Below are 243,793 nucleotides of genomic sequence, written 5' to 3'. Positions count from 1 at the left end.
GGCGCTGAACAGGTCCTCCCAGCGCTGTACACCTTTAGGAAATGCATGTACCACCACAACCGCTCAGTTAGCAGGAGCATGGCCATATCCCTGTACTTCTCTAGATGGAAAGCAGCTGTAAAAATAGCTCCTGGTTTATGGTAATGGTCTGTGGTCCCTCCCGTCAGTAACGACTTTGGCAGCTGCCCTGAGCTCTCCATTACACGCTGCACAAGCTGTGGTGCACTCTGTGGCCACAATGGCCTCTCTTCTGTGGGTCATAGCCCAATATCCGCTTTCCTGTTCCCTGGCATTCAACTGTGCCATTGTGTTTACTCCTGAGGACACCCAGACAGGAGCAGAGCCGACTGGGCATCAGCCTCTCCTGACTGCTATCCAGCATCGGCAGAGCAGAGGGCTGGTGTCCTTGTTTTTGCTAAAAGAGCTGAAATTAAGTAACTTCCCCTTCAGAGGTCTGTTTGGGGTTCTGCAGAGGTGCTGCAGTAGGGACAGGCAGCGTGCGGTGCCCGCGGGGCTGGCTGGCCCCTCCAGCGGGTGCGCTGGCTGGCAGCAGGCTGCGGGGCAGCGGTCTGGCTCCCGCAGGACCAGCGACCTGTCCAGTTTAAGGAATGCTGGTCAGAGCTGCCGTTCCCAAGAAGTGCAGGGACAGGCAGAGGGCCGCACCGGAGAGCACGACTGAGGAACCGCGAGGAGCAGCTACGGCGGCAGGACGGGCTGTGGCTGGGCTCCATGCTGGAGCATCGCGACTGCTGGGGGCGAGGAGGGAAGGGTGGGGATCTCCGGTGGGCTCTGTGCCACTGCTGTGCATGCCCTGTCCCTGGGGCCACGGGAAGTTTTAGCAGCTGCACGTGAAGGTGCTGTGTCGGTGGCAAAGCCGGGGCTCCCCTGAACTTCCCGGCCGGGAGGCAGCCTGCCGGCACTGGAGGCTGTGGCAGCAGTGTCTGCGTGCCCCCCCCCCAGCACGGACTCACTCAAAAACCAGTTTAAAACACTTTGAAGTATTCTTGTTCGCAATTAATGTGGCTTTATTATTAATGTGTTGGGCTCCTCTCTTGACAGCAGTTAGTTACAGAGTGTTTCGCATGGAAATGGGAAAAGGACAGAACTCAGGGAACTAAACTCAAACAGAAACATGATGCTGAAGAAAAGAATCAGGGCTCTGTTCTTAAAACATTTAGCGTAGCTAGGAGCACAAGTTGCCATTTCAATACAGTTAAGACGTTCACTTTTTTAATTATAGATTTAAAATAGTATTTGTATCTATTACATACAGGAAGATTACGCGTTGTTGCCCACATGCAGAAACAAGCAAAAGCAGAGTTTAACTGTTTCTCTCCGTAGTGTTGTATTACCTCTGGCTCTGGATGGGTTCTGCTGGCTCCTGCAGGCAAAGCAGGGTCAGACTCTTTACAAACTGGCATTTTTACAAGTCTTTTTCCCCGTAGCTTTTTAAGACGGGAGCAGGGAGGGGAGGGAGGACGAGAGGAGGAAGACAGAGAAGGAGGGAGAGAAGCTGAAGGCAGAACGGACTGCCACAAAAGACTGAAAAAAAATATATATAATGTGTGGAGCCTTGAGGCCAGGGAAGTGAACTGGTGTAGGATAAAGCTGTCCAAGCAGCATAGCTGCGGAGCGCAGGAGCACAGCGTGTGCATGGCAGGTGTTTTTACTGAACACGTGCCAATGACCGTGCTCCTGCCTGGAGGATGCAGGCACCTTGCAAAGCCTTGCTATTACCGCTGCTCAGTCAGAATTGCTTCAAGTTTAAAACTGAGAAAACATTCACGTGTGGGTCTATCTAAAGTTAGTGCATTAGCTTTACACCTAGCTGCGCTCAGGGAGCCAGTCCGTGAGGGCCACATTTGCTCCTCTCGTGTCTGGCATCCCGCACCTGTGCTGGCTGGCAGCCCGTCCCATGGGCAGGGGGGCCAGGACCTCCCGAAACACTGAAGGCAACCACCCCCCCAGCAGCGTCGGGGGAAGAGGAGCAGGTGTGTTACTGCCCGCAAGCGCTTGTGGTAACCAACATTCATGGATGCCGACTCCATTGGGTTACAGACAATGGCGTTTATTCTCCTGGCAGATGCACCATGATGCCATGGTGAAAACGAATACAGCACAGGGCAGGGATTTCCTAAATCCATGCGTAAGCTCACATGCTCCTAAGAAGGACTGTGTCACAAGGGCTGGCTGCTCCTGGGGGCGCTGCTCGCTGCAGGCTTTGTCCCGCAGCTGCTGGGCTTTCGACACAGCCTGGCAGAGCCCCCTTCTGCTGCCAGCAAGTGCTCCATGGTCTTTTTATGTTGTTTCAACTGCAGCATCTAAGTATTTGTATTGAGAAACCTCTGAACTGACACTAAGGGCATATAGTGTCATGTTAACATGTATAAATTAAAATATTAAATCCACAAAAAAATGCAACTTAAAATAAAAAAATAAATATATAAATTAAATGCAAAATAAACCATTTCCCTAGAAACTCCATTTTAGTCCTAGGAGCAGGTTTCTAAGCAGCATTTTCTTTATGTCAGCTGTCAGAAAACTAGCACTGAGACTGAGGTGTCCCAGGCAAGCACAACACAGGGTCCCTAGGATGCTTATCATGGAGCCAGACCTCGGCTCAGAGCCAAGCGCCATGGGTGACGAGTTGCAGCATTGCTTTCTAGCTCATCTCTCCTTCCCCAGAGCACACCCTACTGCCACTCTCTTTGTCGTACAGAAAGATAAAAGCCATCTTTGTGATAAGACCCCCTTGCAATGCTCGCGGATGTGGCGACGGCTCAGAGGTGCTGCAGGCTCAGTGCACCAACGCTCCTGGAGCTGCTCTGGCTGCAGGGGCTGCCAAGGGTCTGCGCGCCAAGGAGGCGCTGGGTGACTGGCCAGTAGCGAAGATGCACTGAAAGTGTACAACTACGCTTCTGCCAGGATGGCCAGACAGCGAGGACAGACGCCCGCAACAGGTATGCTAGCACCGGGCTGCGAGCTGCAAGATGTGCACAGCAGTTCAACAGCACCTCCTCTCTGCGGGCAGCCAGAGCCTGCATGCCCCTGCCACGGGTGTGGAGGAACAAAGAGCAACTACGCTTACTAAACTACTCTCCCCAAGTGTTTTTGGAAGGGGGTTCTCTTTCCTCACACCACAGGTTCTGTTCCCTGCATCCTGGACAGTTAAGGGGACAACAAAAAGCTTGAACACAGCTAAGAGGCCTGGCCCGCCAGCATACGGGCAGCGAGGACACGGCTGCTGCTCACAGGGCTGGTGCACATCAGCCACGCCGGCCAGACCCCAGCCTCCCTCGGTGTGGCGTGCGGGTTCCTCAGCTGCCTCCCCACAATCCTCAGGAAAGCCTTTGGTTTACAAGGACAGGGAGGTTTCTCCTACATCTTAGGCCAACAGTGGCCAGGGTTGTTTCAGCCCTTCTGCTGCAGCGGGGGCTGTCGTTGTGCGTTTGGATACTCTCTTTGTGCGACTGTTGAGGCAACAGCCCCTCTGTGCCTCCTACTGTCACACTGCTGATGTGCAGGAGTCAGCTGGCCACTGTGTGTGCAAAGCTCAAGTTACCAGGTTAGGAATGTGCTCTTTCTAGCAAAGAACAACAGGCTGAACCCTCCCCTCCCGCTGCCGTCCCCAGACAAATGTGTCCTTCATCCCAGCTCCCTGAACATCGTGAGCAGGTATTGCAGGATGCCACAGCCAAGTGTCTGGGACAGAAACCTTCAGAGCTGGCAACGGTGGTCCTGCCTAGCTGGAGTTCAGGTCCCCTTGCTCAGAACACCTCCGGTATGTTCAGGTTGGGAGAAGGAAGAACGACCTTACAACTGTCACGTTATGGTTGGAGGGTTTCACCTTTCTTCATCTCCTAGGTGCATTTTCTTTGCAAATCAGTTTTCTTCTCTGCCTGCCCACCCCGGCTCCCCCCGCCCCCCTGCCTCCCATGCACGGTCTACATGCAGCAGCAGCACTTCAGCCCTCACCAGAAAGATGAGGTTCACGGTGCTACAAGTTAAATGGCAAGGCAGCCAGGAAGAGAGCAGAACAAGCTCTCAGAGCAGCAAGGCAGCCAAAATAGTCTACAGAAACTGTACAGGCAGCAGAATAAAGCAGGGAAAACAAAAATGCCCCTGGCCTGCAACTGCTCTTGCACAAACTCTTAGCTCAGTCCAGAATATTACAGAGCCCTGCACTTCTTTCTCATGGCATCTAGTGCTGAGCTAGATGGATACCCGATTGCCTGACAAATGGGAACCATGTAGAGGACTAAACCAGAGAAGAACTGGACTGTGATTAGATGGTGTCTCTGATGTTGCGTCGGTGATTAGAGAGTCAATGGATGAACGCAAAGTGTGGGAGATTAGAATTCAATCTTACAGGCTGGAAAAGATTCATCTTGCATCACAACAGTGCTGCTGCTTGCCAGTACCATGATGTTTAGCTCCTGTTGTTTCTCATGGGTCTGTTGGTACCACTCTCGTGTCACCTCAGTATCATGTGTGGGGATCAATGTCACCTGGGAAAAGAAAGCAGCAGGAATGATTGTCTGAGAACAACTGCAGTGACAAACAGCGCCCATAGCAGCAGAAGCTAAAATTTCCCCTGAATTTTGGAACACTGTACCCTTGGTACTCCTTGTTCCATTTCATGTCTTTCAGATGTCAGGTTCTTTAGGCCAGAGCTGGTGCTTTATTTTATGCAGTGCCAGTACAATGGTGCTCTGAGCGGGCTGCAAGCTGGCACCATGATGAAAATGACTGCAGTGAGGGGAGAGCATCTCTCCGTGGAGCTCTAGAAACAGCCTCAGAAAGATCCCTCAGTGTGAAAAGGAACAATGCTGAGAGTGCCACTGTTAATGGCCTGATCTTAGACTTTATGTGCCTATTGACCCAATGTGCAACTCGGGGAACGTCAAAATCTGAGGCTGCTTCATCTGAAAGAACATACACATTTTCTTGTACCTGTCCTGAGAAAGAGTGCTCAGCCAGGCTGTCCTGCAAACCTGACTAAGCAAGAGCTATGTGTAAGAAAACTCTGGTTTAAAAGCACTAATAAAAAGCTGCTGTCAGAAGCATCATCAAGCAACGCTAGCAACAAATGACACTGGGTGTGGGACACTGTGATGAAAATTCAGCCTGTGATGGCGCTTAGTTTTGCTTGAGGATAGGCTCGTCATGCAGCAGATGAGGAGTGTATGATCTCTAAATGCTTCCTCTCCTCAGAAGGATGTGGAATGGAGGACATATCTGCTTCCACTCACACCATTTTGCGAGTGTCCTCCTCATGGGTACAAACAGTTACTCTTCTAAGATTGCAGGGCAGGACATGCCCAGTACCATTTGCTTCCTCTTAGTGTACTCCCTCGGGGTACGTTTGTGACAAACACCTTTTCACCAGCATTTGTGACACACACCACACACACTCCTTGGCTTTTCCATGACCTACCTGCAGGTTCTCTCCCCACTGGGACTTCCCTTCCAAGAGTGCATCCAACACTGCACGGCTTGGTTCTCCATTGGCTGCATCGTTCCCACTCACAACATAATAAGATGCTCGAACCCGCTTGAAGAACTCTGGATCTGTGTTCTTTCCACTGCAGTGGTTTGGGATGTACGCCAAGTCCACATAGACAGGTGGACCCACGGGCACAGCCAAACTGCCCTTAGGACTATTGGAAGCTTTGGAAAAAAAGAAAACAGAGGCTATAAAAAAACCTTTCTGGAAAGGACAAACACTCAAATTAACACTGAAGGACTTGAATTCCAGAAAGGATTTTCCCTGCAGTTCCAGTAACAAAGTTAAGATTCATTCAGGCTCTGCTGCTCAGGGGTGATCTGGGTGCATTTCTGAGCCAGTGCTGTCACAGGTCTTGGGAGGGAAAGGGACTTCTGCTGTTCTTCGGGGAGGGACTGGAAGGCTTTAGGCTCAGAAGCTTTTCCTGGGGAAGGGAATAAAAAAAAAAACAAACCTCCCTTACTAGCTTTTGCAGATTTGTCATCCCAATCAGTATTTAGTCCCAAATTTGGGTTGGTTTTTTTTTTTTTAATAACCTGCATTTGCTAAAGCAAGCTGTTCAGATGGCATTTATATGCTATCCTAGGGGATTACAGTAGTCTTTCTGGTAGCTCTAGCCTGGCATTCTGCCACGCCTGTGAATTGCTGCTGGTCTAAGGACTCAGTTGTGCTTTCCTATCAACCCTTTGTACCTCTCTTCTTTGTTTGCTCCTGCTTACATTTACAAGACGAGAGATGGTCAAATAAGAGTTGGAATACTCAGCAATACACACACAACCCTTGAAAGGACTGTCCCCTCTCTCCCTCCTGCTCTCTGTGGAATCAGAGAGGCCTCTGCTCTCCTTTTCCTATTTCTGGGTAGTCTCCTCTGTGAGCAAAAAGCCACTAACTGCTACCATGGACAAGTGTGCTGCCTAGCTGCTATGCAAACAAAAAAAAAATCCCGACCTGTCTCAGCCAGTCTTATGGATGCCTGGTTCTCATCCCACGTTTGATCTGGGCAGCCCACAGCATTGCTCCATGCACAACCTCTACATCGCTATCTTTGTCCCAGCCCTCCCTTTGGGCTCGCATATCCAGGCACTGCATCTTGCCCGTCCTTTCCATGCAGCGCCACTGGGACGTGACTGTTCTGTACAGACAATCCCTGGTGCAGGCTCTCTTGACTGTACCCTGTCTGCTTGTCAGCTGGTCTTGACTGTCAGCGGGCTCAGCCCTCGCTCCTTTGCAGAGCCCTCCCTGGCCCAGCGCTCTGACCACCTCGCTGCTCTGTCCGCTGCTGTCCTCTCACTCCCCGCTACACCGAGCACTCCCTTCATCGACTGCTTGGCCTGTCCATTGCCCTTGCTGTCAGTGACACCAGTTTGCCTCACCTGAGCTGTATTTGCACATGCAGGGGCTCTTTTCCACTTTTCCCCTTCAGCAGCTCTCACTCAAGAGCAGCTCCCCATAGCACCTCTGCAGAACTTCCCCCGCTTCTCCTACTACACCTGCTCTTCGCCACAGTGTCTTCAACGGGCATCCGCTGAGTCCACAGCACAGCAGTGTGTTTGTTTTCTCCACTCTCCCCGGCCCTACCCACCGCTGGCTCTTGGCTTACGCACAGCAGCCACGGTCTGGAGCGAAGGATGAGTATTTCCTCTGTGTCCATACAGGGCCTGGTGCTACGGTGTCCCAGCACAGACACAGATGATGCTGTACCACCTAATCCTGTTATCACCCGGCAGGACAGCAGTCTCTGTGTGAACACTTAGCAAGAGGCCATGGGCTGTACAGACATTTGAGGCTAAGTCCCTCTGTCACACCTTTATTCAGGAAAAAGAGAAGACCTTCGATTCCAACAGTCAGGCTGCCTGTTCAATGCAGTGTAGTACTGAGCTGTGGGAGCTTTCCCATCCCATCTCTGCTTAACATTTCAGAGGAAAGGACATATCTGGACACGGTGGTGTCCTGTTATTCTATGACAGAATATTCTTATTCTTATTCTTATTCTTTATTCTTATTCTTATTCTTATTCTTATTCTCATTCTCTCAGTCCAGTGCAGTGCACTTACCCTGCTCACAGGCTGAGAGGTTGCCACCTCTTTTTAAAACACACGTATTTTGTCCTTCAATTGCCAGCATTTCTTTGGCAGCACCCACCTCTAAATACCTACTGCCCCTCCACAGACGTAGTCCCTGGGTGGAACTGACTCTTGGCCTATAACGCTCTGAATTAGGTCTCACAGGTCTGTCTCCCTTCAGAAGTGGTTGCATTCAGCTCTGCGGAGATTGAGAGCTTTCCTCAAGGCTCTGATCTTCTAAAGTTATTTTTGTGACAACCTCTCTACCTTATTGCTCCTTATAACTTTTTATGCCTGACTGGGAAGTCCTATTCTCTGTTCTGCTGCACTTAACCCAGAGCTTTTTCTCTGTGTTGGACCTAAAGGGAAAATGCATGCTCAAGGAAGAATTTCTTACCAGGATTTGTTTTGATGCCATTAACAAGGCCCCTGCTAGGGTTGCTGTGACTACTCCGGGATAACTCCTCCTCTGTGTGAGGAGGCTGCACCAGTGCACTACGTGGTTTGGGCTTTTCTCCTCCATCTCTTTCTTTTTTGGCAGTGACAGATTTTGGAGATTTTTCCGATGGCTGTTTCACAGGAGTGGGTGATCGTTTCCCTTTCACATCTAATTTCTGGGCAGGCGAGGAAGATTTGGGTTTGCTCAAAGGCTTCCTCACACCTTTGTTCTTTTCTTTTACGTCTTTCTTGGAAATTTTATCAGTTCTGCTCATGCTTTGCTCATTTACCAATACATCAGGGTCTACCATGCAGACATCAGGGTGAGGAGGATGAGGATGAGGATCTACCATTGGAACAGGCTGAGGATCATGGCTGGACCTAGAACTGGCATGATGAGCATTCCCAACAGCTTTGTCCACTGGGAGGAAATCAGCATCTTCATCTGAGTCCATGTTGGCATCTGCTGTGATGGACGGACATTCTTCTGTCTCAGGCGGGACATCCGAGTCTGACTGGGAGGTTCCAGAATCGCTCACTGATGTTGGAGGGGTCTCCTCCACTGTGGCACTTTGCATGGGGCTACTACCAGTGTGCAGTGGTCTTCCTTGCACTGAAGGATGACCATCCTCCTGTGAGAGGTCACTATCTTCAGAGAGCTCATGAGGGCTTGGGTTGATAAATGAGGGAGACAGCTCTCCCTTCCTGTGCTTATATTCACAGGAGGAAAATTTCTGTCCACAATCAAAACTGCCTCCTAAATGTGGCTCCATCTCATGGGAAGCATCTCCATGGTCCTCTGTTTTTCTACCCCTCTGCACATCTGGGAAAAAGGGCTGGAAACTGTGTTCAGGGGACATCAGAGAGGAAGGACGGCTCTGCCTCTCTGTGTCCTCTTTGCCTGTGCATGGAGAAAAGCTGCCGTCAGAATCAGGACATGGTTTTTCATCTTTTGCTTCTGCTGCATGGTATGTACTTTGGAACGCTTGCAGACTGGTGCTCACCTCTGTTGGACCATTGGCTGTGGTTTCATCTTCATGCTGCTGATGAGGAAATGATGTCAACATATCAGGGAGAGATGTCAGTGCCATCAGCTGTTCTGCAAATGGTGTCTTCTGCTCTGGACTGCTTACACAGGGTTGCTGTTGTTTCTCTGCAGAGAATGGTGTGGGCTGTGAGCTCTGGCACTCCCTTTTGCTTGGCGAAATGCTGTCACCCATGCCACTTGGAGAACCATGGTCTTCAGCAAACACAAACTCTTTGGGTTCAGCTGTATGTGTTTTCACAGCGTTATCTGGAATCTGTGGAGACACATCCCAAAGACTCCTGCTACCTGGTTCTGCTCCTGCACCCGTGTACGTGGAAAGCATATGGGAGTAGAAACTTTCTGCTGTAGTTGTTATCACAGGAGTGGTAGCTTCAGAGGAATGTTCCTCTGACAGGCTGGAAGAGTCATCTTTCAGCTGCTGTTGGAGCACAGATTCTCTTTCCACAGCCTTGGAGAACAACTTATCTTCTTCATATGGACTCAGTGGTGAGAATTTAGTAAAAGATGAGTCAAGGCTCCTGACTTTCTCAGAAACCTCCAAATACTCATCTTTCTTCCCCTGGTCTGAGAGCAAAGCACAAGGAACCTTTAAAGGAAGAGAGATATCCCTTAAATGGCTTGCTGAGGTTTGCTCATGTCTGAAGATACTGGATGTTTCACTCTTTCCTAGCAGGGAGCATTCAAACCCAGAAGAGCTGCCCACCACTCTGCTCTCTGCTGTTAGGCCCTTTTCGTAGCCCTCTCTCTGTTTGCTGGAAACAGACTTCAAGTCCATGGCTTGCTCCTGGCCCTCTGCGACCACCCCTGCGCTTGGATAATCTGTTACACAGAAATGTGATTCCTGTGTGGATTCTTCTGTAACCTCTCTCTTTTGTGAAGAATCTTGTCTTAAATGGCACATTTCTGAAGCCTGCTCATCTCGGCCTACGTCTGGCAGGTCACTGTACCCAGCAGCGTATGTCCCCACCGCAGTGGCTGGAGCAGTTTTCCTACTTCCATACTCCTCTTTCCACCCTGGGTCAGAGGGGGAAGAGGCAGTAGAACTGGGTGAGATGCACTCCCGATGCTGGCTTTGCAGAAGCAGTTCTGACACGTGAAACTTGTCCATTGCTGAGATGTGTGCATAGACTGTGCCTGCAGCTTCAACAGGGCTGCGCAATTTCGACTCCTTCTCGGATTTCTCCTTAGCGCCTTTTTCTAACTCTGTGTCATTCGTGCTTTCTTCCCCTTGACCTGCTTTCTCATAGTATGCATCTTTGGGATCTGGGCTTCCAGATTTCAGAGACATCTGCTCCTGGCTAGACAAAATGATGTTCCCATCTGGACAAGCAGCATCACTGTAGGCTGCGGATTTTTCGTGATAAAAGATGTCAGTCGTGTCTGTGGGAGAGGCAAATGCTGTGCTTGCGGATGATGGGTGCAGTTCAGAGTCCAGTTCTTCTGGCAAAGCAGAAGACACCTTCAGTTCTCCCTGTCCTTCAGATAGCCTAGGCTTATCTGTCTCAGACAAGGGCAAGTATCTTCCATGGATGTCTGTGTAATCAAAGGCTGAATCGGCTTTATCTTTAGGGGATGCTGGAGATGACAACTCCTTCTCAGCAGAGGTATAAAGGCAGGACTCTTCTTCCTTTGCAGAGACATGATAGCTTTGACATTTTTGAGAGATTAGTGCTGTTGCTGGCACCTTGTCAGTGTCACCTGGGCTGTCTGCACCCTTGGGTGTGAAGGGGGAGGGTCCAACGCCAGACACAATTATCTTCTCATAGATGTCAGCATACTTGAAACTTCTTTCATTAGGGTAGGGAGTTGGTTCTCTTTCTTCTTGCTCTTGTCTTGTAGAACTGTCATCACCTCTGGGTCTGCAGACCTCTTCCTCATAGGAAAAAGGCTCAGGGGAGCTCCTGGAATGGGTCCCTGGAGGATACACGACTTGGCTGGCAGAACCCACAGCCTCAGCATGGCCCATGGCAGCACCGCTTTCTTGACAAGGGCCTTGTCCTAGAGGGGAGTGTGTACGCTGCCCTGACACTGCAGCACTTTCTTCTGGGGATGCTGCTATACATCCATATTCTGCTGGTCTTGTAAATTGCAACAGAGCAGATGCTGCTGCCATCTGCTCTTTTCTTTCTGTAGAGTCATAAAGACCCTCAGTGGATTTGCAGTCATCCTTTTGCCTTCTATCTGACTTGTATTTACAGTCTACTTCCTGATACAAACCACTGATGTCTGTTTTCTTCTCTGTGTCCTTTGATGGGACTTCCTCTCGTAAAGGCGGCTTGCACTGATCTAACTTGTAAGGCCTTTCTGTTTGTGGTGTTGTGTCAACCTCCTTTTCCAGAGTGGCAGCAGTTACAGACAGGAGAGGTGCCATCAGTGCTTGGTCTAGTGACTTTGCATAGATATCTAGGACAGCTTTCTCCTCATCATCTAAGTAGGAGTAATCTTGTTTAGATGTCAACAACAATTCTTGCCTTTCCTTGTTTCCAGTTAATGTTTTGGCCTGATTTTCCTCACCAGAGACATATTGAGAAGACAGAGGAGAACTTTCCATTTGTGTTCTTTCTGGGGGAGCGATATCAGCAGGAACCATTTCCACTTTCTTTGTTTCTGATGTAGGTTTGGCACTCTTCTGTGTGTCTTCTTTGTAATCACATGATTCCATCTTTAAACATTCTGCTTCTGCTTGAAGTAGCACAGGTTTGTCTTCAGTGTGACAGAGATCCTCATCTTCCTCACTGGGTAACTGCCCTCCTCTTCCAGTCTCTCTTCCCTCCTGAAGATACCCATATGCTGAGCCCCATGCTTCACTTTCTGCTCTTCTCCAGGTGTGACTGCCAGGGACTGCAGGAGACAGGATCTCCTCTTCTCCCATTTTAGAAAGGGATTTTGTTTCATATTCTGGTACCTCGTCCAAGAATGTGCTCTCTCTCTCTTTATCATATCTTTGGCGCTTTCCCTGAACAGGGATCTCCTCCACCTCTTCTGGAAACCACACTTTCTTCTCATAACTTAAATCTTTCATGTAAAAGTCTTCCATTTCTGGAGATTTTTCTTCTTGAGCTTCCTTGAACCTGCAAGATTTTACACCTTCAGTAGAAATGTGTGAAGATGTTTTATCCTCAGTTGGGCTAGATTCTGTAAAGTGTAAACCCTTTGCATCTGGAGATACTTCCTGAGAGTCCAAGCCTCCACTTCTTCCCCTAAATGGGTCCTTTTCTGCTGTAGAAAATAAACTGCTGTCATCTGGAGACATTTCTTCAGTTGAAGTATCTCTGGGTGACATGTCTTTAACTGAGCTACTTTCTGGGCACAGAAAAGTTTTTGACACTTCTTTTGTAAGTTCTTTGGCAGAAATATTCAGTGATTTTTCATACATAGATGGACTCTGCTCTGTGAAATCCATGGATTTCACAGCTTCTGAAGGGAATTTGTCAGTAAAGTCAGACATAGTTTTTTCTTTTGCAGGTGTCTCTTCTGTGAAACTAGGAGATTTTATGTCTTCTGGAGAAATTCCTTTAACAAAAAGGTCTGAATATATTTCCTTGCTGGGACTCTCAGTTAGAGAAATGGATTTAGTCTCTTCTGGAGAAATGTCTTTAATGGAAACATGAGAAGATTTTTCTTCTTCTGAGGTGTCTCCTGTGAAATACAGCAGTTTTCCTTCTTCAGTAGTCACTCCCTTAACAGAAGCATCTGAAGATTTTTCTTTACCAATACTTTCTTCTGTAAAAGAAAGTGATTTGGTGTCATCTGGTGAAAGCTGTGAAGATTTGTCACTTTCAGATTTGCTTTGGCTTGTGAACTGTGGATGATCCACATTTCCCAGAGATGTTTCTGTGGTAGATAATGGCTCAAATGACACGTCTTTTGAAAATCCCATTAAACTTCCTGTCACAGTTTTAGTTCCTGGCTCCAGAAACACATCTGTGCTGAGATGGGGCAGCACAGAATGCTCCTCCTCCTCCCCTATCACCACTGTGTCCTGCTTGTGGTAGGTCAGCCAGGGCAGCTCCTCCTTCCCCACCAATTCTTCCTGCATCTCCTCCCCAGGAGACACTGGAATGTCACTGCCCAAGTCCAGCTTGTGCTGTACAGGTCCAGGCACTTCATTTTCATGACTGTGTTTAGCTGCGGATTCCTCGTCTTCTCTGAGAGGTTCACCCTTGGCTCCCTTCACCACAACTGAAGTTTGGCCCTCCAATTTCTTGGCAGCAGCATCTGTTTGTTTTACAAACATATCTGAATCTACCGTTTCTAGTTTTTCCTCCACTGGAGACTGGTGGAAAGGTGTGTGTCCTGCACTAGTGGGGCCAGATGGGGTGGGAGAAGCCATTTTGACTGTACTATCATCAGGACTCATGCATCGTTCTTCAGCCTCTGCAGAGTCAACCTGGGAAAATGGTGTTTCTTCAGTGGATAATGGCAGGCCAGAAGTTTGCATCACTTCCATGGGAACACTGATTAACACATTATCAGGACACCCTTGATGAGCAAACATGGGGGGACCGTAATGCCCTCTGAGTTTCTCAGGCATTTCGATATTTGGAGTCCCATCTTCTTCTTCCTCTTCATCTTCTGCCTCTTCATTAAGATCCTTTTTTTGAGCTTCCAGTTTTCTCTCTCCTTCTGCTAATGCATGGAAATCTTCAGGGGGTGGAGATTTAAAACATTTGTCTTCCTCCAGGGATGATGTGGGAGAGATCGTGCCAGCAGAGGGAACATAGTCGAGACCTTGGGTTGCTTCAGTCCGAGAGGAGGGCATGCTGTTTACTGTGTCTAGAAGTAAAGAGCTTTTCCCAGTCTCTTCTGTTTGTGGTGCCGTTATAGAAGCAACAGATTGATCTTCTGCTACTGAAGTGGCAAAAGATGAAAGCTTATCACATTCTGTGATCGAGGTAGCAGAGGATATGTGTTCCTCCTCAGCTAGAGGTGCTGCCACAATGTTTGCAGGATATGCCAGGATTTCAGACTCCTGGCCAGCATAGCCCTTGGCTACAAGATCAGCAGTGGGCATGGCCTGTATTCCATGTATTGCTTCAAAAGAGTCTGGATGGTCAGGAACAGAAATGTCATAGGCATTGACATCATACTTCAAGTGTGGGATCCTCTCTTCCTGTTCATCATGTATTTCTTCATCAGAAATGGTCTGCTCTGTTTCTGAGTAGCCCGGTATAGTTTCATCTTGGATATATGAAACATGTTCTGCTGTTGCTCCTGGTGGGACTGGCAGACTGCTCAGATATGACTCTTCCTTTGTTACATCCTTTCCAAGTAACTTGTTTTTCTCACCCATGTCACTAAACTCTTTTTCCTTTTCTGTAGTGGTAAATATTTTGTCCTCCCTCTTGTCCTGATTCAGGTCATAGAAGTCTCTATTCTTTTCCAACTTCTCCTCTGCCTTCATGTGCTGTTCTTCCTTTTCTTCCAGTTCTGCCTTTTCTATCACATCTTCTCTCTTTTCCTTCTCACCCTCTTCCTGTGCCTCTGTCCCCTCAATATACTTTTCACAAGTCTTTGTTTCTGCTTCCCTCTGTTTTCTGTCCAAACAGATTTTCTCTTCTTCCTCCTTTTCTTCTTCTTTGAACACTGATGACTGAATACCCTTTGCTAAGAGATCTATCTGTGATGGTACCTGTTCTTTGTCTGGAAACTGCTGACCTTCCTTGTCCTGCTCAGCTTTTCCCTCACAGTATCTCATGTCATGATTTTCATCTATTGTTCTTCTTTCATCCTCTATTTTTTCAGCATAACCTGCGCTCAGTTCTAGCTGATGGACTGCCTTTTCTTCTGCTGGTGATTCTTTTCCCAGATCAGTAGTAGTTATTCCCTGATCAGGAATGTTTGTTTTCAAAATCAGGTCCACTTCAAGGCAATTCTGAGCAATTGCGTCAGCAGAGTCTTTTATTTCTGTTTCAGGTAGTCTCATAATCTTATCACTAACATCAACATCAGTCGTTTCTTGAGTCACCTGCAAGTCCCCTTTCTCCTCGTGCTTCAGTTCCTCAAAGTCCTTTGTAAGATCTTCTGGTGAAGAGAGGACTAACCTCTCTTCAGCTATAGAAGTCTCTCCTGGCTCCACCTGTACTGGCACCTTCTCCATTGGTGATGTCTTCAGGTCAGCAGGTACTTCCTTTTCAGGTTTGACTTTGATCTTCTCAGTTTTGAGTCTGCCTGGAACTTTTGCCTTGTATAATGTTTTTCTTACTTCTGGGGTAAATGGCTTTAAGTCTGGTTTAGAAATTTTTTTGGCCTCTGGTTTGGTTTCTTTCTTTTTATCCTCTTTCTTTGAGTCCTTTTTTTCCTCTTTCTTTCCATCATCTTTTTTTAAGTCTTTTTTCTCCTTCTTAATCTCCTTCTTTTCTTTGTCTTTCTTCTCCTCCAGTTTGGATACCTTCTCTTTGAGATGCTTTTTTCCAACCTTGTCTTTTGCCAATTTTCTTTTCTCAGCTTTAAGAGCATCACTTGTTTCTGTCTTTATCTTTTCATGTTTAACAGGTTTCTCAGGAATTTTCTCCGAGTGTTCTTTAACCTTTTTCTCAATTTTAGCATCCTTTATGACTTCTGGTTTTACCTCCTTAATCCCCTCCTCAACTGCCTCTTCCTTCTTAGCTTGTTTTGTCACAGATGGCTTGGGGGAGGATTTAAGACTCTCTTTACTGTCAGTTCTTTGTTTAATTTTGGTCTGCTTCAGCACAGGTGGAGGCATTCCAGAAGTGATATCTTTCTGAGTAGCCACTGGATATCTCAGAAAATCCAGGTGTTTGAGTTTCTCAAGACCTTCCAATATCTTATTTTGAGGAGCATTTCCAGGAAACAAAACCCTGACAATTTTCTCTGTTGGGCTAGCTGGAAGCCACACCACTAGGGCTGTGATGGATGTGAGATAGGGAACAGAAATTTCACCTTCTTTCCCACTTGCGAGAATTATGCCAGTCTTTGCTTTACTATTACCAGCCCATTTCTGCATTAGAAACTGCATCTCTTTACTGTCCTTGACAGGATTCAGTATATACATGTCCAGCTTACCCACTCCCATTTTGTGGAAAAGCGTGATAGGTTCAATGGTACTGCTCACCACCCTGTAGAGAGGCTCTGGTTTAATGCCCAGTCTGTTAAGATACTGCAGTGTCAGACAAGCTTCTTCAATGCTTCGCTTTACTTTCATGGACGATTCAGGCATCTTCAGTTTTTCAGGAACGTTAAAAAAAACCACCCCTAGCTCAGGAGAAATTAGGTTCTTCATCCAGTCACTGTAGTTGGTAGAGCCCTGGGATTGTTCCTCCTCTTGCTCAGCAACTTTCCTCTGCAGCAGCCCATTGATGCCAGGCAGGTTGTCCGCACCAATATGGGTAAGCAGGATGGAGTCAATCCTATCCAGGTGCCTGACCAGCTTCCAGAAGCAAGATTTCCTGTCAGACCCACCGTCCACAAGGATGTTAAAGCCATTGACAGCAAAGAGAGCAGAATCACCTCTTCCCCCAGGGAATATGTAGCAGCAGGGTTTAGAAAGTTTCAAAAAGCCCCCTGAGGTGGGCGGCTCCAGGAGATCAAATGGAGATGGCACGTCAACTGTCTCAGAGACATATTCTGCAAACTCAGACACCCCATCCATTTCTGGCAGAACTGGATCAGGATTCAGTTTCAGATCAATAATTTCCTGAAATCGAGGATGCCCAAGATTGCTCCAGTCTCCTTCTCCCAAGCACGACACAGTAAGGGAAGCTTTGATATCTGATTCAGTGTTGCTAAGAATCTGGGTGACCTAATGAGACAAGCACAGACAAATAAAGGTCAAACAGAGCTCTGAGACCAATTCAGCACTTAAAAAAAAAATGCCCAGCTAACACACAAACACTGAGCACTTCCTTTACTGACAGGAAACACTGGTGATGGATTAAATGGTCCAAAAGCGGGTTGCAAATAGACGCATAGGGCCATGTTCCGCTCTTTTTTGAAATTCTTAACATTGACGGGCTGTTATGCTTCCTGACAGTTGGGAGTGCATGGTGACAAGACCAGGAAAGAAAAGGAAAGCAGGAACCACCTTGTCCTCTTTCCTTACTTCTTTCTATTTAACTTGGGATATCAGTCCCTGGCTTGGGCTCAAAAGTAGCAGTTTCTTTTTAATTTCTGAATTCTAACCCTAAGATACCCTTTCCAATGCTAAGCATCATTGTCTGAACTTATCCTCACTCACTGGCTAGTGAACGATCCTATAGCACTTTGTGCAGTTTTAATGCCATAGGACTTTCTTTTTTATTCAGATTCATTTTCTTTCCTGGCACCTATTTTGAAAGTCATGACTCCATCTCTGATACACACACGGGGTTGGGGACATGCTACATGATTAATAAGTAGAACTAAGATAGATATAATTTCCAAAGCTCCTTAGAGCTAGGCTGAACATATCCCGAGCAAAGCAGCATTAAACCTCAGACTTCTTAACTATCTGGAATGAGAGTAGGACACCTCTTTACACTGTATTCTCTTGCTTAGACAGCCCCTAATTGACTAGTTAGTGTCCAAGTAAATCGGTACCAGAAATAAATGAGAACAATCAGCGTAAAACAAATGAAGGTGGGCAGATTTGCTGATGTAGTTACAGCAACAATTATATCAATTGTCAAAATATCACCCAGCAATTCCTGCAGCAACTATACATTCAACCAGATGGAGACATTCTGAACATCTGGCACATAATGATGCGTGGAAGTAGAACTTATCAAATACTGAAGCAGCATATCTGTACTGGCAATGAGTGCTAATAAAAAGAGAAACTAAAGCCTTTGAGGAAAGCTACAGTACACCTAGCTAAGATAATTAGCATTGGAGCAGAGGTTCAGAGATGTCCTGTAAGGATTTTCCAGACCCCACGGCAATGCCGGCTGCATTGCTCTATCATATGCTCTGTGAACAGCAGGGAACATGCTCACACTCACCTCTGGGTCTGAAAGTATCTCAGCAAACTTCTGGTAAGTGAAGGTCCCTGTCTGCAGGATCAAGTCTCCTTCCTGGTCTGAGCTCTGACCACAGAAGATCAGTAGTTTGTGGGCTGATGAATCACACACCAGTGAGCGGACCTGTTACCATGAGATAGAGTGTTGCAGTCAAAAAGTTATCTATATTCCTCACCAGCACCCAGAAACCAAATCACATGGTGTCCTGGTTTTTGGCAGGGATGGAGTTAATTTTTCCTCTCAGTAGCTGGTATGTTTTACATTTCGTGTGTGAAGAATGTTGATAAACACCCTGATCATATGAGTTGTTGTGAATGAGACCAAGGACACTGTCCTGCTTTCCAAGTCTCGCTAACTTGCAGATGCAGGAAGCTGGGAGAAAGACAGACAGAATAACTGACCCAAACTGGCCAAAGAGAGTATTCCATGCCATAAACGTCATGCTCAGTATATAAGTGGGGGCAGGCGAGGGTGGGTATCTGCCTTCCTGGCATCCATCTTTCCTGCTCGTTTTGCTGGCATCGTTCCCTCTACCTTGCTGGCTCCCTTTTGCTCCTTTGCTTGCCGCTCGGTTTTGTTTCTGTGATCGCTGCTCAGGACAGGCTGTATCGGTCACTGGGACATCAGATGGTGAGAAAACACATATTGTTCACTTTGTATATTTTAATATCCTTATATTCTGTTATTATTGTAGTTTTCCCTTGTTATTTTAGTAAATTGTCTTCATCTCAACCCACAAGTTCTCCTTCCTTCCCAATTCTCTCCCCTATCCCGCTGGGGAGGGGGAGGGTGAGCGAGAAACTGTGTGGTGATTCGGGCTAAACCATCACACACAGACAGGCAATACTTACGCATTATTCACAAATAGCCAAAACATAAGTTTTCTACATACAACAGAGGAGGTTATTGAAGACACAGCTCCCCGTCACATCATAATTCTTATTAAGAAAGGAGGCCAATGCTAAGAGAAAATGTTTGGCATTACACTGCCATGTAAGAGCTTGGCACATTTAGACTCTCATCAAACTAGAATGCTCAAGGTTCAGAAGCCTTCCAGCTTGTTTGCTAGGAAACTCTACAAGCTCCTGAGAAATCCTCAAAATTGGGCAATTCTAAGGCACTAACTCTTCCAGGAAGCAACTCATTCCTAAAAGGCAATCACGCAAGAAACCATATGCTCTTGTGTGTTTCTTTGTCTAGCAGTAAACTCTGCCACAGAATACTGGTTACTGCATGTATCTTGTTGGCAAGACCAGAACGCCTGGACACTTCACCACACCATGCAGCAGACTGGCAACATGTTCAAACTCTCCAGAAGGTGCAAGGCGTAATGATCATGACCTCTATGTCAAGCAAGAGCAGGAGAGCTGACATGGAGAAAACCCGCTGGCATGGGGTCCTTACCTCAGACACAATGCTGTCCACATTGGGATTTACCAGGATCACTGTCTCCAGGGTATCACTCCGGTGATGGAGGGTTCTTTGGCCTGGGGAGAAGCAAGGGATTAGACGGGATGGGAGAAGCTGATGGGGCAGTATCTTCCTACTGATGTTTTAGCCTCAAAAATTCCACTTCAGCATGAGTTTGCATTCAGCTTGCATTCTAGACCCAATTTAATACCTGGATCTCATAGAACAAAGCAAACTCTTTTCTTTAACAGGGAAAAAAAAATTCTATTTCTGGATCAGCACAATTTGCAACTCAATTCCAACATGTTCTGAAGTCCACAGTGCCAGGCATATCAAGCTGCCCATTTCTGCCAGACAGCTGTGCCCCCTAAACACTGGCACAGACCAATTATCCGCTCCAGGCAGAAGTATCTTGCCCCACTGCAGCTACCATGGAGAGGTATCTCTGGGTGTTGTCCAAGCCTTGGTCACCATAGGGCTTTGTAAGCCACCTGATGCATGCCAGCTCACTCTGCATTAGAGTGGTGCAGAACTAATAACAAATCTCTCATCATTCTTAATAAGTTTTTTCTCTTAATATGTGTTTTTCTTTAATCAAAACGTGCACTCCTAGAGGTAAACTGCTGCTGTGGGAACCATCTAGATGATAAAAATGCTTGTTCTCCTGTCTTCCTCCTGTGAGGGTCACAAGCAGGCACCCAGAAAGGACTCTGTTATATATACATACATATATAAACATTTAAGCAAAAAAAAAAAAGGAAGAGCCAAAGAAGAGCAAGCAAAAGCCTGGTAGTGCAAAAAAAAGCAGTTTGTGTACTCACCTTGGCATCAGCATTACATGGATATTTGGCAAAATATTTGACATAATGCCTCACCCTATTAATTTATAGAAAGAATGGCTAGAGCCATCCTTGTGTACCCACATCAAACAGATCTGGGAAGTGATGTACAGGACCTTCCTGCAGCATTTCCCTTGACATTGTAGGCAGCACATAATTTTTTGGATTCTGGTCTTTGCAAATACCTGCCACTGGACTTTACATCCACTCTAGAAGCCAGGCACTTAGAACTTAACTGTTGGAATGTATAATTTATAGGGTTTAACCCCTCATATAGACTGGAGGCCATAGATCTTCACGGAAAATTGACATCTATTTTTCATCTTCCAGCAACTGTTGCTCTCTGATAACATTCTTTCCACTCTCTTTGTTCCACAACCTCCCATCAGCTCTTTTTCTAGGCAGATCACAATCCTTCTGAAATAGCTTGATCAAACTGATATTTCAAAGAAAGACACCAAAAGGACACAAAAAGAAAGAAGTCAGAGAAAGGCAAAGACTCAGTATAGAATCATAAAACGACAGAATAGTTTGGGTTGGAAGGGACCTGTAAAGCCCACCCAGTCCAACCCCCCTGCCAGGAGCAGGGACATCTCCAAGCAGATCAGGTTGCCAACCTGGCCTTGGATGTTTCCAGGGATGGGGCATCCACCACCGCTCTGAGCAATCTGTTCCAGGGCCTCACCACCCTCAGTGCAAAAAATCTTCCCCTTATGTCCAGTCTGAATCTACCTCCCTCTATCTTAAAAATATTACCCCTCGTCCTATCACAACAGGCCCTGCTGAAGAGTTTCTCCTCATTTTTCTTGTAATCCCCCTTTAGGTACCTGTATAGCTTTAATAAAACTCACTTTAGTGGGATGTTTTGCTCTGGCTGCCAGCGGTTAAGTATAAACCAGACAGATATGCCCAGGAGGCAACTTTGAGCCCAAAATGAGAGCCGCTCTAAGCTCTCAGCAGAACTATTTATATTCTGCATCTCTAGCTGCTTTCTGAACTTGTATTCTCTCAGTTTGTCTAAAAATGGTCCCTCCAGACTAAAACACCTGTGCAAAGGACATGCTTGCACTGAGTTCAGTGGCACTTCTGCCACCTGGTGTGGGATGTGGTGTATGGATGGGAGAGGCTGGGAACCCAGCTCCTGCACAAAGAAAGAATGCTGCAAGTGAGCCTGTGAGGAGCGGCGTGGGAGGGCGGCTGGCGGTGCAGACGAGGAGGGCCCAGGAAGCGTTCTGGGGCATGCACTGCAGCCAAAAGAAGCAAAAAACCCATTCATCCTCAAGGTAATGGTAACTGTAAAGGCATTGCTGCTACCTTGGCACCGCTTAGATCCCAGCAGCGAGCACCAGGCACCCCCTGTTTTCTCACTGACTGCACTGTGCAGTTTTCACACAGCTCACCCCACACCAGGACCTCCACTCATATGCTGCCCAGAGTATCCAGAACAGAAGCTATCTGCCCCAAATTTCCAACAGCAGATCTGGGACAAAGTGAAACCCATGCTGTTCCCTAGGCTTCAACTTCTGCCACCTTGCCGCCTATAAAGCCCAAACAGACTTTTTGGGCCACTGTTACCCGCACCACTCGGAGAACACAGCTTGGTGCACAGAATCACCACTAGCAGTCTCCTCCTCGTGCCACGAGAAGGGAAGGCTCTCAGGCGCAGTGTAGTCACCGGCACCCAGCACGTGGGCGTCCTTCCAGGCACCAGGTGCCAAGGCTCTGCAGAGGCTGGGCAGTGCTTGGTGGACGGTGCCAGCCGCACGGGGAAATGGGCCTGTCTGCAGGACTAACAGGCATGAAAATGCTGCCATTTCTGTCGTTCAAGCCCAAGCAGCTGAGCTGTCGCTGCTGAGACTGGTAAACAAAGCATGGCTAGTTAGCATTCTGCTCGCATCCTCTCGCTACCCGGGAGGAGCTGTCCCCTTTTCACTCGAAAAAGAAGGGTTCAAGCTGTGGGGCCAGCAGCTGCTGGCAGATGGAAGGCAGGAATGGTGAAGTACTGAGTCTTGTGAAGGGCTGTGAAGACGATGAAGGGACTGAAGCATTTCCATATGAGGTGAGGCTGAGTGTGCTAAGCTGGAAAAGAGAAGGCTTGGAGTGGGGGAGGGATCTTATCAATACATAGAACTGCCTGATGGGAGGGAATGAAGAAGGGGAAGGCAGGCTCCCTTCTCAGTAGTGCCCAGTGACAGGACAAGAGGCTCAAATTAAGACACATGCAATTCCATCTAAACATAAGAAAACACTTTTTTTTAAAAATTTTTTATTGTGAGGGTGGTCAAACACTGGAATAGGTTGTACAAAGAGGTTGTGGAGTATCCACCCTCGGAGAGGCTCAAAACCCAACTAGACACAGTCCTGGGAAACCTGCTCTAGCTGACCCTTCCTGAGCAAGTGAGATTGGACTAGATGATCTCAAGAGGTCCCTCCCAGCCTATGATTTGGTGATTCTGTGATTCTCTGACGCAGTGCAGTGCTCCAGAGCTTTGCTCCTGACCTGCTGCTGGGCAGATTCCCTTTCTTCAGTTGCAGCAGCTGGTTCTCAGAAGAATACAGAAGCACAGTCATACAGACAAGCCATTTCCAGAAACACTGAATCACAGCGCACACACGCATGCCAAAACCCAGAGCTGTTCTTGAACTCAATTCAGAGACAAAGCAGAACAGCACACAGCTGCAGGCTGAACTGCAAACTGCGAGTGGGCGACAAGGTGACGTGACCCACCCTACGAACTCCCCAGGGCGAGTACTCCAGCCCTGCTCGCACCCAGGATGCTGGCAGCTGCTCCTCCAGCTCAGGGACAGCAGCAGCGCTGGATGCCACAGAGGAGATGCTGGGCTGTGCCCAGCTGAGGGAACACCCATCAGCCCAAAGTCTCTTCAAATCCAAGTGCTCATGAGTCTGAGGAGCCCTTTGCTGGCTGATATATATAGATACACAGAACACAGAACAGCTGCACAGACAAAGGACTTAGACTGGAACAGCCTTCTTCTTACTAACAAAACTTACTTGCAATAGAAATGAGTAGCGGTGCAACTGACATTGCAGACAGTGATTGAAAGGACACTGTTCTGATCATTGCCAGATATTTGTCCTTACTAGAGCCCTACCACAGTGAAATGCACACCTGGAAATCTCACTGCAAAGGGCAAAATCCCTTAATTACATTTACCGGTATGACGAATATCCTTCTCAGGCTCCTGAAGACACAGCACCTAAAAGCACCTAAAAACCCCTGCAGTTAAATAATAAATTCTGGGTTGGTCTGAAGGGCTGGCAAGGATAGCTGCGAGAGCTGCTGCTTGTCATTTGCTTTAATCTTTCAGACCAAACCTCAGAGATCTTGCTATTCTGTTGATCAGAACTGGAAGAACCATGGTTACAAGTCCCCATGCTGAAATCAGAGACCAGTTCCAGGGCAGCAGGTCCCAGGTTCTCATCTTTGTGAAATACAGTCACCTAGGCCAGAGCACTGAAGAGCCATCTTTCGAGGGAGAGACTGTGCTAAAGTCAGTCACGATGCTCTGACTGGTACACCACATTGTAATGAACATAAGGGCAACAAAGATGATTACAGAATCCACTCATCTCTGATGAGAGGAGGGCTGAGAGGTGGGACTCTTTAGCCTGGAAAAGAGAAAGCTGAGGAAAGGGATCTCACCACTGTTTGTACATCTGATGGCAGGGTGTAACAGCTGGGCTGCAGAGCTCCCAGCACCTTGCCATACAGGGGATGGAGACTGTTCATCTGACCCCAGAGAAACCAATCCTCTCCCCATCCAGGGAGCATTCGTTATTCCTCACTACCTCCCTTGTCCCTCCCACACCCTTTGCCTCCTCTATCCATAAGATTATTTGGGCTTACCAGACCACGTTCTGCCTGTAAAGTAGAACACCAATGGCACATTGACAAAAAATACCACAGATTTGGAGTCTGGACATATTATCACGGCACACAAGTCACAGTGATTAAAAACGACTCTTCCTGACTTTCTGATCTCTTACCTGATGTTATGAACATATCTTTTCAGGGTGGCACTTCTGAAAAGACTCTTCTTACAAGAAGATCCTAGATATTGCTATGTTTCAGTACCTTTAGTGAAGAGCTAGGCCTTGTATTACATGGTCTTCCTGATGCTCTGTTGCAGAAGGCCCACCTCTGAAGACAGACAAACCATGCAGGAGGGTCCTCAGAGTGCATATTAACATGAGCTAGCTGAACGACTGCTATTTCTTTCATCGTGAAATGACATCATAACACAGAGATCGTAACTGACCATTTCATTCCAAGGCTGTGAAGTCTCCAACTGCAGCTTCTTCAGTGCCAATGGGAGAAAAAGGATCCATCCCCAAATGGTGTCCATTCAGAGAAAATGAAACAAGGCATTCATTCATAAACAGTCCAGGACTATACAGAGTACAGCAAGCTACAGCTCCTTGTGAAAGAGATTACAAAAAACAGAGGAAAGGGAGAAAGGTCCTGCACAGAATTCTGAGCGGGGTCGTCTCTTATCCCATCTGTCCAAATACACCTTCCTGACTCCTACTGCAACATTGGACCCACCCCTCCACAAGACCAAGGAAACCCTGTGCTGTTTAGCAGAGAGGGAGAGGAGAGAAAGTACTCTCCTTGGTGGCAATGTCCTATGCCCAGCACCTGAAGGGCACACAGTTGCTGAAGCTCTTCCTCCGGTATGCAAATTGAACAGCATACAGCTGGTAGGACCAGCTCTAGCTGGTGGAGATTTGGAGGCTTTGCCAGCTAGTCAGTTGGGCTTGGGAATTTAAAAATAAACACAAAGATTCAGGCAGTACACAAGCCAGCAACTGCCAATTCATCGTTCAGCTCCTCCTTACCTACAGACTTGTGCATCTCAGAAATATCTCTTAGCTTCTCTGTACCTGGGCATCCTTGCTGGAGATGCAGGAGAACAAGCCCCCACCAACAGGCGGGAGGGACGTACCAACCCCTGAGACATGCCTGGGTGATTTCGCAGCTGTGGGCTGAAGCGCGGACAGCCTGTGGGCAGCCAGGGCACCAGCAGTATGAACTGCAATGTGCTCGAGAGCTGCGTGAGGAACGCTGGCACACAGCCTTCCTGCTGTCTATGCGCCCAAACCATCCAAGAGGAGAGTCCTCAATGCACTTAAAAAGAACCCCTCCACAGAGGGCTGGGCTGAAGAGATTCCCAATAGCCTGTGGGCATTTGTAGTGGGTTCTAGAAATAAAAGACTCTGGGCAAATTCCATTTTAAAGAAAAATGTCATTTCCTTCTCTCGGCAGAAGGAGGCAACTGCCTTAAGCAGAGCGCCGGCACCAGGCCTGGCCCTGCGCGAGCAGTGGTAGCTGTCGCTGCCACAAATGCAGCTCGGAAAGTAAACGGCTCTGTCTCGCTCGGGCTTGACCTTTAGAGACGAACAGGAGTCTAGTATGTGCTAGCATCAGCCCCTGCCCTGGTCGAGGGAAGCAGGCTGTCTCCATCCCGGGAACTCAGCCACGCAGCAGACAGCCACCATCCCACCCTGAGGTGCAGCCCGCGTCCCCAGGACACCCAGGAGCAAGGGAGGCAGCTCAGCCAGCTCCTCCGGCTCCAGAGAGGGTGACCCATGGTCTCAACTGGTTTCCACAGGCTGCAAATTAGATTCCAAAGCTGATGTAGTGCTTATGTTGGCTGCAACAGTACATTGTTTCACTAATGAGCTGTCCTTGAAAAACCGTTTATTTTTATTCTAAAGCAAAATAGTAAGTTTTTTTAGATTGTAACAGAACATCTTTGTTAGAGTGAAATAATGGCTAAAATTATTGAAAAAAGCAATTAAAGATTTTTTTTCTTAAACCTGCAGCAATCCATCGCTTATTTTCACTTCTCTTTCTTTTCCCTAAAAAAACTTTGAGAAAATTATTTTCAGGATACTCTATTTTAGTTCACGTGCACAGAATCCCAGGCTCCTAGGTCTTTTTTTTTTTTTTTTCCAGACAATAATGGCTGTATTGGGTCCAGCATAAGTTTTGACTGAGAAGACATGGTAAGATACTGCACTTCCTCAGTTCAAATCTCTGCTCTTTCTTGCCATGACCACTTTGCTCTCTGGGCTCTTGGGATTATTTTTTCACTCACCTTGGCTATGCCTACGATCAACATGCTGTTTACATCCCAACCCCGATCTGACTTACAGGAGCGCTAAGGAAACTGAAAGCGCATATGTCAGAGCAGCTCTCCCAGGACGCAGGAGGCTTGGCTGCCGGAGCTCTCGTGGCCCTGAGCCAAGGCTCCCGTGGGGTGAACAGCCCCCAGTGTGGGCTCCGCAAGCACCAACCAGCTGAGCAGCTGCAGAGGCAACCACTGAGAAACAAAAACTGGGCCCCAGCACTACACCATCACTTCTGTAGTCCTAAGACAAGAGATCCTCACCTGCATTTCCTCCCTCACACTCCGGGTGGAAAGCTGGAGCCCTATATCCAGACGCCGTCTTCTCAGAGGAAAACAGAGAACCCAAAGAAAGATGGCACAGTGGCACGTTCTCTCAGGAGACGGGTGACCTCCGGCTCCCTCCCAGAGACAGAGCAGGATTGTTCTCAACCCCTCCGGCTGAAGCTTGTCCCTTTTTTGCACAGTTGAAACACCCACTAGCACAGAGAGAAGAATGAGATGTCCACACATCTGCGTCCCAGACTGTACAGTGAGTGTCTTTGGCTTCTATATGAATACTATAAAGCTAAATATTTCCATAATTACCACTATCACCCATATTCCAGTTAGACTGAAGCTGTGTAGAAGAGCACCCACGCAGGAATACAACAACACATGCACTAAAATCTCCCTTAGAGTTCAAGGGTTTCCCAGTGTGTGGCTCCGTACGCAGAGAAAAGGGTGAGAGGCATTGCACCCAACCCTGACCAGAGGTTTGGCAGCACAGCACACAGCGGGCTGAGCGGAGAAGGATGCAGCACATGCAAGAGCATCAGGTGAGCCAGAGCAGAGCTGGTGACACATTCTGCACTGCTTCAAGGGCTTCAGATAGAGAGTTTCCAACCAGAGCATCTACCTAGTTGTCTTCAGGAGGACAAACAGGACAACTGGTCACAGACATCCTTCCAGGAAACACCAGTACAGCCTGACTTTCTCAGTGTCAAAGGAGCCATGAAGTGCTAAGACCAGGAAAGATGACAGCAGCTGATTTGGGACAGAACAGGCACTAACTTTAGAACAACTCAGAGGCAGAGAAAAAGCCTTAAAAGCTGCAGAACTCTGCAAGTACAGAACTTTGTGCAAAAAGGTTCAGAAAGAGGACAGCATCGGCACGACAATTGCAAGAAGGAGAGAAATTTCTCAACAGAAGTGGAGTCAAAGACTGAAATTAATTGAAGACCACACTAGGCAGGACAGAGAAAGGAAAAAACACAGCAGTAACCAGTCATTAGGGTCAGAAGACGACTATGTCTGGGAGGACCAGACAGCAACAGATTTTAAAGAATATGGCAAAGCAGAACAGATCAAAATAATTACTGTCAAAAACAGTAGCGTGTGGAGACATACACAAAGCAGGAGGGGCACAGAATGGTCTGGGGTGAAGAAGAACAAGGTCTGGTTTTCAGAACCATGGCTGAGTCTGTAAGATGGAGAGGGCTGAGGTGTCTGAAGGCCTGTTAGGTTTCCTTTTGTGGAAAGAAGGAATATCTATCTGGAGATACTTAGTAACTTACCTTACCCTACTGTTACTGCATGTCAGGAGAATGGATCATGCTTTAAGGTAAGAACATGCTCTGCAAAATAACTGACTGCCTCCTGAGGAATTGCTACAAAGGTGAACCAGCAGCAGAGCAAGAGAAGGAGGTGAAATATTCTTTTAAGGGATGGGCAGTTGTGGGCACTTGCCACATCCCAGGAGATACTCCTCCACCCATGTGCCTGTGTCTTCCTCTCTTCCCTCCTCCCTGTGGTATTTTCATGCCGTCTACAGCTCCTCTACCAGGCAACTTCTATTTCTACACTGTGACAACCATAGCAACCATCTCATTGCTTCCTAATCGCACATACTGTCTCACTTTTATGCTAAAGAGCAATTTGATAGCTCAGCCATTTTAGAACCACTAATTGAAGACACAGATGTTCACTTTGGAAACAGCTGTATCTATTTCCAGAAGTTACTGGATCCTAACTGTTCATTAAATGCCTCTCAAATGGAAGTTACACCACCACTAAGCTACATTAATGGTTAAGATGAGCACTTCTATCTAGTTTACCAGGTGCAGAATTGATCATGAGAGACTCTGTGCCCTTCAGCAACTTTGCTGACTCAAGCTAGCCTTGCATCCTTTTGCTATGGAACAGTGTGTGGCTCTCACATGAATCAAGAACACATGCACGGGGGCATTATCTCCAGCTGTGAGGAGCTGGAGCTGTAACTTCTTAAACATCTTCACCTAAAACCACAAAAGGAAACCTAAACGCACCCAAGATACCCTCTTAACTGGTGCCCTCACTCCACCAGCCCCTGGCAGACTTGTAGATGGTCCCTTTGGAAACCAAGTTAATGTTCCACGTTTTCCTTGTCAGTGGGACTTCAGCTGTGACTTGCTGCCAGTCCCTGAGCAGAGGCTCCCACAAAACTGTTCCTGTTGGCATTGCGGCAGATGCCCTGTTGCAGATTCCAGGGCTAAAGACTGCTGTAAAGTCACAGAGTTGTAGAGTTTCTGATTTCTGAATTTTAATAAGAATACGCATCACAGGATACAAGTTCTTACAGCCAGAACATAGCACAGATTAAAAAAAAAAAACTGTGCGTTTCTCCTAGTTTTGAAGTATCTGGGCAATGCTGATTCTGACTGACTTGGAAGTACAGCTCATGATCTGTCCTATTTCTCTGATTTTTTTTTGGAGGGGGGGGAGGGGGGTGGTGGATAACTGATCAATATGAAATGTGTAAGCAAGCTGCCAGATGCAGGGAGAACTTAATTGCTCTCCCCAGAATCAGGGGATTCTGATATTTCCTCCTGTTTGGCTATTGAGATACCAAATGTCTGGCAAGGGGCTTCTGCCTCTGATTTCTAGCATCTGTTTAGACTCCTCAAACCTCCTGTATATTCCCTACCATTAACAGTCTCATTCTAAGTACCTTTTCTTCCCCCTCACCTGCTTGTTTTGAAGATGATCTGCTAAATGTCATCTCTGTTTAAGATACAGATATTAAACCAGCTGTGGACTCTGTGGCAGTAAAGCACAGAAGGACTGTATTCTGCCAGCCCTTGAGGAAAAGCAGCTGTCCTCTGCCAACACCTCTCTTTGCTGCGTTTTGACTTTGCGCTCTTGGATCTAGTTGCCACTTGATAGATTCTCTGCATGATCTGGATTCCCGGGATTTGATGTACAGCATGGAGTGCAGTGACAACGAATGGGATATAGAAAGTTATTTCAAAGTGCAGAGCTTCGAGGTCTCCTGTCCCTTCTGCTAGCAAATGCAGGCCTTGTCTGTTCAGCACTGAAAAGAGAGGCAACTGGGAGAAGTCAAGGTTTCTGGCAGAGCTGAGACATCTTCTCTCAATACTAGCAACAAGTCACCTTGGCCACTGCCTCTCACTGATCTGCTTGCACTGAGCTCTCTAAAGTCCCACTTTGTAACAGGAGCCCTTACTTCTTAATGCTACCCAGTTTAGCCAGGTCTCTTCCAGCTTGCAGATTACACAGTGGAATCAGGGACTGAACCTACTGACTTGGGAGAATAAAAACGACTAGAAGAGGCCTTCACACCACCACAAACACTTCTGTCCCAGGGCCTCTCACTTGTTCAGCTCCCTCAGAGCCATGCAGGCACAGAACCCTTCCACGCTCCCATGCCTCCCTCTTCCTTGACAATTGTCTTTGTCTTTGAACACGGACCAACAGCAAGAAAGAAACCCCGCAGCCATTAAAATTCCCATGCAAATCTAGCAACTAGGAACTGGGAAAAAAAACACATATTGTGCTCATACCTACCGGTCTGCAAGCTGGTTCTTCAAAAAGATGGTCAAAGCCACAGAGAACCAACCTTTCCAATGGTTTCCTACCATGGAAAGGAGTCATATTTGTTTGAAACTATTTACTTCTTACATGGCCTGGGCAGTGTTCACACTTCTGTCCAAGTACTGCAACTTACCCCTCTTAAACCATCCTAGAAAGCTTTTCAGAACATAAGTCTAGTCAATCAGAAGGTAAATCACTGGCTTCTTGCTCACTTCTCCTCTAAGATACATATCAGCACCTTGAGTGCCTCAAGACAGATTGACATTCCTCAGGCAACATTCAAAAGAGAGATACTAATGGCCTTTTCCTTACAGTTTTCTCCTTAATTATTTAAGAATTTTGAACTAGAGCTTAATAGAGAGTGAGATGGTTGGATTCAGTGAAATAAAGGTTAGCTACAGCAAGTGCAAAAGCAATTAACTTGATGTCTTAACTTGAAAGTCAATAGAGGAATCAAACAATCCAGACTTGCCAGTTATGCTGCTGTGCTTTTTTAGCATCATCTATTTGTAGCTATAGCGTGTTGTGAAAAACAGCACTGAGCTTTTACAGCCTTCATCTTTTCACTGGAAACAACCAAAAGGACTTTTCTCAAGACTACCAAAATACATGAAAAGCAGAGCTAGCAAATGCCAGCCACGGATGCAGTGGTACCACACAGCTTCCGGACAAGTCTCCAGGTGAGAGATAAGGCTATAGTCCTGTTGGCTGGTATTTCTATTTTCTTACCATAGCCAATATCCCACAGGCAGGAATGGACTCTCCTTTCCAACCTTAAAACAGCTACAAGAGTTTTAGGTCAGGTAATCTATGAGCATATTCAGTAACAACTGTTATACTAAGCCACTGCTGCCTGAGGCATTTAGCTGACTCCCAGGAGTCAGACCCCTTTCACATAGGAGGGGTCTGAAACTGTCCTGCTGTGCCTAAGCTCTGAGATTTGTTTTCACCTTTGCTCCACACTAGAGACAAGAGATAGATTTCCACATGCCTGACTGGTGACTATAGAGCTCTCCTCCCCATTGCACCTTCTTCTTCAGGATCCCAAAAGTTAGTGCAAATTTACAAAAGATGACTTGTTTTGCAGAATGCCAGAGACACCAAGAACCTTACATACCTGGTCGAACTGTGAACCCAGGGCTCTGAGGTAGGTTCTAGTAAATTGCCAGAGACTTTGGCGCTTCACAAGAAGGCTCATGAAAGACAATAATGTGTGCAAAGAGACACACAAGTTATTCAGTAGGACATAGTGATAACAGACATGCATATAAATCCTACCCGCTCTGTGACTTACATGCCTCCTGCCATTGAAATTCCCAACCTTCGTCCTCTTAGAGGAAACATCCAAGCCTTTACTTTCAAAGGCAAAGAAAGAGCTCACTCATTTCTTTCAAAACACAGAAACTGGGATGATGATGATGCTTTTCAGAAAGGTAGAAGTGAATCAAAATTGCATTCCCTATTTTTAAAAAAGCCAAGCCAGTACTATTCTATACATTTGAGAGACTGGTCCAGCAAGACTTAAAGGCCTGTCTCAGGAAAACTAAGAATCTGCTGGCCAAGGACAGCGATGCTCAAGTTCATCTGTGAATAAAGCCTCAAAAGGACAGAAACTTCCCTAAGAGAGGGATACACAACTGATTGTTGCATTAGTACTAACTTTTGAGATCCTGGAAAGGAAGGCACGAGAGGAGGAGAACTGATCTATAGCCACCAGTCAGCACATGTAGAAATTTATTTCAATTTCTTTAGTGTGAAGCAAAGGGAAAAACGAGCCACCAAGGCATGGAATTAATGAAGACTGCTTTTTGTGTGTCCGCCCTGCACTGTACCACAGCAATAATCCCAGCTCCCTCCATGTTCCCTGCAGTCCACTGCAATATCCTCAGTTCCTCTCATGAGTCACAACTACCAACTGTCAAGCGGCAGCACACTCGGAGATAGAAGCGCACTGTCTGACGGCTGGTGCATAAGTAGTGACTGACCAGATGGCAGGCCAAACAGAACACGTACTCTCCCGGTGAAGGCACCAATTCGGATCACTCTGCTGCCCCACCAGTTTTGACAAAACTGGTAGAAACTTGTTACTTTTAAGGCTTTAGTAGAAGCGGAAGCACTTACTCCAAACAAACACAATGCGTGTGTATTTGTAAGAGGGATTCATACTACTCAACCAAGCACCTCTAAGGGGATGGAGAAAAAAACTAATACAAAATGAGAAGTCAGAACCAAAGTAGCTCAATACTTTCTCTAGTCTTTCCTGTCAACAGCTACAAGGCTTGCGCTGGACTTCAGAAAGACACGGTTCTGTAGCTAATTCAGTATTTTTGAGGGGAAAGAAAAATAAATCCTCTTTTTCTATCTCAGTAAATTCTCCCCAGAATAATTTCTAAGCATTCACTTACACATAACTTACTCTCTTTCTTCTCCTACACAGTTACTGGGCTGATGGATAGTCTCTGTCACCTCCCTTCCTTCCCCAGGTACTTTTGCCTAATAAACACTTCACAGTGTAGCAGATGCACCCTTCATTTTGAGCTGGCTACTCCTGCCAGGTCCCTGTATACTAACCAGACAATCTCATCTTCTTTTGCCTTCCATAGCATCTCTTTCCAAGGGTCTGCAGGTCACCCTCTTCTATAAATTAGTAGTGGAAGCCTGTGACATTGTACATAGCACACTTGGCTGCAGTAGCCAAGTGGCCAGAAGTAGCACCCACTAGGATCTCAACACTCAGACAATTACCACAAGGATATATTGCTGGATCCTCATTTGGCTCTCAGTTTCTTCTTCTTTTGTGAGATGCAGCCATCCCAGGAGTTACCTAGGATGGTCTGTGCATGAACAGTACCAAGAGCACAAGACTGTGTCCCATAGAAGCTCATACTGAGGAACCCCTCTTCCACCAGTGCTCTGGCGTCCGGCCATGCTCCTCCAAATGAGACACACTGCACCTCTTGTTCACGGTCACACGGCTTCCTTGCTTTCGCCAAAGACAGCCTGTGCTGGCTATTGCTCACTATACTCCTGTGCTCAAGTCCATCATCCATTTACCACCATATCTGCTGAGGACGTGACTCAAGTATGCCAACAACACAGACATGAAGAAGAGCGGCAAAAAGACATGACAAGACATGGATTGTTTTGTCAGAAAAGAAACTACTGCAAAGCTACACATCTCTGTCTGCAGAATATGAGCAGGGCCTGGCCTTGTCAGATCACAGGAAAGGAAAGGAGAGGAGGGAAAAAAAAACAACGGTTCCCGGCCTGTACATGACAGGTACTAGCTGGAAAAAGTGCAAGGACAGACCTGCAGTTTGGATGCAGCCAACCCGTGTAGAGCCATCAAGGAGATCAGGAGAGCACTGACCTTACACAGCAAAAGGCCTCCCACCCCATCAGAAGAAAGAGGAATCCATGTCATTCTGGAACAGTGCCCAGCCTGCAGGGCTTTTCACAGCGGAACAGAGCTACTTGGAATAGAAACAGCCTCGTCTCTGAGATCAGAGACTTTAAACTGGAGCTTGTTTTTTCTGCAGTCATAAGCCAGCAGGCACCAGCTGCAGAATTTGCCGCAGTGTGTGTGTGTGCGTGCGCGTGTGTTTCTGCCTGTGCGAGTGTGCAGCAGCCACGCTCCTCCCCTCCAAGCTCACCCTGTGATGTGTCCAGCTCCCTTCTTTTTCCCCTCCCTACATCACTGACAGTCCCAGCCTGATTGCTCTTAGCCCTCTCTCTTCTCTATTAAGAAAGCTTTTGTTGCATCACTGCTGACTTCTTTTCATTGCTCCTTCCCTGGTCAATGAGGTTTGCCTCTCCTCCTTCTCCCTCTTACCCAAACAACCAGCATCTGACAGATATTTGTGGTGATGTACCCTGGTCTGTGGAACATGCCAAACCCTGCTCCAGCTCCTCTAGCTCTGGACCCTGGAGATAAAAGGCTCTATTTTGAAACACTTCAACACATTTTAGCATTAGCATATAGATGATTTAACACTTTTGAGAAGATGTTTGCTGGTGGCAACAAGAAAGGATGCCGAAGGTACCCTATGAAAATAGAACTCCGTGTGTCTGCGGACTGCAAAGGTGACATCGTCACACTGTACCACTGGTGATGCAGGAGAGCTAATCCTAAAGGGAGAAGCTGGCCCCTTACATCTCTGTGCTACGAGGGAAATATAGCAGGATAAGCGATGACAAAGGACCACTGCTAGGAAAAATAAAGCACTTTGCTATTCTAATTTCTAAAGCAAAGTCTCTCCCTATAGCTTACTAGGATAAAAATCAGCTCCGAGCCTGGCCACATCTTCTCTCCTCTGCTGCCCTAGAAAGGATGCATCACTCACATTTCACAAGAACCTTCCCTTTTTCCTCCCCCACTAACTGGACACATTTGGATGCCTTTTGTCTTCCCGTAGTGGAAGAATGTACTGCAGAGCAGCTCAAAGTCAGACTTCAGTTCCTTCAAGACCACTCACGTGCGGGTGTGCAGCAGCAAAGGAAAGAGAAATTGCAGAAGGGGCCCCGTACCTCACTTCCATCTAATCAGCAGCACGACAGTCCACCTTAACAACCCTCCCCCCCCTCCCGACTGGCATTAGCCTCATTCCAGCATCAGCACTGAGCTGAACAGTGATACAGACGTTAATACTGGCTTTCACCAAGCCTTGCCCAAAGGGAGCGTCTGTGAGATGCCTTGTGCCAGCTCCTCCCTTCTCCAATAGCACACCATCTTCAGCAAAGACCATACTGGGATCAATCATAATGCTGCAGGACTCCTTAAGTCCCCGACAGGCAGAATATTCTCTCCAGATTCTTCTCTAGACCCACCTTCATACATCCCTCTCTGTGTCTGAGCTAGTGACACAAGTGCAGTAAACAGCTGAGCAGCTAGGGAATTCGGTTTCCATTCCTATACTCAGGACACAAGCAGCTGGGAAGGGGCCAGGTCCTCAGAGAGATCACAAAAAAAAACCCAAAAAACAAACCAAAACCAAAAAAACCCAACTCCATCTGCAGTCACCTTTCTCTCTTGTCACTAGTCCCTTCCCCCTCCATCACCAGTCACCCTCCCCACTCACATTCTAAGGAAACAAAAACGCATCGGCTGTAAACTGCTCCGCACGGACTGCCTCACCTGCTCCCCTGCAAGGGCAGAGCAGCCCCCCGGCAGCAGGCAGGGGACAGCGCCAGAGCCCGCTGGGGGCTGCGGCCGCTTGCCGGGTCCCTCGAGCGACGGCCCTCTCCCCCAGAATAACCCGTCCTCCCCTGGCCGACCAGCTTTCTCCAAAGCAACAAACAGCACCAGAGCAAGAACACAGCCAGTGCTGGCTGTCCCAATCCTGCGCCCACCCCCCGTCATTTCTGACGGCTGCCAACACCCTCCACTGCCCACTCCAGGTCTGGGAGCCTCCAGGCGGGGCTGGCAGGGTAGGAAAGGAACGTGCACGTACCATCCTGTCCCGGGGCGTGCGGCCCGCGGAGCAGCAGCCGTTGCGGGGTGCACGGAGAGCCGCAGACGCACCGGCACAGCCCGGGCTGCAGGGAGCAGCTGCTGTGTCAACGCAGCGAGGGAGGAGCTGCAACCCCCCCCCGCCCAGTGCGCAGGGCCGCGTTAACCCTCTGCGGGATGCAGGCTCCTGAAGCGCCCCGAGGCACGGCCCCGCGCAGCGCTGCGGGCAGAGCCAGCGAACGGTGCGGGGCGCAGGGCGGCTCCCGCACTCAGACGCCACTCGGAGCGCTCCCGCGCGCGGGCTTGGCGCGGAGGCTGTGCCACTGTGAACACCAGGACTGCGGCCAGCGCTGCAAAACACCCGAAACCGGACAAACTCCTGCAAACAGAGGGGCTCCCGTGCCAGCAGAAGATTGTTTTCCAACAGCCCCGCGCCAGGCTGCTCCTCACAGGAGTGCCCCGGAGGGCCACGCCCCATCTCATCTGAGGGGGCTTTGGTTTAAGTTATTCTCAAACTGGAGCCTCATGCCTGGCTCCAATGGCAGAGCAGCTCCTCCAGTTAAAGAAAAGCAAGATGAAATACCAGGCGCAGCAGCAGCAGCCTGCCTCGGGATAGCTGTGCCTAGTCTCACATACCCAGTGTGCAGCTGCTAGTGAACAGGGATGTGTCCGTGATGATCTCGGATCCCACTGAACAGCTAACAACTTGAACGAGCAACGCAAGAACACCAGCAACCTGACCTCTGAAGCCCTATTTGCAGCACTGTTTTCAGATAAATGTTTAGATTTTTTTTTAAGAACCTTGTAACTCATTTCACAACTTGTATCATGGTCTGGCTCATTTGACCTCCAAGGCACTTGAGAGGGAAGCGTGCTTCTTTGTTCCTGCTCGGCTGGGCTTACGCCATCAGCCCAACACTGGAACACAGAGATGACTCTACGGCGTGCTAGTTGCCAATAGTGACCTTTCTTTCCGAGCAAGTACTGAAACCACTACATGTGCCCTGCTTGCCTTACACAAGATTCTGGCTTATTTTTAGATTCCCAAATTGACTGTGAAAGCTGGAGATGTCCTGCCTGCCCTAGACCAAGTATCCCTCTCACTGATGTTCCAAGGGCTGTCAGAGACAGTGGAATGCTCAGGAATAAAAATATCACACAATTTTGATGAGTTAAAAAAATTAATTAGAACTTTCTCTTCTGTAGCTTTCAGATGATGCCAATCAGTAGCAAGTACCAGTGAACGTCAGGAAAAATTAACATACTGGAATCAAACATCTTAGATTTCTGTATGTTTCAAACAGGTAACATATCCTCATCTTAACATACTATTTAAAAAGACCAAAGACTAAAAAATTCTCAAGGGACAAACTATTGAAAAAAATAGTTCCATGCTACAGGAGCTGCTGAACTCCTCCATTACATCTGTCAGATCTCAGTCTTCTGCTTGACATTTCCAACACACACACAGTTAACACCAGCTACTTGACAATGCCAGTCTACTGTGGTGGCTGTGAACCACTCCCAATGGTTAGGTGGTGAGGACTGGGAGAGAACAGAGCCCTCTGGATTCTGCTTTCACCTGCAACACAAAAGTCACTGCAGGGAGCAGTTGTGTAGATCCTCGCCCAGCCACTCACTTGACAGTCAAATGGGACAACAAACAGATGGTAAGGGACAGTTCTCTTCCAGTCACCAGGATTATCGGTACAGCATGACCTTCCAGCAACAGGAATACAGCAACAACTGCAATGAAGTGATCAAGCGCTTCTATTTAATACATGCCTTTGGATTGTTAAATCCTGGGACAAAGTGTTGGAATGTTCTATGAAAGATCTGCAGCAAGGTGTACTGGCCTTCCAGTGACCCAGATGGGCAGCTGGTTCTGGTCACCAATAGAAACAAACACAGGTAACAGTCATCACTTTAAAGATTCTCAACTGAGATACTTAAAAGTGTTTCATCTTTGAAAAGAAAATGAGGCTTCAGTCTGAAGCCTGCTTTTTTATGTGAAAAGGCCTGGGTTCTGAAAAGGAGTACAAGTTCCTGCTCTCTTCTGTGAAAGAGAGCAGAGAGCTGGTATTAACTGAGTCGACCTGACCCTTCTTCTGTTTCAGTGGAAGGTGAAAGGTTTTTTTTAAATGTATATTACATAATATGGATTGAAAATCTATGGATTTACATTTGTTTAAGTCAGGAACTAATGAATTGAGTCTACCAGAAACTACAAAGACTACCTAAAGGTAAAAGCTCCTTTGGATTTATGTCAGTGCTGAGATTACAATGAAGAACAGTTCTATACATGCTGAAGAAGGGGACATGGTCGAATGGCTACAGCCACCCACTGACAGTAGGATCTTAACATTCAATTCAGTATCTATTGAGTACTATGTGTGACTTCAGCAAAGTCTTGTCATCATGGAATTCATGGATTCTGACAGTAGCCAGGACTGAAACAAATCATCAGAGATGTGGAAGAGTAAATCACTGTATAGAGCAGACTGGGAGTGTCCCACTTTTGGCTGCAGAAATGCTCAGCTCCCACCCCACAGTCAATCATGTAGAATGGAAGAATCCCAAGTGTCACGTCTATGAATTGTTTACCTCAAAGAGCAGAAGCAAGCCTGCTTGCTGGTCCTAGGCTCTTTCACATTGCTTCTTCTTGGTGTTGTTATAACTGGTTCTGTTAGTTGTAAGGTAATGATCAATCATTTCAGTCAATTTGGTTTGACAGTTTTAATTAAAACTGTTGGGACAGCAGTCAGAACACAGCCCACCACACCTCCATGTATTCTTTACTCCTGCCCGTAAAGAGTGAAGACGACGCAGAAAAGTCCATTCCATAGCATACTTGTGCATCTCTGCTCCCTCATCTGAGAAAGTCTGGCCTCAAAAACGTTCTCATGACCCTTCATTACAAGAGAAGAGGTAGCACGCTATCACCATAGCACGCTGTACAGAGAAGACTGCAGAGAAGCACAAGGATTTGTTTGCATCCATCCCCTTGGATCTTTTTTTTTTCTTTGGCTGTCCAGTTGCTGACTTTCACAGGCTGCTTTCAATAAACCCAAAGAACTGATTACTTGTTCAAGTCTTTGGCAAATCACTTCTAAAATCCTCTTGGCTATCCTCATTTCTGTCTAGATACAGCAATTTAAACTCTTTTCCACAGGCTTTACTAGGATGTTTTTAATAGATACCTGTTTTTGCTGAATACTTCTGCATATTTCTATGCAGCTATTTAAAGAGTTTTCCCTACTTCTTATCTCCTTTCTTATTTGTACCTTTTTATTCTGTATGGTTGCTTAAAATCTGACTAAAAGTTTGTTACCCACTTTTGTCAAGTCTCCTTATTTTTTAAATAACAGTTTCTGAAATGAAGTGACACCTCACTAGTTGTTTGTAGACTTCTACTTCAAGCAACCTTTGATCCCTTAAGTATTTTATTCTTTCAGTTGCTTTGCAGCTCCAATATAGTTATATTTAGGCTCCTCTTCCTTAATTTGAGAATAATCTTTTCAGCTTTCTGATATTTCAGGGCTTAAGGAGTGATTACATGAGCTACTGAGAATTAGCTTCTCTAAACTGGCTGTGGTATTTGACAAATTTATAAGTGGATAGCCCAAGTCATCCATTCCATTTAGTTCTTTATCATTTTCTTCACCAAGTAAGGTTTTACTTTTGTGTTAATAGCATCCCTCATGCAGGTCCCGAGAGACTGTCAGCACCTGTTACCAACCTCTTTTCCAATTCCTACTTGAAACAAATCCATGAACCCTGTGAGTTTTCTGTGGCAACACTCTGGTCTCTCTTGTCCCAGAAAATAAGGTTTTAAAAATGATGATCCTAATTTAACTCAGCAACTCAAAAGCTTTAGGGAAAACAAGAGAAGATGACCTGTCTAGAACTCTCAGTGGAAAGGATAAAGAGGTTTATAAATCAAGGCTGTGAAAGTGGAGCAAACATGAGCAGTACTAAAAGACCAGACAGAACATGAAAAGAGGGACTGAGGCAAATACTGGGGCACAGTACGAACAGCAGTGCATCCCCTGCATGGGTGCAGCATGTGTCCTTAGCACCCAAAAGAGTGGATTAAGACAGCAACGAGGAAGGAGTGAATTTCTTAGTGACACCCCAGTGTTTTTCTGATAACACTAGCACTGAGTTTAAGGAAGGATTTATCCAGAAGTGTTTCCAATAAGCAGCATATGTCTACCTGAAGAAAAACTTGTGCCTTCTACAGAGTCTTCAAGTTGGCTGTACTTCCTCAGCAGTCTTTGCCATCATTAGTACCCAATAGCACCCACAGGACTGCTCCCATGAGAAGCACAGCAAAGCTCTCTGCATGTCCCAACAGCCATACAGAACGAAGGAGAAGGTACAAGCCAGGACTAGCACTGAAAGAAAGAAAGAAATGCAACCAAGGCAATATGAGAGAACCTACAAGAGCCAAAATATGGCGCAAGATTCCTCTTCCTGCAGAGGCTATCTTTCTTCCAGACACATTTAACTGCCTCAGATCACATTCTTTATCGGAACTAGCCAGTAATCACTTCCAAAAGGCACCAGCTGGCCTGAGAAGGGTCAGATTCCTGGGAACTTGCTGTTTTACCTGTCTGTCTCCAAGGCCTGAACAGAGGCAAAAAGGCTGCCAACATCCTTAGTAAGGAGAGCATTGGTCCAGAGGTACCAATTCACCAGATGCCCTGTTAGTTATCCAGGCAACAGACAGCATGCTGCTTTATAGACACCTGCAGGACAGTTCTGACAAAATAGCAACAGGATCCTAGGAGACAGGCAACAAGCATCAGTGGCAACTGTGAAGATGATGCAAATGGAAGGCAAGGAGCTAAACCTGGCAGACAAACCAAAAGGAAGGCTGGGGAGAAGTTAGAATAGGATTTAGAATTGACAGTGGCACAGGTAAAGTTTCCAAGACAAAATACATTAAGGGAAGTTGACAATACTCTGAATATACTGCTATGTTTTTGTGACTGTCAAAGACTGTAGAGGACTTGCTTAAAAAAAAAAAAAAAAAGGTACAGTTTTTATTAACTCATACCAGTCTTGCTTCATTTTCTCCGCAGGATGATATTTAGAATTGGAAACAGAGATGTTGAAATGCAGGCATTTTTCTGTAAGCAATGCAAAACAGCTCCGCCACATTCCTTGAAGCTGCAGAACCCATAACCTTTCAGGTTTACGCAGATTTAACTAGCATTGTATGGAGGCTTCTCTCACAATGAATCAAAGTCTGAACACAACCAAAAAATTCTAAGAAAAACTAGCAGCCACAGGATTTAGTTGATACTACATGCAAAGATATCACAAGAAATAACCATATGCTATGATTACAGAACAGGAACTGTTCTTGCAGGCATATTTTAGATTTAAAGAGAGAAAAATGTTAGTCCCTCCAAACTAGTGCTAGTAAATCATGTGTGTGTTTGGGATATTACAGTTACCAGCCATTTGCTGCCTATAAGCCTACTAGACAAAAACAGAAAAAAATGTGAAATAACCAAGTGTTCTTTAGACATTGACCAAACAGGAGATCCACTTTGGGCGCTATTCCCTCCTGGGTTTATGCCCTCCTGTAGGATGAGATCAGCACTGCAGCACATACCTTCTTGCAAGGATTTAGCTCAGCTAAAACGAGATGAAAAACAAATGGGGGGGAGGGAGGGGGAAAGGATAAATAAATAAATAAAAATTCAAGAAATCAAGAACCACTTTGAATTATTCATCTCCATTAAATAGGAATAAAAATGCAAGCAAATTCCATCTTTAGAATAGTGATTCCAGGAGAATTTTCTTTATAGGAGTCAAACTGTCTATTGCAGATTTTCCTGCAGAGTCATTAGTACTCAATAAAATTTCAGAGGCAAAAAGGTAGCATTAGGTCAAACCCAGACCATTCACCTACCTGAAGCCAAAGTAACATTATGAATCGCCATAACCAATTTCCACAATAGCTACTGTCAAAGTGAAAGCAGACAAAATCCAGAACAGGCCTCAGTTTTAAAAAAAAATATATGACTAAAACTGCTGAGAACAGATCATCTGAAAGAAAGAGATGGTCTCGTCCTATTGTATTGTTTTGGGATTTTTTTCCTGTCTTTTTTTTTTTTAACCATGAGACATTTTAGTCTCATCCAGCTTGTCTGTCCTAGAAAGTTCTACAGATAAAGACCAGTATCACTGGGGAGAAAAAGTTTTAAAAGGTTTCAAAATGCATTTCAAATTCATTTAACAAAGGACTAAGAAATCAAAATCACTGAGTTATTCACAAGCTACTAGCTCAAGGACAGACCAGTGTTGATTTAGTATTTATTTTAAAAACAAACAAACACCCACATCTACCAGGACACAAGGCACTAAAGAAAACAAAACAACAAAATATACTTATTTAACTCTGTGTCCTGAAAAAAGGTCCAACCCGTCCCCTTTTCTATCAAATTAAAGGCTTAATCTTCTCTCAAGTTCCATTCAAACAGATTCTGACACCTCAAATCTTTATATATAAAAGACAGTACAGCAGAACTGGTTCAGCACAATGCACTACCTCCACTTTCCTTGAAGGACTCGAAAGACTCTTCCAGGACAAATTCACTCACACTTTACTCTTTGCCTCCTCCATACACGTTTCAAGAAACTGAATTCCATGAACTGCCAACAACATTTAACCACACTGGCTGGTTTTAGAAGCAAGAGTAATAATTTAGTGGGGCAAGTTCTAACTTTAGAAAAGCTACCAGTGAATTCAACTCCAGGAGCTTTGACCTAAGAAACATGCAAAATTGGAAAATTAGTTATCTGTGGAGATGAAATGCAGAAAACAAAGGAAAAACTTCACCAAGCATTATTTTTGTCTGTGTTTTGCATAAGGACTAATCTTGAATAGAAAAATAACTGTTTCACTGTTTATTTCTATTTAAATAATTATATCAACACCATCTGGTTTGTGAAGACTTATTCTTGAATGGGCATGCCTGCATCAGGAAATCTGCCACGTGCATTGTACTGACAGTTTTGCCAGTAGGCTTCCCATACACACTAGCCCTGAATTGTGACTAAAGGAGAAGAGGGGTGGAGCACAATCGTTACCTGTATTGGCTAGGTTTTCTACTTTAGCAGTGTCTCTGCAGCAAGTGACCCCCACACATTAATATCTACGGCAGATAGCTCATTCTCTACCATTTCCCCGCAAGACAGCAGGAATCTTTGGTTGTGCTGAACATTTTCCTTTAACTAACATGTATGCCTGCAGTACTCCATTTAGAGATAGTAGGTCAAAGAATCATGCTTACATACAAAAGAAATGAGCTTGCGGTGACCACTGGATCATGTAGGAACTCATACTACCAAATCTACCCTCCAAAAACCCACATCTGCATGTATTATTTTCATGCATACAGCAGAGTCCTGCTCCCCATAAAATTTTTTATTACAAGCTATACTCCACAATTTTAGGAGCCATCCTATCCCTAAACTCAAGCCATCAACCATACTGAAGCAAGAATCTAGATCTGGACTACGACTCGTGATTCTACGGAGAAACCAATTTAGGCAGCCAAGGACAAATCTGATGCATTTGTATTGTCAGGCAGAAAGAAAGCAAGCAGTTCCGCATTCTAGAAGACTATTAGTTTATATTGGGAAGGTTAAAATCAGTTTTAAATGACGGACAGTTGATGAGCAGATATTTGTTCAAGACTTTTCCTGGGGAATCTTGTAACTCTAGCTATAAAAGAATCGATTACATGCAAGAAAATACACTAATTGTTAACTGAAACTCATGATTGGTACCAAAATAATTGATCTGTCTACTGGACTGGACATGTTGCAGACCAGAGCAAGAAATTTACACCGTACTTGTGCAATGCTGGTTACATTTTAGAAAACAGTAAGGTGCGGACGAGCTCAGCTCAGCGTGGAGAGCTAGCTGTGGATGTACTGCAGTAATGGAGTTATCCATAACGGGGTCATTACAGAGAGCACTCGAGGGCTTTTTTGTTGTTTTTTTTTTTTTTTTTGGTCTAGGGTTTTAATTTTTGAAATGCAGCTTCTAAGATTCTAAAACTGAAAAGATCCTAACACAATTACAAGCATTGTTTGAGGTTAAACCACCCTAAATTAGTCTGATTTATACAACAGAATGCATTATGAGCTGAAGAGAGAAGACAGCTGCAGGTAGTAAGATTTCTTCCAGAAGAGAACTCAGACCTAGTAGATAGGGGCAGAATGTAACACGGTGGCTGGAAACCACAATAAACAAATTCAACCTAGAAGTGAGGCACAGTTTTAACCACAGGTAATTAACCACTGCAACTAATTACTCATGGCTTATAGCCAACTGCTTGCAACCTGATGCATTCAAATAAAAAACACCACCTGACCTTTAAGTCTATGTAACACAAAAGTCTTAAGGCCTCCTCCAAAAACCAAACGCAAATGACGGTTAACTATTTGTTCGCTTTAAATAAAAATAGGAGACTATCTTCAGGCAGTGACTTTATTTGCTTTGCAGTGCTCTGTTTTCCAAAGCTTGACCTCAGGAATCGACTCATTTGTTCTGTTACTGCTTCATACAGGCTAGCAGAATAAAGCAAAAAGTAAAAAATTTACAGCTTGAATAGGGATCTGGTGTGGATTCTCTGAGCACCACATTTGCCCTAGCAAGAAATCAGGAAAAGCTAATTGCTTTTGCTCACAATCCCCTAAAGTTTCCAAATCAAGCAGCAAGGCATTCCATTACACAGAACAGAGTGGAAATAAGTTGGTACTTCAAAATAAAGAGGCCTCTAGACAAGCCCTTAATGATCCCTGGTAACTCCATTTCAGAATTCAGGATTTTCTAGCACAAAGACTATTATAATTTCTCAGTATCAAAGAGAAAGCATATAATCTCAGATTCCCCAGGAAAGAAGCAACACCAGATCAGGAAAGGAAAACAGTGCCTTCAGTCTGCAATTTTAAGTTCTTACAGAGGGAGGAAAAGGGCGTATGTTCTAGCAGTGCCGTGGTTAATAGGGCAAGACAAAATCCTGGAACAGAGCCAGTCAGACTGAGGGACATCTGTTTTCTAAGGAGGTAGGAATTACGGCATTAAAATTACAATAGCACATGACAGCAATTAATCCCATGGCAAAATAGGATTAACAGACTCCTTCCACACTGGTTTTCACTCTTCTGAATCTGCACCTAGTGGAAGCAATTATTTCCTGAAATAGCAGCTAAGGTCCTAGACAAGATCACTTCAGGGGAATTCTGTTCAGTTCCTTTGCCCAAGCTGGAAGGAGCAGAGCACCAAAAGCAGCAGGACCTTCCTCAGGCTTAGGGCCTGCCACCGTTTCAGAGTGGTGCACGTGCACCTTGTACACCGCTACGGGAAGCTGAGGACGTAGCCCATTTCTCTTGCACCTAGCACGTTAATGCTGCCAGTCGCTCTGCTCCGTACTGGTGCAGTGAGATAGTGCACATTTGCTGGCTGTAAGTGGAGAGGCTTTCCACCTCATGAAGCCGCCCGGAGAAGTACTGCAGAAACTGACAGCCAAACCCTTCTGGATACCTCCAGGAGCTCAAGCACAGTAACGGCTCAGCTGTCTCAGCCCCAGAAAGCAGCCAGCACTGGAAGACCCAAAGCCACTTACCTCCAACTGTCTAAGTGCAACTCTCAGGTAAACCAGAATTGCGAGCAACTGGTCAGAGACTGTCTCCTCAAGCCCATGCCAATACTAGGTGTTCTTTCAAAGCAGAGGGAGGGAGTTGAGGAAGTGCATTCAGAGCACAGTTGAGGGAAAAAGACCAAGAAATCTGTCAGAAAACTATACATAGCTGTTGAAACTGTCACATGTTAAAGATTATTTTCCTACTTAATCCGCCTTCCCCTTTGCTCATCTTGTTTGTCTTAGCAAGGTCCAGTTGACAAGTATTGGAAAAGCCTACTCTAAGCCACTGAAGCCAGGGACACTAGAGGAGAAGAGTCTACAGCACTACAGTGAAAGAATGATACAGTAATAATACATTAACAAGGCTTTTGTTACCAATCTCTAGATACAAATGATGCTAGAATCCCAGCAACATTCATTTTAAAAAGTCACGCAAAGCTTGTATTGGCTTGTAATAAGTATCTCTAATTTCACCATCTCTGCTGAACACAGAACAACACGAACACTCCAAAAAAAGTGTGTATTAGAACTAGTCTTATTTAGGTCACTGTCATTGCAGCTGCCATGCTTACAATGCACACAGCCATCAAGAGAATGCTGCCTTTGTCAAGTTAAAGAATTGTCACTGCGACACAAAAAAAACCCCAAAAATCCAAAACCAAAGGTAGAAACAAACACCAAATCCCCTGCAACTATTGTAATGGACGATATGAAATAGTTCAGAGCACTGTTTAAAGAACTGTTCTGTATGATATACAGATCCTCCATAAACAACATGTTATCAAGTGACTGAAAGCTGCTGATTTTCTAAGATGGAGAAAATGGTGTCTTCAGCAGCCTTTGTTGTTTTTCTGCTGGCATAGAGTGGAAGCACATGCCTCTTGTTTCTTTTTTTTTTTGTTCTTAGCTGGCTCACTCAGAACTATTGAAAACTTCTTATTAAAAAAGATAAACAGCTTATCAAAAAGGGAGAGAAGAGAATAAGGCCAGGTAGTCAATGAAAGAAAGGAAAATGCTGTTCCAGGCAAAAATTAGAAATATTAAAAATGGGTTACACACTAAAAAATGGCAGGTGTCTGTTGGGGGGGGGGGGGCGGGAAAAACAAACCACAAACCAAAACCAAAAACGCCCACACTTACGTAAGATGCTAAAAACCATGCCTGCAACCCTTGAAATGCCCGAGATGTCAGAACAATGGAACTGGGTGTTCACCAAGGTCATAAAAGATGCCACTCTGTCTACGCAAATGCTGCGTCCTAACAGCCACTTCAGCTTTCCAGCAAAAGGCCCCAGCTTCCAGAACCTTGGCCAGTAGTGCACTGACCTCAGCCAAATTTTGTGGGATTCAGTCAGATTCCAGAGGATGCTGAAGTCTGGAGTGCAGGTAGGAGGGTTTATTTTGTGGTGATGTCACTTATGAACAACCACTGAGCATAAGAATTGGAAATCGTGTATTTATTTTCAAGTACAACAAGAAGTCATGTAAGCACCGTACTATGAATAGAGTCCACACTTATTGACAGGCAGTAACACCAAGTCTTCATTAAAACAGGGAATCCAGTATTTTGCTAATGCTCTTATATGGTGGACCTTGTTCAAAGGTGGTGTGTTTTTTCCATTCTTTAGAAGTACAGCTTACAGTCAGTAATCAACATTTGGACAGAATAGCATGAAAGGAAGAAACTGATGTTGCAATTAACCTCTGCTTAGCTGAAATGCAAAATAGCTTACTGGAGCTCTGATTTCTTATCTACTCAATTAGCCTGTTGTGTATCACAGCACGAACCATAATGTGTACCTTATGAATAAAGGAACATTTTGAAATACACAAAAGGAAAACAAAGATTGATCCTGGTAACTTCCTAGCCTGGCCTACCAGAGAAGGTTCGGTATGGTGGCCTCAACTGGATAAAGCATAGCCCAGTATTATTGTCAAAGAGAACTCTGAAGATGTGTAGTTTCCAGAGGAGCTCTCTTAGTGTTAAACACATCTGCTAAAAAGCAGCATTTTGAAATGAAGTGTTACATATGATCTTACAAGTTTTTGCTTTTGTGCCATCTCTTGTTTTAACACTTGGCTCTCCAGGTCAAATAGAGCCAAAAGTATTCAGTAAATATTTATGTTCTGTATTTGGAAGAAACAATAAATATATTTGAGAGACAATGAAATTATTTCCATCTTAACAGTAACAGCAATAGGAGATTGCAGCAATCAGACTAAGTCTATACGAACATAATTTCTGTACAAGATCCAAGATAGACTAACAAGCTCTCAGCTCCCAATCTGAGTTCCAGTGCTCTGGCATTTAAGTCCTAGAGGACTGCAAAACCCATCAGCAGTAAAAGAATCAAATAGAATACAAAATGAATGCCAATCAGCATGGCATTACAGAAAATATGATCTTGTTTCTTAATCAAAGCCAAATAAGCTTGTCAAAAATCTCAAAGGTTGTATTGATATAGTGTAGTTATTTTTTCATAAGGCATGTCATATAAGCCTACACCAGCACTCGTGCTGTTCACCATATTCATAAACAACGTTAAAAGGAGGAAAGCAGACTTGTAGCAAAGCTTATTGATAATACTAAGTTATTAGCATGGCTGAGACTACAGAGTGCAGGTTTCATTTGCCATTTTATTTATCAGTATAAATCGCACATGAAATGACACTAACTACTGCTAACTAGAGCTAACTATTACACTGGGGAGAGATCTTGAGGTTATGATAGTCTTAGTTCTATTCAGGACTCATCTTACTGCTCAGCAGCAGTCAGAAAGTGAACAAATATATTGGAAACCAGGAAAAAAAATAAATCTTGTGATACTGTGTAAGTACATATCTCTACCCCACTTTGAATGCTGCACACTTCTGATCCCAGCATCTCCAAGAGGTAGATCTGGAAGACATGAACAAAATAAGATAAAAGGTATGGAATAGCTTCCCTATAAGGAACCATTTGGTAAGCCAGGCCTTTACAATCTGGAGAAGGTACATATACCATACCTCTAACAGAAGTAGGTTGGCCAGGAATTATCCAGTGTAGGAAGATACATTGAAATGAGACCAGACAGGAATGAGAATCCAACAGAATAAGAGGTTTTAAGTTTCTTCCTGCAACATGTCACTGAACTGTTCTATTCCTTGCCAGATTTTTTTAATTCTAGTAGGGAAAGACCAAAAAAAACTTGTGGAAGTTGAATAGCGCTGAGGGTTACTAAACAAAAAGAAAACATACCTCTCCATGAGCTGGAATGAGATACGAGCTAGGATAGTACAAGGAGGAAGTATTTTATGCACTCATCTTCCTCTTGCCCACTCATCCGTTTTTTTGCCACTGAGATGGGTGTACCTTTTTCTTGAACCAGGACAACTACCCACCCTAACATACAGCATTCTTATAGAGTACATATTCTTACAAAATGCGTAAGTAACTGATCAAAGCACGTCTAACTGGAGAACCTAGTGGTGCTTGCAAGTCCCACAGAGATACTCTACCAGTTATCTGGGAGGAAAATCTCAAACTGTTTGTGATAGAAGTCAGCTGAAAAGAACAATGCTTGAGATTACTGCAGCCACATGTAGCAACAAGGACCATGGGCTGCACTTACAGCATGGGAAACTGTATTTTGGGAGACTGCAATTCACCAGATGTTTGAGGTCATACTGAGAGTGGTTACTGTGAGAGCAAATGCAGCCCTCAAGCACGTAAGGAAGAAGCACAAAAGCCAACAAGTGCTTGCTTTTGTATTTCTCTGGTCAGAAGTATGTTGGCAAGTGTCCTCGAGTTAATCGCTCAAGGACTAGAAATCACATCTAAAAATCCAAAGAATTGTTATTGCATCTGTGAAAGAAAAAAGTTAACCGTTGACATTTTACTATATAAACATGCAAATTTAGGACATAGTAGTCCTTTTACTAACAGCCAAGAGCTGAGCAAAATTCAGCACTGGATGATCTATGTTACAGAAGTCTCTCTAGCAGGAGGCCACTGCTGTGGGGAACACACATTTTCACTGTAATATAATTTTCACAAGCAATTGGTCTTTTGCCTCTTGTCTAGAACAGCTTTTGCTTGAATATACAACCTTGTCATCTCTACTATCTGGGAGCTATAATTTGAATAAACAAGGCAGGTTTTTTTACTGTCTCACTCTTGAGATTGATCGCTGAAAACTAACTAAGCAGTGTAGTGGAAAAAAAGTATATGGCAGAAGCCAAAGCCATGGCAGCAGACACTCAAAGCCATTACAAATTCCATGAAGAAGGCAAGTCACTTGTACAAGTGAAAACATTAACCTATGAGATGTTTGTTACTGTAAAAGTAGGATCAAATGCAGACTTTGAGACTAAGATGTGCATAGTGCACTCATGCATTTGGCTTTCCTTCTTATCAGGTTTGTAACTTAACCTGATGTATGCCACTAGAAAAACTCCCTATTCTTCAACTGTGGCAAAGCTGAATTCACAGAAGCACAGAACAGCCCAGGTTGGAAGGGACCTCAAAAGATCATCTGGTCCAGCTTTTCATGGGAAAGGGAACATAGATGGTATTATCTAGCACCCTGTCCAATCATATTAAAAACACCAGTGATGGGGACTCTACCATGTCCCAGGGGAGATTGTTCTTGTGACTGATTGTTCTCTCAGTTTAAAAAAAAAAAATAAATAAAAAAATTTCTTTCTTACCTTGAGTTGAAACCTCTCCCAATGCAAGTTGCACTCATTGCCCCTTGTGAAGCAAAAGCCTCCATCCTCTTTGGAGCCACTCCTAAGTTCTAGAGAGGCAGTAAAACCAGACTACTCTTCTCCTAGCTTGAGTTGATAGCATTCGAGGAGTACTCATCCAAAAAGACAGCTGCCTTCAGGAACTATAATGCAGCTTTGCTACATCCTCAGTGGGCTGTGGCAGATATATCTGTATTCTCAGCTGGCATGAAATGTAAAACAAAGGCATCAGCAGGATGTGAAGCATATGTATTAGGTCTAATATGAAAGGCTTCAGAGCCTAAAGGCATCTGCCTGCAAGGCAGCTAGTTATTGGACTGTTACAGAAACCCTGCTGGCTTTCAGCATAAAACATTAAGTTTGCAAAGAAACATGCAAGCTCATACTTGAAAGGGTTTAATATTTCTGATAATCCTTTTATAGAGGCAAGAAAAGTATCTCATGAATGTTTTATTATTTCAAGCATTTGTTCTATCAAGTTCAACCTGAATGGTGTTCTTAATTGCTTGATTTTACTATTATGTCATTAGTTATTTTATAAAAAGTTTTCTGAAGACAAACACAAAGCACAATTTGAGAGGAAAGATCACTGGGAGGGCTATTGAGCAATTTGAAATCTTCTAGTCAGATTGAAAACAGCTGCTAATATTCAGGTATAGAGAACTGTTTTCAGAAAAATAAGCGGTTTTCTTTGAACATCAAAACTAACAGAGATCATAAAGCATACTTCCCTTGTGCTGAGAAGTAATTATTCTGAGCATTTCATCTTGCACCATGTCAGTTTTTATTGGAAAGAGACAGTCCCTCTCAGCTGTAAAGAACTATTAACATCCAGCACAAGGAGACACTGTACATGATCTTAAACTACTATGGCAGCCAGTGGCAACTGAAAACTGACAAAAGTGCACATGGGGCTACCTTCACCATGTAAGAGCACACAAGCCTTCAGTATTCCACCTTGAATTGGTTTGACACTTCTATTCATTTTTCTCATCACAGCACCCTCTCCCTCCTTCAGAGCATTTCCTAGCTTCCAGATTCCCCATAACACAGACAAAGCTTGTCATGCAAGGTCTTCCATAATTGTTCCCACCTTTTTCCCATTCTGCTGCTGCCATGCAGGACTACCCCTTTTCCCTTTGGGCAGGTCATCATCACATCCATGCTTGGTTTCTTGCTGTCCCTACCATCCATACCCTGTAAACTATGCAGTGAGATGCAAGAGCCTCTGTCCTCCTTGTAGCTGCCCTTTAAGTACTGGAAAGCTGTGAGAGGTTCCCCTCTTTTTTAACCCATGGTCAGACATCACTTGGTGAGATTAGTTGGACTTTATAACTCAATTTGTATTCTGAAGTTATGTGCAAAAGCAGTGCTTAATTCAAAGTTATTTCTTAGTAAACACCATGCTATTATAAGAATAGCAGGCGATCAACATCTTACTGAATTGCTCTTGTGTTTCATTAACTCTACACTACATTTTTAAATGAGCTTTGATGCATCCAATTTCTGTGGTTTGAAAATCTCAGTGATGGAAATACCAACAATAATGGATGCCACATTTATCCACAGATATTATATGTAAATAAATTTGGATACTTTATTTCATAACTTGTCTGTATGTGAAGAGAGAGCCTTAGTGTTTAAAATATCCACTGGAATAAGGAGATCTGCAAATTCCATAGATTTGAAACATGGTTTCTTGTATTTTAGGTGAGTAGCCTAACTATCACTGGTACCCCTACAGCAAGTGTCACATTGTTTGTGATACTCAGAAAAAAAAAAAAAAAGAAACTCAAAACCCACAAAAAACCCAACAATAAATCAACTTTCATAAGGTGCATTAGGTATCACTTGTATGACCATCTCACCATTCCTAGCTCTGTCTTCAGCTTTTGTCCTCTCACTTGTACCACACTTGAGACTCATTTGTTCCTCGCCACGTCTAAACAGACTAAAAACTTGTCAGAGGGATAATGGTGCCCTCTCTGTTCCCACAGAATACTGCAGTTACTTTTTTTCTTCCGGCTTCAAGCACTAAGCATTAATGTAACACAAATACAGTCTGGAAACAACTACTGTAACCGAGTAAGAAATTGCAGATAGGGAAGTCTTTGAATATTTTGTTAGCTAGGCTGCTTTACTTAATCATCTTGTATTAACAGCCTTCATATTTTTTTTTTCTTGCCAATGGTGTAAAACTTTTACTGGTTGTAGAGTTAGAAGCCTTTTGCATTAAATAGAAGGTCAAAGAACTACTCTGTCTTTACAGCAACTGCTGTGCTACAGCTGACTTTTCCCTAGTCACAGAGCACAAACATCAACCATTAAGGGAATGATATTCTGAAATTAATGCACATACTTCTAAAAATAATAGTTTTATCCTCCAGAAACACTGCTAAGCATACCAGTGTGGAGGTATGTGTCCCTCACATGAGCAAGGCTATGATCTTTCAAGTAGCATGGAATCATAAAAACATGAACTGGAGGGGATTTCGGGAGATCTTTAGTACAGCCTTCTGCTCAGAGGAGCTAACACCAAGCTATGAGTACTAAGAGGAAAATCAGTTACAGCCACTTTTCTCCATGCCCACAGCAGGAACAAGAGGGCATGTACAGTGTAGAGCTGAACAACTCCTACTGTTAAAAAGTTTCTAGTTTTACATATGTCCTCCTGGAGCAGAACAGCGACAAACACACACATCTTCACTGTTATAGGATATGCAGCAATGAATTTGGAGCAAGTTGCAACAGAAGTTAAAGTAAATTAGAAAGATTCTTAACCATGAAAGCAATCAGTATGGAAAAAACTGCTCAAACAGAAGCAGGATAGCTAAAAGAGCATTTGTTTAGGAGAGCGCCCTTACAAAGGGTGTTAGCTGATGGTACATATGGAATGCAATCAGGACTGTTCCCAGTTTACATTTAGAGCTTCTTCTAGATTATGTTGTCAGCTCTGACTTGAAGTTTCTCTTGTAGCATCTTCCCACATCCTCCCCTCTTAATAGGGTCATAACCTTCTTGCTAACTGTCACTGGGAGAAACCTGTCCACATTCAAGATCCACCGCGATCAGTAAATCCTGGAGTTACAGCATAACTCCTCAGTTCAAGCATTCATCTTTAAGCTACATTATCTCCTGCTGCCATCTTCAGCTGTATGGACTGTCATCATTTTCTACAGCTCTAGACAGCTGCTTCATACACTAAGTTGTGGCTGTTATTCCCATGCTTACTGAATCAGGCAACAGGAACATGCAAGTATCTAGTTTGAGGTAAACCCGCTCTCTAGACCTTCATAATCCCAAAGCCTGTCTCTGCCTGGCTGTTCTTGCCTTACATGCTGCCAGGGGACTCTGTTAGAGAAATGACACATTCCAGCTGCACGTGCTTGCCACAAACCAAGTAGCCACCTATAGTAACTGATTGCTTCAAAGACCAATCCATGTTTCCTAGATCATCAGGCCAGAATATCGCACATCTATACTGTTGACCATACCAGAAGCAGGAAGAGTTGAGAGCCAGCTACACTTTTTCTTTCCCAGAAAAGTACTAGAGTAAAGAGATGTTGTGCAGACTTAGCAGGAGTGTGCAGTCCCACAGGAAATTCTGCAGATGTGTAATAATGGGGAGGGGCTCTGAGGAAGAGCGGTACCATGTTAAGCTGCAAGCCTCCAATTCAGGATCAAGTCTCTACAGACAATTTCAACTCCCTTAGTGAAATCAGATGAGTTGAGATGAGACAAGTTTGCCTGCAAAAACAGTCATAGTCATCTCAAACTGTTTAATATTATATGATCCTTAGTGATACCAAAGGGATCCCTTTCAAATATTTAACCAATTTCCTTTCTGAACCCTTCGGCTTCTTGCCAAAGGATGTTGTGGAGATAAATTCTGTGTCTCCACTATTGGTTGAACGTGCAACCATATCACCATATTTTCTTTTGAACATGACTTCCACCAGTTTCATTTAATTCCCCCTAGTTCTTGTTCATCTATTTAGTCAATTATTTACTAAACTGAAGCATTTCAGCTTACGTGATCATTTAATGAAAGAAAGACACTCATTACCCCTCTGAGTTCCACTACATTTAAGATAAGAGGACCAAAACTGCACTGCATTCAAGATCTGGGAACTAATACACAGTGCCATGATGTTCCTTCTTTTGTTCTGTCATTGCCCAATAATTCCTAACATTGTACCTGTTTTATTTGCTGCCAAGCACTGAATTGATGCTTCCATGAACTGTATCATAACTACTTCTGAACTCGGAACCCACCATTTTTTAAATTTGAAGCTCATTTGGGAGTTGTTTTTGCATATGGGCATTTACCTTACATAACTTAAGTTCTTCAGTCAGGACCCAGCATTACTGAGTCCTGAATGACTTTGGATTATCAAACTTGCCTCACTGCTCACCCTTTAATGTTTAAGTAGCTATGTCAAGCAGTACATAGTTTGCTGAACTCAACAGGCAATCTACCTCCTCCATTGATGGAGCTGGCTGTTTACATCAGAACTTCTGTTTACCCATCCATCTCTCGGTAATTTCTGCATACCAAAGCCTGGCCCCTAATTCTATGGCCAATAGGCTTCCTTAAACAGACTTCATGGACTTAGATTTCCAAAACGTTTTTGGCTGGTAGACTAAATCACTCATCTGTATGTTTGCTGATCTCTTCAAAGAACTTGAGATATTTGAAAAGAAGGACTTCCCTCTGCAGAACCAATGGCGACTCTTCCCAGGTAGACGCTAATTCTTTATTTTATTATAGTTACTGCTGATTTACCCAGTAGACCTGACAGTCGGTTAACAGACTTGCAATTCCCCAGATCCCTCCTGTAACCTTCTTTATAGGCTGGTATCACACTTATCACCCTTTGCTCCTCAGGAACCGAGCAAGGGAATCTAAGGGCAATACATGTTGCTAGTATTCATTCAGATATGTCAACCCTGAGTTATAAGAATTCTTAGGCGAATATTATACTCATGGTGACTTGTTAGAGCTTCATCTATTTGTACTATAGACTCTGTCATAGTTGCTACAAATTTAGACAAATCTTCTGCTGAGTGTTTCAACTGCTATGTTTCATACACAGTATTCTAATCCCGTATGTGTGTGTATACACACACTGCTTTGCAAGGAGGGAGACTTCCTATCCTCATGTTAAAAAGTCACAGGAAAGTTAAGAGACTGTCATCAGTGGCACATTCGAGAAGAGTCCAGTTACCTTCTTTCACAGCTATCCATTAGGAGAAGAGCTTCCCCAACTGCAAAATATATTCAGAAGCTTTCACAAGAATGTAAAACATCCAGTGAGCTATAAGACAGTCTTATATAAAAAAGAGTTTGCAACAGTGTCATCTGTGCTTACTATAGTCACTTTAGCACACATTACATAAAACTTATAAACAGCCTAACGGGAGTTCAAGCTTTTCACAAGCTAAGCAGTCACACTTTCTAGCTATTAATGTCATTTTTTATAATGCCGTTATTTATTGTTCTTGGGAAAAGGAGATAGACCTTCAAAAAAGGGGATTCAGAAAGTCATTTGACTAGTCTTATACAGTACTTGCAACATATTTTGTGCATACAAAAGTACATTCTAAAACCAAGAGATAGATAATAAATAGCTTACGAAGTAAAACTATATTGTGCCACCTGAATAAGGTACAGAAGATAAATAGACAAATTCTAACTTACTAGCTTAATAGGCTTTTAAACCGCACGTTTCTATTCACTGTAGTCTCAGTAGTAAGATAGGTACTTTTAAGTTGAATTCCTTGCATCCAACAGATCCTTAAGATGTTTTTTCTTCTTTAGTATTCATATCTGCAGAATCCTGGGCATACAAACTCACCAATTGAATTTGACATTCTAAATCACTATCCGCTTTATTCTGTATTTTTTTCAAACCCCAAAGAAAAGTTAAAAGTTAATGCTGATAAACCAAAAAGCTGACCTTTGACTTCTGAAGAAAACTGAGCCAGGTGCCGGGTTACAAACAGTCGCAGTTGCTGATTCAGGTCACAGGACAAAATGTTGATGTTCCAGGAACGAATTCCTGCCCAACAGGAAAAAAAAAAAAAAGAATAGTAAGCTGTTATTACATTTACTGCAGAAACAGAAGTGGAGATAGAGATATTAACAGGACACACAAGGACCAGTGATGCTCTTCCAACAGAGCATACTTAGGATGGAGAAAGTCTTCAGAAGCAGAGGGCCATAAGATGCTTACCTTCCATAAAATATCTGTCTCTGAAGTACATGCAGTGAGCAAGTTTTCATTCAACTTGGGCTTCACACAAGTGAAACTAACAAGCTATAAGGAATTGAGGTTAAATAAATTACACTACTGCTTAACCAAGCAGATACATTATGTTAATTTTTCATCCTCTGCATTATCCAGCATTAGTCACTAGTAGAGATGGTCTACTGCATGGTTAAACTACTAAACAGTTCAGAGACACCAGCTTTTCTGCTCTTACAGCCTGTGTGTCCTCCAAGTCACAAAAGCCCCCCCACAACTCACTCCACCTAATCACTCCTTCAAAAGCCCCTGATCCCCCTGAGACATTTTGAGTTTGCTCTTTAATCTATATAATCTTTGTAAGCTAATTGTCTTCATATCACAGCAGGAAGCAGCGTCTGCTCCCAGAGCAAGTGGCACCATGCCATGCTGAGGAAGTCACCTTCAGACCTCGGTGTGAGCAGTTGTACATTCTGGATGACACCAAACACTACACAGATCTTCACATCGCAGTAAGGAGCAGCCTCTCCTAGAGGGTGGGATACTACACTTTGGCACCATTAACAAAAGCAGGATATCAGCATGAATCACTACTCCAGTCTCTTGTGCTGCTATCTGCTGAAGTACAGCTGTTGAGACTTCTAAGAGTTAACTGAAACAAGAGTTTCAGCCCCAGTGTTTATTGATCAGGTCCTCACTGAGAGCTGTTCCACCATCTTCTGGAGACATGTCCTCTCTGGCATAAAATATAAACTTTTATTGCATCTGATATCTGCCTTCTTTCAAGTGAAGCATGTTGATTTTTTTGTGGAGATACCAGTCCCAGTTACTGCAGTTCTAGTTCTCCAGCACAGTAACTCCATGTTGTGCAACAGCTTCTGCTGGCCAGTGGTGGGAACAGGATCTTCTAGGATACAAGCTCCAGCTTTCTACACACAACCAAGACAGAGTTAGTAATCATTGCATCACACAGTTCAGTAGTCTCAAGGCCTGTAGAATCTAAAGAAGCTCAATGAAACTTTGTTCTTACTTTCTTTTTTCTGGTGACAGCTGACACACTGGAGTAATATAGCATATTTATTACCTGACAGTCTGCACTGCAGAGTGCACAAAAAAAAACCTCAGTAAAACTTCTGAACCTTGGCGGGGGGCGGGGGAACCAACAAAAACAAACCCACACAAAAAAACCCAACTTACCACCACTTCCAGTGTCACGGAACATCTATTCCTTTCAGTTTGGGCATGGGGTAGGAACAAATTAAGCATGTAATAAAAGACAGGGAGCAAGAAGGTGAATGTATTTGGTTTGTATGGCAAGGTTTTGGTAGTGAGTGGGCTACAGGGGTGGCTTCTGTGAGAAGACGCCAGAAGCTTCCCCCCAGATGTCCGACAGAGCCAGTTCCAGCTGGCTATAGGACGGACCCACCACTGGCCAAACCTGAACCCATCAGTGATGGTGGTGGCACCTCTGAGAGAACGTATTTAAGAAGGGGGGGGGTTGGGAAAGAAACAAAACTGTTGCACAACAGCAGCTGAGAGAGGGGAGTGGGAATATCTGAGACAAACAACTCTGCAGACACCAAGGCCATTGAAGTAGGACAGGGAGAAGGTGCCCCAGGTGTCGGAGCAGAGATTCCCCTGCAGCCCATGGTGCAGACCATGGTGAGGCAGGCTGTCCCCCCGCAGCCCACAGAGGCCCATGATGGAGTGGATAGTGACCTGCAAAGGACCCCACACCAGAGCAGGTGGATGCCAGGAGGAGGCCGTAGCCCCATGGAGGGCCTGCGCTGGAGCAGGCTCCTGGAAGGACCTGTTGAGAGAGGAGCCCACGCTGGAGCAGGTTTGCTGGCAGGACCTGTGACTCCATGGGGAATCCATGCTGGAGCAGTCTGTGTTCCTGAAGGACTGAACCCCATAGAAGGGACCCACACTGGAGCAGTTTGAAAAAACTGCAGCCTATGGGAAGGACTCATGTTAGAGAAGTTCATGGAAGACTGTCAGTCTTGGGAGGAACCCCACGGTGGAGCAGGGAAGGAGTGTGAGGAGGAAGGAACAGTAGAGATGTTCAGTTCATCACATCAACATGTGATGAACTGACTGCAACCCCATTCTCCCCCTCTACCGCTGACAGGAAGGAGGTAGAAAACTCAGGAGTAAAGTTAAGCCCAGGAAGAAGGGAGAGGTGGGGGGAATATGTTTTAAAACTTGGGTTTATTTCTCATTATCCCACTATGATTTGCTTGGTAATAAATTAATTTCCTCAAATCAAGTCTGTTTTGCCCCAGACAGTAGTTAGTGAATGATCTCTCCTTGTCTTTATCTCAACCCACAAGCCTTTTGTTATACTTTCTCCCCTGTCCTGCTGAGGAGAGGAGTGAGAGTGGCTTCAGTGGGTACCTGTCATCCAGCCAAGGTCAACCCACCACAGTGAACAACATGTTTTCCTGTGCTATACACTTGGAAAGCATGATTAATTAAACAAATATCCAGTATAAGTGCATCCTAATGCAGTACTGATGAGCATTCTGACCTGGCCAGGTACAAGGAGGCACTCTGCAGGGCAAATCCTGCTGACTCTAGCTGCTGTGTCACTGTCATGGTGTCCTACTGCAGCAATAAAGGCTATTTGAGGTACTGCTACATCCCCTAGGATGCAGAAAGAAGAGATCCTCTTTCAGAGCAAGGAAAGGGATGAGTGAAATTATCTCACTCATCATCCTCCTTGTAACAATTTACTCAACATTCCCCCCCCTCCAGGTAGTCTGAAATTACTCCTGATCTCTCCTCACATGCCACAATTTCAATTTATCCTGTAGCACAGGAGCCAGAACATTGTACTGATTAGGATCCTCTACCTCCTGATACATGAGTGCAGACTATACCATAATAAGGTTTCTAAATATTCGTGTTCTGTGCACATGCACAACTTGGTGAAGGTACCATGTGACTCATCACTTTTCCATCTTTCCTTATGCCCTTGTGAACTTTATTTCCTGCTGAGGTAATTGGCCTATAAGATTTGGCATTTCCCCTAATACCAGATCTAGTCTTCCAGATGTTGTAACAAAAGTCACACAGGAACAGAAAAATAAGACCCGTATTTATTAGACAGCATTTTAGAAAAAGTGTTGTCCAAGCACCCACAGATACACAATGCCACTGCCTAAGAAGCACTGCACATGGAAACAAGCAAGTTCCCATAGTGTCCTATATTCACTATTCCATCTTCCTGAACCAAGGTACAGGAAGAAGTCTGGGACAGCACACTTTTTGAATCACAGCAAGATAGTTGTTCACCAAAAGAAAAACTTTTTTTTTTCAGACAGGGTTCCACAGCCAACAGAACCAAGACATAGAACAAAACCTTGCTTTTTCCATCCTTTAGAAGACCCTGTCTAAGTGTACAGCATATAATATAACACTTAGGACCAACTTTACTTGCCAGCTTTATTTGCTGGTTTTGTTAACCTAATTGTTATCAGGGCTATAAATCCCCTACCATGCCTACCAAGTTGCAGAAAAATGCTTTTGTTATTCACGCTGATTTGTTTCCCAAGGAAATAAAGTCTTCTGCTCAGCAGCCTGTTCTACCTTCACACAAACCTCACATGAACCCTCTCCAGCAAGCTATCACTTAAGAAATGGGAATCATCATGTGTGTACCATTTCCACATTTCTCAAACTCCCTGAATGAAGAGCATGTTGGCTATCTCCAACATTATAACATGCTGTCTGTTGACAGATCTCAAGACCCTGCTGTCATTTTAACTATTCTTACTTTTTATGTCCATCTTCCAATTTGCAGATCTCTATGTCAAGAAGAGGTCATTCTCCTATTTCAATGGGAAAACACCTCTATGACTTCCTGGAGGTCCTACTCCAAGTCAGTGACAGAGGAAAGCCCAAAATGCACTTTCCTAGCTCCCTCAACAGTTTACTTCTACTGTTAGTAATTACCAATACTACTTAAATACCTCTCATGCAAAGAAGGGTCTGCACTTACAGAATTTCAGCAGGTTTCTGGTCAAAAAAAAAACTAACTGCAGAACTTGCTTCTGCTGCAGCAATTACAATTTATGTCGCAAAATTGGCATTTATTTTTTCTCTCCAATGGGAATTCTGAGGTTATTGGCATACGACTGCAGAAACAAAGAGCAAAATCCATTAGTTTTGTCATAGTTCAGCCCCGATCAGAACCAGACTACGCAGTCTCTCTCTCACTCCCCCCACCCTCTGAGAGAATAGGGGGAGATGATATAAGAAAACGGCTCAAGGTTTGAGGTAAGGACAGGGAGAAATCCTTAAAGCTACCGTCACAGGCAAAACAGACTCGACTTGGGGAAAACTATTCATTTATTACTAAAACTAGCAGGAGAATGAGACAGAAAACAAGATAAACCTCCTCCCCACCCCTCCCTCTTCCCAAGTTTAACATTATCTCTCCTACCTTCCCCCACGAGTGGCACAGGGTGGAGGGAGAGGGAATGGGGGTTGCAGTCAGTTCATCATGCATTGTTTTATGCTGCTGCTTCATAGTTGGGGGAAGAACTCCTCACATTCCTCCTCTGCTCCAGTCTGGGGTCCCTCCCATACACCACAGTCCTTCATAAGACTGCTCCGGCGTGAGTCATCTCTTCCACGGGGTGCAGTCCTTTCGGGATGGCTGTCCCAGCAGGGCCTCCACAGGCCACAGCCACCTTCAGGCATCCATCTCCCCCGGTGTGGGGTCCTTTACGGGCTGCAGGTGAATCTCTGCCCCTCCGTGGACCTCCATGGGCTGCAGGGGGACAACCTGCTCCACCATGGTCTTCACCATGGGCTGCAGGGGAACCTTAGCCAGGAGCCGCATTACTCCTCCCCCTCCTTCACTGACCTTGGCGTCTGCAGCCGTTCCTCTCACAATAAATTCTTCACAACAGGCTGGCAGACACCTCTCAATCTCTTCACATCATCCAGCTCATCTCCTCTCCACTTCTTGCAGCCGGGCCGGGCCCAGTCAGCCACCTGGCAAGAGGCCAGAGGGTGAGGCCTGCAAGGCCCATGAGGCTCGCGCCTCCCCCTCTGTGCCTCTGCCCCCACTCAGCTTCTTCACATCTTCTCTCTTCTCCTTTTTTTTCCTGTTTTCCCCTTCTTAAATACGTTATCGCAGAGGCGTTATCACGGGACATTCTGCTACCAATTGGCTCAGCCTTGGCCAGCAGCGGGTCCGCTCCAGGCCCAGCCGAGTCCACTGAACAAAGGAGAGCGACTTCCAGCAGTTTCCTACAGAAGCTGCCACCTTAGGCCCCCCTCACCAAACAAAACCACAAGTTTACAGTCTTATTTGTCACTATTTCAAAGATTCAGAGAACCTTTGATTCAGATAAGGATGCAGGTTAGCACACCAGTTCAGTGAAGTGCCAAGCAAAGATGATCACCTTGTTGTGCAGAAAGCAGGAGTAGCCCCTTCAAAGAGGAGCCTCCAGAGGCCAAATGGTCATCATCTGATCTACCCCTAGTGAATAAGCCAGCCGTTGGAAAAGGGAATGAAACTCTGCTCTCAAATTAGCTGGTAAGTGGCCTGCCAGCAGGGAGGGACTGAAGATATGCTGAAGTGAAGAAAGTGGACAAGATTTGAGCCATCCCCTCTGTTTATCTGTTCCTCAGTAGTGTTGATGCTTGAGAGGAAAACAGTCACAGAAGTATCTACAAATAACAGTTTGGCCAATAGTTACAACTGTTATCACTAACATCTTTTAAACCATTGTGTCTTGGAAACGGGGGGCGAGGTGGGAAGAAGTGCATGCAAAGTCGAGAGGCTGTTACTTTATTTTTCAGAGATGTACTAAACTGCTTACTAGAACATGGATTCCCTTAAGGACCTGATGTAGCTGACAATTTCACCTTTCTCTTTTTCTTAGCAGGCATCAGAAACTGCCACAAAGCAGGAACTACCAACTCACAACCTCCTTCCCCCTGACTTTTAAACAATACTGCCTCTAATATACAAAGACTAATTCATTGGCAAGGCCTCTGGGCACTACCACAGAATGGATAACAAAAGCACAAAAATGTTTCTGCAGTCTTATCTTGCTTTGTGTCATTCCTGAAGCGGTTAACTTCACTGTTGTGGTTTATCCTCCCTCAGCCTCCCTGGTCCACACAGTTGCTCCTTAGACAGGGCGAGGCCATAGCACAACAGGCCCCTGTTTGCAGCTGTCCCCTTGCACCACAGTAAACAGACCAGCAAGACAAATCCTCCATCTAGTAAGACAGAAGCTTGGGGTAAGGTGGAAATAAGATGTAATCCAATGACTCACTAATAAAATAGAAACTTGGGGAAATTAGAACCATAAAACGTCTTCAAGCTTTACAACATTCAAACCAGTGTTAACCACATTTCACTAATGCAAATAAATGGTCATGAGGAGAAAAAACGATACAGCAACTCATGTCTAAGGCCTGCGAGCATGCCAGCCTGCAGGAACCGAGCCAGACTGCCCCGTCACCCCTGCCGTCAGTCACGGGGCTCGTCCTCGCCGGAGCGGAGGCTCCGGTCACCTCCGAGAGCGGCCGCGCCCCCCCCCCCCCGCGGGGGCTGCGCCACCGCGCCACGCCCTCGCCCCGCGGGGCTTCCCCCCCCAGCCCTGCCCGGGCTCCGCCGCCCCAGGGCTCAGAAGCGGCCTCCATCTCCTCCCTCCCCACATCCCACCGCGCGGCCCCTGCGGAGCACCAGCCCTTCCCGCTTCCGCCGCCCCTGGGCCTCCTCCGCCCCCGCCTGGACCGGCGGGCCCACACCACCGTCCCTCCGGGACAGGGGCAGGGCGAAGCCCTGCGGAGGGGCGGTGGTGCCGCAGGGCAGTGCGGGGCGGGCACCAGAGGCTCCGCCTCGGGCCGGGCGGCGGCGAGGACAACGCAGCAGGCGCAGCCTCGCGGCACTCGGAGGCAAGGGCCGCTCCCGACTCGCCCCGGGGCCTTCCGCCGCGGCCCCGCTCCTCACCGCGCTCCAGGGCGTCGCGCAGCGCCCCCCGCTCCGGCTCCGTCCCGATCTCCCCGATCACGACGAGCAGCGCGTGCCGCTGCGGCTCCCGGCAGCGGGGCCGCCCGCCCGGCAGCCAGGGAGCTGCCGTCTCCATAGCGACCGGCTCGGCCGTGGTCTCCATGGCAACCCCGGCGGCCGCTGCTGCAGCGCGCGGTGACTGGCGCACGGCTCTTAAAGAGCCCTGAGCCCCTCCCCGATTGGCCGAGCTGGCACGTGGTCCTGCGCTACTGCGGAGGGGGGGCGTGGCCTCTGGGCCCCGGCCACCGCCCCCTCCCGCCCCGCCCCGCCGCTCGCCTTGCGCTTGGGCTCCGTCCGGGCCTCGGGGTCGCACTGGTACCGGGCCCACAGTCCGTCGCCCTCGGCTCCACGAGGCACTGGTTCTGTCCCGGCTCAGGCAGTCCCCAGCGCGGGCTGCGCTGGCCTGCTGCCGCCCCGAAGCCGCCGCGTCCGCAGGCGCGGAGCACGGCGCCGTCCCTAACGGGACAGCGGCTGCCGGTGAGCTCCAGCCAGCGTTGGGGGAGCGGGGAGGAGCGGGGCTCCCGGTCCCCGGCTGGGCATGGCAGCGCTCCCTTCTTCTGGCACTGGGGGAAGAGCGGTGCAGCCGCCTAGCTGAGATGCTCAAAACTGTGAGCCAGACTCAGGAGCTTTGAAAGAATCATCCGGAGGGGAGTTCCGTTTGCCTTCTTGGTTTGAGTGTAAGAGAGTTACTTAAGGACAGAAAGCAGTGGAGATTTTTAAATGCCTGGTGTTGAGTTCCTGGAATATCCACAATAAAATCATGGAAGATAGCAGTGCTAAAAAATGCCTGGCCTTGGTGTCATGGTTTACATTCCTTCTTTCTTCTCTGTCACTTGGTAGTAAGTAGAACAGTCAGATTTTCTTCTCTTCCTGGTAGTTCTTCTTCCTGTTCAATTAAAGACAAGTGTAATGGTCGCCAACAGAAAGTGATGAGATTTCCTAGATCCCAGAAACATGAGATACAAGAAAAATCTCTCTGAATTTTGCTAGCTGCCCGTGTAAAACTGTTGTGAGCTGTCAACTGCTGTATAGACAGGAGTTCTTAACGGCTAGGGTGGCACAAGTCCATATCACCAACAGTCACTTGTAGCTAGACACATCCTCAAAGCACTTCAGTGCAGTATGTGGAAAAACTGAGCACACTCAAGGTATGAGATTCCTGCGTGCTGAACAAGGGAGAGCCACCAGAGAGTAGTTTCAGATAGAAAAATCCATGTCTCTTCTGACGAAGAAAGGGAGATCCATCCTGTGTTGATGCAGATGGGTGGAAAAGTAACACAGTTATTGTAAAACAAGAGTCAAATCAGCAATAATCTGCAGCATTTCTTAAATCAGTGTTGGGTTCTGGTCCCTGCAAGATTTCCATAGAGATGAGCTATAGTTTAGGAGCCTCGATGGACAGATAAACCAGTGTCCCGCCCTGTTTTGTTCCTTAGCACCCACCAAGCCCGCAGTGAGGACACAGTTGAAACCTCAGAAGGTTTGGACAGTCGGCATTTTGGCAAGCTTATGCGAATCTTTAGTGTCATAAGACTCTGACAGAAGATAATCAGGGAAAAAGCCAACTACAGAAAGAGGGAAAAGTCCAGAATAATTATCACTGCAGGCTACAACTGATGTTAGCAGCTTACAGGATTTTCTCAAATGGAGGTCTTTGTCAAAAGGTGCTCTTGCTCTCAACAGATAACTTAGGAGATGATGCAATAGGTCTTTTTCACATTAAATTGTGGTGACACCACTGGCTATGGCTTTATGAAATAAATCTTGTAAACAGGGAGAATTAGTGCATCAAAAGGGTTTAATTTATTTCTGTGTGTTGTAACTTGCATAGCAGCATTAATTTCATTTGTCTTGAAGGGATTGCACTGAAGCAGGTAAATATGTGAGCAAAGCAATAAACCTGCAAATAAACACCAGCGTACAATAAATTCTATCATGGAAGTAGGATTGTAGATCACGGAGTGAAAACATGCTGACAAAACATGAAGATGAAAGATTTTAATACCAGCTGGTAGAAGTGCCTTCCATTTTCAGGTGATTCAGTCATAATACTTGCTGCTTATTTTTGACGTGCTAGCTTTCCAGGGCTGCAGCTTTTCACTGCAGTGCAGAGACGCTCCTCCAGCTGGCTTTCTGCCAAGGAGAAAAGAAACAGGAGACATGCAAACTGAAGTGAAAGCTTAAAAAGAATATCCAAGCATGGTTTGGTACCATAGAGACTTGACCCTCTAGGGAAGAATGTTTACAATTAAGAGATGGGTTTTTATGATGGGATCCATTTGCATTCCTCTACTGTACCATCAAATGATAGAATAATTTTATTTCTGTTGCTTTTTGATGTGAATCAAGGCTGTCTGTGGTCACAGTAGAATTGGGGTGGCTTGAGTCCCAATGTGTGTGCACTGCATAAGGCAGTGAAAGGAGGGACTTCCAGCCTACTAAGTCCCTCCTTTTCCCTGCAAATTCCCACTCTGGATCCATATAATAGATCTGTATAGCAATTATGGTGTAAGTTTCTGCTTTCAAACACTGCAGCAGTGACTGGCATCGCCATGAAATAACAAAAGCTAGCTGGGCTGATTACAGGTATTAGAAGTCCTGACAAACATCACAGAATGAGAGGTGGCAAAAGCAGACAAAAGCATTACCTCTGAACAGTGAAGGACGATGAATCACAGGTAAATGACCATTATAAAAATGGATTTAGAAAAACTAGGCTCAAAATAGTGCAAGAAGGATCTTCATAATATCACAGGAAGAATGGGCTACACAATTTCAGTTTCTCAGTCCTTTAGCCTGGAATGATGACTTCCTGTCCTCCCCAGCTAAAAATGTCCATATAAATAAAAAAACTCCTGAGAACCAGAGATCTATGGCAGTATCTGAACTGGGATAATGAGCCTTTAACTGAGGTGAAATATAATGTCATTTTGGCTGTGACATTTCTAAGAAGCAGGGAAAAATAGGTGACAGCCCAAAGGGAGTTTGTTCAGGCCTTGAACAGCTCTCTCCTGTGGTGAACACAGCTACCCTTATATGTGGCGCAGCAAAACCCAACTTTGATAATGCTTCCATATAGAGATGGAGCCGTGTGGCCATTTATACTGTCACTTCCAGGACGTGTTGTAATGCCGAAAGGGAAACAGAGGGCTAAGCCCCTCTGCTTGACCAAACGACCTATATTTTTGCTTCTGTTTAACCCCATGGGTGATTTATCAGAGTAGTACTCTATTCCTCCCACTTTCATCCTACAGAAGGCGCCACAAGATACTGAATGTCTCCCGTGCAATTTGGAACAACTGCAGCTCTGATCAAAACTAGGATCTCTAAGTCCCTATGAAATTATCACGTATATTTATTTTGTCATTTCCAGTGATCCAGAGCTTTGGAATTAAAATAGATGTTTATCAGATGAAGAAAGGTACTAATTCATACTGATGCAGTGATCCCTCTTTAAAGCCAAGGTGATTTTCAGTCAATTAAATATGAACTACCAAGTGGCCAAAATTCTTACCTCTTTGTTTCATTTCTCCTCATAACTAAAAACAGTCAAAACAATGTAGCTGAAACAATCAGGCAAAGCACAAGCATAAAAAATGAGCACAACTTGAATATTATGAAGATTTTTTTTTGCAGGCTGAACTGTATGGGTTGCCAGCAGCCTCGCTGAACACTGCAAAGAAACTAATGCTACACTTTCCACCACAACTGTATATATGTCTTTCACAACTTCCCTTGCTCAGTGAAGGCATGCAGTGGTTTTAAGACTTCTCCACAAGGCAGCACAGAGAAACTATGTGATGCTGGCTTACAGTGAAATAGCTAAATAGCAGAATTACACTGTCATTTGGTGCTACTGAATATGTTAGGAGTATTCAAGGGAAGTGATATGCAAGTCAGTAAGTAAACTGTACACTTAAGAAGGAAGTTAATTTGCTCTGGCAATCTTAGCCATGTAAGGCTCGCATGATTAAATCTCTGTCCTTTTTTTTTCTTGCATTCATATGGTGAACACTTTGTGGTCAGGCTTTCACAAAGTAAGACTATAGATGCATTGCATTAACGGTAAGAGCCTTTGACTGACGGCTACAGGAGAGCAGTAAATTGCATTGTCATTCCTGGCTGGTGCTAGTCCCACTGCGTGTCTTTCAGTGCTCTACCACTCCTGGACACACCGGCTCCGAACACTGCTTCAGAAATCAAATAAACCACAAATCTTTGCACTGAAATTCAAAGCAATGAAAGACAAAGCGCCTCCGCGCTCCGGCCTGCCCCGCAGCTCCGCCCAGCTGCCGCTGCACCTCGGAGCCACTGCGGATGCCCCCTCGGCCGCTGCCGCCGGACTCTGGCGCGGCTGCGGGCGCCCCGGAGCACCGTGCGCGGCGCGGGCGGCGGGCGGGGCCTGGCCCGTTGCCGCCCGCCTGATGTCAGCGGGGCGGGCCCGTCCGGGGGCGGTGGCGCGGCTGGACCGCCTGTGCCCCCGCCCGAAGCTGCGGTGCCCGGCCCTACTCGCCGGCTCCCGGCTGAGACCAGGTAAAAGCGGTCGTCTAGCGGCCGGCCCGGCCCCGTGGCCTCCCACTTCCGTCACCTCCCGCGGCCGCTCTGTCCGTTGTGCTCCGCCCGGCGGAGACCCGACCCGGGAAGGGGCCAGGGCAGCTCCGTCTGGCCCGCCCGGCGCGCGGGGCCGGCGGGAGCAGCGGGGCGCTCCCCGCGGCGGGGCCTTGGGGACGCCGGGGCGCCGCGGGCCCCGCCGGCCTCTCCGCCCGGCCTTGCCGCTGCGGGCCGGGGCGCTGCGCAGGTCCTGTCCAGGGAGCTCCGGCGGCGGTGCCTCGAGGGGCGGCGGGGGGCAAGGGTGCGCTGCGGGGGGACCGGCTCAGCGGCGGGGTGGAGCGGAGGTGAGGCGCTCTGCTGGGAGTGGGCCGCGGGCGGCCGGCCGGGCTGCCGGAGCGGCCGAGGTGTCCAAATGCATCTCCCCGCCGCGAGGCTGAGGGCTTTCTGGCTCGCTGTGAGCAGCGAAGTTCGGGAGGCGCAAGTGTGGATGGCTGCGACTGCCCTGCCGCGGGTCAGCTGTGAGCACAGGCCAGGCCAGCGGGGCCCGGCTCGCTGGAGGCCTTTTTCACTTTATAACGCAGATTGGCTGTCGGTGACGGTTAGTCGTTAGCATGCCAGGCATTCTTATTTGTCACGGGACTCACGGCCCCCCGAGAATGGTGAATACGATACAGTGTTTATTCCCAGATTAGCAGAGTGGAGGGTAATGCATATGGAAATTGGCCAGGTAGTTTTTAAATAATAATGTAAATACTTACATTATTATTTAAATAATAGTGTAAATAATAGCAACTGTTATAATATGGTACAACTACTTAAACCTAGCTTTTCAAAGATTAGTAGCATACTTACTCCTTTGTAAGTTTAGCTGTCTTGTTAGGTATCTTAGTTTAGGTATCTAATTCCTACTTGAAATCAGGATCTGGAATTTGGTGCTTTTCATATGAATACTGTCCTGTTTTGAAGATGGAGCCTGGGGCTACACAGAGAAATTGATTCACAGGGGAAGAAATGACTAATACTAGAATTCTTGTTTCTCAGTTTCCCATTAATTAGTAGATTCCATTGGAAAGGAGTATTCAGAACAAAATAAACTATAGCTTCAGCTGTCCATTGCAAATTCTGTAAGATACAAGAAATTCCTAAAAAATACTCTAAATATGAAAAATCAGACAGCCTTCATACCTTCATTGAAAGTCTAGTGCTGGACGTGTTTTGTTTGAAGGGAAAGGATGCAAAGATTAGTTTTATTCTTTTATCGTCTGTTTTAGGTAAAGGTGGCCACACCCTATTCGTAATTTATGATAAGACTCAGAAAAAAGGCAGTCTGCAAACTGAGGGAGGATATTTAGATCAAATATTTGTGTATTATAAAGAAAGCAGCCTGCTTTTTTTTCATAGCATGAAAAAGATGGAAAGAAAATGAGATTACAAATGTAACACAAAAAATGTGCGGTCAGCTTTACAACTCACACACAGATTTGGTATTTACTTATTGAGGTCTCAGTTTTGTCCTTCCCGGGTTCATGCAAAATTATTGAATTGCAGAAAAATGAGACTGGAAGGGAACCCTGGAGATGATCTAGGCCAATTTCCTGTTTCAGACCAAGATCAACTATACCTATTTGTTACTACTTTAAGAAAGAAGTTCTAAATGTTAGAGACTGCATAATCTTCAGAGCCTCATTAGCCTTTTTAAACATTTTTGCTTATTTCTGTTTTATCGTACTTTAATTTAAATGTGTTTGCAGTTCATGTAAATGAATTAGCAGTTGTCCTCTAAACTCTGAATATGATAAACAAATTATTTGCCATTGACTTTTTCTGACTGTTATGATAACCAATTCCTTTGCCATCTTCTCATTAGATGTAATGCTTAGCTTAGGCCTTGTCAGTGTAGAATACAAGAACTACTTCACGCATCCCATATATATGCACACTATACATGGGCACAACGCTTTCTGTTTACACCTTTTTCTGTGGCAGCAGCAAGACACTGGCTCATGATTAGTTTGTCAGTCACTATGACCCCCGATTGCTTTATTTTACAGAATGCCACATAGCCTAGCAGCCCCATCCTGAATCTGTGCAGTCCTTTCCTCTGTGGAACATTGTTCTTACCTGCATTGTACTTTATCCATTTTCCAGACCATTTAAAACAATTTTTCTTCTACTACTTATAGTCCCTCTCAGTTTCAGATTGCTTGTGGGTTTAATAAGTGTACTCCTTATTTTGTGACCAAGGTCACAGTGAACAGAACAGGAATAGCACATTGATGTTTGGATCCTCACTCAGAGGTACTTGTTTTGACATAGAACTGATGATGTTTACTTTCTGTGGATGGATATTCAACAGTTTTTTACTTACCTTACTGAAATTTCATCCCAGCTATGCTTCCCTTGTTTGGTTATGAGAACCCCATTTAGATCCTGCTAAAAGTCTGTAACTATAGTAAAGTTGTTATTCTACCACTTTTCTATTAATAAGGCCTGTTGCTCTGACATGAGAAGAAATCAGATTGATGTTATGTGCCTTGTTTTTACAGATCTATGTTGGCTGCCTACTCCTCTCTTTGGTATCTTCTAGATACAAACTGGTAACTTCTTTGATGATTTGTTATCAAAGTTTTCAAGGATTTGCAAGGAATTTTGAGGAGCAACTGGCACATTTGCCTCCTCTAGTCTTCAGATCCCTCATTATCCTCCATGGGTTTTGAAAGGTAATGGTTAACACTTCTAAGACAACATTTTTTAGGAAGAAGTCTAGACTCAACAATTTTTTAAAAATCTGGCTTAGATAAGCACTCTTTAACCTGTTTCAGCCTTGTTGCAAGGCTGAAATCTTGTCCTTTGTAATTCTTGTTTATCTGGGCTAGCTCCCGTTTTCTGTTAACCTTTTTAGAGAAGAACAGTAAATGCTTCTGCCTTCTTGACATTAGCCACCCAGTAGTGTTACCTCAGAACAGCAGGCCAACAATTCTTGCAGTTGTTGTTTTCCTAGTAGTATATCTATAGATCATTTTCTCATTGCTCTTGATATCTCTAGTCTTTCTAAATTTTGTCCTTTTATGCTTCTGCCATTCTTCTGTACCGATCCTTTAAGAAAGCTGATAGAGTTCTGATTTCCTTATTTCCTTTCCTCTGTTTTCTTGCCATACCCGAGACAAATCACCTCCTCCTATTGTATTTCTTATGCTTTCTTTGCATATAGTTCGCACTTGTGCCTTTAGTAAAAAAACTGCCATCTTTTTGTAACTCTCTTTGTACCACAAGTTATTACTTGCCAGTTATCTGTTTATTGATGTCTGCTCCTCAAAATCCATTCCTTGTTTTTCTGCTCTCTTTTTTTTTTTCTTCCCAAAGATACATTATGCATGGCCAATGCCTGCCCACTTGCAGGTACTTCATGTGTTGTTATAAACACAATAATTTTGTCTTCCCCCCCCGCCCAGTTAGTACTTAACTGTATCTATTGTAGAAACACCTTCAGACAAAAATCTGGAGTTTGAAAAAGGACTTGGCTTAGGTAAGCATTTCAAATGCACTAATGAAGAGCATATATTCTCTAGGAGGAGCTAATAGAAAAGAGGTGCTGGCAGGATAGAAGTGTAAAAGAGGATGATATGAGGAAGGATGTAGTTGTTTAATATTCTGTCGATAAGAAAAGGAGCTTATTCTTATATGCTAAAGAGGAAGACAGTAGCAAGCTTGGAAGTCCAGCAGGGATCAGTAGCAGAGTACCATAAACTTGCTTTAAAAAATACTTGTGTTTAGAAGACGTCTTTGCATTCTATTTTGCCAAAAAAAAAAAAAGAGAGGATTTTTATATTCTATTTAATTTTGAGAATAAGCATAAAGGAAGACCATTTGAAATGCTTTCTTCTGATGGAAGCAGAATTAAGCTTGAAAGGGAATTGAACAAACTCAAAGAGCCTGTTTTAAAACTTCTGAAACACGTGAGGATCATAGACTGCCAACTGTTCCATCATGATCCTAGTCTCCTTTTCAGGTCCCTGGGATAAAATATTTTGTGAACATGAAATCTGTCTTCTCCAGATAGTTAGCAAAAGCCTATGCACAACTTTACGAAAGAAGGATTTAGTAATCATAGGCTTCGTGGTGTTCTTTGGCATTAGGGCAAATTACAGACAACATTTGAATTTGTATGTATTTTTTAAACTAATATACCAGAACAACTTTTCAATAATACAGCTTAGTATGTACTAAAGGAGCATTTTCTGGGAGCTGGACAACCAACTACTAAAGTATTCTTCCTGTGTAGGAATTGTAAATATTTATAGTCTGTTTAATGTTCTTAACAGGCATGTGCAAACTTGGATTTCACATTACACACAAATTTAACACAAACTTTACAGTATTTTGCTATGTACAACCTTTTGTTTGTAACCTTGCATAACAATGGTTTCTTCCAGGCCAGATATTGTTCTTTCAGTCTTTCTGCAGTTTTGGTTCTACAACAGGTTTTTAAATAAAAGATGTAGAATTCTAATCTATAAAATACAGAGAGGTGCAGAAGTGAAAAAGAGAACTTGCAAATGTGAATTTAAATTGTTCAAGCTAACTAGTTTTTTAGGCAAAAAGTTTAATGCTGAAAGACAACAATACCGCCACAATTTGTGCCCAAGGCTTATTCAGTAACTGCTGTTTATTAATAGAAGCACTGGGAAATTAATCCGATTTCGCTTTCCTATGATACTTAAAAATTCACTTACAGGGTTGTGGTTGTCCGGGGCGAGCGGTGTTCTGTTCCGTGCCAGTGCCGGAGCTGGGGGAGGGTTTGTACGTTTGATGAAAAGGGGATCGGTCGGCGCCGGTGCCGGTTCCCCCTGGGCCCCGAGCCCCCTGGGCCGGCCTTCTGCGCCGCCCGGCAAGGTGCTGTATTCGCCCTCGAGAGACTCCGGCGGCGCGGCGCGACCCGAGGGCAGGCGCGGGGCCGCCTTCTCACCCAGAGGCTGAGTGCGCGTCTCCCTGCATAAAGGCGGCGGGGCAGCTGTGGACCCGCCGCCGTTTCCGCTCCGTGGGCGGCGCTCCAGGCGCAGGGCCCGCTGGGCCCGCTGCGCCCTCCCTCGGCGGCGAAGCCGCCCCGCGGACCTCGAGACCCGCCAGGCGCCGCCCGGGCCGCCATCTCCCTGGTAACGGCGCCGGCGGCGCGGCGCGGGGCGGGCAGGCGGCGCGCCGCCAATCGGCGCGCTGCAAGATGGCGGCCGCGGGAAGCGTGGCGCGTTGTGGCGGCCCGGCCGGGCGGGCGGCGTAGAGCCGCGGCTGGGCTCCGCCAGGCGTTCTACCTCCCCGCGGCGCCCTGCATGGAGCGCGGCGGCAGCCAGCTGGACCCAGGCTTCTCGCAGCAGGGCACGCCGCTCCTGATCGTGGAGGACTCACAGGCCGGGAGCGCGGGCGCAGAGGAGGACGCGGAGCAGGCCTGCCTCGGCGTGCTGGCCCGCCGGTTGCCGGCTCGGCGGAGCCCGAGCCCCGTGCTGGTGAGCGCCCGGCGCGGGGGTGGCGCGGCCCTGCCCTGCCCTGCCGTGCCCTGACGCGACCCGTGCGGCTGTCTTGCAGGAGCTCGTCTGCGGTCGTGCTGGCAGCCGAGCCCCCGCGGGCGGCGGAGCGGTCCGGGAGCGACCCGCAGGTAAGAGCTGGGCGCGGGGCCGCGGCGTGCCCGGCGGTCCGCAGCCGCGCTAACTGCGCTGTGCTTGCAGCACCGATGGAGAGCCCTGCCCGCCCGGACGCCGTCGGCCAGCGGGGCCGCGTCGCTGAGGAGGTGCTACCGCCTGGTGGGGAGAGCAGGTGGGTGGGCCGGGCCGCCATCTCTCCCAGCATGGCGCGCCGGCTCTCGGTCGCCTCCTCCTGGGTCTCTCGCCCTGTAAAATAGCTGTTGGTACGCCGAGGACGGGCTTAAAATACAGGCTCGGTGCTGGCTGCGGCCGTGCCCGTCCCGGCGTAGCGCCGCAGGCGCCGGAGCCCTGCCCGCGCCGGGGTGCGGGGTTCGAAGGGCTTGGGAGCACCTGGCCAGGTGCTGCAGCTGCGAAGCATCCCCTCAGAACACAAGTGGGCTGTAAGAAGGCAGCCTGCAGGAAACCGCAAAGCAATGTGCATAAGTCTTTCTGTTGCAGTGCCCTTGGAAACGCTGGGGAAAGAGGTGAAGGTGATGTTGAGGACTGTGCCGCCTCGCTGTGTGTAGAAGGTAATATCTCCATTTCAGGGCTCTCCTTGGGGCTGAGAATCTGATCGACCATCTGTGTAGTTTCTCAGTTCAGCTGCCTCACTTGCCTCACCTAGGGGTAGTTGTGTAGGCCAGAAAACAGCATCTTTTTCCAAAAGTTGATCTCTATGTGTTCTGGTTTTGTTAGCGAGGGGGGGCCTAAGGTGGTAGCTTCTGTAGGAAACTGCTAGAAGTTGCTCCCCTTTGTTCAGTGGACTTGGCCGGGCCTAGGGCGGACCCGCTGCTGGCTAAGGCCGAGCCAATTGGTAGCAGAATGTCCCGTGATAACGCCTCTGCGATAACACATTTAAGTAGGGGAAAACAGGAAAAAGAGGAGGAGAAGATGTGAAGCAGCTGAGCGGGGGGCAGAGAGGGGGAGGCACGAGCCTCATGGGCCTTGCAGGCCTCACCCTCTGGCCTCCCGCCGGGCAGCCGACTGGGCCCAACTCGGCCCGGCCCGGCTGCAAGAAGTGGAGAGGAGATGAGAAGTGAATAAGATGTAAAAAGGATCCTGAGAGGCATCTGCCAGCCTGTTGTGAGGAACGGCTGCAGACGCCAAGGTCAGTGAAGAAGGACGGGGAGGAGTAATATGGCTCCTGGCCAAGATTCCCCTGCAGCCCATGGTGAAGACCATGGTGGAGCGGGTTGTCCCCCTGCAGCCCATGGAGGTCCACGGAGGGGCAGAGATCCCCCTGCAGCCCGTGGAGGACCCCACGCCAGAGCAGGTGGATGCCTGAAGGAGGCTGTGCCCCGTGGAGGGCCCGCTGGGACAGCTGTTCTACAGGGACTGCACCCCGTGGAAGAGATGACCCACGCCGGAGCAGTTTCACGAAGGACTGTGGCCCGTGGGAGGGACCCCACGCTGGAGCAGAGGAGGAATGCGAGGAGTTCTTCCTCTGACGATGATACAGAGGCGTAAAACAACGCGTGATGAACTGACCGCGACCCCCATTCCCTTTTCCCCCCCAGTGCCGCTCGGGAGGGGAAGGTAGTAGAGATAATGTTAAGCCCGGGAAGAGGGAGGGGTGGGGGGAGGTTATCTTGTTCCCTGTCTCATTCTCCTGCTAATTTTAGAGATAAATGAATAGTTTTCCCCAAGTCGAGTCTGTTTTGCCCGTGACGGTAACTTTAAGGATTTCTCCCCGTCCTTATCTCAAACCTTGAGCTGTTTTTTTCTTATATCATCTCCTCCTATTCTCTCGGAGGGTGGGGGGAGCGAGAGACAGACTGCGTAGTCTGGTCCTGATCAGGGCTGAACTACGACACTATGCTTTGGTGTTTGGAAAAAGGGTGACTTCATATTGTTGTTAACAAAGATCTTGGAGACAGGAAATGGCTTAGAAGTGGCATGGGTGCATCATAGAATCATAGAACGGTTTGGGTTGGAAGGGACCTTCAGAGGTCATCTAGTCCAACCCCACTGCAAGGAGCAGGGACATCCCCGACTAGATCAGGTTGCTCAGAGCCTCATCCAGCCTGGCCTGGAATGTTTCCAGGGATGGGGCATCAATAATGATTATCGTCAAAGGACATTCAGGCACAGACTATGTATGATCAGGATAGTTTTCTCATCACGGAATCCAAATCTGCTGCAGTACTTAGTGGTGTTACATAAGACCTTGCTAATTAACACTGGTTTCTGAGTGGCCACTCTCCCTGTTCCGTTACTGTGTTTTTAATTAGTACAGCTGAGATCAAAGTCTCTTAGTTTATTCAGAGTTTCAGGAGTAGCCTAAATACACCCGCTAAGAAGAAAAGTATCTTTTGCCCTTCTAAAGTAATAGATGGCTCTTTGATTTTTTTTTTTTTTTATTTTTTGAAGTTTTTTGATATATACATATCATGTATTTGGTGTTAGATACAGGCATGTCACAGCTGCATTTTGGAGCTCTAGAGCTCTCACAGAGCCAGGACTTTGAAAGTGACTTCGTGCCCAATGAAGAAGGTGCTAGGCATCAGTTTCACCCTGGAGCTGCTGTCCCTTCTTCCAGACTTGTGAAAAACGATCCTAAAGATGGTATGTGGAAATGATCTTATATGTCCTTTTGTTGCTCTGTCAATTCTCTCTGTTTTCTTTAAGTTATAGATGTTGTATTTCTTGTTAAAGAAATTATTAGTAAATATTAGTAGTTTTCAAAAATGAGTTCACAGCTCACTGGTAGTTGAGAAGAGTTTTGCCTTCTCTTTCCTTTGGGCTAGTTCATTTGTTTTCTTGTAGCTGTCCGAGTGCTGTCGTTGGTTCTTGCACCTCTCTTTCCTAATTTGATTCCAGAATCTCGTACTCAATTCCCTCCCTGGTAAAAACCTCATCCTGTCTTTTTTTTTTTTTTTTTTTTTTTTTTTTTCAGTTGTTAATTGTGGAATCATAGAATGGTTTGGGTTGGAAGGGTCCTTTAAAGATCCTTTTACATTTTTTTTTTTTTTTCATATAAAGCTTGTCTTGATTTGTTTAATTTACAGAACTACGCTTTCTTCTCTTTGTATATTAAGCCAGGTGACCTGCGTAACAGAATAGGTTTTTGGTTTTTTTCTTCCCCTCTCTCTTGCTAGAACTGCATGGGGACAGCACAGAAACTGTCGCGAGCACAGAAGCACATACTGCTTTGGAAGGCCAGACAGAGAAGTCTGAAAGGTAAAACAGTCCAGGTTCTTTGTAGGTCTCTTGCTAGTATTTTGGAAGTTGATTTCTGTCTTTTTTTTTTACTAGGTTTTTAGACATAGGAGGGTTCAGACTTCAAAGTAAAAGAGAAAAGTGAAGTGAAGGGAAGGACAAAGTACTGATGAGACCTTCGTGCAGCAGTGCAGACTAAGGAGTGCTTTCACCATTTCTAGCTGAGAAGAGAGGTGGTTTCAAACTCTTACACACAAACACATCAATAGGTTTATTTTTAAGGGAGAGTGCACCGGATAATAAAATACACTAATAATATTCTTAAAGTTAAAAGACTGGAATATATTAAAAGTAATAATTTAGTTTAAGTCAGAGGAGTTATTTAACAACAATTTAATCACTGCAGCATAGGCATTGGCCTTACGGGTGAAACCTAAAGGCTAAATGATGGCTATTCCAGGATGCTTTTGAGTATTTGTTATTGTAAGGTTTGTAGTTTTGATTGCTTTTAAATGTGAGACTTCAGTTTGTTGAAAATTCTCTATATATCTTTTATGCCAGATAGAATAATGTTTAGGTCATCTTATATTGTCATATTCTGACACGAAATAATGTTGAAAAGGAGGTGAAACAAAATTTCTGGAATCTACATTGAATAGAACTCAGTAGAACAATCTGCATTCCATTTAAGCATCAAGCATCTAGATTGGTAGAAAACTTACAAAACAATTCTGAAAATGTTGTCAAGGATGAACATGTTATTTGGACAGGAGAAAGAGGTCGGTCTTTTTCCCCTTTTTAAATGTAATTTAATTTTATTTTTTTTTCTCTGTGGTGTATGCAAGTGGATACCTTTCATCTGTGCTGATAAATGTTCTTTACAATGTTGCAGTATTCTTTCATACTTCGGATTTCTCAGGTTGGTGACTATGTTTTGCTTCTCCAGAACTGTGCAGGAAGCAGAAGAGCATACCAGGAAACAAGTATCTGTCTGTGACCCCACTAAATCTGAGAAATCCCTTGATTCTTGTCATGAGGAGTCAGATATCTTGTCAACTCAGGAAGAGATGTTTCCTGAGAATAACGAAACAGGTAACAATAGACACGCAGGGCCAAAATGTCCATCCCCGAGATCATCGTAATCGTCATTCCTGCTTGACCTTTTTAGGCATGTAGTGTTTTAGGGTGCAGAGTGCTGTGAGTATTTTTCACGTAATTTCTGCTAAAATTGAGAATGCTTTGAAATGAAAGGCTACATCTTTCAATATACTATGGAACAATGTCTAAATGTCACTTTTTGTTAGAACAGTTACACTGGCTTGTTAAATACATTTAATTTCCTTTCTTTCTGTGCGCCTTGAAGAACAAAACCAAAAAACCTCCTTTTACCTATTCTGAAACTGGCAATAATAATGCTCACCCTTTGTAGTCATACAAAGTGTGCATAAGCAGTATAGGCAAATATTTTAGACTTTCTTATGCTGGATAACTTTGGCAAAACATTCCACCTTACTTCCCTGAATTTGCCTTCCTGTTTGGGATAGGACAGGAATCTGCAATCAAAATTTTCATACCACAATTTTAGCCGGTCTTATTTGTCATGTAGGTTAATGTTCCTTCCCTGTAAGAGAGAGATTATGTGAAACAGGATTAGGAGAGAGGTCATCACTATGTGACTTGCTAGGAGGATGTCTATGTCTGGTTTTGGTATCAACAACTGAAAGGCTAATAAAGAAATAGAAAAGTTCTTAACAATCTTAATAGTGAAAGGCCTAGAAAATAAAGTTTTGGAAGGCAACTTTATCACGCTTTATAAAGTATGAGCTAAATGAAGTCTCACTTTATGCTTTTTTTTCAGTTTTAATATGTGCACAACTGTGTCTATACCAGTATGGTCTTGTGCACGAACTCTCTGTATCCAGAAGGTTCAGTAACAACCTCCTACTCACACTGAGTCAGTGGTTGATGTGAGGTGTCTTTTTCTTGTAAGAATCTTGCCTGTATTTGCATTCTAGTGCTGAATCAAGCGTGCTGATATTGGTACCATTGGGGATTTTTCTTTTAAAATTCCCAAGAAGGAAGACTTGTACAGTCTGGCCTGATAAAAGTCTATTCTATAGGTGCAAACTTACCTTTATCATCTTAACTATATTATGCTCACATTTCACATACTGAACTTTCATGTACAGCTGTTCTCCAAATCAGCTTTCCTGCCTTGGAAGTAACTGTGCAGTAGTGTGTATATTGTTCCTCAGAGTTTTCTGATCGAATTGGTTAGTGGTCAGATTTCTAATCTTACTTCCTTTTGTTCAAAACTGCTGCAGGGAGTGGCTGTCCGATAACCAGGGTGGAAGAGGGAAGTTCTCTGGCGTGCACCCCTGCCCGCAGTCTGCAACTTCTGCAGCTCTCTGGACAGGGATCCCTTGTACAGGAGAGTCATTCCATGTAAGCAAAAAATCCCAAAACTATTGCTTGATTGCAATAGTGCGTTTCCACTACTCTTTTCTTTATTCAAGGGCTTGTGGTTGATTTTAAGCAATCCATGTTTTAATTTTGTACTATGAGAGAAGCATGGCTTTATTTTGTGATGAACTAGTGATGCCTATGTGGTAAATGGCCATTTCTGAAGTCTCTTGCCAGTGAACAACCTGACATTCTCCTTTTATAAGATGACTCCTATTGTGATAAGCTGGAGCTACATTTGGGGAGAAGTTAATGCGTTTTCTAGTGATGTATGGTGGTCTTTTCTGTGTTCCCTTTTTGTGGTCTGCAGTGTCTCTTCAGGCATAGTTATTCCTCCTCCTGTTGCCTTTGGATCCAATGCTCTTGTCCCCAGCAGTCCTACTGAACAAGAGCAAGTGAAAGGTAAAATTTTCTGCGTACTGGTCTGTGGTTGTGTTTCTGTGCTCTGTGGTTTAGTCTGAGCATGCAGCCTTTTCAAAACCTGGTAAAATTATATTTAAAGAGTAAAGCAGGATTGAGAACACTGAAAGAAGTAGATGAAGGGAGATCTGTATTTGTGACTCAGATGCTGATGTGCTGTTGATATTTCCTGCATAGCTATCATAACGAAATTCATACTGTTGGCTAGCTCCCTTCCACGTGAAAGATGGGAAATACTTTGTATGGGATACAGATTGCTGCTTGCAATTGTCCCCCTTTCTTAGGGAAAAGCCATTCTTGCTACAGGCAGATATGTCTATTAAGTATATACTGTTAGGGCAATAGAAAGGACAGAGGAGGACTGCATCAAAACAGCTGTTTTACCTTAACTTGGATGACTTGCACAATATTTTAAAAAGCTTTTGTATGTTGAGTGTTTTCTAAAACACCATGCCAAAAGAGGGATTGTTCTATATGATACCTTGATTCTTAAACGTTTTCCCTAAGCACCCATTTGCCATCAGGGATAAGATATCCATCCATGCAGACTTTTAGTATGATACAGAATCATCATTCCTTTCTGTGAGATTCCCGTCACACAATGTGAAATGCTTTTAGAATAGATATTTTGTTAGCTGGGGTCTGAATTTGGTTGCATTTTAATAGAGATAGCAAAAGGGGAAAAAAAAAACCTCAGAGAAATGCTGTTTGTAAATTTCAGATACCTTTTTCTAACTGTAGAACTTATAGACCTGTACCAAGATAGATATATGAATTATTAACAAAACACTTTACTGCCCCCTTAAATTTAAGCATATGGATGTTTTTGTTGATTTCCACCACCCTCCCCCCACCTCCAGGGCGGGGGGCGCGGAGGGGGGAGGAAGAAAAAAAATATTCACCTGGAGAGAAGATTTTAGATTTTCCCATTAAAGCATGAGAAAGTTGCATATGCCACTGAAGATGAGTCCTCTAATAGAATGTTGGAAACTTCAGGTACAATGCAGGAATTTGCGTAATACATAGTAATGTATTTTCTCCTCTCTCAAAGCAGAAGAACAGATGGATATATCTATCCCTGCAGAAGGAAGAGAGCTGATGCAGAAGCAGAGAGGAGATATGCTAGTGGAGATGACCGTCCCACGTGTTCCACCAGGACCTCTTGTGCTGCCACAGGCTTCAACTCCAGTGTCCCAGAGTGCCCTGACCTTCTTTCCTGGATCTTTACCTGTACCATCACAACCAGAGTTCTCTCATGTAAGGGTTTATGTAGATACATTTTCTGAGGTTTTTATATGGGTGTTGCAGAAGATGTGTGTTTGAGTCAGCCTCTATGCTTCTGTGTTGAGCTTTCCTGCTAAGCTGATTCTCGTTAGCTTCCCTGTTCCCACGAGTCGCAGTTCTATGTTGATCATACTGTGTGGCAGTTTATCCTGCAGAAAAAATGCAGAACATCTTAAGAGGGCATAGTGAGTTTTGGAATGTAAAATTTGTTGTCTTTTAATTTATGCTAGAAAGCTTTTTATGTGGGTTGTTTTTTTTTTTTTAAATTTTTCTTTCTCTGTTTCAAAGGCTGCCGCTTTCTCATGCAGAACTAGGCGTCTCGCATCTCAGACTGCATCATAAATTAGACTTTTATCAGGATAGACCTTAACATTATTTGTCATGGAGAAAGTGAAACTGTTTTGTGATAAAGCATTTGTGTTCTCCTACAAGGCTAGAATTCATTTACTGCATTTTTCAAGTTGTTTATTCTTATTGTCTGTTGTTTCCTTTGTGCTTTTTGATTCTGGAAGTTATTACTGTTCAAATGGATTTAACAGACAGTTGGTGATTTATAGCTTACTATTACAAATTTCATCCGCTTAAGGCAGAAAATAAAGTTTGTACTAGAGACTTCAATAGTCAAAGCAGAGTTTCGCCTTAGCTGAAGGAGGCTTTCATGCTCATAGAATAGATTTCTCCAGACAACCTTTCCAGACCCCTTGTTTAGAATCATAGAATCACAGAATGGTTTGGGTTGGAAGAGACCTTCAAAGGTCATCTAGTCCAAGCCCCTGCAAGGAGCAGGGACATCTCCAACCAGATAAGTTTGCTCAGAGCCCCGGCCAACCTGGCCTTGAATGTTTCCAGGGATGGGGCATCCACCACCTCTCTGGGCAACCTGGGCCAGTGTTCCACCACCCTCCGTGTAAAAAATTTTTTTCCTAATATCTACTCTGAATCTACCTCCCTCTATTTTGAACCCATTACCCCTTGTCCTATCACAACAGGCCCTGCTGAAGAGTTTCTCCCCGTCTTTCCTGTAGCCTCCTTTAGGCACTGGAAGGCTGCTACAAGGTCTCCCCGGAGCCTCCTCTTCTCCAGGCTGAACAGCTCCAACTCTCTCAGCCTGTCCTCACAGGAGAGGTGCTCCAGCCCTCTCATCGTCTTTGTGGCCTCCTCTGGGAGGTTGTTTGACTAAAAATAGCTACTAATTTGCCATACTTAACCTGTTCTTCATTATATGGTAGTGTGAGAGGTGTACCAAGGATTGTGTCTGACTTTGCCACGTAGGTACTAAAAAGTAATGGGTAGTGGTAATTTTTCTCAGCAAGAATGGGGCAATTATCACTCATATAAATGAGGGGTGGGGGGAAGTGTTTTGTTTTATTTTATCTGTAGCTTTGTGCTGAACTTGCTCTGCTCCATAATCCAGTGTAAAGTTCTAGGAATAACAAATACAGTCCTATTTGGGATGCCCTGATGCTCCATGTCACTCTTTTCATTTTAGGATATCTTTGTTCCAACTCAGAGCCCGGAGAAGAACCATGAAGAAGAAAAAGCTGCTACTTTAACCAGTAGCTCCTCTCTCAGAGGAGATCTCTCTGAACCCACAGATTGTTTGTCAAGGACATCTACAGGTGACTCTGTGTCACAGCCTTCTGAGTCCTGTAAGCTGATACTTTCCGCAAGTGAATGTAGCGGGCCTACAAATACAGAGGTCAGTTCAGGCTCTCTGAACACAGGCCAAGATTGTGAAACCACACAGGTAGAGATGATTTCTGAATGCAACGCCTCAGACGCGAGGCTCTGTTCTGTGGAGAATGACAATGTAAAACTCAGGGTGGATATGGGTGATCAAGCCCTTTCTGAAAACTGTGAAAAAGCACAAAAGGAGGATTTACAGACTACAGGAAAGCCTGTAATGCAGTTAGTTAGGGCAGATATAGCAGGAGATAGGTTGTCGGCTCCTACAGCTCATCGAGAGATCGAGCCTGTTTCTGAAAGTCAGGCTGCTGCAGATCAGTCTGGTCTGCCTGAGATTTTGTCATACACTCAGGGTAGAGAAGCACAGTCTGAGGGTTATGCAAGGGAAGAGACTTCAGAACCTGAGGCAGTTCCTGAGACTCAATGTGAAGAACAAGAAGAAAAACTACAAGTAAAAGAGAAGCAAATAAATGAAGATGGGTCCCTTGTTAATATAGCACTTTCTCAGAGGCTTATTCTTGAAAGGGAAGTACAGTGTCATGAAGATATGGAAGTGGAATCTGCTGATGGTTCTTGTAAAAATAACAAAAATTTGTCCGATCAGGCACAAGAAGTAGAAAAGATTGGACTAGAAAGCTGGAGAAAAGGAACTTCAAAAGGTTGTACTTTTGGCAATGGACAGGCAAAGAGCGTGGATAGACTGTCCTTTGAGGCTGCTTTGGAAAACATGCCAAAGCTCAGTGAAGTTCTGTCTAAGCCTTCTGTAGGGAAGTTACTGGAACAGCACAACGATTTATTTCCTAAGTTAGATGTTCCATCAGAAGTGGCATTGTGTGCCAAAAACCGTCCAGGTTGCTCAGAATTAGGACAGACAATAACAGGGGATCAGCCACCACCTCAAGAGGGAGGGGTTGACATGCTGATGGCTCAGCAGGGGAATCTGGTGCCAAAGAATGTGGAGGATGCTGTTGTGACAAGGGATCTGCAGCAAGAGGAGCAGATGAAGCCACAGGAGAAGGCAACTGCTAAATCCCCCAGTCCTTCTAGCGGTAAGTGAATTTAGGTTAGTAGTTCATGGGTGTATATTTTGAATAATGTCAAGGACAGCTGTGTACAATCCTCACTGTTTTCAGGGAGCACTCACTGATCTTGGATGCATGTTGCACATTGTCTCTTAAGAGCAGCACTACAAGTTACTGTGTAACACGCGTAACACGCCTTTACTTTCTGTTTTGTTACATTACTGCGGGCAAGAGAGATAAGGTAATTCTGGTTCCTAGCACACTCTCGCTGTTTTATGGCAGAAACACAGAGCGACTTTGAAAACTCAAAATGTGACACTAGTGATGCTCCAGGATTTTTGTAACTTTTTTTGGTTTTTTCCTCCCCGGAAACAACAACAGTAGTGTCCTTGAAAGGGAAGGGTGTGTGGTAATCTCTACTTTCCCTCTTGTAGGTCTCCTTACTTCTTTTTTTTTTTTTTTTTTTTTTTTTTTTTTTTTTTTTTTTCATTTGTAATTCTCATAAGGAGAATTTTCTTTGTGGGGGTGTATAGAGCAGTTTTGAGCTAGAATCTAATACAGCAAATTTACCTTGAGATTATTTTACAGTAGAACAGCTTTTCACTTGTGCACAAGCTGTGGCTCGGCAGGTATTGTCATGATGCGTTGAAATCCCTTTAACATGCTGTTGTGTAGTTATACAAGAAATGTGGCGTGCTATACCTGAGTTTTGTGGAGCTTTTGCCTCTTAGCTGGCTTTGTTTTAAAACATAGAGTTCTGTACTTTCAAATGAGAAAGTAATAGAAAACAAAGTTTTATTAGAGCTTTGTCTTAGATTGTACATGTTTTTTAGATCTAAGTAGTCTGTTGTTAAACTGCAGGATCAGAGAGTGAGAGAGACCTTTCCCTCTCTTACGATGATAGTAGGTGACTTCCGGTCTGCTGTGGTGATTGTGGAAGTTGAGGGCCTGAAAATCAGTTGTCAATAGGTAATGGTTGTCTTTACATCTCCTGAACAGACTGGTATGTTAGTAGAGGTTTATTTAACTCTTCACTGATTTGCTAGGTAGTTTATGCTCTGCGAATTATTTAAGTCCTTCAGTTAGAGTACGGTGGAAGATAAATAGAATTGCGCAATGCTGTTAGAATTAAATGAGATGTCTAGCAGGGAAGATGTTTGTGAACCATCTGATAGATTCAGGTTGACCAATCTGTGATTTTGATTTGTGGAATCTCTAAAGCTGTGGGCTATATAGACTTTCTCTTACCACTCAAAGGTTGTGGTATTCTTACATAGCCCTATAGTCTCTTCTGCAGAGCTTTGTTCAAGTGATAATGTCTTCTAGTTTTCCCTTTTGAGACATTAGTGTAAGATGTTTAAAAACATTTCCTAACACTCAGCCTTCTTTTTCTTTTTACATACTCAGTTGATAACCAGTCTGAATAATTTTCTGTTCTTTGTCGGTGAAGGACATTTCTTGTTTTTCTCTGCCAATTTATGTTTGGGGTTTTTTTTGAAGACCTGTACGCTTCTTCAAAACTTCTCTTGTCACTCTCACCAGTCAAATATTTTTTGTTACTGTTTTCTAAACTACTTGTTTAATTTTTCCAGTAATGAACTGATCCTTACTGCCATTTATGGCAGATTTGGCTGTTTCCTCCTGAAAGCCTTTTGGGCTTGTTCTTATATGGTTCCCTCCGCTTTTCTTCAGTTCTTGTGACCTTGAACTGTGCTGACTTCTGGAACATGTGATCCTGTTTGGAAAGGTCAAAATGGCAGATTTCAAAAAGGAGCAAGATGAAGAGCTTCCTTCTTTATGTCTGAACAGAAGTAGGTGAGATGACTTTGAAGTGATAGATGAAGACTTGGATAAAAAGGGATTGAGTGTAACACTTAAGTGTGTTTTTAATACCAAATTTGCTGACAAGTTTGAGAAAGATAACCATTTAATAGTATGGAACTGGCTGGTGAGAGGAAGCTCAAGGTACTAAAGAACAGGGTGAAGATAGGATCTTATGTTGTAAGATAAGAATGACAGGTAAATATTGATACCCGTAGAAGTTAGATTACAGTGAGATGTGGAAAAGAGATTTGAATGCTTATGCAGGTCATCAGTTTTGGAGGGACTTCCAGCAAAAGATAATAGCAGTTTGCAGGCTGGACTTTGCTGTATCTGTTGACCTATTTTAAAACAAAATAAAGCTCAAATTATTTTCAAGGAGTATGCATGCTTGTGTGGCTACAGCTTTTTAACATCACTGACATCTGAGAACAACTTCTACAGTGGTTACTTTATTTTGAGCTAAGTATATGTTTAGTTATGTAAAAATTCCCATACTTTAGGGGTTCTAATATCTTTTTTGTTTAGACATAAAAACTCCACTTTGCTGGTTGTATGAATTAATCTGTATTGTTGAGCATTGCTTAATATGCCAGCTATCACAGCAATTTAATTGATGTAACTTTTGCACCCATTCTTCTCAATGCAGTAGGACCAGTGAGATGTTTGAGAGCTTTTTTTTGGTTTTGCATTCTTTAGCATCCCATAACTAGTGACCATCACTTTCTTTCAGAGTGTTATAGCAAGCTGCTTCATTGTTGAGCGTGGAATTAGAATATTTCAGTTGTCCAGAAAGGCAATGATTTCTTTTTTTTTTAAATTTAGTGCATTCTCTGACACTGGAGTCTTTGTTGGCTTGGGGAACCCGTGCTAAGGAGGTAATGTGCTGGAGGCAATTCAGTGGATTGCTTTGGCAGTGAAGACAGTAGTGTCATCAATTTCAGATTGAAGTTATTAATTTGGGGTATTCAGATGTATCTTAGCAACATCTTATCACAAGTTTGGAGGCTCCCTCTCTAATGATATTTAGGGAAAGCTTTGAGTATTGTTTTTCAGTGGTACAATTGAATCATTAAAATTAGAAAAAAAAAAGAAAGGAAGCCTTAGTGACAGCTTTTGGAGACTGCACACAAAATCTGAATCGTTAGGGTTTGAGATACTCTGTGGACCAAGAAGACCAGCTTCTTTGTTAGTGTTGGATTATTCTGTTGCCATCTAATAGGGGATTTTTGTTGTTGTTGGTTTTTTGGTTGGTTTGTTTTTGTTTTTTCTTTTCAGTCTTTCCTGTTCAGTGGCTTGCAGTAGGTCACTGAGCCTTTGTGATAACGCTGAGCTAAAGACTGAAAATCATGGTCTCTGTAAATTGAGATACTACAGCAGTCGGAAGAACAGTTATACTGCATCAGTCTAGCTTGGTATGCAAGGTCCCCCAGTATTCGATAGCAGATGCATATGGATAAATGTAAGGGCAAAAATGCAGTGGGGAGATACTTCTCAAGAAGTCTCTCTTTCATCATCAAGAAAAATATGGTTTAGGAACATGCTGAGTCTGAAGTGGTGTCTTTGTTTTTTGGTATCTTGGATAGGTGTGTGTTGTTTTTTTTTTTTTTTTACCCCCCACTGTAGGACTTCCATGTGTGGTTTTTTTAGGTTTCAAAGCTTCCTGCAGTAGGAGGTTTGGCAGGTTAAATTATATACTGGCTAAAAAACCAACTCTGTTTTACTGGGTGTTAGTTTCAGAGGGAGCTGCTTGACTGCTGCAGGCTGGCCATCCGTGTAGTAGTAGTGTGCAAGAAGCATCACAATATGCAGAAAAGGTGGTGAGACTCACCTTTTCATGTAGAAAAGCGGGTAACAGCTCTGCTTCACTTAGTTTGATGCAGAGTTGGGAGATTCCATTGTCTCCTTCCATTATGGGGTTGCAGTTTTGTGCTATGCTGGTAGTTTCTGTGTTAGAAACATCCAACTCTCCCTATGAAAGTGTTACCCAAGCAAATGAAATTTTTTATACCTTAGCATTAGCAAACTTGAGAGAGACAAAGTGGATCAAAGAAAAACTCCAGTCTTTTGATACTGAAAGATAAAAGGAGAAGTAATAGGATGATGGTCTTAAGGACATAAGAAAAGTTTGTAGAGAGAATTAATCTTTTTCATTGTTACAACAGCTGATGTAGTTATGTGAATGCAATTAAGCTTTCAGGCATACACTTTTTTTCAAGTCTTGTGAGTGTGAAGCTTGTTTGTTTTCTCTGATGGTATCTGTTGGTTTAACAACTAGATTAGTTTTTATTAAAATGCAGGCTGATAACTTAATAAGTTCTTTTGATCATTTGTTATTAGCCTGCCAAATGTGAATATGTAGGCTAGAAGGGATCGTGCTAGCTAACTCAATCAAGACTCAGTGGAGTTTCTAAAGACTCCAGTTTTTAAATAAAACACGTTTGCTATAGGCCATGACATGACAGACATCCATAAGCTGTTTGTGAGGAATGGTAGTTGGCCTTTTGATTTGTGGTGTACACACGAAGCGTGAATACCATTGCACTGTGAAATGCCTACCCAGTGCAAAAATATACTGAAGTGCTTAGGTTGATCTCAAGGATGTTGCAATTACTGAACCGTGTCTTTAAAACTTGTGACAGCAGGCCAGGTGATGTTTTCAAAGTTTTCAAAAGCAGAATAGATGGGTTTTCCATTGCTCAAGTTTTTTTTTTCTGTGAGGGGATTATGTTTTTGCACAAGGTAGTTGTGCAAATCATATGTCAGCATCTTTTGTAACCGAAGAATGGTGTACTGCATGTTCCTGTAAGTAAAATTTGTATCTGAATATCCAGTGGTGGCTTTTGAGTTTGTGTAACTTGAATTTGTGTTCTCGTGGCCTTAACTAACAATTTTCCAATACTGTCTAGTTTTGGTTTTGTTTTTTTTTTTTTTTATACATACTTCTTTAAAATCCAGGAATTACTTGTGACTTGCGTTACTTGACTAGTATCTTGAATGAAATCCAGAGAACAAATACAGTTTTAGGAAAAAGGAAAAGGAAGGATAGTGACAAAGATCATGATGAAAACCAATTTCGTCTCAGTGTGGGGAGAAAAGAGTTATTTTGTTAAGTACTTAGAATCATAGAAGCACAGAATGGTTTGGATTGGAAGGCACCTTAAATATCACCCAGTTCCAGTCCCCCTGCCTTGGGCAGAGACACCTTCCACCAGACCAGGTTGCTCAGAGCTCCATCCAGCCTGGCCTTGAACACTTCCGGGGATGGGGCATTCACAGCTTCTCTGGGCAACCTGTGCCAGTGCCTCACCACCCTCATGGTAAAGAATTTCTTCCTTGTATCTAATCTAAATCTCCCTTCTTTCAGTTTAGAGCCATTACCCCTTGTCCTGTCACTACATGCCCTTGTAGAAAGTTGCTCTCCAACTTTCTTGTACTTTATGCAATTTGGAAAGAATGCAGCCTGCAGATTACTGTTATATGATGTTGAAGGTTTGCAAATAAATGGCATGGGGTGAGGCAGAAGGAGTGAGCATTTTACTAGGTTTTAAATGTATTTTACCTGTTAAATCCTGCGAGATCCACACATGGTAAATCCACCAAGGTGTGGTTTCCCTGATGGGGTAGGCTACCTCAGCCAATAGACCCTGCAGACCCTTTATACTGGAGACTGCACAAGAAGAGACAGAAGTACTGGAGAAGACAGGAGGATGGGGCCAGGCCTTCTGGTGGCAGCCTGCAGCTGGTTTTGAAACTGCAGTATCTGTTATTTCTCTTAAAGCTTACTTTCCAGGCAAGTTTCTGCCATCATCATCTAACCCTTGACTGATGCTTCTAATTGTTCAAGCTTATAAGTGGCTATCTGAAGTGTATCAGCTGATCTTTTATCCAAGGCTGTTTGATGATAAAGCATCATTCTGTGTAAGTTTCAGGTTATTAATTCAAGCAACACATAGCTCTTCCAATTCACTTCTGTCCTAACCTTCATTTCTGTTTCTGGCCTCAACTCCCTTTTCTGTGGAAAATCCCAAGCATTTCTGAAGCAAAAAGTTCTGTTTATGTCATGATATTTAGTCTCACTTTTATCCAGCACCTGGGAACAGCTGCATCGAGTTGACCACAGGCAAGACTTTCACCAAGAGAGATTTTCCACACAAAATGTGAGGAAGATTGGTTAGAGCAGCTGTCCTGAAGCCAATAACTCTTCAGGAAGGTTTTGTACAGGACAGCACCAAGGTTATGCTTTTCCCCATTTCCGCAGCATAGTGAACCTGCGCTTTTGGTATGTGAACCATAGTAGTCCCCTGAAATTACTAATCCTGGTGCACTCTGTCTTTTAGGAACCTCATTTCATTTTACTTTGCCGAGGGAGGGTGATGTCGTTCAGCCCTTGACCAGCATAACACCACCTCTTATTGGCCAGCTTAAAATGGGACCCAGGAGACACAGCACACCAATTGGTGAGTTTGACCCAAATGACTCTGTTCTGCATTGAAAGCCTGTTTGGAAGGTTTTGATTCTTGATGCAGGATCTGATGGGATAACTCAAATCTACCTTGGCAAAAAACCCTGCTGTTCTATGGGGAGGGCTTATCCCTCATCCACACTTTCCTTCTTACGTTCTCTCCTCGGTCTCTAGTGAAGATGTTTGCTCCCTGAGTATGAGATGGCATGGAATGTGTCTTCCTTGCACTCATTGTGTTCCTGCATACAGCTCCATTAACGAATGCAAAAGGCCCCTCTGAGCAGTGAAAGAGCTTAGACTAAAAGAAAATTGTTCCCAGTGTTCGTCATCTTTTAGCAGGACTTTCTCTGCTAGGTTCGCAAAACAACACCTGGCATTTGCTGGATGAAAGGAGGTGTGTATTTCTGCTTGAGTGATAGTAAAGTATTCTGATTGCAAGCTAAGGATGATACCTGTGCTACAGAACTTCCGTGCTTCAGAACTCTAGATAGGAATTTCCACTACTGCAGTATTGCTAATAATGCATGCAGTGAAGCATCTTTGGAACAGAACCGGGACCTGAACCCCAGCAGTGTGAATGACAAGTAGCTACTTTTTGGTTTACTACTTTTTTTTATTTTCCTATTTTCAGTGGATGATAGTTGCCCGGACAGTACTATAGCAACTAGTGATGTTACAGCAGAGGGCACAATGGGAACCAACAATGTCACTGTGGAAAGTGCAATGGTGTCAGCAGATGTGTCAGAAGTGTGCGGGAAAGGAGATTCAAATGTGATTCCGGAGGCAGAGGCAAAACTCTCTCTGCGAATGAACCTTGTTACCCCTGTGAATGATGGGAGCGAAGAGTCTCTGCCATTCAGCTTGGAAAGTAAGAGGATGAAACCTTGGAACATACAGGTCCTACTAGGTCTCAGCCCGAACTTAAAACCTCTTTGTGGCATACCCCAAGACATTCTCCGAGTCTCTGTAATTTTTCCTCATTTTTCTTTTTGGGCAGTGTCACTGAAATTTGTTTCTCTGTTTCTGCAATGCTGTGAGCAAAGAAGGAGTGAGAGGAGAGGCTTCTGTTGTGAGGAAAGGAGATTCCAGCAGATTGAAAATTGTGGTGTATAGGAGAGGAATTAGAGTTTGATCGTACTGGGAGGGAAAAGATTTTGAAAGTATAATCTGGACAAAAAGTTTGACAGTATTTTAATCAAAACAGTGACATTCAGTCTAATAGTTTAAGACTTGTACAAACTCAGGTCTGTGATGAGAAGTTTGGCAGGGAGGCCTGGGCACCTTTTGTCCAGTGTTACTCAACGTCTCTCTTCGCTGAGTGCGGGGGCTGGGAGGAGGTAACAGAAATCATCCGTCCCATCCTTCTTGTTTCAGAGCCTACAGCCAGTGACAGGAAAGATGGATCCTCTGCTGCCAGGGCTGCTAGCAGGTAACTGGGCTTGTTGCTGTGTAGAGTTAATACAAAGGTTTGGGTAGATCCTTTTTCTACTTGTTACCAGCAGCAGGGGAAAAAAAAATGAGACACAGAGGCAGGGAACACTTTTAGTAGTAGCCACGACATTAACTCTTCAGCTCTTGCAGCAGGTTTTAAGCACACAGGCAAGGTGGGTTGCTCACCTGCTCTTTCAGTACAGGCTTTGTGCTTTCTAGTAACATCAACGTTTTGCTGCCTTCTGATTGTAGGCAAAGGACAAATTCATGTCTTGTGAAGTCTGGAATGCAAGTCTGCCCAGTCCACCTCCTTAAATTTCAAATACATGGTTTTCTGCTTTGTTTTCTTATTGTGCAATTTTCTGCAAAGAGTCCCTGAGGAGTTCTGAAGGAGAATTCTCTTTTTGATATGAAGCTGACAGAAGGATAACAGATCACCAATATACTGAAATCACAGTTTAACATGTTGACCAAAACATAAGTTACTGCCGTGGTATTTTGATTTGCATGTATTTCTCTTATCTCACATTTATATGCCTAACATTGCTTGATTTTAGCTTTTGGGGAGTAGGGTTTGTAAGTACTAATAAAAATCAGGATCAGAAGATAGTGACCTGTAGTCATCTGAGTGAAGTATAACGGTTTGAAGTGGTGAGAAAGCTTTGAAGTAAACTCATTATCTCTTGTCACAGGGCTGCATGCCTCAGTGCTGAGGATGAGTGGCAGTCATTCCTCAGTGGCTGAGGATGGGTTGCCTTTGTAGGTATAGGTTGAAGCTGATCTCTCTGAGTCATTCCCAATATTTTTGTGATGTTGTGAAGATCCTGAGAAGTAAGCCAAAAATGGTGTAACTGTGTCCCCTGGTGGGTACCAGGTGTAGTAGATGGTGAAACTCCTGATGGGGCTGCAGTTTTCCACACTACATTTTTTGAAATTCTTACATTGCTCTTGGGTGTTAGGGTGTCTGCAGAAATGCTTATGCCATGGCAGCTTGTTTCTTGACCTTTGAGCCATCTCACTCGTTCTGTGGCTGTACAGGTCAACAAACTCAATACCAGTTGTTGCTTTCCTAAGGGGCTAGAGAACTCTTGTTTTGCTGTATGAGATTTTCTCACTCCCTGATGCTTTTTTGTTTGTTTGTTTTAAATCTGCACTGCTAGCTCCCAGAAAACATCATCTGTGTTTAGTCGTGTCTGTGAAGTTCGTCGAGAGGATGAGGTCAGAGGTCATGGTCTTTCCACTTCTCCGTTTAGGTAACTCCTCACAGTCTTTGCCTGCCAGTCCTGGTTGGATTTGTATGCAAATGTGTATTTTCTACATCAAAGAAATTGCACTAAGTCATTGTCTTTGGGTGACTTAGAAGGTTGGGAACAACGGGGTAAGTATAATAAGTACTGTATGTTTGTATCTCATATGGTAATCAGACTTATCTTTTTGACTGAGCAGTGACATGATTCCAGCTGGCTAATAACAATTCAGTAAAATCTGGGGCTTGAGAGAACTGAGATCATACTTGCAGCTTTCTCCTGTTCCAAGATCTTCTGACCTATTGTGTTTGTTATTGTTTCTGCTATTGTCTCCCTTCCAAGTCCATCGATTTTTGCTGTCTCTGATTGCTTTGATAAGGACTGTACTGCTGCATATGTTATGGTGATAAGAGTGCTGTCTGGATGACCAGGTGGAGAAATCTGCTTCTTAAGTGTTTTTCATTCTATCTTTTGATGGAGTAGTGAGGTCTTGGGTCTATGGAGAAAGAGTAACCTGTATTTCAAGAGCATTGAACAGTTATTATAATAAAGACCCTAATGACTAGGGAGGTCCAGTGCTGGGGCGGTGTACAGACAGAACGGAAGACAGTCACTCCTCAAAGTCCTCAAGTACACGAGGGAAGCCAAGCGTATACTTCTAGTAAGGCTCAGTGTACAGTCCCATGTAGTACCTGATAACACTTTTAAAAGGGCAGACAAATTCTAATGAAAACATTAGACAGAATTTGTTTGTGGCTATGTCTCTTCTTGCTAGGTATGATTACCAGTTTCAAGCCCATGAAGTGCGGAAGAAGCCTGTAGCAAGTTCAAGGTGGCATGACTTCCCGAAGCATGTTGTATAGTTAGTGCCTAATGTATGGAGCACAGATTGCTTTTTTAGTATTTGGAAGAGTGCATAGTTCTCCACAGATGTCAGACATTATTCTTGCTACCATGTGAATCACTTGAGACATGCTGTAAGGCTATTTTATAATTTGAGACTCGCCAAGTGAGTTCCCTGCAATCTTAAGAGGCAAGTGAATGACTGCCAGGCCCTTTTTTCCTAGTGCTTTCACTTGAGTGGCAGCATATTGGTTGTCTTGCTTTTTTAATCAGTAATTTTGATCTGTATATAACTGGTTTCCAGGGGGAATCTGTTCAGTTTTCCTGGCACACAAGAAGATGCTGATTTACATAAAAATGCCAGTGGCTGGCAGTACCAGCAACACGAGGCAAGTGGCAGTGGTGGACAGGTCCTAATTCCTCAGAGGATCCAGCAGGAGTGCCATCAACAGCCTTCTGGTGCAGAGGATGGGGAGTCTGTGGAGACTGGTATTGTAAGCTCTCAGACAGAAGAAGGGAGAAGAATGCAGAAGAAACCAAGTAAGGCTGTTAAAATTGAAGAAAGCCGAGAGAGGTGGGCAAACACCAAGAATAAGGGGATTCAGACTACAAGAGACTGTCTTTTTACACCAACAACTGTTACAATAGCAACACAAACGTCAAAAGAAGTCTCTAGGCAGGTGGAAGTGGGAACCAGTATGTCCGGGCAAAGACCTGGGCGACAGGATGCAAATGTCCAAACTGAGGAGAGTGGGGAAAAGCTTGTGAATGCCTCTGGAGAGGACACGGACTCTCTGCACAGTCAGGTGGGATGAAGGCTACTTGTGTTTTAATTTTACTGCTTTAGAACAGTAAAGTATCCCTCCATCCAGTAAATTCTCTAACAGTTAGGTTCTCTGTCGAAAAAAGCCAAAAGACTACTATAAAATGTTTCAAGCTTTCCTGTATCAACTGTACACAACTGCTACGGTGGCAATGCTCAGTGGGCAGCATAAGTTTGGGAAGTAAATGTCTCCATATTTGTTTTCTGGAAAAATAGGACAGGTGGGTTTTCTGGGGTGGGTTTTTTGGTTGGTTGGTTGGGTTTTTTTGGTGTTTTTTTTTGTATGTGTGTCCATATGTAGTTAACAGTGTTCAAAATTTTCACTTTTTGTTGGATGGAGATGAGATTTGCGTGAAATTTTGAATTAAGGGTTTGATGCCTTCTGTTTTGCACCAACCAACGTCTGACAACTTGTTCTGTCACTCTGTCCAACATCAATGGATAAACACATGCGGGGAGAGCTCCTCCAGAGAAATGTTCTAACAAGATGAATAACTTTGAATTAGTATTTCAGAAAGTGTTGCAGACTCAAGAAAAATCACTGCTTTGCAGTTACAGCTTGTATATTTTCTTGTGAACACAAAGACTAGAAAAATGATTTTTTCTAAACTTGAATTAAGAATAGTGAGTCCTCTGGAAAACAGGAGGTTAACAGGGCCACAAATATGCAGTGCAACATTGAGCCCACTGAGTGAAAGTGTATCAGAAGCCATGCTAAGCAAGTTTGCTGTCTCCTCCTTGGACTGCTATGATTTCCCTTCATTTACCCATCACCGAGCCAGCAAAATGTGTTCAGTTCTCCCTTGTTTAGAGTCCCTTGTGTTGTTGCGTCTAATCTGTAACAAGATGCTGAAAGGTTCCCTACCGCAATACTTGAACATGGTATGAAGAAACTGTACTGCAGAGATAGCTCTACCCAGAAATTATTTGCTTTTTGTGGTGGTCTGTTTTGTTTGTAATTTGTCTTGTTTATTACAGGGAGAGGAGGAGTTTAACCTTCTTCACCCACCCAAAGGCCAAGTTCAGCATCGCCACTTGCGCACTATTCGAGAAGTGCGCACTGTTGTTACACGTGTTATAACAGATGTTTACTACATAAATGGTGCAGAGGTGGAACGAAAGGTAGTTGAGGTAACTTCCTGTTTTCAGGGCTAAATGTAGTGATATATTGGCTGACAAATAAAATGAATTAAAATGAGAATGTGTTGTGGCTGCATAAAACATGTTTAGTGAACAGGTCGGTGTGCTGTGGTGACAACCTTTTATTCATGAGCAAACTTGTAGAGCATTTAGTGCATGGCGAAAGCTGGGTATTTGTTGCTGGTGTATTTTATGCCCATTACTGTGTTCTGAAGACACACTGACTTTTTTCCTTCCCAAAGAACTGAACAAAAGACTACGTGCATCCAACTGTTTTAAAATTCTTGGGGTTTTGTCAGAATGGAGAGATTTCAGAATGGGCAGAAATTCTATTAGTAAGCAAAAATCACTCTTGCCTGTAAAATTGATCTATGTAAGGTAGTTTAGCCTGTTTTGCAGCTCTGTGTCATTTTTTACCAGTCTTTCGAGTCCTGTGGACCAGATTCTGTAAGAAGTTCTACAAAAAAACCCCACTTAAAACCAAAAAATAAACAAGTCTGTTGATAGTACCCTTGTGTGGTATCTGTCCACTCATTACATGGAAAATCTTTAGGCAATCTCAGAAGATAGTTGACAAATGCTGATTTGATGTGCACAGTAATCATATTAACCTGCTAGCAATAAAATGCTACTGCTATTCTGCTATAAAGGTAAATTACATAAGAGTCTTGTGTTGCTACAATGAGTAATGACACAGGAGGATAAATTAGTTCTGTGCAATGCTTGTACTTTCACACCTGATACTACACACAAAATTGCTTATTGTAACATTAAAATAGAGAATTAAGTTTCTTGGAACGTGCTTACATAGGTTGTGTAATCCCAATCATATAAATATTTCCAGTTTATCTACCAACATTTGATACTGCTGTTTTGTGGATACATGTTTTTATATCCATAAAACTAATGGTTCCAAGTGACCAGCTGTCTAAAGCTGATCTTGGATTATTAGTAGCCAAAGGCTGCTGGTGTCTCATGTAGTTGTTGCACTCTCACACTCTCGAAGGGTGGAAATTATTCAGAGCCAGACTAAGGTCGGTATCGTACTGACCAAGCTCTGTCCTGTTGACTGGTTTCTTAATGTGACTTCCTCATATAGAGCAGGTACAGGTCTATAGTGAGAGACACACTGTCTCCGTCTGAGCCGTCCAGACTCAAATCTGCGTGGCTATTTTCAGTTTTATGAATGTGGTCTCAACTTATCTGTGCTTTTGCCTGGTGATTGTAGAGCTTCCGTCTAGCAAGTTTGTCACCTTTGATGAACCTTTTTTTTTTTTTTTTAATATATATATATATTTTAAATTTATTTCTTTTTCTTAAGGAAACTGAGGAGCCTGTAGTGGAGTGCCAGGAGTGTGAGACTGACACATCCGCCTCTAGAACTGCAGTGGGCTCGTCACTGACCTCGGGGGACCTTGGTGATGTCAGCTCCTTCTCATCTAAGGCCTCAAGCCTCCACCGTACATCCAGTGGAGCAAGCAGTGGTCACTCTGCCACACACAGCAGCAGCAGCAGCTCAGGGCGAGGAACTGGAATTGTCAAAGGGAAGGTGTGTGGGACAGAAACTGGAGAGTTTGCTTTACCCATTGGCAGAAGCGTCTTAGGAAAATTAAGGTATGTACAGAGACTTGGGAAAGGAAGAAGAGATATTTTGCAGAAGTTAACAGCTGGCTCAGGTGGAGTGTGAAGCAGGGTAGACCCTAAACCAAGAATTTTCTGGGAAGGATCTGGCTTGATGAACAGAAATAAGGAGATAGTCTTTGCTTTCACATCCGTTCTTCCTAAAGGAGTGGTTTGTTTCCTTGTGAGACATTGCTTTGGCCAAGCTCTTGCCAGTTTAGCAGCGATGAGGTGCCCTTCTTGATCAGTTGTGAGATCACAGAGAAAATGGGGGTGTCCTAATGAGCCAGCTTCTCTTTTCAGAATAGTTAACTCATAAATTCTCTAGCCCTAGGAAAGGAGCTGGTCAGCCAGCATCTCCGCTCAGAGTTAGCCAGACAGGAGCACTGCCTTGTGAGGAAGAGGAGGACTCTATGCCTGGTGCTCGTCAGGGTGGCAGAGCACCTGTGACACCTCGTGGGCGAGGAAGAAGAGGCCGTCCACCATCTCGAACAACGGGACCAAGGTACCCTGGAAAAAGGAGACTGTAACTTTAGTTTATTGCCAAGGAAGAGAACTGGGAGCTGCTGTCTTAAAGTGACAGAGAAAAAGGAGTACTGAATATTTCAGGAGCTAGTTTTTCGTGATAGCATGTAGCAGCTGCAAGCATCTCACCCAAGTATTCTTTGTTTAGTAACTGTTTTTCCTGACCCTTCTAGGAGTCCTTTTGTCTATTTTCCTTCTGGGACGGCTTTTCTCTTTTCTACAGAGATTTGGCTGGACTGCCAAGTGTGGAGGATCTTTCAACTACAGCATCACCTGAGGAGAAATCATTTATTCGTTCAGTTCGTCTGCCAGATGAAGGGGAGAAATCTGACGCTTCTGGCTTTTGTGCCTTACGTCGAAGTGACTCTCCAGAAATCCCATTACAAGTGGTGACTGGTCCTTCAGACTGTGCAGACTCATCCTCTGGGAGCAGCTTTGTGGGCCTCAGGGTTGTAGCAAAGTGGTCCTCAAATGGGTACTTCTATTCTGGGATGATTACCCAAGATGTTGGGGCAGGAAAGTACAAGCTGCTCTTTGATGATGGATATGAATGTGATGTGCTAGGAAAAGATATTTTACTCTGTGATCCCATCCCACTGGAGACTGAGGTGACCGCACTTTCAGAGGATGAGTACTTCAGTGCAGGTAAGGGCAATGCTTGAGCTCTGTCCTTGGGTTTTCTGAGTTGCTGAAGGCAATGGGAGTGGGTGCTTGTCCAGGAGGATGAGGGGCCTGGGTATAGTTGCTTAACAGGTGTTATTTGCTGTCTTGTCAGGGGTGGTGAAGGGACACCGGAAGGAATCTGGAGAGCTATACTATTGCATTGAAAAGGAAGGACAGAGGAAGTGGTACAAACGAATGGCTGTTATCTTGTCTCTGGAACAAGGAAATAAGCTTCGAGAGCAGTTTGGGCTAGGTCCTTATGAACCTGTCACTCCCCTGACGAAAGCAGCTGACATCAGTCTCGGTAAGGGGAGGTGCTATTGAGCTGTGGGCTGTGCTGTTCTGTATCTTTTACCTTTGAGATGTGTCTAGTTCCTGGTCTGAATTACCCATGTCTATATCTTTTTGGGTATCCAGCAATGTTTTTGTTACTTTATAATGGGGTCTTTGACATACTTCGTTTGTTTTGTGTCTTGCTCAGAGGCTGAGTGCTTTTGACTGGTTTGTGGAGAGTGGCCTGCTTCTAGGACAGTGGTGCTTGCTGTGCTCATTTTACACTTGATGAATGGCTGCTATGATACAAACTCCTCAGCAGTGCTGTGAGGAAAAGAGGCAGGGTACAGGGCTTGAGAGGAAAGATACACAAGTGAGATATCTTGTTCTGTTTGGTTGTTTGGTTGTTTTGTTGTTTTTTTTTTTTCTCCTTTCTCTGTCAGAGAGCGGTAATGTATACTTCTACATTTAGGTAGGGTGAAAGCTCGTGGAATGAGGTGAAGCCAGTGAGTAATTTCTGCATGCTCTATTACAGATAATCTTGTGGAGGGGAAGCGCAAGCGACGTGGTAACCTTGGTTCTTCCAGCACTGCCAGCAGCAGCACAACTCCCACTCGTAAAGTGCAGGAGAGTCCACGCGTCCCACCAGGCAATCTGTCTGGGAAAAGAAAACTTGTTGCTTCTGAAGATGAGAGATCCCCAGCTAAACGTGGACGCAAGTCAGCAATGATAAAGCCTGGTGAGAACCTTATTTTCTGCTCTTAAACTTGCATTCAGCTATTTTATTCCTCCCTGGTATTTCTGTAATTGATCTTTCCACTTCCCATAAGCAAAAAGTAGATGAGATTGCTTATTTGCCCTGCAGGATTTGAGACCGATTCTCCCTGGATGCATTCAGCAGCCAGAGAGATTTCTAGCATAGTCTTGAGTTATCATCACCTGCCATTATTTCAGTTCAGCCTTTTAGAAATGTTCTGTCTCCTTTCTTAACTCCTTTCTTACCTCTTTAGTCAGTCCTGAAATGCCTAGCTGTTAAAGGGACCCTTCACAGCAGTAAGTGTCGTTTCAGGATGTTGGTAGACTGGCAAACACGGTCCCTTTAGTAACTCAGGTTTTGATTTCAAAATTCTTTGCAACCAGAAGGGTAAAAGATCCCTACCTGTCCTAGTGTAATCCTAACCCAATCCTGCCTCCCTCTGTCTACTCCAGTGAAATGACTTAAGTTGAACATATCCTAAATCTTAGCCAGGGTCTTTGTGCTGAACCTGACTTTTGAGACTCATGGTACTTCTGTCTGTCTGCAGGGGCTGTGAGAGCCGGAGAGTTTGTAAGCACCTGTGACGGTGTAGATGCTGTAGATTCCCCAGTACTGGAGGACCATCATGGACCTTTGCCCCACAATAAGACCCTCTTTTTGGGCTATGCTTTTCTTCTCACCATGGCAACACCCAGTGACAAATTGGTTGATCACCAGAAGCCATCAGATGGTCCTGCAGGGAGCAGTGAGGAGGACGAAGGTGAGGCACATCTTATCCTTTGCATTTCCAGGTGGAATGCTGTGGCTTTAGGAAAAATGCTGGATGTTGTCTGATGAAGCATTTGTGTGAGTGCTTGTTTTACCCTTTTGCTCTTTAACCCTTTGCAGAAAGGACCTAAGAGTCAGTCTTTGTTTTAGAGAATTAACAGCCTGAAATGTGGTAAACTTCAATGGTGGTCACAGGGCTGTTCACCAAGTTAAGAAGTGTGTGAAAATTAGTGAGATCAGCAGTCTCAGAATAGTATAATATGAGAAGGAAGGTTTTGAGAGGTGAGGGTTAGTGCTGGGAAACATAAGACTTGAAAGCATGAATGGATTGCTCCAGTTTGCCTTTGCTAGGGTCATGTTTCATGCAATGAAACTGCAGCATGAAAAAAGTGACAGGGTTCTCACTTGGCTAGTTTAATTTTTCTCTAGATATTCTTGGGAGGAAGGCTGGAGTCCCTCCCTGGAATGGATGAGGGCTCTGTAGACTGAGGAGCATAGGGACATAAGCAGATAGATTATAGCTAAACATTGAACTTTCTATTTCTGCTGTAGAAGTTTTAGAGATGACTCCATATGACAAACATTACATAGCACAGCAGCTGCGAGCAGGAGCTGGCTATATTCTGGAAGACTTCAATGAAACCCAGGTAAGGGCTTGCTTACTAGTCTAGAACAATCATCACAGAATTACAGAAATTATTATCAAGATTAGAAAAGACCTAAAAGATCATCCAGTCCAACCATCACCAGTACTTCTCAGCTAAATCATATCCCTCAACACAACATCCAAATGTTTCTTTAACACGCCCATGGTCGGTGACTCCACCACCTCCCTGGGCAGTGCATTCCAGTGCCTGACTACCCTTTCCGAGAAGTAATATTTCCTAATGTCCAGCCTGAATCTCCCCTGGCGCAGCTTGAAACCATTGCCTCTAGTTCTATCACTGTCTACACGAGAGAAAAGGCCAACCCCTAGCTCACTACAACTATAGTTGAGACTGGAAGGAATTTCTGTAGCTCATCTGATTGAATCCCCCTGCTGAAAACAGGATCAAATAGAGCAGATTGCTTAGATCCTTGTTGAGTTGGGTTTTGAGTATCCTCAAGGATGGAAACTCCACAAGCCTCTCTGGGCAACTTGATCCTTTGTTTGACTTACCCCAATTAAAAAAAAAAAACAAAATTCCTGTATTTCATTTTGTACATGTTGCTTCTTGTCCTTTTAGTGGATAACATCAAGAAGAGTCTGGCTCCACCTTTTGTACACCTTCCTGTCAGTCACAAATATGCATTGATAAGACCACTCAAGCCTTCCCTCGTTGAACTTAAACAGGCTCAACTCTCTCAGCCTCTTCTTGCATCTCAGATGCTCCAGTGCCTAGATATCTTAGTGGCCCTTGGCTGGGCCTGCTCCAGTATGTCTTGTGTTTTTGTTGTACTGTGGAATCTAGGAGTGGATGCAGTACTCCAGATGTGGTCTCACCACAGGTCTGTGGTGGCAACTAATTTTATTTAGTGTGAACTTTTACTTAAATTTAGATTTTTAATAGAGCGTAAATTGTTCTTGGAGCATCTTGCCTGAGGATGCAGAGTCTTCCCCTGTGACTTTTACTGAGTCTCAAACAAAAAGATTAATCTTCTCCATTTTCTGAATGGGAAGAGATAGCTGTGATACCAAAACTACTAGGCAGAGTTTTTGCCTGTGAACCGCATGGCTTGAAATAGGTGATTATTATAGATACTCCTGATTTCAGAATTTGTTTATCTAATTCACCTTTCACATAATATGGCTGTGAAAATCAGGGTTACAGTTTTGTCTTTAAAGCGTTAAGCAGCAGGATAACCTCTGGGTTTTTTTGCAAACACTGTCTACTGTTTACATGTCTTCTTATCTCCCTTGAAGTGTAATGCAGCATATCAGTGTCTTTTAATTGCGGACCAGCATTGTCGAACTCGGAAGTACTTGCTGTGCCTTGCCAGAGGGATCCCTTGTGTGTCTCACATCTGGGTCCATGATAGCTGTCATGCTAACCAGCTTCAGAATTATCGGAATTACCTTTTGCCAGCTGGTTATAGCCTCCAGGAGCAAAAATTGCTAGAATGGTAAGTGCAAAATAACCATGATTTGAGTCCACAGACTGAGGATTTAATCAGAGAGAATTGTTATGCTTGGGAGGCTCTTGAATACTACAAGTACTGAAGATGTCCCTAGTACTGCTCCCCATGCTTTCCCTTCCATATAGGAACAGCACTTCCATCTCTTTCTTGGATTTACAGTGACCTCTAATGCCAAGGTACATTTGGGTGCCATATACACAAAAAAGACAGTTTCCTGGGAAGTAAGAAAGATGTCGGTCTCCTCATGAGGAAGACGGAATTCAGGCAAGGCTTCCCACACACTTGGCTGACTTCTCTAATTGCTCAGAAATTGATAAAAGAGAGCAATACTACTGCAATCTCCTTTCCCTTTGGTACATTTTGAAACCAGCTTCTGCATTTTCTATGGAATCTAATCCAGTAGGTCTGTTCTGAGAGAAAAATTGTCAGGTCAGACTCCTCAGGCAAGGTGAGGGGTGGACAAAAGCAGTTTGTAAATCTCTGTGGGCTTTTGGTCAGGAGACTGATGCCTGCCTGCTCAGCCCTGTCAAACTGGAGGCATTTTGGATATGCACAGAAAAAGTGGTTAAGGATTAAGGAGGAGCTTAGCCTAACTTTTGATTTAGGCTGCTGCATACACACCCCGCCAACATCGTCTGGCTGTTTTACTATCTGTAAAGAGAGGATAATTGTTCCAAGTATTTTGGGAGGGGTGGTAAGAGAGCAGGTCGTTGTATGTAAGATATTCAAAGAACCAATATGGGAGCCAGTCGGATGACTAGAAGAAGTAGATAATGATCCTCAATAAAGTCTCAGACTACTGGATAGTCTTAGCAGTCTGCATTTCTCTTCTTTACAGGCACCCACGAGAAAACCCATTCCATAACCTCAAGGTTCTCTTGGTGTCAGATCAGCAGCAGAACTTCCTGGATCTGTGGTCTGAAATCCTCATGATGGGGGGAGCAGCATCTGTTAAACAGCATTACTCAAATGCACACAACAAAGGTACTCATTGGCCAGTTTCTCAGACCTAGTAGTTGGGAATCCCATACCACTGTTGTCTCTAGTATGACTTAAAACCATTTAGGATGGCTTACAAGGTTGTCTATAAAAAGGAAGGTAAAGTGCAGGCAGTAGCTCCCTCCTTGAATGTAATCTAGATTACATCTAGAACACCTACCTTCTGGAGGAGATGCTGCAGCAATTCAGGTCATAAGCCATCAGCTTCCAGCCTATACTGAAAGGGAGAAATTGAGGCAAGAGTTGCTCCTTCTGTAGGCCACTAGAATTGTGCTTCCTTCTCCTTCTGAACTCAACAGTCTCTTGCTCTCACAGTGTTGCTGTACAGCATCTTAACTTTTACAAAGAGAATTCCCTGGCTAGGAATGAGAGGACATGGAAGAGAGATTTATAGTGGTGAAACACACTGATCTGCTGCAAAGATCTTTTTTTTTTTCACCTGACACATGCCTGTCTTTCCTTCTGTGCAGATATTGCTTTGGGTGTTTATGATGTGGTGGTGACTGATTTATCCTGCCCAGCTGGTGTCTTGAAGTGTGCAGAAGCTTTACGGCTGCCTGTTGTCTCACAAGAGTGGGTGATCCAGAGCCTTATTGCGGGGGAGAGAGTAGGCTACAAGCAGCATCCAAAATATAAACATGACTATGTCCCCCACTAAACTAGAACTTGGGCCTGCTGTCCTACTGTTGTGCAAGACTGTGTTTTAATTGAGTTTTAAATGTTTGTGTAATTGGACAGTGTGCATGCATTACTGTATATAGTTTTATCTGCTGGACTTTTATGATGAAATAAATGTTCAATCTCTTGTGGTAGCTGCTGGGACTCCTCATTTATCTAAACCTATTCCAGGGCTGTGCCTCCAGGGGAGGAGGGCAGAGAGAAAAGAAATGCTTACATTTCTCTGAGCTGAATAGCACTAATATTCTACTTTCAGTAAAGGCTGACCTCAACACAAAATCAATTATAAAGGAAGAGAAAGGTGTTCTCAACTGGCAGCCTGTATTTACAGAAGTGAATACCCCATGACCAAGTTCAGGGCAGCAGCAGCAGCACTTCTGTTTGTTGGAAGAAGAGCATGTTGTGTACTGCTCCAGCTTACTGCTGTTATTTTCAATTATTTTAATCAAGACGTTGCTGAAGTGACTGGTAAGAATTTTTAGCACAAAGTGCCATTTTGTTTTGGCAACCTCTCTTTTTTTCCCTGTTATGACTATATAGGTATTAACCTGCCTTAACGCAGACTGGCACTACCTAAGTAGAGACAAAGACCTAGGACAACTAAACTGCTGGGAGACTGAGGTGGAAAGAGTGTGTAAGTGCTGTGTATCTTTATTTAAATGGGAGTAGGTAATGAAGTAAATAAGCTGCTGCATTCACAGCAGTCAGCTGGCATAAAGGCAAAAGCTGGGTTCCACAGCTTCACTCTAGCAATGCTATAAGCTAGAGGTATACCCAGGCCTCCATCCAGCCTTGTATGCGGTCTTTAGTCCTCTGCTTCAAAAGTCTAATATTTTCTTGGTGCGTAATTTTTTTCCCCTATTGTATCCCAGCTCAGTCACTGTCTGATTGTGTTGGTCTGTAGAACACATCCAAACTTCCAAAACCCTTTCTCCAGTTTTCTAGCTTTTTTTTTTTTTTCATGCTCACAGGATTTTTAAACTTTGTGTTAGGCACAGTCCTACCACAAACAGCTGTAGTGCATTGAAGATGCCAGGCCTTATACTTGCTGGCTGTCGTTACTGTATCTTTCTGAGTGAGGGAGAGGATGTTTTTTCCCTAAGGACGTATACCTTTCTCAACAGCTACAGCTTTGAATACTGTGAAAATACCAACCCTTTGAGGGGAAGGCTGGCTCCCTGGCAGCCTTTGTGTTTGGGTTTGGAAACCTGATACTACAACCCAGTGATGGACTAGAGGGCTCTCTTCTGCCACTCATCCAAATGGACTTATAGCAAGATCGTCCATTTTTGCAAGGCTAGGAAACCTTAGTAACATGCAAGAAGTTCTGGCCAGATGCTGCTTTTCATTGTAATAGGATGCTGTGCCACTCTAGTCCCTTTGCACTTGGGTGCAGACACTGACAGTATTCCACATAATTGCATGCTAAGACGGATTTATTTTGGTTCAGTAAGATAGTCACTAGTAGCATTCTAAGTAGTCTTGAATGAAAACAGTACAGTTAGAGCTGGCATCCTAGTTAAGTTTCTCCTTAGGTGTAATTCTAGCACATTTTTCTGCCAGCAGATGGAACTTTGTACTTTGAATAGGGCAAAGCTCCTACTTCTGTCTTGATGTGTGTAACTTTATAGACTTTGTGTGCTAAAGTCTTATAGAGAAAGCACGTGACATTGCTAGTGGCTCCTTTACCTATACAGATATGCTAGAACAGTGCACCGTATGAGAAGATATTCTTAAAATCTATTCCTTCTTCCCTCCCCCTTTACGCCAAACTGCTATTGCAGTTTTTTCATTTACCTGGAGGTATGTACTTGATTAGCAGACATTGTGTACTGTAAATCTCTTTACTGCACAAGTGGAACTTCTGAATACAGCCAAAACTTCATTCATAGTCAAGAACAACAGACTACTTCCTCCATACTCCAACTTGCAAACTATCATAGTCCAGATGAAGAGTCAAGACATCATAATTCTTGCTGATTTTTCACTTTCTGAAGAGGCACAGACTGCCTCCCTGGAAGTATCAGTAAGTATATGCAAGGCTGCAGAAAGCATGTTTTCACTAGTTCAGAAAAAATAGAGTAGCTTTCTGCAATCACTGGCCAGCCTCACATCAGGTGGCACTTTCTGCCAGTTCCTTCTGAAACAGTGGTTAACCAGACAAGAGCCAGCTGCAAAGAAGAACTCAGTTGAGCGCAAACTCTCCAAGAACACCAGTCTCCACTGCTTGACACACTGTTAGTCAGAGCCTGAAGAAAAGGTCTTTGTGCTTAAACCCCAAAACTGCAAGAGAAGGGTACAATATTAACTACATGTTGAAACGAACTCCTGTTATAAACCCACATCGCCATTTTTCAGCCAATAGGAGCTAGCAGCTAGTTCAACTTCATGTCAGAACAAACTTGAAGGGGAGAAAGCATATGAAAACAAAAAATTGACTCACGCTGGTTTGTTACATTTCCATCAGTATTTAGCAACACTTTGCTTCTACTTATTTTGGCTTACACAATCAATAAAATCAACTTATGATCATTTAGATTACTTTGTACTTTTAAGTACATCAGGATAATGCTACAAGCAACTCTGAAGATATTCCTACCTGCCCAAGGTCCCTCCAGCCTGGGTGTAGTATTTGTTGTAATCCAAGCGTAGCAGCAGTTGAGCTAAGTCAGAGTTTATCTGATGGTTGCGAACACTAGAGAGAATCTTGAAGAGAAGGGATGACTGACGACTGAATCCCTACAAATTAGAAGAAGTCAGTTCTGGCCACTCAAGAGAGAGAAAAAAAGCAAGAAAGCCTTTCATCTCTGTTCCTGCCTAAACAATCCTTTAACAGCCTGAAGAAAAGAGTCACTGCAAGAGAAGTCATGCTTGTGGTCCAGTACAAGGTAAGCTGTCTGCTGCAAGAATTGTTAGGCGTTAGGTATCCAAAAGGAGAAGCAGAGGCACAGGCTGATATCCACCTCCTGTCTATTCCAGTAGGGTAATTTCTGCATATCTGCCCCCATTCCTCCTCTCTGTGCACACAGAATTTCTGACTCAGGAATAGTTAATGAAAATCATTGCAAGCACTCACATAGAAGGTCTCCGCTTAAACTCATTCCTGTTCTACAGCTGCTGAAGCCAAGATGACTGCCTAGGCAAATGTTTGCATGGGAGAACAGGTATAAACGTAGATTCACCTTCACCAAAATACTGAGTTGTGCAGCTCCCCGTTCATCTAATGGGCCCAGATTCTGACTGACCAGAGAACAAAAACTATGACAAAGATCCAGAATTTCATTTAAGCAGTGGAAAACCTGCATGGGATAAAAAAAAAAAAAAAAAAGTAAGAGATAGTAGCTTAAACAGAGTTCAGACCCAGAGAAAGCTGTTCTTAGTACCTGAAAAGTTGCAGCATTCATAATCAAGATGTTGCTGATAACCATGTTTCTCAATCAGTAAGGAAGATGTTAAAGCACCTGTAGCATTTTTGGAAGGCTTTCTACGGCATAAGGACTTAGATGTTACACTACATCTTTCCCCCAAACCTTCTTCAGACATTAGTGGGGAAACAGCAATTAGCATGAGCCATCCACATAGGCACAGAAGTTGAACACTGGCTTCCCTATCCAACCAGCAGGCCATCACTGCAGCTTCAGGACTGAGAAGGAAGACTGAAGAATAGCAAGAGCTGTGGTTTGAGGTCTTGGCTTCCCTGTTCACAAATCCTGGAATTTCCTTTTGTATCAGTTAGTCAAGGTAACTTGCACTGAAGAGTGCTAATAAAGCCCAATGCCTCACAGACATAACTACTGGCACACTTAAAAGTTCCAGACTGGATAATTACATTGCTGCCACCTTTACGCTACAGCCTCACAGACTGAACAAAATACTGAAACAGACAAGATCTGCGGTATTGCTGTGTTTCACTACTACCAACCTTCTTTGGGAGTGTTTTTGTGAGGCTACACACTTAATAAGAATACCACCAACGTGGCACGTATTTTTTACTACAACAACAATAAAAAACATCCTTCCAATCCACTCGGGAACAAACAAACAATTTATATCCTCTGTAAGTAAGAGAGGGAATTTTTCCTAATCTAATGTGTTTCAGAATGAGTCCCTCAGGAATACAGTTCCCAGCACTATGCTAATTAGTACTTCAGCAAAATTGCCTGTGAGAAAAATATAGTGACAAAATCTAAGTTAATAAGGTTAACTAAACACTGGCATAATCTTGATTTAAAGTTGCCAGGAGTGCAGCATCCATACTCACCAGCTGTAAATTAAGTTATCTTAATTATCTGTTCTAGTTTATATCTGCTTTATTCCTAGAATTGTAGTCTGTCCTCTGCAGGAGATTATCACTGATCTGTTTTAAAAGAGATTGTTTGTCATATCTGTTCAAAAAGGTGCATTTCTTAGGGCAGACGGAGAATTTGTAGAAAAAGGTGAAAACAAGACCTACTTACAGGTTTTAGGAGGATAAAAGACTGAGCCAACAGATTACTTAAGAAATGATCATGAGCCAATCGTATACTCTCAAAATCTCGTGTGGCAGTTATCTGCTGCAGAAGCTGTGAGAACTGAGATTCCAGTACATCCACCTGACAGATATATAGAGAAATCTCATTAGTATCTTGAGAAATGCGAGTACTTCAGACCAGACAGAAGTTTTGTGTAAGAAACTTACTTTTCCTTATTGCTCTTACCTTAGAGGCTGAGTATCAACTTCTCTCTGCTTCCTGAATGGGGCATTATATACAACAGCAGTACATAATTGGGGGGGAACAATTTTTGATGCCTAAGTATTATCTAAGTAGAAAGGGAAATGGTCACTTTCTTTAATATTGAGAAAGTATATAGCTAGCATGTAAATAAAGGTAGTTGATTGTAGTAATCTCTGAATTCTACACTGGGAGATAACATCTGGAATCTCAGGGCAAAGGCTGCAGTATAGAAGCTCATCCGTATTACTCTGGCGAATCTAGAAAGCCAAGCCCCCTCAATTTAGCTGTTACAGCTATTAACAAAATTATACATAATTCTCACAAAATCATGCTACATCTTTTTTTTTTTTTTTACTTCAAATGGTCTCAACAGGCCTTTCTTTCAATTCTTAAAATAAAATAATTAAAAACAAAACAAAACAACTCGTCAGCTAACTCAAACTGGAGTTTACTTAAAGGGGCAAGGGAAAAAGCTGGGATGGTTATCTTAGTGATGCTGCTTCAGAGACTACTGTGGCTTCTCAGAAATGCTTGGTAGCACTAAAGAGCCAAAACTCCCGTATTTCCAGTATCACTCAGTGATTCACAAGTCAAAAAACTTTATAACTATAGCACTAAGTCTGGGAACTGAGAGAAAGTTCTAGACTTGTTCCAAAGGAAATCCTGATTTCCTTAAGGTACAAATAATCTGAACCCTGAAAACACAGAACTTCAGTGGTCTCTGCATGAATTTCTGCCAGTTCCTGATTAACTGATACAGTTTACCTTACTCTATAATCCTGACCTGCAGGTAATACTGAAGGTTGTCCACAAGGAACGCCATGTGATCCCTCAGACGCCATTTGATGGCATCAGTTCTGTTAGACTTCAGGTGTTTGCGTTGCATCTGGAGAGCCCAGCAGTGCTGCAGCTCAGCCTGGACTCGTCGCACACTCAGCAGGTATTTGAACACAACATTGTACCTATAATCACAAAATACAAAGTTGTTTTACATGAAAATCTTCCTTGGGTGCAGGTACTGGAGAACATAGCAATGCAAGACTGGAAGAAGAAACGGGAGGTGGCTGCCTGCCAACAGACAGGGTAGCTCAGGTGATAGGCCATCTCAGAGTAACAGATTTCTGCTTGTATTGGTTACTGACCTAAAAAATACAAAGTTAATTTCACCATGAGGAGGGAAGAACTAACAATGTTTTGTCAAAGTAGCACTGTCTGTAAAATAGTGCAGATCTGTCAGCATCTTGAAAGTACCCTCAATATGAATAAGCGGAAAGAGTAATTTCAAGGTTCAAGGAGCAAGCTAAAGTATTACTATTACTTATCTCTCCCACAGAGAGGAAAAAAACCCCAACACATTAGTGAGTGCCAGAGATCAGGGAAGCTATAGGTAACTATGTAAAGACCATACCTAGTACTTACTTCTCCAGAACAGCAGGAGTAAAAAGAATGTGCAGTGGCCATTGCACTTTGTAAAGAAGGCCCAGAGCTGCCCATCCAGATGTGGGGGCTTCACGTGGAGATAACTCCCGAGAAGGCCCTTCACGAGTCTGAGACGTATCTGAAAACAAATGACGTTCTGAATTAAGTCGTCTTAGTCAAGACAACCATGGCAAGGAAGAAAAGGGGAAAGAACAGAATAAGAAGAGCCAAAGCAGGCTAGACCATCACATAGGGCTGCAAAGGGAACAAAGTATTTCTTTAACTTCAGAGAAGGGTAAGGAATAAGACTTGAAAACAAGGTCATTATCCCCCTCTTAACTCACTACTGAAAACATAAATAGATACCTTTATGCTCCTTTCCATGATACTCAATGGTTAAGTGAAGCAGAGGAAGAAGGTTGTCATCATCTAATAGCACCTTATGAGCAGACTGCTGAAATGCAACGTTGACATCTGACAACGAGAGAGCACAGATATCGGTCAACACAAGATGAGGCAGCTAGTGCTAATTTTGCACCTATTGATTACTTATGCTTGGCTGTAAAAGACAATACTGACATGCTACATTTCCCCTATTTTAATTTAACTCCCGTTTCACATATGGAGAGAAACCCACCATCTGAAGTTTCCAAGATGTTACTTTCACCCACTCAGTGAGACATTCTAATTCACAAGTGCTGTTCTTTCAAAACTAACAACAACATCTAGCAGATAAGATAGAGCTCTTCTGTACTGGACGTGGCTAACCGTTTTCCTGCTATACCATAGTGAGGACAGTTCGATAAGTGAATAAGCAACACTCACCATGTTCAGTCACAGCTGTGGGTGGTGTTTTTAACATATGCTGTGCAGTGTCAATGAAGGCCTGAAACAACTCACCTCTTCCCAAAAGGTAAAAGTCTTTTATAATCTGTGGAGATAATTTTTTTTGTATATAAGCATATCAAAAACTAAGTGGAAATTTTAAGCATCCTAGCTGACAGCATCCATTGTTATTATTGCTTGGACAACTTCTGCTATTTCAAAACACAGCTGGAGAGCTCTGAATTTCATCCAATGCCCAAAAAGTCTACACTGCCTTTGCTTTAAGGTGCAAATCACAAAACCACATGCACATCCCCCTCTAACTCTGTCTCTAACCAAGTTCTATCACTCTGTGCTCTTTCTTGAAACCTAGAAAATGAAACCAGCTTTACTGAAAAGAAGAAAGCACATAATCTAAAACAGTAAAGTATTTAATGGGAAAGAGCCATTAAAAAAAGGAAAAAAAAAAGAAAATTAAGCTGCTTTAACAAAAACAAGCTAGCAGTTACATTACCTTCAGTTGTCCTAGTAAATCTGATTCCTCCACCATCAGTTTCCAAAGATGCTAGTAAGGAAACAAAAAACAAACAAAAGAAACCTCCCCTCAGATTTATCTAAATCCATTCAGTGAGAACAGTAGCTGTCTTAAAATGTGTTAGGCGTACAAAAAAGCACCTATATAGAGTACAAGAGAACACTTCAAGAATCCTGTGTGTAGGCAGTCCATGCTTCTAGTCAGAACACTCTTGATGTATACCAGTAAGAAGTTGTGCCCAAGAAACATGAAAACCCATGACAAAAAACGAGCAAATGCATATGAAATCAGTTCCACCCTTTGTTCTCGCTTCTCTAACCTCCCCATATTCTCATGTTTCCCCCCATCCCAAATTAAAAAGATTTTAAATTGCCAAAGCAAAGAATTTGTCCAGTGAGATGCCATCTGTTACGCTGAAAGCAAGATGAAAAGTTCTGAAGTCACTGCAAGTGAAATTAAAAATAAATAAATAAATTTTTAAAATTCCCTTCTTTGTCCAATGAAAGTGAAGAGTATTTTTAATGTCCTTCAGTCATTGGAAGTTGCGATAACATGAAGTTCTGAGCTCCATGAGAACACGAAAGCTACCTGCAGCATTCCCATGCTTGTTCAGTCACTTGATTCTGAAGAGCCTCCTTCTTCTCTTAGTCATTCACAAAACTGAAGAGCTCCTCAGGCTGTATAGTAGTTATCCTTCTGAGGATCCTTACCTCAGCAACAGTGCTCCGTATCCAGTCAACCACTGATTCAAAGTCCACCAAACTGAAGAGTGATTGCTGCTTGAGTCGATGTAGCTCTGCTGCAAAAGTGTCCTCCTGGTTTTTTAGGATGGAGCCTGTGCAGCAACAAGAAAAGTGTTTTGGACAATAAAAAGGAATACCACTTGAAGAAGCGCAGATCCCTTCCAGCACAGTGGGGCAGAAAAGCTGTCCAGGCAGCACCATCTCAGCACCATTCCTCTGGTGAGGAATGTGAGGTTGAGGAGGCCTCCAAGCACAAGTACCAAGGTACAAGATTACTATTGCAAGTACAGGTACAGTATAGACTCTTGACATGGCAGTGCTGTGGTATCAGTAAAAACACAAAATATTTTCTGTGTAAATGATTGCCACTGATAGACCTTTTCCTAGGGCTGAGATAGATCTCTGAACCCACAACTTTTCTGCCACATTCACTAGTTGGTTTGGTTCTCCACCTAGCTCCCAACCCTTTCAAATCTCTCCTACTGCTTGAACTTGGGGATTTTTTTTTTTTTTAAAACCAGCTAAGCCACAAGGCAAATTTCTTTTCACCTTCTCCTAAGGCAAGGAAACAGTTCAATTTAATTGGTCCTTTGTTCTCTGCAACATTGCTTGTCATTTGAGTACTTTTGCATAGACGAGCTCAAAATAGAGCCTCCACAGCAGTCCTCCCCAATTGGTGTAGGAATATATTTCCAAAACCATCTCCAGTGTAAACTTATTAGGCTCTCAAAGAGAGCCAACAGCTGGAATTGTCTCTCTTGCTGTTTTAAAGGCTCCACCTTGATCATTTGTTTTCCCTAGCGACCTTTGGGGCCACTTTGCAATGAAATCTCTTATGTTTGTGGATATGTTTTAATCCTATGACACCATTCTGCAACAAACACACTCTGAGCAAGATGTGTCCTTGTGTCTGTCTGCACCCTTCAGGGACATGGATGCAAACTGAAAAGAAAACATCACTTTATTTATCCAGAGCAAATCGCATGGTGACTTGTGGCTGGAAACTTGGAGACTATGTTTGGAAAGTGTTACTATTTACTCAACTTGTTCTTATACTGCTCCCTTGAAATCAATCAGAAGCAGAACACTGGGACCACTGCTCTGTTCTGGCACAACTGTCCAGATGTTCTGAAGAATATCAGCCAATAGTCAGTGACTGTTGACAAATTTGTTCAGACAGTGTTTTGGAAGATACCTGTCAGTCACTCATAACTGAACAAAGGCTGCAAGAGATGTTCCTTACCTTTTCTGGTCAGGTTAACATTTTGATTCTCAAACATCTGTACAGATTCTCCCACAAAGAGGATTTTCTCAGCAACCCGCACAGGAATGTATGAAGGCAGCATTTCTACTCGCAGAGAAAACTGTTTGAGAGATGGAGCTAACATGTTCTCCTCCTCAATCAAGCGCTGTCAGAGACCCCGGTGAAAAAAAATCAAGCAAAAAACGGGTGAGAAAACCAGATAGAAAAGGTGTATTTGGGGTGCGGGGCGGCGGGGGGGGGGGAAGCTGGCAGGAGGAATCCAAGTACACTGGAAGCAAGCAGAAAGATAGCAAACCCGATTTGCATCATTTAAGTAAGCCTGCAAACTCCTTTGTACTTCTGGTATGTTACCAGATCTCTGTAGGGAAGATGTTGCTTTCATCAGAAAGGGGAGCAGAAGTGGGAAAAGGAGAAGGTAAACCTTTGTGGAATAGCAGCAAATTATCTCTCACAAAGAATAGCGTTACATCAGCAAAAGGAATTTTTGTTGCAACTGCACTGCATTAGGTTTTTTTTGCAGCCATAACAACCCATTCCTATATGTTTTAACACTGCTAGTACACTTGTGATACAGGCCAAATGTGAACACCTTCCCTAGTGAGCAAATGGATTAAAGATCTGAAGGCTTCCTAGTATAAATCAGGCAATTTCCTCAGCTGCTGCAAAAGGTGTTTAAAACCATACAGTAAATTATTAATTTTTTTCCTGAATGTATTTATTAAGAGCTACAAGTATTGAGAGAAGATTTTCCTTCAGAGAAGCAATACTGACTATTTCATTTGGCTTTCTTGCTATGGGAGAATAAGGTTCGTTAGTCAATAATAAACCAAACACCACGCTAACAAATTTTTTGAGAATATTTGCCATCTGCATAATTATTCATTTAATAGGAGAGTTCAGTATGAGTTTGTATACTGACGTTAACAGCTTGGCAATTATTTTCTTAAGATTCTTCTGACACTTTTAGATGAGGAAATACTCAAGTATTTTATCAGTCTATCCCATCAACACTCAGGATTTCTTATTTTACTCTCTGACTGAAGAATTGCCAACAGTGTTAGTCAGTAATACTGAAGAAGAGAGTTAATTAGACTCTCTCGGTGTCATCTTCTTAATGCCTACATTTTCCACCATGGATCTGGAAGACCCGCCAGTTTCCACATTCCTCCTGTATTCAATATAGAGACATAATAGATTTTTCACTAACTGCCTTTTAAAGTTTTCCCTTGGTTTTTTCCTGTGTGTACTCTGCCCTCAGCAGAGACTCTTTGTGCAGGGCACTTAATTAGTATGCAACACAGGGTGTTTCAGGGGTGAATCTTCTGTGAATCATAGAATCACATGGTTGGATGGGACCTATAAGATCATCTAGTCCAACCGTCTTCCCACTACCATTGCTGCCACAGCTACTAAACCATATCCTGTAGCTTCTCATCAAGCCGCCTCTTGAACACTGCCAGGGACGGAGACTCCACCACCTCCCTGGGCAGGCCGTTCCAGTGCCTTACCACTCTTTGAGAGAAAAAGTTTTTCCTCAAGTCCAATCTAAACCTCCTCTGGTACAACTTGTGGCCATTTCCTCGGGTCCTGCTTGTTGCCTGGAAGAAGAGGCCAAACCCCTGCTCATCACAACCTGCCTTCAGGAAGCTATAGAGTGCAATGAGGTCTCCCCTGAGCCTCCTCTTCTCCAGACTAAACAATCCCAACTCTCTCAGCCGCTCCTCATAAGACTTGTGCTCCAGACCCCTCACCAGCTTTGTTGCCCTTCTCTGGACACGTTCCAGGGCTTCAATGTCTTTCTTGTAGTGAGGGGCCCAAAACTGAACACAATACTCAAGGTGCGGCCTCACCAGTGCCGAATACAGGGGGATGATTACCTCCCTGCTTCTGCTGGCCACACTATTTCTAATGCAGGCCAGGATGCCGTTGGCCCTCTTGGCCACCTGGGCACACTGTCGGCTCATGTTCAGCTGAGCATCAACCAACACCCCCAGGTCCCTTTCCTCCTCACAGTCCTCCAGCCACTCAGCTCCAAGCCTATAGCGCTGCATGGGGTTATTGTGGCCAAAGTGCAGGACCCGACACTTGGCCTTGTTGAACCTCATGCCATTCAGCTCAGCCCAGCGATCCAGCCTATCCAGATCCCTCTGAGGGGCCTCCCTACCCTCAGGCAGATCAACACCGCCACCCAACTTGGTGTCATCTGCAAACTTACTGAGGGTACACTCAACCCCCTCGTCTAGGTCATCAGTAAAGATATTGAACAAGATGGGCCCAAGTACCGACCCCTGGGGGACACCACTTGTAACAGGCTGCCAGCTGGACTTGACTCCATTAACCACCACCCGCTGGGCACGGCCCCCTAGCCAATTCTTTATCCAAAGAAGGGTATACCTACCCAGTCCACAGGCAGCCAGTTTCCCTAGGAGAATACTGTGAGACCGTGTCAAAGGCCTTGCTGAAGTCCAGGTAGACCACATCAACAGCCTTTCCTTCATCCACCAGTCTGGTCACCCAGTCGTAAAAGGAAATGAGGTTGGTCAAGCACGACCTGCCTTTCGTGAACCCGTGCTGGCTGGGCCTGATCCCCTGGATGCCACTCATATGCCGAGTGATCTCACCCAAGATGATTTGCTCCATAACTTTCCCAGGTACTGAGGTCAGGCTGACAGGCCTGTAGTTCCCCGGATCCTCCTTACGGCCCTTCTTGTAGATGGGAGTCACATCGGCAAGCCTCCAGTCCTCTGGGACCTCCCCAGATAACCAGGACCGCTGGTAGATGGCCGAGAGCGGCTCGGCAATCACCCCCGCCAACTCCCTTAGCACCCTAGGATGGAGCCCGTCCGGTCCCATGGACTTGTGGCAGTCCAGATGGAGAAGGAGCTCTCTAACTGTCTCCACCTGTACCACAGGGGGTGTACTCGGCCTGGCATCCCAGACTTCCAGATTAGGGCATAAAGTGCCCTGAGGATAACTGATCTGCCTATTAAAGGCAGAAGTAAAGAAGGCGTTGAGGACCTCAGCCTTCTCCTTATCCTCAGTGATCACATTCCCTGCTGCATCAAGTAAAGGGTGTAAATGCTCCTTATTTCTTCTCTTGCCACTGATATATTTGTAAAAGGATTTCTTGTTCTCTTTTACTGCAGTGGCCAATCTGAGTTCATGCTGAGCTTTTGCCTTCCTAACTTCCTCCCTGCATACCTTAGAAACTTCTTTGTAATCTCCCCAAGTAGCCTGTCCCTTCTTCCAGAGGACATAGACTCTCTTTTTCTTCCGGAGCCTCAACAATAGTTCCCGGTTCATCCACACCGGTCTTCTTCCCCTACGGCTCGCCTTACAGCATTCAGGAACAGCCTGTTCTTGTGCCTTTAAGATCTCCATCTTGAGGAGCGTCCAGGCTTCCTGGACCCCTTTACCCTTAAGGAGCGACTCCCAAGGGACCCTCGCAACAAGCGTCCTGAACAAGTCAAAGTCCTCCCTCTTGAAGTTCAGGATAGCCGTTCTGCTAGTGATCCTTCTGACATCTCCAAGAATTCTACAATTTCATGGTCGCTCTGCCCAAGACAGTGCCCAACCTTCACGTCTCCCACCACACCTTCTCTGTTAGTAAAGAGTAGGTCAATCAGGGCACCACCCCTGGTAGGCTCTTGTACCAGCTGCATAAGGAAACTATCTTCCACACCCTCTAGGAACCTTTTGGACTGCTTCCTGTGCGCTGTATGATATTCCCAGCATATATCAGGGAAGTTGAAGTCTCCCACAAGAACGAGTGCTGGCGATTGCGCGACTCGCTCAAGCTGCCCATAGAACGCCTCGTCCTTCTCTTCATCCTGATTAGGCGGTCTATAACAGACCCCCACCACGATGTCACTCCTACAGGCCTTTCCTCTTATCCTTATCCATAGACACTCAACTGTATCATTCCCAACCCCAAGCTCTTCAACGTCAAAACAGTCTTTAATATAAAGCGCCACACCACCACCCTTCCTTCCTCGTCTATCCCTTCTGTGTGTTCACAACCAAGTTGCACGCAGCACACTAACACCGTGGGTGCCCATGAAATGTTTTCTCACAGTAAACTAGAGCATGAATTTACACAGTTGCAGTTGCTCCTCACTGGTCCCTGGTGCAAATACTATTCAGATGCACAAAGTGGAAGATTACTACTCCACTGAGAAAGCTGCTTTGCACAAGGGCACTCTAATGGTATGCCATCTATGTGAGGAGTTACCGCATTTCACCAGGATACTGCCAGGTTGCTCCCTTGCTTAACCTAACACCCTGGATATGTTCTTAGCAGCCTCTTGACGCTCGCATAGCACATTTTTCCCCAGTAACGTCAGTAGTATTACCCTGTTAGGTAACAAGTAAGAAAGGTGCCTGATCCAGCTGCCAATAGGAAAGGTGCAAATCAAGTGAACACCCAAGCTCCCACATCCTTTCCCTTGCAATTACTCACAGTACCACCAGTGTGGGCGTTGGGCAGATCATGGTGTCAAGGAATCAGAAGAGAGTCAGTCAAGAGCAGGATGAGCACAGCAATTCCAATTACTTTACGTCAGCGCCAACACAGATTCCATCCGTAGGGCTCTCTGCCCCGAGACTATCCAACTATGTGTCTCTGTCTTTTATGCCTAGCTGCAACCTATTACAATATTCTGTTGATTTGCCATCCTACTAGGCCTCAACATATGTCCAGTCTAGCATAGCTTGCACTGACGTGGAAGACAATACTAAGGACTGAAGGATGCCAAGCCATGACTTGCAGTCTTACCAGGTCCTGCAGTTCTCGTAGCTGCTTTCCTGTAAGTCCTCCAATTCCTAGGTCATCATCATCTTCTTCAGGTTGGCTAGGGACATTCCCAGAAGAGGGCCCCTGTTTGATGAAGAACTCTTCATGTTGGTCTAGTAGCAATCCATGCAGCATCCAGGCCGACAGCTGCTTATACATGACTCCATGACACACAGCCAGAATCCTGACGTCAAAGGAAACAGACAGTAAGGCCTTTGCGTGCAGTAATCAAAACCTCATCGTACATCATTCTGGAACGTCTACTTAGTCAGCCAGGCAATATGGTAAGTGCTAAATGGCTAATATGGATTTATTATTTTTTTTTTTAAACAGAGAAAGGTGGACTGATCACTTGCAAAACTAAACTAACGTACCTTCTGAATATGTGGCTTCTCCACAGACATCTGCTAGTATACCAGAAGTAAGTTTGCAGTGGCTTTCCAGGCCTGCTGTTTGTACTCCATTATACTTCAGCATGAACACGAATTACCTTTTAAGTAGTCTAACTTTCTCCCCAAGGACATACAAACCTAGCAACACTCACCCAGTCACATTTACCCTTCTGAAGGATCAAAAACTAGTAACAAGTCTACCATATGTAAAACAGTTTGCGTAGACCTCAAAAGAAGAAAAAACATAGGGTCTGAACTTTCCTCAGCCCTAACTCCAAAGTATGGAGAAAGCCTTAACTCCTGCCACAAGCCTGCTTTGATAAATAATGGGGACTGTGACAGTTTTCCCTGCATGCTACTCCTACTTTTACATCATGCAAGCCTGTTTTGCGTGTAGTTTTCACAAGTAAGATAAACACTTTGACACTTACTCCAGTTACTACAAAAGAATTACATCATAGCTTTACTGTATCTACGTACTTTTCAAGAGCACTGCGAACAGGAGGCAACCCCCCACAGCTATGTTTGTGCACTGTCTCCAGTATCTGACATCCATGAATCTGCAGGAAGAAAATATGGTATCTGGATCTGTACTGACCTTTTCAGACATTTAAACACCATGCTTTTTCCTAACAAGAAAATGCCTTAACAAGCTGCACAAGTCTTACAGAAAGAAAGGTGTAACATACTCTGTGTAGTGAAGAAAGAGGCCTTCAATGTGTGGCTCTACACCCAAGCTTCTCACAACAATTTCCCGTAACAAAAAGTAAGCATCTCTGGATTCTAAAAACATTAACTTCTGCCTTTTTTTTTTCCCCAGGTGACAGTGGGAGAAAACAGACTCAGAAAAGAAGAAATTCCAACCAGCAGCATCTCGTGCTATGAAACGTACTGTGATTATAAAATGCAAGTCATCAAAGATCATACTGTAATGAAAAGGTCAAATCCAGTGTAAACAGATTTGCAAAACTGTTATTCAATACTTACAGTAGTACTAGGAATAGGGAACCCATTACTGAAAACACATTCTTTCCTAGTATTAAAGGTCTGGAATGAGGGCAGAAAGAACTTTATCAGCAAAAGAGGAAACTTGCTAAGAGACGCTAGCTACAATTTTACTGTACCTTCTGAGACTTGATCTGTTCCACCATGACCATCACAGAGGGGAAGAGTAACTGAAACTGCAAAACAAGGAGCAAAATACTGAATTAGCTTGCTACGCAAGGGAGAGAGAAAAACTATACTTGAGTAAGTGTGGACAGCAGGTGATTACAATACTTTAATGAAACTATCATCTGGCTTTCCCCACAAATTAGAAACATGACATGAAAATCTCTAGAAAGAATGTCCTCCCTCCACTGGACCAAGATGCATGAAGTTAACTATATTCTAGCTGCAGTTCAGGCTAAACACAGGTAGTGAGGAATACACAAGGGTCAAGGTGGAGGACCTAAGCTTTGTGTAAAAGTGCAAGTGATCCTCTGAGCATGATTAAGGGACAACAAATGTAGAGGCATTAAAAAAAAATGGCATGACATGACAGACTAAGCCTTATTTATCCCACCCACTTTCTTATTAAACTCAAGGAGTGATAAGATCTGGTTTAACCCCAGCTGTCAACTAAATACCACACAGATGCTCACTCACCCTCCCCCTCCCCAGCGGAATGGGGAAAAGACTCAGAAAGAAAAGGAAAACTCATGGGTTGAGATAAAGACAGCTTACTAGGACAGCAAAGGAAGATATAAGAACAATATGTCTATAAATAATCATGATGATGATAATAATAATAAAACACAGGGATAATGAAGTATACAAAGTGACCGATGCTTAATTTCTCACCACCTGATAACCAATACAGCCAACCCCGAGCAGCGATCACAGAACGGAACTGAGAGCAATCTGGGAACAATCCCAAGCAGCAAGACAGCTACCCACCAGTCAACCTCCACTTAAATACGAGCATAACAGCTATGGTATGGAATACTTCCTTTGGCCAGTTTGGGTCAACTGTACTGGCCATACCCCTCCCAGCTTTTCGCACCTGCACATTAGCAAAACCTGAGAAGCTGGAAAAAAGTCCTTGATCTCTTAGCAGCAACTAGTAACATCAATGTACTATCAACATTCTTTATATATCAAATCCCACACTAAATCCAAAACACAGCAGCTACTGGGAAAAAAGATAGCTCCATCCCAGCTGAAACCAGAGCATAAGAGTAACCAAAAAGCAGCACCTGTTTATTAACATGACATACCTGGTCCAAGGAATAATTAACATGCGAGATGGAAAGATGCGGGTCAGCCAGAAACTGTTAAGAACAACAAAGCAATTAATGAAAATTAAAATAAGGTATGGATAAATGAAAAAGCACATTTGGCTCTATATTCCAAACCTTTAGTTCCCACAGTGGTTGCCCTGCCCCGCCTCCCCCATATATTTTGGGCTGTGTCCCATTTTAGGCTATAACAGCCACTGGATGGTGACAGTACCCAAGATAGGAGAGCTGCTAATCTAGCAGAGATTAATCAAAGCCTTTACAACTGAAAACAGAAGACACAATAGTCTGACACAGCACTGGGCTCTGAGGCAGATGGGGCACGTACTGAACTGAAGGTAGATGGGACGTAATACCTACTAGAACAAAGAGTCATTTACAATGGCACCTCACAGGAAAAATCTGGAAAACATCTTTGATGCGGAAAGGAAAATATCTTGTCCTCTCTTTTGCTACTGCTACTTAGCATATTAATTGTAGAAATGACAACTTTCCACAATCAGTCAGCAGCAGGACAGCCTCTCGTTGCAAGTCTCTTTCCTTTACCTCTTGTTCTAGGTCAAGTAGTGCCTGTCGATATGGCTGCAGCACTGAATCAAGACCTGTGCAGAAGGCTCGCAAATAAATGCCATGTAATCCACTCTGGTTTTGCTGAGACGCATGATGGTCCTGAAACCAAATAATAAAATCTACATCAGCTCCCCAGTGTAAGTCTACAGAGTTATGGAGTTTCTGTGCGGTGTAACACCAGCAGCCAGTGGTCCAAACGTGTTGTAACGCACCTTATCCCACCAGAAAGTGCCCAGAAAAAAAAACACACAAACAAAACAAAAAAAAAAAAACAAACGGAAGCTTGTCACAAGGAGAGTTACTTGAGAAGAGTTATGTTTAGCTCCTCTGTGGACATATGCAGATGCTGAGAACCACTGGTACCTCAGTGCTTCTTTCTACTTTTGCACGCCTCTTGCATCGCAAAGCTCTGCACAAACGATGAGGCAGCCTACGACACAGGGATGAGCATCCTGCGCAGTGCGGAAACCCCGGCCAGCCTGCAGCCCCCAGAAAGTATTACCGCATGCCTTCCCAAGAACGCGGTTCTGCACGCAGCCCACCTTCCGCCGCTCCGCGCCCGCCCACGTTCGCGTCGCACAGGGCTTTGCGGAGCCCTGCTCGGGAAGCGCGCTCGTTTGCGCTACCGCGGGCGCGCGCCGCCGGACACCCGTGCACGCGCGGCACCTCGGCCGGCCCGGCCCCCGCCGCGCTCCGCCCGCGAAACGCGGCGGCCGCACCTGCTGCTGCACGTGCCCCGTGTACTGCTCCACGAACTCGGCGAAGCGGATGTAGTCGGAGCCCAGGCGGCACAGCCGGTTCAGGACGCTGGTCTCGCTGGGGTGCAGGAACGGCAGCTCCTGAGACACCTGCGGGGGGAAACAAACAGCGGGGGGGGGGGCTGGGGCGGGGCGGGGCGGGGCGGGGCGCACCGCACCGCACCGCACCGCACCGCACCGCACCTGCAGGCCGCCGCGCTTGCTCCAGGTGAAGACCCCGCCCGGGTACCCACTCAGCGCCAGCAGCAGCTCGTGAATCATCCTGCGGCGCAGCGCAGCCCGCCGGGAACCGCGCAGAGGCCGCCGGGAAGGGCGGGCGTGCGGGGCAGTACCTCATCTCCGGGGCGCGGCCGAGGCAGTTCCGCTGCGAGGAGCGGTTCGCGCCGGCCCTGGGGCGGCGCGGGGCCGCGGAGGGCGGGCTCGCCGGGTTGCTGGAAGTAGCCGCCGGGAGCGGCCGGGCGGAGCGGAGCGCGTCGTGCGGAGCGCCTGGCCCTGGCCGTGCTGGGGACGCGTTGGCGTCCGCTTGCTGCGGGAGGGCGGCTGAGCAGCGTGGGCGGCTGCGATGGCAGGCGCTGGTCCGGAAGGTCCCTTCCAGGACAGCAGCAAGTCTGCAGCCTTCTAGCTTGAGTTTTGGTGTTCCTTCCCAGGTTTCTTTATCCATTTCTCATGTTTGTCGGTGTTTTATCAATGCCAGTTTTGCCTTTCTCCATTTATTCTATACTGCTTTCCTTCACTTTCTCTCTTAACCCAGGTAGTCTTTTAATCAAACCTGCCCGCTTCCAAAATTGTGGAGTTATCTAAAAACCTGCTTTTTAGCAATTGCCTTTTCATTTTCTTTTTTTCCTGTTTTCACAGTGTTTTTCTTCATGTGCATTTTAACCGTTTCATTTAGAAGGAATTACTGTTAGGTATCATAAAACATATGTCTGTTAACTGTCCATTTTAAACACGTATTCAAGATCAGTTGGTCGTATTGAGGTCTGGAATGTTGGAAGAACAACTTCTGTTACGTTTTTACAGGGATGAGTAAGTTCTTAGTACATTGCCTCACTTTCTAAAGAGTTTTCTCATCTAACACAGTCTCTGTGACATGCACATATATGTTTGCTTTGCTATAGCAATCTTTGCCTGTAACTTGGGAGCCCCATCAGTATCGCTCTATCATGTATCAGTAAAATAAAAACTGTCCTCCTTATATTGACAAACCTTCTATTGTCTAAATAAAGACTAAGGAATTTGGCTGGGCCTCTGTTGTTCATCGTTGACATAAATATCACAGTATACTATTGGGCCAGTAAAGCTATGTGCCATTCCTGCTCTTAGGAAGCTGTGCTTGCAGTGCTGAAGTTAGTGGCAGTCCTTCCCGTGTTGGTAAAAGGCTTTGTTTCAATCCCATGCTGCTGATCAAAAGTTCTGTGCTAACAGGTGGGCTTTGATTCATGCAGAATGTAAATACTATTTTCTGTAGATTATAAAGCTAAGCATGCTATAGATAGCTTATAGGTAGTTAAATATGTACGCATGGCTCAATAATTGACAAAGTCTAATCTGTAAAGACAATGCATAATTTAAAGATATCTTTGTACAGTAGTATTAATGTAATGCTTTTTAAACATAAATACGTACTACTGGTAAAGGGGTCCAGGAAGCCTGGACGCTCCTCAAGATGGAGATCTTAAAGGCACAAGAACAGGCTGTTCCTGAATGCTGTAAGGCGAGCCGTAGGGGAAGAAGACCGGTGTGGATGAACCGGGAACTATTGTTGAGGCTCCGGAAGAAAAAGAGAGTCTATGTCCTCTGGAAGAAGGGACAGGCTACTTGGGGAGATTACAAAGAAGTTTCTAAGGTATGCAGGGAGGAAGTTAGGAAGGCAAAAGCTCAGCATGAACTCAGATTGGCCACTGCAGTAAAAGAGAACAAGAAATCCTTTTACAAATATATCAGTGGCAAGAGAAGAAATAAGGAGCATTTACACCCTTTACTTGATGCAGCAGGGAATGTGATCACTGAGGATAAGGAGAAGGCTGAGGTCCTCAACGCCTTCTTTACTTCTGCCTTTAATAGGCAGATCAGTTATCCTCAGGGCACTTTATGCCCTAATCTGGAAGTCTGGGATGCCAGGCCGAGTACACCCCCTGTGGTACAGGTGGAGACAGTTAGAGAGCTCCTTCTCCATCTGGACTGCCACAAGTCCATGGGACCGGACGGGCTCCATCCTAGGGTGCTAAGGGAGTTGGCGGGGGTGATTGCCGAGCCGCTCTCGGCCATCTACCAGCGGTCCTGGTTATCTGGGGAGGTCCCAGAGGACTGGAGGCTTGCCGATGTGACTCCCATCTACAAGAAGGGCCGTAAGGAGGATCCGGGGAACTACAGGCCTGTCAGCCTGACCTCAGTACCTGGGAAAGTTATGGAGCAAATCATCTTGGGTGAGATCACTCGGCATATGAGTGGCATCCAGGGGATCAGGCCCAGCCAGCACGGGTTCACGAAAGGCAGGTCGTGCTTGACCAACCTCATTTCCTTTTACGACTGGGTGACCAGACTGGTGGATGAAGGAAAGGCTGTTGATGTGGTCTACCTGGACTTCAGCAAGGCCTTTGACACGGTCTCACAGTATTCTCCTAGGGAAACTGGCTGCCTGTGGACTGGGTAGGTATACCCTTCTTTGGATAAAGAATTGGCTAGGGGGCCGTGCCCAGCGGGTGGTGGTTAATGGAGTCAAGTCCAGCTGGCAGCCTGTTACAAGTGGTGTCCCCCAGGGGTCGGTACTTGGGCCCATCTTGTTCAATATCTTTACTGATGACCTAGACGAGGGGGTTGAGTGTACCCTCAGTAAGTTTGCAGATGACACCAAGTTGGGTGGCGGTGTTGATCTGCCTGAGGGTAGGGAGGCCCCTCAGAGGGATCTGGATAGGCTGGATCGCTGGGCTGAGCTGAATGGCATGAGGTTCAACAAGGCCAAGTGTCGGGTCCTGCACTTTGGCCACAATAACCCCATGCAGCGCTATAGGCTTGGAGCTGAGTGGCTGGAGGACTGTGAGGAGGAAAGGGACCTGGGGGTGTTGGTTGATGCTCAGCTGAACATGAGCCGACAGTGTGCCCAGGTGGCCAAGAGGGCCAACGGCATCCTGGCCTGCATTAGAAATAGTGTGGCCAGCAGGAGCAGGGAGGTAATCATCCCCCTGTATTCGGCACTGGTGAGGCCGCACCTTGAGTATTGTGTTCAGTTTTGGGCCCCTCACTACAAGAAAGACATTGAAGCCCTGGAACGTGTCCAGAGAAGGGCAACAAAGCTGGTGAGGGGTCTGGAGCACAAGTCTTATGAGGAGCGGCTGAGAGAGTTGGGATTGTTTAGTCTGGAGAAGAGGAGGCTCAGGGGAGACCTCATTGCACTCTATAGCTTCCTGAAGGCAGGTTGTGATGAGCAGGGGTTTGGCCTCTTCTTCCAGGCAACAAGCAGGACCCGAGGAAATGGCCACAAGTTGTACCAGAGGAGGTTTAGATTGGACTTGAGGAAAAACTTTTTCTCTCAAAGAGTGGTAAGGCACTGGAACGGCCTGCCCAGGGAGGTGGTGGAGTCTCTGTCCCTGGCAGTGTTCAAGAGGCGGCTTGATGAGAAGCTACAGGATATGGTTTAGTAGCTGTGGCAGCAATGGTAGTGGGAAGACGGTTGGACTAGATGATCTTATAGGTCCCATCCAACCATGTGATTCTATGATTCTATGATTCTATACATGTTTAATCCGTTAGAGAAATCTTGCATCTAAACATAGTAGTCTTCTGCAGCTGGAAACTAAGCTTAGAGCAGCATTCCTTTACAAAAAGTAAAAATGCCGAGAGTATTCCTTGAGAACAGAGCAGGAGTAAACAGGGTGTAAAATTTATTAGAGCAGAAGGAACTTTCCTTTATCAAAGGTGAGGGTTGTAGGGGCAGCTAATTTTTGTGGAAGGCAGTGAATTGTTGGAAGTTAATCATACTAGGGATGAGATTAAATAGAGTTACAGTGGCTTTTTCATTATCAGAGTCCTTCTTTGATGGTGAAAGTTACGGTTTTTATTCAGAGTGTTTGGTATGTGGCCGATGTTGCAGAACTGGTCGGGTTCGATGTCTCATCGTGTCTTTGCATTACAATCTGTAAATCTGTCTCATCCCCGCTTGCTTGCTTCCAGCTAAATATTTGTGCTCTGCTCAGGACTTAAATTGCTTTATTGGTTCCCAAGTGTCTTTTTAGGTAGCCTACATGAGAACAAATGGAGAGGAAGCAAAACATTGTTATAATGCAGATAAAAAGACAAGGAGTATGTACCACAGACAAAATCAATCTTGAATTACCAAATTTTTTGTTTTATTTTGTTCTATTTTTCCAGGTAGCTGTGCAGATTCCTTACAGGTCCTTTGAGAGAAACCGCACGTGCTGCATGGGCACATGTCCACAATTTTCCAGTTCAGGAAGCCTTTTTGCAAGTACAGAGCTTGCCCATGTTGCGCTGTCATGAGGGGAGATGGGGAGGATTTTCTCATAGGCACTCAGAGTGGGGAGATAGCTAACTTGCCGAGAAAGAGTAAGGGCTCCTCTGCTATTCCAGCAGCCTGCTAGGTACGTCGTGTCATGACTGTCAACTGAACTGGGCAGGATTTGGGCACCATGCTTTTCTGTCACTTGCTGTCAGTCTTCCACAGGGAGTCCTGCAGATAGTGTGCATGCAGGGCTGTATCCCAGGCATCTGCTGGGCCATTTGAAGTCAGGTGTGGAAGCAAAGGGGATTGAGGAGACCCATTTTGAAAGCCAGACTTCCCTTTTTCCTGCCTGGCTTGTCTGGCACAGTGGAAGCGTGTGGGATGGGACAATCTGCACTCTCTTGCCCCACTGTGCAGGTGTGAACTAGCACTGGGGGGTGTTGAGGGGGGGGTGTGTGTTTGTGTGTATGTCTGTGTGTTTCTTTCGTTTAAGACCAGGTCAGTAACTTGTATCACGTGACCACTATGATTTTGATCTGACGCTAGGAGCCAAAAGACGACTTTTGCTGTTGGCAAGCCACAGCCTGACATGCAACCATATATGAAAAACTATCATCAAGTATATGAAGGGTAGGTGTCGCTGTTTGTTTGTTTGTTTACACACACATATATATACACAGACACTTAAGCAATTGGGACAGCTCCATCTGGATTCCTACAGGGCATTCTGACCCTGTAGGCACAGAACATGTAGCTAAATCGGGTAATTAGAGAAGACAGCAAAAATGAATAGGGATCTAAACCTTATTACAGACATAGAGGATAAGAGTTAAACCTACGTGGGCTAAATGGGGTTTAAAGGGAAAAGTCATGATTGGCTGTATGTGATTGAAGTACAAAAAACAGTTTTAAGAAAAAAACAATAATGATGAGATGGATCATCAGAATGAAGGATGCTAAGATGTAGCGTGGCAATAGGCGTATGTTGTCTCAGCTGTCTGAGAGTGTCATGTGTGCTATAGAGAGAATAAGTGATGGCTTTAAAGTCTTACTGCTAAATGGGACCTAGAGCAGATCTTACTCCGTCTTCAGGCTTTGCCAAAAATGAGAATGCACGTGAACAATTATTCAGTGGAAGTTTGTTTCAATATGCTATTATTTCCCAAGCTTTTTTTGGACTCCAAGACTGTAATACTGTGGAAAGGCGGGTGTGATAATTGTATATGCCATCCTGTTTGGAGGAGGACTTGAAAAGGCTAGAGAGACCTTACAGTGGTAGCCTGCAGCTAGGTTATCTTTAAGTGACTATAGAATCACAGCTTCAGAGTCTTCAGGTGTTCTAAACATGTATTTTTTTTCAGCACCATTCACAGAAATAATCTTTCTTGTAAAGGAAGTGGCCAGTAAATACCTGCAAAATAACAGATAACAGTAATTTAAATAAAGGACTGAATTTTGGAGCTCTTGTTTCCCCTGGGAAGCCTAGCGATCAGGCATTAAGGCCAAGTACTTTTTTTTTTTTACAGAATTGATCACTCAAATTTTGAAGCTAGAGAAAAATAGGTACCTCTGTAATGCAATTTGTAAGGCTACTTACTAGTACCAATTCAACATTAAAAGAAAAAAAAAGACAAGACAAGAAACAGGAGAGCTGATAAATTAAACACACAGATACACAAACCCTAGCAAACAACAGTTAGCAGAGACAGTGACAAAGACCAGAAATCTTAAATCAGGGGAGCTGTTACAGGAATGACTAAAATGTAACCTTGAAGAGGTTCATCCAGATTCTTTGATGATGTGTAATAATCGTGTTTTATTTTTCTTATCAGAAATGGGTCTTATAGGAAAGAGTAAGTTTCTGACATTTTTTTGAGGGAGGGTTGTGGTGTTGTGCAAAAAATACAGGATTTTTAGGGGCAACAAATCCAGTTCTACACTCCACAATCTACATATAAACATTAATTTAATTGTCTTCTCATTGTATAACTGCAAAGTGGCCATATGTGAAGTAATGCAAATAAATGTTAATAATTAGAACTAACTGTTTGTTATAAAAACTTTTATTTGGTAATTTATGTCTGGCATTCACCTATGTAGTTATTTCTGTAACTATTGAACTGTGAGTCTCCCTTTCATACAGACCCTTTAAAAATGTATGTAAATATCCTTTTTAATGAACTTGCAGAATTCTTGAGGTTGGAAGGGACCTCTGGAAGTCTCTAGTCCAGCTTTGCTTCCTCAATGGAGGGTCAACTAGAGCAGGTTGTCTGGGACTGTGTGTAGTTGGGTTTGAAGTATCTCCAAGAACAGAGACTCCATAACTTCTCTGGGCAACTTGTTCCAGTGTTTGTCCACCCTGAGAGTAAAAGTGTTTCCTCTTATGTTTAGGTGGGCTTTCATGAATTTCAGTCCATTGCCCATTGCTTCTTGTCCTATCCCCTCACAGCTCTCCTCATACATCAGATGCTCCAAGCCCTTAACCAGTTGCTCAGTGCTTCACTGAACTCGATCCATTATGTCCTTGTCTGCCTTGTGCTGGGGAAGCTGGAACTGGACCCTGTACTTTAGATGTGGTTTCACCAGCACTGGGAAGAGGGGATCGCGTCCCTTACCTGTTGGTTATGCTTTTCCTAATAGAGGCCAGGATGGTATTGGTTTACCAAATTACTTAATTTGTGCTTTAGTAGTAAGCTTATGCCCTGGCAGCAAAATTCATGGGACTAATTACTAATTAATGGACACATGGTGGCATCTTCACTACTCTGGCTCAAGAGCTAGGCAAAGCAACAGTAATAGATGAGCTTAAGATGTGCTGAGGGGAAGAGGACTTCAGGGCATGATTATCTCCTGTGACAGTGCTGTGATGAATGTTGTTGTTGCATGCTGATGTTTTGGGGCACTCTGCTTCAAATGGTGGCTGGCATTTCAGATGAGTTACAATGGTGTAGTCAGCAGAGCAGTTTAGTTGGATGGGCACAACTGTGTCCAGCAAGGCCAGGTTTTGGTGCTGAGAAGGGCTAATGCAGCTGGGAAGCCTGGCAAGAGAAGAGGGCCTAGGCAAGCCTGGCCTTGCGGGGTGTGTGCGAGGGGGCTGGACTGCCAAGGCTGAGCTGATGGGGCTGTGCTGTGCGCACGGGGGCTAGCGTGGCGGGCCTGTGCGTGTAAGGAAGCTGGAAGGGTTGAGAGGCTACGTGTAGGGTCATGACTGGGTTGACCTGGGCTGTGTCCCATGTAACGGGGCTGGCAGAACTTAGGTCAGAGCTTAGCTGAGTGTTATGAGTGGGGCTGACAGGAAAGCTCAGGGCTACGGGTGGGACAGGGCCAGGGCAGGAGCCCTGTGAAGGGGACCCCGGGGAGGGACAGGGCACGGCCCCGGCGGCACACAGGGACCTGCGTAGGGCAGGGAGCGGTCCGTCGGGGCGAAGGATTGTGGGACGGGGCCGAGCTGGGCCGGGCGCCCAGTCCGGCCGGTCAAGTTGTCGCCCCATATCGGCGGCAGCGGAGGTGGCGGACAGGGCGCGGCTGGGGCGGGAGCGAGCGCGGAGTGGCGGCTCCTCCTCCGCCACACCCGGTGCGGCAGGAAGAGGAACAGCCGCGCCCAGCTCCCGGCCAGCCCCGGCCCAGCGCAGCGCCATGGCGGCGGAGGAGGTGGACGGGTTGGCTCTGTCCCGGCCCCACTATGGCTGTGAGTTCTGGGGCGCTCGGGGTCCGGGGATCCGAGCGGCCGCCAAGCAGCGACCTGCCCGGCCCGCGCCGTCCGCCCCTTCCAGGGGCCGGTGCTGCGGAGCCGCGGGGCCTTGGCTCTGGGACTGGCCGCGGGCGCAGTGGGCCTCCCGCGGAGTGGGTGTTGTGGGGCGCGGGAGCTCGTCCAAGCTCGCCGTCTCTCGGGCGTTAGAGAAGAGCGCTGGGACAGGGCGGTGGATGGGCAGCGCAAGGGCGTCCTCCGGCTGTCGGGCGGGCTCCGTGCCTCGCCCAAGATGTCCGCCACGGGCGGGGCGGGAGCGCCTCTGGCGTGAGGGGGCGCGGCGGCCGCCCGGCAGCGGGGGTGTCCCGACGGGAGAGGAGCGCGGGGCCGCGGGCCGCCGCCTACCTTCCTACGTATTTCGGTGGCGACAGCTGACTTACCGGGCGAAACGCGCCTTGCGATCGGGCACCTCCAGCTCCTTGTCGTAGGCTGGCTGTGGAGAGGGAGGCTTTAGTTCAAGGTGTCCGAGATGCGTGCTCGCTGGTGCCACGATACCGTTTCAAGAATGAGCAAGGGCAGGGAAAAACGCGGTGCCGCGGCACGGAGATGTCGCAGGCGGCAGTCGGTCAGACCGTGCGGTGCCGCCCGAGGTCGCCGGGCCGGGCCGGGCGGCCGGCAGCAGGTGGAGTGCTGGTGGCGAGGTTGTGTGCTGACACTCGCCTTGAAGGAAGAATTGAACTGGGAAGTGGGGAGAGGAGGGAATCTTTCCTTACTGGTAGGCGTTACCCTGTGGTTTGGGACAGTTTTCAGGTCTTGTAACTTTGAGAGGGTTTGGAGTAATCAGAAAGATGCTTTTGCGGTACTCCAAAGTGGTTTCTAAGAGACCCTTTGCAGTTTGAACCAAGATCTTGTTTGATCCCAAATGCTGCAGTTGATACCTCATCACTTGGATTTATTTGTTGAAGGCATTTTAGGTGAAAGCTAACCTTTGATTAATAATGGTATGAGATGTTTCCTGTTTGTCAAGTTGGTCCATAAAACCTAAAAAGTTCTGGGTGGTGTTTTGTGTTTGGTTTGGTTTTTTTTTTGTTTTGTTTACATGGGAGCATGGATGAGGTATTTAGCTGTAGGCAAGGAAGGAGCAGGCTTTATTACTGAGGCTTTAAATGCACAGAATCTGGAAGATTTATGTAGGTCCTCAACATGATCTGAGGATGACATGCAGGTTGTGTATCTGAATGATTCTCTTCCAGATAAGGATTGTGAGTAACATTCTCGTCTTTTTTTTAGAGACGGACTATAAAGATACAGAAGGGATTATATGATGTGAATATATATTGTTGTCCTTCCTGAATCTTTGACTACTAAAATCAGAGGATAGATGGAGGGACATGTGGTCACTGCTGTGCTTTTGAGGAAGAGAAGGGCAGAGCTAGAAGAAAATGAAGGACTGATTCTAAGAAATTGAAAGATGGGAAAAGTTGCATCACAGTCAAATGGAGAAATCAGAAAGAAGGAAGATGGCAAGTTTATGTGTGACAAGGGAGTAAGGATAAGGAAACAGGGTCTCTTCTGTTGCTTGTAGAGAACAGACATATTTAGTACTTCGTTTTTCTGAATCAAATAAAATCTGTGATGTGTTTCTGTGGGAAAGGTTGGATCTGATTTTTGGTGTGCCTGCTCAGTTATATTCAATCTTCAACCATCTGAGAATGTTTTGACTGTTTGCAGCTGTCTTGGATAATGAGAGATTAACAGCAGAGGAAATGGATGAAAGACGACGCCAGAATGTAGCCTATGAATACCTTTGTCATCTGGAGGAAGCAAAGAGGTAAGAATAAGTTGTTTTGAAACTGCTGGTTCTTTAAAAGAAGTTGTGATATTTGGTAAGAGGAATAATTTGGATGCAGCTTACCTCTTGTCTGTTTCTTAGTGGCTATATAGTTACATTTAAAAAAACCTAACAAACAAAAAACCAAACACCCCCCCCTCCAAACAGTCAACCCCGATGTGCTTATCTAACGTGTTCTTAAAGACTTTTTGTGACAAGGACTCTGTAGCTCTAGTGTTCCATTCTAGCACTGAATGGGTTCTCCCTGTTATCTAACTTGTGTATGTGTTGGTGCGGTATTACCTCACTACTTATTAATGGGCGTGAAGAACAGGTTGTTATCTTCCTCTTAACTGCAACATTTTACAGATTTAAATTGTAACAGTGTATTTCCCTTGCACTTAACTTCTCTTGGAGAAATACGCAAGAATTTGGTTTTCGGTCTGTGGGACCTATTTAATAGATCTGCAGTACTTTTCCTTGGATTGTTCTGACTTCTCTCCACTCATTCCATGTCTTTCCGCAAGCACAGTGCTAAAACAGGAAAGTATTCCAATAAAGGCGTTACCATGCATACTTATAAGAGCATGGGGGTTATTTTGTGTATCCTGATAGGTGTGCTAGTATCATACATTATGGCATGGTATCCACATTTTCATAATGGTATGATGTAGTAGAGTTTTGCTGAGTTGCCACCCTTTTCCTTGAAGGTGTGCTGCTGAAATTTGTTCCTTATCTAGCATTTATGCAGTCTATTGTGTTTTTCTGAGTGTGTTACCTTTCACTTGATCCTGCTGAATTTGATTTTTCCTGATCTTTGTTTAAAATGTTGAAATAATTTTGATCTTATTCCTGTTCTCGAGCATGTGTGTAGCTTTTGTGTCATCTCCATGTAAGCATGCTCTATTTCTTTATTCAAACAATTAATGAAAGTATGATCAGAACACAGTAGATGCTATGTATCTGCTTGCTATTAAAAGAAAAAGAACCAATATTAAAAGTGAATGTATTGAGTCTTACTGTTGGTATTTTTCGAATCTTTATGCAAACATTCAATTCTATAAGCTGTACATGGAGAATAGGAATGAGACAGACCAGTTTGTCTACTGCTTCCCTTTGTGACAGTTAGGTCTTTTCATGCATGTGTATAAATTGAGGTTTTTTTACTTGAAATTTAAAATGTTTTTGAAGCTGAGATTGAGACCAAAGACAGATATTAAATAAGAAGAGGTGAGGTAATGTTTGTGTTGGTGACTTCCCTTGCCCCAAACGCTTCTGAAAGTAAAGCCAGTGTTTCACTTTTCATTTTGTAATTACTCAGGAAATGGATTGTGAGCTTACTTTCCTTCTTCCCTCAAAGATCTAGGCAAACTAGCCAATGTGCATACCACAGAAAATAACTTCTGGAGCAGTAGAAAATTACGGAGCATGCATGAAAACATGTTCTAAATAGTCAACAGCATGTTTTGTCATGGCTCACAAAATACTTCAGTCTGTCTTTGTCCTTCAAAAGATGATATGGATTAAGAGCCAGAAAACTTTGTCTTCCACTGGCTGAGTGATTAATTTTGGGTAAATCTCTGTAAGTCTTCCCCACCAAGACACCCATGTTCTACTATAGTGATTTTATTTTGGAGGGAATGCTGAGTTTGTACAAGTTCACTGCTGGCAGAGTATAAAGAAGGACTTAGTTCCAGGATTTTAATAGTTTACAGTGCCTTACTGAGAATGTATAGTATATGTTTGAAGGGGCAGGGAGCACTCAGTTTATGCTATAGTCTTTTAGGTGCTTCATAACAATTGTCACTACTATAGATTCATGGAGACTGCTTAGTTACTAGCAGATAACTTTCAATCCATACAGATTTGCATGAGGTTTGATGTAGCAAGAAAGATCTGACTATATGTCAAAATAACTCCTTCCCTTTGAATCTAAAATCTTTAGGATCAAATGCTGGGCAACAGGGAGAGATGAGTTGCGCTGTAGTCACTGTCTGTGCTTGAAGGAACCCCAGATCCATCGCTTGTGGACTCTTTCTGTCGTTTGCCTCAGAGTAAATGTTTTCTGAGGTGCTTGTTCTCTGTTCAGTTCCATGTCCAGATTTGCAGACAAACTCAGGCAAAAATACCTAACACAGCAACAGCTTTAATATTTTCATTAAGCTCTTGCCTAATTGTGGGGGACTTACGCTTTAGATAAATAATCCCTGAAGTTTCTTGGCCACCTTATCTCTGCTTCTGCGTATTGCCCTAATATTGATGAGGCTGAGCAGCTGGGTATTTGATTTTGCAGCCCCTTGTCAGAAACAAGATGTTTTCACTGCTTTGTCCTCAGGACGAGCCTTCAGATGTTTCAAATAATGCCTAGTCCTTGCCAGTATGTTTTGTGAAGAATGAAGCAACAGCTGCGTTGCTCAAAATCCAAGTAGTGGTGTTACAGCCTTCCTTGTCTCCACCTTGGCAGTCAGATCACTGACTTCTTAAGTGGAAGGTCTGCTTGGAGAGTTTCAGATTCCCTGTTTCCAGCCCTCAGTCCTTGCTTGCTTAGTGGCCTACAGGCTGTTCACGCATATGAAAGTGGGAATTTCTGACTCTATACCTGAAGCTATACTACTTTATTTAAGAGTTACAGATTAAATGACCAGAAGGAGGGGAGCAGACTCCTTAATTTAATAATTAAGATACACAAATGAGAGCAGACTGGCTTGAATTCATGGTTTACTCCCAATAATTTGTTTTTCCTCACTTAGCAGTCTTTTTGTAAATTGTCCTTAGAATTTTTTTAATTACTACTAGTACAGCCTGGAAGAGGGCTCTTGGCTGCGTTGTTGGGAAGGAGTTTGTTTAACAAAAACAAGTCAACCAGAACTGTAAGAGATCATTATATTTGAAATTAATGTCACTGGTCTGAGATTTTCTATATTTGATTTCTTTGCTAGTAGCGTCACCAAGACATGATGTGTGAATTTAATACTGTACCATTTTGCTTGTGCTGTTGATTACAGTGCCTCAGAGCTATGGGTATGTGTAGGAGGGTTTATAATCTTTCTTGATAGTGAGAGATTTCAGACTGGAAGTTATATCTGTAAGGAGAAGAGGAAGGTGACTGGTGTGCCCTGTGTCACGCTCTCAGAAGTTGAGAAGGTGAATGTTGTCAAGTTGATGGTGGCTGAAAGCAGGGTGTGGGAGGTGGCTGAAGAACAATTCTTAGCAGCCCCCCTCATCCCCCTGTAATCATGTTATATTATGGTCGCTCATTCAGACACTGTAGTTTATATTCCATTTTTCTATAACGTAAAGGTAACTAAAAAGATTTTAATAATACCATGCTGATTTGCATTCCATCAGCATTGTCAGAAGCTTGGTATCCTTTTAACCAAGCAACAAACACAAAATCTAGAAGTTTTTTGTTTTTTTTTTTTTTTTTTCATAAATGTTAAAAGAAGGAAGGCAAGATGAAAATTGGCCAGCACTTAATTTCATACTGAAATGAAAAATCTAGAAAAATCTGAATTTCTAAACTGTCTGATGTAGCAGACGTGCAGTAGCTTTGAGTATTTCTTGAAGCTGTTTGGAGTACCTGTCTGCTCAGGAGCACACATCAGAGGCCTTATCAGAGGAATATCAATAACATACTTATTTAACTGTATTCCTGCCTGATTTTTTTTGTCGTTGTTTGTTTATTTTCTTGAGCTGTTACTGTTGTTCTCTTGTTATTTAGCAGTTTTTCACATCAGCTACTAATGGGCAACAGTCTTGTGAAACAGGCGTTATTCTTGCTAGGTGGAGAAAGGGAGGCAGAGTGTGCAACTAAGTTGCTCAAGATGGTGAAAGACAGTGAAATGAAAATTGAAGCTAAAATGAAGAATGTGAATAGAGAGATTCCTGTACTGTGCTTGCACCAGATACCTCTTATTTGAATAAAAATGGCTTTACAAATAAGTGTTGTTTTAATATTTCAAGTTTGGTGGTTTTGGTCCTCTCCCCACCCCCTCCAAATCACAGTAGTCTGTGCAGAAAAGCTGTGTCAGTGCAGATGAAACTCTGCTCGTTCTGTTGTGATATGGCAGCTTGTGCTTACAGAACAATAAGAGTGTACTTACCTGGAACAGAAGCAACCCGAGGTAACTTCTTTTTGTGGTCCTTATCTAGAAGTCAGGCTGGTGCACTATAATATTCTTCATCTGGGTTGTGTCACAGCCTTCTTTTTTCTACATGGGTTACTTGCTTGGGTATTGTGGCATTTTTGTGATGGAATTAGCACTTAGCAATTTGGCAAAGACTTTTTCAAGCTTTATCTTTGGCTGTGGAATATTTTAGATTCTCCAAGTTGGAAACCAGAATGTTTTTAGCTTTCTTGTTTCCTTATCTGGCTTGCTGTGTGGTGGCACCATGCTTTTCTCCTGGGATAGTAGGAAATATTTTCATTCTGGGTTATGCCCTAGCATGGTGTCAGCATTTTAGTGCCCGGATTGCATAGCTTCCAATAACTATGTAACTTCCATTGTGCCTGAGCAGAGCAGTGTGTTTCTTCTTGTATGCATCACTATGGAATCTGACCCTGTGGGTTTTTTTCTACTTTTTGGGGGTGTCTTGGAGATGTTCCCTATTGAGCAATAAAAGGGTGCGGCTTGCTCTTTATTGCTGATTTAATCTGTTCAGGATTGAAGTGCACTTACTTTCTGTGATCATTTGGTAATCCCCTTCTTTCTGAGAGATTGGAAGATGTCTGAGTCTAAACTGATGATAACATTGAGAAAAATTAATATTTTGTGCCTGCGTGGTAAAGTCTGAAGGGTTTTTCCCATTGATTGCTTTTCTTGAAAGAGTTACTTCCCACTCTCCCTCATGCATGCTGTCTGTCTTTAAAGTGGAGAGCAATTATTATTAATATTTTATTTTCTTTTGCTGGGATTACTTGTCTGTGTCTTTAAGCAAAAAATAAACCTAAATTGTTTGCCAGATGACTCAGTTAAATTTTGCTTCCTATAAGAAATCTACTGTTTAAAGAAAAAAATCTAGTCTTCATCTTTTTGGGTTTCCTGCTTTTGATTTGAAAGTGGATATTATTGTCTCTTGGCATTTGGCATATTTATCCAAGATCTGCTTAAACAGGTCTCTTTATCTTCAGAGGTGTAGGGTGCCCAGAAGAGCGAAGAGGAAGAATTGTAGGGGACACTACTGTCTGGAGATGAAACGCATGTAGAGTTAGTGCTAGATGGGAAGCTCTACAAAGCTTATTCTGTGAGTAACTTTGTAAAGCTGGTTTATAAGGGTGTCAATGTCAGTTGTTGAAGGAGCTCTTGTTTGAAGAGAAAATATTTTAAAATAGTATACTGCGGATTAAATCTGCTTGTGAAGGAAATGTGACAGCTGGTGTTTTTACACATAATTTGTCACAACAGGCTTCTTCATTGCAAGTCAGAGATTTTTCAGAAAGGCGGTAATTCACATTGGTTCCATTCTGTTATTAACCTGAACTTGGAAAAATTGAGGTAGTTTAGTTAAAAGTATGTGTTGTATAAGCCTCTGTTAAGAACAGGGCTGCAACAGCAAGCTAGATACCATCTAATCCATCAGATCATAATAGTCCCCTCTCTAATAATTGCTGGTCAGTTATTGCATGCTGGAAAAGATCTAAAGATGGAATTCGTTATGTTGAGAAAACACTTGCAGTAATTTAGTCAGTAGCCTGTAAAGTAGAACCTAAAGTGTTCCTCTTATTGACGAGTTCTTCAGACATAGATGGGAGGAAATCTGAGACTTCTGAATGGTGTCTGTCTGGTTTGCCCATGTTTTATTTCAAATGTGTAACTCCCTTTTGGAGATATGTTGTTTTCAATTTTTAACTTTAGAATGAGGCCTTTTTTCTTTTAAACCATTTGTAGTGTTAAAGTTTGATTGGATTTTTACAGTTGCAGAGTCAAGAAAGAAAGAAAGTAATTCATAAATTGATGTATTTGAAGATATATGTGTATGTGAGGAGTCCTGATATCTTAATGTATAATTAAAGTCACAGAATTACAGAAACTGGCATTTGGGTGAACATGACTTGTACAATTCCCACCAAAAGTAACCCCTCTAGATCAGGTGAGTGGGTCATAAGGTCACTAGAACTTACTCTTATGTGGCATAAACAGGGTTCCTCTTTTTATTCCGGGCTAATCGAGACTTTTTTTTTTCTTTATTTCCTTGTATTTCCATTTTATTCCCACTTGTAAATTGGGCCAGGTACTGGTTTTTGGGTGGTTTTGTGGGGGTTTTTGTGCGTTTGGGTTTGTTTTGTTTGTTTGTTTGGTTTGTTTTCTGCTTCTGTTAGATAGGATGCAAGTTCCATGTTAGACTGTAATTCATCAATATTACTAGGTAATATTTTATCAATAGTTGTAAGTTAGGGTAGCTGCTATTTAGCTCTTGCCACTTCATCTGGGTCTTCTTATCAGCTTCTGTTTGGACTTGAGGCATTTCTGTACAGTTCCTGTACTGTTTTGTTGATGACCTCATGCAGCTGGCAGGGAGTGGCTGTCTGGACTGGAAGTGTCTTGGAATGCACATGCAGAACTGTATTTTTCTGAGAAGTGGGTGGAGAGAGGTGGGAGGACAGCGGTGGAGTACCACCATCTTTGCCTCACTCTGAATACTTTTTTTATGACTCACTGGAAATAGCAACGAAAGGCAGGCCAGGAGGAGAGAAACAGCTGTTTGCACAGAATTCAAATTAGAGACCAGGGTTTTGCTGTTTGGATGGTGGTTTCTGAAGGAATATTGTGTGTAATGCAAGAAGAGAGCAGCCCAAAATAACCAAAGCGAGTAGTTGTCACCTAACAGTTATTGACTATCGGGTACTGTGGAGTGCTTCTTACAAACCTTATTTGCAAGAAATTGACTTAGATTTGAGGTATCATAACTTTAGGCATGTAAGCCTATTTAGTTTCTAATGGTAAGCGATCAAGGCAACTGGCTTTTGCAACAGAACGGTTGAATGTGCCTTGAATGAGATTTTTGCCTATGTGATCATAGAATCATAGAATGGTTAGGGTTGGAAGGGACCTTCGAAGGTCATCTAGTCCAACCCCCCTGCAAGGAGCAGGGACATCCACAACTAGATCAGGTTGCTCAGAGCCTCATCCAGCCTGGCCTTGAACGTTTCCAGGGATGGGGCATCCACCACCTTTCTGGGCAACCTGGGCCAGTGTTCTATAAATCGCATTGTAAAAAATTTTTTCCTAATTTCCAATCTAAATCTACCCCCCTCTATTTTAAAACCATTACCCCTCGTCCTATTGCAACAGGCCCTACTAAGCAGCCTTTCCCCATCTTTCCTGTAGGCCCCCTTGAGGTACTGGAAGACCGCTTTCAGGTCTCCCTGGAGCCTCCTCTTCTCCAGGCTGAACGGCCCCAACTCTCTCAGCCTGTCCTCATAAGAGAGGTGCTCCAGCCCTTTTATCATCTTCGTGGCCCTCCTCTGGACCTTCTCCAACTGGTCCATGTCCTTCTTGTGTTGGGGGCTCCAGAACTGGACACAGTACTCCAGGTGGGGTCTCACCAGGGCAGAGTAGAGGGGGAGAATCACCTCCCTTGACCTGCTGGCCACACTGCTCTTGATGCAGCCCAGGGTGCGGTTGGCCGCCTGGGTTGCAAGGGCGCGTTGCCGGCTCATGTTGAGCTTCTCATCCACCGTCACTCTCAAGTCCCTCTCCTCAGGGCTGCTCTCAATCCATTCTCCGCCCAGCCTGTATTTGTGCCTGGGATTGCTATGACCCAGGTGCAGGACCTTGCACTTGGCCTGGTTGAACTTCATGAGGTTGGCACGGGCCCACCTCTCCAGCCTGTCAAGAAGGTCCCTCTGGATGGCATCCCTCCCTTCCAGCGTGTCGACGGCACCACACAGTTTGGTGTTGTCGGCGAACTTGCTGAGGGTGCACTCTATCCCACTGTCCATGTCGCTGAAAAAGATGTTGAACAGGGCCAGGCCCAACACGGACCCCTGAGGGACGCCACTCGTGACCGGTCTCCACGTGGACATTGAGCCGTTGACCACCACTCTCTGAGTGCGGCCATCCAGCCAACTCCTTATCCACTGAGTGGTCCGTCCATCAAACCCATGTTTCTCTAGTTCAGAGAGAAGAATGTCGTGCAGGCCAGTGTCAAAAGCTTTGCACAAGTCCAGGTAGATGATGTCAGTTGCTCGTCCCTTGTCCACCGATGCCGTCACCCCGTCATAGAAGGCCACCAAATTAGTCAGGCACGATCTGCCCTTGGTGAAGCCATGTTGGCTGTCACCAACCACCTCCTCGCTCTCCATGTGCCTTAGCATGGTTTCCAGGAGAATCTGCTCCATGACCTTGCCAGGCACAGAGGTGAGGCTGACCGGCCTGTAGTTACCCGGGTCTTCCTTGTTCCCCTTTTTAAAAATTTGGGTTATGTTCCCTCTCTTCCAGTCATCGGGGACCTCACCAGACCACCATGACTTCTCAAATACGATAGCCAGTGGTTTGGCAACTTCATCTGCCAGTTCCCTCAGGACCCATGGATGGATCTCATCAGGTCCCATGGACTTGTGCACCTTCAGGTTTCTCAGGTGATCCCGAACCTGCTCTTCGAGTACAGTGGGCGGTTCTTCATCCTCGCAGTCCCTGCTTGCACCTTCTACAGCTTGGGTGGTGGGACAGGAACTCTTGTCAGTGAAGACTGAGGCAAAAAAGTCATTGAGAACCTCAGCCTTGTCCATCTGGAGATAATTAAGTTTCTCATGACTGTGCACATGGTACTCATCTGAAAGCTCTTTGGGACTAATTTTTTTGGCAGGCATGGTAAGTGTGGTAGGATCCCCATCAGCAAGAGTGGCTAAGATACTTTCTACCAGTTGTTGGGAGTGTTTGCAATGGAACAAGGAGGAACCTCATGTTTACTTTTACAGGGCACGGGGAAGGATTTCAGTGCCAGACTATTAATGTGGTCTTTAGTTCAGCTGCATGTTGCCAGGGAGGGTACATTGATCACTGGGAAAAATCTGGCCTACCTTACTCACTAATCCTTCACTTCTTGCTATCTTTGAACTGCAAATGTATCTGTGGATAATGACAACGTTCTGGGACCTTTTAGCTGTGGGCAGCACTTGTTTTCCTGGCACTTCCTTTGAGAGGCTGTCTTTTCCTGCACAAACACATTTAAATTTCCACCTACTTCTCTAGAACATTCCTGATGTGATGAATTTATTTTACTTTGTTGTAGTGACCTCCCTGAGAGATGTTCTTTTGTCTTCTTGAGTGATTCCTTGATTTATTCAGAGTTGGTAGAATGAGTTGTTTTGGAGATTTTTTGTTTGGGATTTTCGCATTGCTGTCTAATGCCCTTGCTTAGATAAATTGGACAAAGAGCTAAGGCTGGCTGCAAGATTTCTCTTCTGCTCCTCTGTGAGAATGTGTGCCAAGTCTGCGACTGTAACTGAACTGAAAACGTTTGAGACGTATGTAGGAGGCAGTGATCTGCTGGAGTATAAGATCCCTCTTTCAATCAAATTAATACTATGATTTGTCCAAAAAATGCCATACCTGTGGTGTTGGCAATACTGAGCAGTGCAGGAGCCTTTGGGCCATAGCTTCATACATTCTTTCGGATGGTTTATGCAGACACCGTTGGGGTGGCAGGGGAGAGAGGGGGGAAGTGCTGCCCTTTTACTCTGGTAACTTTTTCCTTTGCTCTGATGCTGCTGTGGCCACGCGTGTTTTCCATGGCACACCTGTAGGGAGCTGCAATAGGAGGGCTAAGTGTATGTGAATGGAAGCACCTAGATGTGGAGGCACCACGTGCAACAGGGAAACGGGCTGTTGGAACGACCTGTGTTTAAAAATGCCTGAATTAGCAGCTAGTCATCAAGACTCTAGCACGTTTGCGTTCAGTTTCACGAGAGACCCTTTGGAGGCAGAGCACAGTGAACAAATCGTGATCAGTCACGGAGATGGCACAGAACAGAGAGAGTCATCACTGTAAGTTACAAAAGGATATGAACAGGCCTATCTGTAGCCTGTAAAATCTGCATGAGGTTGCCAACTGAGGAAGAGCCCAGGAGATGTGGGCAGAGATCCTGGACCTGGTAACGCTTGTTGTTGGGCCAGGTGTTGTGGCCCCTGCTGGGTGGACAGCTTGAACATCCTTCTCCTGATCGCCCCATTGCTGGACAGAAATGCTTTCTGGTGCTTGCGAGTATGAGATTGAGTGAAACCTGCTTTGTTTTTGGTTTTTATGTCAAATACAATCAACTTCCTCGTTCTATGAGGCATATTTTGCTATGTTGTCGGTACAAGGGTGTAACTGCATTTCCTACTTGTCTACCACCTCTACGGATTCAATAGATGCTGGCTTTAGAACTAAGTTGAATGCAGGAACTTTTTATTTTCAAGTGATAAAGATTTAAATTTCTATTTCAGCTTGTTAGATTTCTCAAAACTATTTGAGTTGAAATTGAAATTAAGAATGCTGCTTTTGGTAGACAACTAGAGAAGATAATTACAAACCATCGGGCGGTCTAAATGTACTTTAGGAAACAGATCTTGCTCAATAGAATATTTCAAATTACAGTTCTGATTGTTCTGTGGTAATTACTGGTATAATTTTGATAGTTGTAAAGGTACCTGACTTAATATGTCATACTGATTTCAGCAAAGCCCTTTGTTTTTACAGGAGTGGTTTCAGATATACGTACTTTGGAAGACTTTAAGGGGCTGATCCTGAACACTGCATCTCTTGATGATGATCTTGTTTCTCAGAATGTTGAGTGTTAACACCACTGCGGAAGCCAACTTGCCTTCCTGCTCCCCCTGTGGATTTGATTATATTCTTTGAAGAGTGGAATTTCAAATAGTTGCTGTTGGTGCCTTCCTTTTAGCTTGGACATCTGTTCTCTGGAATGTGCTGGTGATAGAGTTGGCTCCAAGCTAATGAATAATGTCTTCCAATTGTAACCTCATCCGCTTTTGTGAGCGTTGTTTCTGTAGGATGAGTTGTCAGAGCAAAGTAACGTTTGAAAGTAACGTTTGAAATTCTGTGTGTCAGTGCAGCATACTAGACAGATGGGGGAAAGCAAATGATATGTCATGCAAATACTGACCCATGATGTAATTTGTCAATTTTGTAGCATGAATTGAATGACTGCTTAGCAGTGTTCGCTAGCTCGTTTCCAGCTTCTGATTTGCAGTTATACTGTGATCACTGAAACTCAGTTTGACAGAAGGTTCTGCATTTTTCTCCTTGCAGTTCTTCTACCATCTGCCAGATTCTTGCAAAATTTTCCTGTTACAGCAGTCAAATGAGTAACATCTTATTGCAACATCTATTGCTTGAGGAAGATGATATCATTTACTGCATGTCAGAAATCCTTTGAAACAAACTACTCTCCACTAAAATAAAAGTCCTTTTCAACACAAGGGCGGGTACATTGTGTTACAGGTCCTTGTTTTTCAAAATGTAGATATCCAGGAATTGTGAAACTAGCTAATTAAAACGGAAGCATGTGAACATTTCTGGGTCTTTCCTTCTGTAGTCTGTTCTTCATTTTGGCATTGGGAGATCATGTGCAAATTTTCCATTTATTTTCTTGTGGGCAAAATGGTTACTTTACCTTTTACTTGCCCTCCAAACTACTGAGAGAAGAGGAGAGGAGCTTTTTTGTCTTTCCCCAGGCACTCCTTTAAAGTATTAAAAAACCCTGTACATCAGCAGTACGTGCTGTGACAGCTTTTACAGACACGAGTAAATACCCGAGGAGAGAGAGAGAGTGAGAATTTGAACAGTTAGGAGGGGATTCTGGATGTATCTTTCCACAGACTGACAAGTCTTAGAAGAAACCATGGTGCTTGTATAATTTCCCCCCTCCCCCTTTGCATCAGCGTTGACATTTGACAGAGTTAGACCATAAAGGTAGCCAACGTTGATTTTTTTGAGGCTCCAGGTAATGAGACATCAGCCTATATTTAGATGGATCATTCCAATGGATTAAAATTTATGTATGTTTTTCAACAAGAGTTGTTTCTGCTTCAGCCTCTAGCAGTTGTTTCTTATTGTCTTTGTCTAGTTGAGACTCCTGCTCTTGCAGATACTGTATTTATATTGGTACTGGGTAGGAGTGATTAAATATTCTCTAATAGCCGGTTTGCTGACCTGGCAAACATCATCTGTTCTTCTCCTTGGGATGGAGAGTGGGGACATTCTCTGCCAGGAGGCTGGGCTGGATCTGCTTGCTGAGACTCACGGGCCTCTTGAATGCAAGGGAAGCAGCTGGAGTCAGTTGCTGCAGTCAGAAGAAGAGATTTAGCTTTTGTAGGTGTGCCCTAATATTGCCGCTTTTTTCTTTGTGCAGTTTTAAATCATCTGCCTAGGCAGTTATGCCTGTTCTTGCTTCCTGGTCATTTATTCAGAAGGTCACTTGGCTGTCTCGCTTTGGTTTCCATTCTCTAGTCTCCCTTTTCCAGTACACCAAATTCAAGCTTGTTTTTGTTTTTGATGCGTGTTATTTAGCTTTCATAGAATCATAGAATGGTTTGGGTTGGAAGGGAGTTTAAATATCATCTGGTTCCAATCCCCCTGCCCTGGGCAGGGGCACCTTCTACCAGACCAGGTCGCTCAGAGCCCCATCCAGCCTGGCCTTGAACACTTTTGGGGATGGGGCCTCCACAGCTTCTCTGGGCAACCTGTTCCAGTGCCTCACCACCCTCACAGGGAAGAATTTCTTCCTTATATCTAACCTAAATCTCCCTTCTTTCAGTTTAGAGCCATTACCCCTTGTCCTGTCACTGTGTGCTCTTGTCAGGAGTCCCTGCCCAGTTTTCTTGTAGGCCCCCTTTAGGCACTGGAAGGCCGCTCTAAGGTCTCTCTGGAGCCTCCTCTTCTCCAGGCTGAACAGCCCCAACTGTCTCAGCCTGTCCTCACCGGAGAGGTGCTCCAGCCCTCTGATTGTCTTCGTGGCCTCCTCTGGACCCGCTTCAACAGCTCCATGTCCTTCTGATGTTGGGGCCTCCAGAACTGGACGCAGTGCTGCAGGTGGGGTCTCATGAAAGCGGAGTAGAGGGGGAAAATCACCTCCCTTGACTTGCTGATCATGCCTCTTTTGATGCAGCCCAGGATGCGGTTGGCCTTCAGCTTTCTCATAAGTAATAACTTTTTCACTTGCTGATCACTACTTTCACTTGGCCAAGGACAGTAGCTTTGATGACTTGCTGTCCTGTATCTTCCTCAAATAAGGTCCCTCCTGAAGATTATTTCTTTTACCCCCAGCTTGTATAAAGATTCTGCCTTTTCCTCTATTTAATGAGTTCTGCAGCAATGTATACCATCCTTCACTGGATTTGAGAGTGCCAAGGTAGGCTGTGGGGGTTTTTTTTCACTTCTTGGAGTATGCTTTCTTTGTCCAGCTCTCACCTTTGTTTTTTGTAGCTTTGCATGTTTTATGGCATGTTGTGGGCTCTCTAGGGCGAGGTGTATGGCTTGGACAATAACGTGCTGAAACACAATGAATGGTTTGTGCATAATTGGGGTTTCTGTGTACCACAGTAAATAATAATTTCCTTGATTTCTTTGTCTGGCTGCTGGGGAGGACCACTTAATGTGTTTAGTAGCTGGGAGGGGTTTCAGAGAGGATTCTTTTCCTGTTGTGGTGGGTTGACCTTGGCTGGCTGCCACGTGCCCACCAAGCCATTCTCACCCCCCCTTCTCAACTGTACAGGGGGGAGAGACAATAAACCAAAAGACTTGTAGGTCAAGATAAGGACAGATGGAGATCCCTCAGCAATTACCATCACAGGCAAAACAGACTTGGGAAAATGAATTTAGTTAAATTTATTGTCAATCAAATCAGAGTTGGATAGTGAGAAATAACAACTGTTAAATCGCCTTCCTCTCATCTTTCCCTTCTTCACTGGGCACAACTTTGCTCTCAACTTCTGTCTCCTCCCTCTGAGTGCTGCAGAGGGACAGGGAATGGAGGTTGCGGTCCATTCATTGTGTTGTCTCTGCTGTTCCTTCCTCCTCACACTCCTCTTCTGCTCCAGGGTGGGGTCCCTCCCATGGGAGAAAGTCTTCCACAAACTTCTGTGATGTGAGTCCTTCCCACAGACCACAGTTCTTCACAAACTGCTCAAGTGTGAGTCCCTTCTGTGGGGTGCAAGTCCTTTAGGAACAGACTGCTCCAACGTGGATCCCCTGTGGAGCCACAGGTCCTGCCAGAAAATCAGCTCCAGCATGGGATCTCCATGGGCTGCAGGTTGATACCAGCACCACCATCGGCCTCTGTGGGCTGCAGGGGGACAGCCTGCCTCGCCATGATCTGCACTGTGGGCTGCAGGGGAATCTCTGCTCCGACGCCTGGGGCACCTTCTCCCCTTCCTTCACTGACCTTAGTGTCTGCAGAGTTGTTTCTCTCACGTATTCTGACTCCCCTCTCTCAGCTGCTGTTGCGCAGCAGTTCTGTTTCCCCTTCTTAAATACTTTCTCACAGAGGTGCTACCACCGTCACTGATGGGCTCAGGTTTGGCCAGTGGTGGGTCCGTCCTGTAGCCAGCTGGAACTGGCTCTGTCGGACATGGTGGAAGCTTCTGGCATCTCCTCACAGAAGCCACCCCTGTAGCTCCCTCGCTGCCTTGCCATGCAAACCCAATACACCTGTGTAGACATAAGCCTGTCATGCGAGGACACTTAGGTTTCCCCTGGCTGGAGGGGAGATTGAGGCTCGTATTAGGCCCACATGTACTGATAAAGAGAATATCTCAAAGCAGAAGGAAGTGTTTGCATAAATCCTTGATACATGGTGTGCTTATGCAGCCTTGCCCTGCTTTGATACACAGCGGTTATCCTGCCTCGGCATAGAGCGCTAAAGGCAAAAAGGAGTAGCAAAGTTGGATTCTCTTTGTTGCATGTTGTCTGTGTTTGGAGCAACACAGGAACTCTGTCATTCCTCTTCTGAATTCCTGCAGTGTACTTCAGGTGAAGTTGCGACTTCAAGCTTTGCATCCTGTGTGCTGACTGTGTCGGTTTCTGGGTGAGGTCTAAGACTATGTGGCTAATAGTTAAAAGAAAGAAATGAGTATGTTAGTTTACAAATTACTTTCCATTTTGTAATTTATTGCAGTATATAGAATGCTATCTTGGTTTGAAATGTTTTTGTTTAGAGTCATTTAAATGGTAGAGAGATGAGGGGAAAAAAACACAAGAAAGCTTGTTTCAGTTAAGGCCAGGAGAAGAATGAGGATTTTTCAGTTAAAAAAAAAAAAAAAAAAGCTGGCATAGAGCAACAGCTTTAAAGATGTACAAGAAAAAGTCTAATGTTGTTTAAGATATGTTGTTGCAGGTTAACAGCTGATCTTCATTGATAAAAATTGGTGTGTATAAGTATTTCTGAAGGTTTTACTAGATATCTATAGACACCCGGTTACGTGAATACGGTTAAAGGTCCGATTTAGGGTGACTAAAACCAATCTGTTAATTATAGTTAATACTACTTTTGCCTGAGTGTTAAAGCAAAATGCATTTATTAAGCCCCATGTACTTTCTGTGTGTGAGATACAACTAGTGAAAGCAAATCTAAAGTTTTTTTGCATTTTAGTAGTTCTGTGATTCCTAAACACATTTTTGCACATTAGATAAACTCACAAATGTGACGTTTGTAAATGTCTGTTGAAAAGTTTAATCAATTAAGCATATGCTATCCACAATAATTTAGGTAAGTATGAATAGCTAGAGCAGATTAAATTGAGCAATCAATTACGTAGTTTAACAAAAGGCTATGTTTGCATCTCTCTCTCTCTGGTCTTTGTCAGAGACAGGGTGTTGGGCTCTAGGTGAGAACTTTTGGTCTGAACCATCGATGGGCCTAGGGGTTGCTGTTGTCGTCTGTGCCTCCCTTGGTGATAGCTTCCTGTATTAAATGTGGCTCAGGTAGCTGGAAGGCATTGTCAGCAACTGTGCTCACCAGATTGCTAGACTGGATAGTCATAAAGTGCAGGCAGATGCTGTCAAAAAATACAAAGAGAGCAGAAGTAAGCGTAGAGCGGTTGCCTAGGGGAAATGCAGATAATCCTACAGCAAGAGGCTTGAATATTCTAAAAGTAATTGTCCCTGTCCCTTTCTGGCATTTGGTTGATATATGTTCACCTCTGTTTTGTAATTTTTGTTGGAATTTGGGAATGTGGTGTGACTGGGGAAAAAATAAAATCCACTCCCCCCAAATTCTTCATGGTCAGGAAAATGTTAAGTTGTAGTAAGTGCTTGGGTGTGCCACCTTGCTAGTTTTGGCTGCCTGTCTGGTGTACTTCAGTGCAAGAGAAGAGCAAGGAGCCAGCAGTGGAGTCCAGTTGTTAAGCTGTACTGTTTGGATGAAGTTAAGTTAAACTTTGGTAATTTTTACTAGCTAGCTTGGGGATGTAAGCAATAAACTCTTGCAAGAACCCTCTCCTTCAGGAGCAGTGAGCAAAAAGATTTATTCTGATAAATGAAGTGGGAGAATGCAGTGCTGTAGGTCCAGTGTAGAGCTCGGAATTACAGAGGTTTATTTTAAGACATGATGTACTGCAATAGTTTGAGGGATGGACTTCCCAGTCTTTCTGTAGATGATTGTGTTTAAAGGATTTTGTTAGTTCCCTGTGAGGTAACAATATCCCCAGTAATCTCAGCCTTGATGTTCTGGGATTTACTCTTTTAACCATCACTTGAAGGCCTGCTCTTGCAAGAGCTCATGTAGAATCCCAGCCTGATGTGCAGCATTAGGTGGCAGGGTCTTGGTGTTTGTGTATTACAATTCCATGCCCTTCCTAGCAACTTGCCGCTACTTAAAATCAAGATGGTTATTTCCTTGGGGAATATGTTGGCAGTCCCGTAGCTGACTGGAGTCCTGGGCATATTTGGAGTAGGAGCCTCTCTCCGTGAGGTCAACAGGATGTCACTTCAACAGTGGGACGAGTGGTAAGGCTCTCACCACTTAGAATCTTTTTTTCTGAGCTGTGTTTTTCAGCATAAAATACTGTTAATCACTCTTTCTTGAACTATACACCTTCAGGATTTATAAATAAGTTAGTCGTTCGTCTTGGACACCATGAATGCTTTATTTTCAACAGCCTGAAGGACCCCAGTGTGATCCTTTGCCCCTCAGTTTTCATAGCAGAGGGCACCTGTACTGTTTATGTTCACATGCGTGTGTTTGTTGCACTCAGTGTTGGGCTCTTAAGAACCCTCTACAAGAATGCTAATATTCATTGTGCTGTGAATACCTTCGATGAGTACAAATGACTTTGATATTTTTGAGAGGGATCTTTGAAGCTTTGTCAGCAGTTTCACTAAGCACATGTAGCTTTTGCACAGCTTTCAGGTTCCAACCATAGTTAATGGTTGAGCAGCTCATCATCACTCTTCTAACATTATCCAGGTACCTCTCCAAATCCCTGTGTAGGCTGGACAGTGCTGCTTGGAGTTGCCTACATTTTAAATTTTAGGAGGTGAACACTTGGAAGGGGAAGCAAATGGAAATAACTCTCAAGTTCTTTGTGGCGTTCTTGCTACGTCCATTCAAATTGCACCTTTACTCTTCTGTTTAATTTTGGGTGTTGTGAGATTTGAAGAAATGAAGAATGTAAGACGCACTTTTTGTCTGTATATGGATGTGGCAACAGGCAATGGGTGAATATGCATAGGATTACTTTCAAAGTGCAAAAAGATTACCTTGTTTCAGGAATTTGTACACACAGTATGAGCATGCACATGGAGAACACGTCTTGAAGATGTGTTTGAAAAATTTGATTTTGGGCAAATAGCCTGCCTATTTCATGGCTGTGAGAAGGAGATGTGTAAGGCAGTCTTAACTGTGTGAAAGACAGTCTAACTGTGCTAGTAGAGTGCAGGTTTATTTTGCTGATCAAAATCTATTGGTATAGTACACAGTGTTACAAAGACCGCAGGATGATATCATATGCACCTGTAAAGAGAATGAAGCTGTGTCTGCTTCCAGTACATCTCTAGACGTCCTTTGGGAGGAAATAAAACATATTCAGCTTTCTTGAAGAAGGAGACAACGCCCTTCTGAAACATAGTTGATAGAGGATCACTAGCAGCAAGCAAGGAGTGCTGTAGCACTGACATGCTTAAAAAGAGAAGATTGCTGCGATTCTGACCCGTGATTGAGAACTCTGTGGCTAGTGCTCCCAAACTAGAGGCTCAAAAGTTTGCATTGAGGTTCTGTTTGCAGCTTTCCTGCTGATTAAATTGGTGAGGTGTGCAATAAGCAGAATGCAATGTGATCTCGTTGACAACTGAACTTTAAACAACACTTAGCATTGGTACCAGACTCTGGTATGAGTGGTACTGGTTATAGAATCATAGAATAGTTTGGGTAGGAAGGGACTTTTAAAGGTCATCTAGTCCAACCCTCCTACAAGGAAAGGAGCAGGGACATCTCCAACCAGGTCAGGTTGCTCAGAGCCCCGTCCAACCTGGCCTTGAATGTTTCCAGGGATGGGGCATCCACTGCCTCTCTGGGCAACCAGTGCCAGTGCTCCACCACCCTCATTGTAAAACATTTCTTCATTAATATTCTTTGTGGGGGTATCCTTATGTCGCACCCCAACATGTTGTGTTAGTGTTGTATACTTGATCTTTTTAGAGATCTTAATGGCTAGAAGTACTGAAGTGTTGCTCTTGAGGCCAGCACAGTGGAGATGACCACCCGATGCAGACCCAGATGGTGTGTTGGGCTGCGATCTGGTCTCAAAGTTGAAAAATAATAATTGGCTAGGTCTGTATACAAAAGGCAAAGCCATTGTCTTGAAATTCTAGGCCAGCGGAAGTTAGAAAAAGTTATTTCTGGCCTCTGCAAATGATAAATTTAACCTTGAAATTACTACTACTTACTGGTGACCAAGAAGTGAGCTTTCCTCATTGACTGATAAGGTCACTTTTTTTTTTTTTTTCTTAATACCTCCTGTGTTTTCTGTGCCATGTTCTTGTTTTGTTTTCTTTTTGAACTGGAACATACCGCCTGGTAGTCCTGACATGAAATTGATAGGCTGCCTGACAATACCTGATGTTAGGTTTTTACTGTCCTGTGTTCTCAAGGAATGCCTGGCTCTAAATTGCAGCTCACGGTAGTAGCTGTGTGTAGATATTCAAGGATCTCTTTCTAGGAGGGAGATCTGCGTTTCATAGCAGTAGGACTGACTGATTAGAAAGGTGCAATTACTGCTTTAATTTCAGCTAGCTTCAGTAAAATTGGAGAGTCTGACATTACCTATGCCGTCATGTGATGAAATTCGACTGAAGAATTAATTTTGGCTTTAAAATTATATTTTCTGTGCTGGTTGAGAGGGAGAGAGCATAGTGGAAACTGTTAAAGTAGCAAAAAAGAATTCAAGATTTCTGTGGAAAGCTTATTGATGGCGTATTGTTCTAATACCTAAAGGGGGTAGAGGTTGCTGCCCATCAACCAGGTGTTCCCTCCACCCCCGCCCCGTGAGACTGGAGAAATGCTTTCCTCTTGTTCATCTGGAAATTCCACATTTATTTCTGCCTTTTAAGGATGACAGGTGTTAATTTTAATGTAAGTATGTGAGCTTTTAAATATAAAAGCTACTGTGTAATGCTTTCTGAAAAGATTGCTTTGTCCTCTGGCCTAGCAAGTGGTTAAGCAATGCCTCACAAAGTGGGAGCGTTAGTGTACGTAGATTGCCCTAGTTTTGTAGTTATATTAACACCCACTTAGGAACTTGTTGAAACAGGTATGAGTATGTGTAGGCAGTTTATTTTCTAATTATGGGCTATTTCTCTTACTTTATGGAGATGCTTAAACAGAACTCATTGCCTCTGTGGCCTTTGATGAGGCATTAAATGATGCAGTCGCATGTACTTTCATTTTAGATCTTCCTAGGTTGAACAAAGTGGGTGGATTTTTGGGTTGCCCCAGTAGGGTTCTTAAGAGGGGTACTAGGAAACCTGTTGCTAGCAGTTGTACTCTTCCAGGGTCTGAGTAGCTCTGTGTCCTCTCAGGAGTCTTTGGCTGTAATGATGCAAGGCGTGCAAGTGACGTTACAGAAAGCTCTCGCCCCACTTAGAAGGAATGGGGGAAAGGGTTGCTCGTGGGGGTCCAGAAGTGTTGGACTAGATCTCAAGAGGTCTCTTGCAGCCTCAGAGATTCTGTGAAGGTTGGGTTGAAGCAGCACAGGATAGTGGTCCAGACTTTTTAAACTTAATGTCATGTTTTCTTTCTCGCTCATTCAGTTGCTATCTGCATTTTTCTAGAACTTAAAGTTGAAGAGGAACTAAGGTTTTTGTTTTTTTTTTTTTTTTTTGAGAGGAAAGCAGCAAAGCCCAGGAAAATAGTCGTTTGCAGAAGAACAAGTTTCTTTTTGTAGTTATGTACAGAAGTTGGCCAGGTGTTCCCAGAAACCTTTTCTTCCTGGTAAATGCTACTCCTTGTTGCTTTTCCAGGCTCCTCATCCTGCTTTGAGTTGCAAGCCCCCCTTTTTTCTGGGCTCAGGCCACACTCCACAGTGTAACGGTGTCTCATTTGGGATTTAAAGTGCTCTCCCAGTTTAACTGTCTGAGATCCACAAGTCTTCATTTGCAGTATAGGCTTCTTTGAGAACATTCTGTTCCAGAAGCTGTGGTTACCAGTGTGATTTTTTTTTTTTTTTTTTTTCCCTAATCCCTTTAGGACAGTGTTTGCACTCCTGTTTATAAAATTAACCTGAGGAAATATATCAGTCTAAGTCACGAAACACTATATTTATGTCACGTTAGAAAGAAAAGTGTGGTTCTGAGTCTATTTCTGTAGGAGACTGTTCAGAAACTTGCAGGGAAGCTAATGCTTTCCAGGCTAAACTAGGGTCAGATTAGCTATGTCCTGTATATGCTTTTTCCCCATCAAAACTGTTACTTACTGTTCAAGTGCACTCTACCTGAAGTACTAAATGTAAGGTCTATGAGACTTTCTGAGGTTATTAATACTGCTTACACTTGAACCTAGAGGGACCGAGCATCCTTTGCAGTGTGGAAGCTTCTCTAATATGGGATATTTTGCTTTTATCTCTTACTTGGAACTCTTCTGACATGTAGTCCCCATGGTCTGTGACTTGTATGTGTTGTTCTGCACTCACCATCCCTTTACTACATAAAACCTGTAATCTGTTCACATTGAGTACTGAACTCCTGTCAAAGCTTGTTGAACTGGTTTGCTTTCTGTAACTTGTCCTTTGACTCACTTCCTTACTCCCTTAACATGTCTTTTGGGTTGTATTTATTTTCTGTACCTTACAGGCTTTACGTGAACAGTATTTCTATTGTTTTCTCGAGTTAGATGGCAAGGAGCTCAAAGATAAGATGGGAGAGAAGGTGTCTGTGCATCGTCTGGTGTTTGGTGGCTAACTGCTGACTTTCTCATATATGAACAGAGAGTCCAAAGGAGGGCCACAAAGGTGATAAAACTGCTGGAGAACTAGCCTTTTGAGGAAACACTGAGGGAGTTAGGCCTTTTCACCCTGGAGAACAGAAGGCTCAGAGGGGACCTCATCACCGTTTTTCCCGTACTTAAAGGGCAGCTACAAAGAGGACAGAGGCTTTCTCTTCACATGAGCCACGTTCAGAGGACAAGGGGCAATGGGTGCAAGTTGCACTGGAGGAGGTTTCGTGTTGATACAAGGAAGAAATTTTTTAGAGTGAGAGCAAGCGAGCACTGTAACAACCTCCCCAGGATGTGGTAGAGTCCTCATCACCAGAGGTTTTTAAGTCACGATTGGACAGGGTGCTAGATAATCTCGTATGGGCTCCCTTTTCCACAGGAGGTTGGACCAGATGATCTTTTGAGGTCCGTTCCAACTTCTGTGAATAAATGAGGCAGTGAGACTAATTATAATTTCCAGTTAGTCAGGTGCACACAAAGGGCACACAAATCAGTCTTCTGACTTCTTGTAGCTTTTTAGGAAGGCAGCTGGAATCCACAAAGAGTGTGTGAGAGTTGAGGCTTGGAAATGTCATTTTTGTATACCTTTCCAAATGGTGCTTCTCCAGAATATGACAGGGTACTTCCTGATTTCTGCGGAGTATCAACTCTTTTGAGACAGGGAAGGAGGGGAGGGGGGAGTGTAGGGGAGAAAAAAGAAAAAAACATGCTTTTCTCCATCTGCCCCCTCCCACCCTGATATGGTGTTGCAGTGTTCTATTTCAGGTAACATTTTCTTCAGTAGTGCTAGGATCCAGTCATCTTTGTGCGAAGTTTGTCTCAGCTGTTTGGACCCAATGCTTGTTTGCTGATTGAAGGTTTCTGCACACAGAGCCTCCATAGTCTGAATGTTCAGAGCATGGGCTACAATTGTCATGTTGTACCTTTTCTGAAGAGCTTTGTGAGGCATTAATTAGAAAATTTATTCTAGATTTGGGGGTTGGGAAAGACTAGAAGTGAGACAGCTGGAGAAAGAGAAGCCATCAGAAGCTGGCAGAATCTGGTGTGTTGCCTGTTTGCTGTAGAAAACCACTCCCTGTTGTGGGAGGGCTGTTAGCAGGAACATAAAACTGTTTCTTGCTGTTGATTTTTGTGAGCGCTAGTTCCTGAGAAATGCAGTTTCCCTCTTCTCTTCCCTCTCCGTCCAGGTTCTGAAATCTCCAGTGCTGTGTCTGTTGGAAACATCTGCTTGCTGACCTGTTTCTGCGATTAGTTACTGTGGCAACCTCACTGAAAAGCTTTGTGGCATCTTTTTCTTGCTTGGGTTAGCTTTTCGAAGGTGTCACCTCTGCTTCTTGGAGCTGTAGAGAAGCCAAGTGTGAGGAAAAGGCTTTCCTGGGCAAAGGGGGTTGGTGTTAAAATTGAGTAGTTGTTTGCATTCAGATGGAAGAGTCAGCAGCACTGACATTTGTTAGTGAGTTTTTTTTCTTTTGAAATAACCTCACATTTTTCTGTGTTGTCTGGAGAGGAATGCAGGTACTGAAAACAATCTGAATAACCAAAGAAACAGTGGTGAAATCAAGCTGCTTGTAGAACTTCTGTTGAGTCATGAGTATTCTCTCAGCAATGAGACTGTAGGCCATAACTGTCTGCTGCAGAATGCACAAATAGGAAAACAGCATCGTGGATTAGATCTTTAAGTAAAATTAAACGGAGGTGTAAGAGGGGGGAAATAAACATGTGAGTACTTTGTGCTGTATTTGCTCTACATTCAGTTTTTAGATGCTCTTGGGTGTAGGTATTAGTATTGCTGCAGCTGATTTTAACTTGTGTTAACGGAAAAGGCCACCTGAAGATTAGTGACAGCTGAACTAAATAGATGTGTTTGAATTGTACCTTTAGGCAGATAGGGAATTAGAGCAAAGAACAAAGCACATGTGTTAATGCTTTTTTGTTGTTGTTTTTTTAAGAACACTGGCTTGTTTATGTTAAAAGGCAGATGGCCTCTTTACGTACTATGAGGCCACATTGTGTACTAATGCTTTGTGTGGAGAGAGATGGAGAAGTGATAGATTCAGACATGAGAACTTGACTGGCTTTCCCCTTGGGCTTGAGCAGTGAAGAAGTGCATTCATCTGAAATGTATGTTTTAGCAAGCACTCTGTTTATGCTAGCAGACATGAAAATAGAGGAGCTGTGGTGGAGTGATAGACTAGCTCCGTGGTAGGTTAAAAAAAGTAAACCTTAGAGATAGTTGAAACCGAACACAGACAAGACAATTAAGATGGCTGTCTAAAACTGCGTATCTGCACTGGTCAAAGTTATCTTCCCTTTGACTATTAAAATATTGCACCCTGTGCAATTTTCCATTTTCACTAACAACCACCTGTCTTCTATAATTCAACATGCAGTTTACTGCCTTCTCAGGAGAGATGAAAAACTGGCCGTGGTAAATTTGAATGCATCTCATCTGTCAGGTACTGCTACAGCATTTCATGTCTCAGATCAGGAGTGAACTGCAAAAATATCCCCAAAATGCAAATTAAATTTTATGTTTGTTACTTCATTTCTAAATTACTCTAAAGAAATCATCAAGTATTATTTTCTTATTAAAGTCAGAAAGAATCATAGAATCATAGAATAGTTAGGGTTGGAAGGGACCTTCAAAGGTCATCCAGTCCAACCAGATCAGGTTGCTCAGAGACTCATCCAACCTGGCCTTGAACGTTTCCAGGGATGGGGCATCCACCACCTCTCTGGGCAACCTGGGCCAGTGCTCCACCACCCTCCGTGTAAAAAATTTTTTCCTAATATCTACTCTGAATCTACCCCCCTCTATTTTGAAACCATTACCCCTTGTCCTGTCACAACAGGCCCTGCTGAAGAGTTTCTCCCTGTCTTTCCTGTAGGCCTCCTTTAGGCACTGGAAGGCTGCTCTAAGGTCTCCCTGGAGCCTCCTCTTCTCCAGGCTGAACAGCCCCCACTCTCTCAGCCTGTCCTCACAGGAGAGGTGCTCCAGCCCTCTCATCGTCTTTGTGGCCTCCTCTGGATGTGCTCCAACAGTTCGATGTCCTTCTTATGTTGGGGGCTCCAGAACTGGATGCAGTACTCCAGGTAGGGGGTAGAGCGGAGTAGAGGGGCAGAATCCCCTCCCTTGACTTGCTGGCCACGCTCCTTTTGATGCAGCCCAGGGTGTGGTTGGCCTTCTGGGCTGCAAGGGCGCATTTCTCCCAAAGAGTGGTCAGGCACTGGAACGGCCTGCCCAGGGAGGTGGTGGAGTCGCCGTCCCTGGCATTGTTCAAGAGGTGGCTTGATGAGAAGCTACAAGATATGGTTTAGTAGCTGTGGCAGCAATGGTAGTGGAAAGACGGTTGGACTAGATGATCTTGTAGGTACCATCCAACCATGTGATTCTATGATTCTATGACTGCCAGCTCATGTTGAGCTTCTCATCCACCGTCACTCCCAAGTCCCTCTCCTCAGGGCTGCTCTCGATCCATTCTCCTCCCAGCCTGTATTTGTGCTTGGGATTGCCCCGACCCATGTGCAGGGCCTTGCACTTGGCCTGGTTGAACTTCATGAGATTGGCACAGGCCCACCTCTCTAGCCTGTCAAGGTCTCTCTGGATGGCATCTGTTCTCTCCAGCGTGTCAACCACAGCACACAGTTTGGTGTCGTCGGCAAACTTGCTGAGGCTGCACTCTATCCCACTGTCCATGTCGCTGACAAGGTGTTAAATCAGTGCTGGGTCCAATACCAACCCCTGAGGAACGCCAGTCGTCACCCGTCTCCACCTGGATATCAAGCCGTTTACCACAACTCTTACAGTGTGGCCATCCAGCCAATTCCTTATCTGCTGAGTGGTCCATCCATCAAATCAATTTTTCTCCAGTTTAGAGAGAAGGATGTCATGAGGGACAGTGTCAAAAGCTTTGCACAAGTCCAGGTAGATGACATCAATTGCTCATCCCTTGTCCACCGATACTGTCACCCTGTCATAGAAGGCCACCAAATTGGTCAGGCACAATTTGCCCTTGGTGAAGTCATGTTGGCTGTCACCAATCACCTCCTTATATTCTGTGTGCCTTAGCGTGTTTTCCAGGAGAATCTGCTCCATGACCTTGCCAGGCACAGAGGTGAGACTGACCGGCCTGTAGTTCCTCGAGTCTTCCTTTTTAAAAATGGGGATTATGTTACCCCTTCTTCAGTCAGCGGGAGCCTCACCAGACTGCCACAATTTCTCAAATATGATGGCCAGCGGCTTGGCAACTTCATCTGCCAGTTCCCTCAGGATCTGTGGATGCATCAAATTGGATCCCATGGACTGGTGCACCTTCAGGTTCCTTAGATGGTCTTGAACCTTCTCTTCTGCTACAGTGGGCAGTTTTTCATTCTCTCATTCCATGCTTTTGCCTTTTGTGACTTGGGCGATGTGGCTAGAGCCCTTGCTGGTGAAGACTGAGGCAAAAAAGTGAAGTACCTCAGCCTTCTCCACATCCCCGGTAACTAGATCTCCTGTTTCCCTCTGGAGAGGGCCCACGTTCTCCCTGGTCTTCCTGTTGTCCCTGACATACCTAAAGAAGCTTTTCTTGTTGTCCTTGACGTTCCTGTCCAGACTTAATTCTCTCAGGGCTTTAGCCTTCCTTACCTGATCCCTGGCTGCTTGGAAAACCTCCCTGTAATCTTCCCATGCTTTCTGTGATCTTTATTGGTCCAAGGCTTGTAAGAGCTTTAGAGTTAGCTGCAAGTGAGGTATGATTGTCCTGGTTTCAGCAGGGATGGAGTTAATTTTCCCCTCAGTAGCTTGTGTGTTTTGGATTTTGTATGTGAAGAATGTTGGTAAGCACACTGATGATACGAGTTGTTGCTAATGAGACCAAGGTGGGCTTTCCAGGTCTCGCTGATGTGCAGGCACAGGAAGCTGGGGGAGAGACAGGCAGAATAATTGACTCAAACTGGCCAAAGAGAGCCTTCCATGCCATAAACGTCATGCTCAGTATGTAAGTGGGGGTTGCACGTGGGGGGCAGGGGGAGGCCATCTCTCTCACTGATGGGCACTGCTCTCTCTAGCTTGCTGGCTCCTTCTCGCTCTCTTGCTTGTTGCTTGCTTTCCTTTCTGTCATCACTGCATTGAGACGGGTTATATGTCATCGGAACATCGGGTGGTGAGAAATCGTGCATTGTTAATTTTGTGTGTTTTAGTATCCTTGTATTTTGTTATCATTGTCATTTTCTTTTGCTATTCTAGTAAACTGTCTTCATCTGAACCCACCAGTTTTCCTTTCTTGCCAATTCTCTCCCCCATCCCGCCAGGGAGAGGGGAGGGTGAGCAAGAAACTGTGTGGTGACCAGGGCTAAACCACAACAGTGATATAAGGAAAGTGCTTTAGAAAGTGGCCCATGGCTGTGCAGCTCCCTTCTTCAGGGAACAGAACAGCCGGGGAGCGTGTCGTCTTTGGAAGAAACTGCGTAGCCGAGCTTGCAGCATACAGCCTCTGGTAGCTCTGTGCAGAAGAAATATCAAGGTGCACCTCTGTTGTGAGAACAGTGACTTTTCAAAGGATTTGCTGTTGTGATATTTGTTTTTGTCGTGAGGATCCATGACACCATGAAATGAGATGGAAGGCAATGAGATATGGGAAAAGCAGTTGTTATGAGGAGAAGGAATGCTTTTACAAGTTTTCTCCCCTGGTTTTGAAATGTATAGTAGGGAGAAAATATATAGGTCTCGAAGATAGACTTGGTGGCAACATTGTAGGGCCTCTCTGTGAGATCGGCTAAAAGTGCTTCAATAAGTCATGCAAAATCATGGAATAACTAGTGGATATTTAATGAGAGTAAAGAAATGCTTGTGAGATAAGCTTGTACTTAAGAGGAAGATTTAAGTTAATTAAAAGGACAGATTGACTGCTGTATCTAGACCAGTACCAGCTAAATCATGGGCTGAAGGAGGAATGTGATGGTGAGATGGTATCTTAATTACTTGTGAAACTCTGGCTACTGAACTCTGTACTTCTACTTAATATTTTGTCTGAAGTGTTACTGACTAGCATTTTAATGACACAGATCATGTGGTAGTGCTGTACCCACTTTCAGCCCCTAAGTTGAAGTAAATAGTATGCTAGAGTATGACAGCGGTAGCAGCGTGAAACTTGTTTAGCATGGGGTTGTGTTCACAAATTGGAAATACACTCACGTAACCAACTTTGTTCTTCTTGCGCTTCCAGATGGATGGAGGCCTGTCTGAATGAGGAGCTGCCTCCCACAACAGAGCTGGAAGAAGGATTGAGAAATGGAGTCTACCTGGCCAAACTTGGAAACTTCTTCTCCCCTAAAGTGGTTTCTGTGAAGAAGATCTATGATAGGGAACAAACTAGATACAAGGTGAGAACTGTTGGCTGTAGATACTGCTTTAGGTAGACATCTAAAATAGGCAAATGTGAGCATGGAGCTACTGTGAGCAAATAAGCAGAAAGTTAGTTTGTATTAGGATGACCTGAGAAAACTCCACCTTCGTTCTAGAACATTGGCTAAGTGAAGGGCAGTGGACTCAGCTTCATATCTGAGCTTGCACTCATGTGAAAGAACTTGTCATAAACAGTATAACTGAACATAGAAGACTTCTGACTTCTTTTCTCTAAGAGTACTGTTTTCACTATCTGTCTTAATCAGCCTCTGTGCTGTTCTTGGCAGCTATGATGTTTTGTTTCTTACTGCCCTCCCCCATGTTCCTGGCTATTTTTATTTCAGGCAACTGGTCTCCACTTCCGGCACACGGATAATGTAATCCAGTGGCTGAATGCCATGGCTGAGATTGGTCTCCCCAAGGTAATTTCTATGTTGTACGTGCAGATAAATAAATAATCTCTGCAAAGCTTTACGTTCTGTGCAAGCATTTGCTGCTGTATAAAAATCAGCAGACTTTGTCTAATTAATTGCTCATTTTCTAGATTTGCATGCTTATAGAAATTCTCTCCTAAAACTTGCTGAAAGATTTAATTCTGCTACCTGTGTGAGAATGATTAGGAGCAAAATAATTCCTCCTTCAGTACCGTATCCTTAATATCACTAATCTTGCATAACATCTGTGTTACACTGTTCTTGCCATGCATTCTTTTGAGCAGTGTCTGAGCCACAGTTTGAGTGGCTGAGCCCTTCATTTGCTCTTGGCTTTACAGAAAGAGCAATGCTGTTTTGTGCTTGTAGGGAACAGCAAGGAACCCTCTGCTAACTAGAAAGTAACGTACCTTGTCAGCACTTCTGTATGAGTTCACACTTCCAGTATTAGCCCCTTGCGTTAAACTTTGAAGAGCTTTGCATTTGAGACTCTCTGAAAGCTTTTGGGTCACACTAACAGAAAATGTGGTATGCAGAGCACCTCAGTGCTAGTTTGGGTTACCCATTGTCACTGTCTTTTCTCTTGCTTCTCAGCCCCATTTAGTGCAGACAATATCCTCTTTTCTCTCTTCTGTTGTAAGTATTTTTTTCGTCTCTTGGCTTTTACCAAAGCCCTCGCTAGCACCTCATGACCCAGTATCTTGGTGGGCACACACGCACAAAAAAAAAAGTATACTCATCCATGTGTATAGAATGTGAGCAGCAAAAGGGGAGCTCTGGTTCGGGTGGCAGAAACAGAAGGAAGGATTGGCACTTCAACTAGGAGAAATGCTGGGCCAGGGCAGAGAAGCTCAGAGAGTTTTGTTCTGTGGGCTTTTTAATTAGTGTACTGCAGAAGAATTTGGCTTATCACAGTTATGCAATTTACCTATATAGAGTGAGTGTAATTCAGACTGCTAACTTTGTTTTGTCTTTAGATATTCTACCCAGAAACTACAGATATCTATGATCGCAAGAACATGCCACGCTGTATCTATTGTATTCATGCACTCAGGTAAGGCATACTAGGCAGAAATCTAATTGTTTCTGAAATCTTTCTGCAAAGCTGAAAGGTGAGAGGGGAGAGAGCTGAGCTGAACTGAAGGCTGAATGAGGACAGATTTTCTATCAGAACAAATCTATGATCCTAATCATACCAGGTCAGAGCAAAGATCCATAAAGCCAGTATTTTGCCTCAGGCAGTGAGCAAATCAGATGCTGAAGGGAAAAGAACCAGTCAAGTATGTTGTGATTACAGAGTCACAGAATGGTTTGGGTTGGAAGGGACCATTAAAGGTCATCCAGTCGAATGCCCCTTGCAAGGAGCAGGGACATCTCCAACCAGACCAGGTTGCTCAGACCCTCATCCAACCTGGCCTGGGATGTTTCCAGGGATGGGGCATCCACCACCTCTCTGGGCAACCTGGGCCAGTGCTCCACCACCCTCCATGTAAAAAATGTTTTCCTAATGTTTACTCTGAATCTACCTCCCTCTATTTTGAACCCATTACCCCTTGTCCTGTCACAACAGGCCCTGCTGAAGAGTTTCTCCCCGTCTTTCCTGTAGGCCCCCTTTTTAGATACTGGAAGGCCGCTCTAAGGTCTCCCCAGAGCCTCCTCTTCTCCAGGCTGAAGGGCCCCAAGTCTCTCAGCCTGTCCTCACAGGAGAGGTGCTCCAGCCCTCTCATCGTCTTTGTGGCCTCCTCTGGACCCTCTCCAACCAGTTCGTGTCCTTATGTTGGGGGCTCCAGAACTGGATGCGGTACTCCAGGTGAGGTCTCATGAGAGCAGAGTAGAGGGGCAGTATCCCCTCCCTCGACCTGCTGGCTGTGCTGCTTTTGATGCAGCCCAGGATGCGGTTGGCCACCTGGGTTGCAAGGGCGCATTGCCGGCTCACGTTGAGCTTCTCATCCACCATCGCTCCCAAGTCCCTCTCCTCAGGGCTGCTCTCGATCCATTCTCCACCTAGCCTGCATTTGTGCCTGGGATTGCCCCGACCCATGTGCAGGGCCTTGCACTTTGCCTGGTTGAACTTCATGAGATTGGCACGGGCCCACCTCTCCAGCATTACTACTTTCCCATCCCAGTTCTCACCCTCTCTCTGTACTGTCTGAGGCAGAGCTAAACATTTTGGGGCTTAAAGGAAAGCCTGAAGCTCTAAAAGGTGTTTGCGATAAAGGAAAATATTTGTTTATCTAGGGATCAGTCAGATCACTGAATGAAAGCCAGTGTGCTCACAGCACTGTATGCAGTATGTGTATCTTGATGACCACAGTAAGTGATCAAGCAGAAACTGTGATTGAAAGCTCTCTTAAATTTTAAAATCTCACATAGACCGAGTAGGATAATCCCAGTTCTCAGCAAAACCGGGAGGATTCATTTGTGATGCTTTGCTCTTCAGTTTGACAGGATGGCGCCTTGTATGTGGTTTTGATTTTTTTTTTTTTTTTCCTTCCCCCCGCCCCCTCCCCCCCAGCTGATTTGAATGCAAATGTGGTTTTTGGAACATGTAGAGATTTTAATTTAAAAATTCCTCTCATATAATTTACTAGGTGATTGAATGCTGGATTGTATACATTTGAGTCTTCATTTGTTGCTTGCTCACTTTCAGTTCTCAAGAATGGCTTGTTCTACTCTGTGATCTGTTGCTAGTGTGAAGTTCATAGAGGGTGATTGCATTTATCTGATATTTCAGACCACTGTAGATGAAATTATTATTTATAAAAGTGAGCTTGATCCCAACTTTAGATCTGAGTGAGTTATCTCTGTAAGAATAGGTCATTTGGAGTTTATAGAGCAGTGTGGAGTAGACCTGTGGGGGGGTACACTGTTGCTATCAAGACCAATGCTCCTTTTAAGTTAGGTTTTGGCAAAGTTCCTCCCTTGCTGACAGCTTTGTGATAGCTACTGTAGCTACTTTATTAGAGGAGTTGGCTGGCATATGTTCTTGTTACATGTTCTTTGTTATATCCTGGCCGTTCCTACCCCTCACCCCTCCCCAGTAGTCTGAATTGTGGAAAATTGCCAAGCTTCCCAAGAAAATTAAGTTTGCTGTTGCTGTACTCTTTCTAGATCATATATTAGGAAAAGAAAATTAATTCAGGGAGCAAAATTAATAGATGCAAACAGTGCCAGTAGTTAAGGCTGTAGAAATTATCATCTTTCATCTAATAATACCTTTTCCATAATACTTAATTTTTTAAAATTGTTAACCTTTTTGACTGAAATGTTCCATATCCTGTTTCTCTGCAAAGGCAACCTCTTCAAGATTTTATAATTTAAATAATTTTACTTGTCAAGGAAAGATGAGTAATTCTGACATGTAAATAAAAATATGGAAAAGGATGTTTTCATAAAAGCTTGTTCATTCTTCAGGCTTAGTACCAAAGTGTATTCCAGTTATAAAATAAAGATTGAGAATGCAGTTTTGTTGACAGTCCATAAGTCAGAAATATTTCTGCCTGGTGTTTGTTTCCTGTTTTGTAAAAAAATCAACCAACCAACCAACCAAACAAAAAACCCCAACTGCTTAGATTTATAGAGGTAGGAGATTTAGATTTGATGTGATGAGATAATCTGAAAAGGTAGAGTTGCTTACCCTCTATTTTCCAGTTGCTTTAAAACTGATTTTACCAGAGGAATGGATATTTGCTTTATTAATAGTTTATTTTTAATGTTCTTGTACAATCAGTTCTTTTAACAGAGGGTATTTTTCCATGATCTGTGCTGAGCTGGCATGACAGGCAAAAAGGAGGGGAGTTGCTTCTCTTTCACCAGTCCCATTTATCCTTAGGTGTATGGATTAATCCCTCCTTCGTAGCAGTTCCAAGTGTACACATTAACGCCATTTTAGTGAGCCAAATTGCCTTAGTGAATACTTCCCCTCTACTCAGCACTGGTGGGGCCACCCCTGCAGTACTGTGTGAATTTCTGGGCTCCCCAGCACAAGAAAGGGACATACTGGAGAGAGTTGAAGGAAGGGCCACTAAGATGAGTAATGCACTACAGCATCTCTCCTGTGAGGAAAGGTTGAGAGAGCTGGGACTGTTCAGCCTAGAGAAGGCTCTGGGGGAGCCCAGTGACAGGACAGGAGGCAGCTCTCACAAACTGAACCACAAGAGGGTCCTTCTGAACATCAGGAAACACTTTGTTTACTGTGAGGGTGACCGAGGAGTGGCACAAGTTGCCCAGAGAAGTTGTGGAGTCTCTACCCTTGGAGATACTCGAAAGCCGTCTGGACGTGATCCTGGAGAACCTGTTCCTGCCTGACCTTGTTTGAGGAGGAAGCTTGAAGAAGACAAACTTGAGAGCACCCTGCTAGCCTCAACCATTCTGTAATTCTGTGAGGACTTCAGAGTGTTGGACCAGTTATATGTAGCTGAAGGGGGATGAGAGGAGCCAGCTCACCCTCTTGGGGATTATGAGCTATTACGCTGGCTTACCTGAGTGGCTCCTTGAATCTGTATTTCCTAAAATTACCCGTGTCCTTGTCAGAACCACAATGAAAAATTACTAGTTCTAATTATTTGCTTATTTTCTTTTCTAGCCTGTACCTGTTCAAACTGGGTCTTGCCCCTCAGATTCAGGATTTATATGGGAAGGTGGACTTCACAGGTAAAAAAAAACAAACCAAAACAAAACCAAACAAAAAAAAACCCCAAACTGATATGTGTGCTGCCTTTATCTCATACTCTGCTAGACATTGTATACATCGATTTAAGGATTGTTACTGATGATTTCCTAAATGCAAATTAAATTGAAAATTAATGGCTGTGAGGAGCTCTAGTAATTTAGGAAAAAGGATGGATTTAGGTGCTTCTGAGTCAGGCTGTTAAATAGCCATTGGTTCGCTAATCATTACTTTTGCGAATAACAGCCCCTTACCTTTTTTGCTACTGTTGTAAGATGTGTAAACCTTGCTTCCATCCCCTTGGGAGAGGTTTCAGTTTGGAACTTGGTAAATGGTTCTGACCTCCCTTGACAGTTTAAAGTAGAGGTGCCGTCAGGTGAAGAAGAGTTTGCAGGAGATTCCAGCACTGCCGGCTCTCTTGCCAGCTAACCTACCCCGCACGCACCGGAGCCCCGCTCTGGGGAAAGCAGGGCATCACACGGATACTGTCAAGCCAAGCCTTCAATTTAATGCTACGCAACACAGGGTTAAATACCCGTACACCCGCTACGCACGAGAACGCACCCGCCCCCTGCGCCCATGAATCTATCCGTGCCCGCCACGCACCTGCCCCTGCACCCATGGACTTATCCGTGCCCACCACGTACGTGGATGCACCTGCCCCCTGCGCCCATGGACCTATTCGCCTAGCACGCGAATCACTGCAGACTGCCCCTCCTGCATACATGCAGCCCTGCTAACGTTACCCCACACAGCACAAATTCTAATGTCCAGATGCCTCCTCAAGGTTTCTGTTCCTTGACTTTTTCAAATTGTTTTTGTCAGATTCTGTTTTGCATTAGTGAGGTTCCTGCCTGAGGGTGCGCATCTGATTTAAAAGGTGTGTAAAACCGTATCTTCCTGCAAAACAGTTGTTGATTGTACCTATAAAATGCCAAATTATCAACTCTCTTTTTGAGTTGCATGGTATTTAACAACAGCCTGTCTCGATATCCTCCATTTGCTTTTGTCGACATAGTCACTCTGTGGGGAAAAAAGGATGCTAGAGTACTGCCTGCACATTTTCCTGACCTATTGGCGGCCATAGTTGAGGCATCTCAGAATGATGGAGTCTGTTTCCAGCTCCTCATGAGAGTCGTGTGTTGTTTCCTAGTGAGAAAGACTGCAAAATATTCCCATATGAGTTTCTGTGAGAAATGTAGATTTTAGGAAAGTGTGCAAAATGTGTATCAATTTTTTCATTTATTTTATTTAACTTACTGAGTTATATTCAAAGTATTATTTAAACAGTAACTGTAATTTATTGTAGTTATCCTTTTTTTTTTTTTTTTGATAGCAGCAGTTGGTATAGCAGTGCTGATTCCTAATGTGTTTAAGCCTGCATAACACTGTTTTTATGTTTCAGAGGAGGAGATCAGTAATATGAGGCTTGAACTGGAGAAGTATGGTATCCAGATGCCTGCCTTCAGCAAGATTGGAGGAATTCTTGCAAATGAACTTTCTGTGGATGAAGCGGCATGTAAGGAAAAATCGAGTTCTGTTTTATATGATTATTCAAATCAGCAGATTAGTGGTGTGTGGGGTGTTTTGTTGGTTGGTTTTTTCTTTTTTTTTTTTTTTTTTTTTTTTTAGTGTTGATTTTAATACCTCCTGTTTTAAGACAGTACAGTCCTTTCGATAGGCCCTTTGGAAGACTGGGAAAAGAGTTTTCTTCTTTCCCTTGTGTATTTTTATTATTATTTTTTTTTATTTCTGGAACATGATGATTTGACTAGCTAGAGTATCGTATTGGGAAGTAGACTGCCATTTTTTTTTCAAGAACACAAAGCCATGATGGGATGAGAGGTACTATGATAATTCTTTTGCTTTCCAGTTAATTTCCAGATAATTCTTCTGCTTTTTCCAGTTAGGTTTGCAATTTTTAATAGAGCTGTTGTGTGTGGGACTGACTGGCAGTGTGTGACTTGTTTTTCAGTACATGCAGCTGTCATTGCCATTAATGAAGCAATTGACCATCAGGTTCCAGCTGACACTCTTACAGCAATGAAGAACCCTAATGCCATGCTAATAAATCTTGATGATCAACTGGAGTCCACTTACCAAGACACACTCTACAGAGCAAAGCAAGACAAGATGGAGAATGCTAAAAATAGGGTAGATCAATTTTTCTTTCAAACCATCTGTTTGCATGCATTGCAGTTTTGTATTGCAGTGTAAACTATGGGGAATTCGCAGAATGTGTTACAGTCCTGTATGTATAGAGTTAGGTGGATTTACTCTTGGTGGTATTCTAATATGTTCCCCAGTAACCTGTCTTCCTATTGTGAAAGACAGACAGCAGTTAGCTGTGTTACTCTGTTTAGCGGTCTGAAACATGCGCCACGTAGATACAGAATTCAAGTCAGCCTTTACACGTTGGGAGTGCAATCCCTCCATTTTCATACAATATAGATATAAAACTGAGTGATGATCTCAGAAGGGGTCAGTGTTGTTTTAGAACGCTATGTATCAAATACCTAGCTATGTGTACTGCTTTCTACATTCTGGAGCTCTGTGTGTTCTTACAGAGACATTATATTGAAATAAGGTTTTTCTAGGCTGTCTGTGTCAATAAAAGAAGCGTGGCCAGGAGGTCGAGGGAGGTGATTCTCCCCCTCTACTCTGCTCTCATGAGACCTCACCTGGAGTACTGCATCCAGTTCTGGAGCCCCCAACATAAGGAGGACGTGGAACTGTTAGAGCGAGTCCAGAGGAGGCCACAAAGATGATGAGAGGGCTGGAGCACCTCTCCTGTGAGGACCGGCTGAGAGAGCTGGTGCTGTTCAGGCTGGAGAAGAGGAGGCTCTGGGGAGACCTTATAGTGGCCTTCCAGTGCCTAAAGGGGGCCTACAGGAAAGACGGGGAGAAACTCTTCAGCAGGGCCTGTTGCAATAGTACGAGGGGCAATGTTTTTAAAATAGAGGGAGGTAGATTTAAATCAGATATAAGGGAAAATTTTTTACACGGAGGGTGGTGGAGCACTGGCCCAGGTTGCCCAGAGAGGTGGTGGATGCCCCATCCCTGGAAACATCTCAGGCCAGATTGCACGGGGCTCTGAGCAACCTGATCTGGTTGGTAGATGCCCCTGCTCCTTGCAGGGGAGTTGGACTAGTTGACCTTTAAAGGTGTCTTCCAACCCAGACTATTCTATGATTCTATGTGATTATACTTACTTTATATGTGTTTTCTTGTGAGGTTCCTTTTTGCACGTGTAGACGTAGCCTACCTATGACCTGTCACACCTGTATATAGATATACAGTTTTCCTCCCTGAACTTTTCAATGCAAAGATCTATGAGGGCAAAGGAAACTGTAGAAACACTCATTAGTTTTCATTTCATCTTCAGGTTGTGTCAGAAAATTCAGAGAGAGAGAGAGATGTGTACGAAGAACTTCTGACTCAAGCTGAGATTCAGGGAAACATCAATAAAGTGAACAGTAGGTATCATGCTAAAGTAATAGTCTTAATTAAATGAGTACTTAAAAATGATATGTGTGCCCCTCCTTGCTTTCTGTAATGATAACAAAAGTGGAAGGCGACTCCTCTGTTTTTGTGGGATTTTTTTGGTGGTGGTTGGTTTCTTTTTTTTACCCATTATTAGTACATAGTTCTAAGCTGAATTAGTTTTGACTTCTGTTGCCCTTCCTTTAGGAAATGGATTGTCTTTGTCGCTGACTCCCTGAATTCTTCATCTTGAGTAACACATGCTATTTCCAACCTTCAGCGCCTTTTTCAAGTACTACTTTGCAATTGACCTTGGAAGTCTTCCATTCGGATTACATACCTAACTTGCTATCCATTGGGTCTGAGAGTATTTATTTCTGAGCGGTAGCTTATATAAATGATGGGACTTCCTCATTTATTGTTTCTCACAAAACCCTGCTTTACTGTTGCTAGCACATGCAGCCATATCAAAGATTGACGTAGCTTTGGAACAAGGAGATGCATTAGCACTGTATGAAGCTTTGGCAACACCAGCCCTGGGACTCCGAGGATTGTTACAAGAAAATTGTGACTGGTATTTCCGTCAATTTCTGAGTGATAGACAACAGAAACAGGAGGTATGGAAAAGTCTTTATTATCCTGATTTCATGAGACTTTCCCCCTGACTCTGCCTTTCACTGTACCACTGTACGCTAGTCACTTGCTATATACCTGCATTACTGTTTAGTGTTGGTTTGAAAAAAATGCTGAAACAGAAGCATACAGTAAGCATATTTGTCATTTAGTTTTCATCTCTGCATGTGAAGGGCCACTATAATGCTTGTATGTATGTATATATAATTAAAATACTTTCACCAAACCGTAAAATACTAACTCGTGCATGTGTGTAGAACTGTTATAAAACAGGAGCATCTTCCCTCTCATTTTACTGTTGTCGGTGCCTAAATACCATGGATACTTCTGTTTAATCAATACCTGTCAGATAAGCATATACTGCTCTCACTGTGGAGAATCCCACAGTACGGCATTTGTAGACATGGTACTTAGGGACATGGTTTAGTGGTGGACTTGACAGTGTTAGGTTTGTAATTGGGCTCTATGGTCTTAAGGGTCTTTTCCAACCCAAATGATTCTATGATTCTATAACTAAGGTTAACCTTAGTTTCTCATTTCAAGCCAACTCTTCAGTGGATTTTGCAGGCTGCTTACATATGCTGCTTATAAAATGCACCAAATAGTTTTTAAAACCAGCATTGTCTCCATTGTCAGAATGTTGCATATGTTAATAGGGGAAAAATATGCTGATTCAGAGATGATTATTAATATTGCATCTCTAATGAATTATTATTTTTTTTATTTAAATGCTGCAGTAAGGTAGACAAGTAAGATTCGGTATGCATTTGGATCCAGGAAAAGTGCAGACAAGTCAGTTATACAGTTATAACAAACTAGGTCTTGGGCACTGCAGTGGGTAAACCAGAACTGTATGTTGTCCATTTTTTTTTGTTCTGTTAACTCTTTTGTTGCTCAGAGGTAAAATGGAACATTAATCAATGTGTCACTTCATGGCAAATTACACAAGTACTAATTTCACTCCAGGATGCAGCTCATGTACGGGGAGTCTTTTCCCGCAAAATTATCCCGTTTGTCTTAAATGTTTTATAATTTTGGAAGCCAAGTCTTGCCTTTAATGGCTGTGTTCACGGGACTGCACTTCTAATACTGTAAAGGGGATCAGGTTGTACACATATGGTCTTTCAGCATATGAACTAAGAATCTGGTGAGTAATTTCTGTCCTCACCTACGTGGCGTTCTTTGTTTGCAGAAGCTATGTGGCATTAGAGTGTTTTAAGGAAAAGCTGTTTGTTTGTTTGGTTTTTTTCCTTTTTATTGAGCTATTTGAAGTGAATAAGCTGACGATGTTTCACCCTCCCTGTTTCTTTTTTTTTTATTTTTTTTTTTATTTTTTTTTTTTTTTTTTTTTTTTTTTTAGGCTGGCCTTACAGGTCCTCTGCAGAAGGAAGAGTTGCAGCTGGGAGTGGATGCTGCTAACAGGGCAGCACAACAGTATCAGCAAAGTAAGGATCAGCAGAAATTATTGCAGCAAAGCGATTGTGGATGTGATCAAAAGGATGAGACAGCACAGTATTTGGATCTGTGTCAGGATACATGAGGTCTCTCAAACTGTTATGAGTGTTCTTTAAGTACTTCATGGCTGCTAAGAACATTCAAGAGAGATGGCTGCCCTGATTATTTGTAGTATCTTTTATCCGACTCTTACAGTACTGTTGGAGACAACAGCATATAATTTGAAATATTAAGAAACATGGACCTTTTGCAGCCACCTTAAATAACCTATTTTCCTAGAATGCTTGTATGAGGTTTTTGTGCTATGGATCTGTGAAGGAAATCTGGATTGCTCCATAAGATGTGAAAGGTAGTGTTGTAGTTTAACCCTGACAGGGACGAGACTACGCAGTCTCTCACTTCCCCCACCCTGTGAGAGAACAGGGAGAGATAATATAAGAAAAAAGGCTCGAGGTTTGAGATAATGACAGGGAGAGATCCTTAAAGTTACCATTATAGGCAAAACAGACTTGACTTGGGGAAAACTATTCATTTATTTCTAAAAAACCAAAGCAGGATAATGAGACAGAGAACAAGATAACTTTCCCCGCCCCTCCCTCTTCCCGGGCTTAACATTATCTCTACCACCTTCCCCCCACGAGCAGCACAGGGAGGAAGAGGGAATGGGGGTTGCGGTCAGTTCATCACATGTTGTTTTACGCTGCTGCTTCATAGTTGGGGGAAGAACTCCTCACATTCCTCCTCTGCTCCAACGTGGGGTCCCTCCCATGGGCTACAGCCCTTTGTGAAACTGCTCTGGCATGGGTCATCTCTTCCACGGGGTGTAGTCCCTCCAGAACAGCTGCCCCAGCGGGCCCTCCACGGGCCACAGTCGCCTTCAGGTATCCACCTGCCCCGATGTGGGGTCCTCCACAGGCTGCAGGGGGATCTCTGCTCCTCCGTGGACCTCCATGGGCTGCAGGGGCACAGCTGGCCTCACCATGGTCATCACCATGGGCTGCAGGGGAATTCTGGCCAGGAGCCGCATTACTGCTCCCCCTCCTTCTTCACTGACCTTGGCGTCTGCAGCCATTCCTCTCACAAGAAATTCTTCACAACAGGCAGGCAGATGCCTCTCGGGTTCTCTTCACATCTCATCTCCTCTCCACTTCTTGCAGCTGGGCTGGGCCGAGTTGGGCCCAGTCGCCGCACGGTGGGAGGCCAGAGGGTGAGGGGTGCAAGGCCCACAAGGCCCATGCCTCCCCCTCTCTGCGCCTGCTCAGCGTCTTCACATCTTCTCTTCTTTTTTTTTCCTGTTTTTTCCCCTTCTTAAATATGTTATCGCAGAGGTGTTATCATGGAACATTCTGCTACCAATCGGCTCAGCCCTGGCCAGCAGCGGGTCCGCCCTAGGCCCGACTGAGTCCACTGGACAAAGGGGAGCGACTTCTAGCAGCTTCTTACAGAAGCTACCACCATAGCCCCACCACCCCTCACTAAATAAAACCAGTTACCCACTGACTACTGCCATAAGTCTTACTTGATTTGAGCTACAGAACCTTTAACTTTCTAAATATCAGGTAGCAAATAAAATGCAGATCATGATGTCTGATTGATGCTTCTGACACCATGCAGAGCTCTTTTCTGGAGAAGAATGTTCAGTTCTGGCTGTGCAGGAGGAATTAGTTAAGCTTGTAATAGGTAGAAAGACTACGAGAGATCTGGGGAGGGAGGGTTTAGAGTACAAGAGGACAATAGTGAATGCCTAATAACTAGGAGGCTAGCTTCAAAGTACCTTACTTGTTCAGCATGAAAATAGCATACTTGCGCTATTTTGAAGTTAGACAGTGTGTAACCACTATAGAGTGCCTGTTACTGCCTTGAGCAGGATAGACGTAGACAGGAAGAAAAAGATGTTACTACTTGTCCATCCAAAAATTTCCAATGATGACGCTTCTTACTGTCAGAAGACTGAAATGGTGAAACAGTCCTTTGATAACCAGGCAAAAAGGTGAACTAGTTTTAAACATGAGCTTTGTTTTAAAGAAGGCATTATGTATGCCTTCATATGGGGCCAGAGGAGGCCACAAAGACGATGAGAGGGCTGGAGCACCTCTCCTGTGAGGACAGGCTGAGAGAGTTGGGGCTGTTCAGCCTGGAGAAGAGGAGGCTCTGGGGAGACCTTATAGTGGCCTTTCAGTACCTAAAGGAGGCTACAGGAAAGATGGGGAGAGACTCTTCAGCAGGGCCTGTTGTGACAGGACGAGGGGTAATGGTTTTAAAATAGAGGGAGGTAGATTTAGATTGGATATTAAGAAAAAATTTTTTACATGGAGGGTGGTGGAGCACTGGCCCAGGTTGCCCAGAGAGGTGGTGGATGCCCCTTCCTTGGAAACATTCAAGGCCGGGTTGGACGGGGCTGTGAGCAACCTGATCTGGTTGAAGATGTCCCTGCTCCTTGCAGGGGTTGGACTGGATGAGCTTTACAGGTCTCTTCCAACCCTACTGATTCTGTGATTCTATTTTAGTTGTCTGCAGTAATGAAAGACTGAAGAAGTATGGATCAGAAAGCTTCACTCATTTGGTGCAGCTAAGGGAATTATTCTTTTTCTTGTTAGGTATCTGGTTATTGAGTATAGAGTGAAAATGCTCTTGTTACTGGGGGCACAGCTGTCTGTCTTCCTTATTCTGTGTTACCTCTTTGAACTTCTAGGGCTGGCAGCAGTAGCCAGAATTAATTCTGCTATTAGAATGGGTGATGCTGAGAAGACTGTGGCAGAAATGATGAATCCAGAGGCCCAGTTACCACAGGTTTATGCATTTGCTGCAGATCTTTACCAAAGGGAGCTGGCCACCTTGCAGCAACAAAGCCCTGAAGTAAGTACCACGTTTTCTCTTATTTCTGGAAGTTGGTATGGATCACAGTCTACTTTGTCTGTTTTGTTAAATGTGTTCTGTGGAGCAAACCTGTCTAGAGTCTTCATGGAACTGCTTTGGTGTTTCAGTCTGTTCTGATGTGTGAGGTTTAATCCCTAAGTGTTGAGTCACTTGGCCCTGTGAGATTCTACTTTAATGTCTTACTTGATGTTCTGCTTTTGTTTATGATACTCATCTTTCTACTTCTGTGTAATAAAGTTGTCCCTTTGCTTTGTTGTATATCTGTTCTGACAACTATTCTGTTCTGTGTTGTGTGTGCAGCAATAGTTTGAAAAGAGTGAGTGGAATTAATTTGTTGTCTTCTTTATATGCAGGGTAACCTCTCTCATCCAGAATTATCTGTTGCTGTAGAGATGCTGTCTTCTGTGGCCCTGATTAATAGGGCTTTGGATTCAGGGGATGTGAATACAGTGTGGAAACAACTGAGCAGTCCTGTCACAGGACTTACAAACATTGAGGATGAGAACTCTCAGAGGTGAATGTTTCAAGGAATTATGTCTGTCCTTGATGCTGCTTATATTCTGTGACTCTGAAATTTTCCCCCCCTCTTACGCTTTACATTATTTGTAATGGTATTGATTTAATCTCTTTTGGCTCTTGCATCTTTTTTTTTTTTTTCGATTATTGTTTCTTACTGGTCTGATTTCTATTCTGTCTTTCAATAACTTCTCACAGATTTTGCATGAAAGCCATGTTGTGGTGCTGTTAGGTTGTCTATAATACTACATCAGCTCTCCCACTGTGTTCCTTGCCCTGGACCCTCATTCGGTGTTTTGGTGCTTTTGTCGATTATTTCACATTTGGGCTGACCATCCTGCACATAGCCTTTCCTCTTTCTCTTCTTCCCACTTTTGACACTTGCCCAATTTCAACCCTCATGGTACCTCTTCCACTTTGTGTGCAATTCTCTTGCTGTATTGTGTGTTTCCTGGCCAGCTTGTTGCAATGTGCTGTGCATTAGTTTTTGTGTTTTGTTCTTTGACAGATATATCGATGATTTGATGAAGCTGAAAGCTCAAACATGTGCAGAAAGAAATGAATTTATCACGTGGAATGATATCCAGTCTTGTGTTGATCGTGTGAACACAGTTGTGCATGAAGAACATGAAAGTAAGCTTTTCTGCTTGGTTCATGCTAGACTGATCCTAGTGCATAGGGAGTATGAGCTGAAATTAGGTATATGTCAATACAAAAAGTCATTGGTTGACTTGTAGTTGTGTCACACATTAGATATCTAGAAAGAACTTAGTTGTGAGTAGGACTTGGTGGTCTGTAATATAGACGGCTTGATAGCAAGGCTGTGGATGGAGAGATTAGGCAGTCATGATTGTTTGTGATGTTGAAATCAGTATCTCTAAACAGTTTATTAATCTTTCCAATGCAAATTTCAACCCTTTTTGGATAACAAAACACATTGTCTGTTGTCAGTGTCTAGGATTAGTCTAGAGTCTTTTCTAATTTCGCTTCAATCCCTCAAATTGAGCGAAAACTAGTATTGCCAACTCTGAGTTAATTGTGGCCCAATCTTGGAGTACTACATCCTCCTTCCTAATTTGCTGTATTTAGTAGAAGTTACTTTTCTTGAAGTCTTGTTCTCTCTTTGGCTGCAATCTTTGCCCTGTTCAGATTTTCTTCTTCTGCCTTGTAGTAGTCCTTCTTTTGAATGTGCTTTCACCTTTTTGCCTTTTCAGTATTTAGTGGAAGTTCCACAGACTCCATCCAACATCCCCCTCTACTCTTTATCTGGGGGTAATCTGACCTGCAAACACAAGATAAGCTACCTGTCTTTTTGTTGATGACTCTCACATGTAATGGTCTGTCAGATGCATTTCTACAGGGTATGAGGAGCTTGAATGAACAACAGAGAGATAAGTTTGTTTCCAGGTCTTATTCTTGGTCCTTTAAGTCCTGGCTGTGTTAACACTACTTCCAAATTACAGCTTACTTGAAGATCAGTAGTTCAAATATTGCATCAAAGCAATAGACTTTTGCAGTTTCTTTGATTCAGTGATAAATCAACAGAGAATAGTGGTGCTACAGCCAGGGTTTTGGGTGTCTAGATCAAGGGGCGTGCTTTGAGAAGCCTGGGCTGCTAGGGGCAGACGGCATGCACCTAACCCAGAAGGGGAAGTGTGTGTTCGGACGGAGACTTGCCAGGCTCGTCCGGAGGGCTTTAAACTGGTGTTGCTGGGGGAGGGGGAGCACAGTTCAGCCCACTGCTGTCAGCATGGTGCCAGTGCCAGCACCGAGGGTCCAGAAGCTGAGGAAGGATCGCAGGTAGTTGCAAATGAACTTAAACTGCAGTCCAACAGAACCCCTGTCGCTCCAGCCAGCAAGTTGGCTTTGTCGGGGGCCCAGCTGAAGTGTCTCTATACCAATGCACACAGCATGGGGAATAAACAGGAAGAGCTGGAGATGCGTGCACACAAGCAGGGCTACGACCTTGTTGGCATCACGGAGATGTGGTGGGACGACTCATACGACTGGAGCGTCAACATGGAGGGGATATAGGCTTTTTAGAAAGGACAGGAAGGGGAAACGAGGAGGGGGTGTCACTCTATGTCAGCAACCGGCTGGAGTGCATGGAGCTCCGCCTGGGGATGGAGGAGGAGCTGACAGAGAGCTTATGGGTCAAGATTAGAGGATGGGGACGGACAGGGGAAGTTACGGTGGGGGTCTGTTACAGGCTGCCTGGCCAGGAGGACAGAGCAGACGAGGCGCTCTATAGCCAGATAGGAGCAGCCTCACGGTCACAGGCCCTGGTTCTCATGGGGGACTTCAACCACCCTGACATCTGTTGGAGAGACAACACGGCAGGGCACAGGCAGTCCAGGAGGTTCCTGGAATGTGTGGATGACAACTTCCTCCTGCAGGCGATAGAGGAGCCGACAAGGAGGGGTGCCATGCTTGACCTTGTGCTCACCAACAGGGAGGGACTGGTGGAGGATGTGAAACTGAAGGACAGCCTTGGCTGCAGCGACCACGACACGGTGGAGTTCGAGATCCACAGGGCAGCGAGGAAGCTACATGGCAAGCTCTCTGCCCTAGACTTCAAGAAGGTGGACTTTGGCCTCTTCAGGGACCTGATGGGCCAAGTGCCATGGGAGGCGGCCCTGGAGGGAAGAGGGGCCCAGGAAAGTTGGTCCACATTCAAGGAGCACCTCCTCCAACCTCAGCAGAGGTGCATCCCGACAAAGAACAAGTTGGGCAAAAAGGCCAGGAGGCCTGCATGGATAAGCAAGGAGCGCCTGGACCAACTGAAAGTGAAGAGGAAAGCCTATAGAGGGTGGAAGTGGGGACAGGTAGCCTGGGAGGACTACAAAGAGGCCATGCGAGTGGCCAGGGATCGGGTGAGGAAGGCTAAAGCCCTGACGGAACTAAATCTAGCCAGGGATATAAAAAGCAACAAGAAGAGCTTCTATAGGTATGTAGGGGGGAAAAAAGAAAGTCGAAGGAAAATGTAGGCCCCCTCTGGAAGGAAACTGGTGTCCTGGTTACCTGGGACATGGAGAAGGCTGAGGTACTCAATGACTTTTTTGCCTCAGTCTTCACAGGTAAGGGCTCTTGTCCCGCCATCCAAGCTGTAGAACGCACAAGCGGGGACTGCGAGGATGAAGAACCACCCGCTGTACTTGAAGAGCAGGTTCGGTATCATCTGAGAAACCTGAAGGTGCACAAGTCCATGGGACCTGATGAGGTCCATCCATGGGTCCTGAGGGAACTGGCGGATGAAGTTGCCAAGCCACTGGCCATCATATTTGAGAAATCATGGTGGTCTGGTGAGGTCCCTGATGACTGGAAGAGAGGGAACATAACCCAAATTTTTAAAAAGGGGAACAAGGAAGACCCGGGTAACTACAGGCCGGTCAGCCTCACCTCTGTGCCTGGCAAGGTCATGGAGCAGATTCTCCTGGAAACCGTGCTAAGGCACATGGAGAGCGAGGAGGTGGTTGGTGACAGCCAACATGGCTTCACCAAGGGCAGATCGTGCCTGACTAATTTGGTGGCCTTCTATGACGGGGTGACGGCATCGGTGGACAAGGGACGAGCAACTGACGTCATCTACCTGGACTTGTGCAAAGCTTTTGACACTGGCCTGCGTGACATCCTTCTCTCTGAACTAGAGTGGGTTTGATGGACGGACCACTCAGTGGATAAGGAGTTGGCTGGATGGCCGCACTCAGAGAGTGGTGGTCAACGGCTCAATGTCCACGTGGAGACCGGTCACGAGTGGCGTCCCTCAGGGGTCCATGTTGGGCCTGGCCCTGTTCAACATCTTTTTCAGCGACATGGACAGTGGTATAGAGTGCACCCTCAGTAAGTTCGCCGATGACACCAAGTTGTGTGGTGCCGTCAACACGCTGGAGAGAAGGGATGCCATCCAGAGGGACCTTCTTGACAGGCTGGAGAGGTGTGCCTGTGCCAGTCTCATGAAGTTCAACCAGGCCAAGTGCAAGGCCCTGCACACGGGTCATGGCAATCCCAGGCATGAATACAGGCTGAGTGGAGAATGGATTGAGAGCAGCCCTGAGGAGAGGGACTTGAGAGTGACGGTGGATGAGAAGCTCAACGTGAGCCGGCAACGCGCCCTTGCAACCCAGGTGGCCAACCGCACCCTGGGCTCCATCAAAAGGACCGTGGCCAGCAAGTCAAGGGAGGTGATTCTCCCCCTCTACTCTGCCCTGGTGAGACCCCACCTGGAGTACTGTGTCCAGTTCTGGAGCCCCAACACAAGAAGGACATGGACCAGTTGGAGAAGGTCCAGAGGAGGCCACAAAGATGATAAAAGGGCTGGAGCACCTTTCCTATGAGGACAGGCTGAGAGAGTTGGGGCTGTTCAGCCTGGAGAAGAGGAGGCTTCGGGGAGACCTGAAAGCGGTCTTCCAGTATCTAAAGGGGGCCTACAAGAAAGATGGGGAGAGGCTGTTTAGTAGGGCTTGTTGTGATAGGACGAGGGGTAATGGGTTCAAAATAGAGGGGGGTAGATTTAGATTGGATGTTAGGAAAAAATTTTTTTACAATGAGGGTGGTGGAGCACTGGCACAGGTTGCCCAGAGAGGTGGTGAATGCCCCATCCCTGGAAACATTCAAGGCCAGGCTGGATGAGGCTCTGAGCAACCTGATCTAGTTGTGGATGCCCCTGCTCCTTGCAAGGGGGGTTGGACTAGATGACCTTTGAAGGTCCCCTCCAACTCTGACCATTCTGTGATTCTATGATGATTCTATGATGCCCAAAAAAGTTTATTCTGAAATGCTGTCTGTTCAACGGTTATATATTCAAATGTTTTAAGCAAAAACGTTTGATATGGGTATTTCTTTTTTCAAAGAACAATTAATTACGTCATCAGTTTGATGCCATTCAGATTCTAAGTTCCAGATAGTTGTGGTTTTGTTTGGTGAGGGGGGGCCTAAGGTGGTGGCTTCTGTAGGAAACTGCTGGAAGTTTCCCCTTTGTTTAGGGCCGGGCCTAGGGTGGACCCGCTGCTGGCCAAGTCCAAGCCGATTGGTAGCAGAATGTCCCGTGATAACACCTCTGCGATAACGTATTTAAGAAGGGGAAAACAGGAAAAAAAAAAAGAGAGAAGATAAGCTGAAGCGGGGGCAGAGAGGGGGAGGCGTGATCCTTGTGGGCCTTGCAGGCCTCACCCTCTGGCCTCTCACCAGGCAGCCGACTGGGCCCAAATCGGCCTGGCCTGGCTGCAAGAAGTGGAGAGGAGATGAGAAGTGAATAAGATGTAAAAAGGATCCTGAGAGGCATCTGCCAGCCTGTTGTGAGGAACGGCTGCAGACGCCAAGGTCAGTGAAGAAGGAGGGGGAGGAGTAATGCAGCTCCTGGCCAAGATTCCCCTGCAGCCCATGGTGAAGACCATGGTGGAGCAGGTTGTCCCCCTGCAGCCCATGGAGGTCCACGGAGGGGCAGAGATTCACCTGCAGCCCGTGGAGGACCCCACGTCGGGGCAGGCGGGTGCCTGAAGGAGGCTGCGGCCCGTGGAGGCCCCGCTGGGGCAGCTGTTCTGGAGGGACTACACCCCGTGGAAGAGATGACCCATGCCGGAGCAGTTTCACGAAGGACTGTGGCCCGTGGGAGGGACCCCACGTTGGAGCAGAGGAGGAATGTGAGGAGTTCTTCCCCCGACGATGACGCAGCGGCGTAAAACAACATGTGATGAACTGACCGCGACCCCTATTCCCTCTTCCCCCCTGTGCCGCTCGGCGGGGGGAAGGTGGTAGAGATAATGTTAAGCCCGGGAAGAGGAAGGGGTGGGGGGAGGTTATCTTGTTCCCTTTCTCATTCTCCTGCTAGTTTTGGAAATAAATGAATAGTTTTCCCCAAGTCAAGTCCGTTTTGCCCGTGACGGTAACTTTAAGGATTTCTCCCCGTCCTTACCTCAAACCTTGAGCCATTTTTCCTTATATCATCTCCCCCTATTCTCTCGGAGGGTGGGGGAGTGAGAGAGAGACTGCGTAGTCTGGTCCTGATCGGGGCTGAACTACGACACAGATATTGGCACCCAGATCTTAAATAGAATTGAAATGGAAAGTGCTAATCTTTTAGGAGGTTAATTGCTTTGTTTACAGTTAGTTCCATCAGGAAATTAGAAGCTTTTATTTGCTGTTTTAACACTGCGTATGAGCATCAGTTGTTAAAACCAGTATCTATGCAAGCTGAAATGACAGATAACTGACCTTCTGACCGGTAGAAGAATTTGCCTGCACAACTGTTGCCTTTCAATACGAAGTATTGGTAAAGTGCAAAAAAAAGTACTCCCTGATGGGAAAATATGCAAAAAACCATAGAAAAGATTTTTGGTACTCGCACTTGCTGCATACACTTAAGTATTCATGAAGGAAAAAAATTCCTGGTGCAAACTGAGAAATGTGAATGGATGTTAACCTAACTTCTATGCTGCTTCTGCATTTTTTTCATTTGTATTTTTTAGTAGTGTTTATGTTATTGTCCTTTAGCAGTGATGAAAAACTGGGATTGACCGTAATGATGAAAATTTCAGCAAAACAGAAAATTGGAGTAGTTCTCCTTTGTCTAAGACTGTATTAGTTGACTTAAAATCCAGAGTGGAGATAGAGGAGTCCTTGAAAGTAGCACAATTAAGCAAACTTAATCTTAGTAGATCCTTGTGAGAGTCTGTGTTAGGTAGTTTAATTTTCTATTAATTTCTTTGTTTCATTAAGGGACCATAATTTTTGGTCATGACTAGTACCGAAAACCTCCTGCATATGCAAGAAGCATGACATTTACTTTCAAGCCGTCTTTGTAATCTTTAACTCAAAGCCTTGCATCGTAAGAGGGGAGAGATTTATCGCAAATGTGGAGGTGATGATAAAGTTTATATTGTACACTGAGACAAACAAGTGTCTCCTGCCACTTCTTGTTGTGTAGTTGGCGTTTCACCTTGAAAAGACTTTAGAGAGGGTTAAATTTTAATTTAAGAGCCTACTATCTTGATTTACTTGTTTCCTGGATCTCCACATAGACACTGGGTTTCCTGTTTGTGTCACGTGAGCAGATTTGTTGAAACCACACAAACACAGACCCACAGTGGTGGGTGCACACGTCAAGATGGTAGTTTTGTAGTATCTTTTCTGTGTAAGAGGTCACAGTAGAACTCTAAAAGTTTGTGTAGTCCCAACACTGTTTCTTACAACACTCCTTGTCCTGTAAAAAAAAATGCAGAAAATCCTGTAGTGACATAAGCTGTTCTAATGGTGAATTTCTTAATTCTTTGGTCTACCTCATGTATACCCTTATGCAAGAGCACTTTCATCTCCTGTCTATGAGTAAGTTAAATTAGTCTGAGAAGGTCCCGAAGGCATACGAGCATATATTTTTCATTTCCACTATTCTTGTAAATAGTTTCAAATTAAAAAATGCTTGCTAGTGAGGAGCTGTAACGTATTGCTGTTCCATGGAATAGTCTTACATGCCCATGTTAATAAACGAAATCAGAGGGAATTACTACTTACATTCTGTGCCTTTACTGCGTCAAACAGTTACCTTAGGTACTTTTTGACAGAAACCATGCTGTCGCTTTGGTGATCTTGCAGTGTCCTCAACATGTATTTCTCCCTTATCTCTACTCCATCCAAGTACCACCCTTTCCCAGATGTGGAAACAGATGTTCTGTTTTTCATATAAAGTTTTTGTTTTGTGATTCTTTCCTGTGTAGAAGAAAAAGTCACAATCTTTGGATACCTTAACCAAAGTTAGAAATCCCCACACTGAGCTCCTTGCTTTTGTTTTTTTGTCTAAAAGATCTCTTAGCTCTGCACCAATCAAACCGTGATTTGATTTGATCCTTCTTTAAGCAGGGAATTGAATCAGATGAGCTCTAGGGTCCGTCTCAACCTAAGTTGTTTTGTGATTTGCAGGAGATGGTTGCTGTAGTTAGGGCATGTGTGATGTAGGCTCTGTTTGCATTTAACTAACTATATAAGATATTTAATTTTGTTTATTTAGCTGAATGGTATATTTTACTGTACTTGAATAGCATCCACATCTCTGATAATACAGCTAATAATACACGTTTAATAAAAGAGTTTTCTAAAATAAGGCTCTACTGTATTTTTAAATGGTATTCCATGCAAATCTTTAGCTTCATGTGAAAATTTCTTTATAGAGAAGCCAGAACCTTGTAAAACTGTAACCTACAAACTGCGGCCTTTTGGACTTGGATGATTCTCTTCTAGTGGCTCTGAGATGAATGTCTGAGGACTTGATTCTGTCCCTGCATCTGGTCTCTCTGAGTGTTTTGGGTTTTGTTTGGGTTTTTGGTTTTTTTTTTTTGTTTTTTGTTTTTTAATTGCAGTACCCAGTCATTAAGACTACTTTAAGGTGCAGAAATAGTCTTGCTTTCTTTACTACTAAATCATGTTTTCTGTTTGAAATATTGCAGTTCTCAGCCAATACTTGGTTTAGGAAGGACTAAATGCACTTTTCCAAAGCAATGCTTATGATTATTATTGACCAAAAATGAACTTCATATTTCTCCCCCTGTGCCTTCCTCCATAGGGATTTTGGCAATTGGTCTTATCAATGAAGCTCTGGATGAAGGGGATGCCAAAAAGACTATTCAAGCCTTACAGATTCCTGCAGCAAAATTGGAGGGTGTAGCTCCACGGGTAGCACAGCATTACCAAGATACACTACTTCGAGCCAAGAGAGAGAAAGCACAGGTGAGTGCAATTAAATGCATCTCTTGAAAAAACCTTTATGTCTGTGTAATGGGCTTATTACTGGTCCTGAAAGCTAGGAATCAAAACTGAAAGTGGAGAGCTGAACATTCTGGATACTATCAACTGTGATCTTACCCAGTCAAGTTTGGATCTTTCTACACTAGAGAAAGAGATATGCGGCCAGACCGAATGAATCTTCATGAACTACAGAGATGGGTATAAGGCTATTGACTGCACAAGGTGGCTTGCTACAGCTAATCCTGGTTCCAGAACGAGATATGTATCTTGTTTGTGGAGAAATAATATGCCTAATCTGTTTTCACAAGGAGACAGTGTTCATTCTAAGAGTTCTGAACTTCTGAATGCAAGTTTTCCTGCAAGTGGTTGTTTTTGGTTTTTTTTAAGTGTTCTTTGTTAAATGTAGTCATAGGCATAGTTATATATGGCAAAAAGAAAGTTTCTGAAAGTGGAAAAACCTGTTAAGTGATAAATTAGAAAGAACAAATGAAGCAAAATACATGCTACTAGCAAAATATATACTGATATCTTTTGTTCACCTGGTGACACTTTTATTGCAAATGATTTTTTGAGCTGCAATTATCTGTCTTATTAGCCAAGGACTTCTCCTGCTTATACATAGTTGCCGCTTTCACTGGTTAAATGTGAAGATGGAGGAAGGAAGAGCAAGTCTCATCATACAGGTTTAGGAAAGAGGGTGAAAGTGTGTGTATGCAACTGATTTTTGGGGAGTGTGTATGGGATACTGATTTTTTTTTTTTCTCATCTGTTTAAAAAGAAGTATGACACATCTCTGCTTTCAGTGGCTAGAGAGTGTTTTGTTTTGTTTGTTTTTTCCTGCTGTGGAGCTCATTGCCATAATATGAATGCAGACTTTTGCGTAGAGACTAAGATCTAGATTGTGTTGAACACCAATTTTTTTTTTTTTTTTTTTGACTAAAGGTAAAGCTGTATAATGGCAACAGCTCAAAACTGTATGCATTTCTGATTAAAATCATTAAGCAGCTTCTCCAAAGGCCCTGAAAGGGTTAATGTTCCTCAGGAACCCATTTTGTGCTGAAGCATTTCCTTCCGCTGAGTCAGAATGAAATAATGAACTCCTTTTAGTGTATGCTTAAGCTTGTGCCAGGCCCTGCTGGTAGCTTCTCAGTTGGCCTGAATTTGCCTTATTTAGGCATATGTTCAGTTTAGGGCTCCTCCCGGCAGCATGACAGGGATTTCAGAAGTTGAAAGATCATATTATGAAGTAATATTGTGGGGAAAGTAGTCACTGTCTGAAGTCACCTGTTACTTACTAACAAGTGATTTCTGTACCTTGGGGCTGGGAGGGGTTGTAGTTCACCACAAGACGTTGTTCAGTTGGTTACGTGAATGGGACCACTGCATGGTGCGTGTTTCTCATCTGGTGAGTAGAGAGATAGAAAAGCGATAGGCCCTGTAGTATGCTACACTGTGTACTTTCCAGAAAGCCTGCAACAGTAAATCTGTAGAAGAGCATGGGATGGTTTTGGTAGTCTTTGGGTTGCCTTCTGCTGGTAGAGATACAGTAGAGGAAGTTGTTCCATGGACTATTCTCCCCTACTCCCTTGAGAGGAATTTCACTGTTGCTGGTACTCCCATGGAATATAGAATCATAGAATGGTTAGGGTTGGAAGGGACCTTTAAAGGCCATCTAGTCCAACCTCCCTTGCAAGGAGCAGGAGCATCTTCAACCAGATCAGGTTGCTCAGAGCCACATCCAGCCTGCCCTTGAATGTTTCCAGGGATGGGGCATTCACCACCTCTCTGGGCAACCTGTGCCAGTGCTCCACCACCCTCATTGTATTCTTTTGGGGGAATATGCCATTTTTACAGTTTTGCGTCTGACCACATTGGGCAAACCTCTGTCAAATTGTTTGTCATTTGCAACCAATCACATGTGTCTGTGGGTGGTTATTTAGGTATGAGAATATTCATGTATACAATTTAAGGTGTGTTTGCTGGTGCACGTTACCTTTTGTTTGTGTGGCATACTGTTGTCTTGTCTCTGTTCTATTAAGTATTTCTAGACTACCTTGCATCTTTTTCAAATGTAGACAATAATACACATCAGGGAAATCCACCTTTGCTCCTTAGCACTGTTTACAGCTGGACTGGGCCACCCATCATTACATCCCCATCTTTTTAGTGGTGTCTTTTTTAGAATCATAGAATGGTTAGGATTGGAAGGAACCTTCAAAGGTCATCTAGTCCAACCCCCCTGCAAGGAGCAGGGGCATCTTCAACCAGATCAGGTTGCTCAGAGCCCCATCCAACCTGGCCTGGGATGTTTCCAGGGATGTGGAGCATCCACCGCCTCTCTGGGCAACCTGTGCCAGTGCTCCACCACCCTCATTGTAAAAAATTTTTTCTTAATATCCAATCTAAATCTACCTCCCTCTATTTTAAAACCATTACCCCTCGTCCTGTCACAACAGGCCCTACTGAAGAGTCTCTCCCCATCTTTCCTGTAGCCCCCTTTAGATACTGGAAGGCCACTATAAGGTCTCCCCAGAGTCTCCTCTTCTCCAGGCTGAACGGCCCCAACTCTCTCAGCCTGTCCTCACAGGAGAGGTGCTCCAGCCCTCTCATCATCTTTGTGGCCTCCTCTGGACCTTCTCCAGCTGTTGGGGGCTCCAGAACTGGATGCAGTACTCCAGGTAGGGTCTCACCAGAGCAGAGCAGAGGAGCAGATTCCCCTCCCTTGAATTGCTGATCATGCCTCTTTTGATGCAGCGCAGGATGTGGTTGGCCTTCTGGGCTGCAAGGGCGCATTGTTGGCTCATGTTGAGCTTCTCATCCACCGTCACTCCCAAGTCCCTCTCCTCAGGGCTGCTCTCAATCCATTCTCCGCCTAGCCTGTATTTGTGCCTGGGATTGCCCCGACCTATGTGCAGGGCCTTGCACTTGGCCTGGTTGAACTTCATGAGATTGGCACGGGCCCACCTCTCCAGCCTGTCAAGAAGGTCCCTCTGGATGGCATCCCTTCTCTCCAGCATGTCGACCACACCACACAGCTTGGTGTATATCTGGGCTTTCAAATGAAATCTGCCTGTGAAAGACATGTTAGTCTCTTGAACGAAATGTCGTTAAGTATGTCAGTTTCAGACTCACCAAAACAGTGGGAAAAATGTGGAGGGCGTGTAAGGCAATAGTCATTTTCAGTCTGGCCCTAAAGCTCTTGAACACTGTAAACAGTGGCTCTTTTGTGCATTGTGGTTATTATTCCATACCAGAAGTAAAAGTTTCATGTGTTCTGTTTGTATGACAAGAGTTGTCAGAGGCGTGGCACTTGGGCCTTGGCATTTCTTTCAGTAGTTGCCTACAGGAAGCAGCAGTGGGTGTGGGGAGAAGATATGCTTGGCAACTACTGGATCATCGTTCTTTGGGGCTTGCTAAACACTTGTCTCTCTCCTGTTCTCAAATTCCTGCATGTAACAGTAGTTTATTGTATTTCCTCAAATCCCAGACAAAATACAGGATACTGTGTAATCACTGTTCCTTGACAAGCAATCTGTTAAAACAAAGGCTTGAAACATGGCTTTGCCTGTTGCGCGTGTACACCCAACCGCAATATGTACACCACTTTTTGGTTTGCTGGTTTGTACAGGCTTGTGAACTTTTGTGGACAGGGACAAGAACAGCCTGATGTGGCATTATCTCAGATATCTGAGAGTTTTTAGCTTCTACACGCAAATGTGCATCAGTGGCTTTTTGTTCTCAGAACTCTTTGTAGCCATGTTCTGTTGCAGGACTAACTTGTGTTCCTGGTAAGTCGTGTGCTTTTAGCAAGTACACCTTTAGGACTAACCGGTATCGAGTCCTTGGCCTTGTGTTTTCTTTGCTTATCAGAGTGATTCCTATTGACAGAATTTCTTCTTTGTTCTGTTTCCTGAGAAGAGTTTTTGACTGGGAGGAGATATTGAGTCTGGTAATGCCATAGTAGTCTCTGCTAGTCAGAAATGCTGGTGTTTGAGCCAATTGGAAAGAGTGATAATCCTTCTTCTTCCCTCTGATATGGAAAGTTACTATATTGGCTATTGTTGAGTACAGGTTATTTTACTTTGCAGAAATAGCGATACGTTTCTCCTCACACTGTGTATATTTTTCTTATCATATTCTCATCAGGACACACAGGATGAAACAGCTGTACTTTGGTTAGATGAAATTCAGGATGGGATTCATAGGGCTAACAAGGACACAGAGGAGTCTGAGAGATGTAAGTATTGTTGCACAATATTGCAATGAATCCCCATTATCAACCAAATACTGGTTACTTCAGGAAGGGTTGTGAGCTAGAAATGTCACATAAATGTGGCAAAGGAAATCAAATGCAGTTATGTGCTTCTGGTGTAGCAATCTTTCTTTTAGGAGTTAATGTCAAATTCTTCAAATATTGAATTTCCTATCTTTTGGGGGAATATGCCATTTTTACAGTTTTGCGTCTGACCACATTGGGCAAACCTCTGTCAAATTGTTTGTCATTTGCAACCAATCACATGTGTCTGTGGGTGGTTATTTAGGTATGAGAATATTCATGTATACAATTTAAGGTGTGTTTGCTGGTGCACGTTACCTTTTGTTTGTGTGGCATACTGTTGTCTTGTCTCTGTTCTATTAAGTATTTCTAGACTACCTTGCATCTTTTTCAAATGTAGACAATAATACACATCAGGGAAATCCACCTTTGCTCCTTAGCACTGTTTACAGCTGGACTGGGCCACCCATCATTACATCCCCATCTTTTTAGTGGTGTCTTTTTTAGAATCATAGAATGGTTAGGATTGGAAGGAACCTTCAAAGGTCATCTAGTCCAACCCCCCTGCAAGGAGCAGGGGCATCTTCAACCAGATCAGGTTGCTCAGAGCCCCATCCAACCTGGCCTGGGATGTTTCCAGGGATGTGGAGCATCCACCGCCTCTCTGGGCAACCTGTGCCAGTGCTCCACCACCCTCATTGTAAAAAATTTTTTCTTAATATCCAATCTAAATCTACCTCCCTCTATTTTAAAACCATTACCCCTCGTCCTGTCACAACAGGCCCTACTGAAGAGTCTCTCCCCATCTTTCCTGTAGCCCCCTTTAGATACTGGAAGGCCGCTCTAAGGTCTCCCTGGAGCCTCCTCTTCTCCAGGCTGAACAGCCCCAACTCTCTCAGCCTGTCCTCACAGGAGAGGTGCTCCAGCCCTCTCATCGTCTTTGTGGCCTCCTCTGGATGTGCTCCAACTGGTCCATGTCCTTCTTATGTTGGGGGCTCCAGAATTGGATGCGGTACTCCAGGTAGGGTCTCGGCAGAGCAGAGGAGCAGAATCACTTCCCTTGACTTGCTGATCATGCCTCTTTTGATGCAGCCCAGGGTGTGGTTGGCCTTCTGGGCTGCAAGGGTGCATTGTTGGCTCGTGTTGAGCTTCTCATCCACCATCACTCCCAAGTCCCTCTCCTCAGGGCTGCTCTCGATCCATTCTCCACCCAGCCTGTATTTGTGCTTGGGATTGCCACAAGATCTTCAGACAGCTTAGTTATCCATGTATGAACAGACATTTTTGTAGTCTTACCTAGTGCTGAAAATTACTGTATTTTGTGTGCTGTGTCAGTGCAATTCCTGTGCTTCCCTGAGTGTCTGTATTTGAGTTGCAGTTCTGGAGTAGCCCTGGAATGATGTGTTATTTTTCCTCTTCCTCTACCGCCTGTCTTTTCCCAGTCAGGTTTTTTACTTGTTTACAGACTACTCCATACTTTTTTCACTAGGAACGAGTGGTACTAGTTGTTGAAAAGGCCCCTTTTGAGTTGTGACTGGCTGTGCCAGAAGAAACTAACTTAACCAAAATGAATGTCAGAGTAGAGCTAAAACATTGTTTGTTGTTGAGAAGTATTGGTGGTAAATCAGCACTGTACTGGGACTTGCAGCACACATATTATGTGCTGTGAGGTGCGGTGCCACATGTGGTTGGACACTATACTGAAGAGGCCTCTATACTGCAAGTTGTCTGGTTGTTTTAATTTATATTTTGTATTTACAGACACTTAAATATTTGTATGTATACACACCCCCCCCCAAGTGTGTGTTCATGTTGCCTTGCTCTATTCTGTCATTCTGTGTTTGCTGTGAGTCACTGAGCCCCTGAATGCCAAGTTAACCTGCTTCCTTGTGTTATCAAAGTCTCCTTAGGAATTCTGGCCATTAATGAAGCAGTAGACCATGGTGATGTTAGCCAGACCCTGAGTGCCTTGCGTTCACTGGATGTTGGGCTATATGGAGTCACTCCAGAATGTGCTGAGACATACCAGCGAGAGCTGTCGGAAGTCAAGAGAAGAAAAATGGCAGCAGGTGAAGCTCAAGTAGCCAACTGTTAGTGAAATAAATTCAAGATTATTGCATGTGGAGTTGAAACTAGAGGTAACAAAGCCTCTGGGAGAAGTCTGGTGTTACGGGTGACAACTGTGGATGCTTTATGAACTAAGATTTAAAAAATAAAAATGAATAGTAGAATATGTTGTGTTTAGGCGGCTATCATATGAGGTCATTAGGAATGTGGAAACGTTCCTTCTCTTGCTTGGAGGAAAGAGCATCTGTATGTGTGAATTTCCTAATTGTAACACTTGTATGCAGGAAAGAGAAGATACTTGCCTGTTTATGAGACTTACATTGCAGTTTCTGCTCTTAGGAGGCGATGGCAGTGAATGGGTGAAACACTGGGTGAGAGGAGGCTATCATTATTATCATAACCTGCAGACCAAAGAGGGAGGATGGGATGAACCAGCGGAATTTGTGCAAAATGAGACGCAGCTGTCACGGGAGGAGATACAGGTAGGGTAGATAACACATACTCTTTCTGAAAAGTTTATGTTCCTACCATTCCCATCCTTAACACAGCTCCAAAAGAGAATGCTTCAATGCCATGGTCGTGTTAACAAGCTTAGTAACTCGCTTATTTTTCCAAGCATTATCAGATTGTATGTGTCAAAACTCGTCCCATTTTAGAAAAACTTGTCCTGTCTGTAGAAGGGTACAGGACCATGGTGTTGCCGTTTATTGAACGGCAACTTGGAAGTTTCTTGTAAGCACAATATGGAAAGCTGATGTAACATCCTGTTTCTTGTATCTCCATTCTCTTTTTCTGGTCTTCTTCCTACCATAATTTCAATCCAGAGCACCATATCTGGAGTCACTGCGGCATACAACCGAGAGCAGTTGTGGCTGGCCAATGAGAACCTGATTATGAAACTTCAGGCTTGCTGTCGAGGATATCTTGTTCGCCAGGAATTCAACTCAAGAATGAATTTTTTGAAGAAACAGGTTCCAGCAATCACTTGCATTCAGGTAATGATATCCTTTAATGGTGTTTGAAATTTTTACTCTGCAATGCAATTGTTTTCTATACACAAGCTTATTAACAGATATATATTTTTTTTCAATTCAAACAGTTACAGCACACAATTGTTTTCACCTCATTTTGCAAATTGTCTAAAGGCATTTCCGTCTCCCAAAGAGTTTCGGTATATTATTTACTTTTCCATATCGTATCCAACTTTTCCATATCATATCTAATCAATAAAGTCTTCTCGGGGAGAATATGAGAGGGAAAAACTTATTTGAAGAAGCTTTACCTTTCCTTTTAGTATCAGATTCAGTGTTTTGGGAATAGGGGAACATGAAGTATGTTATATGTCTTTATGGTGATAATACCATGTGATGAATTACTGCCACAATTCCTCATGAATTGACGAGAAACAACATGGTTTTCAGTATTTCTGAGTAAGATTCTTCTTCTCTTCAAATTTGTCCAGGGATTTGGAGGATTAAGGACTTGAAAGAGATGGTGGGATAATTCAGCATGAGGTTGGGTGCATTTACAGAACAATGAAAAACATCTTTCTCCAGACTTATAACTGACCTGTGTGCAAATGAAATAGATGCTTTGCACCCTGTTACTGCTTTATTACTTGAGCAGTATATGTGTGTTTGTTGCTGCCTAAGTAGCACACTCTCTGCTTGTGTATTTTAAAAAAAACAAACCCCACACAACAAAACTCCCAAAACCATTTCCAGCTCATTAAAATAACATTCTCTCCCTTTTAGTGGGGAGACAACACTTTTAGTGTAGTCCATACCCTTGCCTAACCTCTGTTCCAAGTGTCAGTAGTGGCAAGTCTGCTCGGAAGGCTTATAATGTTACATCACTGTTTGCGCCAGCAGCAGCATCTAATGCCTGATCCTCATGTAGAACAGTTTCTGTCAGCTTGACTATTTAGCAATATCCTTCGTCTCTTAACTGTGCTTCAGAAGGCCCAGGCTCTTCATGGGGTAATTTCAAGTCTGTCATGATTACGGTTGGTGAAATAGTTAATGCTTCATACTATATATCTCTTGAATAAGACAAGCACATATTGCATTTTATTTAGCCAAAAGGGTAGTTGGAAGCTGAGGAGCAGAAAAAGCCTCAGATTTGTAGTTGCTGCTCTTTAATTGGAAAAGTAAAGTTAGTGCGCCTGATTTCTGTTTTCAGTCCCAGTGGCGTGGCTACAAGCAGAGGAAGGCATATCAAATCCGTTTGGATTATCTGCGAGCACAAAAGGACCAAGTGGTGAAGGTAGTGAAGGCTCCCTGCTAACTTCTTTGGTAAATCTGTTGGATTGTGAATGTTGTAGGAAAGGTTTTTATCTGAATATTTTGGTTACTTTTCTATAGATTCAGTCAATGACCAGGATGTATCAAGCCAGAAAACGTTATAGAGATCGTCTACAGTATTTCAGAAACCACGTAAGAGGCCATCTTATTAAATGAATTTGGTCCCTGACTTTCGTACTCTTTCCAGAATGCGGTCAAGCGTTTGGTGGTTTTTGTATTTTTTTTTCTTTCTTTTTTTTTTTTTAAATCCTAGATAAATGATGTTATAAAAATTCAAGCCTTTATCCGAGCAAACAAAGCACGAGAGGACTACAAAACCCTCAGTAAGTATAGACAAGAGGATAAAACGGATGTGCCTCGAACGTCTGTTTGCGAGGGATGATCTGTAACATCAAGACAGTTTTGAGGTGCGATTGGGATGGAGTTGGTAGGGCAGTACGGAGGGTAGGTAGTTTTTGAGGCTGAAGGAGAACTTGATTCCAGCTATTGCTTTTGCTGATGAAAAATAGAACCGTAGCTTTGCAGTTCACTTTGGCAGTGTGGACTACCCAAGATTGATACTGACTTCATTCTTTACTGTTTGCTTCTCTTGTGATTTTTCTCAAGAAATTCAAAATGTCAAACTGTTTAGACATGGTGGTATTAATTTTATTCTGGCTACTCTTTGATGTGCAGCTTAAACATAGATAAGGCATATATTTACTTCTATTTCCTGTCCTGATGCTTTCTTGCCTATTTTTAGTTAATGATGAAAACCCCCCTATGGCTGTGGTTCGGAAATTTGTCCACTTGCTTGACCAGAGTGACCAAGATTTTCAGGAGGAGCTTGAGCTAATGAAACTGCGTGAGGAGGTTGTAACCTTGATCCGATCCAATCAGCAACTGGAAAATGACCTCAATCTCATGGACATCAAAATTGGACTGCTAGTGAAAAACAAAATTACATTGCAGGTAGGAAATGTGCTGATGGGAGACCAACTGCAGATTGAACTGAGTGATGTGGTAGATAGTGTGGAGAGCTCCTGGCTGTGGATGCCACTTGCTCAGGCCCAGCAGAAAACGTTGCCTCAGACTTTACTTCCAGTACGTTCTTACTCTGTTCCACTAATTTAGTATGTATCCCTAGAAACAAAAACTAGGAGGAGAATAAACAAGATCTGAAGCTAACAAACACCAGGCTATCTTGACCTAGTGAATGCAACAGATTATATGTTTGAAGGCTTGAGAACTCTGTTTTGTTGCTCCTTTGTGGTTAAACAAGTGACGCCCCACAAGCTTGCAGCAAGGGGAGTGATGTAGGAGGCAGGAGACAGCTCATGCCACTTGGTATTTGTTGGTTAAAGGGGGTCTCTTCTATTACTTGGCTGGCATGATCAATTTTACCCAAAAAAAAAGCTCTTGCTGACAGGCACTGCCTTTTCTTCAAGCTGAAGTTCTGATCAGCTTTTCATTTGGTCCTGGATGACACTAGGGCTCCTCCCAGTGTAAAATCTCAATGGGTGTAGTGAAATTAATCCTGAAAGGAGGTTACAGCTTTTGGGGTTGTGCCTGCTGTGAAAAGTGCCCTTGCTGTCGGAGTATGTGGAGGTAGTGAGCTAGCTGAGTACGAAACAAGGGTTTAAGGTTTAAGGCTTTAAGGTTTTAAGCTCAGCTTAAAAGGAAAACATTCAGGATACATCCAGCTTCAATAGTAATTGCTACCAAGCGTGACTAAGCCTTCTAGGCTTTTGGACAAATCAGGAAGTCAAGGACAAAGCAGAACATGTACTTCCAGTTAGATAAATTGCTGCCATAGCAAATAATGCTTCACTTTAATAGCCCCACTCTTACCTTGACGCTGCCTTTCCATGTACAAGGGAAGCGAGCTCTCAGATGCAACTGTCTTCCAATATTGCCTGTTTCCAAATACTTAGAGCGGAATCTGTCTCTGTATTCTTTCTTTTCAGGATGTTGTTTCTCATAGCAAAAAACTTACAAAGAAGAACAAGGAACAGCTCTCTGACATGATGATGCTGAACAAACAAAGGGGAGGTTTGAAAGCTTTGAGCAAAGAGAAAAGAGAAAAGTTGGAAGCCTATCAGCATCTGTTCTACTTACTTCAGGTAAGCAGCTTCTAATGCTGCGCGGTAACCTCTTGTCATAGAGACTTACATGTCTTGGCACAACCTTTGCTTATGCACTGTAGTTTTGAGCCACCATAGTTCTTAGTGACACTAGCCTGTGTGGACATGCACACTAAATTTGTCTTGTTGTTGTAGACTAACCCAACCTACTTGGCCAAGCTGATTTTTCAGATGCCTCAAAACAAATCCACAAAGTTCATGGATTCTGTCATCTTCACACTGTATAACTATGCATCCAATCAAAGAGAGGAGTACCTGTTGTTGCGGCTTTTCCAAACAGCATTGCAGGAAGAGATCAAGTACGTGGTAGCATATGGCACATTCTTGCTGCTGCATCAATTTTGGCAGTTTCTCAAATTGAGGCAGTTTTCGCGTTATATCTCATGCTAATATGTGGATAATGGTAAACTGTCCCTTCGTTGTCCTCCTCCCATTTTCTGTCTGTTCTTAATGTAGTCTAAAGGAAGTGTCAAGTATGTCCATTGGGGATGAGGTCTTTTTACTTCAGTCAAGACTTTTCTCCTTAACACAACAGCTAGTTTTAATCTGATGCAAAGTCTTCTTAAAAATCAGTCTAATCTCAATTCTCTGGTGTCTGGTTTTAAATACCTCCAACAAACTGCAAACTCAGGCTTTACAAGTCAGGGAGAGCGAACTAACACTAAGGTCTCTGGATTTCCAAAAGCTGATGAGGAAACTAAAATGGAGAGGCTTTATTGTTTGACATTGCTGTTTACTATCAGTATTAGGGGATTTGCCTGTCCTGAGGCATGTTTTGTTTGATTGATTGGGCCTTAGGAACTTGGCATTAAGTGACTTCAGTTCTTTACAATGCAGAGCTGCACAGCTTGCTGTGGAGAAGAACGTGCAACAAGATTTTTGAGAAACTATCTTTAAGCATTTTTTGTAGTGCTTTTTAAGCATGAAGATGGTGTATGCCCTGAAACAAATAACTTCTAAAAGAGATTTTCCCCCTGCCCGCCTCACTTAAATTTGTGCTTGGAATAGTAGTCCAGGGAAACGTAGATGCTTCAATATCTGCTGCCGTATTTCGAATAGCAGTGTACTAGGAGTGGCTTTTCTTGTCGATTGCTTGTTTTCTTATTTTAAATATGGGAATAAACCTACTGTTCTTTTTCTTGTCTACATAAACCATGCTCTGTTTCCTTTGTATTTTTTAATTGTGCCCTCAAATAGAATGTATAGTTGGATTTGCATTAATTGTTGTCAGGATGACTACTGGCAGGTTGCACTGGAATTCCCAAGCAGAGGTCAAAAGTTTCTTGCCTTATCTGTCTTGAGAAGTGTTCCAGTATTGTTCTTATACAGTGTTGTAGTTTATTGGTGTATTGAGATTTTAGTACAAATCCATCATCTGTTTTGTGGAGGTAATGCTCTTTAACAATTTGTTTTATGCCAACAAATTTATCTAAAGCTGGCAGAATTTTGTGTACCTCATACTTCATATAGATTTTTTTTTTTTCCTCTTCAGATCAAAAGTAGACCAAATACATGAAATTGTGACTGGGAATCCTACTGTTATTAAAATGGTGGTAAGTTTCAACCGTGGTGCCCGTGGTCAGAATGCCCTGAGGCAGATCCTGGCACCGGTTGTGAAGGAAATCATCGATGACAAATCACTCAATATCAAAACTGATCCGGTGGATATTTACAAGTCTTGGGTTAACCAGATGGAGTCTCAAACTGGCGAGGCAAGGTATGGGAGCTGTTACTGCTGTGGTTTTTTTAGACATTGTTCAGGTGCTTTGTGCTGCTTGGTTAATCATTCCAAACCATCCTTGGCTTCACTGCATGCATCTGTCCAGCTGATACCAGCTTTTCCATCTCTTCAAGATGGCTTTCATCTGAGAGTTCCAAAGATCATAGTCTGGTGGTGGTGTTGAGGGTATTGAATGGGAATCTCATTAGGAGATGAAAGAAGAACGGCTCTTTGGTGTTTGCCTATGTTGATTTGATAATTAGCTATGAGATGCCCTCTAACCTAAAAGAAATCAGAGTAAGAAAAAGCATTTGGGAGTCAGTTCTGTGTCAGTCTCTGTTCATGTCATATGTAGCTCGTACAAACATAGGTACTATTTGCCTCGTTTGCTGCAGGAAAAGCACGACATTGCAGTTTAGTCCTAACGTCTTTCTAATTAATATCAACCACTGATGACAATTGGATTGTGCTAGATGGTTTTGTATCAGTCTGATTTCTTTTTCTTCCAGTGCATGTGATATGCTAGAACTTGCGGTTTCTATTGTGTTAGTGTGGTTTTGGTTTTTTTAACATACTAAAAAAAAAAAAGGTGAAAAAACCAAAAGCCATACAGATTAGTAAGTTTCCTTATTCAAAGCAATCCACAGTTATATGTCTTTCTGTATGCCTGGTTCAGAATTCTGGATGTGTTAAAAATGCAGGAGATGTGTGTTCAGGTCATTTATATGAGATTTAGGAGACACTTTTATGAATTATCCAATTCATCTGTCTTCACTGGAATACTATGCAGTAATTTCAGCTGGTGGAGAAAACGTAACTACTCATTTGGCACTGCTTCCCACCAATAGCATGTTGCATTGATTTTTTGGATGCTGTTCTAGCTTCTGGCTCGTGTCCAAGCTTTTAATAATCTTAACATTCAAATGTGTAGCTTGCTTTTTCACCAATTTATTTTGCAGCCTGAAGTACTGCTGCATGTCACGCAGATGGCACTTTTTAGTCTAGTGTGCTTGTGTGTGTGCTGTAAAAAAGGTACGGTTTTGAGTTAGCTGGGCTTTTTCTCATGGTTGCCATTGCAAGGGAGACTAGAGGAAGTAAAAGCAAGAAGTCTTCACCTCTTCCAGTGCCTAGAAGTTTAATTGAAGGCAGTGCACAGCTCTTGGCAGCCAAGTAAATATAAGCTTGTTTCTGTGCCGAGCTAGAAATTCCTGAGATATGCTAGCCTGAGGAATACTCATCTTCAGCTGTTTGACTTTTTCAAATAGCAAACTGCCATATGATGTTACACCTGAACAAGCTCTAAGTCACGATGAAGTGAGGATGCGCCTGGATGCCTCAATCAGAAACATGAGGACGGTGACAGACAAGTTCCTGTCTGCCATTGTTAGTTCAGTGGACAAAATACCGTGAGTCTGGTATACTAGAGTATTATCCCTGAGGAGTTGTTGGTGGGTTCATGCTTGCAGCAGTCTTACTTCCCCTTTTCTTTCTCTTGAAGTTACGGAATGCGTTTCATTGCCAAGGTTCTAAAAGACTCCCTGCATGAGAAGTTTCCAGATGCTGGCGAGGATGAGCTTCTGAAGGTGAGGATCTGAACACCTTTGAAAATAATTTTCAGCCAAATTGGCTCTGGCAAGCACATCTCATTCTTCTCCTTTGTTGACTGTATGTCTACAGAGGAGTGCATGTAAACCTATATAAATCTTATTTATTTAGTTCTATGGATAGAAAACGTTTCATATTGGACTTTTCGTTGTTAGCTTCATATACATTACCTGAGATGTAATACATTGTTCAGAAGGAGGTATCCTGTTGCTTCTGCTTTGCTTTTAATATCTTGGGCGTTTGGTCCTTTAGGTTTCTTGACTTGGGGTACTCTTGCTCCTAGAAAGTAAACCTTTTTTTTGCTGGTATGATCACAGACAGCTGCTCCTTTCTTAAAGAGACAATGTCAAGTTAAAAAGTCTGTATGCAAAATTCTGATATTCGTAATTCCCCTTTCTGTACCACTCTAGGATATTTTGACAGCAACATGTAGAGAGTCGCTTTCCATGATGTCTGGTCAGTTTTGTATTTTGCATTTCAGTAGGCCTGGAGAACGAAAAGGATCCTAATAGTAGGCACTCTCAGATGAGTATAGCTTTGGGGTTTTCCTTGACATTTCTTTGGTTTTATGGCTTTTGGCAATTGTGAAGGCCTTTATGTCCATAAATGCTTTGCTTGTTAATAAAACAAAGTTTGAGTCTTAGAATACTTGACAACGTCTCTTTAAACTTCTCTGCCTCTGCTTCATTACAAAATAATTACCAATTTGAATGCTGTTTTCTTCTCTCTTCTAGTTCTGTGCTTTCCCATTCTGAGACATCGATTCTTTCTATGCAGGTGAATTAATTTCTTCCATCTGTAAATTTAGGTGGAAAACTGCAGTTTTTGTTAATCCTCGTGGAAACAATGTAACTAACTGTCCACATGAAAGGCAAAAGTGCAGTTGTGCTCAATGACTACTCATAGTTTTTTTTGTTTGTTTGTTTTGTTTGTTTTTTTTTTTTTTTAGCAACCAAAGCTACCCATATAATATATACTATTCTTCTGCCTTGCCTCCCCCCAAGTTTGTAAGTTATTAATGCAGTTTCTTTCGCAGATATGTTTTCTTGTTACTGGTTGTAAACAGCTTTGACTGTGTCATCCCACGACATAATCTGTGAGAGTACAGTTTGCATGAAACGGTTGACAAAATCGTGACCTTGCTGAAAGCAGTTAATGATTTCTGAGGGTACTCGGCAATGGATAGATTTTTCTTCTTTTTTTTTTTTTTTTTTTTTTTTTTTTTTTCTTCTCTTCTTCTCCCCCCTCTCTGTTTTCGGCCGTTTGTTCAGACTCCAATCTCTTCCAAGCATTTAAGTCACGTGGCAAGTAGATGAAGCCAAGATTCAGTGACCTGGCCCTCTGCAAATTCCTGTGAACTACCAGAAAATACTAGAGCATGCGGTGTGAAAACTGTCACTTTACATCAGCATGTTGGGTTAATTCCTTTTCGTTGCTGGAATTTCTTTTGGCAAAATACCAAATACAGTTTTAAAGTATGTATGTGAGCATATGGATAATGTGACATCTTTATTTTTGGTTCCTTGACATTTATTGCTGCTCACGTTTGACTTAGTAAATTTGATTTTGAAGCATCAGATGACATTCATCTTCTGTACTTCTGATTTTCTTACCTCTGGGTTAAATGGTTTCTCAGTTGCTCTTGCTAACTTTTAACTGGGAGTCTGTGCCTGAAAATGTTGCTTGCTTATTGAAGAATTATTCTGAAAGACAAAAGGACTTTGGAGAAGGAACGGAAAGTAGTTTCCTCAGTATAGCTCCTTGGTGTGCCATGCTTCTACACCATTTTTTGCTTTTTTGGAGATGGTGGCTAATTCTGCACGCTTCTCTAAGAATTAGCTGTTGTTCCATATTGAAACTGCATTACTGGGTTTCTTTGTACCATGTTCTGCCCCCTGTTAGACCAACTCAATTATGTTTAGTTCTCCTGATAGATTATCTCATGCTTTTATGAGAAGTCCACTGGTAACTTGTAGTATCTCTTGTGTGTACATTTTTATAAGTTAAAGTTTTACATCTTTATGCATAGAAATATTTGTTGCTGTATTGTCCTGAGACTAGTAGTGCTGAGTCTTCCCTGTTTGTGTTGACTGTCTTATTGTGTCTTACTGGTTTGGGTGGGGTTTTTTTGTGGTTTTTTTTTTTTGTTTGTTTGTTTGTTTTTTTTTTTTTGCACACTGTAGATTCTAATATGTGTTTGTATACAGCAGCACCTTTATATTGGAAGGGGCCTCTGGCTTACAAGAAAATTATTTATCAAAGCACAATCAGAGTACTTTTAAATGAAATTCAATTGGGTCCTGTACCATTGTTTCTTGACGTGTTTCTTCTCTACTCAACTTTTCCCAGATTGTTGGCAACTTACTCTATTATCGCTACATGAATCCGGCCATTGTTGCACCAGATGCATTTGACATCATTGATCTTTCAGCTGGAGGTCAGCTGACCACGGATCAACGCAGAAACCTCGGTTCCATTGCAAAGATGTTGCAGCATGCTGCATCCAATAAGATGTTCATGGGAGACAATGCACACCTAAGCATCATTAATGAATACCTATCGCAGTCATACCAGAAATTCAGGTAGAAGACCTTAGCTAATTAAGTTGGGAAGTTTGGCAGAGGATAACATTGCATGTAAAATGGGATAATGATAAATTTGAGATATAATAAATTCTATCTCTGTCAAATACATGGTCTGTTGAAAATAAGACATTACATTCCAGACTGCCATAAGCATCAGTGACAATGGCAGATAAAATATGTACCTGGAATTTATGAACAATATGTTCCATGCTAATGAGGTTGCAAAGTCAAATATTTTGACCTGGGAGTTTGCAGAAGAAAGGTTGCTTTTGCACATGTTTATTGTGATACTTTGGATGTGGACAACTGGAATGGACATACATTCTTCTACCCAATCCTGGCACCACATCAAAACCCAGTGGTGCTCAAGAATAAAGCAGGTTGTCATTTATTTGTTCATATAGTTGCAGTAAGGTTTTGTTCAAGAATTGTCACCTTATAGCTCTTGTCTTTTGGAAGAAAGAAAACCAGACATTGCTGGGAGCAAGGGGTGTTACTGCAGTGAAGGCAGGAGGATGTGTGAACGAAGTCACTGGAGCCATAGACCAGTCCTGTGAATGCTGAAAACGAGCCAATGTCAACATGGCTGATATCAGTAATCTAATTTAGTAGGTTACTTCTGATGTGTTAAACTAAAGGTGAAAAACTGTGGTTTTTCATAATGTACCATAGTTTAAAGAAGAGAGACTATGCTTGGGATTGTCGTGGGGAGTTAATGCTCTTGGTACACCACGTGACACTGAGTCGTACTGATTCTTCTTTTTGCCTCCTTTTTTCTGAAGGCGTTTTTTCCAGGCTGCCTGTGAGGTTCCTGAATTGCAGGATAAATTTAATATTGATGAATATTCTGACTTGGTGACTCTCACTAAACCAGTTATTTATATTTCTATTGGTGAAATCATCAATACACACACTGTAAGTATACGTCAGTCACAGTTCGTGTAAGCACTCCTTATAAGCAGTGCTTACAAAGAAAATGCTGCTTCTGGCTGAAACGCAAAGTTACTAGTTATAAAACTGAAAGTTGTCTTTTGATTGTAGTGTGCAAGAGCTTGTCGGTTTATAGAATTAATTGATTTGCTTGTGGCTTCTCTTTAAGTTTCTTTTGAAAGTATTTGAGTATGTGATAATGGCACAGCTTTGAATATTGATATTGCTGCTTTGGAGTTCAGTGAAATAAGATCTTTTTCTAAAAGATACCAGCTCAAAGTAATGTAATTTTACTGTTGAGAAAGGGATGTGCAATTAACAAATGTTCTTTCTGTTCATCTAGTTGCTCTTAGACCATCAAGATGCAATTGCTCCTGAGCACAATGATCCAATTCACGAGCTGCTGGATGATCTTGGAGAGGTTCCTACAATTGAGTCCTTAATAGGTGGTCTGGTTTATTGTACTTAAGCAGCATGTGATATTACCTTAAATGATTTCAAGTGCAGTGAGGAAACTATCTAAGGAATCATCACAGGTTGTTTGGGAGGATGCTCTCTAAAAAGCAGCAGCAAATTTGTTCTGGTGTATTCCCTCTGACTGCAGAATTTGTTACTCTTTAAAAAACAGTAGTTCTTTCTCTTCTCCTCCCCACGCCCCTCACCTCACCCAACTCCAGAAGTTTCTAGAAGACAGGTGGATATTTCGACATATTTTTTTTGCTCTGTTACACTGGAGCCGTTTCTGTGTGTGTGTGTGTCTGTCGCAGCTTGTTTGCAAAGATCTGTCCTCCCTTCTGGAGATCTGCATGCATTCCTTTCAGAGCGGGGGAATAAGTGTGTTAAATGACATGTGTTCCTGCAGGGATCTTTGGCATATAACTATTGAAAAAATTGCCAAATAACTTTTTTTTCCCCTCCTTTAACATTTTTTTTTTCTGTACGTTAAGAATTTTATCCTCTTCTGACTGAGGGAAGAAGGAACTTACTTTACTAATCTGTGAAAGTTTTCTAAAAAACTGAGTCACGGTTTGCTGCTTCAGGATATAACAAACACTGGAAAGTTGCACAAGCGTCTCTCCTTCCTTGGTTTCTATGTTGCAGCTATTTGAAGTGTGAAATCTAGTGTGTCAGGGTGGGCCACAGTTTTTGGAGAGGATGCTTTGGCAGCAAAATGCTTGTCTTGATGTTGCTTGGTGAGAAAAATTGTTAGCACATTTTCTTCCAAGCACTAGCAAAGAACAGAACATAAGAAGTGTTATCTGAGTGAACCTAGATCTTGGGTTTAACTAGAACTTACCTTCCTTCCCCATTTCATTTCTCCTGTGTGCCTTGTATTGATGTGGTTAATATATCAGAGTTCAATCTTTCTGCAGCCCATTAAAAAAGAGGGGCAGGAAGGGGAGGCGTCCTAACAACTGTTCTGATTAAAGTTCAGACACAATTAGAGCCAGAAAATTTCCTTTTGACAGGATAGCTTACTTTGTTTAAGCTCAGTTACCAACAGGAGCTTTGCTCTTAGCTTGGAAAATTCTTTCTAATCAGGACATGTACATAGAGGTATGGTCATATTTCTATTTATAAACTATATATGAAGTATTTTTGGCAGGTCAGCTACTCTTCCAGTAGGGAGTGAGATGCTGAGATAGTGTGCAATACACATACATCTTAAAGGCGTATGAACTCGTGATTTTGTGGTGCCTTTCTGACTGGGGCATTCTGGCAGTTTTGTGAAGAAAAAGTCTGTAACATTCAAGATGATGTCCTTAAAAGTTGGTTTTGGCTTTTGAAGTGTCCTTTTGACAGTATAGAAAACAGTGTTGTTTTTCTGTGGTCTGTTACCTATGGAAAAAATGGCAAAGCTCTAGCAGTCATAGAACGTAAAGAATACCGTTTAATCTGTAAACTCTTTCTACTTGGCAGGGGAAGGATCTGTCAATGTTAATGACCCCAACAGGGAAATGCTAGCAAAGATTGAGGTTTCTCTCACACTCACTAATAAATTTGACGTTCCTGGTGATGAGAATGCAGAGATGGATGCGAGGACGATTCTGTTGAAGTAAGTGAGGCATAACTACCTGGTATGTTTCTCAAGAGTAGGAGGAACTTGAATTGTCACAGTTAATCTGCATGTGAAGATAAGAGAATCAAAGTGTAATTTAAACAAACATGGGACTCTTACTCCAAATACACTGAGCTTGTAATCACGTCCTTTCAATGCTGCTGCTATTAATATTTGGTCCAGTTAGTTTTTTGTCACTGTTGAGTTTGTCATTCTTTAGAAGTCTGTCTTAGATGTTTCTGGAGGGGAAAACTACCAGAAAAGGAAACTCTCTAGATGTGAGAGAGTGTGACAGCAGCAGTTGGATTTGCCTATATAATGCCTCGTGCAAATGTTTTCAGTAGAATACATGTGACATATGGAAATTTTAAGGGTAACTAAATGTTTATTATATGTGAATAACACTCTGTTGCTGAGTTTGCTAGTTCCTGCAGAACTAGCTTCTTTACACAACCTTTGAGCAGATTATGCCTGTATCCTGTTAGCAATGTGGGAGATTATTTCCCCTGTCTCTGGGAAATACCTCCTTAGGATATTTTTGCTGTTGCTGCTCTCCTTTTCTGGTTTATGATGCGATCTCCTTCTCTCTGCACTCACTGCCCCCGAAACCTAACTCTTAATAGATGAAGACTAATAGCCTTTTTGGGAAATAGAAGTGTTGTTAGTCTAATGGAAAGAGAGCAATGGATTGTTAGGGATTTTGTTATTGCCAGACTCTTTATTCCAAAAGGCTTTATACTAATATTGACTCTTGGCCAGTTTTAAGCAAATCCCTGTTGCTGAGATGTATAGAGCAGCTACCTGACATTCAGATGCATATTTACCCACTCTGATGCATTCCTGCTCAGACACTAGATAGTTAAACTGAGAATTCTTCAGGTCAGCTTATAGTTGGTCTAGATGGACCAGAGATCTCCCAGAAGAAAATCTTGTCTCTGAAAAGAACTTGAAATTAACTAGGCTTCTCAAAAGATACATCAGTATGTCATTACCTGCCAGAAGAACGTGGCATTGATTCTAAAAGTAAAGATTTAGTACGTGTGGGTAGTCATCTGAATTGTGGATGATGAGGAAGGTGTGCGTGTGATGTGCTTTGTGTGATGCCAGAAATAATTTCAGCCGGACTTGTGAAGCACTGAAGGTGCTATTTGGTTTCATCATGTGGCTCAAGGACAGAATTGCCACAGAGTGGGCACTGGCTGCAATTAAATCACAGCTGAAATCAAGGAATAACCCTGTCTATCACCAGATTGGAGTCAGGGATCTGCTTTGGTTCAGTTACTGTACACATAAGAAAACAGCCCTGTGGAGTTTTTTGATACCTGTTAAAAAGCATTGAAGTACACTTATGGATGGATAATATTATAGACTTTTTCTGGCTGCATGAATTAGCTGTTGCTGCTACCTGCTCTACCTTTGACCTTGGAGTTGCAGCTTCTGTGGTCCATGTGGCGGTAACTGGGGCCGCCTTGGAGTATATGGGATAATGTCCTTGCTGTTTGAGAGGGTACTGAGGAGAAAATCCTAAGCACTGCATAGGTGAACCTTTCCGTTTCTAATAAAACACTGTCAAAAAAGTAAAGTGCTTCTCAGGGGTCTGGTCTGGTCTAGCCTATGACTACCTAAACACGCGTCCAGTGATAATTTAACTTTAGGTAGATCGGTAATGTTGCTGCTATTGCAGAAGAGAACACTATTTGAAGGTCTTTCAGTTTAAAGGTTTTTATCCTATTCTCCTTGATCTCTTTGCAGCACGAAACATTTAATTGTTGATGTAATCCGCTTCCAACCAGGGGAGACGCTGACTGAAATCTTGGAAACTCCAGCTACCTCAGAGCAAGTACGAAGTTGGTTACCTGTGTTCTTTTTAGACTAGGAAATTGCCGTCTACGTAGATATATGTGGGTGTACTTGGGAATCTGCCTTTATGTATCACAGTGAAGCTGTCTCTGCTGATGTTGGAGCAGTGTATAACAATAATGACGAGTGAATATAACGGAAATAAATTGTATGTGTGAATCTTACTCCTCTGGGAGTTGCTAGAAACTATTTCTCTGGAAGACCATTTTCAATGGCATGTAGGCATCTGCTGGTTCTCATGCATGGAATGTGTTCATTAAACGTGGATTAATTGGAGTCAGTACAGGAATGACCAAGCAAAACTCTATCCTATGTTATGCTGGAGGTCAGACCATCTGTTTCTGATTCTTTATCACCTTAAAATTCATCTGCTTATGAACTTTGAATTTTTCATTTTCTAGGAAGCAGAGCATCAAAGAGCTATGCAGAAACGGGCCATTCGTGATGCTAAAGCTCCTGATAAGATGAAGAAGTCTGTGTTTGCAAAGGAAGATGGCAACTTAAATCTTCAAGAAAAAAAAGATAAAATCAAGACAGGCCTAAAGAAATTGGCAGAACTGGGGACAGTGAATGCAAAAAATAAATACCAGGAACTAATCAATGACATCGCAAAGGTATGCCGGTCAGTGGTTTCCTGGTATTCATAGTGGAGTTTTCTCATGATTTGCAGCATTGTGAAACTGGCATGAGTTTTCAGGAGGAGTAAGTTTTGTAGTAGCTAATTTACAGACACAAAGCCTACCTTTGGCCACAGTGTTTCCACCTCTTGGTGTTTGGGAAGACCTTTATAGGACATTTGTGTTTTCTCGAATTACTGTTGCCATTGTCTCGGGCACTTTAAGGAAAAGCGTTATAGCTTGGAGTGGAAGTCCTGATGTGTGATTTTTTTTTTTTTTTCTGCTCCTTTTCACTAATTTAAGTAATGCCTCTACAAAATTATTCACACGAGGAAGTTTTGCCCATAACTTCACATCATTGTAACCGTTATTTTTATTTAAATGTACCGATTCAGGAATACCTAAATGATAAAGGGATGAGCTGAGAAAAACTTGCAGAAGTAATCTTATGCTGTTGTACATTGCTACACTGACAATATATTTTTTTATCACGTTTACCAGAAAACTATTTGAGAAATGTTATGTATGTGAAGTGAATTAAAAAATCACCTTTAGAAATCTGATTAGAATAAATTGTACTATTGTTAATATGTATCAAAAATGAAAATGGAAGTAAGCTTGAACGCGTGGTATTTTTTGTTTAGGTATTGAGGGAATGTATGTTTTTAAAGATGGCCAACTACAAAGAAAGATAAGGAAGTGTGTGTGCTGCTATGCTTATAATGCTTGATTTGTAAGATACCTTTCCTACTCAGCTGAAGCAAAAATTGCTACCTGCCTTTAAATCACGTACTGTCTGTACCTCCTCTAGTCATTGCAACTGGGACAGCATTGAAGTTTGAGAAAGCAACAAAAGGTGCAAATGAGCTGCTATGTAGAGGCAGTTAATTAAAAAAAGAGTCACCGCAGAGAAGAAGCTGTAATACTTAAACTGGGGCAAGTGGAACTGAGGGCTCAGGCTTGTAGAATGAAGCAAAATCAAATGATGTGTTTCATACACTCTGTGCTCTGGGCTTGAGCAACTGGAGAGCTCGAATGGCTGTTAAGTCTCTGCCTGTCTTTCTCTGTGGCGTAGGATATCCGAAATCAGCGCAGATACCGTCAGAGAAGAAAGGCAGAGCTTGTGAAGCTGCAGCAGACATACAGTGCCTTGAACTCCAAAGCTACTTTTTATGGGGAACAAGTGGATTATTACAAAAGCTACATCAAAACCTGCTTGGATAACCTGGCCAGCAAGGGCAAGTGAGTATCTCGAAACCATGCTGTGGCCCTAGAAGTGCTTCTTACAGAAAGCACATGTAGGTTCCTAAGAAGATAATGCCATCTGCTCAAAGCTCTTCAGCCGAGCTCTTTACCACAGCAGTAGTTCTAGGGAAGGGGTCTCAGCAGTGGTAGGAAAATACGAGGAGGGAGCAGTGCCCCAGATAGGGTTGGAAAGACTTATTGAATTAATTTTAGTCCCTCTAGGGGAGTGTAGGGAGTCCAGTGGGAATGAAGCAGGTTGCCCAGCTAATGCATGTGCTGCTCACTCAGTCTGTCTTGTCATCCATGACAATAACATAGTTACCTACAAGGAAAACATTGATTCCAAATTGTCCTCTGTTTATCCGAAGTGGAGTTAGTTGTAGTGCGAGACAATTCAGATTTTCCTGAAAAATAAATGTCTTCCTTCCCAGTGAGATACGTGAAGAGCAACTGCCAGTGAAAACCAAGGCAAGATAATTGTTGAGTAATCTCAGCCCTCTCCATGTCAGTTGTCACCAGATGTCCTTTTGCCTGGTGATAGATGGTACTGCTTTCTATGAAGTACTGTGTGGTTATGTTTTGGGAGGTTTTTTGTTGTGGTGGTTGTGGTTTTTTTGTTGGTTTTGTTTGATTTGTTTTGTTTTTTTCCTGTAGGGTAAGAGTTATTGGTAAATAGTAGAAAATCAAAGATCTGATCTGAGCTGCAAGAGCTTTGTAGATAAACTCCCTAGAAGAAATAAATCATCTATCAGTCGCATTAGTCACAGTTGATTAGCTATACTGGATCTATCCCCTCATCCAAGTAGGATTAAATGATTAAATGTCTGCTGTCAGAAATCACTTTAGTTGTTTGACTGATCATCTTGGTTTTGTTTTGTTTTGTGGTTGTTTTTTGTTTGTTTTGGTTTGTTTTTTGTTTTTGGTTTGTTTTTTGGTTGTTTGGTTGTTTTTTTTTGTTTTGGTGGTTTTTTTTGGCAGAGTCTCTAAGAAACCTCGGGAGATGAAAGGCAAAAACAGTAAAAAGATTTCTCTAAAATATACAGCAGCTCGACTTCATGAGAAGGGAGTGCTTTTAGAGATTGAGGACCTGCAAGGTAACCAGTGAGTATCTTTTTAAAACTCTTTAGAGCTAGATAGCCTTCTTAGAGGAAGAAGAAAACGGGTATGTTGAATTCGTATCTCTTTCTTCAAACTAGTCTAGGTGCTGGCAATTGAGGAACAGAAGCTCTGGGGTTTATCTAAGATCATGACAGAATGCCTTGCTGTTTTTTTTCTTAGCATTTAGCATTGTTGGCAAACATAGCTGAAGAAAAAAAGCTGAAGAAATTGTTTTGGCCATCTAGGCTGGCATCCCTCGGACCAAGAAACCTTGCATAGTGGTCACCTTTCAGTTCTCTTTTTTTTTTCTGATTGAAGTGAAGTGGGTCTTTGAGAAGTGCAACGAGATTTAAACATGACATCCTCTTCCCACCCCATCCTTCCCTGTCACCCTCACAGTCATAGAAGGGTACCTCCTCGAGTGAATTGCTGCTGTAATTAATAGCTCTTGCTGTTGAAAAATGAACTTAATGCTAGCTTGAGTTTGTCCAACTGCAGTTTTCTAAGCCTTGAGAACTTGGTATATCTTCTGTGGAATATAGAGAAATTGCCTGTTACTAGAATTTTTTTGAACCCTGAGTTGTATTTTTTACTTTGTGCACTAAATGAGGCATGGATATGCAGCACTAAAGTAGACTATGTAGACTGCATGGGCTAAATTACTGTATTTCCTACTGCACTTGTGTGAAGGTATGAGCTGCTGGATGTAGAATCTGTTAGGTTTCTATTCATTGCTGTATTGAGTCTGGTCGGCTTCTATGGTCTCAATCCAAATGGGGATATAGAATAAGGAGTTAAGAATAGATTTCTTGGAAATTTGTCTTCGGATTTCATGTTGTATATTCTCCTTCTGTTTCAGTAGGAATTACGTGTTCAGTAATGAACTGTGGTTTTTCATTTCTCAAATTTCTTAGGTTTAAAAATGTGATATTTGAAATCAGTCCAACAGAAGAAGTAGGAGATTTTGAGGTAAAAGCAAAGTTCATGGGGGTACAGATGGAAACTTTTATGTTACATTATCAGGTAAGAACTAGCCTGTTTAATAGTGGCATGTAAGTTCTGCTTGCCAGACTCTTTATCGCAATAATAATAACATATTTTCTACCTGAATGGTCTGAAAAATGCTCTCAAAACCAACTCATTTGTTGCAGGTGAAACAAATGCACCGCAAATGGGGGATCCAGACTATTTTTATTTCTTTACTATTGAAAGCCTGATGTCAGTCTGTGTTCTTAGTTACGGTTGCGTGTACACATGCAAAATGAACACATGCATTTTCAACAACTTCCTGCTACGGTAGAGAGATTTTGAGTTTGTGGCAGCAGTCAGCTGGGCGTGGGTGTAGTGGATTCAGCCAGTCTTTTTTTTTTTTTTTTTTTTTTTTTTTGCTGGTATTCTTTCTGCCATCCTATCCTTACCAGTTTCTTGAGACTCCTTAGTTCTTAGGAGTCCTCAACCTTTACTTAGACCAGGCTACCGGAACAGGGATACTGACTGACCTTTTCCCTATCCTTCCTACCATGCCAATACTGTTATGCCTGGTATCTCTGTCCCCTTCTTCCCCTTCTGTCCCTACCCACCACCCACCCAACTTGGGCATCATTAGGTATGTTAATTGTGGATGCCTCAGGGAAGTTGAAACAAATTGTGTGCAGGAGCACTTTGCATTTCAGTTGGTCCATGCCACCTCACTGGCTGCTGGGAGGGACAGCTGCCTCACGCACGCATACCATTGGTGTGCTCCGAGGACTCCCCGAGTTCATTCTGCTCCTAATCCATCAGAGCTGGTCTTGAATTTCTTGGTTCATGGGGCCCCCCCAAGGCAACTCGCTCCTCACGCACATACCACTATGCCTTTGTAACACTGCTTTGCAGAAAAAGCAGATGTTTTGAGATTACAGCAATGAGGTAACTGCTGTAGGACATCCAATTATAGCATTAACAGTGGCATCAGTTAAAAAGACTTGCATTACTATTGCCAAAATTTCTCCAGAGGGCAGCAGAAATGACTTTGATTGTGTCACCCGAGCTGGACAACTGCAGGAGCTAGATTTGGATTTTTGAACGCACACATTTCACTGCAGTAGCACTACCTGAACGCCTTCTCCGATACGTATTGTTCAAGAGCGAGCTTGCTGAAAGAAATTAGTTGCTGAGATTAATCGGTGCAGGGAGTCCTATTGCTCTGTCAGGTGCACCACCGACAAGAGCAAAGTATAACTGGAAATATTGCCTACATAAACGCCTGAGAGACTGAATTGGTGTTGTGTACATAGTCCTAACAGAGATGCCATTTCTTTTTCTGCCCTAGATTGTGATGCTCTAAACCACCTCACTGAAACCTCTGGCAACTAAGACTTTTAGGAAGTGATGCTGTGGAATGTTGTAATGTTTCATGGGTACATAATATAATTAGGCACATAGGAGAGCCTTTCTAAAAGTTAAAAACAACTTTCGGCTACTGTGCAAATGAAAAGCCTGGAGATGGCTAGATCTGAACTCTGGCTTCTTAGAATGGTCTTCTACTTCTAGCCTCTTTCATAATTTTCTTTAAATAAACACAGATGAAAAACATTAAGACCTTAAACGCCTTAGAGCTACTTTATTTTTTTGTGCAGTATGAGCGGATCTTTAATGAGTCTCTTGTATGTTGTGACAGATATTCCTAAAAAACATACTGTGCCACAGGATCTTGTGTATTCTCTGTAAGCTCTTGAGGTTTCCTCACTCATAAAGGTGTTCTCTTTGGCAGGATCTTTTGCAGCTGCAGTATGAAGGCGTTGCAGTCATGAAGTTGTTTGACAGAGCGAAAGTGAATGTCAACCTTCTGATCTTTCTTCTGAATAAGAAATTTTATGGGAAGTAACCAACCTCTGCCAGCAAGTCTATGAAAAGGGGAGATGAATAGAAAACTGAACATACAACTTTTAGTGACATAGTTATCTATCAGTATATGCCCATGCTGTGCTAAAATGTATCAAATGTATCGTGAAGGAGGACTAAGAACCTATTGTGAATTGATAACCCTGATGGAGTCTGCAGGGAGTTGGTTTCTTGTTTATTTATGATCTTTATGTTCAGCTTTGAAGATCCTCTGAGAAGCAGTTAATTTAGAAAGTATTTTTACATGGCGCTGGGGATTAAACTAATTTTAGAGGACATTTAGGGCATCTGGATGCTTTATTAGCCTAATTGTGTGCTTCATAAGGCTTGAATTATTGTTGCCTGTGTGAAGAGAAAGCCGGCAATGTACAGCAGTCGGTTTGCCACTTCTTGAAAGCAAAAAAGGATTGCAGATTGTATTCCGACTCCAATTATTCTCTAACTGCAATGACCGAAATAGCAAATGGTCAAGGTCGAGGTCACCCATTTGTGAGCTTGCAGTGGTGGCAGGTGATCAATTCCCAAGACAGAACTACTATGGTCTGGAGATTCAGTAAGTATCATAAATGGTTGCTGAACTATTCGTGATTGTGTAGCCACATAGAACAGCTCTAGAGTCTCGTTTTTCTTGAATTGTTTCTGCTTATCATGCTGTAATAATTTACAGATGACCTCTTAAATAGAGGGACAGTGGAATGTATTTACTAGTGCTTACAGATGAAAAGAAGCCTTTTTGGCAAGGAGAGGGAAACTTAAAAAAATTATTGAGACATGTTAACTTTTAATGTTGCTTGCAAAGCATTTGAAATGTAAAAATAATTTCTCCAGTTCAGAGCAATGTTCTATATATATCTGTATCTGATGCAATAAATGTTAGGCTCTACCTGCAGACTTGTCAAAGGAAGATGACAGTCTTAAATAGGTTAGCTTTTAAAAAGTTAAATTTTTCTAGCTATACTCAAGTTCCCATTTCTTTTACTATCTTTTTATTTTCCCCATGGTGGTGGTTGCTGGCTGTTCTCCTACATTCAGTAAAAATGCAGAGATTCTTTTTTTAAAAAAAAAAAAAAAAATCCTGACCTTTAAATTAATTGGTTGCTCCAGCTCTCCCCCCAGTTTTTTTTTCTTGACGTTTTTATTTTTTAAAAAAGGGACATGTCTCTTAATGGCAAATTTCAAGCTATAGATCAGTTGTGTTGTTTGTTCAGATTACTGAGTTCAATTGAACTGCTTTATTCCTGATATACGCGGAGCTAGTTATTTCAGCTTAGATCACCCCACAACAAATCCATTCTTTGAAAATAATCTTAAAAAGTTTGGAACAGAGGAGGTTTTTGTTTTGTTTTGGTTTGGTTTTTTTTAGAAAGGAAAAGCTTTATTAAAAGACCAAATCACAGCACTTAACTGTATGTATTTTATAATTTACTGGTTCTTTAGCTTTGCTTACTCCAGTACACCACTGTATTTACCATGGCAGTACCTAGAATTACAAAGTGTGTCTTCTTTCTTTACTGGTAAAATTTGCGTTTGTAACTCATGTCTAAGTAAAAATTAATTTGTCCCCATTGGGCGTTGTGTGAACTGACTGCAGGCAGCAGCCACCAGCACGCAGCTTGGCCCTGCCCAGCATTGCCCAGTGGGCACCGCCATCCGTGAGCGCCGTTAGGCTGCACCACCACCAGGTAAACCACCAGCTCATACCTTCTCTGCGCATCAGTCCTGGCCTTTCCCGTGCCTTGTGGAGACAGCTGTGGTGTGAGGAAACACAACGGATGACGTGACACAGCGAGGGTGGAGGTGTGGACCTCCTGATGTGACTGTAGCGCCCTAAGAGCCCCACACTTTCACTCTTACAGAAGGCTCTATCCTTATCCCAGTAGTCAGCCCTTGACAGAGTCTAATTCTTAATCAACAGAAATGTCTTCCGTTGGGGTAGGGTAAATGGCAAGGCCATTGTAGATGCTTCTGCAACCTGCTTGGCCTGCCAGCAGCCTTGCACTGCACTCCAAGCTGCTCCTTGCCATTTGCTATGGCTCTACACTGTCCTTGTGGTCCCCAGCTATCCCGAACCCCACTGCGGAGCCAGCACAGATAGGCCACCAGACCTGCCTGGAGTGCCACCTTAATTTGGGGATAATCTGGGGTGAAAGGCTGGCAGATGGAGGGACAGTCCTGGGGATTACCCTGCGTGGATTACCTGGTCTGTCTGAGTCAGTTACCTGGAGTGGATTATCCGTTGCGGGTCATCCCAGGTGAGTTGTGTCTGCTGTGGATTATCCCAAGTGGACCCTCCGGTGTAGGTCATCCGCACACCTGTCCCCCCATGCACCTTTCTACCCACACCCCCCTCGTCCGTCCCCATCCATCCCCACCTCGTGTCCATCCCTCCTGCCCCCCCCCTCGTGTCTCTGCACCCTCCCAAATGCTTTCCACTGAAATGTTCCCCTGTGATTGCCCCCCCCCCGTGCCCCCTGCCCTCCTGTCTTGTGCCCTCACTCCCCCCTCCCCCCCTGCTCTGCCTCCCCGTATTTGACCCTGCCCCCCGTAACCCCTCTGCCTGCAGACCCTGGGGTGATGCCTGCCCCCCACATCCCCAAACTGAAACCTCCCACCTGCTTCCCTGCACCTCACTCCATCTCAGTTGTTTTAATTGATAATTTGCAATTGTTTTCAGTTTTATCACTTCTCTTTCTGGGCATTTATTGTTCTCTCCTTTCCTCACAAGGGGTATTGGTGGTGGTTTGTTTCTTCTTAATTGTTAAACTGTTTTCATCTCAACCCGCGAGTTTCCTCACTTTCACCCTTCTCATTCTCTCCCCCTCCCACGGGGACGCTTTTTGGTACAGAGGCCACAAATGTCACTGCCCAGGCTGCGCGGGGGGAAGGGGCAGCCGTGCCCCGGGAAGGGGTGACCGGCTGCGGACGGCGCGAACGGGAGGGAGGAACCGGCCGTGGCTCGTCCGGCTGAACACCCAGGACCGGAGCGGTGGGGGGCTGCTGCCACCTGGTGACGGAAAGCGGGAACTGCAGCTCGGGAGTCGCGCATGCGCAGTGCTCTGCCCTTCTCCCGGCAGGCACTGTCTTCGGACTTCGGACTGCGCATGCGCCCGGGAGCAGCATGGCGGTGTGCGGCCGGCGGGTCCCGGCGGCGGTGACGGGTGAGTACCGAGGGCACCCGTGAGGTGAGCGAGCCCCTTTCGTGGCTGCAGCGCTGTCTCCTGCCCGCCCGGGGAGCCTCAAGCCGCCCGCTCGGAGCCGAGCCGGGCGAGGGCAGCCCCGGGGAGTGACCCGAGAGCAGAGAGAAGGGAAGAGGGGCAGGAGGGGGCCCCCCCTCCCGGGCGGAGACGCCGGGCACCTCCCCAGCTCGCCAGAGCTCCCCCCGAGCCTCCCCCGGCCCCGTGCAGCTGCCCGCCGCTCCGGCGCGTCCCCTGAAGCCTGTCCCGTAGCACCGGGCCACGGCCTGCCCTGAAGGCTGCGAGGGGGGACCTCAGTGTATCTGGAGAATCCCCTGCGGCAGCAGGCGCTCCGGCCAGGGGCCGCGTGCGGTAATAACGGTCGCTGCTTCTTCTTTCCCTCTCCCAGAGGCCGTGGCTGTCCGTTCCTCCCTTGGGAACGCTGTTGACTGCACTCGCCTCAGGCTTGTGTGGGCTGTCTCTGCCCGGCCGCGCTCTCCTGGCGGTGCGGGAGCGAAAATGAACGGATGGAGCGCTTACTGCCTGTGGAGAGGAGCTGCTGCAGCTGAAGCTGGAGAGGCCACAGAAAGGTAAAGAAGAAGAAACCAAAGGCCATCCAGCCAGCAGCTGCCTCCTACTGCAGGTGAGAGAGAGCCTAGCCTGCCTCTCTGGGTGAGGAAGGATCCCTCTTTGTACTTTTCAGCTGGCCAGACCGCCAGTGCACACTGCACAGTCTGTATGTGGAACCTGAAGCACGGTATGGCCGCGTAGTGCATGAGCGAGCGAGGCTGTGTCTAGGAAGCTTTCTGTCTAAGAGCTGTAAGACACCCGCGTATTCTCTTAGGTGGAGGACAGCCAAGTGGTCGGAGTTACAGAAGAGGAGAGAAGCAGAAAGCAGCATCTGACCTGTCAGATTCTCCCAGCAGTGCCGGGAGTGGAGAGCTGTGGTGAGTCCCCGGCCCCTGGGGCTCTGCCTCCTCTCTTGTGCGTCCCTGTCCTTCCCTGCCGCTCCCGTGACCCCTACCTTTCCCAAGCTGCTGTGATTTGTTGTTGTTGTTATTGTTTCCCTCTACCTCTCCTCTTCTCTCTGTTTTTCTATCCTGTTCCCCCTTTCTCTCTCCCTTTAAATCTCTTGTTCTACAGCTTCCTTTTGTTTTTATCCCTGCACTTTTGTCCTGCCCCTCTCCTTCCTTTTTTTGTTCTCTGTCTCTGTCCTGCAGCCCATTGCTGTTTTTGCCTTTTCCATTTCTTTGTCCTGATCTGCATCTGTATTCTCCCCCCAACTAATTTCTCCAGCCTGTTTTCTGGCCTGCTTTTCTTTGTGCCTCTGCGTGCCTGCCCTGTGCCTCTGCCTTCCTATCTCTCTCTTCCCTTTCTTATCTTTCTTTCTCTATCTCTTTGTTTTACGTACTGTCACTGTTTTTTTTTCTGTTCTGTATCTCACTGTCTGTGACCTCCTCTGTGCCCCTGGATGTGTTTGCAGCCCCTGGGTGCAGAGCTTGTGGCTGAGGACAGTTGCAGGGGAGGGGGTGATGTGCTGTGGGGCTTTGGCAAGGGCCCCTGCTCCTGGTGGGCTCCAGCTGGGGCTGGAGGTGAGGCAGCCCCAGGATGGGTCCAGTGAGGCTGAGGGTGGGCCTGGCCCTGGCCCTGCTGTATGAGGGGCCTCCAGCTGTAAAGGGGGCTGCCTGGACATGGCTGCTGGAGGGGACTGAGGAGTGAATCACAGGCAGGTGCCTCCAGCAAGGAGTGGCTGGTCCATCTGAGCCCTCCCTGACAGAGCAGACACCAGGACGCAGTGCCAGGAGCTCCGTGCCTCTGTCGGCCACGTGTGCGAGCCACCACGTTCTGCTACATTTGTCATTCAGCCCTGTCCAGAATGTAGCTCTGGTAGAAGTTAGATAGCATGCATGGTCTTGCTAGAAATGAAGCATAACCCTGGAGCATTTGTTTTCTTGTAGGAAGCTAAAGCAGGTAGTTTTTGATAATGCTGTTATTGCATGTAATGACATACTTTCCTAGTTAGCTTGGTATGACACCTATTTTTTTCTACCTACACCCCAGAAAAAGTAAGTTGAGCTTTGCGTCTCTCAGCATCTGAAGCACCACGAGCGGCAGTTGTGGCGTCGGACTTCTTGGGAATGAGTGGAGCCGGTGAGCAGAGCACTGTGGCGCTTTTGAGGAGGAGAGTGCCACAGAAGAGACTGGTGGTAAGTGGTGTGATGTTGAAGGGCGGTGCTGTTTGGTAGGTTTTATTTTTGGGTTGTTTTTTTTTTTTTTTTTTTTTTTTTCAGATGGTGATGAGGAGCTGGGTGAGCACAGCACCATCTTAGTTAGCGTGGGGTTGTTGTTTTGGGGATGGAATCTGATTTCTGGCCCTTTGAGAGCTAAGTTGAGGGAACAAGGTTGAAAACTGCAGGGAGGGTGTAGGAAATTGATGGGAGGAAGAGGGCTCCCTGGGAACAGTCTCTCTCAGGAAGGTGAAGGGGGAGACGTTACTGGTCAGTGTACGCTGGGCAAGAGTGTTGCAGCCTGGGGCCGTCTGCCTTTTATGCAGTCTCTAGGCTGGATAATGTTTGTGGGCCTGTAGAGGTGCTGGCAAGGGCCGGCGAGGAGCAGCACGAGCTTTCAGTGCTGGCACTTTTGGTGTGGCAGCAATCGTCTGACGTTCGTTATTTTGAGGCCTTTTTTCCGGTGGGTGGCCGTGCGGAGTTGACAGTGAAAGTGGGAGCACTGGCGTCCAGGAAATCCCAGAGCCCTCCTCTGCTCGGAGGCAGTTCACAAGGACAGAAGTGTTGCTGTGCTCCTTAACAAACAAATATTCAACTTGGCACATAGAGGGTGAGGAGATCTCGGCTGTACTTAGGGTTGAGAAAATGTATGTAGGCATCTGTGTCTGTCCCCTGCCTGTATGTAGGACAGCGGTTCGAGTGAAACTAAAGCTGCCAATGAGTCAAAAAAAGGCCCGGGTGTCTGAAAAATGCAAAAGCTTTAAAGGCCGGTATCAACAGCTGTACCAAGGGTGCTGCAAAATACTCTGTCCTTCACGTGGTTTTAGTCCTGAGAAACCTCGCCCCAAAAGGAAGAGTTAGATTCCTGCCTAGCTTCAAACTAAGGGGTTTTTCCCTCTCTCTGCTGAATGTCGACTGCCAGCGTTTCACCGTGGTCGCCCTTTCCTTGGCCATGAAAGTACGAGATGGATGGAAAGGAGCTGTAGCAGTCTGCAAGTACAAGGTACATCTGAGATGTGTGACTGCATTTTTCCTAAGGGACTTGCCGCATGGATTTTAGAGTGAATGTTAAGAATGTGGCACTTTCCTTCTGTAGTCTTTTAACTAAATATTCAGACACAAGAAAAATCAAATGAGGTGTGGTCTGGAGCATAGTCTGGCCATGGGAAAGTAATTTGTATATTATGGACAAGGAAAAAAAAAATGCCACTCAATTTGGGGAAAGTTGGTGTGATCCAGTGGGAGACGGAGGGGTTCTCGCTGGGGATTACGCAGTGTGGGTCCATTGTCCGGTGTGGGTCATCTCGTGCAGGTTATGCCGGGTGAGTTATGTGCTGTGGATTGTCCTGCGTGGACTCCCTGCTATAGGTCATCCTTACGCACCTTTCTTCCCACACGTACCCCTTGTCCTTGCGTGTCCGTCTCTCCCTCGTATCCGTCCCCACTGTCCCGCTCTGTGTTTCTCAGCCCTCCTGACGCGTGGATCAAACTCTACAACTCGGAGAGAGTTATAAAGCAGGCATGTTTATTCGGCACCGGGTGCGTGGGGGATTGCTTCTCCAACAGCACGCACACTGACAGCACATTTTACCAAAAATGTATCCGGTGCAGGTACACACATTCCTAGGATTGCACAATACAGACATACATGTGCATAAGCGAGGCGGGGTTATTAAAAAACCACTTGCGTTAGCATTTCAGATCTGTCTCTGGTGGTCGTTTACTTCTTCAGGGGTCTGATCTTCCTCTAGATGAACTTTAGTCATTCACCCATGCTCTCCTTTCACTTGGGGATTTCAGCAGTTTCTTAATAACTTCTGACCAACGTTGCAGCTCCTGTTATCATGTCCTTTTCGTCAAGGACTAATATGTCAAGCATACCAGTTTCTTGACAAGTACCAGTCCCTGATAAGCTTAAGTGAGTTTCAAGGCCAAGAGGATTGTTAGGCATTGTCTAGCAGACAGTTAGTCTCCTAAATCAAGCAGTATGCAGACAGTCTTCTAAATCAAGCAATATTTAGCAGACAGTTAATTCCCTGTATCACTTCCAAATGCTTTTCACTAAGACACCCCCCTGTGCGAGATTTTCCTCCCTTGTGAGTTTTTTTTCCCCTGTGTTTTGCCCTTTGCGTGCCTGGCACTCTTGTTTTGTGTCCCTGTTCCCACTGCTCCAGCCCTGTTCGACGCCCCGCTTTTTGGCGCTGCCTCCCCACGACCCCTCTGTCTCGGGATCCTTGGGGCGCTGCCTGTGTTCCCCAACTTGCCCAGTGCCCCCCACCCCCAACTTTTATGGAGATTGTTTCCATTCTAAAATGAAAACACTCTAAATGTTTTCATTAGAAACTTACAAGTGTGTTCATTTGTATCAGTTGCATGTCTTGGGTTTTCTTTTCCTATTTTTTTTTTTTTTTTGTTCCACTTTTCCTTACCAGTGGTGGTTGGTTTTTTCCTTAATATTAAACTGTTTTTATCTCAAGTCACAAGAATTGTCACATTGACCTTTCTGAGTCTCTCCCCATCCCACAGGGTCGGGGGCAGTGAGCGAGCACAGTTGCTGGCTGGGGTTAAACCGCGGCACAAGGTCAGCTGCAAGCCCTGCCTGGCTGATGCTTTAGGCTCTTGATGTCATTCCTAGTGTCTTGACGGTTTGTCTTTGTTCTTTGTCGTTGCTTTTTAGTGCCTTTTCCTCTGCTGTTTTGGGCAGCAGTGGTTGTGGAGCCGCTCCAGGTAGCCACTCTCTCAAGGGCAAGGGGGTGGCAAAGCCGCAAGCTGGTGCGCAGTCCGGTTGGATGAAGGCAGCCACCTATCACTGTGGATCGGTATTCCGGAAGACGTAACTGAAGGCCGTCTGACTGGCAGCTGCCTCCCGCTGTGTGCAAGAGAGAGCCTGCCTCTCTGGGTGAGGAAGATCCCAATTTGACGGCTGCCGCAGTCTAGATCGCCAAAGAGCGCCGCAGGGTCTGTACACATAATTTAAAACGGGGTATGGTCAAGTACTGGGTGAGCGAGGCTATGTTTCTAGGGAGCTTTGTCTCATAAGAGCTGTAACGCATTCCCCTCTTTTCTTAGGTTGGGGACAGTCAAGCAACTGGAGTGACAGAAGAGGAAGGGAAAAGAGGAGAAAGAAGGGTCTGAACTGGCAAACTCTTCCTGGAGCGCCAAGAGCTGTGGTGAGTCCCAGGCCCTCGGGGCCCCTCTCCCCTCCTCTCCATCTCAGGGCCTCCTTGGCCCTCCCCCAGCTGCCTCTCTTTCCCTTTTTCTTTCTCATGCTGCTGTGATTTTCTTGGCTTCCCTGTATCTCTCTTCTGGTTCTATTTTTCTGGTTTTCTCAGTCTTTATCTTTCTCCTTCTCACTCTTCATGTACAGCACCCTTTCTTTTTCTGTCTGGGCTCTTGTTCTCCCCTCTCTCCTTCCTTTTTTTCATCCTCTGGCTCTGTCCTGCACCCATCACTGTTTTTTCCTTTTATTTCCCTTTATGCTGGCCCACTTTTTTTTTTTGTTTTTTCTTTGCAATTTCCCTGGTCTGTTTTCTGGCGTTTGTGTCCTCCCTGTGCCTGTACGTGCTGCTCTGAGTCCCTGCCTTCCTGTGTCTCTACTCCCTTCCCTTTCTTGCTTTATCCCTTTGTCTTGCTTGGTGTTGCTGTTTTTCTTCCATTCTGCCTCTCACTGCCCTTTTTCTCCTTCCTGTTCATCTCTTGCTGTCTCTGGGCCTTCATGCTGTTCCCTGGCCTGTTTTATTAAGTTGATGTGCCTTTGTAGCCCTTTCAAGATCTAAGTTTCTCCAACACTTGTGCTTCTCACGAGTGCACAGTCTCTCTCTTTTTGTTTTGTCTGTCAGTTTGTCTTGTGCCCTGTCGTGTCGTTTCTCACTATGTTCCTTTGTCCCGATCCTTGCTTGTATTCATGTTATTCTCTGTCCTCCTGACAATCTAAGGTTGATGTTTTTTTCCCATCTCCATCCTGCTGCTGCTGTTTCTTTTCTCTGCCTTCTCCCTGTCCCTCTTTCTGTCTCTTTTCCTTGGTCAGTGCTCACCAGATCTCACTCCTATTTTTGTCCAGATCTCACTCCTATTTTTTCCTGGTTTTGTCCTGTTGCCCTGCTTCCTCCCACTTTATTTTCTGTTTTTCTCTCTCTGTCCCATTTGCTCTCCTGTCTTTTCTAACTGTACTCCCCTGTACAGCTGGGTGTCTCTTCTTTCCTTTCTCTTTCCCTCACTATCTTTTTTATTTCTTGGTCTTTCTCTCTCAGTGCTCATCACAGTTGATTTTTTTCCTCCAGAGCTGTCCTGCTCTCTGTCCCTTTATTCTCTCTTTGTCATTCTGTGCTGCTTCCCGTGGTTGTTTTTTAATTTCTCTGTCACGGTCCTGCAGGCCGTTGCTTTTTTATTTTGCTTTCATTCCTGTGCCCTGCTTTCTGTCTTTGTTTCTCTTTGTCTTTGTTCAGCCTCCCACCATTTTTTCCTTTCCCATTCCATCTCTCTGTCCTGCTCCCTATCCCTCTTGCTGTCCCAAATCTGGGTTTGTTTACCCAGTGCGCAGTACGCCAGGCTTACGCACGGAGCAGAGGTATTTATTTCTGTAATTTCTGCACAGAGATGGGTGCTAGGGGCTAAATCCACAAAGCTAGCCCACCTGGTTATAATGCTCAGTTTAAATTCTACATTCTCTGTCTTGCAGCTGCACGCTATTTGATTGTTTCCCCTCCATCTCTCTCTGCCTGTGGCTCCCTATCTGTCTTGTAAGCCGTCACTGTTGTTTTTTTCTTTCTCCATGTCACTCTGTCTAGCTTCCCAGTCCCCGTTTTTTAATTCTTCCCTCTTCCCTGTAGGCCAGTCCTGTCCTATTATTTTACATTGTGTTCTGTCTGGTCCTCTGTCCCTATTTATCCATTGCTCCCTCTCTGCCCTGTGAGCTGTTGCTCTGGCCCTTTTTATTTCTGCCTCTCTCTCTGTCCAGCTCCCAGTCTCTGGTTTTCCATTTCCTCCCTCTGTGCCCTCTAGCCCGTTGTTTTTTTCTCCTTTATCCAGCTTGCTGTCTCTGGCTCCCTGATGCACCTGATTTACAGTTCTGCCCCTGTTCTTTCTGTATGCATTGCTATAGTGTTTGTTCTCCAGCTCTCTATATTTTTCAGGCTCCTTGTCCCTATTTCTTAATTCTTCCCTCTCTGCCCTCTAAGCATGCAGCTGTATGGTTTGTTTTGTGTTGTCCCCTTGTTGTCACCTCTTCTGTCCAACCTTTGATGTGCCAGCTCCCTTTCACTGTTGTTTCATTCCTCCCTTTCTTGTTATGGTTTTAGCTTTCTCCATCTCTCTTGGTCTGGCTTCCTGCACCTAGTTGTCTTAACCTCCCTTTCTGTCATGCTGCCTGGCTCAGGTTTTTCCTGCATCTCCATCCTGCTCCCGATCCTTCTTTGCTGGTCTTTGTCCTGCTCCCTCTCCCTCTTTCTGCTGCCTCTTTTCCTCTCTCCGCTGCTTCTTTGCCCACCTCTGTCAGGCTCCCTGTCCCCGTCCTTTTCTCGCTATCCTGTTTCCTGTCTCGTGCTTTCTCACTACACCCCCTATCTGGCAAGCTGCCTCTTTTCTCTTGTAATGTTCTGCGCCCTGCTCTTTGTTTTTGGCAGCCTCCAAGTCTGCCCAGCAGCCTGGTGTTCCAGGACACAGCCGACCGACTGTACGTTCCCTGCCGAACCAACGAGCGTGGCTCCTGGAATGACTTGGCAGTTGTTCCAGGGACACGGAGAGGGGATTGGAGGCTGCAAGCTCCAGAGCAGACTCGCTGCTCAGACTTACGTGCGTGACTGAATAAACACTTGCTGTCTCCTTTGACTTCATGGCTGCGTTTCTGCTCCCTTTGTATGGGGCCAGGGGCTGTGAAGAGCCCAGAGGAGGAGGTGATGCAGTGTGGGGGTCAGCCAATGGCCCCCAGTTCCTGCTGGGCTCTGGCTGTGGGCCGGGGCTGGAGGAGCCCCAGGTGCGGGCAGTGAGGGTGGTGGAGACGGCCCCTCCCTGTAAAGGGGTGGGTGCTGCTGGAGGGGCTGGTGCTGCCCTGCCCCGGGTGGCCGTGGAGGGGCCACTGTGAGCCATGGGGGGAGCGGAGTGGTCGCCGAGTGCCGCTGGGCTGCGGCTGCACCTGCAGCGATGGAGAAGGTGAGCGGGGCCGGGCGATGGACCGGCGGGTCTCGGAAAAAGCCCCGAGGAGCGCAGCGGCCGGGCTGGCGCGGTCTGTGTGCGGGTACAGGAAGTGGCGGGGGCGCGGCCGTGCTGCGGCGTGCTGGAGTCAGCGGTGGGGGCTGCCAGCGTCCGCGCTGGGGGTTGCGAGGCTCTGCAGTGGCGCTCGGCGCAGGGGTAACGGTGTGCCCCACAGGAACGGCTGCTTTGTGCGGCATGCTGGGAACTGTAGTCCTGGGGTACAGGGCTTGCGGTTGGCCGTTATGGCTTCACAGAGCATGCCGGGAGCTGAAGTCCTGAGGCACGAGGCATCCGGTTCGCCATGATGGCTCCGCGGAGCATCCTGGGAGGTGTAGTCTTTCCACACTCAGGGCCGAGCACCCATCCTGTGTTTGCCAGTGCGTGCAGGTAGGTTTAGTTTTTGCTGCCACGCCGCCGCATTGCTCTCGGGCTTATGTGGAGCATGTGCTACTACTGCGGCCCCGGTGTAGTTTTGTTCTCGTTTTTGTGTGGTTTGCTGTGGGCTTCAAGCCGACTGAACAGAGATACTCTGGGGCGCTTCACGTGCGGGGTTTGGCACTCGCCCGTGCTCAGTGCTGCCGCCTGGCGAACCAAACCCGGTACTGCAGGTGCGAGCCACACAGGCGCTGCCGTGCTGCTTGCTGCCGGTCGCCGGTACCGGCAATGCGATGCTGCGGTGCGGTGCCGCCGCGCTTGTTGCTGCCTCCCGGTAAGAAAACGCCGCTGCCGCCCCACGGGCACACTGCTGGCGGGCCCTCGGCGTGCAAAGCACAGAACTGGTGTGCCAGTCCTGCACAGGGACAGAGCAGCTCTTCCGCCAGTGCAGCGGCAGGGCTGTGTGCCAGGGGCGCTTCCCGGGGGCGGGTGGGGGCCAGGACCAGCAGTGAGGTGAGGGAGCCCCTTTGGCCGGTGCGGGGCTGTCTCCTGCCCGCTGGCCACCTGGGGCTGGCAGGAGGGGAAGCTTCGAAGCGCCCACCACGGCAGGGTCCCGGTCTACTGGAGCCAGGGGAGGGCAGCCCTGGGGAGTTACCCGAGAGCTGAGAGAAGGGAAGAGGGGAAGGAGGCGGACCCCGCTGCAGGCACAGATGCCAGGTGCTTCCCCCAACACAGCAGAGCTCCACCTGAGGTTCCCTGAGTGCCGCTCACCCTGTGCAGCTGCCCCCGGCTCCAGCACCTCCCCTGAATCCTGTCCTGTAGCCCTGGGCTGCTCACAAGCCCTGTCCTGAAGTCTCTAAGCTGGCAATCAAATGCGTTGGATTCTCTCTTAACGCAGGTGCTGTTAGCAGCAGTCCATGGAAAGAGAGGCATCTCCAGATGCTCTTGCAGAAGGAGAGGCTTTGGGTACTGTCAATCTGTGTTTATAATGCTTGCTGCTGATTCACTTGCTCTCCCAGAGGACATGCTTAGGATGTGATTCTTCCTTTGAGAATGCTGTTGACTGCAGTCGCCTGAGGCTTGCGTGGTTTGTCTCTGCCCAGTATCGCTGTCTTTGTGGCACTTCACAAAGATGGACAGGCGGAACGCTTGTTAGCTCTGGATAGGAGCTGCTGAAGCTGGCAAGGCCAGAGAAAGGTGAAAAAGAAGAAACCAAAGGCTATCCGTCCGGCAGCTGCCTCTCTGTGTGATGAAGCATTTGTTTCTGTAGTGTGCAGCAGCCTAGACCCGCAGCGTGCAGCGCAGGGTCTGTATGTGTAACGCAAAGCACAGAACAGATGTGTAGTGTGTGAGCGAGCAAGGCTACATGTCTAGGACATCTTGTCTCTGAAGAGCTGTGAGATACCCTCTTTTTCTTTTAGGTGGCAGACAGCCAAGTGACTGGAGTTACAGAAAAGGAAAGCAAGAGAGAAGGAGAAAGAAGCGTCTGAATTGGCTGACAGCGAGAGGTGCGGTGAGTTTCAGGCTCCTGGGGCCCCATATCCGTTTCTCTGGGTCCTGCGCCCTTTCTGTCCCTCCCCTTGCCTCCTCTGTTTCTCACACTGCTGTGCTTTTTTTTTGTTGTTGTTGTTTTTGTTTGTTTCCCTGTATTGCTTCTCTTGTTTCTGTTTCTCTGTCCTGGTCTGTCTCCCTTTCTCTTCTTCCACTATTGCTTTTTCTTTTTGTGGTTTTGCAGTTCTCCCTCTTTCTTGTGTTTTTAATCCTCCATCTGTGTACGGCACTCCATTGCTGGTTTTTCCTTTTCTATCTCTTTGTCCTGATATGCATCTGTTTGTTTTGGTTTCTTTTTTTTTTTCTTCCCCTGCACCTCCCCACCTTCCCCATCCTCCCTCATTTTTCCGGTGTGTTCCCTGGCTTTATTTTCTTCTCTGTGCCTGTATGTGCTGGTCTGTGTCCCTACCCTCCTATCTCTCTTTTTAACGTCTTATCATTCTCGCTCCATCCCTGTGTCTTGCTCACTGTCATTGTTTTTTTTCATTATATATCTCCCTGTTCCTGCGTTCATTCCTGTTTGTCTCTTACTTGCCCCGATCGTTTGTGTCACTCCTTGTCCTTATTATTTATTGCTTCACCTCTCTGTCCTTGTTTTTTCTTGTGGTCCATGTATCTTGGTCTTTGCTGTCTCAGTGTCCTGCTCACTGTCTCTTTCTTCCAGTATCCTGTTGTCTGGTTCCCTCTGCCTCATCTGTTTCCTATATTGCTCTCTCCTTTCTCCTGTCTTTCTTTGCCCCCCTGCCCTGCAATATTTTTTCTGTTTCTTCTTTCATATCTCTGCCTTGATCCTGCAACTCTCCTCCTCTGTCTGCTCTCTAATGTTTCTTTCTCCCTCTCTGCCCTATTTCCTTTTCCTTTTTCTCATATGCTGTCTTTCATCCTCCCTCTGACTTTTGGTTTCTATATCTCCATATCTCCATATCATTCCTTGCTGTGTCCTGTTTCGTAGCTTAATGTCCCATTATCCCCCTCTGTACTACTCCCTGGCTTTTTTTTCTCATCTTGCAGTCCACGCTTGTGTTTTCTTTCTCCCTCTCTTTGTTCTGATCTGCGCGTGTCTCTTTTTTCTGTCCTTTTCTCTGGCTTGTTATCTGGTTTTTCCCCTCCCTTCTTCCCTTATTTCTCTCATGCAATTTCTCTTGATCTGTTTGTTTTGCTCTCTGCTTTTTTTTAATCTCTTTTTGTCCATCCTGGTCGCTGATCCTGTTTTTCTTCTGCCACGTCCCAGCAGGGCTTCTCATCCCTTTTTTACTGACTTATCCATCCCACTGTTATTTTCCCTGCACCTTAGTTTATCTGCTCTTCAGTCTTTCTCCTTTGTTTTATTTGTCTCTTTCTGTTCCTGTGTTCTGTCCCTCATGGGTGTATTTTTGTTTTCTGTATATTCTCCTCCGGTAAGAACTACCGAATTGTCTCAGGGGAAGGGTAAGGATACAGGCACAGAGCCTCATAGTGGACTCCCAGGATTTATACACAGTCACAAGTAAATGCTCGGTATCTCTTTTGCACTCGTGGCTGTGTTTGCAGTCCTTTGTACTTGGTGACCAATTGTCAGAGCATCCACGGAAGCAGGTTACACAGCAGGCGTCAGGGGCACGGCTGTAGCTGCGGGCTGGGGCCCGAGGAGCGACGGGGGGGCTGGAGAGGCTGATGGCGATGGCCCGGTGTACGCTGAGGGGCTGCAGCCTCAGGACATGGTCTGCTTGGGGCATGTCTTCCTGAGAGCGTCAGGACGGTTTCAATCCACCGGTGCAACAGGCTGACAGCGAGTCGGAGTCGACACTGTCGGGGCAGCTTCTAGTCATTTCCTGAGAGCTGGTGGAGAGGAAAGGGGAAGACAGGTGGGATAGGGCTGCCTCCACCCCTCCGATTACCCGGAGACGTTCCAGCCCCTGGCAAAGGCGCTGGGTGCCTCGCTGACTCGGCAAAACTCCTTCAGCCACACTCACCCCGTGCAGCTGCACCTAGCTCCAGCCTCTCCCCTGAAGTCTGTTCTGTAGCTACAGAATGGCTCTAAACTCTGTTTTAACAGCACCACTGGCCTCAACGCTCTCTAAACACGTGATATTCTCCCTAAATGCAGGTGCCATTAGCATGAATTGAGGGAAAGAGCAGCGTCTCTGGCAGCTCTTGCAGATGGAGGCGTTCCTGCCTGAGGAGAGCTACAGTCATCGCTGTGGGTAACGGTTGTTTTTTTTCCTCTCCCAGAGGCAGCACTAAGGACTGGGGTTGTCAGTTCCTGTCTGGGGATGTTGTCGACTGCATCTGGCTCAGGTTTGCAGGGGCGCATTTGTCCTCGTGGCATGGGTGAAAAGGCAGGACCGTGGCCGGACGCTTACTGGCTGTGGACGGGAGCCGCCGCAGCTGAAGCTGGAGAGACCAGAAAAAGGTAAAGCAGCTGAAGAATAAAATAAAGAAAGTCCTGGCAGTAGCTGCCTCCTGCTGCAGATACGAGACAATCCCCCTCTCCGGGAGAGGATCGATCGCTCTTAGCGTAGTCTTCAACAACTCCGCTCACCGAAGTGCGTGGCAGGGTAGGTGCGTGTGAGGCTCCGAATTTTGAACACCTTGTATTGTAAGCACTGTAAGATGCTGAAAACAGATGTCTGTTTTCTTAGGTGTATGACAGTCAAGTCATCAGAGGTACAGAGGAGGATGGCAGGGGGAGAGAGAGGCAGACAAAGAGACAGTCGAACCATCAAAATCTCGCAGCAGCACCTGCTCTCGGCGCTGCGGCGAGTCCCGTCTGCCTGGGGTCGTGTCATATCTTTTCAGCATCACTGGCCGCACCCTCTCTTTTTCTCACCACTGTTGGTTTTTTTTGCTTCCCTGCCTCTCTCCTGCTCCAATTCACCAAGTCCACCTCTTTCTGTTGTTCTACTCTCTGTCGTTCTACTCTCTGGTTTTTTTTTGTTTTTTTTTTTTTTTTTTCTTCTGTCTGCACTTGTGTCCTGTTACCTGTCCCTCTTTTTTTATCCTCTGTTTTGGCCCTATAGCCCAACACTGTTTTTGTCTTTCTCTATCTCTGTCTGTATTCTTATCCCAAATTGTTAGATTTCTCCCTGTCTGCACTTTAGCACTTTACAATTCCCACCCCCACCACCTTTACCTGTTTGGCTCCGCGTCCCTGTTTTTTTCATTCTTCTATCTCTGTTCTGTATTGTATTCTTCCAAGTCCCTAGGTTTCAATTTTTTCCCCACTCTGTCCCATAGCCCACTCTTGTGTTTTTTTCATTTTGTCTGCGTTTGGCTCTCTGACCCTATTTTTTAATCTGTCTCATCCTGTTTAGATCACTGAGGTTTTTTCGTTATTTCTCGGTTTATCTCTATCCAACTCTCTTTTTTTTTTTTTTTTTTTTAATTCTTCCCCCTATACCCGGAACCGATCAATATTCTTTGTTTTTGTTCATCTCTGTCCGTCTGGTTCCCTGCCACTCCCTCCTATATGGCCTGTAGTCCATTGATATTGTTTTTCCATCTGGGCCTCTCCCTGTGGCTCCCTTGCCCTATTTCTCAAGCCCACGTCTCTGTCCTGGGGCTGATTGCTGTCGTATTGGGGTTACGTGGCAAGGTTATGTTAGCTGTGGCAGCAGGGCCGGGCAGGGGCTGCAGGGATGGGTTCTGTGAGAAGACTCTGGGAGTTGCCTCCATGCTGGACAGGGCCACTTCTAGTTCCAAGACCCCCTTTGCTGCTGGTCAAAGCCGAGACCATCAGCAACACCGGTAGCACCTCTGCGATGAACGTTTTAGAGCGGGTAAAAAATGCTGCACGCAAGCTGTGATAGAGAAAATGCGAACCAGCCCTGCCGATGCCAAGGTCAGTGAAAAAGGGGGTTGGGGCGGGGGGCACTCCAGATGCCAGAGCAGAGGTTTCCCTGCAGCCTGTGGTGATGACCACGGTCAGGCAGGCTGTCGTCCGGCAGCGCGTGGAGCACCCCGCAGCAGAGCAGGAGGATGTGCCTGAAGGAAGGCGTGACCGTGCAGAGAGATTGCGCCAGAGGCGTCTCCTGGCAGAATCTGCGACTCCGTGGAGAAGAGCCTAGGCTGCAGCAATAAAAAAAGTTTGAGGACAAAGTAGCAACCGAGACTACATGCGATGAACTGACTGCACCTCTCATCCCTTGTCACCCTGCATTGCTCAGGGCTACGATGTACAGCAGTAAGCAGTGAAGGTGAGACCAGGAAAAGGGAGAGGGGGTGGGGGAAAGCTGTTCTTTTTAGATTTGGTCTTATTTCTGTTGATTCTACTCCGACTTTGGTCGACAATAAATTTAATGGATTTCCCCAAGTTGAGTCTGTTTACGCCTGTGATGGTCATTGGTGAACGATCTCTCCGTCTGTATGTCCACCTACAAGGTTTTTGTTGTATTTTGTCATCCTGTCTTGCTGAGGAGCGGGAGCTATAGAGCAGCTCTGAGGGCACATGGCAGCCATCCAATATTAAGTCACTGCAGTTTCCTCCCATCGGGCTCCCTGTCTGTCTTCTTGTAATCGTTGGCTATGTTTCTTGCACCCGACCACTTTTGTAATTTTCTTTCTCTCTCTCCAACCCTATCTTTTTAATTCTTGCCTAAGTTGCTTCAACTCAGTAGGTATGTACATTTTTTTGCCACCTTATCCTCTTTCTCTGACCTAATTCTAATTCTTTGATCGTGTTTCTCATACCCTGTCCCTTTTCAGATTTTCTTCCTATGTCTCCCTCTAATCAGCTCCTCTATTTTTTAAGTGTTGAGTATGCTACCTGTATTCTAGCGATTTCAAAATTTTCTTTGTATGTCTGCCACTCTCCATCTCCCTGTCTGTAATTCTTAATTCTTCCCTCTGTTTTGTGCCCTGTTACTTTTTAGACTTTCTGTTTCTTTGTCACTAATTTGCTAGTTCCTGGTTGCTTATGTTTGTTGTAGCTTGTTGCTTCTCAAAATTTCCTTTCTACATCCATCTCTATCTATCTGTTTCTAGTTTTGCCAATGATGTTCCCCCTCTCCTCACTTCATAATTTTCGCTGTTACTTGTCTTGTCTTTATCTTGGTGTTCTGGGGTTCCTTCTGCGTTTCTCTCCTGCCCTCTGTCTCTTATTTACTGCTCTGTCCCCGTCTTTCTGTGTATTCACGCAATGTCTTGGCTCTCCTTTCTATACACACTTCGCTGTCTCCACATCGCTCGTTTGCAGCATCCTGTTTTCCAATTCCCCGTCCCCCGCCTTTTCTCTATGTCCTTCCTCCTGCTTTTCTCTTTCCTTTTTCTCCCTGTGTCCTGCTGCATTTTTAAATGGAGCCTTGTAGCTAACTCACTGCTGGGATTCTTTTAATACGCATTCATGAATAGACATTTCCTGCCTCCTCTGTGCCCCTGGATGCGTTTGCAGCCCCTGGGTGCAGAGTTCACAGCTGAGGACAGGCGCAGGGGAGGGGGTGATGTGCTGTGGGGCTTCGGCAAGGGCCCCTGCTCCTGATGGGCAAATGTCTAGCTAATCTCCCACGTGAAAAGGGTCAGCAAGGAAAGCTCTTGCTGCTCTTCACTCGCTCTTGGTAAAAGCCCAGAAACATTGCGACACTTCTCTGGATGATTTGCCCACCAACACTTCACATCAGCTAAAGCCGGCTGCCCGGAGGAAAAGAGGCTAGGAAAGATCGTAGCAGGCACGGTTGTTGCCGCACGAGAAGTGCCTGCTCCGGAGGCTTCTTGCGAGCAGCGCTAAAGGCACGCGAACATCGCGTCTCTGTGCTTTCCTGAACAGCTTGCGCTGGGACAGCTACAGCCGTGTTTTGCAAGCTGTCCGGGGCGCTGAGGCACTAAAAGTGCGGATGTGTAGCGACTGTCCAAGACGAGAACCGGCTGCTCTGAAAGCCCTTCCTGCTCTTCACGTACGCTTTCTAGCAGCTCTACGGACACACACACGTCAGCCTCTTCACTGTCCTACACAGCTAGCATGCTGGCAGTTACCGTCAACTTGGAAGCAGCCGCGCAGAAGGCAGTCGCCCTCCAACCGACGAACAGCGCATCATCGCGGCCACACGCGAGCTGGCTGCACTCGGAGCTTTCGCGGCTCTTCTCTCGCTCTTTCCCGCAGAGCTCCGGCGATGCACAACTCGAACCGCGAAAGCCGCAATGAGCTTTGTGCAAGCTGCGCAGAAGAAACAAGGCACTAAACCGGCAAATGTCCAGCTAATCTCCAACGTGAAAAGGGTCAGCAAGGAAAGCTCTTGCTGCTCTTCACTCGCTCTTGGTAAAAGCCCAGAAGCATTGCGACACTTCTCTGGATGATTTGCCCACCAACACTTCACATCAGCTCAAGCCGGCTGCCCGGAGGAAAAGAGGCTAGGAAAGATCGTAGAAGGCACGGTTGTTGCCGCACGAGAAGTGCCTGCTCCGGAGGCTTCTTGCGAGCAGCGCTAAAGGCACGCGAACATCGCGTCTCTGTGCTTTCCTGAACAGCTTGCGCTGGGACAGTTACAGCCATGTTTTCCAAGCTGTCCGGGGCGCTGAGGCACTAAAAGTGCGGATGTGTGGCGACTGTCCAAGACGAGAACCGGCTGCTCTGAAAGCCCTTCCTGCTCTTCACGTACGCTTTCTAGCAGCTCTACGGACACACATACGAGCTGCTACAGCTCGTAGACAACCTGGTCATCCTTGGCTAACATTGTCCAATTGTTTGGAGAAATAACCAACCGGTCTTCTTCATTCTCCATTTTTCTGAGAAAGGATTCTTCTGAGAGCTGAGTGCTGTCTTTCACGAACAAACAGTTCAAAGGGTTTGGTTAAATCGGGCAACCCTGGAGCAGGAGTGGACGTCAGAGCTGCCTTCACATTCTGGAATGCCTTTCGAGCTCCAGGTCCCACACAAGGGGTCTCTCCTTCGATTCCTTTAATCCACAGGTGACACCAGCCAGCCATTCCCAGAAATGTTCGCAGCTCCTTAGCTCCTTTTGGCTCCGGCATTTGGCAAATCTCCTCTTTTCTCTCATTTCCAAGTTGTCTTTGTCCCTGTGTGATTTCAAATCCCAAATGCATGACAGTCTCTTTTCCAATCTGTGCTTTCGTCTTGGAAACTCTGTTACCACTTTGGCCCAAGAAATTTAGCAGGTTAGTAGTCAAGTTGAAATATTCTTCTCTGGTTTCTGTGGCTACTAAAATGTCATCTACATATTGCAACACCAGTCTTTCAGGATAAATTATTTTGCATGTTTCTAATTCCTTAGCCAATTGATTTCCAAGGATCGTTGGGCTATTTTTAAATCCTTGAGGTAGCACTGCCCAGCTGAGCTGAGTCTTCTGCCCAGTTGTGGGATTTTCCAGTTCAAAGGCAAAATACGCCTGACTATTTTTGTCAAGGGGCATACAGAAAAAGGCATCCTTCAAGTCCAATACTGTGAACCACTTGTGATTTTCTTTTAAAGCTGTCAACAAGGTATATGGGTTTGCCACTAAGGGGTGAATATCTTGGACTAATAAATTTATTGCTATTAAAATCTTGTTCTAACCTATATTCCTCACTTTTTGGCTTTTTTCACGGGGAAAATGGGAGTATTGAATTCTGGTTCACATTCGAGTAATAGTCGATATTTTTTTTTAAATTTCAATTATTTTCTCAAGGCCTCTTCTAGCTTCTAATTTTAAAGGGTACCGGTTTTGTCTTACCGGTTTGGTGCTTTCCATTAGAAGAATCTTTACCGGTTCTGCTGCTTTTGAATGTCCAGGAAGTTCGGCAGCCCACACCAAAGGGTTACTGCATTGTCCACTTCTTGAGGGATTTCATATGGCTCTGAAGTTGTCTGTAACACAAAAATTCTTGACTCTGTGGCTTTTGATTAGGGTATATTTAATTGTATTTCACAGTTTTAAAAATTAACTTTTGCTTGCAATTTGCTCAATAAATCTCTCCCCACTAAGGCAACAGGACACTCTGGTATATATAAAAATTGGCCAGTTCCCATTGCTTACCCAGCTTAAAGTTAAGGATTGAAAGAAAAATTTCTGTTCAGCTTTCCCTGTGGCACCAATTTTGTCTACGTGCTTTTTTACTCAATTTTCTTCTACAAGTACTTAAAACTGAATAGCTCCAGTATCAAAATAGAAAATCCTTGGTTTGGGTCCCCAGCTGGATTGTAACCAGGGGTTCTGCTGGGGAATTCTCCCCCAGTCCTCTTTGCACCTCTGACACAGGCATCTGCTGTGCTGCCAGTTTTTTTGTTTCTTTTTCAGAATAAGGACATTCATTTTTCCAGTGCCACCATTCTTCACACTTTGCACACTGATTTTCCCAATCTCTCTCCTATTGCGGTTATTTTATCCATTCCTCTACCACACCCCGACCTCATCCCCGGTTTGTTCCCCTACCGCTTGTCGAAGTGCGGGGCAGGGCTCAAGCCGCTCCTTGTTCTGGCTGGTCTTGTCGGCTTCCAGTTCTCCCTGCAGTAGGACTGAATCCCTCATCATCCAACTGCCCCGCTCTACAGCTCCCACCGGGGGTTCGGTGTTCTGCCCCCTTTTTCTACTGTTTCATTTGTTAAACCTGCATCAACACATGAATTCAACACATGAATTCAACACATGAATTCAACACATGAATTCAACACATGAATTCAACACATGAATTCAACACATGAATTCAACACATGAATTCAACACATGAATTCAACACATGAATTCAACACATGAATTCAACACATGAATTCAACACATGAATTCAACACATGAATTCAACACATGAATTCAACACATGAATTCAACACATGAATTCAACACATGAATTCAACACATGAATTCAACACATGAATTCAACACATGAATTCAACACATGAATTCAACACATGAATTCAACACATGAATTCAACACATGAATTCAACACATGAATTCAACACATGAATTCAACGTCTTCCTCTTCAGTTCCACAATTTAAACACCACTTTTTATGCTACAAGCCAAACAAGATCTTTTCAACCTTTTTTTTTTTTTTTTTTTTTTTTTTTTTTTTTCCTCTAATGCCAAAGCCATCAGATCCTTGGGGACATATCCGCAATCTTTCTGCCACTCGGGGTGATTTCTCAAAGCAAAGAACAAATCAACATAGGAGACCACATCTCACTTTCTTTCCCTTCTACAAGATAACATCAACTGTAAAATATTGTATCAATTTTTCCTAGTCATTGGGTCTCCCCTTATATCCTCCCACTGTTTAAGAACACATCCCAGTAGAGACTTCATTAATGTTTCCCCTCCCATTGAGGTAGACATAGAAGTTATGTGTTTTCCCGTATTTTACAAAAGAGTTTTTGGTACCATAAAGACAATAATACTATTCTACAGACAAATTCAATCCCATCACCAAGAAAAGTTTAAAACCCCAAATGCAATACTGTATATTATTCAAGTCCCGTACACCACAACACATGCATACAGACTTAAAAAAAAAAAAAGAAAAACACCAAAAACCAGCATTGAAGCAACAATTACCAGCTTGTAAATCACTCCTAAAACACCCTGGGGCCCCTTTCCCAGCTGCGTACAAACCTTACCAATACTTCCCATACTCGTAAACAATTTAGACCAAATGCCAAACACCAGACAAATGTAAATGACAACTGTCCCAAATACAAAAACCAAACCAATGCAAATGACAATTGTCCCTGCAGGCTTCTCTTGCCAGCTAACCTACCCCGCACGCACCGGAGCCCCGCTCCGGGGAAAGCAGGGCATCACACGGATACCGTCAAGCCAAGCCTTCAATTTAATGCTGCGCAACACAGGGTTAAATACCCGTACACCCGCTACGCACGCGAACGCACCCGCCCCCCTGCACCCATAGACCCATCCATGCCCGCCACGCACCTACCCCTACACTCCTGGACTTATCCGTGCCTACCGCGTACGTGGACGCACCTGCCCCCTGCACTTCTGGACTTATCCGTGCCCACCACGTACAGGGACACACCTAACCCCTGCACTGATGGATTCATCCGCGTCCAGTGCGTGAGTCGCCACGGACCGCCCCTCCAGCGTACGTGCATCCCTTCTAACGTTACCCCACAGTCCCAAATACGCAAATGTCCAACCCAGCAATAGCTTTCGCTTATGACTTACGGGCAGACGCCCAGGCTTCCAGAACAGACGGGTACCCTCTGAGCGCCAGCTCTGCGAAGCTTTTGCCACGCCTTACGGGCAGGCTATCCAGAGCAGACAGATTTCAAAGAAGAAGTGCCTTACCCTTTTCTCCAGGGAACGTTGCGAGGAGCTTTGTGAGTTGAGAGTGATGGGTCTCCCCAAGAATCCCTCGGTGCCGGCCGGAGTTTGATCAACACTCGATCTCATCAAGTCTCACTCGCAAGGTCCCATCTGGGTCGCCAAAGCTGTTACCGAAATCCGGAATAAAACTCCTTAACAGCAATGAGAAGTGAGGAAGCAGGCACTCCTTTATTGCAGCGCTGGGCGCACGGGGGATCCCTCCACCTAGCGTGCACACCCATTTGATCAACAGCACGGGTTAAATACACATTAATTATACATATTCATTAAATTCCAAGAAATAATATGCATAAACATAAATTTTCTGAGAAACCATTACATCATTTCCCCACCCACTCGCACATGCCCAGTCTTTCGAGTCAAGGGTCTTTTAGTGGTCTCGGTGGTCGTCAAAACACCCCCTCCTCGAATTCGCTGGTCAAACTCCTCCTTGAAATCTCCATCTCTGGTCTTGAGAACAGGTTGCGATGCTCCTTGATTTTCCTGGCTCCAAAATGATGGCTCAGGGCCTATTTCTGCAGGTGGTGTTTGGGGGTGTTTGGGACTTACCATTGTATTAAAGATATGCTAGGCTAGCTTCTAACAAATGCGTATTATAAGATCTCTAGGGTCCCACTCCCTTTAGGAACAAACGAATTTTATGAAGATTTAACCTATGTGACTACAGTTCTACAGTTAGCAAGAATCACCTCATACTGATATTTAATTTTCAACATTTATGTCATGTAACATGGCTACCCGGCATAGTGTTTCTCCTTCACGTCGCAGATTCCGTGTGGGCGGCCCGCAGAGCCGCACCCACGCTGGAAGCGAGCCGGGTGGCGGACAGGCGGAGGGTGGGGTAGGAGCTTTCTCGCAAGCGCCACGTTAACTTTGTGTCTGTAATCTTAGGTGCAATGAGGAAGGATGGCCACAAGGTCCGAGTCTGGAATTGCTCACCGCGCAGGTGAGCGGCAGATGGTGGTTTGTCTGAGCTGGGACATGTCGTCAGTAACGTCTATGTTCTCCAAGGTGACGCGGACTCACACCTGTTTCTGAAGGTTCACGCTGGCTTTATCTTACGCAGGTGACGAAGAGGGACCCGGCAACCGAAGGAATAATTCATCGGAGCCACCGCAGGGTTTTCTTGTTGAGGATGCAGTCGGACCCCCGGCCCTGTGAAAGCTAAGTGGAGGAACGGGTGTCAGAGAGGGGTGCAGGGTGGGAGGAGAAGAGGTTAGCAATGACAGAAAGGGGTTTTGTAGAATATAGGTGGGTAGAGGGGGTGTTTGAGGAGAGACTGCATTGGGGAGGTAAATGAGGCTACTTATTCCTCAGGATAATACTTGCCTGGGCAGGGCAGTTCCAGCCCGTGTCTGTTGTTTTGTCCCTCGTGTGGTTTGTCTTTTGTGTATTTGACCTTCCTTGGGCGTCAATGCATTTTTATTTTTGCTTAAGGAGCATAGCGGGAGCCATCCCGAGGGTCTTTGACGCCGGTACTCGCTGGCACGGTCCTGATCGGGCCCTTCTTTTACGGTGTCGCAAGCTTCGGGCACTGGTCGTTCTCGCGTCTCGGCAGATTAGGGACGGTCCTCTTTGACGGCGTCATTCTTGGCAGCGGCTCTGCTCTCTAGCCGTCGATTCTTCAGAGCGGGATTGCTTCCTTGCTTCCTGATGTTTTTAGGTCTAGAATCCAGGCTTGTCGCACAACTGTATTCTCTGCTTGTAGAGTAAGGTCCGGTCCCTGGCCCTGACGTTCTACTCTGGCGGTGCTGGAGAGCGTCCTCTCGTAGCCATCTCGGTCTCGCCGGTCATCTTCCTCGCCGAGGAATTTTTCCATCCAGATGTCGTTTTTCCATCTGGGCGTCATCTTTCCAGCTGTGATACTTCTCTTGATTCAGCCTTGTAGTTTACAGCGTGCTGTGTGTTGTCAGTCTGAGAATGTGGGTGTTTGGCTCGGATCTGCCCTGCCTGGAGCTGTAGAGCGGAGAGTAATGTCTCCAATGAACATAGCGATACGCCTTGAGGATTGAGGCAAAGGTTGTGCGGTAACGTGTGTTGACGCGGAAGTAATGGACACTGCTGACGACCAATATGATCAAGCAAATGCCACTTTATTGTTGATACATTCCGGTTAATATAGCCCTTCTAATTCCGTATCACGCGCAAGCTCTCTACTAATTGGTTAACTATATCATGCACGTGCTCCTAGCTAAAGTATGATTCGTTAAGTCTCTATGTTCACGCGCACGGCTCTCTCCACCTGCACCCTGCTTCACGTTCAGCCCCCAGTCGCGTATGCCAGCTGTTTTCCTTCTTCTCAAGGTTGCTTCGTTTACTTTCTCACAGGGAGCTTCATTACTTTCTCACAGGCGGCCTCTCACAGGTGGCTTCAGTATTTTTCTTACAGGCAGCTTCAGTACTTTCTCACAAGCGGCCTTATCGATGTCCTTGAGGCCTGCTACTCAAAAACACAACAATTCAATTCGGTCTGGATTGTTCACTAAGTGCCCCTGGCTCTCCAGGTATCCAACAAATCCCCCTTTTTGTTTTTGAACAATCCAGACCCCAGTCATCATACGTTCCATAACTTTCACAAGGCATTTTAAAATACACCCCAATATCATTAGTGCCAACAGCAAAGCCACTAATATTACCAGCCCATGTACTATCAAATCTTTTAGCCAACCTGTGACTCCCAAAGATTTCAGCCAGTCCGAAAGTCCATTTTCCACTTGTATTGCGTGCGTGTTCCGGCGTAACTCTGCCAACTGATAGTGTATTGATTTAGAGTGATCAGAAATATTCATGCAACACATACCTTCAAAATCTTCACATCCATGTCCATGCGCTAATAACAAAAAATCAACGGCTGCCCGATTCTGCAAAATAGCATGACGCATACTATCCATGTCTTCTAACAATCCCGATAACATGCTAGAGGTTAAATTCATTTGCTTTTGTGCCCAACAAGCTAATCTATTTAAGCTAGCTAAAGCTTTTGCAGATGCCGCCCAAGGAACAAATATAGATAATGCTATACGCTCAGCTGTCCCCAACAGGGTTAAATTGCAGTCACAGTTGGGAGCTAATACTTTTAGTGATCTCCTTGCTCGAGTACGATTTCGCAATACTTTCATAGATGGAGCAAACATTATCAGTTTTCCAAAATAACACGGTCCTCCTATAGCCCCTTTTGGCACTCCCGACCAGGCCCGATCCCCACAAATTAAGAAGTATCCCGGGGGTATGGCCTTGGCCGTGTCATTCACCCAAAGAGGCATCTTTGAACCTTTGATTTCTGCTCCCACTGCTCCATTACAATAATCTCCTGAGCTGTTTTGATAAGTATACACAGGTTTTCCTTGGGTGTCAGTCATTTTACTAGTTACATCAGTCCATTGGTTCCTGTTCCATGCTGTATTTACCCCCTTTTCTGTAAAAAGGGGACCTCCCAGCATAAAACAAGACCCTGAACCATTTAAGGATCCCATTAGATCTAACTCTTGTGGATCCCAAGGCAAACTGTGACTTAAATGCCTAATCACCAATGCTGCAGCTATTCCAATTTGATTGCTATTCCCAGAACAACACACCGGTCTCTGTCCAGGGCGGAGGCTGGCGCACTCCATCTTTGCGTGGCATGTTTGATTCACCACAGTCTCATTCAAAACAGTGTGATTATTGACCCATCCTTTCCAGTCATCCGGATTCCAATAGGGAGTACCAATCAGACACATATGAAAAGGATCAGCAGGAGTAGCCATTGACACACAAAACGATGATTGGTTTGTAATGTTGGCAAATGTCAGCCACACGTTTGGTCTGGGGTCAATACGATGTAAGTCTGCAGTCTCACCGACACACCCAGTTACCAGCATCAGGAGGATGATGATGATGCATCCTGCTGTCCCAGGTCTTCCTTCCAAGGTTTCACCCATCGACTTGGAACCCATCGTGGTCCTTCGTCTTGTCAAAACACAAACATAACCTCGACCGGTCATTTTCACTTCTGCCGGACCTCTCCATTCCCCAGTTTTTAAATCCCGGTACTGCACCTTCACCGAATCACTTTTCTGCAGTCCAGATTGCAATGACATATGATGAATTACAATTGGAGGAGATTCGCGGTCTCCTGTTAATCTCAGATAATTTAGCACATAAAGCGCTTTTGCAAGCCTTTCAGAGGGTGCCGGCTCTCCCGCTTTTTGTTTTTGCAAAAGCGATTTTAAGGTGGCATGTGCACGCTCTACAATGGCTTGGCCTGTAGGGGAGCGAGGAATACCTGTTACTCTGCGAATACCCCACAGTTGGCAAAAGCGTACAAACGTTTGCGAAACATATGCAGGGCCATTGTCAGTTTTGATTTCTTGAGGAGCTCCTGGTGCGGCAATGGCAGCATGCATATGCTTCAGAACATGTTTGGCTGTTTCCCCTGTTTGATTTTTCCATGCAGCAGCGACTAGCTTGTCTACTATGTTGTTTCCTATGGACAAGCCTTGGTTAAACTGATGACTGCGAATGTGTGTTATAAAATAAGGTTCTCTGCGTTGATTTAGCAAAAACAACAGCTGCATCAATAACATATACAAAGTATTATTTTTTACTGTTTTTATCATGGCACGTTCTAAACGCTGTGTCGTGCCCACCACATACAATGAATCTGAAACAACATTTAGAGGCTCATCATGCCACTGTTGAAAGGCCCACACCACTGCTCTCAGTTCAAGCGTCTGCAGGGAGTCCGTGATGTAACCTGTAAGAATTTGATGATTCCATTGGTTATTACTGTACCAAGCGATGGCAGCTCGTTTAGATTTCCTCCCAGCATCTGTAAATACTGTGAGTCCTTCTACTGGTACTTCCGACCTGCGAGGGGCTTCTTCAAAGTCTTGATTTTGCAACAGTGACAAAAGTTTGGCTGAAGGATAATGATTAGTTACAGCACCTGGGTAGTCAGCTAAAGCGACTTGAAGCATCTCTGAAGTTGCTAACAGCCAGTCCAAATAATTTTGAGCTCTAGGTACAAATAGCCTTGTAGGTTCTTGAGCTGACAGTTCCAAAATCCTTCTTCTGCCTTTTATAATCATGTTAGCTAACAGCTCGACCCTTGTACAAACTGTGGTTTTGGGTTGGTAAGATAGAAATACCCATTCCAAAATTCTAATGTGCTGTTCTTCTGCTTGCACTATGAGCCCTATTAAATGTTGTCGCTTGAGTGACGAATTAACAATCAAAAACTGTAAAGGTAAATCATTAATTTTTCTTTGTGTGGTAGCTGTTAGAATTTTTTCTACAATCTGGTCTAACACCTGTTTCTGTTCTACTGATAAAGTTCGCCGTTCATTTGGTTTGGTCGTAGTTCCCAGCAGGGGCATTAAAGGAGCTAAATCATCATTAGTGATTCCAGTGATGGATCTTACCCACTGTATGTCTCCCAACAATTTCTGAACATCTGAGAGGTTCTTAATGTCTGTATGAATTTGTATTTTTTGCGGTCGCACCGTGCTTCCAGTAATTACCCAGCCTAAATATTGCCATGGGCCTTTACGCTGTACTTTTTCAGGGGCAATTTTTAGTCCTTTTGGCTCTAAAGTTTTTATTAACTCTTGTAATATTTTTTCTGCATTCATTTTTTCGCCTGCTATTAAGATGTCATCCATATAATGATAGATTAACAAAGACTGATGCCAAAATGGCTGCAGAGCCCATGCGACAAAATTCTGACACATTGTGGGGGAATTTTTCATGCCTTGGGGTAGCACCACCCATTGATACCTTTTAGCAGGTTCCTGCTTGTTAACTGCTGGTACCGTGAAAGCAAATTTTTCTGCGTCATCTGGATGTAAAGGAATGGTGAAAAAACAATCTTTTAAATCAATAATAAGTAAATCCCAATTTTCAGGGATCATTACAGGGGAAGGTAATCCCGACTGTAAAGTTCCCATATCCTGCATGACAGCGTTTACTGCACGTAAATCATGCAGCAGTCGCCATCTACCCGATTTCTTTGGAATAGTGAAAACGGGGGTGTTCCAAGGGCTTATGGATGGCACAATATGACCTGCTTCCAATTGCTCATGTACTAGGTTCTGTAATATTTGCAGCCTATCCTGCTTTAGCGGCCATTGGTCTACCCACACCGGGGTTGCCATCGTCCAGGTGAGTTTTAAAATAGGCTGCTTGACCATGGCCGCCCCTAAAAAGGCTGGGTTACAAGCTGGGCTTTCATTTGGGACAGCACGTCTCGACCTAAAAGAGCTATAGGCGTGTGCATTACATACGGCCTCGTGGTAACTACTGTACCATCTTGAAAATTAAATGACACTATTGATTTACTGATCATCGTGCGCTGTGCGCCTCCCACCCCTACCACAGTGGTAACTGCCGGTACCAATGGCCAATTACAGGGCCACTTTGTTGCAGGAATAATGGTAACATCTGCACCCGTGTCAATTAGCATCGACAGCGCCAAGGATTGTCCATTAGGATGTTTAATTGTGACCTTTTCTTCTGGCTTTCCCCTGGCGATATCGATTGCCAATAAGACATTTGGCGCGCCGGCGGACCCAAAGCCTCCCCGGCCGCGGACGACCGAGTGTGCCCGAGGAACACATGCATGAAACGGTACCAATTGTGCTATCTTTGATTGTGCTGGTATGGTAAGGGGTGGTGTTAGTGTATACACCATAATCTTTATAGTCCCGCAATAATCTGCATCAATAATTCCAGGCACTATAAATATGCCTTTTCGAGACACTGATGAACGGCCTATAAGTAATGCACTTAACCCATGCCCTAACGGTCCTTGCTGATCAGAATCAACTAGTTGAACCTCTGAAGTCGTTAATGTCACATCTACTGCTGTTGCCAAGTCCACTCCGGCACTGCCGACTGTGGCGGCCGCGCAGCGGTCCAAGCACCCTGCACTTGTGTCGTTGCGCGTGGGTGGAACGCGCTCCGTGCCCTGTTTCCCGATCGCCAACAGTCCTTAGTGAAATGACCCAATTTTCCACAACTAAAACACCTTTTGTTCTTTCTCTTTGCCTGCTTTTTTGGTACCAAGGGTTTAACTGCTGCACCTACGACAGCAGCCATGACTGTAGCCTTTTCTTCTTCTACCATTCGCTCGGCAGCTTCCAGCAGTTGCCCTGTACTAGATCCTTTTGGCAGCACACTAAGGACTCTCTTAGTTTTTTCATTAGCATTATTAAAGGCAAGCATATCTAAGAACTTTGCTTTCATGTCATCATCCAGATCAGGGTGACCCATTATTGCAGCGTGCAACCGATCAATAAATTTCCCATATGATTCTGTGGGACCTTGCCTTACTGACGTAAAGGCAGGTCCGGACTTTTCATCGTGCACCCTAGCAAGCGCTCTATAAGCCAAATCTTGGCCCAGTTGTAACACTTCGGTAGCGAATCGCGCTTGCCAATCAGATCGTGTGTAGGGTCCCGCTCCCATCAGCATTTGAGTTTGCACCCCGAATAATGGATCACCCTGTTGTCGAGGCGTTGCAGCTGCCCTATCACAAGCAGCCTGCCAGTACTGAAAGAACTGCAGCTGCTGCGACGGTAGCAAAAGCATCTGACAATCATTCTAATATCATAAGGAGTTAACAACTGTGACAAAAAAATATGCTGCAACACAGATTGAGCATATGATGATTTTAGCCCATACTGAGTAACTGCATTTTTAGCTTCCTTCAATATTTTCCAGTCTAATGCCTGCCACACACCTCTCCCGGTATTATCAGTCACAACTGGAAATGCCATGGGAAAAGGCTCTCCTTCTATCAAAGCATCTCGAATCACCTCTTTCCACTGCACTATCGGATTCAAATCCCCGGCCCCTCCCGCCGGCGTCCCTTGTAAAGGTGCAAAAGGACTGATCTCACCCGATGCTCCGTTCGGAACGAATAGGTTGGACGCTGGCAGGTCTCGATGTGGCACAGGCGAAGGAGTTGACAAGTTTCCCAGCGACGCTTCTAGGCGAATCTCTAGGGCTTCCAGCCTTTTTAGCATCTCTTGCAGCTGTGCGTCCTTCGAGCCGGATGAATGTTCATCCCCCTCCTCCTCACGCCGTGGTGGCGGGGAAGAAGGTGGTAACGGGGGATAAACCGGAGCTGTCGGTGTCGGCGAAAAGACTCGTGACTCTGAGCCTGCACTGGCGCAGCATGGCGGGGTGCCTGGCAGTGGTACATCTGGTGGTGAAAGGCTTTCGGCAGTTTTTCCTTCTGGTGCTTGTATATCTATAGTTATAGGGGCTGTGGCTGCAGCTCCTGCAGTCCTTGCTGGGACTCGAACCCCCCCACCCTCAGCACGAGCCGGGGCGGCAGCAGGGCTCGTTAAACCCGAGAACAGCATGCTAGCAGCGGAGGTGGACCCGCCGGCTGGAGTTAAGGCCGCAAAAGCAGATGCGGCAACTGAACGCTCGGCTTTCATGCTTATCAATGTTTCGTTAATTAGCCTCCACACGGTGGAGAGTTTGCTCGCCTCCTTTGATCCCTTACTTGTTTCATCCCACAGCTCTTTTCCTATCTTCTCCCATGTCGGGAGTTCAAAAGCATCATCAACTGTGGAGATTAATTCCCTTTTCTTTGCCCACTGCAGCAAAGCTTCTAGGACGGCCGAGTCATAACTCAGTCCTCTCACAGAGAGCATATGTTGGAGGAGCTTAACCACTGCTGACTCCTCTTTGGTCAGTGTGGACCCCATCTCCTCCCCGGCCGCTCGCCTGGCCAAGACGAGATTCCCTCCGTACCTTTTGTACCTTTTTGCGCTATAGCGACTTCCCGAGTGCCGGGGCAGCACTCGCCTTCGACCGGCTTCCGCCCCCTCTTTTCTTCTTTTCCTATTTCGGCTCCGTTGGGATGTCCAACACCGATCTGAGGGTCCCTGTTCGGGCACCACCTGTTGACGCGGAAGTAACGGACACTGCTGACGACCAATATGATCAAGCAAATGCCACTTTATTGTTGATACATCCCGGTTAATATAGCCCTTCTAATTCCGTATCACGCGCAAGCTCTCTACTAATTGGCTAACTATATCATGCACGCGCTCCTAGCTAAAGTATGATTCGTTAAGTCTCTGTGTTCACGCGCACGGCTCTCTCCACCTGCACCCTGCTTCACGTTCAGCCCCCAGTCGCGTATGCCAGCTGTTTTCCTTCTTCTCAAGGTTGCTTCGTTTACTTTCTCACAGGGAGCTTCATTACTTTCTCACAGGCGGCCTCATTATTTTCTCACAGGTGGCTTCAGTACTTTCTTACAGGCAGCTTCAGTACTTTCTCACAAGTGGCCTTATCGATGTCCTTGAGGCCTGCTACTCAAAAACACAACAATTCCATTCGGTCTGGATTGTTCACTAAGTGCCCCTGGCTCTCCAGGTATCCAACAAACGTGAAGTTCAGTGGTTGTTTGCAGCAGGCGAGGACAGCGAGTCCAATAATAACTTGCGGGTGCCAGGGGATGACCAGTGGCGTGCGGGAGGGGCAGCTGGAGCGCTAGTGGTGAAGATGGAACCTTGAAGTTGTGAGGGCTTTTATGCGCAGGGCTCGATGTGTGGTTTCTTAATGTCTTTTAATGGCAGCCTGCAGTTGGGTTCTAGATGGTAATTCTAAATTTACAATAAGATGTCTTAACATTTGTTAAGGTATTGCTGTGTGTGCAGTTGAATCATCTGATGTTGTTTCTACAGGTGCAGAGGGCAGAGCCACGCACCGAAGGGAGACGGAGGAGCGCGGAGCGGTAAGAAGGGGAGCGGTTGCACAGTATCAGAGGGAACGGGCGATGAGTGACTACAGGCCTAAACTGAGGTATCGCTATTTTTATTTTTAATCTGCGGGTCTGTGGAGACGAGTACTATGAGCGACGGGCACTGGACCGGACTCGGGCGAGGGGAGCGGCGACCCTTGGGCCAAGGTAGCGGTTATTTTTAAGGTGTCAAGCGGCTGGTGGTATTTTA

At 44.7% G+C, this 243,793-nt stretch overlaps 5 protein-coding genes and 2 long non-coding RNA genes across 24 annotated transcripts; 3 read left to right on the top strand and 4 right to left on the bottom strand.

The window, feature by feature from the left end:
- Positions 1-1,001: 1,001 nt before the first annotated feature.
- On the bottom strand, positions 1,002-63,503 carry MAP1A (microtubule associated protein 1A). Of its 2 annotated transcripts, XM_086757215.1 has the most exons (7): positions 63,341-63,503; positions 56,074-56,175; positions 19,417-19,499; positions 17,995-18,135; positions 7,967-16,817; positions 5,438-5,670; positions 1,002-4,508 (listed from the first exon to the last, which is right to left on the bottom strand). In XM_086757215.1, exons 1-7 carry the CDS (start codon positions 63,501-63,503, stop codon positions 4,353-4,355), a joined length of 9,729 nt encoding a protein of 3,242 aa, XP_086613341.1. In that variant the 3' UTR covers positions 1,002-4,352. The 2 variants fall into 2 exon arrangements, with proteins under 2 accessions (XP_086613341.1, XP_086613342.1); XM_086757216.1 differs by lacking the exons at positions 56,074-56,175; positions 63,341-63,503 and adding an exon at positions 35,717-35,788.
- Positions 63,504-65,180: 1,677 nt separating this feature from the next.
- On the bottom strand, positions 65,181-72,902 carry LOC147599166 (uncharacterized). Its single transcript, XR_015259885.1, has 2 exons — positions 72,685-72,902; positions 65,181-65,533 (listed from the first exon to the last, which is right to left on the bottom strand). It is a non-coding gene; the product is annotated as an uncharacterized LOC147599166 (long non-coding RNA).
- Positions 67,897-103,962, top strand: TP53BP1 (tumor protein p53 binding protein 1). Of its 7 annotated transcripts, none has more exons than XM_086757221.1 (27): positions 67,897-67,933; positions 73,529-73,598; positions 73,669-73,756; positions 74,083-74,153; positions 76,030-76,188; positions 76,722-76,803; positions 77,729-77,874; positions 79,107-79,227; positions 79,556-79,647; positions 80,720-80,922; positions 82,439-83,684; positions 89,819-89,938; positions 90,575-90,811; positions 91,318-91,372; positions 92,535-92,627; positions 93,769-94,270; positions 95,266-95,418; positions 96,749-97,041; positions 97,376-97,552; positions 97,796-98,217; positions 98,348-98,539; positions 99,044-99,247; positions 99,813-100,025; positions 100,586-100,680; positions 101,937-102,136; positions 102,990-103,135; positions 103,621-103,962. In XM_086757221.1, exons 3-27 carry the CDS (start codon positions 73,674-73,676, stop codon positions 103,806-103,808), a joined length of 5,493 nt encoding a protein of 1,830 aa, XP_086613347.1. In that variant the 5' UTR covers positions 67,897-67,933; positions 73,529-73,598; positions 73,669-73,673; the 3' UTR covers positions 103,809-103,962. The 7 variants fall into 7 exon arrangements, with proteins under 7 accessions (XP_086613347.1, XP_086613346.1, XP_086613345.1 ...); XM_086757220.1 differs by lacking the exon at positions 67,897-67,933 and adding an exon at positions 73,173-73,449 and having other exon boundaries at positions 80,750-80,922; XM_086757219.1 differs by lacking the exon at positions 67,897-67,933 and adding an exon at positions 73,173-73,449 and having other exon boundaries at positions 95,266-95,409.
- A 1,284-nt stretch (positions 103,963-105,246) lies between these two features.
- Positions 105,247-122,420, bottom strand: TUBGCP4 (tubulin gamma complex component 4). 5 transcript variants are annotated; one of them, XR_015259907.1, is made up of 18 exons: positions 122,304-122,420; positions 122,082-122,210; positions 121,339-121,461; positions 120,772-120,825; positions 119,638-119,694; positions 118,994-119,073; positions 118,104-118,305; positions 113,309-113,474; positions 112,033-112,157; positions 111,302-111,352; positions 110,788-110,893; positions 110,329-110,436; positions 109,963-110,101; positions 109,328-109,505; positions 108,286-108,420; positions 106,905-107,127; positions 106,428-106,567; positions 105,247-106,111 (listed from the first exon to the last, which is right to left on the bottom strand). XR_015259907.1 is itself a non-coding variant. In XM_086757377.1 (18 exons), exons 1-18 carry the CDS (start codon positions 122,379-122,381, stop codon positions 106,099-106,101), a joined length of 2,001 nt encoding a protein of 666 aa, XP_086613503.1. In that variant the 5' UTR covers positions 122,382-122,420; the 3' UTR covers positions 105,247-106,098. The 5 variants fall into 5 exon arrangements, 4 of the variants coding, with proteins under 4 accessions (XP_086613503.1, XP_086613505.1, XP_086613506.1 ...); XM_086757377.1 differs by having other exon boundaries at positions 107,011-107,127; XM_086757379.1 differs by having other exon boundaries at positions 107,011-107,127; positions 110,863-110,893.
- Positions 122,421-130,146: 7,726 nt separating this feature from the next.
- Positions 130,147-211,646, top strand: IQGAP1 (IQ motif containing GTPase activating protein 1). The gene is made up of 38 exons (XM_086756915.1): positions 130,147-130,267; positions 131,999-132,098; positions 159,735-159,891; positions 160,258-160,335; positions 161,322-161,398; positions 164,930-164,997; positions 166,419-166,532; positions 166,989-167,167; positions 168,399-168,489; positions 168,950-169,113; positions 170,490-170,574; positions 173,277-173,440; positions 173,815-173,975; positions 174,486-174,610; positions 182,529-182,692; positions 186,857-186,947; positions 188,888-189,055; positions 189,393-189,535; positions 189,878-190,048; positions 191,235-191,318; positions 191,417-191,488; positions 191,610-191,679; positions 192,099-192,307; positions 193,303-193,458; positions 193,615-193,778; positions 194,972-195,196; positions 196,465-196,605; positions 196,698-196,782; positions 199,154-199,386; positions 200,172-200,304; positions 200,663-200,765; positions 202,240-202,375; positions 204,131-204,218; positions 204,640-204,852; positions 205,931-206,097; positions 207,079-207,201; positions 208,113-208,221; positions 209,951-211,646. Exons 1-38 carry the CDS (start codon positions 130,216-130,218, stop codon positions 210,062-210,064), a joined length of 4,977 nt encoding a protein of 1,658 aa, XP_086613041.1. The 5' UTR covers positions 130,147-130,215; the 3' UTR covers positions 210,065-211,646.
- A 2,023-nt stretch (positions 211,647-213,669) lies between these two features.
- Positions 213,670-221,125, top strand: LOC147599165 (uncharacterized). 7 transcript variants are annotated; one of them, XR_015259914.1, is made up of 8 exons: positions 213,757-213,897; positions 214,099-214,201; positions 215,316-215,461; positions 216,405-216,485; positions 218,009-218,063; positions 218,160-218,482; positions 218,552-218,652; positions 221,104-221,125. It is a non-coding gene; the product is annotated as an uncharacterized LOC147599165 (long non-coding RNA). The 7 variants fall into 7 exon arrangements; XR_015259918.1 differs by lacking the exon at positions 218,009-218,063 and adding an exon at positions 216,795-216,850; XR_015259917.1 differs by having other exon boundaries at positions 213,856-213,926.
- Positions 221,126-235,688: 14,563 nt separating this feature from the next.
- On the bottom strand, positions 235,689-237,778 carry LOC147599164 (uncharacterized). Its single transcript, XM_086757510.1, has 3 exons — positions 237,682-237,778; positions 236,327-237,258; positions 235,689-235,799 (listed from the first exon to the last, which is right to left on the bottom strand). The coding sequence occupies exons 1-3, from the start codon at positions 237,776-237,778 to the stop codon at positions 235,689-235,691; spliced, it is 1,140 nt and encodes a 379-aa protein (XP_086613636.1).
- Positions 237,779-243,793: the final 6,015 nt, after the last annotated feature.

The sequence above is a fragment of the Chlamydotis macqueenii genome, chromosome 12 (assembly GCF_036417535.1).
Source record: "Chlamydotis macqueenii isolate bChlMac1 chromosome 12, bChlMac1.mat, whole genome shotgun sequence".
Taxonomy (NCBI): Eukaryota; Metazoa; Chordata; class Aves; order Otidiformes; family Otididae; genus Chlamydotis; species Chlamydotis macqueenii.
This window is presented reverse-complemented; position numbering and strand designations above follow the sequence as displayed.

Bases quoted from the DNA above. Each gene is read 5' to 3' on its own strand.
- IQGAP1 (XM_086756915.1), top strand. From the start codon at position 130,216: ATGGCGGCGGAGGAGGTGGACGGGTTGGCTCTGTCCCGGCCCCACTAT. The intron at 191,489-191,609 runs GTAAGAGGCCAT...TTTAAATCCTAG, and splicing joins TACAGTATTTCAGAAACCAC to ATAAATGATGTTATAAAAAT. The intron at 196,606-196,697 runs GTGAGTCTGGTA...TTTCTCTTGAAG, and splicing joins AGTTCAGTGGACAAAATACC to TTACGGAATGCGTTTCATTG.
- LOC147599164 (XM_086757510.1), bottom strand. From the start codon at position 237,778: ATGGGTTCCAAGTCGATGGGTGAAACCTTGGAAGGAAGACCTGGGACA. The intron at 237,259-237,681 runs GTGAGACTGCAG...CCCTTTTTACAG, and splicing joins GCTGGTAACTGGGTGTGTCG to AAAAGGGGGTAAATACAGCA. The intron at 235,800-236,326 runs GTGAACAATCCA...TCCGCTCTACAG, and splicing joins TGGAGAGCCAGGGGCACTTA to CTCCAGGCAGGGCAGATCCG.
- TUBGCP4 (XM_086757377.1), bottom strand. From the start codon at position 122,381: ATGATTCACGAGCTGCTGCTGGCGCTGAGTGGGTACCCGGGCGGGGTC. The intron at 119,074-119,637 runs GTACAGTAAAAT...TTCTTCCTGCAG, and splicing joins AACAGATCAAGTCTCAGAAG to ATTCATGGATGTCAGATACT. The intron at 110,102-110,328 runs GTATCTATTTAT...ATTTGTTTTCAG, and splicing joins TCATGGAAAGGAGCATAAAG to ATACGTCTCAGACTCGTGAA.
- TP53BP1 (XM_086757217.1), top strand. From the start codon at position 73,276: ATGGAGCGCGGCGGCAGCCAGCTGGACCCAGGCTTCTCGCAGCAGGGC. The intron at 97,553-97,795 runs GTACCCTGGAAA...TCTTTTCTACAG, and splicing joins TCTCGAACAACGGGACCAAG to AGATTTGGCTGGACTGCCAA. The intron at 103,136-103,620 runs GTACTCATTGGC...CCTTCTGTGCAG, and splicing joins CTCAAATGCACACAACAAAG to ATATTGCTTTGGGTGTTTAT.
- MAP1A (XM_086757215.1), bottom strand. From the start codon at position 63,503: ATGGAGACCACGGCCGAGCCGGTCGCTATGGAGACGGCAGCTCCCTGG. The intron at 56,176-63,340 runs GTGAGGAGCGGG...CCTGTTGGGCAG, and splicing joins GCGCGACGCCCTGGAGCGCG to GAATTCGTTCCTGGAACATC. The intron at 4,509-5,437 runs GTAGGTCATGGA...TTCTTTTCCCAG, and splicing joins AGTGGGGAGAGAACCTGCAG to GTGACATTGATCCCCACACA.